Raw genomic sequence first — 239561 nt, forward strand, 5'->3', positions numbered from 1 at the left:
CGTGTATGTGCCAGTCTGTGTTTTCCTGACTCAACAACTGCATCGTGCTATAAACTGCATTTGCAGACTATTCACAGTTTTCAGGTGGTTCAAAATGCAGAAGGCAACTGCCTGCTCTTTCCTCAGTGTATCTCCAAAGACACGCAACACATTCTATTGCACAGAGCACCACGGCTCCCAGATAACTGGTAACCCATAGGTCAGCTGGAGCCTGTGGAGTGATACATGCCTTTCTCTTTGCTGGTTTTAGAGTTTGTTGCTACTCACTCTGAGGTTAACAATTAAGTGTGTTTTTGTAGAAGTGGTAGAATGCTAGCTGTGAAACAAGGACAGTTATATGAACCCAAGAAATGGTAAAGAATTCTCATGTGAAACTGGATCAAAATTCTAGAATTCCTTCCCTCTCACCTTCCCACACATACGCTTCTTTGGTCTCCATCACAACTACTGAGTTCATCTGGCAGGCCAAATTAAACCCCAATCAGTTGAAACTTTGAAGTCTTGGTGGTGTGGTCATCTCGAGGATGGCATTTGACTAGAAGTTGCCTTAACCCTTGATAAGTGACATGGAGACCTTAATTTCAAGACCATGCTGAAACATCTGACATTTGGCTTCTGATGAATGATGTTGATGATGAAGAGTAGAATTTTAGACAGAGATGTTAAAACCTGAAGTTTGTTTTTTTTAAATGTTATGTTGTGTCACTTTGGATTTGATTGACTTTGAATGTGCTTTTTGTTCCAAATGCTGAGAGGCATAATTTAATGAACTGGAAAACAAAATTATTGTCAGCATGACTGTTTAGAGACTGGAGTGCTTGATCACTCTAGAATCTGACATTTTTAAAAGTTGCATGGGATTTCAGTTGCATGAGTTCTGCTAAAGTCCTATCAAATCAGACTTTACCTCTCCGCTCTCAGCAACTGGTAGGAGGAGTGTAGTCATTAGAATTAAAAGACCACACATGAGTTTGAAAAGGTAATGCTTAAAAGTTTTTTAGAAAAACTATAATAGTTTAAAATCTTGGTAGTCCATCTGAAACAGTGAAGTAGTGCTTACAGAAAAGCATTTTTCACCTTGCAGGCACAATTCCAACAGAAAAGTGTATGTAATGCTTACTTCCGGTGTAAGGGGAGCATCTGGAATTTTATAAATGCTGCTTTAGTATTCATACTATTATTTTAAAAATAAAAGAGACAAGCAAAAAACCAGAAGAAATGTGTCAGCAGCCATGGCAGTCAAGCATAACATCCGCTCTTCTGAGTGAGCAGTCTGTAGTGTTTTCAAGGGCAGACCCAATGCTGACACAAATGGAAGCTCTTTGCAGCTACAAAGGTGGCCTTTGGCAAACACCAAGGTGTGGCTTATATGCCCCGTATTTCTTTCTTTGAAGTGTTAAGCAAGAATTGGGACAGTTGTCTCAAAACTACAATGAATACCTACTCCATTTTTGTTTCAGACTTCAATCTGAAGTCCACTTGTCCAGGAATTCAAATGTCAAACAGCTTTCTACGGCCGGGTAACAAGACATTGGAAAGTCCCACTTATTCTCTGGAGTAGCATGTAATACAGCACGTGGGGTTTTGCCTACTGTCTAAAATTCCTAGGACAATTCTGCTATGGGTGCTGCTATAGAATTCAGTGTTGAGAATTGTGTTCTATTGTCTTAATGGCTTGCTTTTCACATTCTTCTGTACCTAATTAGATCCAGATCAAATGAAGTCATAAGTGCCTAGGGATAAAGAGACACTCTTAAAGGGCAATTGGCTCAAACAATGCAAGCCTCTAAGGGGAGTTTGAAGCAGATGAAGTGAGTAATTGGTTATTTGAACTTTTTGTGCTGAATTGTTCTGACAGGACGTGAATTTTCATGCCACCTGGCTGACTCCATTGCAAAAGCAGTTTGGTTGTGTAAGAAAAGTGCAACAATAAAATGAAGAAATGGTCATTTTATGTGCACGTGGGGAGTGTATCATCAAAAGTAGCATATGGCAGCTGTGCTCAATATTTAATAAACAACGGTAATACTTACTGTGGGGAATCAAAAAGCATATTTCTAAAGTCTAGACTATGACAAATATTTGCCCCAAAAGGTGTACTGTGAGGAACAGTATGTCAAGTAATAAACATTTAGATGAAAAAACTGACACAAGTACTCTTTACTAGGTAAAAAAACTGGCTGCATGGCTGGGCCCAGGGAGATGGGAGTGAAGGGAGTTAAATCTAGTCGGCAGCCAGTCACAAACAGTGTTCCCCGAGGCTCAGTGTTGGGGCTGGTTCCATTTAATATCTTTATCAGTGGTCTGGACAAGGGGATAGAGTATACTCTCTGTAAGTTTGCAGATGACACCAAACTGGGCAGGAGACTTGTCCGGCTTGAGGGAAGGAAGGCTTTACAGAGGGATTTGAACAGGCTGGATCAATGGGCCAAAACCAATCGTATAGCGTTTGATGAGTCCAAGTGTTGGGCCCTGCACCGAGGAAGAGTGGCTAGAAAGTTGCCTGGTGGAAAAAGACCTGGGGTTGTTGTTCGACAGTTGGCTGAACATGAGCCAACAGTGTGCTCAGGTGGCCAAGAAGGCCAATGGCATCTTGGCTTGTATCAGAAACGGTGTGGCAAACAGGAGTAGGAAAATGATTGTGCCCCTGTACTTGGTGCTGGTGAGGCCACACCTTGAATACTGTGTTCAGGTTTGAAGCCTGTACTACAAGAAAGACATTGAGCTGCTGGAATGTAATTTAGAAATAACTGCTGTATTATGTCGAAAAAATCTTAGAGAACATGCACTGAACTAGGAGAGCAATGGCTCCAGGAGAAAATGCAAGGTCCAGGAGGGCCTTGAGAAGCCATGCCCTAGCACTGGCATCTGTTGCCCTCAGTTCTTTTTGGGATTCACAGGATAAAATTCTGAAACATCAGTTTTCCTATTCTGCTCTGATTAGCCAGTGTTGAAATGAGATTCCACACTCTTCAGCTTCCATTCAAGCTGCAAACCATCAACTTCTCTTTCATTTACGAACTTGGATACAAAACACCTTCAGTGAAAGAAGAGATTTCACACATGCCTTCTTGCCCTAACACTGTTTATTTCTTCTGGTTTTGTCTCAGTTATTTATTTATTTTTTCGAACAAAATACACATACAATTATGCTCAATGTTGAACTAGTAGGACCCCTGAAGGAAAGGGAAAATGATAAGGGAAAGGGAGAGAGAAAAGGAAAAGGAAAAGGGAAAGGGAAAGGGAAAGGGAAAGAGACAATAGCACACTATATTTTGGGCTTGCTCCCCTTTATTCTTCCCATTATTTTAATTTTTGGCTTGATCTGTCATGAATAAACAAACCATATATTTACTTTGTAGTAGGACTACATCCCTTATCAGTACAGCATCTAGCTTGCTTTTGGATGCTGTATAAAGCCGCACTTCGCAGTCAAAAATATTTGCCTGAAGAACTCAATGATATAGGTACTTGACATTCAGACTTGATTATCTCTCTTACATTAGGCAATTGGCTCTGAAGTAAGAACAGTGATTATAACATATGGAATTAGTCAGCTTTTATCAGTTATATTTTTGTTCATTTATAGCTTGTTTACATGGAAAAAAACCATCACCTTTACTGTTTTTCTATAACTTCTGTTTGGTAGTAGAATACATCTGTACTCAAGACTATACACTTAATTTATAAAGGAAGAGAAAAGCAGAACAAAGTTTGTAATGTGCAAATACTGCTCAAAATACATTCTATATTTCTCTGTAAACACAGTTCAGTGCTTTGAATTCTTCTGCTTCCACATAAGATTTTGCCGCTGTGCATGCCCAGTGATAAAGTACAGGAGCGCATCAGTCACCAAATCCCTTCACCGAGCAAACCCACTACACTCACAGGCCTATGCACTCCCTTATGCCCTATCCCATCTCAGCCTTGCCTACAACTTGGTGGTTAACAAACTTGCCTGAGATGTTTGATCAGTGAGTCTGTTTCTCTTCAGGTGCCTGTGCCAGGCCTGAAAGACAAGCCTCTTCCTATGCTTGAAATACTCCTGTGACCGCTGGAATATTTGCTAGGCTTGGAAAGTATTACAGCAGCCATGAAGGAGGCACTTATCTGTGCTGAGAGGGACAACAAAGAGATCGTATGACAAATGCAGTCTCTAATAGACACTGAAGAGAGGTAGAACTTCAAACGTATTTCCCTTTGTGTTTTCCTATGATATCCACCCACCTGGCAACAGATAAATCTTGATTTCTATGCCACTAGTCCTCCATTCATTGCATGTGAAATTCAGTCAGAACTAATAAACACTGCCCAAAGAACCAGATACCTATTAGCATGGCAAAAACATAATCCTTTGAAGCTGGTCTATAGCTTTGTAACTGGAGCAATTAGACAGTGCATTAGAAAATGCAAAGAGTGAGGTCTTTTCAAACTGATTCTTTGCCTGCTACTAATGTCTTACTATGATTATCATTTAATGAAAAACATTGAGGTGTTCGAAGAAAGTAGCAAGGCTGATTTTTTATTTCATATCATAATCTTAAAGGGTATGTTTAAGGAATGCTGGATTAACTTTAATGCAGAACGTTTACAGCGTTATACATAATGCTGCATTATTAAAGGTGAATCAGTCTGCAAAATACAGTTTTGCACTTCTTCTTTGTGCTTCTGGATTCAGCCTGTGATGAGGGCAGCCCCAGAGGCTCAGCTCCCACAGGGACTGTGCTTTCCGGTTGCAGCAGTGAGCTCTGAGGAGCCGGGCAGCAAGAAAGTTGAGGTGAAATCGCCTCTACTTCTAAAACACTAAAATGACATAAGTTCAAATATGCATAATTAAAAAAAGAGAAAACTATTTCAAGAATGCGAATTGCTGATAATTGTGACTCTGCAACCAAATGCATGGATAACCTGAACTGAGCAAAGGTGAGAAGTCCAATTCACCTCAGATTCATGAGTTTCACCTCAATTCATTTTTCTTCTGATTTGATCTGAATTCCTCACCTACTCTTTCATAAAACTTGTGGAAGATAACTTTGATTAGAAGATGAAAACAAATGTTTACAAATCTCCCTGCTTAGATGCAATTTCTATGAGCCTCTTCCTACTGTGGGGAAAAGGGAAAAAATCTATTCATTCCCTATCTAGACCTTTCCTTCTCAGAGGTTACTTCCTTTCCTTCATATCATTCCCCTGAATAGAGACTGAAAAAACAAGCTGAAAAATGAGCAAAGAACATTCGGGAAGCACAAAAACCTCCTTCAATATAAAGTTTACTGATTTTTTTTTTCCCTGTAAATTCCTTGCATGAATTTCACATATATATGAACACTGAAGGCTCCAGGCAGCAGCACATGGTAGAAAAGAAGCAGTATAAAGCTTGTGCAGAGGCTGATTCAAGGGAGAGGGGCAGCCAAACAGTCTCAGAAGCCATGGGATGAGCTTCCTGTGAAGAGCTGCTGCAACTCAGAAAGTCACTAACTTGGCTAAAGCTCAACTGGGAAGCAAGGACTTGCCTGCAAGCACACCATGGGTACAAGGAGAATTGAATATGACTCCCACTATTTTCTCCTGTTCTTTTTGACCTACTCATTTTGTAATTTTTCTGTGTAGGAAATTATGCATAAAACTAAAATCCAAATATCAGGTAGTCGAGGTAGTTGCCCTCAAAGTATTTTACTGTATCTACAGAAATTTGTTGAACTTGGAAAGTGTTAGGTTCCCAAGATGAAGAAAAAAGCTCTAGTTTTCTTAACAAGAAAAAGAAAAACTTGAAAGGACGAGCCTTAATGTTGTGGAAGAGCTTGCAAATCTAAGCCCTGATACTCTGACAAGACATTACAGAAGTAAAGCATGTTTTTAACTCCATGCTCAATTTATTACCTCTATTTTCATGTCTAGCAATGGACGTAATTCATTATTTCTAATGTTAGTTTGGCAGCACAGGTTACCCACTGATAAAGTTAAACAGCACCAAAACGACTGCTTTTAAAATAAATCACATACTTAATGCAGATGTGAAGCCAGAATAGCATTTACAGAAAACAATGACAAATATTTGAGTACTATCTGCTAGCCAAACACATGACTCTTAAAGGCCTTGATTCATCAGACACTTTCAAAGTGTAGTATTCAATTAGCCATGTTGAAAATAATGGAACCTTTTCTATGTGCCAGTGTTTGAAACTATGTGCTGCTAAATTGTCAAGAGTTGCTATATAACTGTTCTTACTTGAAGAGGCCAAAAATCCCAAATACTTCTTTGACTCCTTGACAATTTTTTATTGTTTTTTTCTTTACAGGTAGCGTTTTGGATGTCAGCTCAATTCTCTGCTAACTCAATTGTTTTGGTTTGTTATCTCTGCTCAACTGAAAACAGCAATTTTCTTTAATCTGCAGGTTTTAAAATGTATTTCCCATGATTACCTGCTGTATTCCTCCCTACAGTATTTGCTCTGTGAGCTGCAATGGATTTCTAGGTGCTTGAGAGTGATCTGGAATACCAGTCCAGATGAGTTATGGAATCTAACAAAACTCCTGAGAGAAAGAGATTCAGTCTGGCTAAATCCACCTGCTTTGCCTTATCACTGACCTACCTCTGGAGGAGACTAACTTAGTTGTGTGCTTCGTTATTTAACATGAAAGCTCTTAGACACTCTATTACCTGTTCCTGAAAGGGGAATGCTTGTTTCCCTCCTGAAGCTTTGGTGCTTGGTAGTTCATTTGGACAGGCAACACTTAAGTCCTGACAGCAGCCTGAGAAGTTAGTTGTACACAAAACTAACAGCTAACTTCTCCTGACCCACTGGTGCTCTTTTCCTTTTCCCCACATGTTTTTATAAGGATGTTTTAGGGGATCATGGAAAAGGGACTGGTCTGGGCACTGATCTCTCTTATTTTGAGAAATATAGCAAAAATCACAAGCCTATGGGCAATGGGAAGTCATCTCCTTGTCTAGTGGGGAGATGAGTCTCCAGCTTCCTGCTGCTGGGCTTCTGAATCTTCCAATATAAGTCTGAACATTACAGAGGACTGATGCTGGAGGGAAACAAAAGCAAGATTGAAAGTAATGTTATTTTCTGTAGGCAGGTGCAATTATCATGAGGCTTGACCGCTTCCCTCTGGCTTTTGGTCCCAGCAGCATGGGCCTCAGCTTTGACAGAGACACACAGAACGTCCTAATTTTCAGAACATGGGATGCCACGAATTCAGGTATTCTGAAGAGCTCAATTCTCTTTAGACAGGGGGAGCAGAAACCCAACACCTAAGTTCTGCTTTCTGCACGGTTTTGTTATTCATTAGACTGTTACATTAAAGATAAATATCACTGCCACACAACTCAACTAATGTTATCAGCCTCACAAGAGCAGGAATAAACTGCAACATAAGAGACAGAAAGCTAACATCAGCAATCTAAATCATTCCTTAAAGTTGCCTAAATTCCTCACAGCATCATGGATTTTATGCAATTTTATGTAATGTCGCAGTTTCAGAACATAGAAAAAGCAAGTTCCCATCTGGCCATGGAACAACAGAACTCCTGAAGAAAGAACTGAAATACATGTTTTGCAACACACATCATGATCAAACTATGCTGTGATTGCAAGAAGTCAAGTCAGGCTTACCACAGTGAAAAGTTAGTTACATTTTTATGGACAAATAATTTTTAACATTATTTTATTTCTAAGATGATCCTGCCAAAAAAAAAAAAGTGACACCACAAAGAATCCTTTCTTAACACCTCTTGTTAGTTAGGCATCCCTTTGTCTCCATTTTCCACCTTCTTTTACCCTTCTTTCCATTAAGATGGGGAAGATGAAAGACACAAAACTGTTGTAATCTGGCTAAATTCTGTGTCTAGTTGTAATACAGGAGCTCTCTACTGTTTCCCATGCAAATGGCAAATATCATTCTGATTAACATGCAGTTAATCTCACGGATCCGTAGTTGAACAGAATGTGAAAAGCTCAAGCAACTATTTGGACAACATGGGCTATAAATGGATTTCATTAGTACTGCACTGATAACTCAGTGCATTAGCAGAAAGAAAAGTATATAGGAAACACAGAATGGAAGCCTTTATCAAAGTAATTGTTTTCACATTGTAGAGTGACAGAGCATAGCCATTGATGCCTCAGTTGCTGAAGTTTGTGTGTAAGAGCAAATAACTGATAAATTCAGGCCTAATTTTTGTTTCTAATTTATTATGAAATTTTATTAATTGTTTTTAATTCTTCCACACAGCCATGTAGCATCCATTTACTGAGTTGAGATCAGTGGACAAAATGGATCCTGGTTCATGCATTATTTGCCAAATCCCATTTTTATATTGACATTAGGATGCTATAAAATGTGTGTTTACTGTTGAGTGTCAAGACAAATAAAATAATTTCCTACAATAGATCTATTTCTCTTAAAAGACAGGCAGCAGGAAGGAAAGAGGGAAAGAAATGATTTTACAAGAAGAATTTTTCAAACACTCACAGGTCTAGCAGTTGCATACTCTCACTCTGTGTGGGTCATTTAACAGAAAAGTTATGCGAAAAGGCACAGAGAAACTGACTTATGGTGGATTCCTGTCCCCGCCTTTTAAACCTCTTTGCTTATATAAGATTTATAGGGAGAAGCAGCGCAGCTGTGGCTGCATTGTCACTGGGACAGTGCTAATTCAGTGAAAGATCTTTACACTGTCGTGACAGATGCAGGTTTACATGGGCTGTAGGGTGGAAAGAAGCACCTGAAGAGAGGTACATTACGGACTGCAAAATCTAGTTAGGAAGCCACTGGAATTGAAAATGGTCAGAGTCTAAGGGTGCTGCAAGTGTCTGTACTGCACTCGCTCTTCCCTGAGTAGCTGCTCACAGACACCACTGGAAATAGAATACTGGCTTAGAAGAAGACATTTGGCTTAGTTGATTGAGATTTTAGAGGAAAAAAAGTCTGCCTCATGATTAGGCAGATGACTAGAAGAAATTCCGAGTATGTCTAAGAAAGATTTGAAATTAGTTCATTTAGATAAAAATGTCAGTTAAACAAATTTTAACTCCAAAAATCTCACTAGGGAAGTCTTCCTCATCTCATCATAATATATGCCTATAGGTCTCCAAGTCAGATCCCTTCTAACATATTCTCCCCTAGAAAGTTTCATATATTCCTTTTGCTTTCTTCACAGCGATTTCAGAATCTCAGTTAAGATCTTACAGTGTGAAACAGTTAAGCAGTGCACAGTTATATAAGCATTAACAACTAAAACTACAGCATTCATTCTATATAGAACCTCGTCTACAGTGTGTGAACAGCCTGAATTATAAAGCTGTGCAAATGAATATGAATAGTCATCAGTGAGACTAGGCTGCTACATCACACTCGGGGAACAATTATTTAGCACGTATATATTTTCATCCTCAAAGATCTTAATAAGCAACATCTCTGAAAGATGCCTCAAAGCCAAGTGGGTAAATATTGCCATATCTGTTTATAAACATGAAAGACAGAAAAGGTAGAGAAGTGACTCACCCAATGGCAATCAATAAAAGAAAGTCAGTATCAGAGGCATAATTATAAGCTGAGTTCACTTAATTATATCCAGGCTGCATATGGAGGAGGAGCCTGAGGCCATGCAAGTCTAAATACTTGTGTCAGCATTGCAAATGTGAGGTTGTGGTGACCTTTGGAAAAAGCCAAGTGCAGAAATTTTGGATCATATTATCCCATAATGCAGCATTCCCAATCCAAACAGCTGTGTAAGTCCTTTCAGCAATGTTTCCACCATTCCTTGAAGTACAGTAAACGCATTCTGAGATCCCTGGCACCTCTACTCTATGACTGAGTGGGATTTGTTGACAAAATAGAAACTCCTGCTGTCAGCAGTACAGATTCATGAGATCAGTTAATAAAGGAGATCAAGCTGGGCTGGACCTGATAGGTTATTATCCTGAAAGCATCAGGTGGGTGTGGATGCTACATCTAGCTCTCATGATTTGACCATAAGACTCCATCTCCTCATACTGGCTCCTTTTAACTCTGTCATTTCCATCATGTGGAATCTCTCTCAAAAATTTAGTCTTTAAAGGTTTCTCTTCCCTGTCTGTCCCACAGAAATAAAATCCTTTGCTCACGCCCACGTGAAAAATAGCTTTGACTGTTGCCTGTTGACAGTTTTGTCATGATGAGGGAATTTGTCTCATTCTTTTAACACCATCATCATCACTTATCTCTACTCCTTATTGCCTTCATCAGACAAACTCTTTGTAGGAATCCCATGTTCTCTGTAGCCCTTCTGCACAGAAGTATGGTTCTACCTCATTTCTCACAAACTTTATTAACCAATTTTTCAAACTTTTCCTGTGCCTTTTATCTCAAATCATGTCTGTGCAGTTCATGATGCCCCTCTCTCCCTTCTAAACCTGCTGTTCTACAGAGCAGGTAAAAGAATATCTTGCTTTCTTCTCTTCATCTCTTATTCCTTTCACGCAAACCCTCCACAATCCTCCAAAACTCCCAGCTCAGCACTCTCCCTGCTCACCAAAAGCTGAATATGCCAAGGATATTAGCATAACTGAGTAAGTCAGATGATTGCACTCAGGTGAAGGTTTGCAGTTCTGAAAAAACTTTACCCTGTTCTTTTTTGCCTTCACCTCAGCCCATCCCTTTCCACCTACTCACTATCAATTCTTTGATGATTTACATCCTTGGTTTTTGCATCTATCTAACAACATAGACTGTAGATGCTATAAGGCAGACCACTTGTATACTTTTCTAGCACAATGTTTGATTACACAAATAAGAGTTGCACGGTTATTTACAAATCTATTCCTTGTAATTTACCATTCAAAGGGGGTAAAGCTTACAGCATTCGGTGAACTGAATAAAGGGAGGATCTCCTCACCTTGGACAAATATCCAAAGCCCAGGCATCTTTTTTCTACAAGCGAAAAAGGCAATAATTGCCAAGCTGTGCCTGCCTACTTATTCACATAAAAAATAAGCTTTCAGGTGTTATTTCTTCTGGTTTTCTGCCCTTGTGGACAGCATATGGCCCACAGTGCACATATATACAGTCAACCTCTCTAACCATTAACAAGCTAATTTTAAGTGATTCATACCAGGGACTTTGTGGAAAAAAATGATAAACAAGAAGCAAGTTCAAGCAATTGAATTCCCTAGCCTCCAGAAACATTCACAGGTTTTATTTGGTCTTTTATTATCTTTCTTTTTCTTCCTTAGTTAATGAAGAATAGTGCAGTCTAGAAAGCTGAGCTTATCTCTGCTATGAATGAAGAAACTTTGTCAGTAGAATTCTGTTGATGAGTGAAAAAATGAGCCCACAGAGACCCACTGGTGGGATCATTTTCTGAGATGAATCTTTTCTGTTCACAGATATTTCCAACAGTTAAAGCAATTCACTGCTAAGACCCACTCTGAATGGCTGTAAAACACTTTGTAGCCCTGCAGAAATACACAGGATACAGTATCTTCAGTACTGTAAATGAAGGTATCACTCTCAGCTTCAAAGCAACTAAGACGTTTCATACTAGGCAAAGACCCAATCCCATAGGAATTTCCTGTTGTGCCTGTGTTCAGTTGCTGTTGCATGTCTGACTTCAGCTGATCTGGATCAAAAAGGTTCCCAGTCCCAGGTGCTTCTCACTGTCTTCTCTGAAGGTTATCCCCCCTCCTCCCCATGCTCCCCCTCTGATATGTGTACATAATTGTTCCCTAACCCAGTTCAATCAAAATGAAACAGGTTAGGAAAAATACCCTACTATTTAAAGTGTGTGAGATAACCTGGATCATTTTGACTGATCTGGGTCAGGGAGTGATTATACGTGCAGTTATACCAGCTGAGTGAAAAGGAAGGGAGACAATTTATTTGCTTGGCTTAGTAACAGTCAGAACAAGGCATAGAATTGCAGCTTTATGTGACCAATACTCACAGATCAGCTTTGGATGGTAGAAATTGGCATTTGGTTTAAGAGATGTTTCACTGTGCACAGCCACCTTCTTTTTGATGTGGTTTCTGCAGACCCAAAATGCCCCAACAAATCCTGAAACCATAATTGAGTAGGCAAGTGGGCATTTTTAGTCTGCCAGTATACTGATGTCTTGGGAAGTCCTGCCACATACGCTAAGTACCAACAAAACTCTGCAATCAAAATGGTTTAGAGCAGTTCTGGGGGAGATTCAGAGAAAAAGTTAACATGTATGTCTTTTGAAATCAGCCCCATGGTTTAATTCTGGCAGATAGAGACAATCTCATTTTATCTACGCTGAAGAGAAGAAACCACGTGCTATCACCGTCAACATGCAAATGTTAACTGCGTCCTGTCAAACAGATTTAAGTATTCTTCAAATCAGGACAGCTAATGTAGACATTTGCATTTTACAGAAAGCACAGTCTTTGTCAACAGCTCATTTTATATAACGAGCTTGTACTCTGCCTGACCTTTTACTGAGGAGGAAGGAAAACCACGGCAGGCCCTGTGTGGCCATAGATGTGCAACTTTTGAACACACAGCTAGGCCCTTCCAGAGCTGGGAATAATATTATTACTCTAAAGCTTATTTCCTTCTTGAAAGAAAAAAAGAAAAAGAAAAAAATAAACTTCTAATATATATGATATATATGATCTGTTACATAGAAACAGTCTTCACTACAACTCACTCCCTCAGCTCTTCATTATCCAAGTACTGACAAGAGTACAGGAAATACTGACTCAAATAAAGTGACATTCTGGAAACTACCTGGGTAACAATAAAACGGGATCCCAGAGCAGGAAGAGTCCTGCTTTACCTCATTCACCTAGCATCTACTTCTTCAAACCAGACTCAGGGCAGGAAAACATCTTGTCTTTCAGGAAACATCACCTGGATTCAGCACTAACATGCACGTTGAAAAAGGTCCCTGTATCCCCAGTTCATAGGCTTTCTGGCTATACAACTTTAGTTTAGTCATTTAACTTATCTGTATCTCCTTTGTAAAACAGGCTGAAGAATATCTTGGTCTCAGGTGAATCAGAAGGCTGAACTAGAGGCAACTCTAAGCATTTAGTTCAGATGCCAAGAAAATATTAATAAACATTGAGGGCAGCTGCTGTTAGTGCTGTTTGAAAGTCCTGCCTGAGAGCTTTGGTTCACAATCCCTCCCAAATTCAGCACCTCTTCTGAGGTGAGGGTTAACCCCAGATGATAGCGGTTTACATGAGTACACTCGGCTGGGAGCTACGGAGGGTGATGAGCAGACACGCTGCATTCTATACAGACTCTGAGTGGGTTGTTAATCTTTCCCGCAGGAAAAGGATGGACAGCTGGAGGCAGTAACCTCTTTTGCCATTGCAGTTAAATCCATCAGAGACTGTGAATCAGAGCCCTTCTTATTTTCCACATGAGTGTTCCCCATTTATGCTCTGATGAAACGGCATATTCAACAGAAAATGAAATGAAGTGCTGAAAGCATTAAACTCTTTAATAACAGGAGACACTGCAAGTTTTTGTCATTAATCTGTCATAATTAGGAGCTGCTGTTAATGTCTTTCAAAATGAAGAACATTAAAATGTTATTACTAGAAATGATAACGCGGAATGGTACGGTGGGATGCAGAATCTCATCTACACCCTGTCTTGCACTCCTGTCTTTGTTGTGAATGAATGTTGGAACAATACAAACATGAACTTTAAAAAACGCAGTTTGAAATTAAAGTTTCACTTCCAGAATTTTGGTGGGCATTCTTCTTGAAATAAAAAATTTCAAAATACAGGGTTTGTTTCTTGAACCAAACAAAAAATTGTCTTGTTTTGACTCCAAATTGAAATGATTGATTTCAAAGTTAAACATAAGCCAAAACTTTGGAGTTTCAACTTGTGCTTGAAACCATGGAAGAAAAGTGATAAGGAAATGTGACGTATTTACACAGAAAGAGAAAACGTTTTTCAGGTTATCTGATTTTAGGCCACATAATCTGGATAGACTTGGCTATCTTTATCATTACGTACAATTTTTTCTTGAATTTATAAAGGCTGAAGCAGTACTATGCATATGCTTGTGTCTGTGTGTATATACGCTTTACATATATCTATTAGGTATATTTACATAGGCATATGTATTTAGACGAACAACAACAGCAATATAGTAAAGAAATGAAGTATTAACACTTAAATACAAATATTTACATAAAGCATGCAAGAATGACAACAAAATGTAAGATCTCTCTTCTGCAGATTTGTTAGATTTAACAGGTAAATGCAAAGTTAATCTTGATTTGCAGAGATAAAAAAAATTGATAGATCTTTCAAAAATCCTGTCTGAAAGAGAACATCAGACTTTGTCTCCAATATTCTTCATGATTTTCAGAAAAAATACCCCAAAAACCCACTTTAAAAAAAAAAAAAAGCTGAAATTTTCAACTTCCACATAAGATATGGAATGAAAAGACCAAAAGCTGATTTTGCCATCTTTTCCTTCACCAACAGGAGTCCTGCTGCAGGCTCCTTCTGGAGCCAGGGTATTTAAACTCCCTGCTACACCCACAACTTGGCTGAAACGGGAGGAATGGAGAAACAAGGGAGAAGAAGGAGCACATTGAGACTTCCCTGCTTCTTGCTAGGTCTGCCTATGGGTTCCCAAGTAGAAGATGCTTTTCAGCAACCTTCTACTACTGGGTAAATGCAAAACTGGTGAGAGTCTGCCAGGCTGAGAGCTGTGATTTTAGTTTTGTGAGATGGAAATATTGCTGACAATGCAAAAGAATAAAAATCTCTGTCGACCATATGTACAACCTGTTTTTTGGATGTGTCACAAGAAAAGGCATTATTGTCAGGAGAGGAAATAAAGTGAACACAATCTCACGGCTATTCTAAATTATGCATATCTTGATTGTTTGTTTCAAGATGTTTTGTTAATGGCGAATTTGATTTTCCTTTTGCAGATACGGTAGAAGCAACATCAGGCATATCATATCATATCATATCATATCATATCATATCACATCTTCTATCTTATTGCAAGATCTGCTTCATTCTGCAAGAAAATAAGACAACTCACAACTCACACAACTCACAACTAATTATCATGTAAAATCACAGTCAAGCACAGAATGTGGCAGCCACAGTGAAACTCCGGGAGACTGTTATTTATAATTTTTATTTATGGAAATCTTGGGTATTCTCAGCACTGTATAAAATAGAAAAAGCTAGAAACAGTCTCTTCCCTATGGAGCCTGCAATCTGTAGTTTACGTTGAGCAATTTAAGAGCAGCCTGAGCCTAGAGCAGTGGAGAACTGCATCATTTCCTGCAGTGGGAGTGTGCCAGCTGCTGCCCTCCTTGTAAAGATAAAGCCTGCACATCTGGCATGCTAAGCCAGCTTTGCTCTTTCCTTTGGGTCAGTTACCATCCCCAGGGATCCAGTAAAAATGCAGGATAGAACTGACCTTTGAGAAAGAAGCGAAATTACCTTGAGGCACAGGCTGTGCAGGCAGTTGTCTAGAGCAGCAGATTGCTACGCTTGTGAAATGGCCAAAATTTTGTCTACTGTGTCTAGGGCAGCCTAGATGTGCTGCTGCTGGGAGTGTTGCAGTGGAAGGGATCGAGATGCATGAAGCAATAGTTACTGCAATGTGAGAGCAACCCCAGTTTAACTCCTTTTTCCATATCCCTCAGTCTTGCAGCAGGGGAGGCCTGTCCTTGGTCTCCCACCTTCTGAACAGGAAAACTTAGATTTCCTGAAAAGGAAACTACTCTGTGTACCTGTATAATTTATTCAATGCTGTGTAGACATCTCCACGCTCGGGCTGGATAAACAAATGTATTTAAATAGTATAGCGCACTGCCTTGCAGAGTTATTAGCTTGGCTCCCAGAAGCATGAATCAATAGTTTTCCACTGGGGCAAGTGTGAATGATGCATCATTCTGACATAATCCTTGCAGGTGTTGAGCCAGTTCATTTGTAGATGGTTTGGATACGCTACACGCTGTTACATTGCCTGATGTGGATTTATGCTTTGTGATCTTGCTGCCTTTACAGCCTTGGTAGCTGAGTAATGACCCACCCCAGGCAGGTCCTAATTTTGCTAGGGCAGCTCAGACATCAAATATACTGAGTAAGCAGATGGTATACCCAACTCAGAGTGGTTTAGATGTCAAGTTATGATTAAAAACTATGCAGTGAGCATAATTCTTGACACAGGCTACTCACAGTAGGCATTTATACTGCATTTATACTAAGGGGAAGAGATAACATGTGTGGGTGGTCATTAGGCAGAAGTTCAGCTACAGGTGTCCTTGGAGAGCATGGGAAGGCAAGATTGAGAGACCACATGGCACTTAGAAGGCGCATCAGACAGTGGCAGCGGAGACAATGAGAAAGGCTTTGCACACAGAATGAGGAGTATGCTGAGCCTTCAGAACAGGTTTAAATGTTAATAGAAAGGTTCAAGTAGGAAATTAGTGTAGGAATTAGGATATTTCAAGGAGGGAGAGAGGAAGATAGAGCTGTTGCTGATGGGGATTCTACTGCAATTGTTTGCTCTACTCCACCAGAGATAATTCAGTGAAAGACTCCCCAGAATTCTTTGCTGGAAAGGCAAACAGCAGGAAAAAAAAGCCAAATTATTTTTGTGACTATTGTTTTTCCCTAAAAGATAGAATGCTGTGTCATTTTCAATAAACTTTTAGCAATATTTCTATGGACAGAGAAGGAATAGCCTTGTTATGCATATTCAGTACAGTTACTTTTGTTTCTATTATTCCAGTCGGAGACAGAGAAGAGTAAAGGTAGAAAAACAGGGTTCTTCCACTTTCCTTCCATCCTTGCTGGCATAGTGTTCCCAGTCACATCATGTTCCCCCAGTCATGGGGAAGTATGCAGCCTCATATATGTGCTCACTGCCTCCTCTTCTGCTCAGATGTCTGGAGCAAGCCATCAGCCTTATGGATGACACCCCCTCTCCTGTGGCTTGGGGGCAAATGTGAACAAAAAAGGACAAGTCACCAGATAATCAGTTTGAAAGGAAGACATCATCTTACTAGTGTTCTAACTGTTGTGTACCATTCTGTACCGGTTGCACATGTAACCAGCTATTTCTTGCCTGTAACAACAGAGTGCATTGGAGAGTACATATTTTTGTCATACTCTTTCAGTCCCACTGATACAACTCTATAACCCATGGTATATCTTACACAGAATAAGTTGTTCACCAGTTATCTAGCTCTTGTTTTCCACTGAAGCTTGAAATTATCATTATTAAAATAACACACACACACGCACCCACCCTCCATTATTCTTTCAGGAGCTGAATAAGGGGGGAACTGGATAAACAGTTCTACACACTGCAGGTATGTATAAGCACTGGTATGTATTTTGGTGAAATTTTCCTTCCTTTATATAATATCCCGGCCAATATAAACAATGAAGTCCTCTGTTTCACTCTCTATGAAGACATGCAACTTAATAAACATAAAAAGGCCCCTATAGCACAGAGATGTTTTGTCTCAGTTCCTAAATTCTCCAAATATGAACAACAACTCAGAGTGCCTAAGCCGAGGTCTCCAGGAACTCAGCTTCTTTTGACAGTTAGGGTTCATGTAGTTGTCCCTAAAATTGACATAGTCTGAATCCATAAGTACTTCAAAAAATATTCTTATTCTTTCTTTTCTCTGCTTTCAGAAAGTTTTGCATAGATTTCCTCTCATACAAGTGTCCTTCAGGATCCTCTCCACACTAAGCACACCTAAAACAGATTGTATTCAAACTAACACATAGCTGGTAACACTGAAGATGCCTGGGGCTGCTTTATAAAGAATATCCCATTGGTCAGGCACTTATCCATAGATGTTCTATATTTCTTGTCTTGAGAGTGTTTAAACCTACAGAGCCCAGCTCCCAAGAAAATAGTCATCAAGCTATTATCACCTCCCATCCTTTTTAGCTAAAGCTGGAGTCACAACAAAGAATAAAGTATAAATTTTGGGATGACAGAGGAAGGGAAGTCAGGTTCTGTAGCAGTTTGCTTCATCAGAGAAATAAACAAGATTTTTAAGGAATTTTGATGTTGAAAATTCAGTAGTGTATGTAAAAATCATGCTGCCATTAATTATGCAACTGTCTCAGAGATGTTGGTTTAGAGCAGCAGAGACGCTCGTACATTCATGCTTTTTTTTCTCTATCATAACACATATAGTACAGGAATCCACTACAGAAATTATTATTAAATCAAATGCTGATGAATGGGCACAAAACTATTAATGGCACATAATTTGCAGAGCACATGTCCACTAGAGTATCTAGCAATCCATGCAAACCTCATAGTATACCCTATGTGCTTCAATTTGCTCTGGTAGATGATTGAAAAATATTCATTAAGAGATTTCTCTAATGATCTGTGTTCAAGCATAAAATAGGCCACTCCTTTTATAATTTAAGTGTGGGGTTTGGAATATAAATATCCTCCAATTCCCTATAGGAATTGACTTCAAATAGAGATTTTTGTCTTAGCACAAGTTTCAGGATCTTTGAAGGGTCTTTGAAGTTTATAATTGGGTCTAAACCGAAATGTGATGTCATTCATTCAAATATTGGAAGTTACTTCGCTTATGGATGGAGAAGTTACACTTCATTTTTTGAAATACACCCCAAAAATTCTTTGAATACACACTTAGGCAGAAAGTTGTGAGAATTTTCCCTTTATGAAATCAGTACAGCACCCCTTAATCCTCTGGTCAGTTAATCCTGAAACTATTCATACAATTACATCAGCCTTACTCCCTTTGTTTCCCATTAAGTTATTAAAGAAAGGGGGATTTGTGCTTTTACTTATTCTGTTTTCATTTGTAAGGCACTGAGAATGCTTTAGCAGAGAAATAGTTTTTAAGAATACACATAAAGGCCAAATTTTATGAAAATGGAACAGTCTTTTCTCGTCTACACGGATGGACAGCACAGAGTGCGACGCCAATTTGAAGTACCAAACTGTGTTGCTGTTGTGCCTTTCTGAACTCTATGAAAAGTAGGAGCCTTTGCAACATGTCCTGAGAGTCAAACAGTTCTGAACTTGTGGGTTTGTTGGGGAGATAAGCCTGTCAGAAGCTGACAGACCAGGAGTATTCTGCTTCAGTGAATTTAAATAGCTAGTTATGAGATGAAGTGAGGAGACTGAAGCTCCTTTCCTTTGTTGTTTCCTCTTTGGTCACAAATAATTCGTAGCTAATGTTAAATTAAAAACCAATTTTATCTTCAAGCTCCACCACACCTGTTCAGCTACACTCCAAGCTCAGCTGCTGCACTCATCACTGCTTTGGCTTTCTCAAATAGAGACAAAGGAGTCTTCACGTGTTGGCAAATGAAAAAGCCAAAGACTCAGAAACGAGTATGTTCCTTGGCACAGTGGCAGATGAGATGGTGCATTGTAAGCTAAAAAAAGCCACGTTGTAACCTGCTGTGTCCTCCAATGGCTACAAGGATGAATGCAGAACAAGAGTCCCATAAGAATTAGACTGTAACTTTGGAATGAGTGGAAGGTAGATCCATGTCCACTGCAGCTACTGAGCCATCTAACACAGCCAAAGAGAGCTGGTTTCTGACTAATGACTGCTCTGGAGGGACATTTCCTTATGCCTCATTTTCTTTTGGCTCTGTAATGACTGGTCTCCTGGTGCACATTCATATCCTCATGAAATACGGAACACCAGATTTCAAATGTTTCTTCAGCTCAGAAGTCGGAGTGAGATTTTTTGCTTCCTAGACAAGTACTGAGATGTTAGGCTTTAGGATAAAGAGAAAATTGCTGCCACCAAATTCAGCCATGATCTTAGATAGCCATCCAAATGGAGTATGAGAAGGAAAAAAACCAACATTTTTTTTAATATATGCAAGATATTAATATGATTGAAGTCTAATAACAAATTTGGCTACTTTTTCTTCTTTTTCTCAGCCAAAAGACTCTGGGAACACTCCTGAGACTAAGTGTGAGAGTACTGTCACATCACAATTTAAACAATTCTACCTTTTCCTTTCCTGAGAAGTTATCTTCAGTGGTGTCTTCCATGCTGAATGCTACACAATCAAAATCCCATTAGTTACACTGTCAAAACCAAGTTCATTAAACTTTCCAATCAAATATAGGCAATCATTCTTCAATGTCATCAGCTAGGTTGGAATATTTCTTCAATTAATTTTCAGCTAGGGAAAATTCCAAGGTTGGAAGTAAGCAGCAATTTCAGCTCCTGTAAGTCACGCTTGCTTTTTCATTGCACCAGTTCTATTGAGTTTTATTGTAAAGATTAAAAGACATAATTTTCAGTTCCTGTAAACTAGCAATCTATTCACCCAGACACATGAACAAGTCCATTAATTAGGCTAATCTTGACAGCCATAAATCACCTGTGCCTTCAAACCTGAAATGAACATGAAAGCCTGTTTCTTAGACCAGAATTCAAAGAGACAAAACAGCCATTTTCAACAGGATAGCGCACTCATTTCCTTTTGAAGACACTTTAGACGACTGCCTTCTATTTTTCTCACATCACTGAAAACAAGCATGAATTCACTGACCATATCTTAATAAAACTGACAGCTTTAGAGCCTGACTAATCCACAACCATTTCCAAGATAACTAGCAATTTTTAAGATGTAGTTTGCCACAATAAATACCAGAGAGACTGAAGTTCTTGTTCTTTAATTCTAATCACTCGGCCAAGGCTTTCCAGCCACTGCTCATGGTCCTGTGTGGGCTGCGAATATCCACTATTCATTGTGATAAATTCACTGTGCATTCAGTACTCCTTTAGCCATAGCTCATTCTGGCACAGTTTTATCCTTTGAGAATGCTCTGTGAATAATCCACTCAGATCCCAGCCTCCCTATGTAAGGGGCTGGAAAATGCTTGTGAAATGATTACTTCTAATTGAACAGGCCTAAACATTTTGTAAGCTTTTCCTGTGCTTGAGAAACCATGCTGCAAATAATTTTCTGTGAATACCTGCCTGATCAAGAAGAAAGGGTATTTAACAGAATTATCACTTAAGCTGTATATTTAGTGCTAGATGGAGTGAATACACTCAGCAGTGTGATGGGCCAAACATGCCAGAAAAGACACAGTAGTCTCCCTTTTCTCCCTATGATCCTCTCTGCAGAAGAATCTGTGTTTGAAGGCCCTTCTTAGTACTACCTATGATCAAGACAGACGTGAAATCAAGTCACTACTAATCAGCCAGTGTCAGTTTATATGCTCAATGGAAAGAAGCACATGCAATCGCAAGCTTAAAAGGACTTCAGTCTCTCATTGCACAGATTTTGTGTATATGCCATTGAACCAATATCTTGGGGCTAAACACGAAGAGCAGTAAAACAAAATTCTCCCAGTTCTCTCTGCTTTTGATTCCATGCTGAATTAGTAAGACAGCATGCTTCTACATTGTCTGAACATGGCTCACATTCTGTTTCCGCATAAAGCATGAGAATCTCATCCACTTTGTGAGTCTGTCAACTCTGTATAATCTCACCCCAGACAACACTTCAATGTCTGTGACACTTTTACATGTTTATTCATTCTCCTCACCACTCAAAGGCAGTTTGCAAGACAAGCTGTATGGGGTTGCACTTCCTCATGAGTTGGCAGAGTTTATTGCTTACTAGAAGTGCACTTAGTTGTGTCTAAAAGCTCTCCAAGTTCTTCTGCTCAAGCCTACCACTTGTGCGACCAGACCTTCACCGTGTTTCTACATGTCCTCTTTTGAAGTTGGCTAGTTATCTGCAACCAATGATCACAGTCACATTCACAAATGTAAGCCATCTCTTACCTATCTAAATCAGGTGCAAGAGAAGGTTTTGAAAGGTATGTGAAAGCCAATGTTGAACTAGGACATGGGAACTTCTCACTAGTCTCATGTAGGCATGAAGATCTGTTAAATATGATCTAGTTGGCAAAGATTTGCCTGTGACAAATACAGTAAGAGCGGGGCTTGGCAGAAAGAGTCTGAATTGGGGAGTGAGGAGATTTAAGGTAAGAGAAGGGATATTCTGTCCCAGACACAGGATGGATGTAAAGGTTTGTGTCTGTGTAACATAGTCCTAGAGGCAGGAGCAGAGCTCTTGGGAAAATACACAACATTTCGTTTGGGCATCAGGAAACTTCAGTTCTTGCAGGCACTTTGTCTCTCAGCAGCTATGGAGCAGTTACCGCAGTGATGGACAAACTGTGTAAGGGCAGTAGAGAGAGTCCAAAACATGGAGGCTGGACAGGATTCCTTATGCAGCCACTGCTGTTAGGTAATAAAGGCTTCTATTAGACTGCTAGTGTAAAGGTAGTGCATATACTGCAGCTGTGTTCTGTGGATGTTCTGTGATCTGAAATGACCTGGAAAATGCACTTTGCTTTTCAGATATGTTCTGGCATGCTCCAAAGCACACACGAACAATCTCTCACAAACTCAAAGGCTTTTTGGCATACCACTTCAAGAAAACTTATCAAGGAAATACCTGTGGTAGATATGTCTTTGGGTAAAACCCCCAAGTGTTAAAGTAACAACCATGCTTTGCATTCCCACGTATCTTACCACCTTGGAATGCACAGTGTTTTAGGAACTCTAATTCATAACACTCCAACAAGCCAGAGAAATACTATGCTACACTTTGATAACTGAAGAAGCTGAAGCTCAGACTGGTCAGATGACTCACTGCTGTAGCTAGGAGTATAAAACATCCCTGGAGTAGCTGAGATGTTAAAAAGCAAGTCTAACAAAGAGCTTCATATGTATATATACCTATCTTCTGTCAGTCACTTTCAGCTGAAGAATATTTCTCCTTTTTCCATTTTTATTACTACAATTCATCCTGTACTTTCCCTAAATCCACATAAACTGTACTATATCTTCAGTCCAGTGATCTGACATTTTTCTTATACATGACATTTTGTACCTGAGGAATCTCAAATTCAGAAAGGAACCTCATTGCAGGTGGTCTTGCAGAGGGCATCCACTGACTTTCATAACTTAGGTAACTCACAAATTCTTCTCCTCTTCGGTTGCATAGAAGCCAAGCACACTGGGAAAATCATTTTTAGTTAGCTTTCTGGTTCTTTCATATTCCTTGTAGAATTATCCCTGAATAGTCTACCAGTCTAATGATTTCAAAGAAACGTTATGCAATAAATCTATTTCATTCGCAACATCCTGAACACCTTTGTGGTAAAGCAGAATATAAAATCTGTACCTTGATTCATTAAAATTTCCCATGGCAGTTCAGCTCTGAAAAACCTTTCTTTAAAGGCTAGCGCAATATATTAAATATCTGAAGAGTTCAATGCTGTTGCCTTTGGACACCACATAACATGATACCAAAATAGAAGATATGGAAGCAGAAATCCTGCACAGAAGTGCACTAATTAGATCATTGCTTATTCAAGGAAAGAGATCTTTCATCTCCAGGAACTCAGACAATTAAATGACGTCCCTCACAGGACACCACAAGGGCAGTCAGCTGATACTAATGAGTTTTGTGCTGTAGTTGAGTAAACAACCAGTCATCACGATCTCATTATGTCTCTTCCATTTCCATGTTTTCTTCCCAGATGCTGGTCTCTGTGATCTGCTAACGTGGTAAGGCCTTGCCATTACTTTGTGCCCGCACATATCACTTCTGCTTGTTCCTTCTGCTGTGTGCCCACACTGTTTTGTCTGCGGTGTGGGACTGATACTGACCCTGACCATTCACCTTCATCCCATTGTTGTCATTCTTTTCACATCCCAGCACAGTTTCCAGTGAATGCATTAAACCTGCTTATACATGTGCCTCTTTCCTGAGCTCATTTTACTGGCGATGAAACTTCCAGCTACATAGAATAACTTTTTCAGTTCTGGTCAGCCAAGATGCTAGTCAGGACAGCAGTCATCACAGCTGGATGAGTTTTAGGCTATTTTATAATGATCATTTACAACAAAGAAGCAAATGTTCACGTTACACTGACAGCATTTCTACTTCAAGCTGTCCAAATACTTAAACATAGCTAATTTTCATTATACCTCTTAGGCCTGTTAATTTTTTTCATGTATCAAATTATATTTTGTGCTTTTATTCCAAAATAAAAGTATCTGCACACAAGAAATAGCTAAATTCTGACTGTAAATCAGTTTAGCCGTTTGAATTCATACGGAGAGTAAAGTCTGGCGTTAAGAGAAGACAAACAAAGTAATTTGTGTATTGGGGACCAGATTGTGCTCTCCAGTTTATATCCAATGTAACTTTCTACTAGAGTAAATTACAACAGACATGTGGATGTGAGAAGCTGTAAGAGGCCAGAACCTGAACAGCAGAGCTCGTCAGAGAAATTTGGGTAGCACTAGAGACCGATGGAATCAGCCATTCTGCTGAAATCTAAGACTTCATCAAATAGGATCAATATTAACTGTATTTTGTTCCCAAAGAAAACTAGACTACATCAAAACACTGCTTTACATACTTTAATTTCTTATTTATAATAAACAGAAATAAAATGCAATGAAACCAAAAGATGGAATTCAGTCATTTAAACAGAGGTAATTACTGCCATTTGAGATGCACTGACTGCCAGCTGCTGCTCCAGATAGGAGAAGGTCTCCCATAGCTTCTATGCACAATGAATATGAGACAGGCAGATAGATAAAGATATAGTTAGAAAGATATGCATTAAATGTTTGTATTTAGGCAATGAAATGGCAGCACCCGTGATTTTCAGTAACTGGGTTTAGTGCCTGGATACATTTCAGCATTCAAGGTTAACATCTCCAGATCTCTTTTACACTTAAATATAAAAAATAATTTCCTTGTTTTATGGTCCTTCAACTTACACAATAACATCTACTTTAAAATGCATTTTCTCTGTCTTTTTTATGAATTGCTTACTCTGATACTTCTTGAGCTGTAGTGCACAATAATCTCTTGTTTCTAATCAAGAACACAGTCTTTTCTTAAACAGGTATCTATAATATCTGCCTAAGTAGACTTTATCTAGGACTGCTTACATTAAAGAAATTCCAAATTAAGACACATATTCCAGAAGGAGAGTGTTTCGGAAGTAGATTATGCCAGGGAAATGTGCTCTCTTTCTGAATAAGATTTGTGCTTAGAATTATACTGAATTCAGAAGTACTGACAAAAAAATACATGTATACATATGTATACATAGATATGTATGTATATCCTATCATAACCTAGGATAATTTTCAGATGTATGTAAAGCCTTGGTTATTTGCACTTAGTTATAAGCTTTTTCTTGTCATATGCTTTTCTTTCCCTACCTTTTCTTTCTTGGAGTAACCGAACACTTTTCAAACAGAACTCTGCCAGACCACAGACCTTTTTGTCACTGAGAAAACTCAGTGGTATCACAGAACAGGCACAAAGAACATAATAATGCCCAAGAAGTAAAGTCTGCTTTATATAAGTATATTTAATTAGCATAACCTGTCTCACCTCTCAGTTTGAGCGTGTTTTATAACATGCACAGGAAAACTTGAAAGGCTGGGGAAAGCAAATGCTACCTGTTTTAATGGACTCTGAAATGGTAATTTGCTACAAAATTAACATTAATGTGAAGAGAGGTACTAACAAAGAACACTCAAAACATAGTAAGCCACCAAAGTTCTAAAAAAGAAGATAATTTTTTGTGCATATGTATTTTTCTATGAAACACAGGGTTCACGAGGTAGAGCAAAATGCAGACATTTGAGTGCAGATTCAGCTGCTGGTTTGTATTTCTGTTTTACCAGAAGCATTTTAAATAACTTGAGATGTCACCTAGGGAGTAGATAGAGAGCCCTTAAATTGACTCATAGGCTTCTGTAACCCATGGGTACGTGCTAAACGTCGATACAGGTCTCATCCTGGCTGAAGATGCACAAAGGAGACTTCTGTCTGTTTCATTCTTGAGATACAGGTTCTCGAGAATCAGTTACAACATGCTTGCACCCAATTGACAGGTGAAATTCGATATAAAGAGCTGAATCAGCTGATTTCTGAGCATGGGAACTCCTGGCAAGCAGATAGCTGAAAGTAGGGTTTTCCCCAGTCAGAAAACTTACAGAGGACGTGTAACTGCGTGTATAGAAAGAGAACAGTGAGTGAAAAATGTCCACCTCGGTTTTGTCATCTTATTTATATAGGCAGCCTATCTCTATAGCAGAAAGATTATAATCACTTTTATATTCATGAAGTAGAGTTTGTCTAAGCTGATTTTAATGGAGCGCGCATTGCAATGTCAAAGAGAAAGTCAAGCCCAGCCTTGTTTATGTGGGTAGTTTTCTCCAGAGACTGAGACCACCAATTATTTTTGCCCAGATAACTAAAAAGCTGTTGTGGTACTGAGCTGTGCTACCACTAAAAGCATTGACCTGGAAGTGAGATAGCCACATAGCTTTACCCATCCTTAGATAAATTATATGTTTTTAACATATCTTTTCAACATATCTTTTCCTAAAGAATGACCATGAATTGATATTCAAGTTTTGGAATTTATTAAAGATTTAATTCCTTTCTCATTTACATCAGTGTGAATAACATCATCAAAGAAACTAATCCACAAACTAATGGCAAGTATTTTCTTTGACATGAACACAACTCATTATTCTGTTATGTAATGAACAGATTTTCATCTTTATATTCCTTTGTGGTTATTTCCTCTTTTTTTTTCTCTACAGCTTTAACATGAAAACAGATGGGGGTTCTGGTCAATACAGATATTCATGAGAGAGAGGAATTTAATGTAGTGGATTTAATTTAGCTAATACACAAATGAATGACTCCTTCTGTTCTTTGTCTTTTGGTTATTTTTCTTATTGTCTGTGGTTTACAAATTAACTCTTCTTTCTTTAGTAGACAAAGTGATTGTGTTCCTGTAATGTTCATGTTACGTTTACGAAGCACAATCTCTGTATTATATCCAGTCACTCAAGCACCAAAACTTAAAAACAATAGCACTGCTTTGTACATATATGGAACACAATGGAAAACAATCCTACTAGACAGTGAGAATACTAGACAGTGTTACAATGACAAGAAACCTATCTATCAATTACAATGAATGTATTCCAGAAGGACATTTAGATACTTTAGTTGATATAATGGAAGATACAGATACTTATGGAATTGCAGCTAAGATACTTTCACAATCACCTGGATTTCTTAAGTGCTTTCTTCTTGCATGCAATGCATCAGTAGACACTGTAACTCTCTGTTGAATAGTAATCTGTAATTTAATATGGAATAAAATAAAAACTCACTGCCTTTATTATAGAAAATTACTTACAAGCAAACAAAAAAAAAATTCTACAGGGAATATTCCATCTATAAATAGTCTTTAAAATGCCATTATTACTTTAGCTACAGTTAAGCTTCCAAAGTGATTTCCAGGTTAACCTTGCTCCTAATTGTTTATAAAGTTCTGAAAGATACTGTTTTTGGACTGAATAGATCTGAGTTTTGTCTCATATAAATAACATAACGTTTGTCTTCTTTATTATTGGTTTTCTTTATAATGCTTATGTCTCCTTGTACATTCTTTCTCTTTTCTGACCTCAGCTGAATTGAGCGTTGAGTACGGTGACCTAAAACTACATTCAACAGCAAATTTTTATGCAGCAAAGCTGTAAATATGTGCACTGACCTTTAAAGATTATGCACAATAAATTCTAAACACACCTGTGTTCTGTAAGCCATAAATGAAGAGCAGCTTTTATGAATAATCGTGTGAAGTGATGGATGTACTTCTTCTGAAGAGGAAAAGCCTTCAAATCCAAATACTGTTGCAATTCTCAAGCTGGAAAGTAATGTTTTTATACATACAGAAAACAGTGCTGTATGTATATTCTGTATTTCAGTGTTGACACTTCACTCCCATTCTGGTATCTGAAACTGTATCTTAGTGGTAAATAAAATTGAGTAGATCCCATTCTTAGGCCTTGAAGGCAAGTCAAACTGTACAGATCGTATCTGTGCAGCTAAACTATGTTTCTGTCACCCACCTCTGAAAGACAAAAACCTTTCTACACTCTTTAGTGAAAACAACTGCTGGCCTGACCTATCCCATGGGCTGGGAAGGCTTGCTTCTTAGACTAGACTTATCAATGTAAGTGTGTTAGCAAAGTGGAGTGCTCCATGCTGAGCTTTGGCCTTTAGCATAGTATTATAGCCAGCTCATGTGAGTTCTGGAACTTGTTCAATTGACATTTGACATTCAGTTGGTCATTCAGCCTTTTGATTGCAGTTTGACTGCCTCTGACATTATATCATGGATAGCTTTTCCCAGATCTTTAGCATATTTCTTAGGTCATAAGAGTTCCAGAAGAATACAATCTTGTGTCATTTGTCCTTTTTCCATCTTTATCTTCTGATATGTCTTTCCAGAAAGCAGATTTATCTAGACAGAGAAAGTTATCTAGCATTTCTGTAGAGACTGTGTACCTTCAGGTATGGCTATGATGCTTCTTCCCCCAGTATGTTATAAACTTTTCATAATGGTTCCACCATTCGACTTTGACTTAGCTCGCATATTGCCTGGAGCAAGGACTAAGGGCCTGAATCTGCTTTTATCCCCCAGTCACAGACGGGAGTAACTTCAGGTAATACCAAAAGTATGGTATTGAAATATATTGGAATAATTTTTATTCTCTTTTTCATCTTTTTGTCAACTGTCTAATCCAATTATCAATGATGTTAAAATTAACTAAACATCAGTATGCAAGGAGTAATACAGTGGCATTTAAATGTGATGCTGAAGTGCCATGAAGCAAATGAGTCTCTGATTGTTAGAATGATATAGTTATCTCCTCATGCAATGTGATTTTTATAACGTTATGAAAGGCATTTTCCATAAACATAATAATCACTGCCACTAAATCTAATGGCCAAATCTACATAGAAATACCTTTAGGAGAAAGGGGAAAACAAAACCTTTTTCTTCCCCGTGATCTCTAAATGGAGTTCCAGTTCTAAAGAGTTTACATCAATATCAATGACCTTACACAACATATTTTTCCAGTTTATACTCTTCACTGATTACTATTCTGGATAAGTGATATTGGTTTGGTGTTCATGTCATTAGACCAGAATTTGTACATTTCTGTCCAGAGGTCTTGTGAGCCTTCGAGTAGCAGAAGTCAAGAGTATCAATACATTTTCACAGCTCGATGTGGTATGCTACCATCACACACATCTGGGAATGATCATTCTGATTAGATGACATATCAGTGTTCAACAGAACTGTTAAGCCTTCTTGGTATGAAGAGAATGAAGCATTTTATGTTTCTTTATCCAAGATTCCCATTCAGGGTTTATTCTCAGGTTTTATTCTTGAGAACCTCACGATAACTGAAAGTAGAGTTTCAAAAACATAATTATATTCTGTGTATCATAAACATATACACATACAGAAAAAGTAATAACACATCTGTTAGAATTTCCCCATCTCAGTCGCCTTCTCTTCAACATTCATTGCATATATGCATCAGAGTCCTCGGATAAATCCAAGAACCTCCACACTGAATGTGAAAGCTCTCACCACACTCGTGGTCTCTATCTCACTCTCAAGTAAGCAACTTTCTATCTTCTTTGGCTTGTTTCACCTGCTGTATGATGTGATCACATTAGTAATGTTGTGTAAATTTTGGGCATACAAAATCTGCTAATGACAAACCCAACCAAAATATATCTGTCTGCAATATAGGGGGTTTACAAAAGAATGTTATGGATCACTTCAATGGGAGCTGCAAAACCTGAAATAGAGAAAGAAATAAGATTCAGGTAGTTCAGTTTGTTTGAAGATTATTTTGAATATAATTCTAGACATCAGTTTGTGTTGTGTGACTTTATCTCCCTTCCCTGCTGTTCAGCAGTCCTCTGTTGGTGTTAGTTTTCCTTTTTTTTCACCATTTTTCAGCTATGGTAGTTTTCAAGGGACAGTTGTTCTGTCCTTGGAGAAATCCAGCAGCCTCGAATGCTGGTTTGCTGCAGAACAATTGGAGAAAGCTGGTTCTTCTTTTGAATTCATTCACCTCAGGCCACAGGTTTTTTTGACCTGTGTTACTGAGCTTTTGGAATCTGTTCGGCTATGTAAGCAAAAAAGAACTACATGTTCAAGTCAAGGTTTCAATCTGGATATGGCACACACTGGAAGTCACAAATTCAGATCTGTGCTGTAATCCACATTTAGACACATTCCACAGATTATGATGTGTAGATTAGCAATTAAGGCCCGTGTTTATAGTTTTTAAATCCCTTAACCCAGTAGTTTCTTATGAATAATTAAATAAAAGGTGTTTCCATGGCAATAAGCATAGTCAGTGATTGCTTGCTTATTTAAGCACTTCCAGTATTTCAAATGCTCATAATGTAATCATTGTCCTGCTCAAGTCAATAACCCTTTTTGCCTTTTTCTTTAATATTTTCACAGAATGAAAGACTAGTTGAGGTTGGAAGGTGTATCTGGAGGTCATCTGGTCCAACTCCCCTGCTCAAGCAAGGTCACCTAGATCAGGGTGTCCAGAACCACGTCCATGTAGCTTTTGAATATCTTCAAGGAGGCCCCTCTGGCCAACCTCTTCCAGAGCTCAATCAGAGAACACTGGATACCCAGGACCTTTTCTGCAAAGTTTCTTTCCAACCAGGCAGCCCCCAAGATGTACTGGTGTCTGAGGCTGCTCCTTCCTACACGCAGGACTTTGCATTTTCTCTTGATGAACTTTGTGAAGTCTCTGTCAGCTCATTTCTTCAGCCTATTGAGGTCACTGTAAATGGAAGCATGACCTTCTGGTCTATCAGCCACTTCTCCCAGTTATGTAACATCAGCAAAACTGTTGAAGGTACACTCTGTCCCATCATCCAGACCATTAATGAAGATGTTGAGTACTGCACCCGATAACCACCCCTGGGGTACACCACTAGTTATTGGCCTCCTATTAGACTTCATATGACTGATCACTACCCTCTGAGCCCAGCCACGCAGGCAGTTTTCAATCATGTCACTGTCAATTCATCCAGTCCACATTTCATCAGCTTTTCTATGATGATATCACAGAAGACAGAGCTGAAAGCATATTGAAGTCAAGGCTGGCAGTGTCTACTGCTCTCCACTCATCCATGGAGCCAGTCATTTCACCATAGATATTTACAGGGTTTGTTTGGGGTTTTGATTGAATCAGAACAGGGGATTGCTCTGCAAGTTATATGGGCTAACAGAGAAGTATCTCATACTGAAGTTATTCCAGGTTTTATGAAGTCACTGAAGATTTAGAAAAGATCAGAGAAAGAGTAGTAGAGAAAAACAAGCTTGAGCACTTAAAAAGATACATAAGCTAGTTGCTGTCCAAAGGCCTCAATAATCAAGAATGCAGTGGTGCAGGAAGGGACAAATCTATCATATTCTATCATATTTTTTTTTACCAAAATAACACCTGAGAAACAAGACTACAGTCTTATAACAACAGAGAAACTGAAAGAGGACATCAAATTCCGTACTAGTCAACAGTAGGCTTAATGTGAAATGAAAGGTATCCTGAATCAACACCGTAAGTAATGGATTAACACTCTTGAACTGGCAGGAGACATTTGCCTGAATTAAGATCAGCTGGATTGTAGAAAATATTTGTCTTCAAAGAGATCTGAGGGAACTAAAACCATGCTGCCTGTGTTCTACATATATAGGTAGGTATACAGAGGTGGTTGTGTGTCACCCACTCACTATAGATTCACTTTCCAGATCTGGACATGTTTTTCTATTTCTTCATTTTGGTTTACCAGAGTTTAAAAATTATTTACTACCAGAAAATTAATTCTAATTTTGACCTTTGCCACCATTTTGCATGAAACTGCTTGCTGAATTATAATTACTTCATACATTAGACAGTAAATTCTTTGCAGGTGGCATAGAATTACCTTGGCTGAATTGCTGAGGAAGTCGCCTGGGAGCAATGTGAAGCAATAAAAATAAGAGGATTTCATGTCTTTCAGCTGGTATGTCAAAGACGGTGAGTTTCCCTTTCAGAAGATACATGTTGATGACTTCTTATTCTCTTCTACAGATCTTTAAAAAAAAAAATATCTAGTGAGAGATTTTGAAGTTCTTTTTATGTTCTTACTTAATCTTCCACATCATTATATTGTACTTCAAAATCAGTTAAAAAGACATGCCTGTACTTAGGGAATACAATCTTTTTGACACGAAGGACCTGAAGCATCATTTGTGGTAGTTTTATACTAAAAGGTAGTTATGGGCAGGCTGAAAAATGTCTTTTAACATCTATTTTATTTCAGTAAACATGCCTATTCTGTATGGTTAGAGTCTAGCTATTAGAAACACAACACAAAAATAGGTCAGTGCTGGATTATTGTGAAGCTAGGGAGAGCATGGGTCCTTTGAAAAGCTAGCACGAGAGTGATTTTACTGTGTCAAACTGGATACTCAGACTTTCTTAGTTCAATGTTTCATAATAAACGTACCCAAGAAACATAGCAGCAGTTAACTGGAATGACTGAAGTCCAGGTGAATGTAATGTAATGACAGGTTTTGTCCTTTACTGGTTTCAGATAAAGTCAGGTACAAAAGCTGAATAAAGATGCACATACACTATCAGGAATAGTCATTAAAAATGGTGAATTGAAACTGCTTTGCCTAATTGCTCTTGAATTTATTCCCATGGATATGGTTTCAAACAGGAATGATCAGTTAAATAATACATTTCTAATGAAGCATTAGCAAATGAATGTACTTTTTTCTCCTTCTGAAGAAACCTATTTCCAAGTTTTACTCATCCAACTTGGGAAGAAAGGAACATCATGTGATCAGCATGTTCTAGCACAGTATATTTTGCATACTCCTGCCAGCAAAGTCTACATATACAGATTATTTACAAGAAATATCTGGTGAATAAATTTGAATTGCAAAGATGTTTTATTTTTAAATAGAAATAAAACACCATAAATCATCTTCAGGTGATTTGACTACGAGAAAAAGCTAAAATAACCAAGTTATTCACAAGGATTAGCTACCTAACTTTATCTTAATTTTTTTATAGGTAATTCTAAATAGGATTTCGGTTCACTCATTGTAAATATCACAGATTATCACTGGAAAAATTCTTTTGTTTCATATAGTCAGATGATGGCTTTGATTGCTTTCCTAATAAAGTAAATATGCATAAATAAAACCTAAAGTCTTGTTGAGCTTTTTTATTTGCTTACCCCTTGATTATGAGGATGATCACTTTTAAAGAATTAATGCTTGTATTAAAAGGTAAATAAATGCTTGGCAAATGCTTTTCTGCGAGACAATCACTTTATGTCTGTAAACCCCCGCAGGCTACACTGATAAACAGCACACCCATAATCTGCTCAAGCAACTCTCTAATTTTGTTTTTAAAGTGTGATAAACAGGTTTTCCTGGGTAGGGCTGTTTTTGTTTCACCCTGTCTTCTATAAAAGAGTTTACTTCTGTCTATGTAATGTGCTTGATTGATTCTTCTTCTCCAACACGCAGATCTTGCGATACCACATTATAAACATTATTTTCCAGATTATCAAAATCAGTGTTTCATATCATAACTTCTATAGGATGACCTCTTATAACTGTGGAATTTTTGTCGATTACTTGAAACTCTTTACTGGTCACTGTGAGAGAAAATATATTTCTTCTGTGAAAACCTCTCCCTTAGTTCCATGGGATTTATACATAGCAATTCCAATTAGTGACAATTCATCCCTTCCTTTGTAGAAATGTCCCTCAAATCTGTCCAGAATCCAACTACATTTCAGTGCAGTGACTTGTGCAATCTCGTGGATTATCCTTCTCTTACTCAATAGCACAGCCTTGTTGTAAAATTCCACCAATGTCCAATTCTGAATATAGGTAATATTAAGGAGTGCTAAGTGCCTTTCAAAGTTTGCAGTAAATGAAAGAAAAAGTCACTAACTCAAGTAAACATTAACACAAAAATGTAGATTCATTTTCAGTATTCAGAAAAAAATGTAGTAATATATTTAACTCCACATCTGTACAATTAGGAACTATTCCACAGTCAGGAAAGTAGTGACACCCTTAGCCCAGGTACACATTACTTCTCTTAAAAGGAGTGCATCTTTGAGGCTGTAGGGTAATGTAAATCACATTAACTGAGGACTTTGTTTTTTCAGTGTCTTTCAGCATTCATGTGGGAGATATGAGATATTGGTCTGTGTGTTTTTAAACTACCCAAGAAGAAACTGAGATTGAGATTTCTCTCTCCTAACTTATGACATTTAAGTTTTACAAGAGAGATTAATTTTGCTTACCCCATTATGTCTACATGTAGACATGTAATTTAAACTGCTCTGTAGAGACCTCTGAATGCATCTAAACAGCTGTTGAATATTTGGGCAAGTGAAGTCTTAGAATAGTTTGTAGTCAATACAGAAATACATTGGCACAGAATCATAGAATTATGGAACTATTTAGGTTGGACCTTTAAGATCATGAAGCCCAACTGTTAACCTAGCACTGCCAAGCTTACCGCTAGACCATTTCCCTAAGCACCACATCTACACATCTTTTAAATATCCCCTGATATGACGACTCAATCACTTCCCTGGGCAGCCTATTCCAATGCTGGACAACCCTTTCGGTGAAGAAATATTTCCTACTACCCAAACTTCCCCTGGAGCAACTGGAGGACATTTCCTTGTCTGATTGCTTGTTACTTAAGAGAAGAGACTGACACCCACCATTGACTGCCACAGCCAGCTTTTGTTGCAGTCGTGCAGCGTACATATGTGACACGCAAGAACAAGATGACTGGAAGGCATGTCTGCGAGTTTATTTGTACATGTTTACTCTGAATGTTAGTGCACAAGAAAAGAGTTATTGCATTGAAAGGGAGAAAATGTTCAGCTGAGCATTACACTGGTCCTCCTGCTTTTTCAGAAATAAAACATGAATGGTTTGTACAACCTCTGCATAAAATCCATGCTCATGGGACTTCACAATTGCCACTCTATTTCACTTAGTTCTTTTTATCTTCACTCTTCTCTCTTTTGCACACTTTCTCACTTCACAGCCTAAGTTCTTAACCGTGAAAAAAGAACAAATATAAATATATAACCAAATTAGCAGAATCAGAAATTATTGTCAAGTTAAATAAGGAAAAAACCATTTTCTCTGTGTCAGTGCATGTGTAATTATTCGCACATGCAGAGTAGAGTAAGAAGTCGTAACGTGTTGGAGACTTTCATTTGGAAAGTGTTTTGTTAGCTTTCAAGTAGGTTACACCTCATGTGATTTGGTGGAATTACTTTTCCTTTTTCCTTTTCATCCTGGGTAAGAGTAAAACTTTAAACACTATAAAGCATGCATGTTACAGAAAGTAGGTTAAGAGGAATTCTGTGATTACAGAAGTTCACACAGCTTTTTTTCCACAATTAATTTTCAAAGCTTTTCAACAACTGTGGCTGGCTTGTAAATTCTTGTTCTCATTATTTGCTCTGCCCTGCATGTATAACCTTTAATATAAGTATTCACTCCGACATAGCAGGCTCACTTCTCACCTCAGCTGAATAAGTCTCATGCCAGTGATTTTGGTGTTTCATCCTTGTTTCAAGCCTTTGTATACAGAATATTTGAACAAAAATACATAATTGAGAAAAGAGGACAATGTATTAACAGTTGATTGCTTCCTAGTACTTCTGCCTTCCAACTGACTGCAGTGACAGAGAAGCTGATGAACATCTAGTTCAGTTACACTTGCAACAGGGATGCTCTGGAGTGGGTAGAATCAGAGCCCTGATACGAGACCTGGCCCAACTATCTCTTCCTGCAACCTGAGTCAGAGTCCTCAGGCATAGAGACGACAATCAAAATGCTTCTATTTTGGTGCTTCATCATAATTACCCAGGCTTTAAAATGTTGGCCTAATTTTCCACCTGTATTGACAGAGGATTTTCCTGACTCCTAGGCGTTTTTCTAATTAGAAATCTTCTTTTTCCCCCTCTGCCTCCCTGACCTATATTTTGTTTGGTTTGTTAGTTTTTTTTAATATAAAATAATATTAAAACTTTTTTTTTGTTGGAAAACAGCTCTAAGATGTGTACTATCTTTTTTCTAGTAGTTGTATATCTTTACTGGTACTAAGATCTATTAAAAATAATAGAAACATTAATCTTTGTGACATTTTTACACACAAAGCCCTTTAGAGAGGCAAGGACCTGAATTTTCAAATGCAAGACAGATTTTCAGCATGTTATTGCTTTGTATTTCTGCTTGCTGCCCTCTTACAGGAAGCCTCCATTCAGCTTTAAGCCACAAAACATACATGCTTGAAAATTGTTTTGGAAAATTATAGTCCCTTCAATGAAATTTTATCTCTATGGAACATCTGAAACAGGACATATGAATTACTTTTTAAAGGCCTGTTTCCAAAGAACTTTTTGTACCAGTACCTAAAACCCCATTTATTTTTAACACCAAAGCAATAAGTTTTTTTCAATATACTACTTATGAAAGTCTAGCTTCCACGCAAATTCACATTCTTCATATGGTTTCCTTCATTGTGCACCTGAAAAACTGCAAGAAATTTTGATCGTTTGCCAAGTGATGTTGATGTTGTTGGCACTTTGGAAACACAGGGAAATGTGATTCTTGTCTTAAAGCTCAGTTCAGCCACAGAAAATGTTTCAGACATGTCTAAACATATGTAAGTAAGGAGATATTTATTTGTAGGCTTAATATAATAAGTGTGCTTGAAAGAATAATTCTGTTGTGAGTTGGGAACAATTCCATGCATGAAGAAGGAGACGCTTCCACTTCTCCAAGAAAGGGTGGAAAAAGTTACCTGATACAAAGCTGAGGTCCCAGGCACTTAAAAAAACCCTCAGAATTGTTTCTGATAAAGAGATTTGAATTGGCAAATTTGATAAAGGATAGATTTTTCCCACCGTGACAGTTTTTCAACCCAGCCAAATTCTAATCTGAGGTGTAGCAGTGTTCCCTGAAATCACTTACCAAGATGATCAGTGAGCCACCAGGCTCTTTTAATTCAATTGTGGTGCCCGTCCATGAGAGAACTTAATAGCTATTCCAGCACAGAAAGGGAAATACCACCAGCAGCTGCAGAGAGCCAGAGGCTATGTGGCTTTTGGAGTAGGAGGGAGAAGTTAAATAGACTGGGAGCTGGCTGCAGAAAGAGAGCTCGGTGGCTTGGATATTGGGATGAAAGGCTCAGAGCTGGCAGAAGAAACAATATGTTTCTGGCAAAGGGGGCTGTAATCACCATGAAAGAGCCTTGTGGGTGGCCCATTAAAAAGAGGGGCTACAGCTGGGTCTGAAGGAGGTTGGCAAAAGAGGGTTCCTGGTTGTTGAATTTGACAGCCTGAGTATGCTTGTAGCAAGGCAATGACTTACAGGGAACTGGCTGGACAGCCTCCATCTCTACACTCAGCAGGGATTGGGCTATCTTTGGGGCTGAATGAAGAATGGAGATTTTACATTGGCTGGCAACCACCTGTATATGCAGAACACGAATATTCCTCAGAAACAAAGGCTGAGAAAGTTTACCTTCATTACAATAGGATCAAGTGAACAACAAGCATTCCTGAGGAAGGCACATCTTATTTAAACACATCTCAAGGTACTAAGGCATCACTAGGCAAAGACTCCTAAACAGCAGAACAACCTTCCAGAAAGTAGAAATGACATATTTCTTTTTACAACAGCATGCAATAGTTGATTCAGTTAGCGAAGCTTTCCAATATCTACGTCCTTTCTGTGCTATTGTTGCCCATCAGTTAATGCTCTATTAAATCCCCACGTGCAGTATATTGAATTTCACCTTTAATGAAATTCACCTTCTTTATATCAAATGATTCTTCAAACTATCAAGATCATCTTCAGTGAATGCTACCTGCCATTCTCATACAGTCAGTTTTTAACAAAAGTTTTTTTCATCCAAACTATTATAAAATATTGAAGGATATTAAATACAGGGTGGAGCCCTGGAGAACCTGATGTAATAAGAAATCGTTGACAAATACCTCTCGTGCAGATGTGTGGTTTTAGCGCTGAGCTTGGCAAAACCATCACCTGTACATGACCTCCTTGAGAGTGCCATGTGCGAAGACCTCAAAGGCCAGAAGTCAAGATATGCCCTTCTGCTGCCTCTCTGTCCCTTTGTGGCATAATTTTCTCTGGAGAAGAATTCATTTAGATACTTATATCCTGCTTTTTATAATTTACTTTTGATTCTTGCTGGCCAGCAAAATGGTGTATTTTAATAATTCTAGTCTCCCTTTTTCAAAATTGGAAATATTTTTGCCATCAGGTTCCCTTGGCTTCCATGATTTCTTGAAGAAAATTGCCAAGGGATTGGGAGATGCTATAATACACTCCATCAGAACCTTACAAATTTGAGAATATCTAAAATATTCAAAGGTTTTCAAGCCTGGGTTTCTACTACTGTTTTTCATTCTTATTATTTTAATCATATAAGAGAACTAATTTTTTGTGATGCTCAAAATAAAAAATACTTTGAACTTTCTAGCCTTTTTTCACCAATTATTTTCTACCTTTTCCTGAGAGTACTGGACTCATTCTTGTCTTTTCCTTTCATCTGCTTCTAAGATAAAATTAGAAGCTTTTCTTCTTGCGTACTTTCTCCTGTTAGCCACCTAAACAGAAACATTTCATTTTATGCTCTCAATCAGTCAATTTCTTTTTTAGTAATAACTTTAACAGTAATAATGTATCTCCAGAAGCTCAGCCTCCTGACTCAATCACATCATTTCAGCTTGCTTCTGCTTTTATCCTTCTTCAGAGTCTTTCAACAGAAACCAGGCCTCTGGTTTCTTGGAAATCATCACATTAAGCATACCAAATTTTTATATATTACATTGCTACACGTGTTGTGTTTTCAGCCTTTACTATTTAATCTACTGTTTAAACAGGGGCCTAAGGAACGGGACATTCTTGTGTCTTAAGAAGGTGGTCTCTTAGGTTATAGTGATTAATCATCATAAAATCATAAGGACACTAAATCTGTAAACAGAAAAATGTGTACTGGTTTGCAACAAGCTTCTTAAATGAAAAGAGAACTCCGGCTATGTAGAACATCTCGGCACACATTGGAGATTTACTTTCACTGTAAGCTAAAACTTCCTGCACAGTGAACCGGTCCTCTTTCTCTTTGGTCAAGATTCCCATTCCCATGAGGAAGGAGAGCTCAGTGTCTTTTGTATTTCTCTGGGCCCTGTGCTGAACAGAAAGACTAAGGTCTTGCCTGGCATAAAGGAACTGAAATAAGTAGACAGTGTATGCAGTGGTGGCTTCTGGGAATGGTTTCAGGACTTTGTATTTCCTAGTTGTTTTGTGTCTTTTTGTCAAAGGCTAAACATTTCAAGCTAAATTATTCAGAAGGGATTTAGGAGGTTTCTCTTCTTTAAGTTCTGCTGAATACAAATGTGTGGAGAGAAAGAAAATCAAGCATTCTGCTTTGGTTTTGTGTTTTTGTTCACTGGTTACACTGAGAACTTTGAGGAGAAGGATTGTATAGATGTGTGGGGTAATCCAGTTCCCTTCTTCCTGAGTGGGATTCTCATAGGAAGCCACTGCAAACCACTACTTGAAGAGGGCTATCCCAAGCCTACTAAAGAAGACAAAAAACTCCTGGCACAATGAAGAGCCCTGGTAAAATCTGAGGTGACTCTACTACCAAGACCAATATGCTAGTGAAATTTCCTCAACAAACAGAAGACACTGAGTACTTTCCAGGAGATGGTATTATGAAAATAGGTTGTATAATTTAGCAGGGCAACAGCAGCACAAAGCCTCAGAGTGCAGAGGGAATTCACATTCCTGAAAAAATATCTTCTTTACATGCAAGGCGAAGGATGTTCCTCTTTAAAGTATAAGGTAGAGATTTCAGTAGGAGCCATGTGCTTCTGGATTATCACACTGAAGATATAATGCATACATACACATAGGTGCTTGTAATTAAAAAAATAAAACAAGATCAACAATTACGATGACCCTCACACACCTCAGCACACATATTGCGTGTGAAACCAGGGAAGAGTTCTTTGATTCCCATACACTGAAGCCTCCCTGGAGGGCTGCTCGAAATGCTATCTTCCAGACTAGTGCTTCCTGCAATACATGGGAGCAGATGGCCAGCCAGTGCCTTGGGATATGACTTACAGTAAAACAAGGCCTTGACTATGTTTCATTATTGTAAAGACTCAAAATTTTAAATATATGTGTTTTGACAAACTTGTGAAGCTGCTGATATAGGAGGTGAGTAAGAGGGAAACAAAATTTGTTTCTTGACATCTCAGAAGGGAGACAAAATGACACGATATTGTGCTCTCTAGGGATACCGAGGACTTAAGGCTTGGTTATGCTACATAACATGCTGAGCCCAGGTGTCTTGGTAAGGTTGAATAACACAAAATACTATTAGTAGAGTCACTGCAGGGTCCTTCAACATGCCCACAATGTAATTTGGATAGTGGAAAAAACAGTAACCCCCTACAAAGCTGTGCTCTCTAGAACAGTGGGTTGCTGCCTTTTGAGACTGGGCTTTTTGGTACCCTGGCATTCCACCATGCTGAGCACCATTCCTCTCATCTGCTATTATGGATTTGGTCCGATTCTACATGATATGGAAGCATGTGTTTACCTTTAAACACGTGAACCATTATGCTGACTGCTCTTTAGCAGCTGAGCCCAGGATAATTCTGTTCCAAAGCAACATCTTGTTCCACATATTTTTATAATGCTATTCTTTCATACTTCAAAAAGTCGTAGGTGGCAAGGTACAGGTGTGCACAAGAAGTTGTGTGCATATTGGATTTCAACATATGAGGTACCGGTTTACATCCCTGGCCTCTGTCTCAGCATGATCTGTGATGTTTTAAGACACAGTTTTCAAGCCAGCACAGCTATTTCTGGGTAGTTGTCATGCATACATGCAACCGTGAGAGACTTGTTTGAAACCTTCTTGGCATTAACAACTAATTCTCTTTACAATATATCCTTTGTGGATTTTTATCATAGGCTTGAAATGTTGCAGCAACCTTGGATAAATTTTAGGGATGTCCTCAAGGAGTCAATGAATTCCTAATTTGCATAGAAAGGGACAGAAGTAAGGGAAGAGGAGATCCTGCTGCTATGAAAGACTTTTGATTCTTGAAAATCTCTGGGGAGAAATGTGAGACACGAAAGCTTTGTTGGAGACAAGTCAGAATTACATTTTGCTGTTTTGTTTTCCTTTTGCCACTTTGTTTCCAAATATGACATTAAGAATTTAAGATTTTCCTTTGCTCAAATAAGACTGCATTAATTTTCACCACTGTCTTTCCAGTGCTAGACTTGAGATCAAGCGTAGCTGACAAATTCAGCTCATGTTCTGCCACTGGAGGTGGAGTATGCAAGCATTAGTCTAATGCTCCCCCCATGAGGTGCACCCTGACATGGAGCCTGAATGCCCTCAGTCAAGCTGGAAGGGTCAGACGGGGCCTGGGAGTGCCAAGTGTTCTATTGAAAAAGTTGTTCCTGGCAGGCATAGAGAACACCCCTTCTTCCAGGAGCAGGTAACAAAGAAAGACCCCTCAGAGCAGACCCCTAGGGAACCTTTCAAACCAGTTCATGGCTTCAAGGGAAAATGCAGCAGCTTTCAGCACAGCAGAGAAAGCTGAAAACAAATTAACCGAGAGAAAATGTTGGACCATACTGATTTGTAAGATTGTATCTGAAAAAAATATTTGCCAACCCTTTCTGCAAAGTTGTTACTACTGTAAAATATTTCGTAGAAGGTGTTTTCACCAGAGTAAGAAAAAAGGCAGCTCCTTTAGTCTAATAATTTCCAGAGAATTAACTCTCTAATTAAACCTTTCATCTGAAATCCATGCTGTAAAATACTACTCTGTTCAACATATTCTGAAAGGTATCTACTAGTTTGCTTACTCCAGTAGACATTGCTACCACGCTGTTGTTTTTATCACTTCAGTCTGCAAGCTTCTCTCTGCTGTCAGATTCATGACTCAGGGAAGTCACTGTAGAAACTACCTGAAAGTCTGCTTATAGCCCAGACCCAGGCTTTGGAGTAAGCTGTTGATGCTAAGGAGCAGGCTACTAGAGTGTAATGTTTTCATGGAGATTCTCCATAAAAACCAGAACACAGACATTAAAAACATGTATTACAAATGTTAAAGTAAGGTCTCTGTTACCTGGGAGTTGTGCCTAGACTCAGCTTACTTTCTCCAGATGTGTCCAAGCTAGATGATAGACACAGCCGTACTCAGTTCATCAAATTATGATTGGATTAGTCATTTGACTGTTACATCTCTTTCCCTTTCCCACATAATCCTCTCCCAGTTATGAACCATTCAGCAGTGTTTTCTGTCTTTTTCTAAGATAGAAAATGACCGATATAATTTATTTGCCTAACAAGTGTAAGACTGTGAAATGCCATGTCTTCTCAATTCCACATATAGAAAAATAAAATGCTCAAACCCAGCCTATAAGGCTGTATTATAAGATGCAGCAGGTAAGAATCATGACAGCTGAGAAATAAAAGCAAGAGCCCAAATAATGCTAAATGTAGAGCCATTTGTTTGAAACATTTCGAACAACCAATTTGTACTCATATTTCATTATGAAATGCAAGCAGCTCGTGGAATAAATCATGAATGTGAAAGCCTGTGAAGAAGCACTTATTGCAACCTAAAACCTAATATTCTTCTCAGATTTAAAAAGTAAACAAGATGTAGATAGAGTTGCTACATTTTCTTGCAAAATAGGTGACAATTACACTGACGTTGTCTTATAGGCATTGCTGGATTCTTTTTCTTAGGTTGATAGCAAAACAACAGGCAGAAAACTTAAGAATATATTGGAAGAGATTAATACAGGAGTGCATAGCTCCTCATGTTCCCAGGTCCTTTACAATGTTTATATTCCACTCTAATGGGAAACAAAATGCACAGGAGGAGAGCACATTTCATTACAAAGAACTCAAGGAGATTGTGTATTCAATCCCATGTTAAGACAGCGTTGAAATATAAACATGAACATGGTATTTTCTACATACGATTGTGTGAAAAGTTTTCACTTGGGATGGTCTCAGACATGATACCACCAATACTATTAAAAGTAGAGTCTACTGAAGAGCTTATCCTATATTTTGTGTTTGTACTCATAAGCTCTTCTCTTTTCAATCCTTTTGCTAAATTTAGTCAAAGCATTTAAAATAGGAAGTGGCATATGAGAAAGCACACAGTGCACAGTAAAATAAACACTATTACCATTCTAAACCATGAGGACAAGGGTGGAAAGCAGGCTGCAGAAAATTGCATAGTGTATTGAAAGTACTTTTAAGTAAAGCCTTTTAGACATACTAAGAACTGTCAAAACAAGCAAACCAATTTTATTTGGAAGAAATGGAAAGCAACTGTGCAGAAAGAAACCTACGCTCCTCTGTAGAAGAGATTCAAGTGTAGAATATAAGACCAAAGTGATGGTAATTCCAGCTTGAAATAGGAAGCATAATAAGTGAAAAGGCTTAGCTTAAAACAATAGTGCCCAAGGTACAGGCATTCCAAAATGTCCTAATTAAGCAAAAAATAGGCTGCCCAAGAATATTAGCATCAGGAAATGGCTCCAGTTAACAGAGTATCCTAACAATATAATTGATAAAATATGTAACTGGTATTTTTAATCCAACAGCAGTACAGGTTAAATCATGAACTTCTGAGTTAAGCATGTGTTACTGAAATATCAGAACCTAAATTTTACTCATAAAATATACACTCACAGAGTCGTTATCCTATACTGAGCAAGCACACACCTACTGAAAGTAAGCAGCCGTGCATGCAAAATTACCTCCTGTCTGTGCAATGCAAAGGAGCTATTTAGACCCCTTCTGTGTTTAATGGTTGGGCTCAGAGGAGAGACAGCTTGGATACTGTGCACTGCTGATAATTGAAAAAGGTGCACTGGAGTCTGCGTAACTAAATGTAACAGAAAGGGTTGTAGGAATGCCTGTGATCAACTACACTAAAAAAAACCCAAAACAAATATACAACCAAAAAAGAGAACATTGAGCTGTGAAAAATAGTTCATACTCCTCTTCTTTAAGACTTTAGCTTACAGTCCTAATTAGACATGTGCAAATAATTGATTTTTTCAGTTTGGTGGCTGAACCTAAAACATACTTTCTAATTTGTTTCAGGTCAAGTCTGAAATGATTTGTTTCCTTTTTGCCACCATAAAAACCAGCATGAACAATATCTGGTTTTCAAGCATGTTTTACATTTATGAAAATGAGTTTTTAGCTTTCTTTTTCCTAAATGAAACAGGATTTGACTTCTGAAAGGAATAATCATTGAAACTTCTATTTTAAAAAAAGTGGAATTTGATCATAGAATCATTAAGATTGGAAAAGACCTCTAAGATTAAGTCCAACAGTCAGCTCAACATTTCTTCTCATCCTGTCATATCGCTTGGGAGAAGAGACCAATACCCACCTCACTACAATCTCCTTTTGGGTAGGTGTAAAGAGCAACAAGGTCTCCCTTCAGCCTTCTATTCTCCAGGCTAAACAACCCCAGTTCCCTCAGCCGCTCCTCATAAGAGTTGTGCTCCAGACCTTTCACCAGCTTTGTTGCCCTCCTCTGGACATGCTCCAGCAACTCAATGTCCTTCTTATACTGAAAGGCCCAAAACTGGACATGGTATTCAAAGTGTGCCCTCACAGGACTAAGCACAGGGCATGATCACTCCTCTGCTCCTGCTGGGCACATAACTTTTTGTACAAGCAAGAGTACTGTTGGCCGCCTTGGCCTCCTGAGCACACTGCTGGCTCATGTTCAGCCAGGTGTCAAACAGCATCCCCAGGTCCTTTTCCGCCTGGCAGCTTTCTAGCCACAGTCCCCCAAGCCTGCAGAATTGCATGGGCTTGTTGTGATCTCAAAGTCCAAAAAATTATTTTGTTAGACCTAAAACCTCTCCTCTCATGTGAGGTTTTTTCCCTATTCTAACTTGAATCAGACACAATCTCCATTGTGAAAAGCCTTCATGCATTTTTTTTCTCCAATTTCACATTACTAGATTTAATTCTGCTCTCATGTAAATACAGCAATGTAGCTTTCGCAATCACAGGGTCCTGAATCAGCAAAACACTTATGTATGTTGTTAGAGATAAGGAACTTGAGAAGGCATTTGTCTTTCTTGAAAACTGGGTCAATTAAAAAAAGAATTAGCAGAACATCATTTCAGCAGCTTATTTGTGTCCCCCTGGATTGGTGTCTGTGATAAATATAGTAACTCTTCTTCTGGACTTTCCAGTATCTTGTCTGGCCTGTTGGGACTCCCCACAACACATGCTGAGGGTGAAGTGATCTAAGGCAGTCTATAAGCTGCCGATCCACACTGCAGCTTTGGAGCCCTTGGATGCTTCTGATCTTCAAGGTCTAGATCTCCGCTTTTGCCACTAACTGGTTTTATCTTGAGATGATCCCTGGCTGTGTACAGCTCTCCCCACACTGATTATTGTGTGGATCCAGTCATATCAGCTAGACAAGATCCAAGGAAGACTTAGGTTAAGCTCTCAGCCCTTGTAACTGGCGAATGACAATCCCTGAGCTTTCCCACAGTGCAAGCTTTCAGCAGTTGAAGAGCTGCAGACAATTCCTATCCCACCATCACCCCAGTCATGAACCACTTACCAAAAAACCAGGAGATGCACAATAAAACAGTAGTTGATTTTATCAGCAAATGAGGAACACTGACTTTGTCAAATGGGCAAAATCAATAAACTGAAGGACAGAGGAAAAAAAAAGAAAAAAAACCAAATTTCTTTTGCAATCTTGGCTGCCACTTGTATTAACAGTTCCCAGGGCTTTTTAAGAGGGCCAGCAATTGTCATACTGCTTTAACAAGTTTCCCAAACAACTTTATATTCTTTCAGTTTCTTTACACTTTTCCTTATGAATTGTAGCTAAAGACAAGAGTAAAAACATTTCCTCCTATTTAGGATGTGCTAAAGGAAGCTCAATTCAGAACATTAAAATCACAGCCAGCTCCAGAGTCCTTTGTTAAAACCTGCTTTTGGAGAATCCTGACCCCTGCTGCTGCCTCTTTTCTAAGAGCTGTGCCACTGCTCTTGGCAAACTGGGCCTCCTCTCGTCTACGGAGGATCCTCATCCAATTCATACTAGGAAATCCTTGTTCCTGTGTGGGGAATGAGGCAGTCTTTGCCATCTGCTCTGCCAGTTCTGTGGGTAGCTCCTATTTCTCCTTCCTGTCTCTTCAGGCTCAGGTCTAGAAGTCCCTAAGTGGAGAGGGTCCCCACAGCTGTCCTGTGTTCTGTCCAGCTCCGGTTCCTGGTCCTAGATACAGTTGCTATTCGAATTATAATATGTGCCTTTCCATTCTCAGCCCCAGCTGAAGTACAGATTTTGTCCCTTTTTTCCAGCTGTTTACTAATTTCTGCCCCAGGCACTTAAAATCTGGGGATCCCACTGGGGCACAAACATTAAAATCCCAGTAAAAGGCTTATTCCATCAAGCAGAGGTTTTTGCCATATGTGTGCACACCTCCCTTTATATGCAGTCATCAGGGAGTGGAAAAAACAATGCTGCAGTGTCTGTGCGTACCTAAATGTTCTCAGAGTTTGACGGTGATGCAATATCGTGGGAACTGGTTTGATTGCAGAAGAGACTAATACAGCTGAGTCATACTGGCATACTGTGAAGCTAGATTTCCATCGGTTCTGTCACACCACTTGACTCAGACTGTCAGAAATCTGGTTTTGTGCTCCATGTCAAAAATTGTCACAGCACCAAGACAAATACTGAACTTTGCTTCCTACAGTACAAGAGTCTGCATGCATTTGCAGCTGACTTGTATTACATATTTCGTATTGGACTCTGTGTCTTCTGCCAAAATAGTTGTTCAAAATATGCACTTACAAAGCATTTAAACAGCCTGGTTACAGCCTAACCTGGGCTGACCACTGTCTACACCAGCTGTTGCTTTGGATCACAACGTGGAAAACACACAACAGAAAGTAAATTGCAGGTAGAGGTCGTTTGCCTCTGGTGAAACCAGGGCAGTATTTAGGAGGGAAAGAGTCTCGGAAATTATTCTCTGTTCCCAATGTTGCTTTCACATTTTGTCTAATAAATATTTAGTGCATATAGCATAGGCAGTAGAAGCATGTGGCACAGCAATAAGTGCACAGGACCTATCCTCCCTCTCCTTCCAGAGCCTCTGTACCATGGGATCATGCAGACAGGTCACCTCTCAATTAGTCTCATTTTCACACAAACTCTTCTAAGTGGTAAATGTCTGCATGTACATATCTACTTTCGAGTTGATGTTTGAGTTCCTACTATAGTCAAACCTATTAATTAGCCTAAAGACAGGCATTTACTGCCATTTGAGACACCCTTGGGTCTCTGATATGCCTGCACAGAGCTAGCAGACATGAATCAGGACTTACGGTAGTTTGGTGTGGAGCACTCCATCACACCCAACATAAACACTTACATGTGTTTAGACAACTGAATCCCACCCTAGAGATCTGCATGACACAAAGAGTGGGAAATAGAAAGCGTATCAATCAACTAAATACAGGTTTAATACAGCTTAAAGTCATTTTCTATGACCTGTTGATTGAATCTACACCAACTCTTTTAGAAGCTTTAACACCTAGATAAAGTTTATAAGCAGACACCTAGGTTTAAGTGCCTTGACCCTTTGGCCACCCTTTTGCAACAGCGTTACTCTGACAGGTAGGGGAGCCCAAGCATTTAAACTCTATGACTGAAACTACATTGGTAATTGAATTTAGAGCTATGCAGGCTTAGATCTGACCTAGTTAATTTAGGTAAGCTAGATTGTCAAAATCTGGTCATTATTTCTGGATGCTGCAAAACCTAAAATTATTAGATTTATAGTAAATTTGACCAGATGATTCTAGAGGAAATGGAAAGAGCTGTCTGAGATTTCTGACTGAGCAAAAGGCTGAATGCCAACATTTATCTGAAGTTTCTTGCAGAAGTAAAAAGGCTTGTATATGTATATGTATATGTATATGTATATCTATATCTATATCTATATCTATATCTATATCTATATCTATATCTATACCTATATCTGTCTCAAAGCTACTCATATATATCAACTGTCGCATTATAACCAGCTGCTGTTACCATCTTACAGCCATTCAGTAGTGCACATATGTAATGTTCCCTGCATAGTTGCTGAACAAGGAGTTTCTACCATTGCAAAAGGTCCATTCAGCTCCATCCCACACAGTTTTTTGAAAAGAGGCCCAAGAGAGAAACCTGTCTCTAATGCTTTTACTCACCTTTGCAAGTAAGGTCCCAGCCACATTCACTGGACCTTGTGTAAAGACAACAAATTGTATCTTTCCAAGGTGTTTAATATACTTATTCAACTTCTAGATTGTCAGTCTGATAGCCTTCACTAGAAAATCAATGAACATAAAATGAACACATAAATGAATGGCAGCAGCATAAAAAGAAGTAGTGTCAAGGAACTCTAAGGAAAATAGTAGATTATTTATGACAAAAATATCTGTGAGTTCTAAAATGATGTTTGAAAAGACATCAGAGGGGCAGGAAAAACGAGGTCTTTTCTATCAGTTCTGACAACTTTAGTAAGAGGATTTTCTCTGGCACGTAATAAACTTGGCAAGAAATTAGCTTTAGATATTTAAGTAGTTGTGCCTTGAACTCTTTTAACATGATGGCAAGCATTTTTTTCAGGAAAAGATGCAAGGCAGAAAGGTAAAGATTTTTTGCGTGAAAAATCTGTGGCTTGTTGCAAACAGACTGACATTGTTACAAAAAGTGTAATTAATCTGCTGGATTCTTTTCCAAAGGAGACAGACTTCATGAACTAAGTGGTTCGTTTAGCTATCTGTAAATTCAGCTCCCACTCCCTCCTCAAAGGGCTTAAATCTGAAAAAATATGGAACTAAAACTAACAAACAAAACTGTGCCAGGGATAAGAGTCACAAGATTAACAGGCTAAATGAAATCATGCAATTCACCAATGGAATATATGTCTTAAGAACAGAATACCAACACAACTATATGGCATTTGGGAGTAGGGCGGCTTCAGCCTCATTCTCTTCCTCAGAGTGTGGAGGTAACTGATGATGATGATGAAGGCCAGATGAGAGCAGGGGCAGCAACTACAAGTAAGCTTGGACTCAAGCTTGGACCCAAGGTTTAGAGACTGATAAGCACTTGTGATGCCCCAGGTTAATTGCTTTCAGGCCTGCATCTCCTGCAAAGGACTTCCCTAGCAAGGGAAGCCCTCACACTGAAGCAGTCAGAAGTTATGAGCTCCAGAGGAGCAAGGCAAGGGTAACAATGCAAGTTAAAAACTCTAGTGAAAAAGTATCTGTCAGCCAGGCAAACTGGAGAGGAGAAGGGAGTTGGGAGAAGAACTGGATAATGAATTCTAAATAACAAGCAAACAACTTAACTATGTAAGACTCATAAATGAGTATCAGCTTTAGAGGAAAAAGATATTTTGAGGATAGGAACACTCTAGTAACTTGTGGGTCAGTGCTGGCTGTGACAGGAAAGAAGAGCAATTCTTGTTCTGAAACCTTGTTCTCACCTGTCTGCCTAAGTTCTCTTCATGACATAACGGTAGGAAAGAGTTGTTAAGTGTATGAAAAAGCTGCTTCTGTGCTTTCTACTGTCTCACAGAGTCCTTTGATCACCAAAAAAAATAAGCAGAGGCACAGGTTCATTGCTAAGGAACAGACTGCTTAAACACATACCTAAATTCAACTCAGTGACAAAGTTCTGTTTGTGTTAGTAGGACACAGGTGCATAGCAGAGTTTAAATCCCCATGAATGTTTTGCTGAAGAGTGATGGGTATGGAAGTGCTAGCGTGAACCCTCTGCCCAGCACCACCAACATCAGAGAAAAGGTCATGTGAAGCTACAGAGACATCAGACAAACTGCTTTCTCAGTCTTGGCCACTGCAGGTTTGTGCCTGTTCATTCATTTTCTGCAGCAGTTCTTCAGTTTTCCTTTCTCATGAACTAGGGAGAGGTGGAGCATGAGTGAAATCTGAGAACAAAATACCTGGAGGGATCACAGGATCATCTAATTCCATTACCACAATCAAGGGACGCCACACACTAGACTTCCAATGTCAGGAAGTCTCTACAGGACATCCTCTCCCATGCAATAGTCCTGGTTTATAGGATAGAATACAATATTTTCTCCTTGCCCAATCTAGGATTGATTCATTTCTTTGTTTCTTCTGCAATTTGGCTTAAGTCAGCAGTTGGTGGGTTGGTTTAGGAACACTTTGGAACTTCTGTTTTCATTCTGCTCCAAAATTACAGTCCATAATAAAAAGGGGAAAATTGAGAATGTTGTCCCCTGGCTGACTGACCCATGGGAAGATTGACACAGAGGAGAACAGTGTTAAAATGTTTCTCCTACTGATTAAAAGAGCAAATCAGACAGAACATACTTAGAGTCTTCTTGCAGTTGTATCACAGAACAATAAAAGCAATGTGAAAATCGCAGTCTGACAGGTTGAGGATTCATCTAAGGGCAAGTACGTGATACTTTCTTTTTTTACCCTCCTCTAAACATTGCCTTGGATGTCACTTTCTTTCCAACATCAATTTTGTTAACAAAAACACTTTTTTGTCTGCATTTAGATTCCTTCTTCGGGTCCTCTTCTTCTGCAAGAAGGGTGAGTGACCCCATTTTTATATGTAAGTATATATGTGTATATGTGCATATATATATAAATATGTACAATGTATACACAAATATATGCATTTACACAGCTGCTCGCTTACTTTCAAACCAGATAGAGCAGAAAAGGAAATATGGGATCTAGCTGCTGTAGGATTTACTTTCCCTCACACAGTAGTCTCCCTGCTATTTGTTACATTCACTTCTCACAACACTGTGAGAATGAGTTTATAAGCACGTGGGACCTGAGAAGAGCAGTTCTGTTCAGTCTCAAATTGATAGTTTTAGTTGCTGGTTAAAACCTGTAAAGGAATCAGGCGTGATAAAAGACAGTGAGATTGTGTTATAAATTTTGGGAAAAAACAAACTAACTCATGATATAAGGAGTTCACAGTTAATCTATTCACTTTTACTAAAATCCACTAGGTAAATGTATAAAGACCCTTAAGAGGAGGCAAGGTGATTGACAGCCAGCTGGTTCTGGGCAAGCACTTCCATAGCTGGGAATGGCACCAGGGCTTTGTCAGCTCTTCTTCAAGAGTCAGGAAGAAGAACAAGAAATGCAAAATCTCCCACAGATGTGATTCCTCACAACTCATTCAGTGTCTACGATGTAAATGCCTATGCTTGAGGCAGCTATCCCCAGGTAATTTTACCTGGAGGTAAAACACCTTTCCATTGCCAGATCCAGGCATCAGCCTGACTCATCAGGTGCAAGCAATGTGCAATTACATAGGCTAATTTTGCTTGCAATTTTCTCCAGTTGTAACTTTGTTGTTTTAAAGTTCGGAGATCTGTTTGGTTTACTTGAATCACACCTGCTCAGAGACCAAGTCTAAAATTTTGCCTCATGCTTTTTTTACTGACATAATGACTGTAATAATCACCCTGCTTCAGTTAGCAATGTTTTTGATGTGGCTTCCAAGGGATCAAAGTTGACTGCACAGGGAACAATATTCCTTCCCAAAAATGCTGATTTTGACTTATGTAAAGTATTTTACACAAACATGAATGTCGTTCTGGAACATTCACACTCATCTTGCAAGTAGGAGAAATGTCCAAGCAACATCAATAAAAAGAATAGAGTGGCTCTAGTTGAAGAAAACCAAATATCGTAGAAACAGTTAATTCTTCCCTCTACTTTCAACACAATTCCAATACGATCTAATATTCTCTTCAACAGCTCTGAAATATATTTTATCTTGATCAAAGACAAATGTTTCATCTTCATGTTAGCATTTCAGTTTTTATCTTATACTGAAGTGTCCAACCATTAAGGTTAAAATCATTTATTATTGTATGTGTGAAGATGAAACACTCCAAGAAGACTGACTCAGATTTTTCTTTTTTCTAGAATTTTGAAATATGTGGTTTCTTGTCCCATTTCATTTCTCAAGACTTCCTTGAGAAATGGAAATTCAGATGAAGCCTGGTGAATTTAATGGGGGAAAGTAATATTCAAGTACTCTGAAGGTTACTCAAACTGAGCTACAACCATTTGCATGAATTGTGAAAAATTATTCTTTATAAAACTGGATGAATTTTTTAATGTGTGTCATTATGTCACTCCATTAAAAAAATCAGTATCATACAAACCAAACAGACTCCTTGAATTATTATTCCTAAGAAGATGTAAAAAATCCTGTGCTTTTCACACAGAAATGAATGAACAGATAGTGCTTCATTCAGGTATTCTCTCTGAGTCTCTCAGTATGACTTGGAAAGCTAATAAATTTAAGCTTCAGAAAAACCAACCCATTATTGATATTTTCAGTAATTTTAGAAAATGGTAATGAAAAATCAAGTAAATGGTAGCACTCAAAAGAAAGTACTTAGATGTTATCTCAGGCTCCAATTATAAAGACCAAAGAGCAAAGCTTTCCAGCAATCATTAGCATTACAGGAGATCTTTTTACTAAGCTCATTTGAAACCTAGATGTGCACCTAAACCCCTTCTCATGAAAAACATCTTCTGCCTAAAATTTCCCAGAAGTATAAATGTTGAGGCACTAGTGTGCAAATAGAGCAATTAAAAGGAAGATTAAAAGAAATTTAGAGAATATATTTCCTTCATAAGCACTCTTATAACAGCTCTGAAGTTCCTCTGAGTATCATTTGACTTCCATGATATTTTTTTTTAGTTTTATTCTAGCATCAATATCAGTCAGAATCTCTCCCTTCAGAGAAACTCATCTATTCTCAGGAAGAAGAAGGGCAGACAGCTACAGAACCTCTTCTAAGTCAAGCCCATGGCAGGGGGGGTTGGAAGTAGATGATCTTTAAAGTCCCTTCCAACCCAAACTATTCTATGATTCTATGATTCTACGATTCTATGATTCTATGCTACAAAACTTCTGAACTACTTATGCATTTTGTTTTCTTTCTTGCACAGTCATAAGGAAGACACAGCAGGTAAAAAGGTACTCACTGTGGACAGGAGATATCATAAAGATTTTGAACTACTGTTAAACCACACAGTTCACAATGACAGTGAGCTATATTTAAATGCAGGGTCTTCTCAAGCACTTCTACCCACTCAGGATGGGAGAACAGAAATATCATGTTCATGATAACCCAGCAGCAAGTAGTGGTAGTTTGTGAGGTGAAACATGACATGCTAAATGCCCTTCAACCCAATTTGGTTTTGGGTTTGTTGATACTGCTTAGCACCAGACCTGTCAGTTTCAGGCTTTGAGCAGTCTATTTGCATGACTCTATTCTTTCAGGCTTTGAAGGAAACACAGAATGCATGTGGCTTGATGTCCTGGACACTGGCTTCCAGTTTTAGTAAATGGGAGCTGAAGGTGACATCGTTAACATTTAATGAATGTATAATAAGAGCATGCTATAAGAATCATCATGAGACATTAAAATAGCTCTTCCACTCTTCCCATGCATGGCTTCCCATGCACTCTTAGCTGCATGGCACTCAACCTTTCAGCTTTCACTAGCACCCTATCTTTCTTCTGACAGGCATTGTTGACCTTATTCTCAGTGTATACATGAGGCAATCAATTCCTTCATTTTTTCCCCGAAACAAAATATTCTAACTTCCTTTTCAGAGCAAAAACCCAGGCTAATTTTGAATTCAGGGTACAGAATCAATGAGAGAAATGACATATAGCTTCAGGATCACCATTACTTGCAGAGTTCTGCAGCGCAGCATCTTACTTGGCAATCAAATGAGCTTACGTTTGCTTTGAACTTCTTGCTTCCTTGGGAGAACAACTCTGACTCAGTTAAGACTCTGTGATGCCACGTATACAGATCACATAGTGACAAGGGGGATGGCCTCAAGCTCCGCGAGGGGAGGTTCAGGCTGGACATCAGGAAAAAAATTTTCAAGGAAAGGGTCAGTGGGCACTGGAATAGGCTGCCCAGGGAGGTGGTTGAGTCACCTTCCCTGGAGGTGTTTAAGGGATGGGTGGACGAGGTGCTGAGGGGTATGGTTTAGGGAGTGTTAGGAATGGTTGGACTCAATGACCCAGTGGGTCCCTTCCAACCTAGTGATTCTATGATTCTATGTGGAAAAAAAACAGATCAGTCATCAGCAATCTGCTAAGCTCTGAAGGTACTGTCACAGATGGCATCAATATTACAACTGCTCTGCACATGCTGGGCTCTGATATGTTTTATAGAACTTCTTCCAAATAAATTTTTCTGTTAACAATCACTTATTTATTCTGACTCTTCCATACTCTTATTCTGACTATTCCATACTCTTCACTTGACAATAAAAGAGCCACTAGAACAAAAAAATGACTGTCGTATAACATAATAGAAACTACTGTGCATTTTTATATGCTGACGCTAATTATATTTACAATTGCCAACCAGCCACTGCAAACTGTAAGTTTGTATCCCGTCAAGAAGTTCTAGTCACATCAGAAGACCCAATTCCAGAGCTTAAGTTACACAGCCACTGGAAACCCTTTGCAGAAATATATTTCCAGTAATTAAAACAGATTTATTTTTAATATTTTATACTAACACAGACCTGAGGCATGATTCACGGCCTGCTTTCAAATCTCCAAGCAGTTATTCACAATGCTTGTCTTCGACATGGAATATGTCTCCCATTCCTTTCTAACCAATTCTTTTGAATTGTCCATTGCCTTCAGAGAGTATTTCTTCCTCCCTGTACTCAGCTGCATCTTCTCTCAAAGCCACAGTATTCCCACTACACTTTTCCAAGACACACACCACCACCTCCATACACTCTGCTTCCTGTCTATCTTTTTAACTCCGACTGGAATGGCAAGTCCTCTACTCTAAAGAATCTAATAATTCTTTAGCTTAAGCAAGTCCGTGCTTTCTAACCAAAGTTCTATTGCCACAAGGTTTGCAACCAGCTGGGTGCTGGATTCCATGAGTTATTACAGTAAACTAGCAGTTCTTCAGTATTTCATTCAATATTACCTTGAGCCTTACCCTACTGCTAGAAGCATGCCGATGTGTCTATGTGACTGTGACTGTGCTTCTGCTGATGTTATGAAGCGTGTTGAATTTATGACTCATCTCCATTCTAGAGACAGTCAATCTGCACACATATACACAATGATCAAAAGGCTTCTCATCGCTTAACCTTTTCCAAGCAAGTTTATTTGCTATTTGATGTCAAACACAAAAGGCTTATCTGACCACAAATGCTGAATGCTACTGACCATGACTCATCTTTGAAGCCTCATCACAGCAGGAAGCTTCAGTGAGAAACTGCATGTACTTTTATTGAAGATCTTAACGTGTAACAAGTATCGCTTATTAAGTGTGCAGTATAAGAGAGGGAACAATATATTCTACTTGTTCATATGTCAGATTCCGTGTCAGCAAGATAACTGCAACCTGAGGTAACAACCAGATCTCAGAGATGCATATCGACGTTAACTTTTACTGAAGCTGATGGCAACTGCAGTGCAAATTGCGTTTCAAAAATAATATGCTGTGACACATTCCTAAATCCACTGAAGTGAATGAGAGGCCTCCATTTTCAGTGGAGCAACTTCAAGTACTAGGGAAATTACTCAAGCTGGAAAAGGCTGTGGATGTAGTCTTCTTGGACTTCAGTAAAGCCTTTGACACAGTTTCTCACAGCATTCTGCTTCAGAAACTGTCAGCCTCTGGCCTGGACAGGCGCACACTCTCCTGGGTTGAAAACTGGTTGGATGGCCGGGCCCAGGGAGTGGTGGTCAATGGAGTTAACTCCAGCTGGAGGCCAGTTACAAGTGGAGTTCCTCAGGGCTCAGTACTGGGTCCAGCTCTGTTCAATGTCTTTATCAATGACCTGGATGAAGGCATTGAGTGCACCCTCAGCAAGTTTGCAGATAACACTAAGCTGGGAGGAAGTGTGGATCTGCTGGAGGGTAGGGAGGCTCTGCAAAGGGATCTGAACAGGCTGGACCGCTGGGCCGAGACCAATGGGATAAGGTTTAACAAGGCCAAATGCCGGGTCCTGCACTTGGGGCACAACAACCCTATGCAGTGCTACAGACTGGGGGAAGAGTGGCTGGAGAGCTGCATGGAAGAGAAGGACCTGGGGGTGCTGGTTGACAGCCGACTGAACATGAGCCAGCAGTGTGCCCAGGTGGCCAAGAAGGCCAATGGAATCTTGGCTTGTATCAGAAATGGGGTCACCAGCAGGTCCAGGGAGGTTATTCTCCCTCTGTACTCGGCACTGGTGAGACCGCACCTCGAGTACTGTGTTCAGTTCTGGGCCCCTCACCACAAGAAGGATGTTGAGGCTCTGGAGCGTGTCCAGAGAAGAGCAACAAAGCTGGTGAGGGGGCTGGAGAACAAGTCTTACGAGGAGCGGCTGAGAGAGCTGGGGTTGTTTAGCCTGGAGAAGAGGAGGCTGAGGGGAGACCTTATTACTCTCTTCAACTACCTAAAAGGAGGTTGTGGAGAGGAGGGAGCTGGCCTCTTCTCCCAAGTGACAGGGGACAGGACAAGAGGGAATGGCCTGAAGCTCCATCAGGGGAGGTTCAGGTTGGATATCAGAAAAAAATTCTTCACAGTAAGAGTCATTGGGCACTGGAACAGGCTGCCCAGGGAGGTGGTTGAGTTGCCTTCCCTGGAGGTGTTTAAGGAAAGGGTGGATGAAGTGCCTGGGGACATGGTTTAGGGAGTGTTAGGAATGGTTGGACTCGATGATCCAGTGGGTCCTTTCCAACCTGGTGATTCTGTGATTCTGTGATTCTGTGATTCTTGAATCTTTACCTTGTTCAAGATAAAAAATTTTTGATACTTCATTAGTACTTTTTGCTGTCAATTTCAGTTGACAAATACCAAGTGTTAGAACTTCCCAGTGAGCACATTTGCTTCTGAAAAGTTCAATACACTATGTTTTTCATTTGTGTTATTTTTTATTTGTTTGTTTATATTCTTATACTTTAATAGGTTTTACTTGCATGCTAAGAGTGCCTGCTTCAAAGTAGAGCCACGGACAGTCAGTTAAGACGTAGACATAGCAACGTAGATGGCAAAAGTTAGATTGAATGAATCCCAGCTTCTCTAAGTAAGAAGTCATGAGACCTTAGGAGACATATAAGACAGCACAACTTATTGCCAAACACAAACTACACAGTATTATTCAATGAACCTTCTCCTAGACTGAGAACTGCTCCTAAGAGATAACTGATACTCCATCTGTTGAATAAGGTAAGTGAAAAATTTAGGGATAGGCAAATCAATATATAAATTATATGAAATATATATAATATCATGGATGATATTATCCATTATTTTAGAGCCAAGAGAGACAGTATATCATTGACACCACTAAAATGAATAAAATTGTCTCAAAACATATCAGCAAGGCTTGAAGTTCTGAGTCAGATAGTTTTGTTCCAACTAAGCCAAATCTTAAAAATATATACCCTCTATGTAATTATCTGTTTTAACTTCCAGCCACTGCCTTTGACTGCTAGATTAAAGACTGTGATTGCATCTACTGATCTCTCCTTGTTGTACATATGAATGTATATGTATATATTTATATAAATATCTAGGACTTAAGTTGTGCCATGACTTTCTTTTTGATCAGCTAAATAAATTAAGGATAAGTTCCTCAGTGTAACACAAGACCACTTCATAGGCTCTGTTATCATTTTGATAAATTATGGTAAATGCAATCTCCTTTAACATGTCTTCACTGTGAGAAAATAAAAATAGAATTATAATACTTTTTCTGTTGCAATAGAGGTTTTAGTATCTGTATCTGACTGCTGATAGTAATTAAAACTCTAGAAAACAACCCGTAGGATCAAAAAGGTTGGTTTAGTTTTAAATCTCCAAATGTACATCAAAGCCTCCCACTCCCTCCATAGTGCCATCAAGCTGCTATATGAGTGTGTGCTCTGTTGTCTAAGAGAAGAAGAAGGAATTTTTGGCAAAACTACAGTTCAGCACCAATATGACCATTTCAAAACACAGTACCATGGGCAGAGGAAAGGGAAAGTTTTGTTGTGAAGGCATCGTGAAACTCAATTGCACCTCAAGCAGCTGAAATGTAAGCACGGTGGGTTTAAAAAATCAAGGGTCCAAAGGCACCTTTTGACTCGTGGAATATGAGCATGAAATCTTACCCCATAACCAAGGCAGTCCAGAAAAGCCTTCCACAATGCCATTCAAAAGCAGAGTTGGATCATATTTCTGATCATAACAGCTGGAGAGAGTCAATTCTGTCAAGTGACAAAGACCTTGCTGCTCTTCCAGTCTATCAAGATGCTATAAGAGTTTCTTTTTGAACATAGCTACCTCCCCTGAAAGACTGAACTTTCAGGCAGGTAAGAGGAAGAATTTTTCCTGGTTCTTCTATGTGGGAAGGAAGTGTTGGCTCCATGCTGTTTAATTTTTAGGTACAGTCTTTTCATGACATCCTTAAGTCTATAAGATTAGTGCAAATCCTCAGAAAGGAAAAAGACAGATGCCGTTATTTTCTAAAACACCACTATATAGGAGCATGCATTGCCCTGCTCAGGTAGTTTGAAGTGCATAGTGCTTGGAGGGTTATAGATAATTCTGTGCTCTACAGCCTTTTCCAAACAACACAGAATATCTGATGTTAAATAAGCAATGGCAAATTTTACTATATTACACACTGGATATTAACGGTTTGTTTCATATATTAAAACAAAGGAAAAAGAATCATTTGTGTAAATTAATATTTTGTTTGAAGACATTAATTTAATTCCTTTTGGTCTCCAACCATCACCATGATATCTCAGTCCCTATTACCCAAGGGATAACAGATTGTTAAGGGCTAAAATAACGAATTCTTTCAGATCTCAGCAGAAGCCTAAGCACATGGTCAGCTTGGAGATCTTTCCCTTTATTGGTAAGTCAGACCTTGGCTTTCCACATTCTTACAGTAGCTTTATTGGAAGTTTTCTTAAGACTAGTAATTTCAAAGTTTACACTTACTTGAAAATAAGTTATGATGCACATACCAGTATCTAGATATCCAGAAAGTATCTTTGTCTCTAGCAGGGTAAAAGAACAACTGGCTACAAGTATCACTCTTCTGTTGCATATTGAAAAACATTTGTGATCAGGTGAAAAAGAGCAAACTGGACTGAATTGCAAGCTACAGACAGAAAAATTGGGTTAGAAATATCAAATTATCAAATCAAATCAAACATATCAAATGTTCTGAATTTTGTGCCTGTTTTTTCCTGCCTAGCTATTCCCATGGAATTGAACGTATCACGTAAGAAGTTCCCAAGAAATTAAGCCTTCCTCCTATCTGAAGAATTCTGTCTCCCTTCCTAGATGCTTTAACGCAATGAAGGATGGTGGTTATTATCGTGGGATCTTTACGGTGAATAGCTCCAATAGCAAAATGCATCCTTCAGCACTGCAGAAATCAGCACAATGTAAAAGCCCAGGACAGATTAATTCCTGTAAAGCTGGAAGGCAGTATTGATATCACTGCTTAAGATAAAATCCTCAGAAGTGCCTAAATTACTTAAGCTGTTGAAGTACCATTTTCAAACATGATATAAGCACTTAGAAACACAAATGCCATTGAAGCCACAGCCTCATGATTACTAGAGAATAATAAGTTACTTCACATCAGCTGAGCAACTGATACGCTTACCCTGCTAAGCTCTGTAAATGAGGCTTAGGTGGCTCTTCCTTTGGAGGTTAAGTTACAGGCAAATTTTTCTTACTTCCCGGCTAGCATGTACGCAGCTTACTATGAGGGCTACCTGACACATGGTAGATGATTAAGTTGTAGTAATTCACGCATTAGCAAACAAAATCAATGGAACTTTGGAACTTATGAATACGTAGATTCAGCTCATGAGAGGATTTTTACTCATATTCTAAACAATTTCACCCAGAAGCTCCTCCAACAAGCCCACAGTGGCTCATTGCATAGATATCTGAATGCATTTGCTAGCTGAATACATACAGAAGCTTCCTTATTCTTAGAAATAGCTACAGATTTTCAATACTCTGAAATATTATTCTGAATATTCTAACACACAGGCATGTATTCTCTAAAGATAATGTTTTACTGAGAGCCTGTTGGTACTTTCTGTTCCTTTATTTCTTCTACATATGTCAGGTTATCCAAGTTTTTGAGTAGGTGTGCGCCTTCCGTGTGTATGTGCATGTGTATGCATACACACACATGTATGCGTTAAAACTACAAATCAAATCATGAGCAATGCTCTGTGAAAAGATACATTAACAGATTACTCATCCATACAAAACCATGTGTGGGTGGTTAAATAATTCATTTGAAATATACCTCGCTTCTCACCCACTCACAAAGGTGTTACTGAAGGCATGAATTTTCTTTCATATTTGGGAACAAAGCAAGGCTTCTTTTTTGGCTTTTATAAGAAATGCTAAAAGCAATGTGAGAAATTGTCTTCTCAAATACACACAGAGTTCTCACAAGCATCATAGCAACATTTGCTAACGTGGGCTAGTGCTAGTAAATAGTAATGTTAATACAAGCTAATCAAATTTTGTTTTCATGATCATGGTGAGTTTTCCTGTGGCACTAGATGCAACTGGATACCCTGCTTTAATGAAACATACACAGTATTCTCTATTTGCAGAGTTTGATTGTTTCCATACTGCTGGTGTCAGATAAAAAAAGTTTATGAATATTTTATATTCCCTTGTATTAAAGTTCTCAGTTAAACAGGCTTGAAAGAGAGTATCTTGCGATGTTTTAATCATCAGGTAAATATATCTCACATGCCCTATGAAGTCTGACTACTGTCCTGTTTTCTTCCACCCATTTTTTATGCTTTCTAGGTAACTTTTTTTTAAAAAGAGTCATGATATCCAGAAATTACAGGAAATTATGTTTTCGTGTAAGAGATGGAATATTTGGAGAAATTATTTTTCAGAAAATAAATTCTAAGTCTGGTGGTTTGACATTTTAGAATTGCATTAATAAATTCAGGAGAATGCTTCTGACATGGAGAAGGTATGCTTAACCTTCAAATTTAGGCAAGTGATAATTTAACTACATGGTGCAGTAGTCCTGAGACTCTCTCCTTCAACAAGGTGTTGGCTTCCTGGCAGTCACTGCACAGGAAAAACAAACTCAGGATAGTTTTTGTGAAAGGGTTGAGATGGTGTGATTTCCTACTATACCTTACCGTGTGGTATCTTGCTCACCTGTTCATAAGGTGGGCACTGGGCACAGCAGGAGTACTGTCTTGCAGGAAAGCATTTTCTGGTTGACTCTCTCTACTCAGACACTCGCTTCTCCCCTACCTACAGAGAACTGGCAAGTGTTCCCCCCTACCTAACATACAGGGAAACCCATTGAACCGAACTCTCCACCTAAAAACAGCCCAGCTCCTTCACTTGTGTAAGTCAATCTGCACCACAGATATAATTCAAACCCAACTGGACTGAAAAGGCGTCTTGCCACTATGTTTTAGATCATGTTATGCATCCTGGCTAGGATCCTCCCTTCTGCCCACAGGACAAATAGATTTGCCCTGTGTTGCCACTTTAGTACTCTACTGGATTAAACAAATATAGCATGGGGTGGTTTTTTTTTAATATAAATCTCCTTCTAGTTCCATTAAAGTTCCCTTCTAAAAACATCTTCCTCTTCTATAAGGAGAAAATGAAATATTCTCATTTTCCTCATGCTGTGAAATTACAGTACATGGTCTTTATGGGCAGTGTATGATGCAACTGGCAAGTGTTAAATAGCTGGCCACCCACTGTGGAATAATAGTGGATGGTTGCAAAAGCACAGTAAAAGTCCATCAAATAAAGGGCCAGAATTCCTTAGACAACAGTTAAAACCCCAGGGATAAAGCAGTCGAGCATCACTTCCTGCTTAAGATAGATGACATTAGTGTCCAATAAAAACAGACCTAGGCTTGTAGGGGGAAACGCAGACTAGATCCTGAGGTCTAGATGCGAAGGCACCCCATTAGCTGCACTTGTTATCTGTTCACAAAACAATGCATAAATCTGTAGTGCTGCCTGTTTGGAAAAATAAAAGCACTATATAAAACAGTTTATAATTTTTTACAGTTCCTCATTGCAGCTGGCGATTGCTAAAATAGATGATCTCATAGTCTGCCGTGTGCCTGCCAGATAGCTTGCATGCAGATAGATGCCTTTGTGCTGCAGACCATAGAAACCTGTATAAAATTGGCCTTCTTTCCTTAATAGAGCTGCATGAACAAAGATGAGTTTGTTGCTGACCAAGAACTGAAAGCTTTGTTTTGTAAGTCTCCCTGAATGTATTGCATTTTTTGCCAAGGGAGAAGGTTCTCCATAAAGAGCAAGAAAGAGAGAGGGGGAGAGAGACAGAAGGGAAGAGATAGACAGTGAGACAGAGAGAAAAAAATGTAAGAAAGAAAGAAAGAAAGGAGAGAGAAAAAAGCGGAAGCCAGCAAAGTGCATACACTTCTGGTGGTGGATATTTGTTACTAAAGAGGGCTGAAACCTTTTTTTTTTTTTTCTTTTTTTTTTTTTTTTGCATACTGGTCACATTTCTTGAGATGAATAAAAATGAAAGAAAAAGGAACTTTAATTAATGGGATGCCTTTTGATTTGTAGAGCAAAACTGCCAGAGCAGATGTACCAGCAAAGAGGATTAGATCGTCCCTTCTCTGATGCACTGAAAATTTCTTTTTCCCTTGTAGTAACCCCCATTGAGCAGAGGCTGTCTTTAGTGTCTAAGATTCAGCAATGCTAAAGAAACTGTTGTATTTGGGTACAATGGGCAGCTCTCACAAGACTAGACAGAATATGTGAGGAGAGAGCTAATATTCCTTTAAATCCAAAGTTGATTCCACTTTAGTATTTAGAAAAGCCTAAATAAAAGAGAATATCTAAGTCTGAGTTCTTTCAAATCTCATCAAATATGTATTAAAGTGAATCCTGAAGCAGACATGACTAACATTCACCCTTTTCAAAAGCTCAAATAATTTAGATAAAAAGTCTTGAAGCCTATATTTGTTTCATTTACATTAGTCCATCAATTCACATTTTTCTGAGATCTTTGTCTCTGGCCGCAGCTCTCCTTTAATCAGAGTAGAATGATGAAGTGCACTTTTAACTGATGAATTTTATACACAAGAATTAGGCTTGATTAACAAATTCCTTAGCTATTCCATTCTAAATATTTAAACTGATATTTTCAAAACTCTAGTTTGGAGAAAAACTCATCTCCATTTCACTTTAATTTATTTAAATTCCTTTGCACCAGCTGTGAGATAGGGTGTCTATTAAAAAGATCTTTTTTTCTAGAGCTTATTTCATTTTGAGGTTCTTCTGTACTGAGAAGCAGCAAAAAAATCTTGGTATTGTATTAGAAACATGTAACTGCCTGAGCAGTACATATGCTAAGGTGATGAATTCCTAGAGGCCACTTTGGCCAGTCAGGGTGTACAGAAATCCTCCATCACCACCCCAGCAACATGATGGCCATTAATAAACCACTACAGAAAGTAACCTATGGGTAGGAGTATGTCCCTGGGCTTCATCTGAGAACCAGCTGGTGGGTGATTTGGTGAGGTGAGGCTACCATGAGCTCTGAGGATGGTGCACAAACTTCAGTCTCCAAACAGCTGGAAGAGACTCCAGCCTTAGTGATCACTCTGTCCCCTGAGGAATGAAGACAGTCTCACAGGTGGTTCCTCTGAGAGCCACGTACAACAGACCTGCGGGCCACAGATGACTACAGTTTGGCATTAGCAGTGCTTCTCTAAAAATTACTTCCAATATACCACTTCTGTCACATTTATGTCCCCAAAATGGTTTCTGTTGCCAAACATCAAACAAAAATCAAAGCCCAAATGTTTTCTTTTGTCAGAAATGGCTTGAAGGACTTGACTATTCATTGCTTTGCTCTCCTATTAGGTAAGTTACTGGGAGGTTTAGGCTATGATGCTGAGAATTTCAAGTCATAATGAAACTTTTTAAATTTGTTTCTTCTTCTTGAAAACCAGATTTTGCATTATACTTGGCATAAAACTCCTGTTGCTACTGAAGTGCCAGAAGCTTTATATTGGCATCAAGAGTATGCACATCTTTTCTTCACAGAGACCTATCCATAAGAGGTACAAACATCATCGCCAAGGAACCAGATCTTTTATTTAGCCAACTGTAAATCATGTAGAACACAAATCAAAAGTCAATAGAGAAAACTGGCATGTCAAGTAATCTCCAACATCAAGATCGCAGATGGATTTCTGTGATAGATGTAATGGCATGACCAGCATACCATCAGACAAGTTATTCCAGGGAAAGGGCTTATCTACTACCCTTATCTACCAGGGAAGGGCTTACAGCTACTTCCCATCTGTACACAGCTACTCTACAATCCTTTCTTCAACACTCACTCACATACCAACAGTGGGTAAAAATGAGCACAGGTCTTAAATACTACGGAAGCGATGCACTGCCCTCCCCTTCCCAGCAGGAGTTTGCTCAGCTGTGTATATCAAATTGTTGATCTTTACCCTCAGCTTTGAAACTTGGGGAAAAAAGAAATGAAATGAGATTGAAATTGTTACTTTTGGCAAAAATTGAGTATCCATATGAAATTTTATGTCATCTGGAAAATAGATCTCTAAACTGTCCATTCCAAAACTAATAAGATCTTTACCACATAGGCATTTTCCAAAGCTTTTACCACTCCAACAAAAATCCAAGATTGGCAAAGGCAGGGACCGCACTTCATGTAGTGCACAAAATTGAAGAGAAAATATGTGGACTCATTTTAAGAAGTCATTAACATTTTAATTAGTAACACGATCGTGGCTGTGAAGTGTGGGTGTAGTAATACTCCTGTGATAATGATGAGAGGCAGAGGAATTAGGCAGGGAGCGAATTTTCTTTTCTCATAGATTTCCTAGATGTCACTAAGATTTTCCTCAAGTTTATTTCTCTTTCATTTTCAGCATGAGTTTTCATGTACAATTTTACTGTGGACGCTTCAGGGCTTTTTTAATGCAGTATTTATCATTCATGGGCATAAAGATTGGCTATAAAACTGTGATTTTGTCTGTTTAATTGTAAGTATAACATTTATTAGGAAGGAAAACACAGCTTTTTAATATCTTACTATTGAAATAGCTACAAAACATGTCCCCCTTTATATTTGTTCTGTTATATCTATAGTGACAAAACTAAAGCTAGCATTTTGGGCTTGTGCATGAAAATTGAATTAGCAATAGAATGTAATGTGAATAAGTTTATCACAGTCACATTTCCATAACAACATTACAACCACTTTACTTGCACTTGCTGTTTAATTAAATTAATGATTCAGCTTGTTTAGTTAAATTACATTCATGTCTACATATGCAAAGACCTGATTTTTTTTTTTATTTTTTTTTTTAATTGTGGAGCCAGTTAAATCAATGCTTGCTTATGAAACACTACACTAATTCTTTGTTCTTCGTATTTTTTTGTTTGGTTGTTTCGTTTTTTTTTTTAATTCTAACTTACTTGGTTTGTAATAAATACATTGCTCTATTCCAATACCTTAGCTTCACTGCAGTGATATTTTTCTGGTATTTAATGTACCATATTATTTCCTATATTTAAATATTCAGATAAGTTAATGCAGTATGTACTAATGGAGTAATGTGTTCCAATGTATGCTTCTCCAATTAATGTTGCTAATATGTTTCAGTCTACCTACCCAAGTACTGTAAGTTTTATTCTCCTTTAAGTATCCCTCCACAACTCGCCTTACTTAGTTTCTCTGTATTCAACCTCATCCCAGTCTTACTGCAAATACATCTGACACCAAACTCCAGAGCATTCCATTCATTTGTAAATTCAAACAACATTTATTATTCAGCCATTTATGTCTCAAAATATGGAATCTTCTGACTTCTGAAATTACCCACTCCGCAATTCATGTCATAGCTGCTAAAATAGACTTTTTCCATAATTTATCCTATTGTTTTTCTTTTGCTTGTCTCATCAAACACAGCTTTGCAAGCTTTGCATTTATAACTTGAGAACTAAGAAAAATATATCTTGTACCTTACATTATTTGATTTAGGCACCATCCTTGATAATTCATGCAACATACCAGGAATCAGAAAATAGTTGATCACAAGAAGAGTACCAGGGATGTTCTTGCCTCCTTACTCCATGACACAAGAAAGATAAGCAAAATAAAGTTTACTCATAACTATGCCACTCCAGCTGCATAGCCCATAGCTCAGCATGACTACTGGTATATGAAGAGGCATCAAACAGACATGGACGTGTGCACCCATACAAAAAACTTCACAGGGACTCTGGCTATTATTGCCACATCAATTTGCAAAGCACACAGCTGGGTTATCAGGCAAGCATTACTTCATGAACAGCAAGGTAGGGCTATAAAAACAGCTCTTGAGGGCTCCAGTCCTCAGTTGCTCTGTCAGAGTGCGACAAACAAGAAGTGTTATTGACTGCAGCTCACACAGAGGAACATGAAGCTCCTCCCCATTCAAAACTCCTCTCAAATGCTGTGGTAGGAGGGATGATATAACATTTGGATACAGGGTGTATTTCCATCCCATACTCAGCTTCAAGAAAGCTGAGTACGCTGCTATCCAGGACACCACAGGGCTGGTGGACTGGTCACCCTTCAATACAGCCTTAATGAAATCAAATTCCCATCAGGTAAATAAGGCCTGGATTCAGAGTTTCCTGTTCCCAAGACTAAGCACTAACTAGCAGCACGTGATAGAAAGAGGACACGACTCCTGATTGTAGATCAGGGGAGGGAAATCATTACCTGTCGCCTCAGCACAAGGATACATCAGCTTTGAGAAGGCTTTTTCAAGCCTTCCTTCAGTGACATGCTTAGGAAGATCAATGCCTAAGGGGGTAGCTAGGTAGCTAGGATGCGGAGATTCTATCTTGTTTCGTCATCTGTCTTTCACAAAAAAAGTTTTATTTGTATTTATTGCAAGATGCAATTCTACCAACTTAATTGTCATTAAATAAGTACCTTGATCTGTGAGAAATACCATCAAAATCAACCAACTCTTTTCACATACTGAGGTTCAACTCACTATAACTCTGAGAGACAGAGTCATGACATTCAGGAAAATATGACTCATTGTGTTGGCCCTCTACCTCCAAAAAAACCACTTACCATAGACTTTATGTCATTGTACCTTCCTCTTTTCAAGGTTCAATTATTCTTTAACATGTGTCTTAAAAGAACTCCGCTGTTTTCAGAATTTGTAGTTATCATCGGGGCACTCTATATCCCTGAATGAAAGGAGAGAGTCTAAATTAGTATCAGTTGGAACAAATCCATGAGCCTTCACAAAACTGAGTCTATTTACAGGAAATGCCTTCCTGGCCTTTAGAAAACAAGATTTTATTGTTATTATTATAATCATTTTAAAGGCAACCAAGGCAGCAACATTTACGCTATTCATTTCCTGAAACTTGAGTTTGTGAAAAGAAAGCAAAACCAAAAAAAACCCTACCTTCTCTTTATTCATTTTCTAATTAAATCCACACAGAGAAAATTGCCACTCAAAAAATAATTGGGTATATATTCTTGTTCCTGCAAGCATGAAAAATTTTTCAGCAAACATGATTGCATGAAATGTCTCTTATAATAAGCTCAGTGGCTCTTACAACTAATTGTGATATTATATCATAGGAAAAAGTCCATAACGCTCCTCCACCACTGAACCAAAGAAACAAGCTTATTAAATTATGCACAAAAGTTATCCTCAAGCTAACCCCCTGCCTCTTGCTCAGAGCCTAAAGCTTCTGCTGTGCCCCTGCTGAAGGGAACAGCATTCAGCACAGAGTCCTGACAGCCATGTTATGTCTACAACTATTTTACAGCATCAGAAGCCCATTGCTGACCCTTGGCTCCTACATCCAGAGACTTTGGGATTTAACCCCATACCGCAGTACCTGTGGTGAGCAGTAAAATGCCATTTAACCTGTCCAGGTGACCCTGGATGCAGTGTGAGGAGGCCAAAACAGTACAGCAGGGTTCTTCCTGCCAACAAACAAGTGTCTTGCTCTTCAGCTCCGTTCCCAGCGCCGCTCGTGCTGATAAGCAGGACAAATGAATACAGGTCTGTGATAGCAGGCACTCAGTTTTAGACAGACTAACGGTTTCCAGGCAACACAGTGCCCCTTTTTGTTCAGGGGTATCATTTTGTTAACTGTAATTGTATATGCTATCTCTAATTTAATGAAAGACAGCTAGTAAATTATACAGAGAAGCATTTCACTGAGGAGAACACAGGCACCCTGAGAAACCCCAGCTGTTATTCAGCAATATTTATTATTCATATGCCACCCTGGTTTTCTGTGTGAGGCACTTCATATTCCAACAAAGCAGAAAGCAAAGATGCTATCAGTTGACATCTTGCAATTCTGGATATAAAAGTTTTAACTGTTCGATCCTATGGTCTTCAGGAAGGTTGCTCTTGGCTTACAAGTGTTTTTGCTGCCTAGTGAATAGTTTACAGTAGGTGACCAAATGAGCCCCAGAAACCTTCTGGTATAATAATGGGCTTCATTTTTCTGATGGCTACACAGTATCTTCTCCTTTCTTCTAGAAAAAGGCATAAGGACATGACAGGTCCAAAAGAGTGTTGCTCGCCATTGACAGGCAAATGCACATGTCCATGTGCCTGTTCCAGCAGTGTTGTAAATTGAGGGTCTTTGCAGAAGAATGGGAGGTCATTATAGCTCATAGCTATTCATGTACATGCAACAATCATGGAGAGGGGCCATAAGAAAAAAGTAAGAGAATAAGAGAAAAAAATCTAAATTCCCCTTCCTTTCATTCTCATCTCTGCCTGACTTCTGTTCTGGGTGCTGTGGTACTAGAGAAAAGTTCAAAAGCCAGACAGAGACGGATAAACCAATTTGCCTACCCATAGCACCCTAACATCACAGGCTTTAAACAGGAGCAAATTCACTGGTAGACTGTGAAAGATGAGCCTGGATGACCTACAGCACGAATGTTTAATTTCATGGGGAACCACAATGAGTGAACATTCCCAGCCTAGATTAACAAATCACCTCTGATATTTTTCTAGGATACACTCTTTTGAAAATTAATTCCCAGAGATGTCATGTTTTGGGGCATCATTTTGCTCACTGATCAGAGTTTTGCAGACCAGGTAGATAGATATACACAGGAAAAAGTCACATATACTGCAGAGTATGAGTGACAACTGACAACAAAAGAATGGACATCACTTCAATTAAGCTTTCAGGTCTGTGGAATAAGCACTGGATTCATGATTAATAGTCAAAACACATAACATTCTCTTGAAAGAACAAAGTGTTGTACTGTTCGATAATGCCATGGATACTAGGAAAGCGGGCAGAGCTGTGGTGAGTAAGGGAGAATTACAGTGCCATATGGCAGCAGAGCCCACACAGAAATAGCATCTGCAAATCCACAGCAGCCGTGGCAGCTGCTGGAAGGGACAGGGAACTCCTAAAAAATCCTGGAATAGAAAAATATGATGGTAAGTGGAGTGACTATGCAGCTATAATTCTTCCCAGAGTTCCAAACATGGTTTAATCATTATTGCTAGACACTACAATGGAACAGTGCGGAGACATAGGGGAATTTTCCTGGTTATGACTTTTTTGACCCCCCCAGAAGTCTCTCAACTGGCTCTGCCATGTCTCTGTCCCATGTCCCTTCAAACTGCCCAAGATGATGCCTGTGCTCTTAGGACAGGAAAAGAACCTTGAAGAACTAGTTCTGTACCTAATCTGGAAATTCCCTGTATATAGTTCTGCAATTAGAAGGTGTTTTAGATGTGGCACACAACCACCAGTAGAGGAGCCATGACTCAGTTCTCAGCCTCCACTCCTCAGTCTCTTCTGGCTGCACCTATCTGTGATGAGGGAGAAAGGTAGACACATGCAGCTCACTGTTTAAGAATAACCATTTACCAGAGGGTTGCTCACCCAAATAAATCTTGCAATAGCTACTGCTATGAGTATACAAAATCCTATAAAATTTCTAACACCATAGAAGGAAAAAACAGAAGGAAACACCGTGCTAGCCAAAATACAACCCCTTACAAAAGGAGTATTTTAGCTACAATTTCCTATTTGAATGTGCCTGTACCTTTTATAATAGCAATCTTAAAGAAAATTCCCAGCAATGGCAAATACATCAAAAGACTGAGTAAGTTGTTCCTCTGCTTAATTAGCCTCACCATCGCATGCCAATCAATAGCAAATAATTGCTTTTTAATGGATACCACACTGTGCAGCCTTTAATTATCCACAAGTTTCCTGTAAATCATTACCATCTCCAACCAAGCAGTAAAGTACTAACAGCTCTAAAGCTTCATAAAAATCTTTGATGATTTGACTATCTCATCCAAGAAGCTCAGTCTTGTTGCTCCAAAGTTAAGTATTCAGAGCAGACTAGCGTATTTGGAGAAGATCAGACTATAAGTGGGGAAAAAGCAAGTCTCACCCATATTTACCAGGCAGAGTTTGACTTTTACATAGCTGTTTTTCTCTTGCTTAACACATACATTTCATTTGTGATGAAAAAAATTATGTCCTCATTTCATTTTGTATGTAGTACATATGGGAAAAGACTTCCATGTGGCAGCAGTGATCTTAACAGATGCTCCCCTTTGGGCAAACATGGGCTTTTAATGGAAAAAGTGCTGAGCGAGGTGCCAGGCACCTTATCTTGATGGAGCAAATTCATTTTGAAATGAAAGTTTCCAGTGTTCCTTTCTTATGGTGTTAGCTAAACAAGCAATGTTTAACTTAAAGATATTCACATCAGATATAAAAACAGTGAAATGGAACTTAAATAATTTAATAAGCACAGTCCATTAAATTGCCAACCTAACCCATGAAAAGGAAGATTATAATTTCAGCTTATTCTTTATCTGTCCCTCATTTCTCTTAAGGGAAATAATTGTTGATTTTTACATAGAGTCATCAGTCAGACTCATGGGTGTCTGATGAACTGTGATAAAATGAATGTAAGAAACATAGAGAGTTAACTCATTCATTACTTTCTCTTGTACACCACTTGTAGACAAGGTGCCAGCTGCAGGAAAATCTCTCTCTGCCTCACACTTGAGTCGCAAAAGGCCTATTATTCAGTTCCAGGCTATGGTTTCCTAACTTTTCCGGCATCAGCTTAATAGTAGCGTCAGCCGGGCATCATGCCACGTACATCAGCTATGCCTCATTTACCCTCCTGCTCCCAATTAGCTCGATCATGACGATAAAACCAGGAGAAAGACCTTTAGATAGAAGGCACATATTTATTTGGCCAACAGTCTAGTAAAAGGAAGGAAGGATGAAGAACTCATAAAGGGGAGGAAGGATGGATTGTGATCTTGGCTGTTCTGCAAATACTCTGTGTGACTGTCACTTCTCTCAGCCTTCTCTTTTACTTCTCCTCCCAACTGGGAAAATTCTTTGCTTTGCTCATGGGAGTCTTCTAAGCCACCCAGATAGCACAGCAGCAAGTTACAGAAATTACTCTAAAGGAGTCCAAGAACTTTAGCAGGATTAAACGCTTGTGTTCACAGATCTACAGTTACTTGCTGATGTCAGCTGATCAAAAATCTTTGCTGAATTTCATGTCATCATATTTTGTTTGCTGTGGCTGTTAGGTTGTAAAGCAATCATCTCAGCTGTAATCCAAAAAGCTGAATATGGTTATTTTGAGCAGAGGAGAAAAACCCTCCACTTTAAGACCTCTGTGCAAGTGTTACAAGTCACAGCAATATAGCTGTGAGAGAGAAAGCTTTGATTTATTCAGCAAGCAGTGTTTGCACTTGCAAGCAGGGCCGTTACTCTCTACACAGACCCCTAGATTTAAGATACAAGCAGGGCTTACTATAAGCTGGACAGGAAAGCGCATCTTGCAATTGCCTCTTATTGAAGTGATGACTGTATCTGACAGCAGAAAGACAGATCATTTAAAAGCATAGATCCCGTACCTCCCTGTGAACCATGGTAGGAGAAATGTTGTTCTCTGTTCCAAAGCAGATAAATAGAGGAAGAGATGCTAAATACCTCTCTAACAGCTACAAAGTCTTCACTTGGAAAAACTTCCTTCATTTTGGCTTTTTAGCCCATTTTCTGCAACCCACTGACCATCCTCCAAAAAATTCTTCCACCTACATGATTCACAGTCTTCTAGAGTGATTTTCTCTTTGAAGGTATGGAATTTAATTAATGTTCCAGGAATTCTATACCCAGTCTGGTGGTGATGAATGTTAAGGGCTCGCACAGCCAGTCTGAGAGTACCAGCACCCACCACAGGATGTTCTGCAGCCTCAGAGCATGGAAACACAGCAAAAGCCAAGGTAAAGGTCCCATCCAGACCAAATGTCTGTCCATTCCAAGTCAGAAAAGTGGTGAAAGTCAGCTGCAGATCCCATCTGATCAGGACTAGTTCCTGTCCCTTCGCACTACTATTAAAATGGTCAAGTTGGGACCTGAAACGAGTTTGGTTTCCTCATCTGGGCCCCAGGCATTTGTCACAGTTTGTCATTTTGGCTGTGACCCTCTATTCACCAAAATGAGTGACAGCAGAAATGAAAAAGAGAGAGATCAACATGTAATGCCATTTTTATGCCATCTGGTCATAAGTATGGGGATGCATATGGGCAAAACACTATTTAGAAGGCTTCTTAAAATGTTTACCTACAAAGACCTGCTAGTTCACTGGTGCAATCTTTCCTAGCAAAAATAATTTTCAGAATGACTATATCCTTTAAAATTCATAATAGTATCTACACCCACATTTTTTAAAAGTAATGTCCATGTTCCATCTAAACAGGCTTTCTGTGGGAGGCACTGAATAGTGGTAAACTTACAAAATCTACATATCTGAATGTGATTTTCCCCTGATTCAAAGACTTTGAATTTCTTGTGCACAGCCAGGAGACACCCTACTATCTGACCTCACTTAAAAGTATCAGTTATTCTTTAGAGAACAAATACAAATCAATATCAAGGAATTAGTTTTGTCTGCATTGTAATAAACATCTCTGCTTCTGTTAACTTTCATGTTTCTTTGGAAATTGGAAGACTGACACATTCGTTTCTTTCTAGCAATCATAATTCCAATAATGAATTCCAGTTAGTGACAAGTTTCTTTGAGAGCCTTAGGTTCTTATCCAGAAGACTGATTTTCATCATTGCAGTATGTTTAGAAACATTCACCCAATCTAATTCTAGGATTCATGTGATCCCATCCCTCTTTAAAATAACCATCCAAAATGACTTTGCTCACACAAATGAAGAGCATTCACTCTCATGTTTGTAGAATTGGGCACAGAGTTTCTACATGATCTGAGTACGTAATGGAAGTATATAACCTCCAGCACACCATTAAAGTGAATAGATTTGCTTTGTTAAAGAAAGAAAAGACTAATCTTACTACCATCTCCAATCTTTTTTGCACTACTGTGCATGAGACATATAGCGTGTCAGTAGAAGAGACACATCTCGATTTCACCAGCATTTGGAATATTTCCATTTTTCCTTCAGTAGACTTTCTACCAGGACCTTACAGCCCCAAGCACTCTGTCATAATTCCTCAAATAATTAACAAGGAGATCATATAAGTTGAGCAAGTCTCTGAATACACCCATTGCTCTCTAACATGGGAACATCCGCAAAATGGGATAATTGTGCAATAGCATTTGTACACAATATCAAATAATCTGGAACACCATATGAAGAATATAGCAAAAGTCATGGACAGGATGTTTCCTTTGCAGCTGAAAGAGAATGCTGGTTTTCAACCGAAATACGAAATACGAAATACAAAGTGGAAGAAATGCTTGCTTTCTTAAAAAAGTGCTTTGGTGCCAAACATTTTGGAGACATTGTTGAAGAACAGTTCTTCCTCACATAGAGGTCATCCCTGTGATGCTGCCAAGGTCAGTGCCTGAGTGGGTGATTTGCCAAGTAAGTGCCAGTTGTGTAATATATGCTGTCGCAGGCATGGAAGCAGATTTTACTTTCACACCCGCCTTCTGAATTGGCATTCTTTGCCTCTTTTGTGCCAGTGTTGCTTCTCTTTCCCATTCCATGCCCTCTCTTTTCACTGGAATACCCTCTCCCCTCACATGTAAGCTGAATGTCCCATTGTTTGCTAGAAAGCAAGACTTGCTGAATATGGATTTTATGGAAGTCACACAGGAAAGACAGAGTGTATTACTTGCTACATACATTATTTACATGACGACCCTACCAGGAGTATACTATTTAAAAAAAAAATCCTCATATTTTGTGACATGTATTCATGTCCTTTATAAAACAAGGATGAAAACAGCTTTTCATTCCTCGGGAGCTCTTTCATGTCAACTCCTTCTGTCTTCATGACTGTCTAAATTATGCTTAAATTTTTTTTCCCTTGCAAATTTTGATTGTTTTCAGATGTCTTCCTTTTAGGATTATAAATTTCCATTGACTAGATAAATATTTTCCTATTTTTCAGTTTTTAGCCACATATTTTGAGTCCAGTCTCCAGCAACTCCACACAGAACTTTTTCTCAATGCTAACACTTACATGTATCCTCCCAAGTAGGCAAATTGGGTTTCCCAAAGACTTTTTAGAAACAACTGTTAGTAGGCAGGTAAGTTCATGCAATCAAATTATAGAAATTGTTGCACAATATTAGAAAGTTTCTGAAAGTTAGATGCACCATTGTCTGGCCGAGTTGGAGAGTAAGATCCCTATTTCATGTATGTGGCTTTTAGTCCAGGCCTGCTGAAGACCACAATGTTATCCTTTGCTATGGGAGCAGGGCAGGATGAACAGGCTGAACAGGGACCATATCTTTAGAGGTCTACACCTACCCCTCAGTGGCTAGCCTTGTATCCTTTGAAGTTGCAAAGCATGTCTTCCAAGAGCCAAGACTGGGCTGAGGAGCAATACTTACTCTGAGGGTTTGGATGTACATACAGGTTACCTCAGCTGCACAGGTCTTTACTTGCCAGTCAAGCAGCTGTATTAGTCAGGATGCGTGCTCTGATCCTGGGACAAGCATTAGGTGTTTCAACTTAGCTTACACCTCTTTCACTATGTTTCACAAGTTTCTTTTCCCTGCTATCCTAAGGCACGCACACAGGCGATCACTGCTGCTCAGCCAGTGCTTGGTTGAATGTTAAATATAGAAACATGATGGGGTGTGGAAGCTCTGAGTCATAACACTTTTACTGAATGTCTCTAAGAGGTATCACTTAAACTGCTTCCTGGCCCAGGACAGAGCCCAAATGTTAGGCCAACAGAGCAGTATATGAAGTATTTTGTGAGTATCTTTTGTCCAGAGGAGAAAGAAGAGATCTCATTGTGTAAGGCTCATGAAGACTCCAGGGACTCGTGAGATCCTATTAACACACACTCTCAAGGGTGGCTGCTGCTACTGCAGAGGGACCATTCAGCAGTCTCATACCTGCTATGCACAGTGTCAGTGGAGTCTTTGGCATGCAATGACTTTGCCATGGGGAATTCTACTTAGGAGAATATTTCTTTGGAGGCAACTCATCTATTAATGCCTGCTATCAATAGGAAACAAACAATAAAGACACCCTGCTGGAAAAGGTGGAAAAAAATACTTTTTGAAGTGTCTAGACAACGTTCTTTTTTATTTCTGCTAAGACATATGGCTTCATCTAAGTATATGTCAATGTAAGCTATTAAGAAAGCGTAGTTAACACTCAGTTTAGACACCCTGTCAAGTTTCTCCATTTCTGTGTTCAGAAACACAGAGACAGAGGGACACTGAATACAGCATTTCTATAGGGAAGAAGGGGAATGAATAGAAATTCATTAATTTCTTCTTAAATGTTATTATTCAACAGATCTTTAACAGGGAGGGAAAGTCTGTGGAGGCACTTTGAATCACACTCGCCTTTACAGAACACTGATATTTGCACTTTGCTATAACTGAACTCAGAAGAACTGCAGACGTAGCCATCTACTATTATTTTATGAAAACTCATACAAGCTTCTAATATTTCTTCGTAGAATTTGATTGCACAACACATCTTTAAGTATTTTAACAAAATTTGGGGAAAGAAAAACCCCAGACTTACAGAACACAAGAATGTATTTTCACCTGTTGTAAAATATATTTTATTCTTATTTAAGATTATCTTTTGCTAAATCGACTTTGTGAGTTACTTTCCCAGTGGGAGACTATTTCTCCAGCTCTTCCTAGAGTAAATCAGTTTTTCTTTTTAATAACTACTATTTATTAACTTCCTTCCTATCAGAGATTGTAACAGCATCCACAAATTATCTTATTCTTCCAGAGACTGTATTTAATCAGAGACTTCACCTGATCTCTTTATTACCACAGTTATATTACTCAATACGTCTAACTTGCTAACATGTAGTATCACAATATTGGTGGTTCTCCACGAATAGTTAAATAAATAAGAGCACAACAGGAACCCTACAAGCTACGGCCTATGTTTTTAGATGACATTGACTGCCATCTTACTACATGCCAATGCTGAGAGGGAAACTGCACCCACAGCTGGACTATCAGGCTCAAAAAGCAGAAGAGAATTAAGATAGGATAAATTTAGCTTTTCTTTAGTTAATAAGTGCAATAATTTTTTTAAGTGTTTGAATTTATTTGAAATTAATTAGGACATAAGTACATGGAAGTATTTTGCCTTAATTAGGAACTGCTCATAAAGAAAACCACTAATGTGTTTCCACATGACTGATAACCTGACTTTATCTTGTTACCCAATAATTTAATTCATTTCTGTTAAGGGACAACTGTTAAGAAAGCTTAGTAGTCATCTATCAGTGCACTTCATTAGATTCACTGTCCTCTTTTTTGGGTTTAAGACAATATTGTCAGAGTAACTCACACTCCCTGAGTGCTTGTGTTTCTCTAACCATATTAAGAGCTACTGAACACACAAGAGCTTACAAGTTTTGCCACTTTTGTGACACCACTACTAGTATTCATTTGTAGATTGCACTTTCATGCGAACATCTTAGCTGAGTTGGGGAGATATCTCAACATGTCCTGTTAATTGCTTCCTGCTCAGACGTAAAGGTATAGATAGAACATTGAACACATCAGTTCTTTTTGCTGGGCTAACCACCAACTCCTTTTTTAGGCAACCATCACCATCAGATGGTTCAGTGGGTTTGAAACTTGCTATAATTTAGTTCTGAAGACTATTGCAGCACACAGTATGTCAAGAACTTGGTTACTGTAACTTACAGGTAATTCAGAGGTTGCAGAAGGAAGATTTGAGAAAAATTATGCAGAAATGAATCTAACTGATAAAATGTTTGTTGTGGTTGCAGCTGTGCTGTAGATAATTTCCTTCATAAAAATAAGCAATTTATTTTTGCATGCCTGGAGTCTGCTCATGTTATTATCTAAAATGCAGTATTTTAAACATAGGGGAGTGCAAATATGAGGTGAGAAATTCCTGAAACAATTCATTAGTGTATCTAAGCAACCAAGCAGAGAACTGGATGTGCTGTCTCATGGCCTTCTGAAACTTCACAGTGCTTGCCACTCACCAGCACAGCCCACTCTGACAACAGACGTAAAAATGGAAACTTTGATCAACCTGACCCCAGGAAAACCAATATGATAAAACTGTGTTTTAGCACCACAGATCCATTGTATAAAGTATTCAAAAGAGCTGCTACAGGCTGAGAAGAATAAACTCTCCATCTCTGCTTCACTCACCATGATGTGCCTCTCATTGCTTTCTTCTCTTCCTCAGCCCTACTTTCCCCTCCTCCTTCCCTTTTCAATTCCTAATTCTTTCACTGCTTCCCATTCAGGCTTGCCCTCTGCATTCAGTTTCTGCTTCTCATTCCCCTATGCCCACTCCCCACCCTGCCTGCTCCTTTTTGGGTTCAGTTCTTCTTACTTCAGGCTTTTATTTCTCTGAGGGATTTGAATAATCACTCCTTCTTTTTTGATCTCATTGTCATCTCAATAGGTCTTGCTGCCTTCCACTCTTTCCTCAAAAGGTAGGTTTCCAAAGAATGTATTCCCTCCAGAAAGGAGGAAAGGGACCTCTGAAACTCACTGACCCTTTCCAAATTGGATGTCCCATTGTGTATCACGGAATTAGGAATTTTTCCATTGTTTGAGAATGTTAACTTTGTTAGTGAATATTTTTTTAATGAGCACATTAAATTCCTCGTTAGCCTCAAAAAGATGCAACTATGTCTGTTACTCCATCATGATTAATTTCTGTCGCTGCTTGACTGATGGTTAGTGTTAACAAGGATGATTTAGTCTTACACTAAATTTTATGTAAAACATCAGGAGGAGGATTAGCCCTTGCTAGAGGCCAAATAAATGCTTTTATAGTATACCAACTGGGAATCTAAAATAACGCTGACACACAGCTTACACTCTCGACTGCATTTTCAAAATGTCCCTGAAATCTTACATCTACAACTGAATGCTTTTGAATGCAACTATGCACAGCTGAGCATCTGATCACACTACTTGGGCAGAGAAGTCTTTCACATCTGTTCTTGTCCCTTGCCATAGATCAGATGAAAGAACTGGACACAAACACCAGGTATCTCAGAAAGAAACTTTACAGTGGTATTTCAGAGTCATAACTACTGCAAATAAATCAGAGAATAAGTAGGGAAACAAACAAAAAAAAAGAAACAACCTTGCAGCTATTATCAAAGACTGGCTCTTTTCACCATATGTGGAAACTGAAATAAAAGAAATTTCTCAGTGATATGCAGTCAAAGCCACATAAAAAGAAGACCTCGAGACAAACTTCTTCAAAGGTCAAGGATACAGGCACAAGATATTCAGCTAGGCTTTTTGCTCCTTATATCTTCTTGCAATGGCAGACCACAGCAAGTTTGCTTACAGCCTTTGCAGCTAGGCCAGGAAATGTTAAAACATTCTTTTTTCCCTTGCAGTACTCGATAACCAGGGTACTAAATAAGCATTCCAAAATAAAGGGAATGCAGAACCATATGGTTAGTTCTGACTACCATCTTGCAGAAAATAAATCACTCGTGCTTCTCTTCTGTACTACAGATGGTTCTGATGGACAGCATCATGCAAAGCCACATTTTTACTGCTGAAGAAAATGTGAGGACAATCCTGAAAATCTATTTATGGAACATTGTACTTTTATTAGACACAGGTATAGGTAACCAGACAGTTGCCATTTCTGTTTAGAAGAGTTGCCATTTCTATTCTATATTCTCTTCCACATATATAATCTGATCACGTAAACATCTTAGCAAATGGAAAAAAATTTCTTTTGATCAAAGTATTGCTGGATACAGACCCTTAAGACCCTGTTTTCTTTTATCATTTTCATCTCAGTTCCCAGAATTCTCATTTCTACATACAAGATTGATCCTGTTGTTACTTAACCTTTTTTGTGCGTCACAAAGTATGGTTATTTTTTCTTCTAAACTTGGTAAGCCTGACTGCCTGGTCTTTTGCAGTAACAGTGGTCTTTAATAGTCGCATAGTAGCTGCATTTGACTCATCACCTTAACTCTGTGGGCTGTTGACTAGAGAAAAGAAACAACAACAAAAATTAGTCCATGATCTCTTTTCCTTTACACTGGTTAATTCCCATTCATCTCAACAGTTTTCTTGTTAATGGATGGTGTAAACCAATGAGTAACTTTAACATTTAGGTTTTCATTTATAGTTTTCTTATCCTACAGGACAGTAATGTCCAAAATGTTCAATCTAAATATAACACAATATTGACAAACAAAATGTTACTGCAAAACATACAGATTTTTATTAAAATGCCTCAGAATGATCTTTTCACAAAATGGGAATATTCACTTTAACACCATCAAAAAAACACTTTCATGTCATCTGCCTGTGACCATAATATTATGAATTTCAGCATGCTCCCCCCAAATTCAAAGAAGAGAAATCCAGCCCATTCTACCTCCTCCTCCACCTTTTTGCCCTTTACAAGAATTTAAATAAGACTTCCATATCTACTTTTACCACTCGCATTCTGTTTCACAAACAAGCTGTTTTGTGTAAATGCAGATAGCACACGTTCACAGGCATTCCTGTTCTACATTCAGTTTCTACTAGTTTGCATAATTTTCTCTTTAGGGATTCTTACAAAAAGTGACAGGGGGATGGAAGTCTTTTTTTTACCCCTCAGCCATGAATTCCATCTGTTGTCATGGCACTGAACCCAGTGTTGAATAGCAGCCAGCATTGCTTTTGATGTTCTGTAGGATTAGTAGAGATGTCTGATGTTATTGTGCAAGATTATTCATAGGAATGGCTCTACCTGAACTTAATGCAAATATTCAGTTGCTAAATTAATAAATAAATACAGTATGTCATCAAAGTTCACATTCTGGAGGCACTCCCTTGGCCCTTTACTATTTCCATAATGGTTCACAGATAGTTTTTGCAGTTAGTCTCCTCTCTACAAACAGAAACCAAATCTACGCAGTATTTTGTTACAGGCAGTGGAGAAATAATGTGGCCAATGAAAACATAGCTGGTAACTGTAGTTGATGATCTGATGAGGCAAACTTTATTTATATGATCTTCTAATAAAAATACTGAAGATTTGGCTCTGACATTTTTTACTGAGCTATTAAGTACACAAAGTTCCCATTGATCCTAATTCTGGAAGGAGTCAAATATCCAATAATTAGAGGTATTCTTCAATGCTTAGGACATTCAGGTTGTCCTATTTCAGACCCTCAAATCTCTTGACACACATTAATCAAACTTTCATAAACATTCATGGAGTAGAAGAGCTTTTATTGCTGTTTTTGGTTTCTTATGAAGAGGAATATCAGTGCTGCTTAGGAGATTTTCTTGCCACTTAGTATTTCATCAGAAGTTTTTAGTTGGTCAATACCTTATCTTATTTACGGATACACTTTGGAAAGATTTCCAAGTTTCAGGATGGAGTTTCTGGCCAAAACAGAGAACATCTTGCTTTAGCATAAGCTCACGAAAAAGAAGTTTGAACAGTTTTCTGCAAATGGACAGGGCTCTGCTGCTTTCTCTTCCTCGCTCTAAGAAACTGAGTTTGCGTCTGCTTCTCAGGGAGCAGCCAGGTTACACTGGGCCAGGGTAGTGTCTTTCACCTTGAGGGGAAGAAGGGGTAGCAATTGAGACCTCCTGTACTTAACTGTCCTTCCCTGCAGGAGCAGCAAGTCCATTTACTGTGCTGTTTCCTGTGGAGATTCAGTCTAGCATTTCATCCTTCAGTTCTGTCTCTAAAGCTAAGAAGTCTTGTCTCAACTTTGGCCCGAGAGTAGCCTAGTGGAGGGGTCTTCATAGAAGTGGAAGACTTAGGCGTAAGATGCAGAGCGGACCCCAAAGATACATGGATTTGGCATCCCACAATGAAGGCAAGTGCCTTGCTCCTGACTGTCCTCTACTGTTCCCCTAATTGGTTTAAAACTAAATGCTATCCCAAGAGGATGAGTAGGAACTAGATATTTATCTTCTTGTCTAACTTCTGAAATATTAGTCATTTGCTACCCCTTAGATTTATGTTGTATTTCTGGTTTTTAAAAAGCCATTTTATTTTCCTAGGTTCATTTTTTTCGTATCAACTGCTTGCACAGCCTAGAAGGTTCTCAAAAGTGGCACTGGAGCCTTCCAAGTGCTGGCAGTTTACTCTGGCTTTTCCATATGTGAAACTTAAAATAAAACTATGCAGCCAGCTGAGCTGGTGTTTCTGTGGAGTAAATTCACTGATTTCAGTAGTAGTATCCTGAAGTTAATTCAGTGTAGATCAGCATGCTATTAAACTACTTAATCGGCTTCTGATTAGGAATGTAAATATATAATACAGATACGCTGCCTTGCAGTTAAACCACAGTTTACTGAGGCTTCCCAGGGGAAAGGATAGGGACAGTTGGACTTCTTGGGATACAGGATGGAACAGAGAATGGCTTTATGCTGTTCAGGGCAGGTGGAGTTTTAACTGTAGATGCCTTGCTCCAACTGGTGAGCCATTGCTTTATATCTCATGCTTTTGTAAACTTTGGTAAATTCAGTGAAGTTAGGAAGCTTTAAAATTGCAGTAACAAATACACAGAAAGCACCTGCTACAGATTTGGTAAGAGATTGTTTCTTGTTTCATTGGGGGAAAAAAATCAGCATCATTTAGTCTTTTGGGAGTGAACTGGCAAAAAGATAGAATTTTTTGACTAGAAGAAGAAAGTCATCAAGGCCCACGCTCCTTTTCCTTTTTTCTATAAAGGCTTTTCACCCAAATCTCCAACTCTGACTATCAAATGCATGGGGGTTTTGTAGCTGATGTGTCAGGGTCTGGACATACGTAGCATCACATGTGGATGATTGGGATAGGGCTGGACAATAAATTCGTTTGGAAGCAGCACAGTTTAGCCACTGGTGAGACAAAGACCAAACACTCACTTTGTATCAATCTTTAAATCTCATTGCTATGTGTTGCCTCAGTCTCCAGCGGCTACAGCCTGCAGCAGATGTGTAGCATGGGAATGGTGTTAGCTCAGAAATTCAGCTGAGCATCAGCTGCAGCCCTGATCACCTCTCACTTCAACCTGCCAATCTCTGGCAGAGCAATGCAATAAGCTCAAATATTTGCTGTACAGGCTCAGTCCCCTGAGTTTGACTGCATGCCCTTCAGCAGGACTGAGAAAAACATTACCATGGATGAAGATACAGGTGATAACTATACCCTTGCTTTGCAGTGAAGGCAGGGGACAAGAACAGACCATTACTGAAGAATACCATATGTGGAGCTGGTCTACTGTGTGGCTGGAGTATCTTCTGCTGCGCCACAGTGCACTGAGAATGATAGTGCTACGATGCCCCCAGACCAACGTCAACTACAGCTGGTTTTATGTGCAACAAAGAAAGGGGAAAAACAGAGAGGCCAAGAATCCAGAGTTCATTTGCAGGTTAGATTGAATCTCATGGTATTGAAAAATCTCCCTAATATCATGAATACCACTTAGTCCCTGCATTAAGCATTCAGCACAGTGTATACAATACAGATGCATGGCAGTTGTAGCCTGTAAAATGAAAGTTTGCCTTTTCACTGATGATTTCATTTGCAGGACACATCCTTTGTAGGTTCCCAGTGCACACATGCAACAGTCCTAGGTGAACATGAGCCCACGAGCTGAATGGTAAGGAGAGATGCACATGTATCAGCAGCGGCATCTGTCAGTGAAAAAGTTTTCATTTTTCACTGTCTTAGTGCCATGGGTTAGACTCAGCTGCCCTTCAGTAAGCAGAATAGGACTTGCTTCCCTGTGCACAAAGCGAAATCTCAGCAAGTGAATGAGTGTCACGGTATCTAATGTTGTGAATTTTATTCAGTTTCATTTTTCCAGTTACTATTATCTCACATAGCCAATCGATAAGATATCACTGCAGGAGAAATGTATAGGTCCAGGGCAGAGTGATTCTGTCTACTCTCAAGAACCCTCTTTGGCCACTTAAAACATTTATCCTCCTTCTAAAGTAGATCAAAGATCATCTTCCTTAAAAACACACAAAATAAGATATTGAAGCATTCTTTTTTCAGTTTTTCAGTAAATTACACTGTATTACTTGGATTCTGTTTGGCTTTGCACTGTACTGAGACTATCTTCAAAGATAGGAGCTTTGTTGATAAAAAGCGCAATTGTATAATGTGTCAGTCATGCTGATGGATGCTATAGATAACTTGATGTTATGGTGATCAGTACTGTCAGATGGAGCTTGCAGATCAGCATTAAATTATATTTATAACAAAGTTGGGAGCAAACAGTAATTAATCTGTACCGCTAACAGGTTTTCAAAAAGTGGCACAGAGCTTACTGAGCTCTCTTCTCATAATATATCACCAGCAGAAGTTTTAGGGATAATTATTTTCAGAAGACAGAGAGATAGCAAGACAGGGAGACAGAGATCTATCAAAAGCATTTAGGGCCAGATTATGAAGGCTTTACTGAAGCTGTTGAGCACTTACATGTCAAGTCCCATTGACTTCAACTACTCATTAGCATGAGAAAGAATTGCACAGTTTGGCCTTTAGGGAAATAGTACGCTAAAAAATACACATTTGTCAACTTTCAGCCAAAGTATCTCACTAATTCTATTCAGACTACCCAGCTAAAAGAAAATCAAATAAAGCACCTGCATGTTTTCTTTTCCTATGCACTTGCATATCCAGGGGTTGAAATCCTGTTCAATTTAGAAAATTTAACTTCTAGTATAAGATTAAAAAAAAAGAATCACCATCTGCTGCATTTTCTTCCTCAAATGTCGCACCAATCTTTCTGAAACTCACTATGATTTGGATTCAGTTTCTGAAATGTGCACATATTTCACAGGTATCCTGAAATATTTCTCTTTTATATAGAGAGAAACAACGCAAGTCTTAGCAACAACTGAATATTCTTGAGCAAATACTGCCTTTAATAAGTTTGCACTAGGAGCAGGATCTATCTGTTAACATAAAAAATAAACTAGAGAGGGATTTCCTTCACTCAGTGATAGTAAGAATTAGTTATTTCCTACATTTATGAGGATTTCAGAATTACATGACACAGATTTTTTTTAAAGCTGCTCAGGCAGTGAAGGGAAAGGTGCTGATTCCAGAGCTTTTTTCAGTATATTCTTGAAGATATTATGTATGTCAGACAAATTGCAGACCAGAGGTTGAATGTGTAAAGGGACAGTCAAACATTTCAGGGTAAACTTTCAGGGCTCTAATCTGTTTCAGTAATCCTGTGTTTTAATACGTGAACACAATTCAAGACTATTTTGTCCTTTGAGGATTTCCATGATTGTTCTGTAAGGTCAGTGGCAGTTCCACTTGTTTTTAGACAGAATCCAATTTTATCTAAAGATACAATAATACAGACATGGGTCTAGATGAAAAAAAAATAAGAAAAAAGAACAGTTGACAGATTTGTTTCACTATGCTATTTAAGAGATACTGGAGAAAAGAATGATGCAAATTTCAGGGCGGGGATGGGCTAGGGAGTATTTCTTATATGTTTGATGCTACACATTTTAATTATCCCACCAGCGTTTTCCCTATGCTTTCTCATATGTTGCTGTTAAAGAACAACATATCTCGCTATGTATACAGATCTGCCTCTGTATTTCTCTGCTTCTACAATCTGGCTTTTCAAAAACACTTGTTTCGCACCTGGACCCTCCAAAGGCATAAGGAAGTGGCAGCATTTAAACACATAAGGGCAATGCCTGTTCTACTAACAATCTCAAAGCTGGACAAGAGCCTCTAAGTAGTGAAGAAAATGAATTTGTAGTACAAAAGGTATTTTACAAAGTATAGGTTAGATTAGACCACAAACCCTAAATAGGCAAGTTGTACCACTGACTCCACCAGAGATCAGGATTTGATCCTTACTCCATCTCATAAAACATTTATAAATTCTGTACTCCATGTATTCTGAGCCTGAACTGTCCTCATAAACAGGAATGCACCTACTCTGTAAAGGCTTGATATTCTTATCTGAATGGAAATTAAAACAGATTTGAAGTGGGAAGATATAGTGCTGCAGCACTGCCAATCCCAAGCCTAAAATTACATGAAGCGTTTTCACAGATATACCCTGGGATGGGACAAGAAGTGTTTTATCTGCATGGATCCTGCCCGTGTAACTATCCTACCTGAACCTTGTGAGAATATTCCTCACAAGCAGGTGGTTCTATAGTGGTTACATAAGATAATTAAGGTAATACTAGTAAAAGGAAGGCCATCTATATTTTCAGAGGCCTTCTTATCCCAGGCTTGACCTAGAGGCAGCTCTATAAAGCTACAGTCTACACCAGAAGGATTGCTTGGTCTTGCCAGCAGTCACCTAGCATCCTGGGGAAAGATATATGAGGGAGAACACCACTAGAACCCAGACTTTTTAATTTCAAAAAGTACAGCTCATAAAATTCGCCCATTCTGAGAAAGATCAATCTATGTGACTCCTAGAACCGTTTATAGCAAGTCCCATGGTAGGACAGACACAATTCACTGGTTCAAGTATGAAAGAAATTATATTTTAAATATTGAACTGACCCATAGTACACCTATTACAAAGGACAGGTCATTAGTGTAGCATTTTGCTTCTGCAGTGTTTCACAGCCAGTTGATAAGTACGGCAGTAGTGTGCGCCCCAGAAATCTGGGGATGGCAGAACAGGTGGGAAAAGAAAACCCTCTGTTTTTCAGTGCCCTGAATACAAAGAAACTGAATGCAAAATATTTCAAATACAGTCCTTTACTTGCCATATGTACCAAGAAACTATGAAACTGTTCTTTCAGGAAAAAGCCAAGATGTTTTATAGCTACTGCACATTGTTGCCTGTGACAACTGGACTTAATCCAGCACCCCATGACTTGAGTTAGAAAAATCATTACTTTCATTACAAACATGCTTGCCACCATCACAAATTGGTGGTGATACTTACCTTTATCGTAACAAAAAATATGGGAGGTGTAAGCCTGTTTTCTGATATGTGTGAGCAAACTGTGCATTTTCAGTTGATAGGAGCAGTTCACATAGCAAATCACAGGTTTTATTTCAATCTTTGGTATAATTGGAAGCTTTCAGCATGTATTCTAGAAGTGTGGAAAAGGGAACTGGTTTTCAGAGTTCTACCTCTTCTAGTTCTGGAATTTGTCACACCTTTACACACAGCAAGCCTTTTAAGGCTGCTGCCAACTTCAGGATGGTTAGCAGATACGGAAAGCCTTAGCAAGACTGACTGTCCAGCTCAGCACCATTCAGGGTGAACTGAAGTGCAGAAGCAATTCATGCCACTCTGTCTACCATTAGTCATAAGGGAATATCTGTACAATTCTGTCTTCATCTTTTAATTTTTTTTCCGTATTCTTGACTGGAGCCTGAAAGCTAATCTGAAATCACAAAATTAAAAAATAAAAAGAATAGTGTAGAATTGCTATACTCTACATACATGCACACACAGCCCTCAACCCTTCTCTCCGCCCTCCCCTGTTAAAGTAGCTATCTTGCACATCAAAGGTTGGAGGGTGGTTTTGGTACATTCACAAATCACTCGGGAGATGAACGAGCTTACTTGTTCTAAATGATGGAAGTTCAAAGTATTTCATTTATGCTAACAGTTCATTAATGTAGCCACTCATGTGTGCTAATCCCACTTATTAAGTCTCTCTGTCTCCTATTAATAATAACGTAGTTAAATGAGAAATGTTAGCAAGGTTATTCACACTTTCACATATAAATATGCTAGATATAAGTATAGAATCTCAATAATAATCTTCCTTTTTGCAAAGCCTTTAATCTAAATAGAGCTTGGAGTGCCACACACTGCATATTTTTCTGAAAGAACTCCACAGAGTTCTTATCTTTAAAATCCCTGCACGAGTAGAGAAGTGGTGTTATCTTTCCCGAGCAGATAGAAACCTGTGGAGCATAAAAACACAGGAGCAGAGTCCACAAAAACACTTACAAATGGATCCCAAGACCTTCAGGCAAACTCTGGGGAGCAAAAAGAAGCAGTAAACTTTGCAAACGAGGTGGGCAGAGGACCTGAGTTTCCATTTGCCCATATGAGAGCTTCAGCTAGTATACAAAAAGGGGCCATTCAGTTCTTCAGCTGTGTTTGAAAAGTGAGACAACTGTACCTTGAGAGATCACTTAGACCAAGGTAGTTAAGTCTTGGCAGCCATGGTTGCCAGATCCGTTTTTAGAATCATAGAATCATAGAATCACCAGGTTGGAAAGGACCTACTGGATCATCAAGTCCAATCATTCCTAACCATTTTAGGATATGCTACAGCTTCCCTCACCTCTCCTGTCAGTCCATTTTTTTCTTTCATCTCCCACATAACTAGTCACCTTTATGCTTCCTCTCTCCAAGCTGAAGAACAAACCATTAATTCCTCTTCCTCCACATACGTATCACAACTTCTGTTTCTCCCCAGCAACACAGTACTGCCATCTCATTCATCTCTTTTTCCACTCTAGTACAGAGTAGCTTCTCCATATATATAATCAGCCCTCAAACTGCACTGTGCAAACAGCCTGCCTTTCCCTTCATCCTCTTGATGATTTCTGGCAATGTCAGCCTACTTACATTACTTCCCAGCCATCTCACAAGCAACCAAATCCCATTTTGCCAAGCACCACAGCAGGATGAGAGGTATCTCCTTATCTCCATGACGAAGAAGAAGACAAATTGAAGCATCCATGATTCCAGGTACATGGAAGGACCGTGATCCAAACCACGCATGAACACTAGATTCAGTCCTTCAGGAAGGGTACTAACCTGGAGAGAAGGAACGTCCACTCCTCTCTAGCTGCCGAGGGATGCAGTACTTTCCTCAGGACTGTGACTTTTAATCCAACAGCCAGTCATCTGAAGGCAATATAGAATGAAACTCAACACCCGTGCACTAATGCCTCTTTGTGGATTTAGCTTCTAGCAATTCCAGAAGGTGATGAACCAGGGAGAATATTCAGCTTGAAGATGATGACTGAGCATATCTATCCATGCATAAACATACAGTGACACCTGAGATGCCTTATAGGTTTCATGCAGCTCCTTGAGGATGCAGGTCTCATCTAAGACCTGAAGCAGATCTAGCAGCACAGCATGCAGGTCATGGAGGTTCTCAGGTTCAAGAAGAGCAACGCAGCTGGTGAGGGGTCTGGAGAACAAGTCTTACGAGGAGCGGCTGAGAGAGCTGGGGTTGTTTAGCCTGGAGAAGAGGAGGCGGAGGGGTGACCTTATTACTCTCTACAACTACCTGAAAGGAGGTTGTGGAGAGGAGGGAACTGGCCTCTTCTCCCAAGTGACTGAGGACAGGACAAGGGGGAATAGCCTGAAGCTCCGCCAGGGGAGATTCAGGCTGCATATCAGAAAAAAGTTCTTCACGGAAAGAGTCATCAGGCACTGGAACAGGCTGCCCAGGGAGGTGGTCGAGTCACCTTCCCTGGAGGTGTTTAAGGGACGGGTTGATGAAGTGCTTAGGAACATGGTTTAAGGGAGTGTTAGGAATGGTTGGACTCAATGATCCAGTGGGTCCTTTCCAACTTGGTGATTCTATGATTCTACGATTCTTAAACAGCACTAAATGCCTATATTTTGGAACCTGTATTGAGCCCTTAAAAGTCTCCATGTATGCGAGGTATCTAAGTTCTCACAACAGTCAGCAAATATTCAAACTGAGACATGCATTATTCAGAGCTGTTCCACACCCTGCAAAGTAGATACTGACATTTGGTCAGGCAACACTGATCAGTTCTCCAAGAGCTATAATGAGAGCATAGTCATCTTGGAGGTCCTCAAATTTAGGTGTCTTGATTTGCAAACCACACACTCCTCTTCAAGACAATCTAGATCAGGAATTCAGCTTGGACTTTCCAAGGACAACCACAAAATATGGCAGTCTACTGATTCCAGTAGGGTGTAATCATATCACCTGACACTAAAGATTGACTATCGTCCTGATATTTGCCCAAATTATATTATACAGTATTTTAATACAGTGAGAGATAACAATAGAAGTGACAATCCAGGCAATCAGATAGGTCTTCACACATTGCTGCCGATGCATAATACAAACAGTGAATGTTTCAGTCAGGTTGATTTAGGTATAAAACACTTCTAGAAAATAGCACTGGAAGAGACCTCAATAGTCCAGACATAATATCTAAAACATTCCTGGCAGGTGTTGTTCTAAATCATTCTTAATAAATGATCTAGGGAATTTATTTTTCTACTTCCATGTCATTAGTTATTTTGCCTCAATGCTTAAACAGAATCTTTCAGGGTAGGAACAGTGTAGTAATCACATACACAAATACACAAGGATCCCTCTTGAAGCTCGCCCCGGACACTTGAGCTATCCAGGGGCTGATCCCAGATCCCACTGCCCCCAGAAGCTAGCAGCCAGACCTACGGTAGTACTTGCCCACTCATCTGGCCTGAAGTCCACTAGTGGCCCTATGCCCAGATACATACAGATAATAGGAAACATGCAGAAAAGTTGTTATGAGCAAGGTTTAATAAGACGGGCAGACTACAGTGCTCAGGTGCACAGCTTAGACTGACTGGCTACCTGCTCACATGTGACCAAACCCCTTTATGCTTCTCATCAACATTTTCCCATGCAAGTACCCCCATCCTCCTTAATCCTTCCCTTTCTTCACTCTGGGATCCCTCTAGATCATCAGTTCACCCTTAGTTATTTTTCCCATTGTTCCCAGTTTTCCTATATGTGTATCCAAATTTTTATATAGTTACCCAGATAATCTTGACCTTACATAGTTCTACTGATATGGTTACCCAGATACTGCTGGCATTGCAAATGCTTCTCCCCCAAATAAACCTCCTATTGCACTCCAATCACTTGTGAAATTTGGCCATCTCTCATGTAACTTCTCTTTAATGAACGGAGAAACACAGCCAGCCTTCACAGTACTATCTGTAACTTCTGAGACCTTCTCACTCTGCTATTCATTACATCACACAACATAATGTCTCATGTCACATTCAATTAGCCAAACCTCGAGGCAGCGACCAGTCATGTCCCTGCATACCTTAGCTTAGCTTTTGCTTAACTGGTCCCTAACCCTTACCTTAACCGCAAAACTTGTAAGGATTTTGCTCTCTCCTGGAATTTAGTTCCATGAAAATGTTTACATTTTTTCCAGTTGTATTTTAAAATAAGCAAATGACATTTGATAAAAGCATAACCCAATGGCACACTGATTACTTGCAGACAGAATATTTTAACATTCTGATGGGAAAGAAAAGACCATGGCTATCTTTTTTTTCAGACATATTTAATTGTGCTATCATTTATGTCCTCACTCAGGACTACACTTGTAATTCACAAGACCTCTAAAGGTCTCAGGTGTCTATGCTCAAGGCACTTAGAAAATATAACCCAAAATGTTGTTCGGCTCAGAAAAAGCAAACACCTTCTCTAATGGTTAGCAGATGCCTGTGAAAAAGAGGACTGGTATATGATACTTTCTTCAAGCAACCTGCAACCTCTAACTATTCTGAGTTCAGATTTCCTGAAAGTGATGGTACATGTCCATTTAATGAATCTTTCTTCCAAACTCTTGTTGGTTTCTCCTTGAAGTTTCCAGAATACCATTGCCAAGGATCTCTACAGGCCTGATTCTCATTGCAGAAAGGCATTTGGGTTTGAACTTGGCTCATACTAGCTTCATTTGCTGTCAGCAGTTTCTTCTACTGGACAAGTGAATGGTCATTCCTCAGCCACCCTCTCCATGGTCTGATTTGGTTCTACACATCTCAATCACAGGCTGTCTGTTTTCCAGACCGAGGAATCATAGGCTCTTTTTCTTTTCCTCAAATCCCTCATATTCCTCTTTGTACCTTAAACATAGAAGCCATTCCATCTCATCTTTGATTGCCCTTGTTGTTCACTAAATTACTTCTTAAGGAAAGAAGGGAAGAATGAAATTTGGGGATTTGCATGCGTGTAGTGAGAAAAACAAAAACAGAATAATTTTGTATTCAGTCTGAGTTATAAGCGACAAGAGAGAAGAGGATTTATAAGTGGCATAAGTAATGTTCTCTGTTTTGTTCTCTGTTTGCTTTCTAATAATTATTAAGAATGTTTTTGTCTTTTTTTGACAGCTACCAAATACTGAGCTATCATTTTCACAGATTATCTATCATATCCCTAGACCTCACTCCTGAGTGGTAACACTAATCACACATCTCATCATTTTCCATTAGAATCTAGGATTCTTTTCTCCACAGGCATCACGTTTTTCTCTGTGTATATTAAATTTTATGTCTTTCAGTTGCCATAGTAGATAGAAAGCTATAAATATTTAATAGCAAATCAAGATATGTCTATGTTTACTGATTAAATGTCATTCAAATTTAGAAGTTACTCTTTCTAGGAATAGATGTTACAATGGAATGACTGTCAGATATTTTTTGATGTTAAGGAGGAATATTGTTTTGGTTAGCTACTCCTTTCCCTACTTGAGAAACTTGTGCCTTTTGTTTCTACATGCTAGAAGTCACTCTCTCTACCTCTGTTTATTTTCTTGTTGATGTACCAGCAACATTGGTGGGACTGTCAAAAAAAACATAAGCTGTGAATAGTTCATTTTGCAAATACCTTGAACATTGACAAACAGAGGCTATTTTTGAGATGGGTTATGGCAGATCAGCAAAGCCTTGTTCATGTTTTGTTGCTGTTTACTTTTATTCCCATGTGAATAACAGATTTCAAAAAATACATATTTAAAAGCAATATGAATAATAGCAGTAAAATACTAGGTCAGTTCCATAATCTAAGTCACTTTTAGTTCCAGTTAAAATTGAAATATACCCTCAAAAAGAGGTACAATGTGCTATAAGCAAAATAGAAACACGTATTTTAAAAAAAAAACAAATAATCTGTGCTTCATTTGTCAGTAGCAAAGTGTTCCTACCATTTAATATGCATTATTTGAAAACTCCTCTGTGCAATAGCATCAACGTTTACCCAAGCATAATGATTATGATAAATCGTTACAGGGACTTCATATCTATTGTGCTTGTAGGTCAGCACTTGCTGTAACAAGGCCGCCACCAGATTCACAAATTAAAGAGGAAGAAAATGCTAAATAAGATGTCAATGCAGGAAATACTGTTTGATTAGGTCTGCAAGTGAGCAAAAACAACTTGCTTTTGACTGGAATTTACCTAGTAGGTTTCAGTTTAACAGCTAGTTGCAGGGAGGGATATTTTTTTTTTATTAAATGGACTATCATTAAAGCCTACCACATATGCAAGAACTGCCTGTTTTCTCTGAGTGATCAAATGTTTGATTCTGTGCATGCCTTTAATACATAGTTTAAGCAGGCATTGGAGTTTTCATTTTGGCTTGCTGGTTTCGTGAGTATACATTTTGTTTTTACTGGACTGAACTTCCTGTCAGGATGTACACTACCTTTACAAAGAAGGCAGCAGGAAAAGAGCCTTTTAATCCTCAACGCCACTGAAAATAGGGCCTTATTCTGCAGTGACTGGATCACAAGAATTCTCTTTACTGGGAGAGAAACTGCTCCTTTAGAGTCCATAACGAGAGCTTTACCGGCAGTAAGAGCTGGAGGGAAATAGGATCCATGAAATTGTTACTTACAGACACAGCTCTCCACGCGGGTGACACGAAAGACAGAGGGCCTCTCTTAAGTGTCTCAAAGTGAAGGGATGAATTCAGTGCCTAGATAGTTCGTGCCAGGCTGCCACTGCCCCCAGCATCCAGGCAGACCTACTTCTAACTGCCCTCCCCAGAAAGATGAGCAGAAATTAGACCTCCCAGGAGGTCATGATACCCTATGTTTGGGGACTTCGGAGGAATTCCGTAGTAAATCATTCACTCTTGCCTACTCTTCATTTATCATTTCAGGACTTAAGACTTATGTGTCTCTCTGGGAAACTAGTGTGTTGCTAACAGGTACCTATGCAGTGAGATGATACGCTAATGTGGTCATAGCTGTGCTTTGTGTTCCAAATTTTCCATTTAATAATCCAAACAGAAATGAATAGGAATGCTAAACAGGAGTATAAAAGATTATTTTCATTTTCTCTGCTGCTGCATAGCAGGAAAGAAAATAACCAAATATCTTTAGAGGCATATCCATTTGTCCAGCACATAGGAAGGGATTTGCAGCTGGAGTCAGAACGTTGTACAATACGGCCTTGCCCATCAGACAGCTGAAAGCATAGTCAGAAAGTCAGCCAGTGGCACATCTTTCTTCACAGATGGGTTTCCTGGGGAAAAACAGTGCTAATTTTCATGAAAAATGTTGGAAACACGTTTGCAACAAGTGTTGAGTGGTAGCGCTGAGTACTACATTGCAGAAAGGCAAATCGTGACTGACCAGCCACAAATGACCATGAAGAAAATGTAGACAAATTTGACTCAATGCTCCTGTACATAAATATAAAACCAAATTGTTCAAAGATGGCATTTCAACCCGTCACTGCTTATTCTTACGCTCTATAAGCACTCTGCTTGGTAAGCAGAGAGGTTAGAAGTCCATTCCTCAGCAGGTTTAGAAAGCGGCAGCTGTTTTTACACTGAAGCAATCAGCTAGGTGCAGACTGGTTTTGCCAGAAGAGATAAGAGTTTGTAGAGATGTGGTTTTCATTTCAAGATGAACCGATCAAGATGGGAGAAAAAGATATCTAAGATTTCTAGCCCACAAATTTTTCATCAAATCATCTGCTTTGCTAGAAGTGGAGGTATTGAAACCTTTTCCATGGCAAGGCCAGACAGATGGCTGTTTAAAAAGACAGGTTTGAACCGTGCCCTCTTCAGCATAGCTAACAGCCCAGCTCTTTTCAACTGGTTCTTACTAGAACTAAAGTAATAAAACCTAATTATGTGATTAGAGTTTGTCTCTTGCCTAGGTCTTGCCAGGCTCTGTTGGCAAGCTCTGATCTTTTCCCAAGAGGAAAATATACACCATCTACTGTCCTTGGGTCTAGCTTTGAAAAGCAGTTGAATTACATATTCTTTTTAGCAAAGGGCCAAATAAAAGGTTTGATGTCACCATTTTTCTTCCCTTTCTGTTTTCTTGGAGGCAATCAAACTGGGAAAGTAATTCCTCAGACCAATCCCAAAAATGAGCATAAAAGTACTTTGCACAGAGGGCAAAAAATGAACCTCTCTTAAACTATGGAAAAAATAGTCTTTATTTATTTGTCAATAAGTTTTTCATTATCTTGAAATTCTAACATGCCAAACAAAGCTGAGATGGACAAAAATACTGGTTTTACTTTCATTTTGTACCAATATTTCAAAAAAAACCCAACTGTTTGAGATCCTATGCTAACACTCCTCCATGTAAAGGGACATTCAACTTTAAATACTCATGAGAATAAGTTCTCTGAAAAAATCAGTACTCTAACCAGCCAGATCTGACATCTTTGACTTAAATATGATACTTAAAGAATTTGAGTTTTGGTATTTTATTCTGTGCGTGAACCTTATTCCTAATGATGGTAGTTATAACTATTGCCAGGACAACATATAGCTTTTGCACACACCTTTTAGTATTTTGAATTTACATGTGGGTTTCTCCAGCAAACTATAAACTGAAGACGGAAGTCCACCAGATTCTTTGTTAACTTTCTGCACCATATGTCTCAAGGCATACTGGTAATATAACCTTCATATAGGAAAGAAAGGAATATAAAAGCAGCATGTAAATTCAAAAAAAGGATTTGACAAATATCAAAGAAAGCACTGAAAATGAAAACATTTACCATAAGAGAAGATGATAAATGCCACAAAAAAATTGACATTAGTTGGAATAAAAAGATAAGCACTCAAAACAAGCTATAAAAAGGCTGAACAAGACATGGAATGACTCACTCTGGAAAATAACAAGATTGTCACAATACAAAGGAAAATACAGTATCAACACTGAGGAGAAGTTCATTTAAACTGAGGAAAGTGTAACAATTGATGAAAAGAGCAGACTTGAGGAAAATATTTGATATCAGATAGGAAGAGTAAAACAAGGCTAAAAATTAAAGACTTATTTTAATAAAAAAAGAGAAAGGCTTATCAAGAGGAAACTGTCAACACAGAAACTAAAGAGGGACAAGTTTCTGTTTGAGACTAATGTTCAATAAATGGACAGTAGAAATACTGCATAAGGAAGGAGAAGCTTAATGTAAATCCACAAAATATTTACTAAATGGTATAACGATGAAAATAAGTCATATTTTCACTACTAAGTCATCAATGAGAATAATAAGTTTTAAAGAAACAGAAATCTGGAATGTCAACCACAAGTCCTTTTCATGTCTGATTGCTACTGCATCATGAAGTGGGTTATTAACAGTTCATATAGGAGAACGCGAGAGCAGTAGTAGTTAAAGCTAGTAAATTGATTTGTTTGACATATTTCCTTATTTACAAACTAATTTTGGTGAATTTGGCTTGATACAGCACAAGCCAGAACATCATGACATGACACCTAAAGCAGAATATGAACCCTGTCACCTTGCTACAGTCAAGCGTTTCCTAGACTACAGGGAGAGGTTCTTTACAAACCATTTTCCAGCATAAGAACCACAGGAGTATTGTAGGAGTTGGCCTCTGGCCTTGTGTCTTTTCTAAACCATTGACATCTGTTCAAAGCAGCTGTAAAGTACTAACACATCAGGACATCATAATTTTATTCCTATTCTGAACAGGTGTGCATTATTCACTGAAAGGCCAGAGATGAACCTTCTAATTCATCCTTATTATCTCTGTGTTACAGGCTATAAAGCTGCAGGAATTACTTACTATAGACATCAGTGGTCACGTTTTAAGGACACTAAATTTTTGATGTAAAGGTTTCAAATGATGGAAAGTCTGACATATTCACTGATCATCTGTCCTAAATGTACCTTCTAAATATTCATCTTCTAAAATATTACAGTAAGGTACTGGAGGTGAAAGTTAACTATTGGCATAAAGACCATGTCAGGACTAGATTCTCTCTGTATAGTAATTTACTACGGAAAACTGGGAAACAGTTGTGCCACTTTATTAACACTCTGCTTGCCCTTCAGTGTGGGTGTGTTCACAACAGATTACTTGTTCAAAGTATGAATAAAAAGATATTCTTAAAGAAACTCTGTTAGAAAGAAGGATGCTGACCTATCTAAAGCTTTACCAGTGGATGTCTAAGTGGGTAACCATGTTAGCAGCTATTACCTTTAGCCTTGTCAGACAGCCACAAACTTTGGCCACAGCTGAAAACCTGGAGATGAAAAGGCACCAAACCTTTCCAAAGGTCACTGCTGCCAGGGTGGAAGGGGAAGCTGGAAGCTGCTGCATGCTCCCATGTACTGAAAAGCAACATAACTGAATTACGTATAACTACCAGCCTGAGAGGAAAGCCAAGCAGAGGTATATCCTGACAGCCATGCATTACCACAGTCCTGCAGGCATTGGCAGCATTGTATGTCCATAGACAGATCACCCTGCATGTGCCTGTAATGAAATGCCCATGTAATATGTATGGTGGTGGACAATCACCTTTGGAGTGACTGAATCCTTCTTTCCCACCTGTGGTCTTCAACAAAGTAACATACTATTCCTTACTATATTTTGGAGGTCGCAAAATACTTTATACTGCATAACATAATAATACACAAACATATTACTATGCAATATTGTATGATTCTTATACATAGTAAGAAACTTAGCCAAATATGAAATGGCACTGGAGCTGGAGTTTGTGTTGCATATACTACCCACTGCTATTAATACTTTTTCTTGCATATGTGTGTCAATGCATTTGCACATGTTTGCATGTGTATGGGTTTGGAAATCAATATAGTTATTTTCTGGCACTTGAGTTCTTTCAATAACCTGCAAATCAACTGAATAAAATCTTTAACAACATTTTCCTTTAGGACAGTCCTAAAGTAGTCTTTTATCGGTGGAGCTCAGCACATGGAGCTTGTTTTTTCCCATAATACCAGAAGTTCGTTTAACATGAACTGTCATTCAACACGAACTGTCATTCAAAGCTAATCCTTCTTCTAATGAACCAACCTCTATTGTATGTAAACTCTGTAGTACCCTGAAAGATGCTGACCTTGCATGAGAAGATACGTCCACAGTCCGCTTTCCAAATACAATCAACTGCTTAAGCATCTCAGCAATTTCTCCTGTAACTTTGGTTCACTCAGAAATTTCCAATTTGCTTCATGTCAAGATAGCTCAAAACATCCCAAACAGCCAGGAAAAGCAGGCGGACATTGAAATGAAAAACTGTCACGGGAGGTTTTTCTAAGAGGCCTGGTAGAGCAGGGTATCGACAAAGCACCAAGTGTTTTTACATTTAAGTTGTCTGCCATTAGAAGTCACATCACATCCATGCTGAGTAGACAGCTTCACTCAGATAGGAAAAGTATTGCAAACACAGAAACCATTCACATGGCTCCTGGGCTGCACTTTGGTGACCTGAGGCGAAGTAGAGGATCCTGTGCATCCTCTTACACTCCCAAAGCCCGGAGTGTTTTCAGCAGGAGTGTTTCTAGCCCCCTCCACCTCTGTTCCTTTTCACACCACGATGTGCCAGAGGGCTGAGCTCAGCGTGGGAAGGCGGTGGGGAGGGCAGGCTCAGCCCAGGGACAGGGTGCCCACTGTCCCCACAGCCCTGCTCCCTAACGGGCACACGCGTGTCACTCTGCCAAGCTGCCCCGCACATCCCCGCCACGGAGATGCTCTTTGTTTGCCTTCATTTTTCACTTCTTGTCTGGGCGCTTTGGGGTTTGGGTTTGGTTCGTTGTTTCTTTTTTCTTTTCTTTTTTTCAGTCTTGTTTTGTCTTCCCAAAGAAACGGTGCCAGTGCCTGCGCCCTGACCCACTTCTAAAGCGGATAATGATATTCCGCTGCTCCAGCCCCCTTCCCCCTCAGTTCCCAGGGCACACGTCCCCTCCCCGGCTCGGGGAGCAGCCTGCAAACGCCACCTACTTACAGCCCCGCCGAACTCCCCGCCACGGTTCTCACGGTCACCCTCAGCCGTGAGCGCTCGCCAATCAGCCCCTTAACGCCGGGAGGTTAACGGGGCTGCCCCGTCCGAGCGCCCCGCGGCACCCCCGAGGCTCGGTGTCCCCGCGGTGGCACTGACAGACCCCTCCTCACCTCGCTGCCCTGCTGCGCCCGGGGACCCCACAAACACCTCGCTGCCTCCGTGCCCAAATCCGCTCTGGGACACCCCCGCGGGGCCGCCAGGCTCCGCGCCCCGGGGTCGACGCCACCGACCCCTCCAGCCCCGCTCCCCGCCCCACAGCACCTTTCCCTCGCACGCCGGCGGGGCTGTGCAGTGCTCCCCGCACCCCAGCGGGCTCCCGGGGCGACGCGAGCCCCTCCCGCCTGCCGGGATTCATCCCTCCCGCCGAGGGGACTGTGGGGGCGACGACACACGCCGTGTCCCCTGCCGCCCGCCCTCCCCACGCAGCCACACTCACACGCGTGCACACGTGCGCGCCCGCCCAGCGCCGGTCTCCGCCCCCCCGCGCACACACACACAGGCACACATCGAGCACGCACACGCACCCGCACCCAGCCGCGCTCCCCGGGCAGCACCGCCATGCGCCGGAGCCGCGGCGCCGCCCGCACCCGCTGAGCCGCGTCCCCGCCCAGGCAGCGGCAGGCTCGGAGGCAGCCGGAGGGGCGAGCGGGCAGGCGGCGGGAGGCACAGGACGATTTGGACATGCTCATTCTAGGGCGCTGGGTTGCCTGCATCCAGCTCGTCTGCATCCTCAGAGTGGGTGAGTGATACCGAATCCATCTTTGGGTTTCCGACCAACTTTTCTCCTCGGGCTCCGGTGGGGTTTTGCTCCCTTTTGCTCGGAGCCGCAGGTGCATTCGCCGCCCGTTCCGCGCCGGCATCGCCGCGGGTGGGATCGTCCCTCCTGCCGCGTTCCCTGCTGCCGGGCTCCCCCCGCCTCGCGTGGGCGCTTCGGAGCCTCCCCACGGGCTGTCCCGCACCCGCGGGGGGCGGCGGGCTCTGCGCCTCCGGCAGGAGGGAGAGGGCAGATCCGCGCTGAGCGGCACCGGCACCCAGCTGCTCGCGGCGTGCGGGATGTGAAATCCTGCTTGAGCATCTCTGTGAACGAGGGATGGATGCGAAAATTCAGCTCAGAAAAAAGGGCTCGTTCTCCAACGTAACGGATTGCCCTAAACGAGGGTAGAACTGTTGCCTCGAAAAGCAGAATAGGAGTTGTTCATTCACGTGGGACGCTGCTTGCAGAATATGGATTCGCATATAGATATTAGTAGGGCTCCTTACATAACCAAATTAATTTCCAGCTCGTTCAGATCTGTGCAGCTGGAGCGCATCCTGAAAATCATGCGATGCTGTGTTGTTCATTCTTACGATGATAACGAGCGTGAGTCAGTTGGTGCTGTTGGAAGTGCTGTCTCTAATAGTTCATCAAATAAATATTGGGAGCTTAAGAGGTGCGTTTTGTATTGGATGATCGTTTTGAATTGATACATTTCTATCAAAATAGATCACTAGAAATACGAGTTTTTTGCTTGTATTTAGGTCTGAGGGACTTAGGAGATTTCAGCCCATTATGTCCAAAAGCAGTTTTACAATAGGTCTCTCGTGATAAAGTACCCACTAACCTACATTTTTTACCCAATAGGTGGTGCTGCTTCTGAGACCATGAAGCTCTGTAGGCAAAGATCGGTGTTAGGTTACCCGGAGTGAAAGCAAGTTCTGCTAGTTAGGGGAAACTACTTTTAAAAATTTTGTCGTATGAAAAATGTTTTTGCCTTCTTTCTGAAAATATAGTGGATTTCAACTATAAATGTGGTGAATATAACTTACCTTTAATTAAAATATATGATCTTCGTAAGGATCACTTTTAAACTAACCTATTTCTAAAACCAGGAAACTTACTGTAGTGTAATTCTCTTGTAGTGGTTTGGCACAGAATGACCTGTCATAAGACTTTTGATAAGTGTGTATAATATCTTTCTCCTCTTGCCAACCTGGTTCCTAAAATCAGATGTACTCCCAAGAGTATTTAAAGGACAAAACTAGCAGGTCTTTGTATATGCATGTGGAAATTCACGAAAACATGTGAGTACAGATAAAGTATACCATGATGTCATCATAATGTAATTCTACACAGTTCAATTTTGGAGACTAAGTTCCGTGTTCAGATGATCCTACCACGTTGCAAGCAATGCAAGACATAATTTTTTTAATTAATTCTCTGGTTTTTTTAATAATCTAATCTCACGTCTTTGTAGAAATAAGGTGGTTTTGTATAATGTAATATTCAAATACATGGTGTGCATATGTATGCTATATTCATGGATTTAGAAGATCTGTTGGAATGGGAAAACAAGTTTTTTTACTCATACATGAGGTATAATTTAAGTGCGGCTTCTTCTTTTTTTTTTTTTTTTTTCTGTAGACTGATACACTATTCTTTTCAAACCTGACCTGAAGGGGACACCCTTTCTAGAAGTGATGGATTATTTGATCTCAGTGGTGGTTCATTCTGAAGACTCACAAGCTCCACTGCTCAGTGTGTTCAATTACATGATTGTTCTCAAAAATTAATATGTTTTACAAGTTGTTAGACTGATGTAATCAGATTTAATTTGCATATGTTTCTCTTCAGGTATTCCTCCATAACTAAGCGTGCTCTCCTCTAACAGTATTTAGTCCATAGGATTAAATATTTTATTAGAATTTTGACATTATTTCCTTTTGGTTTTTCATTAAAAATAAATAAAATAAATAAAATAAATGATTGCATACTACCAGTGTGTGGTTCCTAGGGCTTGGTGAGAGAGAAGAACTGGGTCAGATAGGCTGGCTTTTACCATCAGGTGCTTCTGGTACGAAAGAGACCAGACCCTGGCCTGTGTGAATGGGATATCCCTGAAGAGTGTGGCATTCTGAAGACTATGCTTACTAGTTCAAGGTCTGCGACATGTAGATCTCAGCCTTATTTGTTGGTGTCTCAGAAAAAATGTTGAATTCTCAGCTGGTCACGTACTGAGCTCTACAAGAGGTCCTTTCTAATAATTCTGTTTGGGAGTTTTGCTGTTGCCTGTGAGAGATTCAGCAGGAAAATCTCAGTCTCATATGTGTTCAGAAAATATAAGAAGGCCAAATCAACCTCACAGAAGAAAAACCTGTTAGACCAGATGGAGGCAAAAAGTTCTTTTGGGAATGACGAGGCAGTGACAGTTCGTTCTCTGTGTTATTGAAGAAATGCTTAGGGGCTTGATTCTAACATCCCTGCTGAGATATGAATAGCACCTTCCTCCACAGTGTTAACTGAAGCCAAGTACTGATGTAATTATTTATGGAGCAGGGTATTATCTGAATATTCTCAGTGAGTGCTATTCAGTAAAGTTCAATGCAACTACTTGTAGAATGAGATGCTATACAGTCACAAGTGAAAGCACTTTAGAAGTCCTATGTGACCATTTGTGGACATTGCTGTGTAGTTAGAACAGAGATTTCCTATGAACTCCTGTTACTAGAATTAAAGGGGGAAAAAACTCTTTGTGGGCAATTCTCTTGCTCTTTTACGCTTTTCTTTTAAATGAGAAAAAAATACGAATCTGTAATCTTCAGCCTGCATGTATCTCAGGCTGCAGGTATTCTGAAAATCTGCCTTGCTTCACTCACATGTTCCGTATAACCTCCTGAAAGCCAGTGAGGTGTGCCCTTTTTCATAGCTTTTGTCTCCATGTGCTTGTGGAAAAAACATTTGGAGTCTTTTCAATAAGTAGACTATTTATGAATCTGTGTAGGCAAGAAAACGTTACTAGAAAAAGGAACGTGTTTTAACAAATTGTGTTATAATTGTGGCTAAATTTGAATCAGAGAAGTGTAAATATTTAGACAAGATTTAAAAAATATTCCTGGCTCTCACTAGCAAAATGCATGGGTTATTTCCCCAAATAATGCAAGAAGTGTCTCCCAAATCAGCTCATCTACACCTTACTGCTATCACTGCCTGGCTTCAACCAAGGTTTTGCCTTTCAAAATGCAGCTGATTTAACTATGAATTGTTTAATTAGTTGTGTCTCACTTTAGTTTTTCACCATCTAGAAAAGATCTCGTTTTCATTTTTAGTTTGTTTCTGGCATCCCAGTACTATGACTTTATTCACACAAAAGTAGTAATGTTTCCCTAAATAATCCAATTTTTCTCATGCAGTTGACATCAGCACTGTATTGCCAAGCTAGCACAGCATACATCTCATGACCAACAAGAAAGGGGACTTCTCTGCACCCTTTACTAGATGGCCCAAATTAAGAAGAATCTCAAAGAAAGCATGGGCTCAGCTTTCTAAATCCTATCACACTTTATATTCATTCTCATATCTGCATGTTTAGATTCAATGGGCTGTTAAATTGTTAAAGGACTATGGGGTCAAATCCTTCTTTTTTGCACTAACCTTTTATTTTGACAGTATTTTTGTAGTTCAGATATTTGGCACACTTCAAACTCAGTTACATCGCAGCAATATTGCTGTATATTATTTTTAATGGTTTAGCATAATTTATGCTTAAGATGACACAGAATCATAGAATGGTTTGGGTTGGAAGGGACTTTAGAGATCATCCTGTTCCAGCCTTCTTGCCATGGGCAAGGACACCTTGCACTACTAGATCAGGTTGCTCAAAGCCGCATCCAGCTGGGCTTTGAACACCCCCAGGGTTGGGGCATCCACGACTTCTCCGAGCAGCCTGTTCCAGTGCCTCACCACCCTCACACTAAAACATTTCTTCCTAACACCGAATCAAAATTTCCTCCTTTTCAGCTTAAAACCATTGCTCCTCATCCTATCATTGCTGCATTCCCTGATAAAGAGCCCTGTACCATCTTTCCCGTAGGCCCCCTATAAGAACTGGAAGGCTGCTGTAAGGTCTTCCTGGAGCCTTCTCTTCATCATTTTTGTGACTCTCCTTTGGACTCTGTCTCTAAAAGATCCGTGTCCTTCCGGTACCCACAACTCCAGAACTGAGCAGAGTACTCCAGGCGAGGTCTCATGAGAGAGTAGTATAGGGGGAAAATCACCTCCCTCAACCTGATGGCTGTGCTGCTTCTAATGCAGCCCAGGATACTGTTGGCCTCCTGGGCTGTGAGCACACGTTGCTAGCTCTTGTTGAGCTTCTCATCCACCAGAACCCTCAAGTCTTTCTCTTCAGGGCTACTCTCAATCCATTCCCCACCCAACCTGTATTTGTGCTTGGGATTGCCCCAACCCATGTGCAGGACCTTGCACTTGGCCGTGTTGAACTTCATGATGTTTGCACAGGCCAACCTCTCAAGCCTGTCCAGGTCCCTCTGGATGGCATCTCTTTTCTCCAGTGTGTCAGCCGTGCCATACAGCTTGGTGTCATCGGCTAACTTGTGAGAGTGCCCTTAATCCCACTGTTCATGCCCCTGATAAAGATGTCAAATACTACCTGTCTTAATACCAACCTCTGTGGAACACTGCTCGTCACCAGTCTCCACATGTTCCTATGGATTATGATACATAGATCCTATAGAGAAATTTAGTTCTGCCATATCTAAAACTAAAAAAACAAGAAAAAAAAATGAGGACTGTTAAACCATCTGTTTTAGCCATCTATATTATAACCATCTATACATTAGGCATTTTCATACCATAGACATTTATATATACCAAAATCTAAATATACAGTATGGATTTATTGTAGGTTTAAATACTGGCAGGTATGAAAAGTTGTGCTGAAACGAATGACATTTTAAAAGTTAATGTCAGTGTAATTTAATATTTATTCAGCACATTAGCCTGTGGGACACATTTAAAATAGTTAAAGCTGCTCTTTGCGATGTTTATTCAATACAATGTGTAAGGAAAGTTTTCTAAGTTGTATTTGGCATTGCTTCACCTCTAAATATACTCCGCTATCTTAATTCCTGGAGAGAAACTAATACATATAAAATTGCAGTGGTAATTTGAAACAACTTTAATTGTAATTGGGATTATAAATCAGGATGTTAATTATGAACACAGGTACTTGCCTATTTCTTAAGGAAGGCGATTTCCTTCATTTTATGTGCTCATCATTTAAGTGGTCACTGCCCACTACGAGTTCTCTAATTAGGAATTTAAGGGTGAACAGATTCTGTTCTTTTGCTGACAATTTCAGTTCCTCTTCAAATGTGCTATGCTTCTCAGTATTCCCCATAGGGCCTGGAAGTCTGCGGCAGTTCCGGAGCCCCCTGCTCCCATTTAACAGCTCAATTCTCACAGCTTCATGCACCATTTGTGTGGCTTTCCTGCATGAGACATCCTCTGGCTATTCAATAAGCTTCTTTTCCCATAAAGACAAAAGTTACCTTTTTGAATACATGTCAAGGCTTCTGCATGAGAAAGATAGATCAACAGGAAGAAAAGGACTTACAGTATGAAATAAACAAAATCCAGTAAATGAAAGATAGCAAATTTTTCAAGGAGGCTGGGACTGCAAATGAAACTTGGCTCCAGCAAATTGTTGAGTAACCGTTGGCAGCGGAGTACTTCTGCAGAGAGGTATGGTGCAGGTTGCTTGTTGAATACAAATTACTGAAGTCAGTCAACTCAGTCTTGAGGTATAGGTGGAAATAACTGAAGATTTTAGAAATGAGGTGAGGGTTTATACTGGCTGATACTGTGGCACTGTCTAGTTGTGGTGAAATAGTAGACTTTGTGAGGAAAACAAACACTGTGCTCAAACAAACAAACTTTTGTTTGCTCAAACAAACAAACAAACAAACTTTGCTCATGGATTGTTCTACATAAGGCATTCCTCAGAACCTCCTATTGTCTTCTACTTCTTCCTCATATTTGGGCTTACGTATTCTTAAACCCACTAGACGTAGCAATATTTCACCCTAGAAGTCAGTATTTTTTATTACTAATCAAAGACTCCAAGAGCTATCGTTTAAGTTAGCTAATTTTGGAAACCCTTATTCTGGTAAAAGTCCCGTGGATGACAAAAATAGTATGCTACATCTGATAAGGAATGCTCAGCAGTCAAAGTAGGACGCCAGTGGAATCTAGATGCCTGCACCCAAAAGTTTAATTAAATGGGTCTCTGACTCAGCTACTGCCTTTTGGGGCTTCCAGGGAAGCTTTCAGACAGATACAATGTTTCTGCATGTGCCTTACCCAACCCTATTATGTGCATCTTAGTGCCTCTTTCCCTCCCAAGTTTAGTTGGGATCCGAACCAAAATGTTCTTTCAGATGACTTCCCCGATTTCTAAGTCAGGCTTCGCGAAATAGACTCTGACAGCATCAGGTATCTTGATCTGGCTGCTATCACTTCTTCTGTTTAAGACAAAGGACAAGGCCATGGCTGTGCCACTTTCTCATGTTGTGGTCCAGTGACTGAAATGTTTTAGCACAGAAAGACAGTCTAGAAGGAAGACTAAAAGGGTTTGAAACTAAATCGCCCGTCTCCAAACATTAGGTTTTGACAACTAAGAGGATTCTTCATACTTCTTGTTTAAGCTGAAGCATTTTTTCTGTGGAAAAAAAAATAAAACAAGGCAAAAAAAAGAAAAGAAAAAAAAAAGCCAGTTCAGGGACGGGCTAGGGAAAAGAAAAAATATCATCATTATGCCACTGCGTAAATTCATAGCTAACCCATCTCTTAAATATTGTGTGCACTTAGGTTGCCCTCTTCTCAGAAAGGGCACAGCAGACTCAGAAAAAAAGTAAGTGAATGGCAACAGAGGATGTGTATTCAGGAATGACTAAATAAGCTTGGACTCTGTCAAGAGCAAAGGCAACTTATAAGTTTGTTTTGTAAAGCATTATAAACTCACAAGTGATGGGAATAGATTCTTCACTAACTCTTCTGATGCAAGAGCAAGGGGACAGCGAATGAAGGCAATAGAAGATAGATTTAAAAATAAATAAAATTAAAGAGTAGTTCTTCCTGCAGCAGGGGAGAGACTTGTGAAACTGCTGTAGGTTGCTGTAAGAGCTAAAAATGTTTTGGAGGATACTAGATAAGCTCTTGAAAGAAAAACCTACTGAGGGTTGCTAAGCAGGTGGAAATTACATCCATTTCAGGAATTTTTGGAGCTGGAAATACAACCTGGGAGAGCTTGCAGGGAAATTTTCAAGCGTATCACATAAGTTTGTCTTGTACTTACTGTTCTTTAAGCATCTGCTTCAGGATTTTGGACGCAAGACTCTAAATTGGTAGAATAATAGAGCAAGAGAGGAAACATGAGTTCTTAGTGCCCGCTCCTACTCAGTATTTGATTATACACTTACTGGATACAGTGCATAAATCCCTACCACTGCTTTTTCTCTGATTGTGCTCTAAAAAGAGCAGGTTTTGCTCAATTCTTTGAAAGCTGCAAATCCTCCCTCAGAAGGAGATTCTAGGCTGCACTTGTGAAGAACCCAACCTCCCAAACATGGGCAGAGCTCAGAGGGGTTTCCACCAACTCAGCATTTTACATCAGCTGTGCTGGGCAGCTGAATGCCTTTAGGCAGCTCAGTTGCTCATTACTGCCCTTGGCTGCCTAGCTCACCTACAGGCAATGTAGGAGCCTGAACTTCAAGGCTCTGAAGCCTGCTGCCAGTGCCAAACAGGTGGGTGATTCAGCAAAATACTATCTTGCATCTGGCCTTTTGTCTGAGTTAAGGCTCCAAAATCCATAATTTATACTATACCTTCAGATTCAGCAGCTAAAAAACAGTCTGGACATGGCTTGGCTACTTGACATATAAAAAGCAATATTACTTCTTTAGATTTTTATGACATCCAGTGTAGACTCACAAGTTAACGTATTTTTTTCCCCTACAACCCTTTATATTTCACTAAACTTAGAGACTGTGATTACCTGGGGAATTCTCTGTGTGATATTGATCTATTAGAGATTGTACTGTACAGGTACCGTTCAAGAATATGCATTTCTCTATGAAGATATTAGGACTGCTCACCTGACTAGTGGGAGTTTTCATTAAGAGTTTTCTGGAGCAGTATGGCTGTTAGTACTTTGGCTCTGAATTGTCTTCCTCTTTGCCAAAAGGTTTCTGCTCGATACTAGAAATATAAATGTAGAGAAATATAAAGCAGGTAGCATTCAAAGTGGTACGCATCTTCGGTGTTTTATTTATGTGTTTGCTGAGATAGGAGAACAGTAAAAGCAGTGAAGGGCTGATTGGACAATAACATCTGAAAGGGTGCAATAAGCGATTTGAGTGCTTTGACTATTGAAATTGTGCTGTAAAATTGGCCTTTGAAATACTGTAAATAAAGGATGTTGCATAAAAATAAATGAAATAAAATATATCTTAGTGAATGAAGGCATATGTTTCTGTAGGTTCCCTAAAGGAATTTGACAAAGAATTCCTGGGTCATTTAAAATTACCTTAGAAATCATGTCATGTTCTTTAATTGTGATAGATATTTGGGTTTTATATAAGCTATTCAGGCCAAATTAATTTTTTTTCTAACGTAAATGGAAGGATTTAGTGGCTTCATTGAGATATAGGCTGGTTTGTAACATAATTGTAACAGGGTCAGAGACCGAAAGGACGTAAATGCACCATTGCTACAACCGGCATAAGGACTGATAGGAGAGTCTTAGTTGTAGGAGACTCTCTATTGAAGGAGACAGAGGGTCCGATATGTTGAGCAGACCCCACTTACAGGGAAGTCTGTTGCCTCCCAGGAGTCTGGGTAAGGGATGTAACCGAGAAACTTCCCAGCCTGGTGAGAACAACTGACTATTACCCATTACTGCTGCTCCATGTGGGAGGCAATAAAGCAGCTGTAAGAAACCCAATCACAGAATCACAAGGTTGGAAAGGACCCATTGGATCATCGAGTCCAACCATTCCTAACACTCCCTAAACCATGTCCCTCAGCACTTCATCCACCCGTTCCTTAAACACCTCCAGGGAAGGCGACTCGACCACCTCCCTGGGCAGCCTCTGCCAGTACCCAATGACTCTTACTGTGAAGAATTTTTTTCTGATATTCAACCTGAACCTCCCCTGACAGAGCTTCAGGCCATTCCCTCTTGTCCTGTCCCCTGTCACTTGGGAAATTCAAAGCCCAAGGGAGGTTAAAAGTGATTTTAAGGCCTTGGGACAGTTACTGACGTTAGGATTGGAGGCAGCCTGGGCTGCAGTGATCATGCATTGGTGGGAGTCAAGGTCCATAGGGATATGGGACAGGTGAGGATTATAGTCAGGACACTAAATTTCAGGAAAGCAGACTTCCAGCTCTTCAAGGAATTAGCCCCTAATTAGCCCCCCCTAAAGGGGGCTACAGGAAAGCTGGAGAGGGGCTATTCGTGAAGGCTTGTGGGGATAGGATGAGGAGGAACAGGTATAAACTGGAGAGGGGCAGATTTAGGCTGGACATTAGGGGGAATTTCTTCACCATGAGAGTGGTGAGACACTGGTGCAGGTTGCCCAGGGAAATTGTGGCTGCCCCATCCCTGGAGGTGTTCAAGGCCAAGTTGGATGGGGCCTTGGACAGCCTGATCTAGTGGGATGTCCCTGCCCATGGTAGGGAGGTTGGAACTAGATGATCTTTAAGGTCCCTTCCAATCCTAACTATACTATGATGCTATGATACTATGATACTATGATAATTCTTCAAAATACACTTTTCCAAATATAATGCTATATTTCAAAGCTGTCAAAGCCTTAGAAAAAAAATTGTAGTGTTCCACAAGGGCAGTTTATATTGAAGAAACTAAAAGCTTTTTGAAAGCTAAGGGAAGTATTTTGAGGAAGAATTAAGCCTTTAAAATCAGTGTTTAAAAAAAGACTTGATTCTTCAATTGCTTTGAATGCTGAACTCCATGATTTCAGCAGAAGTTCCCAAAAAGAAAAACATCTGCTTGCTTTGACTAAAAAGCTAATGATTGGAGTAACAGCTGGCTTTATAAATGTGACCTAATATTACTCCAGGCAGTTTGTCTTCTAGCTGCATCCCCAACTGACCAATTGTGTTTTGTCCATTTCTAGCCATTTGGAAAAATCATTTTGTTTTAAGTGTATGTCACTTGTTTGTATCATTTCCTTTTCTAATTCTTATGCTGATAGATTTGTAGGAGTGTGATATTTAACAAATTTGGCAGGCTGGAACTTCCTAGGAGGCTGAGGAGCCTTCTGCCAGCCCTCCTAAGCGCTATTCCTTGGTGTGTGGGACATTTTGCATTACATGGTGCACTCACCACACAACCCATCTACTCATCATCGGCAGAGTTTGGGGTGAGTCTTGTGTGGTTTGTGGCTCTCTTTCTTTGCAGTCTTTGATTTTTGGACAGTAGTTTTGTGTTTACTATATCTTGCCATGTTGTGTATGATTCGGGTTTTTTTAACACTCCCAAGATTTGTGTTAAAAATACTGCATATCGCTGTAGATACACAAGTTACAGCAGAGCTACATCTGGCTCATATTGGTGGAACTGTGCATGAATAAATCCTGAGTGAACATCAAGGAGAAAAAGATTTAGAACAGTTATTTAAGTTTTAGGATAGGGCTTACACAAAACCAAATGGATAGGTACTGGCAATGTGCAAATTTAAGATGAAAATTAGAAGGTTCCTAACCATTACAGCAATGGGATTTTGGAAAGTGTTTCCGATGATAATAGTAGAAGCAAAAGCCAACAGTTTTTTATTATTTGTTTTTAAGAATGGACTACCTTGTTTTTTGCAAGATCCTGTGGCTCCTGCAATAGGAAAGAACCCCATCGATGATTTAGGAGTCCCTGTCAGTGAGTACCACGGTAGTTTCAACTGTGATAAGTAGGAAAACTGAGCAGTGTGCATCTGGCTGGCCCAGCCAGCTGCCCACCACTGGAAAAACATAAACCAGTCATTCCTCACACCAAACTGATTCATTTGTAAGCTGATGTACTGAGGTCTGAGTGGTCACTTAGCATCTCCCATCTGAGGGCATGCTGAGAGAGTTAGGGTTTTTCATCTTGGAGAAGAGAAGGCTCCAAGGAGACCTTATAACAACCTTCCAGTACCTGAAGGGGGCCTATAAGAAAGCTGGGGAAAGACTGTTCACAAAGGCTTGTACTGATAGGACTAGAGGCAGTGGGTATAAACTGGAGAGAGGCAGATTTAGACTAGACATTAGGACATTAGGAGGAATTTCTTCACCATAAGGGTGGTGAGGCACTGGCACAGGTTGCCCAAGGAAGTTGTGGCTGCCCCATCCCTGGAGGTGTTCAAGGCCAGGTTGGATGGGACCTTGGGCAGCCTGATCCAGTGGAACGTGTCCCTGCCCATGTCGGGGGGGGGGGGCTGTAACAAGATGATATTTAAGATCCCTTCCAACCCAAATTATTCCATGATTCTATTCTATGATTCTGTCTGCAGTGCCACTCAGCATTTCAAACTGCACTGAGTAGTAAAGCGTCATCAATCTGATCAGGAAAAGGAGGTCTACTATTGTCAGGAGCATTTGAAAAATGTACATTTGGGCTTGTATAATTGTATCTTGAGTTTGTTAACAGTTCGCTACATAAGATTACTTGTACAAGCATGAGGTAAGAGACCTCCTTTAAAGAGAAGTATTTGAAATCTCAGGTCACTGTATGACTTCAGGAGATCGGGGTTTAACTGAAATACCAGCTACTAGAAGATCTTAGAGCACTGGCAGTGCTCTCGTGTTCTTACATGAAAAGACCATAGGAAATATCAATCCATTATATTTCAGTGTCAAATTTAACACTGGCTGAATTCTGAGAGTATTCCCAGGCTCATCCACCTATTTCTGTTTAATCTTCTCCTCATCCTCCTCTCACATTCTCCTATGAATCGTTTGGGCTCCCCAGTGGCCCTGGGAACTCTCACCTCATCCCATGCAGTTTCTCCAAAAGGTCTTAGTCTACTAATGAAAAATTACTCCTGCAACTTTGTAACAGTCCTCCTTGATGGGTTTCTACCCTCTCTTTAATGTGCATTTCCTACTTATTTTATATAATTCCTTTTCACTATTTCTTCCTATATTTTGTATTAGCACTAACTTTCTACACTTCTTTATCTGGGATGAAGAAAAAGGGGTCCATTTTTTGCTTACTGCTTTATCTGTATGATAAAAAAAAAAAACAAACACATAAATGAATACAATATATATTAGATCTAACCAAACAGTAGGTAAAAAAATTAAAATCTTCTTTTTCTCTGTGACCTTTATTTTCTGCACTGTTGTCTAATCACTTAGTCATAAGATTAGTTTTTGGTGTCTCTCAGCAGAAGTCAAGTCAGTATTACATTGAACAGAATTCATTCAGGAATACTTAGACTGGAAATTATTCTTCTAAACCACTAGTGAAAAATGCATCCATTCGGAAAACTATCCTTCAATCTGAGTATTTTCAGTGTCTTCTGGTTTGTGCTATCAGCTGTGCAATTTCTATCATGTGAATCAGCAGAAGAAATATGTTTCCATGGGGCAGTCGTCTTCACTGTTTATATGGGAAATTCCAACCTCTCTGAGTGAAGCGATAAGCCTGTGACTTAAAATCTGCTGAAGATTTGTCTGCATCGTGGCTGTACTTCTGGAGGGAAAGATGACAACAGGAAAAATATATAGTGTTCATTTGGAATATGTGCACATCTTAAATTATCTGATTAGCTTTTGCAACAGTTTAAGTGTTTACAGTAGGAAAAGGGATTCATCATATTAAAACAAATTGCAAATGCAATTTAGAGCAAATTAAAAATAGCCTTATTACCCCCAAATGGAAGAAGACAGGTTCAGCTGAATCAGGTGAAGCTATTAAGCCAGTGATGCATAATGGGTAGTTTCAGGTTGCATGCAGTTGAGTAAAACAGAATAAAATGTATATGGAGCAACTAGAAAATGTAGTCTTGTTTTTGGTGAATATCAATTGATTAATGTAATTAAGGTAATATCAATTGATTAATGGATTAATTCAAATCAGTTTTTTTCTTATGTGACCTACACATTCTATCACAATTGTAAACATTGCATTTGAATAAAAATCCAGGTTTTCATGGAACAGTTGAAATTATTGAGGGGTTTTGTGTATTAGCTAAAGAATTCTTTGGATATACAAAAGTTTTTCTAAATGTATGAAACTCTGGTCCACTGAAATGTGTTGTTCACTTGAAAGCAACAAGAAATTTGACCCGCTCAGAGTAGGTTAAATCAAAGAAGAGGTTTAGTCACCTTTCAGTGGAACTCACTGTGCTGAGTCAGGCATCCTCCTTCTTCTGTAAGGAGCAGGAGAATTACAGGAACCTCAGCTGGGATTCACAGCAGCCGGCATGTGCAGTGCTGGGACACTAGTATAAAAAAGTAACTTAGGACTGCATACTGGGAATAACTACGCTGAAATGTGTTGTTCTGATAGCTCCACCGAACAAAAAATATCTTGGAATTCAGAATTATTTATCTTACTATTGTAAAACAACCATAATATGTGATACTGAAGACTTCTCATAATATCTAATAGTACATTTGCCAAAGGAAAAGGAGATGGCAATCCTAAACTTTTCCCATGCAAGGGCATTTGAACCACAGCTGTGTAGAGCGGTGTTATCCAAAGGATGACAGAGCACAGCAGTTGAGGATGGGCAGCAGCACTGATCTGTACCTAGGCTGGTACAGATGGGAATGGTACAAAGTTTGAAAGAGAAAACCTAACTATCCAGTCAAATGTATGAGATAACGTTGTCCAGTGCAGCATTACCAGGTGCCAGACTAGTTTTTCACCCTCCTTTCTTCTTTGTGCCCTGCCTACCCTGCTTCAGAAGCAGCAGCTGCTGCCAGGTATTAGCAGCAAATCTCTGCACTCCTACTAGTGCTTCCCTGCATCTCCTCTGGCCACTTCCCCCCCACACTGCTGTCTCTCTCTGGCTAGAGTAGTACGTATCTCTGCTGGGATGGATGGAAATGTGAATGAAGGCATTTGGCTGCAGTGGCAGCCTGTACTGCTGGAAGAGCCACTCTGCGAGCTGAGATAGGAGTCAGGCCAGAAAATATGTCCTGTATGTTGGATTAAAGCCTTGGATCAACAGTTGAACCATGCTGGGTTATGTATGTCTCTCAGTGAAAGGTGTGAGATACAGGGTTCCAGTCCCTGTCAGTTCTCTCTTTTACCTAGCTGCTATCCAATGTAAAAAACACCAGAATTTCTCTTGTCTCCTGTAGTCTGGAGATCTGCTGAAGAACGCTACTGTATCTCCTGGGTGGGTCGGTCTGATGCTTATCTAGGTCTTCTGGGCATCTTTAAATAGCCACCTACTTACCCAGGATCCATGAAGTCTGTGCATCTTACAGTCTTGGACCAGTTCCTGGGTTTTTTTATGTTGCAGAAACCGGACCAGTTAGACATGAAACTGGATTATATCTCTGTCAGAAAAGAAAACCATGTAGCTGTATCATTAGTCTGTGTAGGAAACGTATGCATTTGCATTGCTCCTGTTAGAACAGCAGGAGATTTTCTGCCGCAGGCAGGTATGGCAATAGAGTGAGCAGCAGCTGCAGTGTCCTGGAAAAAAATGCGGCATGTGCTCCTTTTTTGTAGCAAATCAGCTGCTTTAGATGGCATAGAAACAAGAGATTCATTCCGCAGGTGAGTCACTAAGCTTCTCTAAAGCCCCATATCTCCAAGGTTTTCAGCTGAGGTGGAGCATTTACACCAATCCCAATACAGCCAAACCCTTAAAGGCTTATTCAAACCTATAATTAATTAATGTTTGTGTAACACTTAGAAGATATAACTCACTAGACGTGCACTAAGGCTGCTGCTAATGATTTTAAATCTACTAAGCAATTTTCACTAAAACCTTTGAAATTGGCAATTATAATGTTCTTAGCTGGAAAAGCTTTGATCACTCCAGAGAAGGAAGTAAGTGCATGACTTCAGCTGGCAAGATACAGTGACAGAACAGCAGCAAACTGCTAAATACACTGGCCTGGCAGAGAGCCAGAGGAAGATTTGCTGTTGCTCCTTCCAAAACACAATTTGAAGCCATTTCAGTATTTCTGTATCGTGTAAATAACTGTGAAAGTCCTAGGAAGTCTGCAGTTGCATGTACTTAACAGTCTGAAGATAAGACTTAATTGAACAATTTTACACACTCTTCACTTTTTTTTTATTTCTATGCAATTACAAGGCTACATTCTGATACAGTGCTAGAAATGAACCTAATGAAAATATTCTGGCCCGGCCTGGCCTGTCTTATGTTCCAACACAGATACTTTAGTAAGAGTGAAAAGTAAAACAAGAGATAATATTTTAACAAAAAAAAAGATAAAAATGTGTCTGAAAGCCTATTGTTTTCTGCTCAAGGGTAGGAATATTTTGTCCAAAAACTAGCTATATTCTAGAAGCTTGATTTTGCTGTGCTGTTTTCCAAGAGCAAAATATGTGAAGCTGTCTCCTTTGCTTGACTATTGCTTATTATGTGTTCAGCAGTGACATCCACCAAACTGTTTCCTTAACTTACTCAATTTTTCATGAGGTGATTAAAATTTAAGAGGTTCTTTGGTATGAAACAGTGTGGTCTTTGCTTGTAAACTTTCTACACTTCCTCAAATAACTTCCAGATATTCATGTGTAGGAGAAAGAAAATAAGATCATTTTAAGAAAACAAAAAGGTATTACAGAAACATGCTGGTTTTAAGGCTGTCTGGATATTTTTAAGTGAGTGTAGTGCTGTCACATGCAAATAATGTGTACCTGTTGAAGGCATCTTCAGAAATACTTTATTTATTTAGACTAGTTGCTTAATAAATGCTCCCTAATAGATGTTTGAGTAAGTGAAAATACTCTTCAAGTTGCTTCTTGAATGAAAAAATAATACTGTAATGGTTTTATATCATCACAATAGAACAAAGTTACATGCAAGTAAAATAAGGGGGAAAATCTGCCTCACTACTTATGTGTAAGCTTTCCACTGAGGAATTAAATGTGTTCATTAAATGTGTTCGTTAATGCTGTCTCTATTGATGCAATACCAATATGTTTCAGAAATCTTTCAAATACTTGAAAAATATATAACTATTTGTGGCAAATATAGCCATTTAAATTACATGCTATAATTATTTCATTCCATGGATAGAGTAATCCTCTAACTGAGCTTTTACACATGTTGGTATATTTAAGTATAAGTGGGATCTGAGGTTAAACTGACATGTGGAGATGCTGTATAATCAGTAAATTGCTACGATTTATTATTTATGTATCAACATCATCTGAGTGTATTTGTCAGTGACCAGGGTTTCATTTCATGAGGTACAGTATGAACACAGAGCAGGAATACAACACCTGCCTAGAGAATTCAGAAATGAAATGCAAAAGGAGAAGCTGATAGGACAGAGAAGATGGAAGGAGCTGCTAAGAAAGAATCATTTATTAGGCAGTATAAAAAGTAGTTGAGATGGTGAAGCAACTATCTTTCATGTCTTTTCTAGTTACTCCTGCAAGCTAGAGTATTCAAAGAGGTATTGAATGGGTCTGTTTTCCACGTCTGTAAGGTAGAGGTAGTAGTACGTTACTCAAAGGTTTTTATATGAACAAGAGCATGCTTGCATTTCTAAAGCTTTTTCAAGAGAATAAAATTTAGCTTCAAGTTTTATGCTATAGGTCAGAGTCCTGCCATGAGGAAGTTAGGCAGGTAGGCTTTGCAGTCTCCGTGAGACCTAAAGGTGCATGCAGGAAGATCCATCACAGTCACCTGGAGCCCAAGGTGCAGCCCCTTGAGTGCTGTTTAAGTCCTCAGCAACACATGCAGGTGAGGAGAAGCATTCACCTGGAGACCTAATATGTTCTGGTGATTCAATAGGAAACTGAGAACTATGAGACCTGGCAGACAGTGTCAACTCAAGCATGTTGGTTTACCTTCTTTGACTCAGTTTGCTGTCTGCAAAGCTGAGACAATATCCCTGCATGTTCTGAAGTCAGTCCAGAAACAAAAGCACTGTATAAAGAGTCAGGTGCACAGATAGAGCAGTGTGAGCACTGGCATGTGAGGAGCTGCAGTCTGCTGCTTCTGATGGCAAGACCCCTTTCTTCCATGAGCACAGCCTTCCTAGTAGTATGTGGCTTGCTTAGGTAAGAATGCATGTACATCTGCACCTGCCAACTTGGGTCTAAACAGCTGATCTGAACATTTATCCTGTGGTGGACCCTCTCTGATCATAATCCTAAATGGAAATTCTTACCCTGTGAGACCCGTTCAGTGGTACCAGAATCCATGGACTGCAAAAACGCCTGTTACTTCATGGTTCCATCCTAAAAGTCAGCATGGAAAAAATTGGCAAAATCTTGTAGGAATTTGCTGTGTAAAACAAAATTCTAGCATCTCACAAAAGGAACGGTTATAGTGAATGGGGACACCACAGATGTTTTTTTATCTAGTTGCTGTAATTTATTGTTCATGTGTTGTTCCTAGTTAGACATGCAGTAGGAGAGTCGTAACATCCTAAAAAGTTAGATTTTCCTCAAGTGTAGCAGTCTGTACAGCATGGATCCACATGTCATATTTTATGTTGATGATAATAATAATATCCTGTGTGATTTTTCAGGTATTATTCTTCTTCCTGCTTTGAAGAAGGCGTATGAGTGTAGGTATAGGGCTGATGGCTGTTAAGAGCTATTTTCCATTAGCTGTGATCTCAGTTCCATGAGGTCTTGCAACTTACGTTGTGTAAGCAGTCCCTGGTGCTGAATGAATTGGTACAGCTTTTCTCTCTCATGCTCTCCATACTGACAGGTGAAAAGGGACAGGGGTCACCATTCACGCTTCGGTGTTTATTGCTAGTTACCACACTCTAGTGTCCTGATACATTACTGTCGTTTCCAATTCTGACTTCAGGGAGGTGGTGCTCTGTATACGTTACTCATAATTTAGAAGTAAATGTTGACTTATAAGTGGTGACTGTAAGGACAAATACTGACATGGACAAAAGGTTTAAATTGCACAAGTGAACACTGGGTAAAAGGCTGTCTTTCTTTTTACTCTCTATTTAATATATGCTTTTTTTTTTTTTTTTAAATAATGAATAAAAGGATTTCTGTTGTCTTCCAGTAAATGATGCCTTGGGAGTAAAGGGGAGTGGTGAGTCCTACTCACAAGAGGAAGAGTGTTAATTAAAGGAAGTTTCAGAGTCCTTATTCCAGAGTTCACAGACATCCCACAGAGAGACTGAGAGGAAGAGAGCAAATGAAGGAAAAGAAGACCAAAAAAAGAAAGAGAAAGGGAGAAAGAGGAATGAGGGAATGAAGAAAGAAGGGAGGGAGAGAGGAAGGAAAGTTTACAAGACACACCAGGCACTTGTGCAACTTCTGTTTATCTCATATTTTTAAGATCGATGCTGCTGCAGTTTGCAGCTACTCACCGTTTATAACTACTAGAAAAGGAAATTGGGGAACGGAGTTAAATTACTCCTGCAGCGACTTTTACAGGCGTCATGTGGCCAAACCCAGAGAGAAATGAAATGAAGTGACTGAACCCCTAGCTTTCAATCTCAGTTGTTTTTAATGACTGTCTTCTACATAGTGAGGAAAATTAAGAGGTTAATGCTACCAAGCTCTTTTTTTAAAAAAGTGCAGCCAGGTGGAGTGTATTACAGAGCAGTTTGAGATGTGTTTGCATCACAACAGAGGAAAAAATTGTTCAGGAAGAGATGAGGAGTCTTTATGTGTTTGCTTTTAACAGGAACTATGCAAGTTTCTTGGCATCATCACCACAGTGATCTCTAAAGATACAGAGGTGTGTATCTTCTAGCTAATACATAACGAACAAATTATAGAAAGACACTTGTTGACACTTGCAACAAGTTAAATGATGCAATGAGAAGAGTAGTGATGGGTTTGTGGAAGGGACGCACACCTTGTCCACTCCCTTACTGTGCTTCCACACTCCCTTGGCTCCTTTCTCCTACAACCCCTCCTCTCTTCTGCTGCACACAAGGGACCTTATGCACCCCCCATTCTCCTCCTTCTCTTCCTCCACCCCACATGTGGATGGGACCCAGGTTGAGTAGTGAGCCCATTCATTTGGCAATAAGCCAGGCATTGCTGGATAAATTAAAATGCAGCCCTTTCCTCACTGCATTACTTAACAATTAGTTGACATCAAACTAGCAAACATACACTAGGCAGAGAATACAGATTTGATTTCTCCGTATTGATACTCTAATCTCCCTTTCATTGCATACTTTCATAGTAGGCAGAATTAATACCGATAGAATTTCCATTATTTATGTAAAAAAAAGTAAGTACATGCCAATTAATAAAGAAGTGGTTTAGATATGAAGAAGTTCACTTTGCTGCTGCTGACAGGGCTCAGCCTATGAATCAGCAGTATGGGAGGAGTATGCTGAGAAAAGACAACCATAAAGATAAAGGTAAATTATGAAATCCAAATGAGACCCTGGTGACTAGGAAGGTAATGATCGGCAAATCAAATCTGAGGTGTGGGCTGAGGCACAAACATGTAGGTGAAAAGAGGAGCTTCAATTTGATACAGGAAGAAGGATATGTTGAAGACGATCTGCGTGTTATATGCAGCCTCAGAGAACAATTCATCCATCATTCAGCCCATTGCTGGCAGCTTGCTTTCCCTGGGGAGTTAATTTGATGGCAACAGCCTGCCCTTAGCTGTCATTTTTACCAGGGCTGAGAAGCTTACTCCTGTCGCACTGAGCTTATTGTGCTCGCTTGACACCATGCATGCACATAAATAGGTGTCTGTCTACTCTAGGGTAGAATAGCCACTAAAAGCAGATGAGAGCAATTAATTTAGCCATTAAAACATCTTTGCTCCCAAGATGACCCTAGGAAAGAGTATCTGACTGCTTTGACAACTGCAACCATCTTTCAGCCATCGAGCCTGCCCTGGCAGCAGATGAAGTTATGAGCCCTGCCCACCAGGTTGGCCTTTGCATGAAAAGGTGTGTGAAAACATTTTTAAGGTTTTTTTTAAGATTAAATAGAGCTGTTAAAATATTAGAAATCTGTAAAGAAGTGTGTATGAATTGATGGCTGGCAGGAAGGTTAAATGGACAACTTAAAGTTAGCAAAAACTAGATTGAAACTTTCAAGACATAAAGCAAAGCAAAATTAAAAGGGGGGAAAAAAGGTATGAAAGGGAGGAGAGAAGGAAGAAAAGAAACTAGAAGACATCAGAGTGAAGGTTTGGGCCCTATTCTGGAATAACAAAGACCTTCTTCAGGAGACTTTTTTGCTTTTTCACAGAAGTTTTATTTTTTGTTGGTACTTTAAGCTCCACATGCACACTATAATTTTAATTCTCTTTCTTCTGGAAAAAAAAAAGATGGGACATTTATGTCCTGTTTTGGAAAAGTGTGATGACTTCATTTTGATCTTCAGCCCAAGAGTAAGTTTTACCAACAAAGAAATAAAAATGGCCATTTTGTATGTTGACCTCAGGATTTAATATGTTCAGATGTTTTTGAAAAGCTGTAGTCCTCTGAGAACTTCATAATGGTATATGCTCTTAATGAAAGCCAAGATACATTTATGTGAAACTCTGAATTTGCAGCAGAAGGCTAGACTTTTATTAATGATGTCTTTCTAAACTCAGTTGTAAGATACCTAGGAGATCCATGCTGCCTTGGGTCCTTTCCTCTGTTGTGCCTCAGAGTAGAAGAGTGAGGAGAGTTAATGCTGATCCATATATTCAGACATTCAGGCAGCAAACAGTGTTCCCCTTTGGGATGAAGATTAGGACTTTTCTAATGTAGACTTTGATACAGTTATCTGTTTCTTGTTGAATTCAATTACCTGTAATACATGCCTCATGAGAACTTCCACAAGGCACTGTTCATGCAGATCATAGCCAGGACACCGATAAAAAGTGTATTGTACTCCTTCTCCAAGGGGAGCTCTTACTTACTGCTTACTTCCATGTATCATTCTCTAAGAGTGAATGTTTGATTTCTTATTTTCTTCTCTTATTTTGCTTCAGTATACTTATGGAGAAGCCTGTGGTTTGGAAAGAGGCGGTACGCTTTGTCATAAATTATATATAACTTTAAATAATCAACACTTGTAGCTTGGAAAATTTGCATTTCCTGTAAATGAAACAGATATAATTGGTATATTGCTTGTTTCCAGCAAAGTTATTTCCATTTTGTTGAGAGACTTCTTTTGATGGAAGTCCCTTGAAGCTGATGGTAAAACTGTAACAAGTTAATGATACAAAGTACCAAAGAATATTGCATGAAGTATTGAAATCTGAATTGCAGAAAACTATGTGGATATATGGAATATGTTTGTTAATGGTAGGTATTTATGGACCAAAGAAAGATTTTTCCAGTATCTTCTCCTCTAACTTTCATCTATTGTGTACATGCCCCTGGATGTACACAGATAAGCTAACTTAAAAACTCGGGATTCATGTCTTTTTCAGATGGTTGTGAGGATGCTTCATTTCTTCCCACATTCATTTTAAAAGCAAAATTTAAGGTACAGCCTCAAGATGATCTTTGAAGTCCCAGAAGAAGGTCACTACATATATATATGCATGCATGTTTCTTGATGTCAAATTGAGGATTTTTACTTACTAGAATTCTTTTGCACACAGAATAAATGGTCGAATAATTTACTCAGAATAATCAATGCCTCTTACTACATTCTCTTTTTTCTTGTATTAAGGCATGTATTTTATTGTTTGGAAAGAATTGTTAAACCTTGTATTTGGAGGAGCAGATAATTTAGAGTGTAAGTGGTACATTGCTTAAAGGAGAATAGGGTAAAGAAAAATTTCTTTCAGTTCACTTATGGAAATTCTCTGCAGAGGTATTTGAATTGCAATTTAGATAACATTATGAGTTTTCTGTACTCTCAGATCACACCTGAGTTTAATAGTCTTAAAAAATCAGTGATGAAATTTCCTGTTCCTTTAATGGAGCTACAGTTTCTCATGGAGAAGCTTGGGTTCATAAGGGAGACAAGAAAGAGCTTTGTAATTAGAATTGTTACATGGTAGTTTGACTTAAAAATAATTCACAGCTTGTCAGAGAAACTAGCAATTAACTCTGACCCCTGTAAAATTTTCATCCTTAAATATAAAAGAGAAATCTGTTCAGCTTGTAATTATCTTTATGGGCTGTAAAAATTGGCTTCAGATAAAGAAAAAAAATATAATTCTTTTTGTTAAAAGCTGTGAGTTTTGTTAGATGGAGAGGGCTTTACCAAGAAAATGTTGGTCAACTTAAAACCTTAGCGTGATTCTGTTAGAAAAAAACCAAATATAATTCAGTATTGGAAATTCTTTCAGCATATAAACAGAGTTGCAGGAAGAGATTTGCAGGAGCAGATGCTGCCAAGAAAGATTTGGAAGCTAGGAGAGGGAGGGTTTTATGGAGGGTAGACACAATGGCAGTTAGCCCAAAGTGACCTCAGAGGAGTGGAGGACTGAAGATTAGATGTCAATAAGATCAGAAATAAAAGCTGAAGCATTTGGGACAGGCTGTGCATCACTCGGTGCCTTTGGAGTAAGAGATTTTTTAGGTAATCCACCTTTCTCCATACTGTGACACCATACACCAACAGGTTAGCCTACCAGGAACAATCCAAATTCTTCAGAAGGATCTTGTTTTCTACTCAAGCGGCATTTTCTTACAGCGAGCGTATTGCTGTTTTTCAGGGGAACGTATTTAAAAGAATTCATGTCATTTAGTTGCACAACCACTAGGGAGGTGGTTGAGCCACCATCCCTGGAGTTCTCTAAAAGATGGGTAGATGAGGTAGTCAAGGACATGGTTTAGTGGCAGATAGGAATGGTTGGACTCGATGACCTAAGAGGTCTTTTCCAACCTAGTGATTGTATGAGTCTATGATATCCAGTACTAGCATTTGAATTTGCAAGACTGGAATCTCCCAAGCTCTTTTTAAAAATCATTCCTAGCAATGATATATAAAGATAGTTGCAATAAACACATTATCTGTGAGACCCTGTCTTGACCTCTTCTCATTGAAAGCCCTTGAACGCAAAATTACAGTGATGTCTAATGACCAAAACTGATTTCAGAGAAATTTTTTAAACAAAATTTATGAGAATGGGTCTCTGGGAAGTAGAAGTATCATCCTTAAGTTTGCAAGAGTCTGATTAGGCAAAAATGTGTGTCATTTTTAAAAAGGCCAGCAAAGCCACATTGCATTAAGAACACCATATTGGTTAATTGAAGGTATTGCATCTTTGTTTTGTTTTATGTGTGACACGTGCACCAGTGTGACTTGCAGAGTGATGTTTTTGAAAAAGAAAAAAAGGTCACTATTATGCCATGGCAAAGTAGCATTTTTATTTTACATGGGATATTTCCAAACTGTTTTGATTTTGCAGCAAATTAACTTAAGGTAGTTGGATGGTGATTATTTATTTTTAAAGACCATTGTAAACAGTTACGTAGAATGTTTTTTTCCTTAGCATTTAAATAATTTGCAGGTTTTTACTGTAAACTGTATTTTAGAAGACAAAACGATGTATTGTTTGAAAGTTTCATCCCAATATTCATACCAGTGAAAGCCTGGCTGCCTGTTTTCTCCGCAGACTTATGTAAATTGCTGGAGACCTAGTGTGAATGGAAGGAGTCTGAATTTGTGTCCATGGTAATCTGTTCAATGTGTAGAGGAAGTTACAATGGCATTAACCCATGAAAAGACATGCTTTGAATTCAGATAGTCAACTTAATCAGAGCTGGACATAGTTTTTTAAGGGTTCCTTTTTGAAAGAGCTTAATGCTGCTCACCTGCTACCGTCAAAATCATCATTTATCTGTAGAGGGGCATGAGAATTAAATGGTTAGCTGAAGAACAGATACGTCCCTGAAATAAAGAAAAAAAAAATCCCAAATTGATTTACAACCTTTATTTACTTGGGTAGCTAGTAGCATGAAAATGTCATACTTTTCTTGGCTTGTGACCTGCTTTCTACCACTGGGAGCTGAGTGAATTCATGTGGTGCTTCTTTAGGGCTGGAAATCGAGCAGCGTCAATCCCCGTCGCTTTCCTATGTACGGTGGAAGTCCTGCCTCACTAGAGACAATCAGCACACCCAAGAGGCAAGACATAGAGGGGCTTAAGCAAACGTGGACATGCAGAGTCCTATATCAACCTACAAAGGACATAACAAGAATTCAGGTCTAGTCTCCCACCTCATTCTGCTTTGCCTCAGACATAAATGGTTCTGCTGGTACAGGTACCCTGGTAAGAAGGTGATTGAGATGATACTCCTCTTTACCTTACCAGAGAAAATCATATGTAGCAGTCTCATCTGCTTAGGTCCTTCTAGGATGAAGGGATCATGTAGGCAGTCAGCCCCCTGCATCACCACCACTCATGTAAAGGCAAAAAGAAGGGTTGTTGTCATAAGTGACTCCCTTCTGAGGGGAACAGAGGGTCTGATATGCTGACTGGACCAAACCCACAGGGAGGTCTGCTATAAGAGATATAACCAGAAAACTCCCTAGTCTAGTAATGCCCTCAGACTATTACCCACTAGAGATTTTTCATGTAGGTGGCAAAAAGATAGCAAGGAGAAATCCTAAAGCAATCAAAAGGGATTTCCGAGCCCTGGGACAGTTGGTTAAAGGGTCAGGTGCACAGGTGGTATTTTTTTCAATTCTTTCAGTAGCAGGGAAGAATGTAGAATTAAGCAGGCAGACTCAGCTAGTCAATATGTGGCTCAAAATTTGGTGTCATCAGCAGAACTTTGGGTTTTTGACCATGGGATGGTCTATTCATCATCAGGTCTACTGGTGTCTGATGGCATGCACATCTCACAGAAAGGGAAAAGGGGTTTTGCTCAAGAGCTGGCAGGGCTGATTGATAGGGCCTTAAACTAGATTTGAAGGGGAAAAGGGGCAATAGCAGGCTGGTGAGGAACAGGCAATAGGAAGGCATGCCAAAGTCTGAGGAGCTGCATCCTAGTGAGAGTCAGACTGCTCCACGAGAAGATGGGCACAATGAACCACAGTTGAAGTGTTTTTACATGAGTGCATGCTACATGGGGAATAAGCAGAAGGAGTTGGAAGCCTTGGCCCAGTCCCGAACATATGACATTATTGGCATTAGTGAAACGTGATGTGATAAGTCCTGCGACTGATGTGCCATAATGGATGATTACAGGCTCTTCAGGAGGGACAGATGAGGTGGTGGGGACGGGAAGAGGGGAGAGGCGTTATGTATAACAGAAGGTCTGGAATGCATGGAGCTTGCAGTTGGTGATGGCATAGTTGAAAGCCTCTGGGGAAGGATTAAGGGGCAGACAGATGTCGTTGTGGAAGTCTGCTATCAGCCACCCAACCAGGACAACGACACTGACGAGTTATTCTTTAAAAAACTAAGGGATGCCTCTAAGTCATATGCCCTGGGGGATGTTCCAGGGGAGGTTTAGGTTGGATATTAAAAGAAAGTTCTTCACTCAGAGGGTGGTGGTAGGACAGGCTACTCAGGGAAGCAGTCATGGCACTGAGCCTAACAATATTCAGGAAGCATTCAGACAATGCACTCAGGCACATGGTGTAAATTTGGAAGTTGTCCTGTATAGGGATAGGAGTTGGACTCGATAATCCTTGTGGATCCCTTTCAACTTAGGTCATTCACTGATTCTATGATGTGGGTTTTTCGCCTGCTTTTAAATTAAATTACAGTACAAGGAAGAGTAGCATTAGGCAACCTGTGTTTATTTGGCTATTCAGCAGAGATTTAATTTTCAAGAGTAAACATTACCAGTCTCAGCTTCATCTGTTTCAGCTGGTGAAAGTACAAGATTCTTCTGCTCTGTATCTTAATTAATATGCTACAGGATATTTCCAAAGTTTAATGGTAGACTTGTGTTAGAAATGGCTTGCTTTTGATGATGAGGATGACAAGGTTAAAATAATAAGTATGATTAATGTAAGAAAATAAAATGTTCACTGCCTATAATTTGTAAGTTTTTTACAGTATCTGTATAGTGCTACTTGAACATTTTATACCAGTGTTAGCTAAATGAATTTACTTTATCGCCGAATCAAGCTGCATTTAGAGAGCATTGTAAGTACGTTTCCTGGCCTTCCTTGAAAATGGGATTACCCAGTATCTTTCAGTGCAGAGTTCTGAATTAATGCAGCAAGAACAGCAGGTACTTGCCTCCAATTTAAGAGCTGTAAGTTCCCAGAATTATTTTCAGAAGAGCCACAGCATTCTGTGAGTGTTCACTGGTGGAGCTGTTTGGATACTAAAATTATAACGAGAAACATGGTAACTGCTCAAGGCATAAGGGAAAAGACCACTGATGGATGATCACCATGAAGGCAATAACATCGTCCCATTGAGACAGAGGAAGTACTGTAATGGCTGGCATTTTTTCAAGACATTTAAATTGTCTTTCTCTGTGGGAGCAGACAATAGCAGCAAGGATTTTCTCACAAGTTGCAACAAAATGTAAGAGAATACACAGAAGTCTGCTGTTTAGGAATATCTCTTGCCTTTACAGGAGGGGCAGGGGTCAATGGCCAGATCAGGCTATTCTTTTGGTTCTCTACATCAAACACAATTAGATAGAGCGGAATGTCTAGAAATTGTCTAGAGAAAAAACAATATTAGTAGTAGCAGTAGTCACCTTAAGTAAGTCTCTGCGGAGGAATTGGGTTTAGAGGATGAAGTGTACAGTGAGGAACTACAGAATTTTGCTATCTAAAAATACCATTGCCCATGAATTTGTAGCAGGTGAACTCTGTTGTGTTGTTTAGGCCAAAATCTGCTTTGTCCTGTTCTAGTACAAGGGAAGTGCAAGTCAGTACTGTCTAAAAACAGCGTTTGCTCTTTGAACATAGTGGATATCACAACACGAGTAGAGCCACATAATCCCTAGTTCTGTAAGGAAGCTGCAACTGGTGGATCTGAGATTTTTCCATTTATTAGATATATCAATTCATAATACTGTTTTCCTGACTGAATTTCCTGACTGTTAAGGGAGACATTGCTAAAAAAAAGCATCTAGGGACACATTCCATTCATTCTAAGCAAGGGAAGAGTCTTATCATCTAACTTGCTCCAGCCAATTTCTGAAAAGCTAACTTTGTTGCCTACGTAGATAGAAGTAGGTTGTCTGTTACAGGACAGTAAGTGATGGTTTTGTTTAAAGACTAGCTGCAGTTCACTTAGGACGAGTGTTACCATTGTTTTAAATGCTATGGATCATTTATGTAGAGTGTGCAAATAGCAGGAATAGCCATCTTGGGTTAAACCTGAATTCAGTATTATCTGACAGAGGCCAATGCAGGTGCTTCAGAAGAACAGGCATGAAATTCCACAATAGGTGGAAGGGAGATGCTTCTCCAATCGTTTCTCACTCATCTCATCTAAGCCAGGTGCCTTTTTATATGTATTGTGGTAATTCCAAATATTCTTGATATCTTTATAGGTATTTCAGTTTTAATTTAGCTTTTAGCCTCAGTGGTTTCCTGCAGTGATAATTGCCTAGATATGAACAAAAAAGTATATCCTTTCACTGTTTTTCTTACTTTCAGCCTTCTCATTAATGCTCCTGGGTGTTCTTGTTCTTCTAGAGAGAAAGAGAACAAAAGTTCCCAGTCTTCATCTTAGCAACATTCATTATTCTTTTTATTTGTTTTCTTTCCAAAATAAGCATTCTTAACATTTTCCATTTCTCTTTATTTGAAACTTTTCCATGGTCACATTCATCAGTGTTCCCTCTCACTTGTGTTATCATGCTTAATTGTTTCTGAGAAGGCAATGCAGTTTTCCAGATGAAGCCACACTGATTTTTGCTAAGGGGCACTAATTTTCTTTCTTCACCATTTATAACATATTTCAAAATTTCTACTTGGACTCCAACTATACACTGAATGAAGAACTTGATTTAACTGTCCAGGGATGTCCTGGTCTCTTCTTTCAGCTGGTACAAATAATTGCAAACTCAATAAAGTAAAAAGTAATCTAGTTTTTCTCAATGCCTTTTTTTCAATTATTTTTGCTGCTACATCTGTCAAAGCTGAACATCATTTGGCATTATTACACGTTTATTTTGCTTGTTATAGCTCTCTGAACTTCCTTCGATCCATAGTCCTATGCAATCTAAATAACTGAAACATCAGTGCATCACAACATTTTGGCATATCCTCTTGAATCTTTTAAGTGTTTCCCTTTCTGGAAAATTAGTAGACATTTTGAAGATGTCTAACAAGTGACGTTGCTATTAAAACTGTAAATATTTTTATTTTGAGTCTTTAAAAAAAATCTGTGCGCATTATGTGCTAAAAGTTGGTATCAGTGTACTAATTTGGCACCCCGGCTGTCCCTTGAATGTCAAATCAAATTATGTTGCAATCATCACTCTTTAATGACTCATCTTCTGTTCACTAGGTGACCTGTCTGCTGTGAATGTTATATGGGTTTCTCAAGAAACGCCTCAGCCTGTTTGTGTTCAATAGCAGCTCTTCAGATTTGCACCTGTATTGTTTCTCTAAGCTTTGTCCTGTTGGGCCTTTTGGCCATTTTACCTATGGCAGCTGAAGTCTTAATGGTTTGTTACATTGTGCTGATTGTTTGGTCCTGCCACCCCTTAGGAATTCAGTTTGCTTTTCTTTGCTGGAGTCTGTGCTATAGCCTTATTTATTCATATATATATATATAATTAGGGCTCAGAATCTCTTCTGATATGGAATCAGCTGTATGTTCCTCTCCTCTCAGCACTTCTATTTTCCCTGAGCTTGTCTGCAGAAGTTTAAACCCTCCTTGCTCACTCAAGGAAGGGAGTTGTAGCACTCTGTTCATTTTGTCTGTTTGAGCCTATACCCTTAATTAGAAGCACTTATAAGAAAACAGACAATGAGAGAGCTTCTGCTAAGTCTATATGTAAACTTCCAGGCAATCCCCTATTCATAGTTCTGCATTACCAGGCGGATGTGCAGGATGAGCTTCCTCCCTAGCACAATGGCAGAAGTGTCTAAATGGCTCTAGTACAAAGCATCCTAATTACGTGCCTAAAGAATATTCACAGAAGACACTCTCAATGCACCCTTTTGAAGTTTTTCCCAATACCGTAAAACCTTTATATAAATATTCATAAGAGAGGGGGAGACAGGCACACATGCTTCACAGGCTGCTAATTAGTGCTTCACCCAGGGCTTTAGTGCACTACACCTTGACCAAGGGCAGGTTTCTTTATTAAGGGCTTTGAGGATTTTAAGAGTCTGCAATGTGAGATGAGTATTAACATCCCTTTCTAGAACCATTTCTTCATCACCTAAGGAGTCCAAACCCCTTAGTTCTGTTGGGACCTGAGATACAAACCAGCAAAGCGTTTAAGCAAGTGAATTCCCAGTGTGGGAATTACTTTATCCATCTTGGTGTAAGTTCACAAGTCACTTTAGGTGCATTGAAACTTACTGATAAGATTTAAGTGTGCTCAAACCATTAACTCACTGTACATTTTTAGATAATGTTTTCCCCTGATTCTGGTTGCTGTTAATTGATAGAGCAATTCATTACTTTATTAATAGGCAATAAAAATAATTTAATCTTGGTAGATGAGTCATTGCAATTAACTGAAAACAAATTTAATAGCTAGATCCGTTATATTTAATTTGTTCATGTCACAGTGTTTAGTTTGCATTAAAAATCTGCCTATGATTTATAATGATATTCTCAGGCTTCCTGATTTTTGTTTCGAAGATTTAATTTCTTACTGCTAGAAAGTCACAGTCAATTTGCAGTTGGTTATTGAGTGTTGACAGCTGGCTGCCACGATATATGAACTTTCAGTTGTATTGAACTAATCTGAACCTAGAAGGGTTGCTGCAATGAGATTCTCAGTTCAAACTGTGTTATACACTCAGTATAGGATTGCAAGTAACAAGAGGTCAGAACCTCCATTTTGTGGTTCACTGCACAAATTAAGGCTTTTCATGGAGTGCCACCACCACCTGAGACCTGGGAAAAGGCTTTTTACTGCCTTAATGAAAGACTGGATTATATGGGGAAATAGTTATTGCAGTAAGGTGAAATTTCATGTTTACAATGATTAAACCATGTATCTGTCATCTTACAGGGATATTATTTCCACATTTTGAGTCAAACCCTGGTCACCTAGGTTTATGACTGCTGTGAGAATTCAACGGGGATTAGAACTGGAAGAATATGAACAAGAAAAACAGTGTTGGGGGGGAGGGTCTGAAATCACAGTTGTGTTCTGTCTCCTTTTACTGTTATGTAAAATGTGCATGAATTAGACACCAGGAGAATGGGCGGGTGAGGGATGTGTGCCTATATGGTGGGTTTGTGTTCTGTCTGCATTCATGTGGGCCTTATATAGCTTCCCAGGCATATTTAACTCCCCCCTCCAAGATGAACAGCGTATTAATTAAACACAAATGAGCAAGATCCATGACTATAGAGATCATGCAGAATATCTGATCAAAATATCTGAGTCTCCACTTCCAAACAGTATTAGTATTTGAATTCCAAAATCACCCATGAAGTTCTGACTTTGTGGATGATGTGGGACAGGACTAGGATGAGACTCCTGTTTCCCTCATGGTACTCTGTTCAACATACATAAACCATGAGACAGAATTTTACCTCAAAACTATATCCGATAGTAGATACAGTTTTGATAATAAGGTACTGAAGAGAATAAAAAATGAAGTAAAGAAAGGAAATGTGAAGAAAATAGTTTTTAAATTGGCATGACCTTATTTTTTTTGATATCCCATATTTTTTTTTCTAAGTCTTGCAGAGAAAAATCAAATGTTAATACTGCTGTAATTGGTGACAATAAACAATCACCTCCAGGAGCAATCAATACATCTTTCTGTTTTCAGCTATCTGTGAAAGTAAAAACATCGTTGTGTAGAATAATAGATCACATTTGTGTATGTTCTATCAAGCAGAGGACGAGAAACTGACCATCTGCTTTTCAAAACAAGGGTAAAACATGTTAACTAGCAAGAGCTTAGTGTGAGCACTAAGTGCCCGGTTTATATGACAATATAGCTGTTGTGTGGTGCTCTGCTTACTCTATGCAGAAGCTGGCAAGGCATGGAAGAAAAGCCCAGACCATCCACTTCCCTGTGGAGGAACTATTCTTCCATAGATCCTCTGAAAACCAGGATTAAAGCTGGATTCTTTTAGTAACTTCAAGATATCCCCCTTTCTTTGGCATTCTTTTATTTTTATATGACATCTTTTCCCGAAGAAATCGTAGGAAATTAAAATGATGTTGTTTGATCTGTTTGTACTAATTTACACACTTTTGAAATCAACTTCAGGATTGCTGTAGTGAAATAATTACATAATCCCACCAAAAGCAGAGGCCTCAGTAGTTGAACTTGGGGCTGTGTGTCCTTGGTATCTGTGAAGTCTGGATGAACCTCAGCCCCATCCAACAGGACCGGTCCCCCAACAAACAGGCAGTCCCTTCCCACTGCCACTGCCTCTGAGCAAAGCTCAAAGATTTGGGAAAGACTCTGGTTGAGTGCACTAGAATTTTTTTTCTTGATCTGTGTGACATGTACCTCTTTTTCCAATCATTTCTGCTTTAGTTTGTACCATAAAGGTTAAATTCCATGTACCTTCCAAGTATGTCAGGATTAAATTTCTGTTAGTATTAAACTGTACTTAGAGTCAACAGTTATGGTTTGATGTGTTTGACAAAGTTTTCCAAAGGTTTTTCTAATTCTAAACAGCAGGAGTCAGATTGAAAGGTGAAACTTAAGTTCCATACACCCAAAAAATCACAAACCCATGCATTAGGTGTCTTTGTCTTGCCTTTAGTTTTTGGTGTGACAGTTTGCCACGTTTTTCTCTGTTTCCTCTAGCAATCCTGAGACACTTTATTTTCCAAATGAACTGTTTATGTAATCAGTTGCAATAAAGAAATGGCTAAAGGAAAAGAGTAGACATGAGATTTATAACATGATACAATCATAAAAAAGCGTAATATGTATTTCTATCTATTTCTGTACACCTTTTTGACAAATCCTTATAGATACACATATATCCAGACATGCCTGTACGTATATATAATGTCATTATTATGATTTGTAAAAAAATGACAGGTTCTACATTTAAGTTTTTCATTGTATTATTTGCATTATATTCATTTTATTTTTCTTTTATCAAATAGACACACATATTTTTATAAATGTGCATTTGCTACTGGGTGTCCATGATGAGCTTTGGAATTTTTCAGTTGTGATGTTGTGAGTGTGATGTTGTGATTCCTCAAGGGATCATATGATTTCATAAGAGATATGTGGCATAATTGCTAGCTTTATAATAATACTGACACAAAAATCATTCAAGGCAACCTCTTTCTTTTCCTGTGTTATCGAAAAAAGAATTTTGCCAAAACATTTTAAGTAAATAAATTCCTGAAGCAAAAGAAGATATTGCTATCTGAAGAGCCACCTTTCAGGAAGCTTACTGTTACATGACTGGAGGGATAATGGTTAAGTAGAATTTGTAATTCCAGCATCAAATAAATAAAAAAGGAAAATAGTTAATAATTAAAGACGTCCTTCTTTAGAGAATATATTTCCTTCAGTACTCCTCCACCCCCCACTGACACAGTCATAGGATTCAGTCTAAGGCTGTTCATTAGGGTCCATAAGATTATTTTAGCTATTGAAATAGTTTGCAAAAGAAAGTTTTTAACAGCTTTACTTCACAGCCCCTACTGTGCTAAAAAGCATTTTATTTCCGTAAATGTTCCTTTGAGATAACTTGTTTAAGGTTAACTCTCAAGAGTTTTAGATAGATATTCCCAAAGCTGTAGAGCTTTACTCATGTGTAGATGTTAATATTAGCAGGCAGAAAGGCACTGGAGAAACATACTAAAGATTTTTAGAAACCTTTTCAAAGCCGGTTAAATGTGAACTGTGAGATTTTTGATACAGCAGCTAAATTTGTTTAATTTTTTGTTGCTCTTATTAAATGTCTGCTGCAATGTTTCTTGTTTGTTGGAAAGGAGATTGTAACTGTTTTTAAACTTAGATGCTTAGAAAGCATAGATTATTCATTCCTGATTATATTTATTAAGGTTCTTGACACACAGTTATGCTAGAAATTAGAATCATAAAAGTTAGTCTGTGGAACACTCAGAACATAGAAGAGGTTCGTGCAAATAAAATCAAGTTATCAAATCCCATTCTGATCAACTCAACCTCTTTCCTGCTTCTCTCCTGTACTGCTAAGAGAGAAGTAAATTAATTTTGAAAACAAATGCCTATAGTTTTAATGACTTGATTGAATTTGTTTGTTTATGTCTGGTCTGAATTTACTTTGTATTTATATGATTCCATGAATTTACATGTGTTGCATTAAAAGACCATCAGGGTTTGGGCAAAGGAATCCGGGCAGAGTTACGTAATAGTGTGTCCTCAGAATCACTGCTTGATACCTGCTTTTTTGAGTAACAGTTCCAATTTCTGTCATAAACACCAGTTTGCTTTGCTTCATACATGGGATAATAGTGTAACATCTTTGGGAGGCTTATAGTCCTCTTAGGTGCCTTCTGTTTTTCGCTTTGGACACCTAAACTCCATTTAACGTCTTCAGCAGCACCCAGTCGTCTGGCTTTTCTGGGTTACCTAGTTCTATAGCCTCTAAATTACTGAGGTATCTTTGTGTTTAGCCCAAGAGCTTCGTAGGCACATAATTTCACTCACCTGTGCATGTTCAGAAATGTCCCTTCTGGAAGATAAACACTACTCTTCCACCTAGAACCTGTACTGTCTGCTTGGTTTCAGTGAGCAGGCACTTAGAGCCAATGCTTCAAGTAACTGCTAACAGCTGTGCAGGAAGGTGAAGTCTACCAGACCATTTTGCTCCATCTTCAGATGATGTCATGGTGCACAAGATCACAGAAAGGAGACATCTAACATTTCCTCTTACTGTGCCTGTAGTCACAGCGAGGGTGAAAGCAAGTAACTTAAGCAGATTGGATCATCCCTGGGGTATCATGAGATCCCTCTCACTTTCCACTGGCTGCTTAGGAATTTTGGGTACCGTGTCAACCTCAGACTTGTAAAATTCCAATGAGGTAGGATATAAATTGGTCAAACTGGAGTCTTCTGTGCATTGGAAAATTGTGATAAAATGGGATTTCTAAACCTTAACTGATACAATAGGGATTATTGTTTTAGTTCATAGCACTATTCACTGTAAAGTTGTGACAGGTTAAGGAAGCAAAGTGCTTACTCATTCTCTTATGCTTAATGGTAACAGCTTTTAAATGAAATAATTCAAACTTTTTTCTTTAATTTTTTTTTAGATTAAACACAGTTTGTATTAGTAAATGCACATGACAGTTGACAAATTTGCAAGAGGAGTTTTGTTTTGGCTTTATATTTAGTACAGAGGAAAAAATCTCACTTTTTCAATCTGTGATAGAATGAACAGCCTACACTTAAGCATAATGATAGGAACTGACTCTCTTTATAGATACCTGAACATGTACTGATGCCTAAAATAAACCTGCATAGAAAAAAATGTGGGTAAAAAAAGATTTTTAAATTTTTTTAAGGCTGTGAGAATTCTCAGCCTCATCTTGAGAAAAGATATACACATTGCAACTTGCAGGAAGAATATATGATATCATAGAGGTGGGCTATTAAAGCTTTTGTGTGTTTTAAGGACTTTACAGGTGCCATTACAAAATCAAATACATTTAAAACAAAGAGACTTTACTCAGACACATGTATATCATTTTCGCAAAGGAATTTATAGATAGCTCCTGTCAATTATAACTTCAAGACTGTTAGGAGGTTGTGCTCTTAATCTTTTAATTTCCTCCATCAATATAAATCAAGAGTTGTTTCGGTTGAGGCAATGAAGCTACACCCTCATAATACAGATGAAAGGTAGAAATGGATTCTGTGACCTTCCTGTCAGCTAAAAGAAGGAATGACCCCATCAGAGGTGATTTTGCACAGTTTTAGCTGTATTTAAGGTTCTGTGTTTACTTCCAGAAGTAGAACCTGCATAATACAAATCTTTCCAATGTTTAATTGTAATCTTTTCATATTTGAAAAGCACTGAGCATTTATTTTGTTAACACGTGTAGTTTCTTTTTTAAAATTTATTATTATGCTAGTTCTTAGAGTTCGTCTTCCTGTCTGACTTCCTTGCAGTGACTTTGTCTGGTGTCCCACTTCTTAGCCACTAGCCATGTACCGATTTGTTTTTAGCTACCCTCTATAACCGTTGTTATCATACCGTTTCAGTTTGTTCTAAAAGTTCTAATTCTTTGCCAGTGAAGAGATTTGTGTCTTAATCAAAAAATCTGACTTTCAAAATGCTTTACTGTGCATAAAGTGCCAATGAAGAGTAGAGGTAGTAGATCAAGTAGACCATAAAGACTGAGCTGCCTTACTGTGTTTGAATGAACAGCATCCAAGACGTTCATATTATATTCAGAAATAAATTGATGCATCTCGGTAGTCTTCAGTAGAGTTGGGACCGTTTGTGTTGTGGAAAATCTGAACCTGGGTAACTATTGCTTTGTACTTCTGAACAGTTTGCTCAGTGTCTGGGCAAGTGCAGTGTGTTTTTGAATAAAAATTGCTAGTCCAAGCCACTTGTCTGATGACTTGTTTCCAGCAATAACATATAGCAAATGCAAGTGCATTAAAATAGGGCAAATATTCAAAGATAATTTCCCAGTATAATCCTCCCTATTTTGTCAATGGACTTGGTGAACTAAAAGTGGTGTCACTGTATGGAAGGAGTGTGTGGATTTCTCCACAGATTTTTGAAGTCTTCTTCAAACCTTTGTACGCTTCTGGTGTTCACAGCTTCCAGTTTCTGCAGTGTCAATAATACAAGTGTACGTAGCAGAGATCTCATGAAACATGATTTGTTCCAAATGAGAAATTTTGTATTTCTCAGAGAGAAAATTGTCACATATTTTCAGTGATCACTCACACCTTTGCTGTCATCCTAAGAGTTCCTGTGCTTTTCTTTGATCTAAGAACCACAGGTTGAATTCTGCCCACGTAAATTGAAATTCCTGCCAGTTTTAATACCAATTCAGCCTTTATCTCCATGACTGTAATGCACTGCCATTATCCATTTATACTAGATGAAAGCTTATGACTTTAGAGTCTATCCTCTTTGCTCCCAAATTAGATTTTGGGACAAGAGGAAAATGTTGAGTGAGACATGACCTCCCAGAACCAAACCGAGTCAGCAATCTGAATGCAGAGTTAAGAGTGCCTGCACTTACTGTACACACAGAACATAAGTCTACATAAGTTTGTAGAAAATCTCACAACTGTAGACACAACCTGTTACCTAAATGTATCCCGGTTCCTATAACATTATCATTCTGATGTCAGAATCTTGTAAATGATGGCCCTGCTGGAGGTGCAGCTCGTAAGTCCAGGCTGAATAGAGGTGAAACCCAAAGCAGGCTGTTCTTTTTGTCCTCTTGAGTGCAGCAGCTGATACCTCTTGACACCACTGGGGCAAAAAGGACAAGCATAAAGGGCTGGTAAAATTACAGCAGCCTGGTATAAATTACAGTGACAGATTACTCCTGACCTTCTATCCTGCATAGCAAAGCAGCCTGTTGAGCGCAGCATCCCCAAGCATACTTTGTGTTTCAAGCGCTGTCCTCAGAACACCCTTTTTATCAAGGCTTAGGAAAGGAGTCTCTGGTGGATACTTGGGGCTTGTTGCCTCAGCATCATACAGATTTTTCCTGAGTTTTAAAGTCCCGTTTCCACTTCTCTGACTTATTATCCTGGCATAGAGTGCCAAATCCAGAGTGTCTCCCTCACAGACGTTTCTTTCTTGTTAGTATTTAAAACTATTCATTTTTTTACTTTTACGTATGCATAAATACACACTGAAGAACAGACTGTTTCATTCACAGCAGTAAATCAAAAGCAACTCAACTGAGGCCAGTAAGTGCAAAAGGAATATCAGACTCATGTCAGGAGGAAGAAAACCTGGTTATTTATACTTTTTAAACAACAAGAAAGATGCACAAGATCTTATTACTCCCAATACTAAGCTTTAATCAGAAAGCCATCTTCTCTGTTTGACCCTATGACTGAACGTGAGACAAGTTCAGCCACAAATCAGTCATCCCCACTACTCCTCATGAGCAGGGGAGCATTTGCCACCATCATTCCTGACTTCATGGGCCTTGGCCATTGAGGTGTGCACTGTCTGGACAGCATATAGAAAGAGACAAATCTTATAGCCTCAGACAGAAAACTTTGTCTTTGAAGGAGCGTAGAAAAAGGGAACAAGAACCATTTTAATGATATCTTGCATGTCTCCGTGACAGGCACAGAAACATAACCATAAAACTGTTTAAAATATGACCCACAGCTGAGCTGCCTTGTTCTATGAATAAATTGACAGTCTGTGGGAACATGTTCAACAGCTTTCTGGAAGCAAGAGAGAACATTAAGGATTTTTTGCTTCATAAAGCGTCACCTCAAGTAATAAAATCCAAAGTATTGTGGGCACTGGCTGGAGACGTCAGTCAGTGTCTCAGGAGTCATGCTGTGAAGCTGATCAATCTCAAGTGTCAGTATCAGACATTTACATATAAAACCACAAATTTGACATCAGTTTTGCCTTCTCTTTCGTGAAGATGTTCTCATTATTAAGATATTCATTTAAATTACATGTAAGGAATTTAATTACATTATTTAAGCAGAAGTACCATGAGGAAAAGGGGTGTCAATTTGTTAACTCTAAATAATATATTAAAAAAAAAAAAAATTAAAATAATTTCCTTCCAGCTGGTCCCTACAGTGTTAGATGATCAATACTGACAGTTTATAGAGCAGTGCTTTATAGGATACACAAGTAGCAGTTTACACAAGAAGCTCAAAGGAAGAATTGCTGCATTCACTCGTCCTCATGTACTCACACACAGCTTTTCTCTGACACCTGTGCTAGTTATGATTCTTCAGTCACTTCCTTCCCCAAAATGGAATTTGATTTCCATCCTCAATTTTGCCACATATTTTTAGTGGAAAGAAGCAAGACCATCCCTCCAGATGTGAGAAGGCACGTGGCTGTGAGTGTGCTGTGAAGGGGCTGTGGGAGCACAATAGGTGAATAGCAGAGGAAAAAAGGTATATGAATTCTTAATGTCTCCTGGCACTTATAAAGACTTTCTGTAAGATTTACTGAGTCTGTGAGTGTGTAATGCGCCAAAAAAAGGTGAACCTTGACCCTTTTCTTTCTTGTTCATTGAAGCTATCATTCCTTGTCCATCAGACCTCCATGTGGAGTTTAAAAAGTTAGTGGGTCGCTCTCACGCCCAAACCCTGCTTAGTTAGCATATGAATGCTCAACTGATTGTTTGAAGTAACAATTAGGAGGACAATGGATAAAGGAGGAAACTGGAGACAACCAACACCTGTGAATCAGAACATAAACAGCTTGCTTTTACATAATTAATTAAAAAAGCAGGCACATTGCCTTGAAAATGTGGTCCAAAGGCAACGGTGGTGCATGTAAATTCTTTTCCAGTGCTATTACTTCCATGTGAGTTTTCATCTTTTTGTAGAAATCTTGTGGGTGAATGTTACAAAGTCTTGCAAGGACTGGGGTGTTTTTAAGCCAGGAAGGAGAAAAGGAAGAGAAAAACAGCTAAGGTCAAATGCAATTTCACAGAGGAGGCAGAACTCCTGATAGAGTTATTGAAACAAACGGACTTCAGATAGGTAGCAGAGTGTCATTGTAAGACACAGAACATTTCTAACTTTGCAAAGAGCAATTATGATTTAACATCCCATAATCGGCACTACATACTTTTCTGCATTAAAGAAAAAGAAAGGAATTCTATGAAATCGTTTCATTATATTGTACGTATTGCAGAATGTGAGCAGAATTCCATGGCGCTTTCTCAAGGAAGCAATCCATATGTGTGCTCAACATGCTGATATACCATTATTTTTTAAATAAGCTATCTTGTGCTTCTCTAGAGCAGTATTTAGTGAAGAAAGTTAACATTATGACTCTTGAAATGACAGTCCCATAAAACCTGTATCTGCAATTTACATATATTAAGAAGTAGTAGGGGACATAGTCTTCTATTTTAATACATCAGTTGTGTTGCTATAGTTGTACTGGCATAAAAAGGATAATGGTGAAGGTTATTCAGTAGTCAGAATAAATCAATGAGTATTTATACAGTTAGATATTTCTCTCTAGAGAAATATGTCATTTAAAAGTATATAACATCTAGCTTTCTCTCTCCATAAAGTTTATGGAGATACAAGTAACTTCATATACTTCAGCTATAATATTGCTGATGCTAGTACACAATGAAATGACATTTCAGAATATTTTGTTCACTATCTTTAAATGGTATCAGTAATACAAAGTTAGGAGAAATCTGTGAAGTCCTGACCACACAGAGGTGAAAGTTTAACTCACAATAATTTTCAAGTAATGTAGAATCTAGACATCTTTCTAAAAGACATTCCAGAAGATGGTTTCTTCCAGGGGTAGTTGTATCAATTGTTAAAGGGAAAGCTCACTTGTAATGAAAACTTGAAAGAAAGAAAGAAAGAAAGAAAGAAAGAAAGAAAGAAAGGGAACATAAAAAACTGGACGGCACATAAAGAAAATAGACATAATATGAACACAAAGAAAGAAAACTGTGAAAGAACGTTTGGAGACAATAAACAATAAATCCAACTGGTGTAACTATGTCACGTCTTAAGCTAAAAGTTTAAATAAGAAATTACATGCAGATAAAATTAAAAGTATTTTTTGCTTTGTTCGTGTCTTTTATATGCTACAGTGTTGGTGTTATTTACACTCTATTTAACCAAGACTTGCCATTCAATGTCTGAGATAAGGACAAAGTAATTAATTCATCAATAATTAAAAGCGTGATTATCTTGCTGGAGGGCTGTATGTCATCTATACTTCATGTTCCTGTTAGTCTTCTGGGTTTTATATTGTAAATTCATTGCTATTTTGCAGATTTGGTGTACGGATACTATAGACAACAGCGGAAATTGATTGAAGAGATTGACTGGTCCTACACAGGTAAGCAAAACTGTCTATTGAAGAACTTATTTCTCATTGGTATTTTCATGTTCGTTGTTATAACTTGAAGAACCTGTTATGTCCGTATACCACTTTCCATTTGCCCAAGCAATTGCTAAAGTAAAAATGCAGGAAATTGAATCTGAAAATTTGCAGGGATATTACAACAGGAGATTGTTTTCGTTTCTTAGATCTGTTACTTTTGCAAAGAGAAAGTCCTGACCTTAAAACCTTAATCCTGATATGACATACTTCATAAAGGCCAGGCAAATAAATTGCTAGGTGCTCTTTTATCATATGAATATTAGTGTTCTGGCAAGTTTGAAAAGCAGACAGAAAAGCTGAAGCAAGGCACAGCACATTATGTGAGTTAAAACATATCCATACACTGCATATGAACTTCTGCATGTTGCTTCTGAGCATCTGAGTGTCCTTTCCAGGTCCCACCCTGATTCTCCAAAAAACTCCAACTGTTTGGGATCCTTTGTTTGCTTAAGAAAGGTATACCCTTAAATTCTGCACGAGCTTTACCTCATCACAGGACTATGGGAAATTTCCAGTTTGCCTCCTAGATTCTGCCGTAAAAGTCAAGCCACTTGCAGTAATACCGAAAAGATAGTTTTATCCTAAATGATAGGCATCTTTTACCCAGAACGTAATAACTACTTCCTGAGGATGTGCATAGACTCTTACATTTTTGATGATTTAAGTTATTGTTTCAAAAGCCACCAAGTTATAAAAGAAATAAGGACTGTCAAATTTCAGTGTTTCATATATTTGGTTCAAAATATGTTCCTGTAGTTAAAGACAGCTACACCATTCTTTTTCTTTCTTTCATTCTCTATCTCATTTTCGAGACAATTTTTATCTTCCAGGGTAAAACATATCTAGCAAGCTCTGAGCCCAGAGAGAATTGAAACAGGCCAGTCATAAAGCCTTCAAAATGAGATTTATAATGAAAACTCCCACTTACACACATTGTACTGCAAAATCCAAGTATAAGATGAATCAATACAATATTTCCTGTTCAAAATTCATCCATTTTTTAATATTGCAGTTAGAGGAATGCAGGGATAAGCCTCCAGGATTACAGGTGACCAGAGGGCAATTTATGAGTTTACTTTAAAGAACAGCAAATGGGTGTTGCAAGGGATATTGGAGGATGGAGCTCTTCCCTAGCCTTCACAGAGCACTCACCCACTGTGCAGCTGCTTCAGCAGCCACAGGTCACATTTACTGGGTATTTTGGGTGGCAAGACAGCACAGACTGCAAACCAGAGGATTCAGACCTGCTGATTCTCTGCCTTTACATGTGAGATAGCTTTATGTAGTCATCTCAATTCGTGTGACTTGCCCTAGGGACTCTACTGTTGGCAAAGCCATTCTCCGTATTCAGGTCTACTTAGTCGGGTACATGCAGTGCACGGGGTGGTTGAAGGTGAGAGGAGCGCCACTTAGCCAGGTGTGTCCTGCCCTGTCAACCTCCTGCCCCAGCAGCCTCCTGCCCATGGTCCTGCCACCCCACCATGCCCTGTGCCGTGTAGGTCAGTGTGCTGCCAGCACTCATAATGCAATCAGCTCCAGGTGAGGTCGGACATGGATTTTTAAAGCTTTTTGGAGGCTGTATGTAAATCCAGTGCTCTGTGTGTAAGGCTGCCAACTGTATTGTGAGCCATGGGGTATATGATGCTTTCCTGAAACACTAAGTAATTAGCTTATGGCATGAAGGAAATACAGGAATTCAGCTTTTGCTTAAAAATTCCACAGTCTTCATGAATGTGAAGAAAAATCACAGATTTTAACATTGTGTGTTGGAGGCACAGAAGTCTAGTGGCTGAGACATACTGATTATCTTATTTATTTATTTTTATTTCATTTATTTATTTATTTAATTTTCATTATTTATTACAGGGGGGAGCAATATTAAGTACTGTATGCATAACTACTGTTTATCTCAAAGATATGCTTTGATCTTATTTGTGAATAGATGGTCTATGCTTTGTTAGTACATTTTTTCCTAAGACTCCAGTTGTATTCTTCAACATATATTCTTCAATGTCAACAGGGGTTCATGAAAGGCAGATCTTGCCAAACTAACCTGATCACCTTCTATGACAAAGTGACTCAACTACTGGATGAGGCAAAGGCTGTGGATGTAGTCTTCTTGGACTTAAATAAAGCTTTTGACACAGTTTCTCACAGCATTCTGCTTCAGAAACTGTCAGCCTCTGGCCTGGACAGGCGCACACTCTCCGGGTTGAAAACTGGTTGGATGGCCGGGCCCAGAGAGTGGTGGGAAATGGAGTTAACTCCAGCTGGAGGCCAGTTACAAGTGGGGTTCCTCAGGGCTCGGTACTGGGTCCAGCCCTGTTCAATGTCTTTATCAATGGTCTGGATTGAAGGCATTGAGTGCACCCTTAGCAAGTTTGCAGATAACACTAAGCTGGGTGGAAGCGTGGATCTGCTGGAGGGTAGGGAGATTCTGCAAAGGGATCTGAACAGGCTGGACCACTGGGCTGAGACCAATGGCGTGAGGTTTAACAAGGCCAAATGCCGGGTCCTGCACTTGGGGCACAACAACCCTATGCAGTGCTACAGACTAGGAGAAGTCTGGCTGGAAAGCTGCCTGGAGGAGAATGACGTCAGGGTGTTGGTTGACAGCTGACTGAACATGAGCCAGCAGTGTGCCCAGGTGGCCAAGAAAGCCAATGGCATCTTGGCTTGTATCAGAAACGGTGTGACCAGCAGGGCCAGGGAGGTTATTCTGCCCCCGTACTCGGCACTGGTGAGACGGCACCTTGAGTACTGTGCTGAGTTCTGGGCCCCTCACCACAAGAAGGATGTTGAGGCTCTGGAGCGTGTCCAGAGAAGGGCAACGAAGCTGGTGAGGGGGCTGGAGAACAAGTCTTACGAGCAACGGCTGAGAGAGCTGGGGTTGTTTAGCCTGGAGAAGAGGAGGCTGAGGGGAGACCTTATTACTCTCTACAACTACCTAAAAGGAGGTTGTGGAGAGGAGGGAGCTGGCCTCTTCTCCCAAGTGACAGGGGACAGGACAAGAGGGAATGGCCTGAAGCTCTGCCAGGGGAGGTTCAGGCTGGACATCAGGAAAAAATTTTTCACAGAAAGGGTCATTGGGCACTGGAATAGGCTGCCCAGGGAGGTGGTTGAGTCACCTTCCCTGGAGGTGTTTAAGGGATGCGTGGATGAGGTACTGAGGGGCATGGTTTAGGGAGTGTTAGGAATGGTTGGACTCGATGATCCAGTGGTTCCCTTCCCAGTGGATTCTATGATTCTATGATTCTGTCTTATAACCTGCTTTCTGAAAGACCTGAAAAATTAGTCTCTATGTACCAGTGAATCATTATGATTAGGCCTTGGGATCATTCAAGCATGGAGTTTAATCCACCGTAACTAAGAAAAATCTAACTGGCTTGATAAACTAACCTGAATTTGAACAGATGACATTCTCTATATCAAATAAGATTTTTCAGATACATTAGGCACAGTGGGTCAACACACTCCTTTACTGGGATGGTACAGGGAGATGAATGTGAAATGGAATTAGAGAAATAACTTACCTGCTGAAATCATTCAATTTCTGAAGGTGAAGTTTCATAATAAAGCAATTCCACATACTGTAAGTTAATGTGACTCATCATCAGAATTTGACTCTCGGATAAATGTCTAATGAAGGCATAAATGTTACTGGAAACATTTTGTAGTACTTCTAAGGGGGCTGCTTTAAGCCATAGACAAATCCTGCATTTCCAAGCATGAATTGAGGGGGTTTGTGTCCTGACTTTGCATGAACTTTGCATATATATTTGTTCATATATTTGCATGAACAAATAGAGAGTTAAAGGAAAGTACAAATGCATGTTACAGATGCATCCATTTTTTTCAGAAATAAGTGGTTCTTGAAACTAACTTATTAGTAAAATCACTTTATTCTAATAACCTTTTGTTGTATTTTTCATTAAAACAGCGATAAAAATAAAAATCTGATGATATCATGACTATTTTCGAGTTATGCCGTGTACTAAAAGTGAACCAAACCATTTTTGTTCTAGAAAAAAGTAAATCTACTGAGCAAGTTCATTTCCTCAAATTGGCTCCATGCTAATTGGTGACCAAAGATCATTTAGACATTATTTAGATGTGCCACTAAGGTTACACAATCTCATATTATTTCAAACCATAGAGTGTACAATACAAGTTTCTATCATTTCTGTGTCATACAGACAAAGGATTCATTCTTAGTGATGTTTTGTTTAGTGGAATTGGTTTTGCCAGAAGGAATGATATGATGCTGTTTTCTGATCTTTTTTTTTTTTAACATAGTTGGTTTACAGTAGTCTGTGAAAACTCCAGGTCTGAATTTTCACATGTAGAATTATACAATGACACCAGAAAAAATTTCCTTTTATCCAGTGCTGTTTCTTTCTGTTGGGGTTTTTGCTCTTGGGGTTTGGGTTCTTGTTCACAACAAACAAGTTGAATGGCTTAAGGAAAAAAGTAGAGCTGAATTCTATTAAAAGCAAGAAATTCTAAACAGCCTTCCAGGAATTATAAAAGCCGAGGTTTTTTTAAAATGTACTTTACTGTGTAAATAAATAGTACAGCCAGTTCATGGTTTTTGTCTTGTTATTCAGGGGTATTAAGATCAGTTTGTGCTGCCATTCATTATGTGATAATGTTGATACCCAATTGCCTTATGAATACCAGCAACTCTGATCTTGAGCAAAGGGTCATTTTAGAATAAACAGTTCGGTCTCTGAGTATTCAAAGGACAATCTTGTTATTTGCAAGCAGTATATGAATAATTTTACTTTTTCTCTAGGGTGATCAATCATGGATCACAGAGTAGTTTAGATTTGAAGGAGCTCTTGGAGATTATCTGGTCCAACCCCCTGCTCAAAGCAGAGCTAACTTCAAAGCTAAAGCAGGTTGTTCAGGCCTTGTCCAGCAGAGATTTGAAAATCTCTGCAGAGGGAGATGCTGCAGCCTGGGCAGAGTGTTCCACCATAATTTAAAATATTTTATTTTATTTTCCCAACTGCAATTTCTCTTATTGCAACCTGTGACCACTGCCCTTTCCATGTGTGCTGCTCCGTCAATTGCCGTTAGATAGCTTCCCTTGTCTCTTCACCAGCCCCAGCAAACTCAAGTGCCTCAGCCTCTCCTCAGTGATTGTCTCAGTGGCCTTTAGTTTGTTAATATCCATCTCATACTGGGTTGAGAAGGAAGTTCAAACTGGACTCCACATTCTCAATGTCGCCTTACTTGTGTGCAGTAGAGGGAAATATCACTTCCCTTGTCCTGCTGGCAGCACTTTTGCTAATGTAGCCCTGTACTTTGTTGGTCTTCCTGGCTGGAAGGACACACTGCTGAGTCACACACAACTCATTGTCCATCAGGATAATTCATTGTCATTTAAGGTCATTTTTAGTATCTCATGTATTTCAGTAGCAAAACTTGGTAGTATGCTGATGATGCTCTTCTGGCCTTTGCACCAATACCTTCTGCGATAAAAATTGCTGAACTTAATGGCTTGTTGGTTTTGTTCCCATGCTGGACATTGAACTGATCATGTTAAGTTTAAAATTGTTATCATTCTATATCTAATTCAACATCTGTTGGAGATAACACCTTAGTTTATCATTCTCCATTACTGTACCTACCCAGACAAAACCTTCTCTCAGTTGAAAGGCCTTTTTTGCCACCCCGAGTCCTGGAAATTTGCACTGATGCCTTCAAATGTTGATGTCTCTAGTTTGGCTCAGAAATTTTTAAGTTCTTATTTTCAGTGGTACTGAGAAAATGTAATTCTCTTTCTTGCCCAAACAAGATCTAATGTTCTAATTTCAATTGTTGTTCTATCACCTTCAAGCACTGAGAAGTTTCTACTGCAAAGTCACTGCTCATGAAGTTTATGAAAAAGTAGCTTGTAGCTTATATTCATGATAACTTACAGGAGTATTTTGCATTTTCCTCAGCCTAAAAAGTAAGCAGAGATCTTCGCTATCTCAACTGTGACTCAAGAAAATTATTTTTAAATCAATAGCTGATTCTACTTATTTTGTAAAATGTCTCCTGCTTCTGTTACCCCACAATTTGATCCTGGTAAAGTGGGGAATTTCAAGGTCTTCCCTCATCATCCACCCTGTCGCCCTATTCAGCAGCCATCTGATGGGAGGTATACAGGCGTTGCACACTGCTGTGCAGCTGCAGTAAAGCAGCAGCTGTGCTGAAGATTGTGTGAGTTCGGGCACCCGTGTATGCTCCTCACGAGACAGCTTTAGGAGGAGGGGAAAGGGAACTAGAGGGTAGAGGCATAGGATCTGGGTGCTATCTGTTGCAGACCAGGGTGGAGTATGGTAGACAAGCATTTTTGTGAACCAAATCCTGACAGTTGGGCTTTGAAGAAGAGCAGGAGGCACCAGCGGGAACCTGCTGGAGGTGGGATCCAGGAGATGCCTGCTGAACTGACTGAACAGTGATCTGGGCAGATCACACAGTCACTCATGGTTCCAGTGTCTTGTCACTAAGTTCACAGACTAATTAATTAAAAAGCCCTTGACATTATTATGATTTTGGGAAGGCTGATGATTCAGCAACAGAAATTACAGTGTTATGCATCTGTTCACTTCAAAGAGACAAAGTGTCCCCAAGCAGGAAGCTACACACTGGCACTGTTGGCTATAGAGAAATCCCTTCTAAGGTACCTCAGTGTACTGAATCAACAATACAAAGCATGTTATTCAACAGAAATAAGGCAACTGTTCAGGGCTCGATGATCTTAATCATTTAGGTTGGAAACCTAAAAGATTCTTTGATTCTGTTTGTGATCAGACTTTTGAATTCATATGAAGTTATGTGATTCAGAGTAGTCTTTCTCAAACATCCTTTATTTTCAGTCAGGAGAGCTGATCTTTGAGCAGTGGAGAGCTACTAACAGCAAAGTCTAGTTTGTTTAGCTTTGATTCAGTTAATATTTGTAGGATAAACTGAGTGGAAAACTGTTACAAGGAGATTTTTTTGGCATGGAGGTAAGATGATTGGACCCCACATTTAAGGTCTTTTCCAAGTTGAATGCTTGTAGGATAAGTAAGAAGAAATACAGGTAGGTGTTCATATCTGGCTCCTCACTGGTAAAATTATAGCATTTTTCTGTTGGTAAGATGTAAGCAATCTGTTTGCCAGAGTTTCCTGATAAGGAACTCTGATAAGACCTGTTTCTTCCCTCATTTCACTCCTTAAATGCTATAAGCAAAGGAAACATCTGGGTCGTTTTCAGAAACTGCACAGTATCTCATTATGAACATCAACTAGATCATTCAAATAATGCAGGAGGGTTGGATTCTGAAGTGTAGGTATTTGCATACTGTGGCTCTGCTGTTTTAATAAGGTCTGTCCGGGGGTCAGAAAGATGTAGAGACTGCCTATTAAGTAAACGTGTTTGGAAATTATAAGCTTTTTTCGGAATGCTGTCTTTGGGAATACACCAAAGTAATATGAAGAAAAAGCAGATGGTGAATATCTCACAGTAGGCTACAGCCTCTGGTTAAGCCTCTTTGCCCTTCAAAACAATCATGGAAGTATCCTCATGCATATACTGCTGAATGATTTCTTATTCGCATGTGCATTCCATCTGTAGTGCAGTGGGAAGGATATGTTTTTGAGGACTACTTGCTTAGAAAATGTACAAATGATTACTTTGAGGTCATCATCCCCTCCGTATCAGTATGATTTATGGATTTGTGAAGTTTAGAGCCCAGCAAATAATTCTCCCATTGCTTATGTTTACAGAAGGCCTTGCTTTACTCACCTGCTACAGCCTATTTCTTTAGGACTGCCTTATGAACATCTTTACTCAAAGGCTACTCTGCTCCATTTATAACGGATTTGGGGTTTTTGTTGTAATATATTCAAATCTCATTCAGTCAGTATGCACAGTTTGCAAATGTACTGGAATAAGGGCAATAACTAATTCTGTGCAATGTCCTCACAGATTTTAAACCATTCATGACCTCGCTGTGACTCATTAATTCAATAGAAAACAAACCCATCTAGATAATTTTTCCACGGGTCAATAAAAGTTTAAGCAATTCTCCAAAAGGCATGGTTAGACAAGTCTGTGTGGGTAGGAGCACAGGGAGAAGGAAGATGAAGGGTAAGAGGAGTGAGAAGAAGGAGACAAGAGTGTGGCTTCCCTCTTTGACAGCAGAAAGCTCTGATGTAGGCTCAGGTGCCCGTGAAGCCACAACCACCACAAGCTCAGTGGTATTTTGCAAGTGCACCTGACTTAGTTAATCAGAGCGTAGAAGGGGCAGCACATTAACTTAAACCACGTTTTCATGCTGTACTTTGGAATTTTGTTTTCAAGTGTTATAATATGATGTTTTTCCCACAAAATAATAATTTTTCCAAAACTTTTCCATTTGAGAAACTAGGGAAACTCATCTGCAGTTCTGTTTAGATGGAAGAACATTTGCTGGAAAAAAAACGAACCCTAAACTGCTGAAAAATTCTGAGCTTTCTAAGATTAAATTCTAGAAATGGCACTTCCAGTTCCGCAGGTTTGTCCCTGCCACATGTAAAGCATGTCAACATTGCATTTCAGAAGTAAAAATCAGCTTCTGCTTGTCTTAGAATATGTCAGAGCTGGCCCAGTGTGTAGCTTGGTGGCTGGACACCATGGTCTCTTATGAAGCATTGGCTCAGTTGTTGCATTTCTTTCCACCTGCTCACTGTTACGTAGACCAGGAGGTTGTGCAGGGTCAGGCATAGCTATTTTGGTCTGCAGGCTTGCTGTAAGTGGTAATAATTCATGACAAAGAGGATAGTTTAGCAAGGGGCAGAAGTCATTTTTATTTGTACACAGACTACTTTCTGTCAAGAGTTTCTGAGGGTTGATATACGGTGTTTATTTATATGCAGTTCATTTATATGCAGTATCATGACTTCTGTTGGCACATTAGCACAGTTTTGAGAAACGTGAATTACACAAGAGTGCCATACAGCTTGTTATTTCCAATGGAGAGATGCACTCTAGGAATTTTTCCCAAGGTAGTCTATGTACTTTTTCTCTACCAGGTAACAAGATTTTCACACCATCCTGAAGAAATAGGGGGCATGTTGGAAAGCTGCTTACATCTCTAAGAAAGTATGAGTCCACTTTAAGACTCTGTGGCCATGTATTTGTCCTTGAATTTCACAGACTTTCTTCCCTTTGCCTTTTTTCTACAATTGTGGTGCATATGAAACCACTCTTCCACATGCAAAGTTATCCCTTCTTGTGGAGGAAGTCCTGCTGAAAGCTGTCACAGTCTATAACTGTTAATTTGCAGCAGTCTGTGGGAGAGTGACTGAAGCACTGTGCATCTACTAGATTTATAAGCTGAACTGTTCCCTCTGTTATTTGGTTGCTGGAATCACAGAAAAGGTGCACTGGGCACTTCCGTTCTGAGCATGTGAAAGGTACACAAAGTCCTTTTTTGTGAAAAGCCAGGCCAGAGCATCTAGCTGCATACGTATTTAGCTAGTGCTTGCTTCAACAGTTGTGCTTACAACAAACTCAATATCCATCCTGTGATGTCCTCTTTCTGCTCTCTTCCAAGAACTTGCTTTATGAGAAATTAAACTATGGCTAGATCTGATATTGCCTGGCATGGATCCTATTTTAGGAGACAACTGAGTGTCTTCTTCCATCCTTTATCATAAATGCTGCACTTAAGAGCTAAGCTGTTTTCTCTCTGAACGTGGTGTGTCTCTGCCACTGCCTTCTCTTGTCAGTGAGCTTTATCTGATGAAAACTGTGTTAACCAGAGGCATTTTTAAAAGGCAGTTAAGAAAATGAAGGTATTAAAAATAGAAAAGCAAACAGAAGGACAGTGTGTGGAAGGATGAAAAAGAGACACAACATTCGTTTACACGTAAGGACTTGAAAATCTTTTTTTCAAACTTCTGATATTCCTCCAGCTCTGTAAAGAATCAATTCAAGGCTTGGGTGCATGGTTGTATGGTTGTAGGCTGACAAAACCTGTTTTGACTGAGTTAATGGCAAAACCAAGCACACAAGGCCAAAGAGGCCACCTTGCATTACCCTGCCTGAGTAACTGAAAAGGAAAAAAAAAAAATACTGTTGCTGGAGTATTTAGGAATATAGGAATTTATTTCATAAATTCTTTTCTCCTATTTCAGAACAGAGTGGATTTTCTGCTGGTTTATACATTTTCTGCCCACTTTGCATATCCACAGCATACTGTGATCAATCTCTTTTTTTCCAGCTATGTGTTTTCTGTCAGTTTTCAGGAAAACAAGTATTTATGGCTGGAGTGCTAGTCAGTGAAAAATTACAAGCAAAGAGGCTTTTTGTTTAATTATTATTCAAATGCATCCTTCCTGAAAGCTAGCTTTAGAGTAGGGCTGTGGTTTGTGTGAATGGAGCTCCCTAAGTAGGAGCGCTAGCACATTACCTCTTTAATCTGTATTGTATCTGCTTTCAGAGTATCCAGAACAGATCAGAGACAAATAGCGCAAACAGGCACTAGACAGTACATGATGTCTCGGGGTGGGGAAGGGGCACATACTTTAAACTTCATACTTCACAGCTTCTTCAGCTGTAAGTACTCACATCAAACAGATTCGGTATATTATCATAACAAATCTTTACCAACACCTTTAACCATGAAGAAGAAATCTATACACCTGCCAGCCCTGTTGTGACCATATCGTGTGTATCTGATCAAAATGAGAACAATAGTCATTCTCTTCTGCATAAAAGGAGCCAAAGATAATGTGTTGCAGTGGTTTGATCACACGTCTGAAGTTAACTTTGAAATTACTTGTTTTGTCAAGAGAAGTTGTGGAGTATGTGCTAAAAAGAGCTTTTCTGGTTGAGTTCCTTTGTCTTTTCACTCCATCCTTTTCTTGAGAGAAATCTTCCTACCCTTTCTGTTTGACAATTTTTATTATATTGGCTTGCTTCCTCTGGTATGGCGCAGCCAGAACTTGTTTCCCTTTTGCATTATGAAATTCTTCTTTTTCCCACCAGTAAGTGGGAATAGGGGTTTGTTGCCTACTTCTCCCTGACATTTATTAATGGCTGCACGAAGGAACTGTCAGTTTGCCACTTTATCTCCTATGTTTCCAGGAGAAACTCTTTCTCCTCCCAAGTTGCTAATGGAGAAAGAGCTGGCTGACTGTTTCCTTGACTGTCTTGCAGACTCTCCCAGCTGCTTTTTCCTAAATGTCAGGGACACTCTCCACTGTGGTTACCATGGTGCGTTCAGCTGGCATGCCTGCAAGGGTTCACAAAAGCCAGTGCACTCCCTGCATGTTTTATAGGAACATACAGTGAGGGAAGGCACTTACCTGCTGTATCAGTTAAATAGAACATAATGAAAGGTTCATATTCTCTGTAATATTGGCCCCAAATTTGGTACCATAAAAGCCATCAATCAATTAAGAACATTCTCTTTGTCTCCCTATATGTGAGAGTGTGTATCTACAGATGTGTTACGTGTTACATATATAAACTTGCTAGGGAGCTTGCCAGCTCAACTGGTCAGTACATAAAGGTAAAAAAAATCTTTTTTAAAAACTGGTTGTGATATTTTGCTTCATACTTTGGACTTGTAAACTTTTTTTCCAAGCTAGCTGTTTTAGCAGACCATTGAGGTCATCTGGACGATCTGATAGAATTGGTTTATTGAACTGTGTTTTGGAGAATTCTTTCCTGTTGCCAGTATTTTCCTGCTCTAATATCCCTTGCCTGCTTGTTTTTTAAATTAAGCAAAGGTAGTCTTTTCTCTTGTCCCCTTTAGATTATTGCACTAGCTTTTTCTGCTCACCTGTGGTTAGGCTAAAATTCTTTTGTCTTCGGCATGGGTGACCAGCATTTCCTGCACTTATCGCAGATGAATTGTCCCCAGGACTTTGTGCTGAGACATTAATACTTTGCTGTCTTTGCTAGGAGTTGCTTGATTAGAGCTTCAGAACACATTTGCCTTTCCATCATACTGTCTGTTTACAGTCCTCTGAGACTGTCAGACATGGTCTGATTCTCCTTCCCCCGTGTTTTTCCTGTGGTGAGGTTCTCATTAGTAACAAAACCTCCCACTAGTAGTCTCTAAATGTATGATTTTACAAATTGCGTTGTTGAATTTCATGCTATTTTTACTACTTCAGTTCTGAAGGTCAGCTGTTTTTCCCATACTGGACGTCCTTGCAATGGCATGTTTTCACACGTCGTGTCATCAGTAGGTGTAATTAGTAGAATTGAGAAGTTCCAGAGTTTCCTGCACACGCACAGCCTAGTAGCTCCCATTTGCTGCTGCTTACTGTTTTTCTTCTTCTCTCATATTTACTGAACAAGTTAAAGTACTGATTTGATAGATACTGTGGTAACAGTTTGGGGTGTTTACTGATCTATTCAACACAATTGCACAATTTACAGTTTTTTGAAGACTTCCAGTTATTCCTTCCTTCCTTCCTTCCTTCCTTCCTTCCTTCCTTCCTTCCTTCCTTCCTTCCTTCCTTCCTTCCTTCCTTCCTTCCTTCCTTCCTCCCTCCCTCCCTCCCTCCCTCCCTCCCTCCCTTACCTTCCGCCAGGATGTCTGAACTTGGATACCAGCTAAATAGTCACTTATGCTACCATTCATATTCTACAGCCAAATTAGTCTCACTTTAACACCACTGACTTCATAAGCATGAGTTAATGTAAGGAAGTTGTCCCATAAAATGTTCTGTATCCTAGGTGAAATGTTGCTTATGTTGAAAGTTTATTTCCCATTCAAGCATCATTAAATTGCAATCATTTATAGTCTCAAAGTAAATGCCTGTATGAATATTAAATACCCAGTTAGCAGCTTTATTATGCTATCACCCACAGATAAATCCAATTTTGATAAATTCCTACATAAATAACATTTTAATGATTGCTCTGCAAGCACTACATTTTACAATCACAATGAATTACTTATATTCAAATTTCAAACTTTAGTCTACCACTCTAAAGCCAACTAAAATCAGTGAGAAGGTATCCGTTAACTTAAAACTGGACTTTAAATCATCCCTGCCTTATAGCTGCAACCAATGTGTATCATATTACCAGTGAAGTACGTTTCTAAACAAAATTTACATGTATGGATTTTAGGAGTGATGGAGTATGTAGCAAGTATACTCAGAAATGCATTGCAAATATTTGTTCTACTTTTAGTAGTGTAAAAAAAAATTAAATTATTCGGAAAATTATCATGGCAAAACTAGGATTATTTGGCAATTAGGTGAGGAATCAGTCTATAATGCCCAATGGCAATTTGCTGTCCCTAGGCAGACCCCTCATTATTTTACATTGTAAGAGAAATTATAAGTATATTAGCTTAATTCTACAAAGTTGGTCATCAGTGAAAATTAATGTTGACATTTAAGTGTCCTGAGACTTCATATTTAATATCTCACTAAGATGAATGGCTCAGTTTACACTTCCCAGTGTTATTGTTTCAGTTTATGGTAGTACCATATCCTAATTAATACATGCAAGTACAGCTTTTGGTGCACAATGAAGAGTGATGGGTACTTTAACAAAATTAACGGTAATGTAAAATATAATTTTGTAGACCCTACAAAAGTATATCCAACAGCTTTGCCTTGGATGTGAAGCTCTTCAGTATTTTCACTAATATCTTGCATGACAGAAGAAAGAGAGGGCATTTGCAAATTCATGGTGGACAGCATTCTGGAAGATGCATGAATTTAGGATGACACAATCAGAATTAAAAATGAGCTTGATGAATTGGAGACATGTTCTAAAGTCAATTAAATAAACAGTAAGCAGAAAATACTCCAATCGGGAAAGACAATCAAACGTGTAGATACAAAATGGGGAGTGTCTGGTTAGGTGGCTATATGGCAGTTATCTGTAATTGTTATCTGAAGTAACAATATGCTGTTGTTGCAAAAAAGGCAATCCCATTTTTAGGTGAATTAACCGGAGTGATGTATAAGGCATGGGAGGTGATTATTCTGCTCTACTTGTCAGTAGGAAGGCCTCAGCTGTATTTCTGTGTTCATCCTTGGGCTGCACATTTGTAGAAAAGACAGTGACAAATTGAGAGAAGGTCCAGTGAAGAAGCAAAAAGAATGATGGGAGTCTAAGAAAGTCCAAAGTCCTTGGAAACAAATGAAGGAAATGAGTTAATGTAGAAAAAGAAGTGTGATAACAGTCTTCAAATGTTTGAAAATTGTTATAAAGTGATCGCTTGCTCTCCATTCCACTGAAGTGACAAGGATGAATCAGTTTAATTTGAAGAAGAGAAGGCGTAGGTGCGATATTGGGAAAAACTAGCTGTGAGAATAGCTGAACTCACATTGCTTAGGAAGACTGTAGAATCCCGCTCATTGAAGCTCGTTCAAAAAAATGGGGAAGACAGGCATTAGTGAGGGATAGTCCAATTATACTTGATCCCATAATGAAGGAAAGGACCCAGATGATCTTTCAGTCCACACATCTGTGATGCTTTGGGGCAACTATAGACCCTATTTAATTATTTTCAAACAGTATCTAGTATATGTGTTGTTGCATAGACAAAGAGAATGCTACCAACCATTTCTGAAGTTACCCATATTTTCAGTTCTTCACTACTTTGTTAATCATCAGCTATTTGTCTTAAGAAAATTATTTTCTATACTAGGTCATTTCCCCATTTTTTTACTTTTTGAAGCTGTGAGGAGGACTGCAGGAAGTATTCCAGACAAAAATGTGGGTTTTTATAAGCAGATCCAGACAAATGTGTAATGTCTTACTTCTGAAAAAAAAATGCAGTATTTTTCACGGATGGCCCTCATGTGTCCTAATTTTGGAACCTGGAAAGATAAGGTAGCTTTTATTTTATCCACTTACTTTCCGTGTATGGCAAGTGTTTCTTGGGCAAGCTTTTATCATCATGCCCTGACATAAAATATGAGTTTAATTAATTTAATGTTATCTGGATGATTTAGACTACTGTAATTAATTTGAATCGAAATACAGTGGGATCCAAGAGGGCAGAAACTTCTGTGTGTGGGCAGTAACTTCTTACGCCACTTAGACTTGTTTCTAGGCCTTGTCTGATTTGCACCTACGATTCAAATTTGACATGGAAGATTTCTTGTAACTCTAAATTTATAAATTTTGTGGGTTTTATCAGTCACTTACTCCTCCAAAGCTTTTGGATCTCATTTTGAAACCCAAACTCATTCGCTTTGCATGGAGATTAAAAAATGTTTTGCTTCTCTTTGGACATTTATTGCAGACAATTTGTGATTAAATTGATTTCATTTTCTGTCTTTTGGGTTATTGCAAGCCTGCAGTCATGCATGCTCATTGCTTCTGTTTGAGGGAGAAGCTCTTTATGGTATAGCACTCAGGGCTGACAGCGTTTTCTTTCTTGTGCTGCTGAGCAGCTCAGATCAGCTGGACTGTCAGCAGCTGGAACCTGCTAACTTTCCTGTCAAAGCAGTCCAAGGGCTAGATATTCTGCCTTTATACTGCTTTTAGCCTCCTCTGTATTTGTGGGCTCAGTGTGGACTAGCAGAGCCTGTCATTTCATGAAGCCTTTAGCAGTCCTGGCATAGCAATGCAGCCATGCAGCATCGGCTGTTCAACCAACTAATGGCTTCTAGTGGATGCTTGGTATTTGTCCTAGCAGTCACATTTTACGTTAACGTGATAATGTGAGAAATGAGCTTTTGCCAGTATGCTGTCTCAGAACACCTCCACAGCTTCCTTCAAGCAGCACAGTGCATCACTGCTGCTCACGCATTTGTCCTTGGTGAATCAGTTTCCTTCATGTCACACTTTTTTCCTTTCTGCCTAGCTGATGAGATCCTCATAATATTCCCAGAGGTGACTGCACTGTGTTGTATGATGAATCCATGTCCCTGGGAAGAAAATGTTGAGTTTCTTTTGTGTGTCATAGTGATACTGCATAATAGGTCCAGAATACGTGCCCAGAGATGGAATAATTACAAACAAAACTAACCCAAGAATAGCAGATATGGAAAAAAAACAATTGTGATTACTTTTTTAAGTGTCAGACTTACACCTGTATATCCTCATCACCCTTTTGTATATGTTCTTTTATACTAACCACTTTCTGTTTGCTGAGCAGCATAAAGCAATTACCTAAGTGTAAAAGTTTGGTGCGTGCTTTGGAATAAACTGGCACATTATGGAAGTATATTTAAGTAGATGCCCTTTTAACCTGGGGTATAATAATACACACATCTAGGAACTGATTCTAGCTAAGCAGTCCCTTAAGGTTACTGGCAACTGAAGACACGGCAATTTACAGGCTTATGCACTTGGATGATTTAAAGAAAGAGATGCAGTCAAGAAAAAAAATGTCTCTGTCACTTCCTAAACATCTTTCTTCCTTCCTCTGACATCTTTCTCCAACTCATGAAGTGGCTATTCTTTTTGTCAGAAATTGTTGGCTTTTTTTCTAGAAGCAGAGCACAGAAGTGCTGGTGCATATGAGGAGCAGGGTTGTCTGTCTCTGCATAAGTACATCATATCATGTTCGTCAGGCTCAAGTATCACTTGTTGCGGTTTTTGTTTTCAAAGGAACCATCCACTGCTATTAATTAGTTCAAGTGAAATGAAATACACCATCAAACAATATTTTTCCCTTATAATGCCCTTTTGAAATACATTCAGATTTCTTTTTACCTATTTGCACTCCCCATCTTACACACTCCAAAGTTTGCAGCTTACATGCTCCACAGTTGCAGGCTCCTACATGAGCTTTAATGACTCTGTCGAACCTCCTAAACTTCCTTTCCTCTTTGTTCAGCATGATGTAATTTTTCTGCAAATAAGTGCAGCTCACTGGAATTGAGGTTCCAGAGGCAGCTTCCCTACCTCTCAAATTCAGTTGTCTCTGAGTAAAGGGCAAAAAACAGACCTGGAAGGAGAGACCGGACTTCAGGCTGTTCCCTTGCCCTCCTTCACCTTCACTAAATGCTATAACCACAGGTTAAAGTCAGCCGCCTTGTCACCTTGAGAGCTGAGGTCTTTTGCTTCCCAGTGATCACAGTAATCCAACCTTTTAGGAGAGGATGGCCACTCCTCTCATTCACTGGTTAGGCCTTTTCATTATGTCTTGGCATAGGTTCTTCAGGAAGAACACACCCAGGAATTCAAGGCTGCGCTTCCTCACCCTGTGCTCTAACCACTAGAGCAGGGAGGCAGCAATATATTATCTGTGGCCATCATCCCATTATCATTAAGCGAGAACTGATTGAACTGGACAGATTGAGCTGCCCTTTGAAAGGTATCTGCCTTCAATATAGCAGTGAGGGAAGAGAGCCACTTAATTTATGAACGTTGGATCTCCCCTTGCAATTCCTTTTGCCCTCAGCGGCATAGCATATTTAACCAATTACATTAGATGTATTGGATTAAGCCTTTGCGCTGCCACAGAGCGATGGCCAAAAACTTCAATGCATTTTCCTTATCGGTTTCCTCCTTTCATTTGGATGAAGCTGTAGTATATGGATGCTTAGAAGACAAACATCCTTTAAAATAGGCAATGTGATTGTCAGACCTCAAAGGCTGACAAGTGTGATCCCTCAAACCAGGTAATCAGATTTTCTTGAGAATGACTGACCAGGTTTCAGGTTGGCAGCAAGCAACCTTTAAACTCTATTCAGGGCAGCAAACCTTTAGTTTAAAAGCCAAACTCTTAACCAGAAATGGAGCTTATGAGATGCTGAAATGGCTAAATGTTTCTTAAAGGTTATTTATATATTCGCTTCTTATTTTTCATCCTCTGCTTCAATGAAGGTTGTTTTTACATTCCACAGCTCATGTAGGAGGCTGTGCAAGGAGTTATTAATAAAATATTAATGCTGTCATCCCACAGGATGTATTGTTTATACCATCACAGATGCAGATTACATCTTAGATCGATGGAGCAAATTTTTAAAAACCTTTTTCTAAAGCAGCCGTTGGAGTATGATTACAGTTGTCCACAGTAGTTATATCATACAGCAAATTAGGAAATATATGTCAGGACCTATTATTCTAATGGGATCTTGTAAGATTTTTAAACAATGTAAGTAGATGCCAGATTTGCAAACCAATGAACCTCTTTGAAACAATACCCCCAGTAGAGAGTAGAGAACAAAAATGCTGTTGACTTGTGCATGGCTGTCAAATTAATGCTTCATAGGAACCCACAACACTAATCACCCTTCTTGAGTGCAAATTCTTTTCTTTAGCTCCATCATAAGGTATCCCTTAAGCACTCATTAGAGCAACACAGCTGAAAATTGGTAAACTTCTTTTCTATGTCAGCAACCAACATTTCAGCCCTGGCCAGATACAAAGGAGGCAGCACTATACTGCTGACGTCACTTTGTTTGCTGCAGTATTTGTAAAGAAACATTTTGTTTTAAAACCCATTAAAACAGAGAAAGATCTTATATATTTAAGCTCCATCAAATGCCCAGTATGTACAATGATGAGAATTATGAAATTGTAAGGCAGAGGATGGAAATTCTCCATCCTAAATGGCATTTTAAGTAGCACATCTGGAGAAATGCAACTGCCAAACTTTTAGCAGCCAGCAGCAGCGGCACTAACAAGGGAACCATTGTGGTATGTGTAATGGCAATATTTATTTTATGTAACTAAGAGCTTGTCGTAATACCAAATAAAATTATGTACCAAATCAAAAGCAAGATCATGCTTTACAGTCCTTCAAAGGGGTCTACTTATTATGGAACAGGGACTTGTCATACCTAATCTGAACAACTGAGTTTATGCAGATATACATTTGCAGTGAAGTCAAATGGCATGGGAATGCAGAGTGGGCAAGGGCAGGGTGTAAAGCTCCCTTAGTTCCTCTTTCAGCCACAGAACCTCTGTGCTTGCAAGCTGAGGATTATTTGAACAGTGATCAAATGTTCTCAGGAAATGTGTTTTAATTAAATTCTGCTCAGCTAAGAAGCGAGACAAGGACACAATTGTCAACAAAATTCCTCCTGGATGTGAGACTAATTGCAACTATCATAAGTCCCTTGCTGCATCCCTCAGTATTTTACTTTGGCAGGACGGCAGTAATAGTACAGGTTGACAGTGCAGAGGCTGAAATGGACAGAGCTCTTTAGACTGTGCTTACTGATGTTGCCAATGTGGGCATGGAATATAATTTTCCAACTTGTGGAGTAGTATGCACAGTGCATCCCCAGCTTCTGTGGATCCCATAAATGAGATGAGGTGCCCATGATGGCTATGCAGAACACTTGTAATGCCCCAGGACCTCTGAGCACTGGTATAGCTTATGCAGCTCTGATGAAGAGGTTTACTTTCTGACTTAGCTTTCCAAGTCCATATTATTTTTTTCTTTACAAGGTCTAGCATAATGGGAAAAGTATTTTAGCAGGTTCGCTGATGGTATAAAACTGAGAGACTGAGAGGAGTGCTAAGAGACCCCAGCAGGCTGGAGGAATAGTATGACAGGAACCTCATGAAGTTCCACAGGGGAAGGTGCAAAGTCCTGCACCTGGGGAGGAACAACCCCAGGCACCAGTACATGCCAGGGGCCAACTAGCTAGAAAGAGCTCTGGAGAAAAGTACCCGAGAGTCCTGGTGGACACCAAGTTGAACGTGAGCCAGCAATGTGCCCTTACAGCAAGGTTAGCGGTAACCTGGGCTGCATGAGGAGAAGTGTGGCCAGCAGGACAAGGGAGGTGATCCTTCCCCTCTACTCAGCACTGGTGAGACCACCCCTGGAATACTGTTACGGGCTCCTCAGTATAAGGACATGGACATATTGGAGAGAGTTCATTGACGGCAATAGACACAAAACGAAATACAGGAGTTTCCCTCTGAACATCAGGGAACATTTTTTACCTGTGAGGGTGACTGAGCACTGGCACAGGTTGCCCAGGGAAGTTGTGGAGTCTCCATGCTTGGAGATATTCAAAAGCCATCTGAACATGGTCCTGGGCAGCTGGCTGTAGATGACCTTATTTAAGCAAAGGGGTTGGACAATGACCTCCAGAGGTCCCTCCTACCCTCAACCATTATGTCGTTCTGTGATTCTGAGTAAGAGTCCCACACAGAAGACAGATCATTGCTAAACTGGAAAAGGAAGGAAATTAAGAACATGGCAAGCTAAGAGATTACAAGGGTGAGTGAGTCTCAATACAAGTTTGTATGGCAAGTCTCCACAGAATGAGAGTTTTGAAGACAAACCACAAGACAAAGAATTATTTATCAGAACTGCAGTGTGACAGGCTATTAACAAAAGTAAAGAGGCAATACAGAAAAAAACTCATTTTCAACAGAACTCCTGTGACTCACAGTCAGACTGGCAGTATTTTCTGTGAAGTCAAAAACATATTTTCTTTGCAGAAACAATTCCATGGAAACTTCACTCACTGAGTCTTCTAGATTTGATGTTTCCCCACAGGGAGGTAAGCTGTACTGGAAACAAGAGATCCTGGGTATTATTCCAAGATAAAGCCGATTCTCATGAGGGGAAAGGTTGTTGCTGTCTATAGCAGAGAGAAATTGTTAAAAAAGAGTTCACAATTACATATGCAGGAAGCTCTCTGTGCATTTTCTCAGAAACTTTAATTTACGTAGTGCTTTTGCCTTGCTTTCCCACCCTTCTGCTCCCACCTTTTTCTAATCTAATGTTATTCCCTGTCTTAGAATTGATGCAGAAGAGTCACATAATTCACCTCCAGGGTATTTCGATCAGCCCTCTCAGACTGAAATCTCTGTTTAAATGTCATGCAAGTCATTCATGAGCGACACTAATCTTTTCATATCTGCAAAGCTATACCAAGAGATGGATTCACTGCTTGGGCTTAATAAGCCATGCCTATGCAATATGTGTTAGCCAGAAACTCCTGCCTTCTATCTCCTTTTTAACCATCATAGTCTTTTGGCACAATTCCCACTCCAATTGTAATCAATGCCTGTATCAGTCATCTACAGCTGCCCTGGTTAGCGAGAAGTCACACACAGGTCCTCAAAGAATGATGAGAACACTGGGAGACTGTGACACATACATCGTGGTGTAGGGTGCATGCGAAAATTCTTTCAGAAAAAAAAGAACAGTGTTTTAAAACTGTAAGTGGTTGATTTATACTTTGCATAACCTAACCAAGGTGAGGTTTTCTCTTGTTTTCCTGATTATTATTTTTATATGCAGCCTGAGTTTCTTGTATAAGAGTATAGAAATTAGACATCATCATTTGATATGGACTTTGGTCAACAGTCAAGGAAGTGTCAGAAATCTCTTAATGCACATGGTGCTATTTGATGCTAAATGCCGTATTGCAAACCATTGTGCTGAAATACGAAATATAAAACAACTAGAAATTTATTATAATGAATTATTTGTAACAATTACTGGCTCTAATTGCTTTAATAATAGTGGAGTTTGATTTGCCACAGAAATATGATATATTCATATAAACAGACTAATGATATACAAGGTGATTTGTGGCCACCTGTACATTCTGTGACCAGAATAACTGGCTGCCCACATGGATCTGGTTGTAGGACTGAGGCCTAATCCAAATGAGAACCAAAATACTAGAGAAATACTATAGAAGAATTAGACTATGATTTAGGTTTTATGTGTGCCTGTGAAAGCTACATGTGGAATAATCTAAGGTGCAAATTTAAAACACAGTAGGTGTTTTGCAGTAATTTTCTGTGTAAACTTCTCAAGAGCACAAAGGTTTAGCATGCCGCATTGTAAAAACACTGATGACTGTGGGGTTGTAGGGAACATATATCTTCTCTTAAATTCATAATTCAAGGATAAGTACCTACATTAGGCACCTAAATAACACAAGAGGGAGTTGCTTGCCTGTCTCAGTCCGTTTGTGTCATCCCTATCCTTTCCCTGCTGAATGCTCCAGCTGCTGGGCTACTGAATCTACAGCTGCTGTAGCTGCTAGGATATTTTATTAAAATAGGCATCCACTTCAATGTTCTTGGATGGCAGCAGACACCACTGCAGGGCTTTGCTTTCCTGTTGGTGCTCTTGGCTGCATAGTCTTGAGGGTCACTGGGTGCATGCCAGCTAGGTCAGTGCATTAGGAGATCGTGGCAAGGGATGACTAGTCTGTGAATTCAAATTGGCTTAAATTTGGTTGCTTGGCTTAGTCAAACTGACTGTGTCTCAGGACACAGGCATTGACGAAGTACTTAGGAAGCCCTGGGTGAAAATTTGGGAACCTATGAACTCTAATGTGGTTTGGTCTCCCAAGCTTCATTAACTGCTTTTCAGCTAGCTGCACTATAGGTATGTACCAGAGAGATTTTGTCCTAACAGCTTACAGACTTGCTTTTTTATTATGGATATCTCATTTATCGGTGACTAAACTAAGATTCCTGTCAGAAAAAATTTACTCTGGAGTAATTCAGTAGTTATAAGTGCATTGTTCAGGAAAACATAGCAAAATAACATTTACATACAACATAACAAGTTTAGGGTAGCAGAATTTTTTTCCTGAGCATAAAACTGATTCTTTCCACCAAGAGGCAAGAGGAAAGGAGAAGCAGCAGTAGATAAAATTTCACTCAAACTTGATCTGTTTGTGTAGAAGCCCTCCACAAATCTAGAAATGTTGGGATTCTTGAATACTTAGGGTTACATGGTATGGAAGTCCGTTGTGTGCATCCAACCCCCTCCCAGGACCAGTTTCCTTTATTTGTGTTACAGCATAACTGTGGCAGCAGATAATTACTCCTTTGCACTGGAGAGACCTAGGTTTGTGAGTTGATGTTGATGCATCAGGAACATCATGTGTTTCTCTTGCTCCTGCCATAGTAACTTTCTGCTTAAATGAAGCAAGAAACATGCCTTTAATTTATCCAACTGTGATAAAATACACTAGATCTCTTCCTCCTTGAATGGTTTACTTAGCAAAAAGTGATAAAAACTATATCTGTAGGTGATGAAGTACCTTATGTATTTGATTCCTGGGAAATGATGTGCAGAAAGAGACATACAAAAATAAAGTACCTTACATATTTGATTCCTGGGCAATAATGTGCAGAAAGACATGTACTTTTCTGATCCTCTTTTGCTTCTCTATGTGTAGGATGATAGGAGAATATTTTTTCTCCACACAGAAAACAAAAATGATGCTGTACGTATTGACAGAAGTTGATTTTTCTGTATATTAGTTACAGATAGAAATGTAGCAGTAAGCTATCAAAGAGTTAAGTGATTTTAAAACAGTATTGATGAAAACTGAAATCCTCACTGTGAACTTTTGACTCTGAGAAAGTAGGTTAGGCTACGTTTTCTATTTGTTTCTCAATGCAAGCAGTGGAATGAATTCTTAGTTTCAGAAAATACGACGTAAAAAGCAATGCTTCTAACAACAGCAATACATTTTATGGCAGTTTTATCACCACAAGTCTCACAGAGCGGCAAGAATTTATTGGCTAACTCAGATAGACCAGAGTTGCCCAGAAATGCATGAATTAAGTGCGTGCCTCTGCAGCAGTTAATGGTGCTTCAATCCCAATTTCAAACAATTTCCAGTGTAGGATAGAACAGAAAAGCTGTGAAAGGAAATGCTATTAATGGGCAGTGAGTTCCCCACCAGAGGTGAGTTACACCTACTGCTCAGTAGCTTTCAACAATTCATTAATAAGAGTAACTACTGAGCATTGAAAGTTCTTAGTACTGAAAGGCTTTAAACATTAGTTAGGCCTTTTTAGAACTCTGCAAAGAAACAAAATAGGTTCACACAATACATTTGTGGAAGAAATACTTGGAAGAAATTCCTGCTGTGTAATTTACATTGTGGTGCTATCGTGTCAAAAATAGGTAAAACCTTAGTAGAAGAGTTGGTAAGGAGTGTTTTTGATGTGGTAGTCTCAAAAAAGAATAATCATATTGTAGTGTTATTTAAATTTAACACAGATTATTATCAAAGGACGAGTCGTATACATATGCTGAAATTGCTATGGCAGTTTTGAACTTATCTGTTATAAAATCTGGGGGAAAAAATTGAAGGATAATGGTAATACTGAAATTATACTCAGCCCAAATAAAGTAATATCTTTAGTGTAGGACAGTTTGTGGAATTTAGGAAGGGCATGCTTTTTAACGTTTTCAGAAGGAATTTTATTTCTGAGGAAAAAGTGGGAAAGAGAATTAAAGTTTTTGCTATTGCAGTCAAAATCCTTGCTAAAGAGACACTTTAAGAACTAGAATTGGCTTTCTAAAGCAAAAAATAATATGACAAGGAGTTGGATAGATAAGCACGTATACATCTATAGCTATGTGTAAAACAATTTCCTGCCTATCACCTCGTCTTATGCTTGCCATTATACAACCATAATATTTATTGAAATTCCCACAGAAGTTTGATACCAAATCCTGCTAAAAGATTCTAAAAAGAAATCCTACTTTCTTATGGTATTATGTTCTTCTGGAGATATGTGGGAGCGTCATTTTATAAAAAATTGAAGCTCTATAAAAATGAGAACCCGAGGAGAAAATAAACCTAGAATTACTTCTGTGTCCTTTTGGACATGAGGGTAGTTTATCTGCTGCCAGCTGCTGGGACTGACTGGGCAGTGGTATGATTCAGTAGTCTTTTGTCCTTATATTTGTCTTGCTTTGGCTTATTTCTGTCTAGTCCTTGCTTTTCAGGATCTTTATGTTTTTCTGTAGAGTTGAAATAAATGCCTTTTTGCTATTCAAGGGTAAATGCCAGCCTTTTTCATTGCTGTTTGTGGAATTTCTACATCCAAGGTCCCACTAGTGTTATTTAGTAGTGATTTTTTATGTATGCACAGCCGATTTAATCCAAAGCCCAGAGAATTTACTTGTGATTTATTTATATACTTCAAGCTTCAGATCAGAACTTATGACTGTGGCCTTTATGAGACATATTATTTTTGTAGATAGGCTAGCACTGACAGAAGTTATTTTCCTAGGTGATAGCAACATGATAATGCATGTTTGGTAACAGGAAAGTGCCCCTGTGGTATACCACCACAGGACTTTTCATGGAACTAAACAGGCTGCTCATTAACATTTAATGGTCCAGGAGGGAAGGAGGAAAGAGGGAGGAAAAGAAGGAAGAAGGAAAGGAGGGCAGGGGAAGGAGTGAGGTCATACCACAGTGGGACAGAAAAAGAAACTATATTGATTTTCTCGGTGAGAGACAGTATTGTTAGATCTGTTGATCTGTTGAGAAGCTGAGAAGAAGGAAATTGCTCTCTTTCAAAATTCATCATTGCATTGTCTCTATACTGCCTGATTCTGCCATGCAAGACGGTTTCTAAAATACAGAGTCTGTCTTGTAGTAATGAGGAGTGAAAAGTGAAGACTGTTATAGTGCAATTCATTAGACTTAGATGGTGATCTGTACTCTGGTAAAAATGAGGTTTCTTGCTGTTGAAAATGGGTTTCATTGTGCTCATCTCCTGAGGCCACATCAACTACCACTTATCAGACAGATGCTGTACTTGAAGTAGATTATTGCTTCCTTTTCCTTTGTTCCAGCTGATGGTCCTTTAAAGTGCATTTTTTGGTCTGTTTACAATTGGTGAAAGCTTTTCACCAATTTTTGTCATATTCAGCCATTACATTTCTAATAGAATGGTACTTGCGTGATACAGGGCAGAGAGAGATACCTCCATAAGCTTTATTTAAGCTATTCATTAACAGAAAGGCAGTATATGTCCAGTTGTTCTCTGTGCAGTAGCTGTAAGTTTAGGAGTAAGCTTTACTTCCAGGAAGTACAACTGAACTGTGATGAAGCTGTGGCATGTTGAAAAGCTGTAGCTTTTATTTTGCAAATCACAGTGGCTTTAGAGGACAAAGCCTGTGATCATCCCGTTTTATTTGTCCTTCCTTGCTAGCAGTTTGCCAAACAGCTCAAAAACAGATGGGGAGTCCTCTCCTTGTGGAAGACTGAACAGTCCTTTGATATTGCTGTGGCAGAAAAATTGACACCTAATTCTATTATACCCAGCATGAAAAGAAGTGTGACTGTAGGGTATTTGAAATGAAGTCATAGGCCATGTTCCTCAGTGCTGGCCAAAAGGCATTTCTTAGCCTAAAAGTGAGTCAGCTCCATGTATTCCAGTTCTGTTTTCAGCTCTGGTTATTTTTGATCTTTTAATGATCTTCTGTCACTCAGTGGTGCTGTATTCAGTTTTATGATCATAAGTATTACTAAAGGTAAGAAAATCAGGGGTTCTCATATAGTCAAAAATAAAGTAATAGCCAGAAGAAGAATATGTTTCTTTTTTACTGGGCATGTGCCCATTTGGCATTATACTAAATTTCCTTCCTTAATACTTACTTGAAAAATATAGCTTATATCTTAATACTAAATTAGTTATAAAAAAAGTACTTGGCAAGTTTTCTTTATATATTGCTACATGATTCTTTAACAGCCCTTATGCAAATTCAGGAGCAATGGGATGAGAATAATAGAAAAGAGGTATCTTAAAAGGTTGACTCAGTTTTTCCCATAATCCTTCTCCTAGTCTAAACAGCCATCCCATTGGGTGCACTGCAGGTGGAGCATCAGTAATAATCTGTATTTCTCTGGCAGAGAAGTGTTTGTTTATCACACTAGAAGGATGGGATGTCATCCAGAGGGACCTGGACACGCTGGAGAAGTGGTCCTGTGTGAACCTCATGCGATTCAACAAGGCCAAGTGCAAGGTCCTATACCTGGATTGGGTCAATCTGTGGTTTCAGTACGGGGTGAGGGATGATGTGATTGAGAGCAGCCCTGCAGAGAAGGACTTGGGGAGTGCTCATTGATGAGATACTCAACATGAGCCAGCAATGTGCACTCGCAGCCCAGAAGGCCAACTGTATCCTGGGCTGAATCAAAAAAATCGTGGCCAGCAGGTCAAGGGAGGGGATTCTGCGCCTCTACTCACAAAAGAATAAAGAAAGATCAGATAAACTAAACATAGCAAAATGTTTCATCAGAATTTTCCTGGCTCATCTTTAAGTTAGATCTTAATAAAGGATAAGTGGTCCAGTGTCATTTTAGATGAAGATGAACATACCAGAGTTTAGCTGAAGACAGGTTAGTGCTGTTCCACCTTCTAGGATGTTCTCAGGAAAAGTCCATATATGTCTGTATTTATACAGTACATATTGTGGGGGTTTTCTGTATACACAGAATACAATGTAGGTATGCTGATGCTTAGATACAAATATGACAAATAAGGCATTAAACAAAATAATAGATTAGATATTTTGGCTTGCCTGAATGCATCTAGTTGCGAAACAACTAGAATTTATGTTAGTTCTGTTGCTTTATTTGAAATATTACACCCTCCAGTAAGAACATGTATTGCATTCATTTCTCTGTCATGCTGTGTGTGCCAAAAAAATCCATGGGATAAATATATTTGGCTCCTGCTCACTGAAAAGTAACTTTATTAATACTGAACTTTGAGGATTACATTTTTTGGAGTTGCTATCCAGTTACTCTGTGGGCTGACTCTCTTTAACATAACCAATATAATTTAATTTTTGAATACTTAACCTAGACATTGGCAAACAACCCAGTCTTGGAAGACCCACAAGCAATTAAATCGCTGAGACAGGCATAACATTGGGTAAGCCCAAACCTGAATGCCAAAACTCCTTCTCTGTGGTTGTGACTCTGTCCTAACAAGTAATTTCACCTGCTAAAGTCTGGACTTCTTCAATCTGCAGATTTTTCAAGACTTTTATGAGACTATCATGAACAGACTGTGGGGGTAGTTGGGACTTTTGGAGGGGAAAACTATGGAACTCAAAAATCTTTACAATGAATATCAAGATGAAGCAGATATGTTGTCTTCTACTCAGTAATATGCAGAACTTAAACCTTCCATTTTTTTGATGACCAAAATGTTCCCCTAGAATGCAGTCTGTTATGTCATTGCCTTTGTAATGTGAGCTGTGGTAGCATTCACAACATCAGTCATGGCAGTACTTCTCTCTTTGGGCCAATAGTGCACTCATCCAGAACGTGAATTGAAATCATTCTTCTGCCTTGAAGGATTAGAGACTGGATTGTGCAACTTAAATGGTGTAGCTGTTAGTCATATGAAGCATCCTCGCGCTTGTTGATCTTCGTCTCTGTTCATCCGGTTTGGATGTACTGTCTAGGTAGTGAAGCAGAAATAAAACCAAAAAATAAATATACTTCTACAGCTCAGAGTTCAGAGCAGTATTGATTGGACATCTACATTTAAACTTCGTCCCAGTATAAGTACCCACATCTTTTTATGGCCTTATTCCCGATTTTTCATATATTAGATAAAATGTGTTTGCTCTAAAAAAAACCCTTGAAATCACTTAGCACTTCAAAGCAGTAAGTCAATAACATTTTTGATAAGGCAAATCCATTATTAACAGTCCACCCAGAGGGAATATCATTCATCTCTTGTATGTGTCTAATCTGTATTTATAAAAGTAATGGTATAATTGTGAAAGCAAAAGCTGATGAAAAATGGAGAGGAAGATATTAAGTAGAGGTAAAGAATCCGTCTCTGCATTCTGCTAGGTTTCATGCATAACATAAACTCTAGGGTTCGCATCAGTTTAAATCATGAAATAATGAATGAAATAGGAGCAGACCCGCGATTATTTCTGTACTACCACTTATTGCCAGTTTGAGAAGCAGTGTTTATACTCTGTAACTGGTGAGTCTAAAACTTAACTGATCTTCTATTGTATCCCTAGTTCTAGCTAACAGTAGAGATCTACCAGTGATGATGTTAACCTCCCTGAATTTCAAAGCTTACGCTTGTGAAGGAAGCATGGCTTTTTCAGCAGTATTTATAGCATTTCTTTTTCTGTAACTGTCATTAAAGCTAGAGCTTCTTATCGTTCCTTAGGGGGCACATTCTATGAGTATGCCCATTCATGAGAAACATAATCCTAATAAGAGCTAAGAATGCAAATGCTGTGATGTCAAAACAACGGTTACTAAAGTGAAGTGCTGTGAAATAGAATTTTGCCAGTAAAGCATATCTCCTCACTCATGCAATTTTCTGACATCGTTATTAATCCCACAAAGCCCAAAGCCTTATTTTTAACATCATATTTCTTCAGAAATTGCATCCATATTCAGTATGAAGAAATTCATCGTAATTGTTTCATGTATTCAGAAACCTATTCACTGAATGTGAAGTCTATGTTTTAAGTTCTTTCTGCGTAAAGATAATTTTCCATTGATTTAAAAAGATATCTTTCATTTTTCATAAGTTCTATATTATATTCAGCCAGTACTAACACATGGTCATAAACGGCAGTACTCATAAAGAAGATTTACAGCCCAGCAGGCACACAAGTAGTAGTGCGTGAGCACGCTAGGAAACCCCTCTCCTGGCAAGTTACTAGAGGACCACAGCCCACTCAGTTTCACAGTTTATCTTCAGGCCTGCTTACTCTTTCCTCTTGTACAGGATACCAACACAGAGAGTTGTTTGACAGATGCTTGTCTTTCGAGTATTTTCACAAAATACAGAAGTGCAGTAGCACCTTGTGGGCCAGATCTTGTGAAGACAGCAGCAGATAGAAGTTGGAGACAAGATGAGGATTGGATGCTTGTTGCAGGGATGGGTTCACTGAGGCTAAGGATGAGGAGCAGAGTTAGGTATGAAAATTTCCTAGAAGGAAAGGGTAGGAAAATTTTCTTTAGACATTCCTCCTTGGGCAAGAATGGTGAAGGTTATGGTATAGGCAGTCATCCATTATCTTGTAATCTTTTGTGTTCAGACTCATTTTCAGTCATTGCAGATTGTGAGTTACTTCTTCAGAGCTGACAGCTTTGACAAACATTGCTTCTTCTATCCGCTCTTCAAGATATATCATGTACATTTTTTGTCTCCTCAGATTTACAAAGCACAGTTTGGGGGAATTCATTTTCGAAGCTCGTTTTCAACAATATTTTTCAAAATGGCTGGCACCGCTTTGATTTATGATTCCTATCATAACACCTACAGTAAAACAATCTGCTCTTGTTTAAAAACATTTGGTTCTTTCGCTTTTACTATGAGTTTCTGTAAGTCATGTACACTACAGCAGTTTCACCACCTGCTGCCTACACTGGCTGCATATACCTTAATGGACTTCAGAAGCAAACCTACTGGCTGCACCCTGCTTGCCAAGCTTTGATTCTCAAGGCAGAGTTGTCTCACAGTGTGTGACGTGGATTCATCTCAACTAATATTAAACGAGAGATGTGCTGGACGAACATACCTAATACACTTCAGCAGCCGATGGGCATTCAGCCCGTGGGACCAGACAGAGCTAGGCTGCAGTAAAAAGCTTCTGAAAGACATATGGTGTGGACATCTGGTCCTCAACCCCAACCATTTCACTCTATAAATCCACTCATATTGGTCTGCACTACTTGCTGATATAGACACAACCATTATTTGTTCCAAAAATTGCAAGATTTATGCATAAACATGTATTTTGCTGCTCAAATATAATTTCAATCATCATGACTGCACTCCTATTCCTTCTGGAATTCCCTGTGTTCCTGCTTCAGACCAGAGCCTGCCATTGATTTCCTGTACATTTCATTCCATAACTTCTGGTTAATGCTACAACTTCTTGGTAGCTATGCAAGTGTGGTTTTCTTCTTGAAACAGAAAATATACACAGTTCTTGTTCCCCATTACTGAGCTCAATATATTTTTTACCTTAGAAACAGAACTTCCACACTGCCTGTGTTCCTCACTGCTGAGATCACTTGTACTTTTGTAATTGTACGCAATAATGGTGTCCTTTGCCTATGTAGCTTTTTCAGCTACACCAGCTGCTGGACCACAAAGAAGAAGAGTGATTAATATTTGTCAAATACCTATTCAGAGTTGCCAGCAGGAGCACTGAATTGGAGCATTCAGTTAATTTGTTGTAGCTGGAAGTCTTACCTCTTGTCCTCTGCAACCATGAAATACTTTTCATTTATCCTTGGTTGATTTCAAGCTAGCATTCATGCATACAGGATAGATATTTTTCTTTTTGTCAACCACGGAGTAGCTGAAACCGTATTTTTGTCTTTTTCATACATGATGTACATGGATCAGCTTCTTACCATGACTATTGACTAATGCATGACAATATGTAATTACACGAGAATCACTGTTCTAAAATTTTATTTGGGGCATAAAGATCCATAGATGCTGTGAGATTTCAGTAAGTTGTAAACAGCAAACTTCCTTATGAAAGGAGAATCTTTTTATTATAATCACTTTCTTGATTCAGCTACCTTTGTTTACACACAGGAAAAAGAAAGCAGAACATTATGAAATATTTTTAGCAAACTCATCTCAGAGGTTTAAGGTCTTTCTAGGGGACAAGAAATAATGCTTTTCATCTCACCAAGCCTTCTAATTTTCCTCATTTCTTTCTGGCAGTACTTACAAAAAGCTTCACATCCAGAATGAAAGAACAAACTTGCTTGATCGGGTCACAGCACTGCTGTACTGCGTACAGCCGGCATCCTATATAACTTCCCATGCCCTGGCTCAGGACATGGTTACAGATTACAGTGTTGGCACTGTTACTGTCTTCTGGGATGAGCTGAGGTTGCTATTGTTATCATTAGCTTCATGCTGAGGATTTGTTATGTTATACACTGAGGCACAGATAACAACTATCAGGACAACTAATTTACATTCTGCATAACAAAACCACAAAATATGGAAGTTGGAAGGAGATTATAGTCTCTCTAATTTTAATGTATTTGTTTTAATTGGATATGATAGTGAATAGTAAGGAATTTAAAGGGCATATACAAAAATTGAATATTTGCACTCATCAGAAGAAACGTGGAAGAAAGTACTCAAAAGTACAGTGATAGGAGACAGAAAAATAGGATTTTCAGTCACTTCTGATGTCAATGGTGGAAGGAGCAGAATGAGGGAAATGCACTTTGGAAAAAAAAATGTGGTGGTGTTCTGCAGTAAGGACTGCATGTGAGCAGTGGGAGTGGGTATGTCAGTAGAAGGAGAAAGGAGATTTTACTGCCTTGGGACAGCAGCAGGAGCCTGGGGAAGTGGGAAAAGGAAGGACCAAAAGAGACAGAATATGGAATGGGGAACACAGTCTAACTCGGAGGGATGGCTATGGGCAGCCAGCCCAACCCAAACTAGCAGAGACTTTGAAGGAGCCAGGGAGGACTCTAAAAAGTTTGCTGCAGCTTGGAAAATCACCAGTCTGGATGAAAGCAGATCTGGAAACAAGGGTCTGTCTGCAAGGATGCAAAGCACAAGCCGAGAGTAGTTATTTCTGTCCTGTCTGACCACCTTTGGAGAGTTTTCTGTTTAAAAAGTTAATTAATCTAATTTATATTTAAATAGAACTGGCTTTTTTTTTTGTTTTAAAACCCTTCAATATTTGCTATAAAGTTCATTATGGAAGATCCGAGTAGATTAATCTCCAAGTTTTGGTTGACTTGCACCCCGAATTTCTTAAGGGAAGCTTTTGAAGGAGAAGGTGAATTATTAGCCACTCTTTCCTTATTAGAAGTACATTAGAAATCAGGATACTGTGTTATCTGCCCAGGTCATAAACTATAACTGACCGCTAATGTCCAGGACAAGTGTGACTTGGGGAGAATGTGGAGGCTTACCCTGTGTGCCATTCTCTAGGGAACCACTGTGCTTGTTTGGTACAGGGCTCTAATCCCCACCTCCAGGATATTCAGATTCATAACCCTGTGACTTAAACTCATTTTATTTTGCTTGGCCATTGTGCCTAACAGTTTCTTCTGTTGCTGTTTACAAGAAGTTAATGGGTTTATATACCATTTGACCTCCAGTATTTCCGATGCAACAAGGTGATACAGATAACTGGCTTGACTTGATATTTGTTGAATAATTTAGCTTGTGTTTGTTTCTAGGTACCTAGCTATCCAGATGAGCATCTTGTATCACTGCCTATTGTCATGGTTACAGGACTGGCTGCATCTCTTCTCGCCTTTCTGAGTGCAATGTGAGGGCTGGCCTTGCCTAGGGTACAATATAGCAAATATTCAGCAGACAGACTTGGATACAGGGCAGCGGCCTGTAAATGAGCACTGGCTCATTTCTACATATCTAATAGAATCAAAATGTGTGCATTGGGTACACTAATATTAGTACTTGACTGCTAGTAAGTGGGAAGCTAGCTGAAGCAATTAATTTTCTTAGGTCTGTACAGTCAGCTCTTGGTTTTAATTAGCCCTTTGAAGTGTTACCAGAACTCCGTGTCAGGAAAAAAATATTTGTGTGTATGCAAACACATAAACATATACAAAATATTATGTTATTTATATTACTATATTACATAAACAAAATATTCTCGGAGCAGCTGCTATCCCCTCACACTGATCTGTGGAGTACTTGAGCATTTCTTAGGGAAAATAATGAAGTCTTTGGTGAAGGATGTGCTGTCTGTGCCCATGTTGTCTGTGTCTGAACTGAACTGTTCACAGTGAAATGTCATGTGAGCCCCTGTGCCCTGGAGAAGGTGCCCTGCTGTGGAGTGGGACCTCCTGGCAGCTGCAGGGGAGGCATCCATGGCCCTCTGCAGGCAAAGCCGAGCCATGCACACAGGCTCTCCAGCCAGACCATTGCTGACCTTTTTCTGGGTAGAATCACTTAAAATTTTTCCCTCTGTGTAAGGATTTTTTTAAAGGTCTTTTCATTTAAAAATCTTGCCTGATGGTTGGCTGCATTCAGCAGAAAGAACGCTAATGACATTCATCACAGAGATTTATTTGGAAAGGAGAGTTCTGCAGTAATTCCCAAGTTTTTTTTTGAATGCCAGTTTCTTTCACCTGAAAGGGTGGGCTTTTTTAATCCTCCCTATTTCATTTATTGTTTATGTGTGGGTGTAAGAGGTTTTTGTTGTGTTCTGCTTTCCCTAGAGATTCATAAGCGTGTGTATATGATGTCTAAAATGGTGAAAAGTGATTTAACTGTTATGAAGTTGGGATGCAGTGGTAAGTGTGCTAAGAACTGCTACAGGTGAGCCCTAAAAGAAGGGCAGGTACTCTAATAATGAATGGCAATCTGTATTTTAACTTTCCCGTGTTAAAAAATACATGAATGTCATGAATACATAATGTTGAGGTTTTAAAGGTATTTATCCCAAATGCTTTGATTTCTAGGAACTTTGAACCAAAAGAACTGGGGAAAGAAATATCCAGCCTGCAATGGTGCCAAACAATCTCCTATTAATATAGATGAAGATCTTACCCAAGTAAATGTGAATCTCAAGAAACTTAAATTCCATGGATGGGAGAAGGAAACTTTGGAAGATACTTTTATTCACAACACTGGCAAAACAGGTAAAAAGTCAGATTTCATGTTTGGAGTTAAATGAGGTCCAAATAGTGATACAGGACAGGCAATCAACCAAGGATTTTTAATAAAACATTTTAATTTCGTTTTTCCTTAGCTGGTGCATTCTGAATTTAACCATTAAATTAAAAATATAGATTATAACAATAGCCAAGCATAACAGAGAAACCACAGAAATGAAAATTATGTGCACAGACAGAGAGAGCCAAAGCAATCGCGTCATTGCTATTGCCCCATCATGGGCACTTCATTGAAGCAAAATAGTAATTTAGCGTTTGCTATGAAATAATGATAACTATTGCTACGTATCTACAATTTGTAACAAGTCTTAACTATCTTAGAATTGTGTTTCAGAAAGTGATTTTTGCCTACAAGTGCCTATTTCTCCCAGCTATGAAAGAAGCTTATGGTGGCATTTACATTGTCAGACAAATCTTTTTGCAACCACTTTGCTGTATAAATCCAGGATATCAGTAACTAAACTGCTTGTTGAAAGTACTGTTTCATGATTTGGGCATAGGTATATGGAGAGAAATCTCTTAAGAATTGCCTTTGACCTTATACCAGTTCCAGTGGGGGACCTAGAGCAGCCTCCATATTTGTTTTGTTTTATTTTGTTTTTTTGTAGTGTCATTGTTCCTAATTTCTGTTCTCAGCTTCATCATGTACTTTCTCCATACTACTACAGAAATTATTTACTTCCCTCTTGCCCTACTAGATGAGGTAAATAGTGCATTTGTCTTTTCAAGTGATCCCTGAGGAAATATTCTTTAAAGTCCACAAAAGTGAACTGAGCTCTTCCTTGTCTACAGTGAATCATATTATTATAAAAGAAACAGCTAAGCTCTGCAGTTTAAAATTGTCATCAAGATCTTGAGGAATAGAATGTAAAGAAACTGAACTCCATTTGTACTGTATTGGCAAGAGGTCATACCGTTAACAGTCACTGGAGGTGGGAAAGCCAAATGTGGGGCTTTGGTCTCTTCCACCCTCCTTATTCCCTCCAGAAGACAACAGTTCAGTCCCATCTACAGTTTGTGTGCAGCTATGTCCTGCTGAAGACCTGTTGTCACCTTCTCCCACAGGAGATTGTTCCACAGCTAAGGAGTCTCACGGACAAGACAGTCCTCCTAAGAACTGGCTACGATTGTCTTTTCACATGTTGCATCATGTTTTGTATCTAGAATTGTGATAGGGCTATTGTCCCTTTTGTTAAAAGCACACGTGCCTTCAGAAATCTGTGTATTTCAGGAATTTATTTTCTTAGGTGATCAGATCAGTGGCTAAGCCAGTTTTCTGATCTTTTTAATGTAGTTCTGTGGCTAGTTTCAGACAACAGGAGACCAACATAATAATGCACTTCACTACATGACTTTTATGAATTGCAGCATGAAATGAAACATTTCTCCATGCTAATAGTGAATTAGTGTACTTCTTACTTTGCTTAAATATCCAATTTCCTGTCAAATTACTTATTAAATACACGGGGAAAGGTGTATCATATTTACCTTTCGGCACTTAATAAGAGTCATAGATGCCTTGACTGGCTTTTATATTGACACTTCTTACCTCCCCCCCTCTCTCTTTGTCCAGTGGAAATTAACCTGACAAATGGTTATTATGTAAGCGGAGGTGGCTTGGATACCTTATTCAAAGCAAGCAAGATCACTTTTCACTGGGGAAAATGTAATGTGTCATCAGATGGATCAGAACATAGTTTAGAAGGACGAAAATTTCCTCTTGAGGTAAAGTATGGAATAGATGGAATTGATGATTTTGGCAATTTGACATTGTGCAAAATTAATACTATTTATTAAATACCATTAATAGACCTTGTACACTTGATTAATATCTATACAATCTATGCAAGTATAATCATTCTCTTAAATGCAAATTAATGATATTTAAATCATATATTTTAGAAGATCAGTGTAAGACATTCTGTGGCATGCTGGGAATGTCTAAACTGTGCATTTTCATACATATCTTCTAAAATGACCTTATAAGCCAGTTCTGCTAATCTGACAAAGTTCAAGCTCCCACGGACAGTTAAGTTTGGCCCGTCATATTCCACAGCAGTTGATTATCTAGAATGTAAACTTTCAACCCTCAACATGGCGTTGTGATCATTTTCCAGTGAAAAAGATGTAGTTGTGGCAGGCGATTGTGCTGCTCCTCACTCTTAGCACTTTGGACTTCTATGTCAGAGCAAAGCAGTAGAGCCAAGGTTCTCCTATATTCCATGGAGACCTGTGAGTCAGGAGCTTTCCCTGGGCAGTATTGTTCCCTTTACCTCGTTAGCCATTTACAAATTCCCACTTAAACTCCACTTGTCCTGCTAAAGCATGGAAGAGAATATTCTGTTCCATCATCACATGAAAGGTTCGTAGGAACAGGACACTCCCCCTTTTGTGTTGGTGGCCTGGCTCTGGAAGAAATCTCCCAGCTGCATCTGAAGAAAGAGAGGAAGGGGTGCAACAAACCAAATGCCCTTTACAACAGTCAAATGTAGGCACAAAATACCTGGTAACCTTTCATTACCAGTATTTCTCTACACTTACGGCAAGGCAGATACAGTAGCCACATCCTGCCTTATTATTTGTGTTTTACCACTGATTTAAAGATTCATCTAGCCTGAGTACTCTAGGTTAGATGTCCAGTATCGGCTAGGTATCTTGACTTACTGTGTTATCCATGGAGAGTGTTGTGCTCCTTGGAAGCATAATTCCTGTATACTTAGGGGTTTTCCAGGAGAGGTCACTTTTAGCTAATGCCGTTATGTATCTTCAGATCATGCATGCAAGACAGAAAAAAAATCCCTATTTGTAATTGAATTTATTGCTTGGACTTTTTTTTGCAAAATGGGAATGTAAATAACTGCATTGATTAATTTTTTTAAATTTTTTTATAGATAACATTTGAATATATTTTTGTTTGCAGATGCAAATCTTCTGCTATGATGCAGATCAGTTTACAACTTTTGAAGAGGCCATTAAAGGAAATGGAAAGTTAAGAGCTTTATCAATTTTGTTTGAGGTAAACAAAATATATCTTAAACAAGCTTTGAAACATGGCAGATGTTCAAACTGAATTTAACTGATTCCAGTGTGTGATGACTGAGTTAAAAGTTTGCATATGTATTTCTAAGTTATTCTTATAGAAAAGCATATGGACAAAATACATTCCCTCTGCTTTAAATTATCTATGATTTTGATTGCATACTGCAACTTTCAATTTTTTTTCATGATGCCAGTACTGTTAAAAAAATGCAATTTCTTTTTGACAGATTGGACTAGAAGACAATCATGATTATAATCCAATCATTAATGGAGTAGATAGTGTTAGTCGTTTCGGTAAGTCTATCTCCATGTTCTATTGATTACCGATGAGACTAAATTCCGTTTCAGTGTGATTATGAAGCTTTAAAAACATTAGGGAGCACAGTTCTCTAGAGCTCAGCCATGTCTGTTTTGGTAGAAACAGTAAAAGTAATCTGGATAGACTAGAGAGCTGGACAATCACCAACCATATGAAATTTGTGTCAGATTTTGTACCTGGGACAGGGTAATCCTGATGGTAGGCACGAACTGGGGTATGAGAAACTGGAGAGCAACCCAATGGAAAGACATCTGGGGGTTTCATGTGGTAAATATGAGCCAACAGTGTGCCCTGGCAGCTAAAAGAGCCAACTCCATCCTGGGATGTATCAAGCAAAGCTTAGCTAGATAGTCAAGGGGGATGATTGTGCCACTCTACACTGCACTGATGCAACCCACTTTGAATACTGTGTGCAGTTTTGGGCACCTCAGTTTAAGAATGATATCGAACTATTCGAATGTGTCCAGAGGAGAGTTACAAAGATGGTAAAAGATCTCAAGGACAAGACTTTCAAGGAGTGGCTGAGGTTACTTGGTTAGTTCAGATTGAAGAAGAGAAGGCTGAAGGGTGACCACATCACAGCCTACTGCTTCCTCAAGGAGGGCAGGGGAGGGGTAGGTGATGATGTCCTCTCTCTGGGAACCAGTGATAGGACATGAGGAGATAAGTGAAGGTTCATCAGGGGGAGTTCTGATTGGACATTAGGAAAACGTTCTTCACTGAGAGGGTGATGAGTCACTGGAACAGGTTTGCCGGAGAACTGGTCACAGCACCAAGCCTGTCAGAGTTCAAGGAGCATCTGGATGATGCTTTTGGTCATGTGGCTTAATTTTAGGTAGTCCAGTGAGGACCAAGGAGTTGAACTCGATGATCCGTATGGGTCCCTTCCAACTTAAGATATTCTGTGATTCTATGATTTATTATTACCTCAAGACTGAATACTTCTAACAAGTAACAAGAGTATTAAGTGTAAATCAATAAATGTAACTATCATGAGGAACTTGAAATTGTATAAATGCTAAATCAAGAAAAATGTCTGATTTATTCTGTGAGTTTTCTTTGTCTTTTTTTTTGGTTTTTTGTATGTGGTTGGAACCCAAATAACCCTGTTGCAGCCATCCAAGATGTGTCTTACAAATGTGAAAACAGGAATATCGGTATTTAGCAGACTTAGTGGAAATCAATTATTTTTTCAATAGCTTCTGTGTAATCTTAAATAATACAATTATATCATATTTGTACTAGCATTATTCAAATCAAATGTTGACGCTTTGGTGTTTTAGAATTCCTCCTGGTTTTACGTCAGAACACATGAACTTTAGAGTGGTGCATGAGGAGATACGGGCTCTGTTTCTAACTCAATTTCATGGTGGCTTCGCAGAAGAATAGACATGAATGAGCACTGTCTTGAAAAGAGATATTTTCTAACATCATGACCAGGACCTTAAGTAAATGTCTAACTTTTATCTCAGCTTTCTTTTATGTAATGATACTTGAGCTTTGTAGAGCCCCTTAAGATTGATAGGTTGGAAGTGTAAAAAGCCGTTAGTCTACTATTTTAAAAGTTTTCAAAAGTAGGACACTAAAATCAAGATTGGTTTTGTCCAGAAAACAAACACCATTAAACAAACGTAAAAGGGAGCAACTTCCATAAATTACAAAGAGAGAGGAGGGGGAAATAAAAAGGGGTTAAGATTCCTTATCTTTGCGTGCCATCTTCTATGAAACACAAAGGACAATGAAGAATACATCAAGGCAGATACTGTCCTACAGCTTTGGAAGGGGCTGTAAAGGTATAAGCAGCAAGATTCAAGATACAGTCACTACCTGGCACTTCAACAATGAGCAGAATATCATTTTCTTAAATAAAATGCAAATGAGGTCTGAAAATTCAGGTCATGACTAAATCGAGTTGCTCCTCCTGAAGAAAAGTGAACAGCATGCTGTCTGTCCTTGTCTGCAATGTACATGATCTGTCCTTGTCAGTCATATCTGTATTGTGCTTATTTGAATCACAGTTGCTGAGTTCTCAAGCTCTGCAGAGGAGTAGTCCTGTTCCTTCCAGACAAACTCTCTGTTTCTTATCATTCTTTAGGCTTTTGATTTTAGAATATAAACTGTCAATCACATTAAAAGGTATTTGAAAATCCAAAGTTGCAAAGTGCATAGCAAGATTCTTAATATAAATGAGAAGTTTCATGTTCCCAAGCATCTATATAAAATGGACTGGCTATTCATATTTATGGAAGGAAGAATGCATTAACTAGACACATAGCAGATAGCAATGATGGCTTCTGTCTGAAGGTTGATTAACATGTTGACAGGAGAAATAAAAGGATAGGTTTTGCTCAACACCGCTAAATATTCCCCTTTCACGACACATAGATAAGAAGGAGAGAGAGGAGCCAGCTTTAAACATTAACTCAGTGGAACCGTCAACTGTACGGAAGAAAAGTATCCATGCTTCGTAGTAAACTGTTAACATAAATTGCTGCTGTCACCAAATTTGTAAGGAATTATGAAGACAAAGGTAGTTCAGAAATCCATAGGGCTCAAGAAGTAACATATCTGTAAAACCACAAGTTAATGCACAGTCTGAAAATTCATTAGATATTCATAAGTGAATATTTATCAAATGGGAGAAAATTAAAAGCAGTAACTTCAGGATTAAATAAGGTATATAAGGACCTACGTTATTCCAAGGTGTAAAAAACAAGCATTATTTTGGATGCACCAGCTAATAAGACAGATAATTTTTACAAGATTGATAATTGTCACAGACTGAAAAAATCTGCCTTGAGGAAGCTGGTACCATTTCTGACGATTTATGTTGTTGGATCCTACTGCCATACTGGCATGAACTTAGCTTTCTGTGGATGAACTCTCAGCAATTCCTCATGCGTGCTCCCAGCTGACAAGGTTACAGGTAAATTGCTGACCTGAAAGAAGTGATATTATTTGCTCAAGACAATAAACAGAGTGGTCATCCTGTCCAGGCAAGGTATTTGCATTCTCTGCTTTGTGCAAAACTGTTAACAGTTTTTCACTGTATTATCACCATTCTAAAAACCCCTGATCCACAGAAATTGTGCTTCTGCCATCATAAGTAATATCACTCTCAGGTCTAACATGGTAGCAGTGGCCCAGGCAGTGATTTTCTGCAGAAGTTAAGATCTGATGAGAAACTCAACAACTTGACCATATTGAGGGAGAGTTCGAAGCTGAGTCATGGGACCGAGAGCAGAGATTTAGTATACTTTTTTCTTTGAAGTTCATGGGTGAGACAAAGATTTGGCATCTTGAACACTTGTGAGTAAGTTTACAGGTGAATAAATTCTTGTGAACCAATGAAGTGATCGCTTTATTTATTACTGGAGTAACTCATTACACCTTCCCAAGCAAATCAGAGTTGTTATTGAACAATACTTATTCAAACTAAATAGAAAAGGCTTGGTAATTTGTATGCTGGTCTCTCTGAAGATCAAATTTTGAATAGGCTCAAAATTAGCATGTTCCTGTAATGGTAACTCTTTTGGAGAGTGTGATTTCTGTTTATTCATGGCTTCTGCATTATTTTAATTGTCTGACTCTAATCTTTTTTTTTTCAGGAAAACAGGCTCCCTTAGAACCATTTATTTTGCTGAACCTGTTGCCAAATGCAACAGACAAATATTACACTTACAATGGGTCTTTATCAACTCCTCCCTGCTCTGAAACAGTTGAATGGATTGTGTTTAAAGATACCATTAGTATTTCTGAAGACCAGGTAATTCATTTAATTGTACAAACAATTGTACATAATACCAGAGAAAAGCAGTTACCATGTATGTGGTAAAAGCTTATGTATTCATTGCCAGCCCAACAACCTGCCTTCTCTTTTATCTAGTTTTAAAGTTTTCATGCAGCCATTAAATTAGAAAGCATATAAATTGAGTGTGTTACCTTTTCCATTTTTAGTTCAGGACTAGATTCTGACTCATTTCTTGCCTTAGAAGGGAGTAAGAACACACTTCCTAACTGCAGGTTATCTGGACTTTTAGCCCAGATAAAGAGGAGTGCAAAACCTTATTTCTTATTCTGCCAGCTGAGTGGTGGTGACTGGGCAGAGCATAGCTCTAACAGCAAAGTGGCTGAGAAATACAGGTATAATAAACCATTATTCCTACTGCTGGTAGAGAGGAACAAAAGTTCAGTGCCATCTGGGGAAACTCAACTGGGAGACTTTACTCAACATCTTTTCTCTGGGTTTTTTTCCTGTTAGCAGAATCGAGCTCATTTGTTATGACTTCTGACTTTTTTTTCCTTGCCTCGTTTAGTTAGCTGTATTCTGTGAAGTCCTTACAATGCAGCAGTCTGGTTACGTTATGCTTATGGACTACCTGCAAAACAACTTTCGAGAGCAGCAGTATAAGTTCTTTGGACAAGTGTTTTCCTCTTACACTGGACAAGAAGAAATTCATGAAGCAGGTATATACTGAATAATCATTCCTTCCTTCAGAAGCTGGAAGACAATTTTCAGCAAAGATTCATCCTAGTATGAAGATACTCATTTTAAATTGTGTGGAATGTAACATGCTGTATTATTACTCATAAATCTATCACTTTAGGGAAAAAAACTAGCAATCATAAAACATAACAGATCAAATGTAGTGGAAAATTAAATGCTTGTCTTGACCGAATGTTCAGTGAAGATTATGTCACTTCAAGCTTTCTTGCACTGCCCTTTTAATGTGTTTCAGACTTAAGCAGAGCTGCCTTTCCATGGGCTGCAAGAGGATATTGTTTTATAAACCCTTTAGCTCTTTGTTGTGTAATGTGGATGCCATTCCAAGAGAAGGTGAAGTGAGATCACCAAATTCTTTTCATATAGTTTACTGAGGAACTGATAGATGGAGAGAACCACATAAGCCAGATCCTATTATCTGTCTTACCTAAAACCTCAGGACAGTTTGTGAAGGTTATATGTTGTGAAGGTTATATGACCAAAACAGTACCTTGTGCAATGGGAAACAAGGTCTAGCGCTAAATAAGGTAGTTGATGATTTCCATACTCACAAGCACAGAATAGATAGTAAATATCTAATTTTGGGGCATTGTGTTGCTAATTGTTGGACGTTGGTGGAACACCTGTGGATTTTTAAACTCAGCACTGAATTGTGCTTAGTTAGATATAGATAGATGACTGAAACACGGTATAGGTGTTCTCCAGATTAGAAAGAGCATAGTTTAATTTTAATTCACTTTGACTGGGTGGACTGGGATATGATTTGTATGTATGCATATTGGTGTATATATATATATATATATATATATATATTTAAGAAGATGATTGAAATAGCTAATCCTTACAGCCAGACTCGAGGTTTCAACTCAAAAAGCTTTTTGAAATTGTAATGCCTTATCTCCACAAGCCTCAGCTGGCATGAAAATCCATTTATAATAGAAATCATTGTTTATTCCTATAAACTTGAAAACTATCACGGTAGCTGCTAGACCCATTACATAACTGCTCGTCTGCTCCACTCTTCTAGTAATGCCAAGTGAGTAAGTTTTCCCATGTAAAATACAAGCGTAAAGCTCAACAGTTATTTTAGTTAAATTCTCTTGCAAGACCAGGGATAAGGACTCAATGTCTTTACTTTTTCACATATCACTGACAACATAGATTAGCTATAACCATTCTCAGAACCTCTCAAGACATTCCTTCTTGTGCAGGATACTTGATGCTGACATGAATTGCTGGGTGCAGCTGCCCAGGTGTTGGCAATGGGAGCTGCAAGGCAACCTCTGTGAGGAGAGGCTGAGGCTGCGTAGGGCCAGACACCGGCATTTCCCACTGATCCACCGCAGGGCACAGCTGAGCCCTTGTGCTGGCTTTGATTGGGATAGTGTTGGTTTTCTTCATAGTAGCTGGTATGGGGCTATGTTTTGGATTCGTGCTGAAATCTGTGTTGATAGTACAGGGCTGTTTTAGTAACTGCTGAGCACTGCTTACACAGAGTTAAGGCGTTTTCTGCTCCTTACCCCACCCCACCAGCAAGTGGGCTGGGGGTACATGAGAAGTTGAGAGGAAACACAGCTGGAACAGCTGACTCCAACTGACCAGAGGGAAATTCCACGCCATAGGACATCATGCTCAGCATATAAAGCTAGGGGAAGAAGAGAGAAGAGGAGGAAGATTGAAGTTAGGTGTTTATCTTCCGAAGTAGCTGTTAAGTGTGATGGAATCCTGCTTTCCTGGAGATGGGTGGAGATAGGAATGGTTGAACTCGATGATCCAAGAGGTCTTTTCCAGCCTGGTGATTCTATGGCTGAACACCTGTCTGCCAATGGGAAGGAGTGAATTAAATCCTTCTTTTGCTTTATTTGTGTGTACGGCTTAAACCATGACGGTCCCTCAAACAAGAAGGTAGCGTTTCTGGGAAAACAAAGTTAAGAAAGGACATAACACTGCATGGCAGTGAGGAGTGAGGAGAAAAAAAGTGAGAAACAGCCCTGTTACACCAAAGTCAGAGAAGAAGGAAGGGGAGGACTGCTCCTGGCATCAGATCAGAGGTTCCCCTGCACTCTGTGGAGAAGACCATGCATGAGCAGGCTCCTGGGCAGAGCTACAGCCTGTGGAGAGAAGCCCATGCAGGAGAGGGTTTTATGCCAGAATCTGTGACTGCACAGGGGACCTGCACTGTAGCCGTCTTTTCCTGAAGGACTGTATCCCATGAGAAGGACCCACGCTGAGAAAGTTCCTGAAGTGTCCCATGGATGGGACCGCACACTGTTGCAGGGGAACAGCATGAGGAGGAACAGGCAGCGGAGCCAAGGCATTATGAACTGACAAAAACTTTCATTCCCCAACCCCCTGTGCCTCTTGGGATGGGAAAGTGGAAGAGTCAGGAGTGAAGCTGAGCCTGGGAAGAAGGGAAGGGTGAAAAGAAGGTGCTTTCAGTTTTTGTTTCTCACTATCCTACTCTATTTTAAATGCTGATAAATTCAATTGAATGAATTTCTGAAAGTCGCATCTGTTTTGCTCATGCTGGTGTTTGGTGAGCAATCTCCCTGTCTTTTTCTAGATCCATGAGCTTTTTTTCTGATTTTCTTTCCCTACACTGCTCAAGATCGGGAGTGAGCGAGCAGCATGGGTGGGCACCTGGTGGCCAGCCCAGGTCAGCCGGTGACACAGATCTACTGTGCTGCTCTAACTGTCATAGACAGAGAGTAGACTGGGAATACTGTAGACCTGCTTTTTGCCACACACTGTGACAGGGCGCTGAAAAGCCCTTGAATGTTTTAATCTAAATGAAGTGATTTTGCATCTTCCACAATTGAATATGTGGATTTAAAAGATGAAAATCTAAACCCAGATTCAACTAAAAGCAGAAGAAGGCAACAAACGTGGAGAAGAATCCCTGAGTTATTCAGTGCTGCATCAGAACTACATCTAGTTTTATTTCAACTGTGTCAGGCTGAGAGAAGCTTAAATTTTTTGATATGTATATCTGAATATGCCCCATTTGGACAGGTGATAAAGATCTTTTTGTCAAAAACACAGCCCACATAGAAATAACTGAAAAGTGATTTGTTGAAAACAAATATCAGGAAGATGTGTCAGGGGAGGTTTAGCTTGGATATTAGAAAAAATTTCTTCACTCAGAGGGTGAAGAGCCTGAAACAGGCTCCCCAGGGAAGCAGTCATGGCACCAAGCCTAACGATATTCCAGAAGCATTTGGACAGTGCAGACACATGGAGTAAATTTTGGGGTTGTCCTATCGAAGGATAGGGTTTGGACTTGATGATCCTTGTGGGTCCCTTCCAACTCAGGTCATTCTGTGAATCTGTGAAATGAAATCAGAGTTTAAGTCATCTTCCTTAGTGTTCAGAAATGAGAAGGAAATTGACTTTCCTGATTTAATGGTTTCCTGTCGCCATCTGGTGGAAATGGAATTGAATTACACGTTTCAGTGATGAAATGGAATGTACACAATTTCAAGTTTAGTTTTTTTTTAATCTGCTCTTCCTTGTGTCCGTTAAAAGACTTCAGTGTAATGAATAAAACAGCTTTAGATACATAGCACAGTAGATTCAAAACCTGGCGAGCTACAGAATTCAACAAAATTACACAGTCTAATACTGCCTCTAGCTCACACACAGAGCAAAAGAAAAGGAAAAAAATAAATGAAATCGTTGCTTATTTTCCATTGATCAGCTCAGAACAGAGTTGCTCAAAACTTCCCACCTGAGTACAGAATGGAAGAAATTGATTTTTTTTCCAAAAAAACCGTGGGGTTTGAGTATCCTCTTGTGTTCAAGTGGCAAAGTGCAAAGTTAATGGAAATAATTTTTTTCATTTGTTTCAAAATGCAGTGTTATCCATCAAAACCATTGGTAGTATCATGATGTTTGCTTCCTTTAAGAGAACTTCAAAGAATCGATTCGTTTTCTTAATTAGGTGGACAGTTTGTTTTGCTTGCTTTTCCTAGGTGCTCAAAGTTTGTTTTAAACAGATTCTGAGATCTGAAAAATGTTTCCTCATTTATTCCGAGTAGAGAATGATTACATAGTTACTTGTGAAAAAATTCAAGCTAGAAGTTTTGTAATGAAAATATATTGATCTAATTATTTGAATATGTAAGATTTAATTAAGTTGTTGAAAGGATCAAAGTAAACTTCATTTACTCTGATCAGTGATTTTGACAAGTCTAATAGATGAAATAAGGCAGTCACAATGACGTAATAAATGAAGCAACAAACAATAATAAGCCTTTTCAGTACATATGAAGGTGCATATGAAACCAAATTCAGTACACGAGAAAGGGATTTCCCAAAAGATAGCCACTCGGAGCACTTCAGACAAGGGCAGAAACACTGCGGTTTCAAAGAGATCAGAAGAGGGATTTGTAACAGAAAATATCAGGAAATCGTGGCCATCATTCTGAGATATCCAAACAAATTTAGTTGCTGTCTTCTTCTTTTGGGAACTAAAAGTTAGTGAACACTTTTGACAGTAATCTTCATTCTTCAGTACTGTGCCTGAAGCCATCATTCCTATACATAATATATATTCCTATATATAATAAATGAAATCACTACCTGGTAATCTAATAATTTAGTAAAAGTTCCCTATATGACTTTTGTCTCTTTTTTAGGTGCTATGAAAAGATTCAAACGCTCTTGAGAGGAAATTCAAGTGTGATAGGTTTACCTTTCACCTTTATAAACAATCTATGATAGGTTATAGTCTATTATGGCTGGTTAGAGAGTGTGCAGCTCTTCTAATACTGCTCTGCTAGATCCATAAAGACAGAGTAATAGAGACGTTTTATCCCTAGGTCATATATATTATTTTTTATGTATTGTGGTTTATGTTTTATTTCTTGGGAACTGATTATGAATATTTCACAAAATATGGTATTAAAAGGATGCAAAAAGGGACTTAGTCCTCAAATTAGCTTGCTTTTGAAAATCTGTTGTTCAAATATTGGTTCTGTTTAGAGCGTGTAGTATCTCAGATACTTTAGTGGAAAGCTAAAAACCTGAAAGACTCACGTTAATTTTCTCAGGAGGTGAATCAAGATCTAAATAGATTAATTTGTACCATTTAAAAACATCCTGTTCTTTCCTTTTTTCTTTCTTTCAGTTTGCAGCTCAGAACCTGAAAATGTCCAATCTGATCCGAAGAATTATACTAGTCTTCTTGTTACATGGGAAAGACCTCGGGTCGTATATGACACCACGATTGAGAGGTTTGCTGTCTTTTATCAACAGTTGGATGGAGAAGACCAGACTAAGCATGAGTTTCTGACAGATGGGTATCAGGACTTGGTAACTGTAAACTCTTCAAGTTTTGTACAAAGTGGTGATGGCAAAACACTCACTGTTAATTATCTTAAGGGATTAAACAGTTGCTGGGAGCCGATTCAATTAAAAAATTTACTTCTTTGGCTGCATCTCACAGGAGCTGTTCTTTGTTCTTCGGCTGTGAAGCCAAAGACAATTAAACAATAAGAAAGCCTCTCATGCCCAGAAGAGAGAAAGCTTTCACAGATTGCTGTTATGATTTGCCTATACTATCCGCGAAAGTTTATGTCCATGTCAATCTCAGAGCTCCTTAGCCATAAAACCCTTAATCAATTAATAGTGATCTGTATTTCATTGCTCTCCAGTGTGCAATGAATGACCCACAGAAGCAACTAATAAGATTCAGTACAATTACGCTGCTCTAAATATTAAGATTCGTGGTGTTTTACTAATGTGATCTGTTCCTTTTACACTCTTTAAATATTCATATCTCATAAGACATAGTGTTGCCTAAACTAATTACCCAAAATAGTGTTCAGCATTAAATAATATGTAGTTTGGTACACTCCATTTAGAAATCCATTATTTTTTTTTAAAGTTGCTTGAAAATATTTGTGACAATAAAATATAGAAAGCATATGTTAGAGTCTTAGGAGAAAGGAGTCTTACAGTTCGTATGAAAAATATGTTATGAAAAAATTAACATTTCCAAGTATTTGATACGTATTTGCAAGTAAATGATTAAACATGGTTTTTCTTTTAGGGGGCTATTCTAAATAATCTCCTGCCCAATACAAGTTATGTTCTTCAGATAGTTGCTGTTTGCTCTAATGGTCTATACGGAAAATACAGTGACCAAGTCATTGTTGATATGCCTTTAGAGGACACAGGTAAGTAGTCTTTTGAGCTTAGTGATCACTTACAGTTGAAAATCTGTGTTCAGAGAAGCAGTTTGTTTGCAAACCAGTGAAAATGCACGACTGTCAAAATATGCTAAAATGAAATTTCAAAATCGCTGCAGTTAACCTTCAGCATGTTCTTTGCTACTGATATTTTACATGATATAATTCTCCATTCCTTGTAAACATTCTTCTGAAAGACTGCATGTTAATTTTTTTTAACTCTAAGAATATTCTGAAAAACACCTACCTGAGTTCAAATCTCACAAGTGTCTCTTTTAGCAATGTAATGTAGGGAAATAAAACCATTTGGTATTATTTCTCTATGGTTCAAGCAGCCTTCTGACTGCTAAAATTAATTTACACAGCCAAAGTATTAAGGAAACAAGTAATACAAAACTAATATGTGACTTATGTCTGTATAAATTGATTTTGAAATTTGATTTCTTATGATTACTTTGAGTTTGATTTCAAAGCACTTGCGGTGATGGAATTCCCTTGCTTCTTAATGCTGCCTTGCAAAAAATCAAGAGGCCTAACAAACAAATCTTACTGATTTCACAGCCAGATTTACTTCTTCCGCCTACTGGTAAATATGAAATAATTTGAAATTATAGCATGAAGCTTGATCTTGTCCTTAATAATGCCTTAAATTCTGTGGAAGTTTTAGTGTCAGACTCAGTTCTTATCAAGTGCGTGAGAGCTGTGTTCTTAATTAAGAACTCTGTGACTGATCATAGGAAAATATCAAAGACTTTCTGATCATGCAACGAATTTTTTATCTAAGGGTCTATATTCTTGTTTTTTATGGGTTGTGCAAGTCCAGTTTTACAGTTCTTTCAGTCTGTTTAGTTTCAACGAAGTCCTTAGCAATATTATGATGTAGTTGGGAAAAGAGGTCAGTTTTTTCATTTCAAGGGAACTACATTTCTTTCAAGTGAGAAGAAATATTATTCTTGACAATCTCTGCTTCATAAACTATGAACTAATAGTGATAATAGGCTTCAAATAGCATGTTTTTTTCTGAAAATGGGGGGATGCGGGTTCAGGTATAGTACATATAAATTTTCAGTAAACATTTATCTTATCTTTCAAACACAATGAATTAAGAACAATGCATTTTTGGAGTCTTATGCTAATATCTACCAGAATTTTCCTGTTTCTTCTCAGTTTTATGAGAAGTCCATGACAAGGTGCTGACATTCTGCCTGACATTTTACTTTTCTGTTTATCCGTTATCTACCAGTTAGGTACTATATTCCTCCACTTCCTTTCCAGAATTTGCTGATTTTGTTTGAAGAATTTTCTCAGATGACATTTCATCTACATACCCCCAAGCAGCGTAGTGTTCTCATTATTAAACCGTAGTCAGTTCAACAAATAAAGTCAGTGCAATGCTGCCATCATAACTTTAAAAACTCTACATGTAGACACTGCAAAACAAAATCCAATGTAGATAATGTCCATAGGATAAACTGCCCTATTAGTGCTGCTGCATCCTTGCTGTAAGGATCAGTTGCATGTCACTGTGTTGTGTGCCATAGAATCATCGAATTATAGAGTAGTTTGGGTTGGAAGGGACCTTAAAGATCATGTAGTTTCAACCCCACTGCCATGGGCAGGGACATCCCACTAGATCAGGCTGCCCAAGGCCCCATCCAACCTGGCCTTGAATACCTCCAGGGATGGGACATCCACAACTTCCCTGGGCAACCTGTGCCAGTGCCTCACCACTCTCATGGTGAAGAAATTCTTCCTTATTTCTTTTCTAAATCTGCCCCCTCCAGTTTATACTCACTGCCCCTAGTCCTATCACTACAAACCTTTGTGAAGAGTCCCTCCCCAGCTTTCTTGTAGCCCTTTCAGCTACTGGAAGGTGACTATAAGATCTCCTTGGAGCGTTCTCTTCTTCAGGCTGAACAAGCCCAACTCTCTCAGCCTGTCAAGCCATGACTCCCTTTGGAAGAAAAGGTGGATCTAGAGGTGAGGAGGGAGACATGAGTTCTGGGGCAAGGTAGCCACAGAGCCAGCGCTGCAGGCAGCACTTCACAAACTAATGCAAACAGATGCTGCCAGTGTGCAAACCCAGGAAGAGAACGGTGGAGCTCTCTGCAGCCTGCAGCTGCCCAGGGGTGTAGATGCAGCCACTGAACGCGGTATCTCTGTTGTACTTCCGCAGAAGTCAGCGGTGGCTTTGTATTTATTTCAGCAGAAGAAAGAGTGAAGGCCTTGCTTTGGAAATACATACTGGAAAATTCATTTCACCTTCCAGCAGATCAGCAGAAATTTCTCTGAGATTTGTATTCTCAGACAAGAAAATTTGGTGCAGGAAAGCTTTTTCTTCAGGATGCTTTCTCTCTGAAACTTACACAAAGTTATTAAGAGTACTTTGTGCTCTTTTATTTTATACTTCCACAGTGTCTGAAAGCGCTGAGTGAGGAAAATTTAAGGATGTACCCCTCCCATGTAGCTAATGCGGGTGTATGTTGCTCTGTAAATAAGTTTATAGATGCTGTCTCAACCCTGGATGTAATTTTAAAATATGGAAAAAACTTCCATTCATTTCTAATATTAATGTTTATTTACATACTTACTTTTACTAATTATTTACGTCTAAATTAACTGTTGCAAATATTGGAAATATTTTCATATTTAATATTTTAATATTGAAAATATTAAACAACAGAGATATGAGAATGTAGATATCTAATGAGAAAGATTTGTTCAGAGCAACTTGCTGATTACAAATATAACATCAAATTGGTTTTGTGATCTGCTTTATAGATCTTGAGGCAAAAGGGGATTTCTTGGAGCTCCTGCTTGTGAATTTGTGAAAGAAAGTTATCTTCACCAAGAAGACATGAAATAAAATTGACTCACATAAAGCATAAGCTAAAACTTTTCATTTTCAAGAATTACTCTGAGTAAGCCAGTTTAATTAAGATGAAGTTCACTGCAGTCACCTCCAGATCAATTAATCTTCATGTTAAGAACTAAAGTGAGGCATGAGTCATGCAGAAGCACTAGGGGGCCCCTTTTCTGGGAAGAATTCTGCCCTTGGAGTGGCCACATTTAAAAAGGGAAGTTTCAGTACACTTTGCAACACGAACCTGGTGTTCAAAAAACTCATGACCATTGTTTTAGCCTTCTCTGTTTGAGACGCTTGCAAGAGAGAGCATGTCTCATGCCTTCTCCCCACCCTGACTGGGTGCCTCCTGTGTGTGGTTAGTGAGGGCTCTGCAGGCTCCGGGTGATCCACAGACCAGGTTTAAACCTGCTCGTTCTTGGCAGTGCTTTGTAAGAGGCAGGACCTCTTTTGGGCCACGCTCTCTGCCGCAGTTTGTGGAAGCCCCGGTAGCTCTGGTATGACATTGAGCAAGTGATCGTAGTTGAGAACTCTGTTCCATGTTTTTTTCTTAAATTGTTCAAAGTGGCAGCCTTTCATCTTTTGGTATAGTGTGTGTGTGTGCACATGAAAATTGTTTGCAGTTAGTTTCCATTTAGTAAAACTCACCAGATGTCCTCTGTGATGTAGCTACACAGTCCCCATTGAAAGGGAATCATGTACGTGGTATTTCAGTCAGCTTTGATAAAAGTCCAACTTTCATTAACCAATTCTTCATTTGCTATTAGAATTGGATTTTGAATGATTATCTAAATGTGTGATTTGACTCTCTAGATAACATCTGTATAGCTCTGAAAGTTTTGCAGCAGTTTGTTTTGTGGTTAATACCAGTGTTACTTACATGCTTTTGCTGACAGGAAATTGAAAGTCAGAATCATCTTCTTTTGTGTAGACGTCGGTTGGCGTTTATGAAAAAAAACCATGCCAGGATATGGCTCTCAAATGCTGTCTCCTGCTGTCAGCAATGTTTTGTGAGGATCTAACAATGCAATTTCGTTGTAACTTGTCTTCATTATTTTTGTCCAAAAAAAATACTAAGCATATCTTAAATGTTTCATTTAGGGGATGCCTTTTTTCTATTTTGTACTGGTAAATGTAGAAATCTGAAAACTAATTTAATCAGAAGAAACAGGCTTTACTTTTGTTTGCGCCCTGCCATTTATGAAATAAGACAGTACAGAAATGAAAAGCTTATGGTGTACACGTTATTCAACAATTACAAATCAAATTGGTTTAAGGTATTTTTTTAAATATTTGCATCGAACATAAATGTAGGGAAATAGTTACCTTTTTGTCTTTGTTCTACCATTTCTTCATCTGTCATTAAAATGAACTATGGAAAGGCTTCTACAAAACTTTCTAACTAATGTTTTAATTGTTTTCTTTTAAAATGTAAGCTATAGAATAATCAATATGTGGTACTAGAAAAAATAAACAAGCTTGTTCATCAACCTGCATCAACGGGTTGTTTTTTGAAAGGGGCGGTTCTTCTGCTTGGTTGGAGTACATTAGCAGATTTCAAATCAAAAACTCAGCAGCAGAATTAACAGAACTTCTGTAAGTGTGTGTCTCTAATGTTTTTAACAAGTATATTTTCTGTGACCAATTAAATTTAAACAGACTTTGTAAGATGCCTGAAGATTCAGTGTTGTTAATATATATTTCATATATATATGAATGTTACTGCCTCTCCGTAGAGGAAACAGCAGGAAGATAGTTTTCTATTGGTGGAAATTGAGAGCACATATCCTAATGTATACTCTAGCACAATCAGCACATAGTATTTTTCTGATTGAGTCTGATAAAAGCTCAGCTCAAGAATAGTGACCACAGAAAGAATGGATAGAATTTCTCTGTATTGAAACCATTTTTCAGAGAAGTCTGTTGAGCACGTAATGCATGGTATGGGTCTACCATGGCAAGACTTTCCAAGTAATGTCTACAATATTTGATTTATATCATTGAGAAGCCAGGGAATATCATTATCTCCTCCATCCCTTCCTCCCCTCCTCTCCCCTCCCCACCCTGCCCCAGAGCCTCTTAGGCTTCCAGGAGTCAGAGGTAAGATAATTTTTCTCTATCTTGTTAATGAAAGGTTAATTCAGTACTTGGTAATTTATAAATATTCATTACAAAAGAACTATTTTTCAAGATTTTTTGCAGCATTGTTCAGTCATAAATTGTTTGCATGCTGTAATCTACAAATAAAACTGTATGGGCTTGTTAGTTTGATAAACTGTATCTAGTGTATGTTGCATATAATACATCTCAATTTATTTTGAAAGGTAGATAAGAGCATACGAAAGAGAATACAAATTAAGTCATAGATCCCCATCTGACTTTGCAGAGATAAGAAGTATAAAGATAACAACTTTATACTAGTGTTCCGAGAAAACTTCATTTGGGAATTGTGGAGGAAACAGACATGGAGCTCTGTGTGATGCTATTGTTAGAATTGTTCCCCAGGCTAAAAGAATAGCATATTCACTTGGTGCAAATCAGCCCTCAGAATACACACTGGCACTGGTGCCCAGGCAGAGTGCTGAAATGTAGCTTAGGAGAAAGCCGTAGAAAGATTCAGAAAAGGAATGGACCTTTCTATAGACCAAAGGAGCAGTAAGATGAGTTAATGGTGTGAAAGAGGTACTGGATTTCATTCCTGGAGGCCCATGTCAGTTCATACCAGATTTGTAGGTTTCTTGCAGACTGCTTTGAAGCTTCTCCTGCTGACCTCCATCAGAAGTACAATACTGGATTGGCCAAAAAGACAGAGAGAAAGAAGATGAGGGACTACCTCTAAACTTAGAGAGAATGATGTTCACTTGGGCTGTAGGAGATTCACTTCTTGATCCTGCTTCAACTTAAGTTTTTGTGAAAAACAGAGAGGCCTCAAAAGCCTTTGGAGTAGTTGTTGCAGAGTGCCAGTTTAACAAATAAACAGTCCTATGCCTGTTTATTTGTGGGATGTGACACAACTAGGTTCATGTCTTTATATTACATCAAGTGGAATGGGAGTTTGGAAAAGGCCTTAAGTGCGGGACCCTAGGAAGGATGGGTCTCTGGTCTGCCCTAACAGAGACAGGCAGCTATGCTGGATATGATGATGCAGCCGTTGGGCTGGTACCTACATCCAAGCCCAGGGACAAAGGAGAAATTTGCTGTATGGAAATTATAGAACAGATCGTTTTACAAGAATATCCTCAGAGCTTTCAGATGTAGAGAAATAGTTGCTATTCTCAGACTTACCTATTTCACTGTTCTGTATTTCCAGATTAAACTGTACTTTCTCATAGAAAACTTTCTCATAAACATGATTCTCCGTGACCAGCATGTGGTTTCTCACTGCAGATCCAACATGTGCTGCAGCATCAATTTAGAGCCAAGGAAAACTATTGTGGCTAAATGTGTCCTATCTAAATAAGCATTGCTACCCTTATAGCCAGTCCTCAATCCAGGTGGTTGGCAACTTTTGCAAACACAATCCTATAAAACAGAATTAATAATTCTGTGAATTTAAGATGTTGGATGATATGGTATGTATTTTTGTTTTATAGAGGCTGACCTCATTCCTGAACTGAATGAAACTGAAGAATATGAGGTATAGCGTTCATTTATTTTTTAAGTGTTTGAAATAAATACATTTCAACTAAATTGAATTGATGTTCTGTGAAAATTTACTGTCATCAGCTGAATGTATTATCTGCATTTATATATACTTAGATATATATGCATATACAGCCTTCTCTTTCAGCTATATTTGTCCCTAGATAATTCTAGAGGTACCTCACTATTTAGTTCTCTGGGACTGGAGATACATGGAGAAGTAAGGGATAATACAGGATATGCCTAAGTATTTTTGAAAATGGTACATCACATTACTCTCACCTCTGAGTCAAGTCTGACAAAATTGTTCATTTAGCAGAATCAAAACTGTCACCTAGTGTCAGGATTTTTAGCTGGTTCAAAGAAAAATTTTATTTGGGCTTGCTTATGAAGGTCTTAGCATGTAGTAAACTGAAGGAAGGGGGAAAGCAGTCATGCTGAAGAGCGAGATTCGTGTGTGTCTGCTGTCAGTGCGGCATCGATTGAATTTAACAATTGTTCCAAAATTCTTGGAGCATCACTTAGTCTCACTTCTTGAACTCAAGTTAGACCCCATAGTAAAACTCAATTTGGGATGTTTTTGTGGTGCCCTCTGCAGACTTCCTATTCGGTAACTAGGTTTCTGGAGGCCTAGCGAAGAGAGAGGCGAAAACATCACAGTGACGTTTTTAACAGAGTCTAATACCGATTACAGCATGGACAGTTCCTTCAGTAAGACGTACATTTGTGTCAAGTAGTCCTTCAGAAATCTTATTTTATAGTTTCTATCAATGAGAGCTATATTCTCACTGAGTGGCAAGTCTCGTTAGTTAGACAGCATGTGCTTACCATTATTATTATTGTTTTTATGTTGTTATATTTAGATAGATAGATAGATAGATAGATAGATAGATAGATAGATAAAAGTAGTTACCCTCAACTAACCAATGATACTGTTATATCTCTGTTGATATAAGTTATGTATCTAGATTATTATATGGCATCTGTCCAGACAGTAACTGAAGGCTGGTGAGTGTCAATTGATGTTTGCTTCAACCATGAAAATCCAAAAGTGCCCTTCATGAAGGAGATTTTCAGAAACAAGGGCCTTTCCAGTCCAGGTTCGAGGACACACAGTCTAGGTGCTGCTGTCCCTACATTTTATCTAACCCTTGGAATGAAATCCAAACTTGAGGGTCATGTCTGAGGTCCCTTATATTGTGTGAGTGCATTAGGCGTTCCTGGTACAAAAAGGAGACTGCAGTGTGAAATACGGCTCTAATCTAGTGGTTATAGCCCTCACTCTGAAAAGACTGGGTGAAGGGTAACAACTCCTATTAGATGAGTGCCTGGGTTAGTAGTTTATTCAGTTGTGCTTCGTCTCAGGCACTTTCTTCCAAAGACTGTTGTTTTCACATTCTTCTTTCTGCTCACTTCAGAGCAGATGTGGGATATCTACTCAGCCTAAAATCTGAAACTGATATTTCAGGATTTCTCAGATTGATAACAGTGTCCCAGTCTCCTATATTATGGGTGTTTTCTCTCAACATTATGCCTTTGAATAAGAACAGATGGGTATTGACACCACGTCACCAAACCAGATATTCAAAATAAAGAGTTGCAACTGCATTTTGTGAGAGGCTCTGTCCTGCTGGTTTCTCTTATAGCTAAGTGTGTGCCTATCAAGTAAAGTCCCTTCAGAAGCTGGAGGTGCCCCTCAATCTAGTTTGCAGAGTTGTGCTCAGACGGGTTTGATTCTGGTGGAGTTATAGACGAGGGCACGACACAGAGCTGTGGGTGCTGCAGAGTCTAAGTCAAAATGAAAATGCCTGCTGAGCATGTTAGATGCTTCCACATTGTGTTTTTTGATTTGGGGCGGGGAAAGTTGGGGAGAGAATGAAAGAATTTCAAATTAGATCCTCAAGGCCTGCCTAAATTCTGATTGTATTTAGACATGTAATTTATTTTTCTTTTTGGATCTGTCCTGAAGAGTCAAAAGTTGTTGTGACACAGGATTGTTTTGTTTCTATTGCAGTTAAGTAAATTTTTTAAGAAAGAAGCGAATACCTCTTCTTGCTGCTAAATATTTTGCTCTAAGACCAACAGTCTTCTCAAGTGTTGTCATGTTTTGCCTCTCTTGTTTCTATGGAGCCAAAAAATGTATTATTGCAGTTCTGTTTTTCATTTGGGTACAGTATCTAGAAATGTTTTTAATTGTCTTCGGCTATAATATTTTTTCAAAGGATGAAGTTGATGAAAAGGAAACAGAGGTGGATGAAGAAACTTCAGTGATTCCTAGCACTGACAGTACATTAAATCAAATCAGAAAGAAAGATTTCCAGGTGACTACATCCATCTACAGTCAAGAAAAAACAGGGACAAAACCTAATGAAGCTAAAACAAATAGATACTTAACAAGAGAAGAAGAAATGCATGGTAAGGATGATGTTTTCAAAGCAGTTTATTACCCTACTTCTCCACCTGTTAGTGAAATTTCTGAAGAAAAGGAAGATCCTTTTTTGGAATCCCAAACAATTACTGGAATCCCTCCTCAACTCATTGGTTCCTCCAAAGGTGTAGAAGAAGAATATATATACCTTTCTTCAGGGACAGAACCAACAAGAATAACCACTACTGGCCATAGTGATGAAGATTTCTTATTGTCTCCTTTTAAGCCTCATCAGGGATCTGATGACTTTTGGAGTTCAGTTCTTACCACTTCTTCAGCACAGCAGGTTACGGAGGAGACATCCCAAGAAGACACCCTTCCTTCAGGAAGCCCGGATATAAGCACGCATGATGTTCTTTCCCAAGGCTCCATTAAGTATATTGCAGGAGGTGTAGCACCCTCAAGCTCTGTTGAGCCTCCAAAGCTTATTTCTGCCACTGATGGAAATGTATGGTTTCATAATGCTACGGATCTGACAACTCAATCTGTTGATACATTGGATAGCAGGCAATTGTCTCAGACCAGTTACACCGATGCTTATGTAGAGGGATTAAAGCCAGCTACAGTACCCTATTCCAGCAGTCCAGTGGTTTCAGAGGACACTTCGGATGCGGATTTAGAATTACCACATTATTCTACCTTTGCTTTCTCCTCTGCTGAATTACCACCTCACTCTGTCTCTTCAAGCTCTGGAGAATATGGTTCTGCTTCTGCTGCCAGTGAGGTACTCTCTCAGACAACTCAACCAGTCTATAATGGTGAGATACCTCTTCAACCTTCCTACAGTAGTGAAGTGTTTCCTCTAGTCACCCCTTTATTGTTTGACTCTCAGATGCTCGACACTACCCCTGCTACATCAGATAGTGATGTGACCTTGCATGCTACACCTGTATTTCCCAGTGTTGGTGTGTCATTCGAACCCACCCTGTCTTCCTATGATGATGTACCTTTGCTTACATTTTCCTCTGCTTCCTCCAGTAGTAAAATGTTTCACCGTCTGTATACAGTTTCTCAAATGTTTCCACAAAGTGCTACTCCAGCTGTTGCAAGTGATAAGGTGTCCCTGCATGCTTCTTTGACATTGGCCGAGGGTGATACATTAATACAGCCAAGCCTTGCTCAATATGCTGATGTGATGTCACATCAGACTACTCACGCTGCTTCAGAGACACTGATATTTGGTCATAATAGAACTCACTTATTTTCTCAAGTTGAACCATCCAGCAGTGACATAAATATGCATGTACTATCTACAGTGTCTGAACTTCCTTATGCTTTGTCTAGTAATGTGGGCTCCCTCCAAAGCTTTACTGTTTCCTATGACTCCACAGAATTTGTGCATGATTCTGTTGACGTATTTCATCAAGATCCTTTATTTAGCAGCTATAACAATGTACTGGTGCATAAGCCTTCTTCTGTTATATCACAACCTGTTACTTTGCTGCAGCCTACGCGCTCTCTATCTAGTGGTATGGATTGGTCTGAAGCGTACTCTGGTAGTGAGTCCCTTTTGCCTGATACAGATACTTTGGTGATATTTAACGTTTCTTCCTCTGATTCTGTAGATGAGATAACGTATGAATCGTCTGGGTTTAGTGATGTTAATAAGATGCTTCAAAAAGGTGATGAGATACATGGAGATGAGAGAGAACTGCAAATTTCCTCTTCTTTAAGTGAAATGGCTTCCAATGCTGAAAGTAAAGTGATACCTGAACTTTCTACATCTGTTTCTGATGATGATGTAATTAAGCAGAACACATCTCTGCAAGAAAGCCCACTTCCTGTTTCTAGCACAAAGGGAATCCTTCCAGTCTCTCTTGCTTTTCCCACTACTAAGATATCTGATCATGATATTAGTAAGCTTACAGAAAATCACCTTTCTGTTCAGCCTTTGCATGTTACACCTCCAGCCTTTGATGACACTTTGCTTAAACCTGTGCTTAGTGCAAGCTCAGATCAAGCTCTCTCTGCCCCTGCTTATAGCAAAATGTTACCCTCAACTCAGTCATACTTTTATGAGACCTCAGCTGCATTAAATAATGAAGCATTACTGCAATCCTCCCTCCAGTCTTCTGGCGATGGCACTCTGCCTAACATGACTTCAGTTGTGCCTAGTGATCCAATATTGGCTGAAAGCTCCAGGGTTCATAAAGATAGTTCTACATTTGACCAAATATTGTATCAAATGGCACCAGGTTCTGCTGCAACTGAAACCATGCTGCATTCTACATCGACACCTTCTGTTGCTGACATGTTGTCAAACACTTTTAGTAAGCCCACAGCATCACTTCAAGGTTTATCTGTTTCTTATGCAAGTGAGGAATATGTTTCATCCATTTTGCTTAACAGTGAAGATGTTCAGCAGATTATGCCTTCATTGTACAGTAGTGATGTTTCATTCCAGCTGACCAGTATAGAAATTACAAATGTCTTTCCCTCCCAAGCATCGAATGGCCTAACAACTCCGTCCCTAACAGTTGATACGTTACTACATGTAGCTACTCCTGAAGACAGCCGTATCTCTTCAAGTGTTTTTGAAAGAAGTGAGCCTGCCAGTGTCTCTTCAAGTTCTACACTTGGTTTTGATCCTGTTCGTATGCCTGCACTTGTTTCTGATTCTGATTCTGATGTGTCCATTCGTCACACTCTTCCTTTACCAAATGTACATGTTTCTGTTACGGCTGTTGCTCCCAAAAGTGAGATCCCTGTAACTTTGAGCAGTCTGCCGGTTCCTTCTAGAGAATCCTCTGGGTTGTCTCCCAGTGTCATGTCCAGTACTGATTTGTGGTCTTCTGTAGTTGAGGATGACTACGATGAATATGACGATGGCTTCCCTGTAAGTAACTGTATCTCATGCACTTCCTATAGAGAAGCTCAGGATATGGTAGTAGAGGAACTAAATACAAAGGTAAAAAATACCGAGGATCAGAGTAACCTAATTATAAGCTCACATGCTGAGAAACCTGAAGAAGAAGAGAAGAATTCTATTCCTGCATCAGACAGTCAAATAAACCATACCATGGACAGACGTAATTATACATCCATGCCAGCTTTGACAGCAAGTGTGATACCAAAGAAGCACAACAACCCGATAGTTTTGGAGAACAACGTTCAAACTACTAGTGTCCCATTGCAAAACACATCAGATTCTAAGTCTTGGGCTGTTTTTACAAGTGATGAAGAAAGTGGTTCTGGCCAAGGTACCTCAGATAGCCTTAATGATAATGAAACTTCAACAGATTTCAGTTTTCCTGACCTAAATGAGAGAGACACTGAAGGGGCAGTTGAAGCAGGTAACTCAGAATTAACTCCTGGATCATCACAGTCATCAGCCTCATCTGTTACTAGTGATCACTCATCAGTATTCAACATGTCTGAGGCAGGTTAGTTATGGATAAGTCTAATGAATACCGTGGGAAGCTGTGAGGCAATACTTCTGTGCCATAGAGCATGAGAAGGTTTATCTACGTGTAATTAAAGGAGAACGTAACAGTCCCAGTGGGTGTGATTAAGGAAGCATTGGGGAACAGGGGGTGCATGCTGATCTGGCTGTCTTATGAATGTTACTTCTGGCTTCTTAAAACTGCACCTGAAATATTCTTCAGTAAGAAGATCCATGCTCTGCTTTTGGATAATTGTGTACTGTGAGCAGAAGTTGGTTGATATTAGTTGTTTAAATTTAGTTTTAAAGTTTTAAGAGGGATGTAAGTTCTCTGAACAAAGGCAAGTGCTGCCCTTATAGAAGCACACCAGAGGAAACCGTGCCTCTGCCAGAGGAAACATACCTCTGACATCGTGTTTTTTAACTTACAGCAGCTCCTTTCCTTCTTGTGTTTTGTTTTGTATTTTCTAAGATGTATTGAGCAAGGAAGAAGATGCTTCAGTTTGATTCTGATTCATCTTAACTCATAAAACCATTCGTTTTCATTCTTACTCTGTCTGCCACCTTCAGATTTCAGTGAGATGCAGATTATTGTGCCAGATTTGCATATTTCCAAAATATTTGGAGCCAGATTCTCCTGTACCTGTTTATATTTAGTGCAATTTCACATTTAGTCCTGTTAAAGCCAGTGAGAGTCTTTGTGGTCTGTGATTCCAAGGATAAGGTCAGAAGGAAAAACTGAACCTCACATAGATAAAAATTTGACAAATAAAAGCATTTACTTTATATTTTAAAATACCTTGTGGAAAACTTGAGGTATTCAGATACATTGTTTTCATTGCCTTTTGTTAGAGTATAGAAGAAATCCAAGAGTAAAGTCAGAAACAATATGTATGATGTTTGGGGGCAAAAAAAATGAACACAACAACCAAGGTGAACTTGATATTCTAGAAAATAAATTGAACTTCCGTTAAGTACTCACAGCATCTGTAGAGGGCAGTGTCATCCAACTAAATTCCACTAGGGAATGGAATACACAAAGCATGTGAAATTTTCACACATTCCTACAAATATGATTAAGTCACATGGGGACATATTATTCATGATCAATGAAATGCTAATATGAAAAAGTGGTAAATTGAAGCTGTATAGTTGCAGCTAATAGAAAGTGAAAAGTAGAGAACAATTAAAATAGATAGCATACCAAAATAAAGTAGCAAACATACTGAAATTAATAGGAGCCCTATAAAACCAAATCAATAAGTGAATTAGTTCAGTTGTTTAGTAGTTACCAATTATGTAAAATATGTAGCATTTCTTTAAAAATCAGCAAAAAGAACATTAGTATTTCAAAACTTCTATTACTAATCTGATTGAGTGTTACCGTAAAACATTTATAGATTACATCATGACGTCCTTTGAATTGTTGCTGATATTAATTCAAAAGCTATTGGAACAGAAGGAGGAGTAAAACAGACTTAGAATTTGGCTTCTAGATGTTTTTGAAAGACACTATGCAGTATCATATCATGTGCATTATTTTTTCTAATAAATGATGCCAAATACTGTTTTTTAATAAACTGAAAGCTTAATGTGAGCATGTCTAACATGGTCTCCTGTAAATCAAAGACATCTTCACTTTAATTCAATTGTAAAGCAGTGGGAAAATAGAAAAAAAGAAAAACTCCCCCTCAGCTGAGATACAGTGAATTCACCAGAAAATGATTAAATGTCTTCTTGTTGTGAACATTACAGAAAAAAATGTCATTTAAACTGTTCCCAGTCTTTGTCGTTAATGCATGTTAATCCTTGTTCTGAACTAGGGCTTTCTCCGTAAGACCTCTATGACTACCTGAATCTTTCAACTTCTGTTGAAAAACTCTTAAGAGACATTAATATAAAGAAATACGCAAAAGATCAAAACACAAATTATTAGGGAGCAAAGAAATCTACTATAGATGAGACCTTTTCAGCTGCCATCAATGGAGTTATGACCAAGTTGGCAAGAAACACTGTTAAAGGAGAAGTCTGCTCTTCATTCCTCCTAGATGGAATGGTAGTAGGATTTGGTCATGTAGTTTGAATCACACAGATAAGACTGGGTTTTACGCTGTGAATTAGTCCAGAGGTGGATAACAAAGTATGAATGCTTCAAAGGACTTGTATTCTGATCTCATGCATGCCTGTAGTTTCTTCTGAAATCAATAGGAAATACTGATTTTAGTCTTCCCACCAGAAACTGGGGAACAGACTTTTCAGAAGCACCTTGTGCCTGCAATCGCTTTTCATGCTGAGCTACAGGGTTTAAAGAGTAGTGATTGATTTGGTTGTTTGTGTACTTTGAACTAAGTCCAAGAAGATGCTTGCAAGATCAGAGCCTTGACCTTTTTTAGCCCTGAAAGCCCCTAAACTCAAGAAAATGGAAGCAGAGAGCTGCCTGGAAATCTGTACTGTGTGAAGCTGTTTGGTTTTTTACATCATACTCAGGACATGTGCTTTGTTATCTTTTTTATTTTTTTCTCCCAGTTCCAAATCCATTCCTTCCTCTCTTTTATGTGAAACCTTTTTATTCATGTAGAATTGGTTCCTTGAAATCCCAGTGGAGTGCAGCTGATTTCTAGACAGCAGAATTCTGCTCCCATACAAAGCATTCATTGCATTAGGAATGTTCACAAAAGCAAAAACGTTCCTACCAAAACTAGGGGTTTAATTCTAACAAGTGCAAAAGTGTTCATTTCTGTGTTTTAATTCAGATAATGATTAGAGATCACAGTAAACTTCACAGTCTGAAAAGAATTAGTCATTTAGTGTCAAAATCACAGCTTTGAATAGGTTTTGAGATATGTTAAACATTCAGTATTGGTCCTGTCCACCATTGTGTTCCTTTATTTTAATCAGATTATAAAATATATTGTATTAATCTTCGTACAGATTATTATGCCCAAATATTTCTGTCAACCAGCATTACAAAGCTGACAGAAATCTGAAATCTAGACAATATCTAAATAAAAATTTGATCACCTGTAAAGATGAAGGTAAGAAATTTAATTCTGGCTCCAGTATAGTTGGGGAAGGAAGTGCTGCAGTTGGACTCAAATACGCAGTTGGAGTATTTGAGGAAGGAAGTGCTGCAGTTGGAAGCAGGTTGTATCTATAAGGCGAGTTACAAAATGGACATTGTCTTAAAATATAGAAGGCTTAAGTGCAATACAGCAGGCACATAGGGAGTATTGTAAGAAAATTTTCCTATTAAACTCTTAGTCAGAGAAGTGAGACGTGTTATATGAGTGACAGTTTAATATCGGTGTTCTTTACACATTCCAATGTTATGTATTTAGATTCCTTAACTCAGTTGGCTTTCAGCTAATAAACAGATGAAAATAAAAATCTTTCTTCCATGTTTTAACAACAATCTGCTTTTCTTACAAAGAGAAGTCTCCACTGCTGGAAGGCTGAGTCACATAAGCTTGAACACTTTGCTTTACTCTCTATCTGCTTGTTTTCTGTAAGCTGGTTTGCAAATGTATACGCTTTCTGCGGTACATAGTAAAAAACAGAGGTAAGTGGTATTAAGTAGGCTCATTATAAGACACATTCACCTGTATTGTGCATTTGTCAGAATTTAAATATGGACTGTTTCAATTTTCTCTGACTGCAGAGGCAAGTAATAGTAGCCATGAGTCTCGTATTGGTCTAGCTGAGAGTCTGGAATCAGAGAAGAAGACAGTAATACCACTTGTGGTCGTATCAGCCCTGACTTTTATCTGTCTAGTGATTCTTGTGGGTATTCTCATATACTGGAGGTAAGTTGGTTTTTTGATTGTTTGGGGTTGGGGTTTTTTTTCAGTTCTAAAGAGCTCTGATTTCAAAAATATGATTGGCATTGTTGAGCGGGTTTACAGGAAGGAGACTGAATCTTGTCTCTCACTGTGTCTTTGCGTTGCTCTCAGGACTGCAGTGACATAAAGCTGGCAAAAGAAGGTGGTTTCTGTCTAAAATGCTCAACTACAATTCTTTTTTGACTGCAGAGGGTTGAACCATTGCAAATACTTTCTTTCCATATTAAAAGATTTAGTAAACAATTATTTGTGATTGTTTATGCCTAGAAGCAAATGACTTAACAGAGCACTGGGAAGAGCAGGAGGGAGAAGAAAAATAAATAGCGTGGCATGGTTTTGTTTCCTGTGTTCCCAGTCTTTTAACAGTTATAAAAGGTAGTTGTCAATTTAGGATGAGAACCTATGGCCCTCAACAGGACTGCGAATAAGTGATTCATGTAAGACTGTGTAGGTGTGCTGCAACTGACATTGTATGCAAGACAGAAATGGGATAGTTTAATGTTAATATAATAGTATGACTGTTTTAAGATCACTTACTGAGTAGCTGTTTTGATGTTCTGTGGTTAGAAAGTTGTTCTTTGTGATTCTGCGGATCTACGAAGCAAAACTTGCCCCTGTCCCTAGCCTTTCAAATCATTTAATGGATAATTAAGGATGCATTTCATGCACATACACTTGATCAGATTCCCTCATGGGTGTGTTTCTCCACAACTTGAGAAGTTGTTAAGACAGTAAGAAAAACAAATAGACAAAAGACAAGTGAGAAATATAGAAAGTCATGATAACATAATCAGTGAGGGCAAGAGACTGCATCTATACTGTGAAATAAAAGACCAGCTAGCATGGCACAAATCTCTTCCATACAGCTAACGTCTCTTCCCTCACAGAGGGAAGAAAACAGAGTGGCTGCATTCACATCATCTACTGGGGATGGTCTCTGCCCTGTTCTGACCCTGAACTTTGTCAAGCGTTGTGTGGCATTAGCTAAAGCATACCAGGAATCTAGTTTGCCATGTGACAGTATGAAGCAGTGCTTAAGCCTTTGGCTCTGTTTCGTTGGTTCTAGATAAAGCCAGAGAACCTTCCTAGGAGCAGATCTGTTTAAGCTTTTGTAGAGCTTTCAGAATCCATGCACACTCCTAACATTTTCTTGAGTGTGCAGGTGGACAGGGAGGACAGGAGTGGTCCAGAACAAGGCTCTAAGTTGCAAAATCTTCCTGCTATGGAGATTCTTGCTGTTTGGTGGTTGCCAGGATCCTGTTATTGCTTCTGTTGTGCTAACGTGTAAACTAGCAGCAAGAAACAGGTCATTGCTCTTCCAGGAGTTGTACGCACAAGGAGGAGGGCAGGCTCAAACACCTCACAGATGCTTCCAGAGCTTCTTTCTTTTTTTTTTTTTTGATGAATGATGAAGAACCAGGACCTAGACCTCAGACTACCCTGTCCAAACTATTGACTACTGTAATCTCTAGGCTACAATGTCAGGGTTGTTGCTTATTGACTTTCCTCATAGTCTCCTGACGCTGGTTTTCTATTAGCTGAGCAGCGTATGTCCCACTTGGGGGCAGAACACATCATGTCCCTGAACACACTAGGCTTAAGAAATTGAGTTCCCTTCTTCCAGGCCAGTGTGCTGTCTGCGAGTCAGACAGCCTTCGACATAATTAAAGACCCTTTTGAGCAGTGAATTTTCAGAAAAAAATCTTCTTTTTTTCAAATAAATAGTTAATGGCCATAATAATTGCACAATTCATTTCTCAGTTTAGTTGGATAATTTTACTGTCCATCACAGGATTTCCAGCTAACCACTTTCATATAGAGAACCTTTTCCTGTCTTTCATGTTATGCAACATGAATGTTCATCTTCTAGAGGGTTTCATCCCTAATGCTAAATACTATTTGAAATCTCTTCTATTTCCCAAAGAACGCCATCCATTTTAAGACCCAGATTGTACAGTGCAGTCCTAGTAATCCTACACTTACAAGCTTGTTTTTGTTGAATAACATTGTGTTCATTTTGTATTCTTTCTCTGGGAATGAACAATTCTGTAACATAGGTCTTTCAAAATAAAACAAAAATCTCATTAGCAGTAACATCTTCTTGAACTTGAATTTAATCTTTTCTGTATTTCTTGTGGGCTACAAAATAAAATATGGAGCTCTTTTTTTGTTAATCCTCAAGAAAATTTTCTTGGAATTATGCTAACACCAGTAACATGTTTTTTTATTTCAGAGGAATTTAACATAAATAATATGTATTGTGGGTAGGACTTTGTGGGCCTCTTTCAAAGGTGCCAAGATCCTCATCTCTTTTTAATGCCTGGGAAAAATCAGTACATTAACTTCATCCAATTTTTATTAAGCCTGGAAAATATTAGAATAAAGCCTGTAATAATGTTTATGGCTAGATTTAGTTTATTTTGAAATAATTTATATAAGTTGTCAATGTTTCTTTTTATGATGCCTTTTTTAATGCAGACCAATTATTTTTGCATATTAAAGTTCATAAAAAGTTTAGCTTTGCAAGAAGTTATTCTATATTGCTTTGGCAATAGTACTCAAAAAATTGCATGTGAATGTCATAGCTGGTATTTAGGTGAGTAGTCTTTTGAGTTTTTCCCACTGTTAGCTCCTAATTTGAATTCACAAAGGTTGTGTTTAATATACATACGGTGTGTTATTTGGTTTAAAAACCACTCTACCAATAGTGACAAGTTCCAGTTTCTTAAGGTTAAAAAAAGGCAAAATTATTTTGTGTTTCGCTTGAATGACATGTTTTACTTGAATGTCATGTATCGGAAAAATAATTCTGTACCATCTGTTGTTTGGGTTTTGGTTTGTTGTTTTTTTTAACATGAAATTGTTAATCAGCACTTGAGCAAATTTTCCAATCTCTTTGCTATCTCATTAGGCATAATTTCAATCTTTCTGTGATAAAATAGTGGTTTCTCTGACAGGGATGAAAACTTAGTAGCAAGATGATCGGAAGATTGTCTAGTAGCCAACAGGAAAATATGCGGTTTTGCTACTCTAGTGCTGTATATCAAATCTTTCACAATTCAAGCAACGTTCGAGCAACGTCATTTTCCTTTCATTTCTTCGGTATGATTAAGATTACAGTGGAACAAATAGGGAGATTCTGTTGCCTGTTTAATGGCCTTGTCGTCCACATAGATGTTTTATACCTTTAGAGGAAATTTTCTGTGCAAGTCTAGAGTTCATCAATCCCTCTCTGTATCTATCTACTTGATTGAGTTCTTGCAGCAGAGGTGCAACAGGGGTATTTGAATCTTGTGGCTATGTTCTTTTCATCTCTGGATTGCTTCATCACTCCCATTGTGCTGCATTAACCTTATCTGTTAAGGTGACGGAAATGAAAAGTTTCTCTGTGATGTGATATACTGGAAATTGCTTATGCTTGTGTAGTCTTTTGGAACAGTTCATAGAAATGATCAATGAAAAGAGACCTGATGGAATGATGTATAGGAGGAAAAGTCAGGCTATTTGTGTGAATCATTTTTTATAGTGATTATCATAAGAAGAACCTGGAAGATAGTAAAACGGTGACTATTGTCAGTGGGGCTTGTAGCATTCAAGATTCTTTTTCAGCAAATATATGTGATTCTCAGTAAAAGACCGGCTCTAATAAGGCAAATAGCAAACTGCTAATGCAGTTCCAGCTACATTTCTATCTACTGACATAGTAAATATCAGCTGGCTGTCCAGAAGCCTCCTAGCAGTTACACAACAGCAATGCTTCAGAAATTACCAACTCAATGATAACACCCTGAGTAGTTATTTAGATTTTAACTTTCATCTGCTGCCCTGTATCTTTGAAACACAACTGTCAGAGAATGTTCTTTTTTTTTATCCACAGTTTGAGCTAATGCCTTGAATCCTATGTTAGGTTTGTAGGAACAATGCTGAGAACCCTCTCTAGTGGTAGTTAAACCTGCATGTGCAGAGACACACTAAAAACAGATTTAAACTTACAAAAGTCACACTCATCCACCCATGAAGGAAAAGCTTTTCAACTATGTCACATCAAATTATAAATAAAAGAGTTAATAAAATCTGAAAACTAAAATTTCTGCTGACAAACACTTTAAAATTAATTTGAGCTATTTAAAAATGGAATAATGGGAATTATTTGATTCACTGAGGATCCGTTGAAAGATCCCTTGGAACCACTGGATCTTTAAGTTATTGGAACCATTTAAAAATAAATTCTAGTAGGTGTTTGAGATTACCTATTGGCAGATATCCTGTGGGCACAAAAGGCCTTGAAATTCTTAGAGAAAGAAGCAATTGTGCTCAGCATTCTGGGCGAGCACAGGATGTGCCAACCCATCCTGCTACAGATGCCTCTTACTCTTGAGGTTTATGTCCTTTCCTAAGCTGACACAAGCAGTGAGTGCCCTGCTCACAGGCATTCTCACTCACAGACAGACACCATGCTGTGTTGCCTGCCTGGGTAAAATCTCAGTCAAGCTCTGAGCGGTCTCTGCCTCAGGGGAGGAGTGGGCAGCACGTATCCTCAGCCAAGATCCAGGGGCCCACACACCACAAAAATTATGTCCTCTGCGGTCTGGGGCGCAGTCTTGTCCTGGGTAGTTCGTGTTTAAGTGTTCCTCCAGATCTAGTATCCTTCCCATTAAAACTGAGACCTGCTGCTGCGTGGCTTATTGTATAGATACAGACACTGATTAAATCAGTGGCTTAGCATGATCTCCATATATAAAGTGTGTGTTCAAAGAAATGCAGTGTCTGAATTACAAATTACAGTTTTAGGTTGAAGATCCAAATGCTGTGATGAAAGGTGTAAATTAAATAATCAGGTTAACATTGAGTGATGGAACCTTTGTCTGGAAGTTTGAAATAGTCATCACTTTTTTCATTAACAACAAGTGATAATTAACAAGGTATGGTTATTAACATTAGATTTGGTCATGAATGCTTTCACTGCTGATAAAGAAGCAGATGGAGTGCCTATTTATTAGTCTTATTACAGGTTAAGTCAACTGCTATGAATTTGTCTCCCAAATGTGCTAAGGGTGTAATTTATTTTCAGCCACAATTAACTTGTTAAAGATTAAAGATACAGTGGCTCAGTGAGGGATATCGAATAGATGGCATATTATGAGGACATTTTAAGTACTACTTTAGATGTGAAAGACCTTATGCTAATTAAATTCTTTTTACCTCAAGCTTTTCTCAAGCAAGGAGGTGGCAAAGCTCTGTGAAGTTAGTCCATCAACTTTATGTATGACCATTGTTCATAGACAGTAGGCATTAGGGATAGTACATTTTTTGTTTTAGAACTTTATTCATAGAATGTTTTGAATTGTAATGGACCTTTAAAGCTCATCTAGTCCAACCTCCCCTCCCTACAGTGAGCAGGGATGTCTTCAACCAGATCAGGGTGCTCAGAGCTCTGTCCAACCTGACCTTGAATGTTTCCACTGTCTCTCTGGACAACCTGTTCCAATCAGGATGGTTGGCATGCTTGTTTAGTTGGTGCTGGTTTTAGTTAAACACATCGTCAGTGCCCAGAAGGCAGGGCCAGACTTTCCAAAAGTGTTTAGTGATATGAAGTACTTTGATACAAAAGTGTTTAGTGATACGAAGTACTTCCGTAGTTGTCAAACTCTTTGACATTTTGCACACAGTCCTAAGACAAACTCTTGAGTATTAGGCTAGCATTGAGACAGCCTCTCTCACCTCAGCAGCTACTAACTTTATGGGATTCTAATGTTAGGGCCTCTTTGAAAATTAGGAAGATGTTCCCAATCACATCCTGAATATGTTCTTGGTCTGCATCCAAAATTACTGTTTCTAAGTAAAACGTAGGATAGGCTAACTCCAATATGTCATGCAAAGCCAAAGCTCCTCTGTGACCATTGTAAATACGCTTTTAGAGGATTCTAACCAGACTCCAAATTTAATTATCATGTTGTTGCTTTGATGCAGCTGTCCGTTTTTCCTTGTGTTTTAGGAGAATCTGTATTGTACCCAGACAGAAAACTCCCATCACATTCAGAGAGTATGGACATGTTTCCCAGAGGCTTAATTCAAATAAGCTTACCAAAGTCTTTATGATCTACATTAATGGTCTGGAAAGAAGGATGATATCTACATATTCCCTATCTATTTCTCAAAGTAGCCTCAAAATTTCTTTGTTCATTATAACAATTATATGAGACATTTTATCCATGAATTAATACAGTAACAGTACAGGAGAATTTAAAACACCAATAATAACACAAAATAGCAAATGATCATATAATAGCTTCAGCCAACAGCGATGAAGAAGCAGATTCTTGTAAATATAAAATGAGATTAATATTTTCCTGATGCACTTATTTCTTTTTAAATTTAATGATTAGTGATTAATATTTCAAATAGATTAAGTGACCCAGAGCACAAATCATTATTAGCATGTCTAATCATATGGAGATTTTTTAATTAAGGAGGCTTTGCAATGCTTACAGTAGCAGTTGGTTATTTAGTCTCTTGAATAGCATGGACTCATAACAGATGCTATTTTTATTATCTTCGCATCTAGATTACAACATAGATACAAATAACATTGTGGGTCATAGTTAAGGTTGATTCCATTTGTATTCATCCTATAATGTTTTTGCAACAAAGTTAGCATCTCCTGGAGTTATTAATTCCCCTGTTTCTGTCTGTCAGATTTGGGAAGTCCTCCTTGGTTAAGGTGTGCCTCAGTGCTGCAATTACATTATGAAAAAAATTGTTTAGCCCAGTAGTTCCAGAGCCGCCGTTTTGTCTGTTACAGGGCATGTTGCCTTTTGTTATGTTTCTGTGTCGGCAGTAGGATCTATTGATGAATTACCAGAACTGATCTCATACACTGCTCCATCTTCAGACTAGCATAATTACATAAAGGGAATGGTAATTATGTGTGCGTATTTGGATAAGCAAGATAGACAATGGAATTTTTTATACTTGGAGGTATTGTGCAACATCTACAGTAGCTCCTGGTGCATAGTTCCTCTTTCAGCTTCTGCTGTGTCTGATATGTGCTCTGTCTTCTGCCTCTGGTATAGGTAAAGATGCATGAACTATGTATTATGCTAAATTAATGTCGTATTAATGCATAATTTTGTGGTGTGTTAGGGTAATATTTATTTTATAGCAGTAATATTTGACATGTCATGAAAACTGGTTTTCAAAACCATTATTTCTTTCTTGCTCAATAGTGTCATAAATCATAAAGGTGTCAGATAATGTTTTAGTTTTTGCAATATTTATTTATGGTTCTTCCCTTCTAGGAAATGTTTCCAGACTGCTCACTTTTATTTAGAAGATAATACATCACCTCGAGTGATTTCTGCTCCCCCAGCTCCTGTCTTTCCAGTCTCAGGTATTTTTTGTCAACTCTTCTGTGTATGGGTGTTACCTGTTGGAAGACGCTGCCTTGTATGAGTCTATATGAATTCTTCACATACTGTAACATCTGTAAACCAGAGATTTGTACCCTCTTGTACTAATGAACCTAGAGACCAGTGTTACTAATGTTCTCTCCTGTAGGTAACATAGAAGAGAAATATTCTCACCTTACAGAGTTCTCTCAAAGATAGACTGTGGCTTCTAGTCATCTGAGGTGTAGCCTCACTAGAAATGGCTTCTAGTGTAGCCATCTGATCTACACTAAATAGCTGTCGAGTTCATTGTCACAAAATGGAGAATTGCATCAGCAGCGTAGTCTGCTGCATTTCTTCCTTTAAATGAATTTGTCATATTTGTGTAGAACGTGACGTATTCTTTTTACCAGCAGGACCAATGTACGCCTCATCTATCTGCATTTAATTTATAATTACCGTGTTTTCTTTAACTGATAGATTTTAATAGCATATTTACTACTGGTAAAGTTCTCTGTAAGCCTTTCAAAAAATGACATTCAGGTGTGGAATATTATTAGCATCTTCTGGTTCCATATCCAGTCATTTGGAGAATCCCTTTCCTTTCCTTTCCTTTCCTTTCCTTTCCTTTCCTTTCCTTTCCTTTCCTTTCCTTTCCTTTCCTTTCCTTTCCTTTCCTTTCCTTTCCTTTCCTTTCCTTTCCTTTCCTTTCCTTTCCTTTCCTTTCCTTTCCTTTCCTTTCCTTTCCTTTCCTTTCCTTTCCTTTCCTTTCCTTTCCTTCCCTTCCCTTCCCTTCCCTTCCCTTCCCTTCCCTTCCCTTCCCTTCCCTTCCCTTCCCTTCCCTTCCCTTCCCTTCCCTTCCCTTCCCTTTCCTTCCCTTCCCTTCCCTTCCCTTCCCTTCCCTTCCCTTCCCTTCCCTTCCCTTCCCTTTCCCTCTCCTCTCCTCTCCTCTCCTCTCCTCTCCTCTCCTCTCCTCTCCTCTCCTCTCCTCTCCTCTCCTCTCCTCTCCTCTCCTCTCTTCTCCTCTCCTTTCGTATCAGAGGAGAATGTACAACCCTCCCACATTTTTCAGTCTGAGTAGAATGAGAAGCCCCTTATATAGATTAATTCTGCAGCGGATCCTGAGCCACGTTTTCACACATGAGAAAAGATAATCTTTTTCCACAAGTAATGCTTTTGCAAACTGTGCTATTACACAGGGGGGTGATTTCCCTTGGAATGACTAATGGAAGCAAAATCAGCCCTCATGTAGATAACTAGCAAACACATTTAATTAAATAAGTTCCAAATGTTATACTTCTGTTGTAACTGAATTGTAAGCATCTTTAATTGTCTCTTGTATTGATTGCTACTCTTAGAAGATACATAGCCTTTTTCTAAATGATTTAATAGGCAGGGATCTAGCTTGATTTCAGAAAACATGATTATCTATGAATGTAAAATGGCAATCACTATAGAAAATCTCTGCTTTTAGTCTCTATCACTAACTATATCACAGTACAACTGTATAATTTTCTAGCACCAGTTCACCTCAGGGAGACAGTGTATTCCGTTGTCATAGGACAGAATTGCACTTACACCTATTCTGAGTGTATAAAGTATATGTTTTGACGCTACAGGCTTTCCTTCTAAAGACTGATAAATATTAGCTTCAAGAGAAAAATATTTGTAAGAGACTGAAAGATACATGAAATATGTTGTGGAGAAAGCTGCAAGTGCTGAGTAAATTTTTTTGTGTTATTTTGGGTGCAACAGACATCAAGTGAGCAGGTTTTGTGTTCTCTGTTGCACAGGTGTTTCAGCACTGCAATTTGAAAGCAATTGAGACTAACCATGATATAATACTGGCAAAAAGCGTAGAGTAGGAAGAGCATTTTGTAACTTCTAAGTTTGAATTTTTGTTGTGATTATGACTAAAAGCACACTCCACAGATCTCATATATTAAGTTTTCCTTTTGTGGGGTTTTGCTGGCAGAGACAGGAGAATTGCAGTTATTCACAGAAAATTCCCTGGCACTTCATAGCATGATTCAAAGATGCATTCAGAACAAATAATGAATTATAGGGTAATAGTAGGACCCACTATCAACCTCTAAACAGTTTCAAGTGATACCTGCCATCCAGATTTAAAATTTACTCCTGGAGTCAAAAGTGATTGGATTGGGAGATTAGCACTATTGGCAAGAAAATAAAGCAGTAATTACACCAAACCTGAGATCTCTTTCTCCCTTACTGTCCTCACTTTAGGATCATCTACCTTCTCTTCTGGTTTTGTGTTCTCATGTCATTAGAATAAGCACTTTATGCCAGGTTTCATCTGTGAAGTGTGAAGATAGTGTTACACACATTTCTTAGGCTTTACTGGATAAATTCACTTTTTGTATTCGGATCCATTCATGTTAATGGAAGATCATGTCAGATGGATCTCAATACAAATCAACAAGTTCTTTCTAACTGAAAGCTAAAATTATTAGGTGGCCTAAATGCTGAACATCTGCTGATGTAAATAACAGGTCCTTGTTCAATGTTTTTGGTATTTCTTTCTCATATGAAAAATTGGTAAAATTATAAATTGTGAAATAAACATTTTTAATCCATGAAAGGCATTTTTTTAAAAAAAAAAAAGTTATTATTCTTCAGAGTCAAAGCTAGCTGAAATAATGTTATCCTTTAAGAGGTAATTAACAGAACAGATTGCTTTGTTTACATAGCATATTTGCAGGAAAAGGAGATTAAAAGTCCCAAAGGTTTTTGACATGATCTCTAATGAATGTTCCACATATGATTTTTTTTTCTGTATTTGTTTAAACTGAAAAAAGATATGTCCTGGAATATAAACATCAGATGGAAAAATTCAGGCAATATCAGGATTCAGAAGTTGCATTAATCATATTTATTGGTTAAGAGTGTGGATGTTGTCTTTGTGGATATCCAGAAAATCTAAAACTTTAATCTTTCATTCAAAACTGGTTATAAAGTCTGATGTGAATATTTGCCCTCAAAACTCCCATGATGAGATATTAAGATTATTATCAACAGGTAATCATAGAATCCTGGGAAGAATGGGGGGAAAGGTCCATCTAGAAGTACTCACTTATACAGTAAATGATGAAAATTGGTTGCTGTTTCCTTTGAATGCCATACAAACAAGTAATAGACTACTTAAAATTATACTACTGGCATAATGCAGTATTAATTTAGTAGGCTTGGGACTATGCAGCTAGTCTAGAGTTACTCAGTGTCCCAGTGCAACAGTAATAAGCCTAAAGCACCCAGACTCCTCTGCCAGATCATTCCTTCTTTACTAGTATTATAGTGTTATTCAGAGCTCTTTTCCTACCCTTTCCTATTGAACATCTTGCAGCAAACAGGTAGTTCTGAGTGTTCCTCAGTTTACAGACAAGCTCAGCATCTTGCAGAGTCGTCACCTTGATCTTGGAAGCTTAAAGAATGAGCAGGACCTAGCAAGACGTTTTTTTATATCTTCTTTCTGAATAGTCATGTAGAAATGTATCGTTGTTAGAGGATTATTTTAGAAATGTTAATGGTGTTGGAGTGTGTTTTTATTTTTGTGGGAGTTGTATATCCAAAGTTCATGCCAAAGATTTTATTTCAGGATGTTGTGTGGATTGCCTGCATATAAACTTCTTTATATGTCACTGGCTTTTTATTCTTCATAAATATATTTTTTGTCTTTTCCCACCCCAAAGATGATGTTGGAGCAATTCCAATAAAGCATTTTCCAAAACATGTTGCAGATTTACATGCAAGTAATGGTTTTTCTGAAGAATTTGAGGTATGGCTCTATGACGTCATCTTTCTTCTTAGCACAAATAATATTAAGTTTAAATGCCTGGAAACAAAGAACTGGGCATTACATTCTGACTTGGGGGCCAATTTCGTAAATGCATGTAAATGTAAGCATTTTGAGCTCAGTAAGGACTGTTCATGAAAAAAACTAGGGAGATATATAGAAGCTGACAGAGCTTGGATGCAAATGGTAATTTTTATAATTGTTATAAATAACAAATGATTGTGGAATAAACTATGCATAGGTAATAAAATCTATAGATTTGGTTTGTCAGATACAGTTGTAGATCTAAAGCTTTTCCGACACTAATGCCAACTGAATTTTGCAGAAGTTACCCACGTTTACTTGTTCCATTAACAGAGGAAAAAATATGGAAGTAATTATGTCTACACATGGCAAGACTTCTGATTAATAAGGGAGCTAATGGAGTTTTCATGTGGTAGCGAAAGCTTTACAGTTCCTTTCCTAAAGTATATGGTTCATAAGAGGAATTTCAAAACTTTGAAATGTATGTTCTCATCATATAATATTACTGTTACCACGTGTAACTAATGAACTCCGTAGTTTTTCACATTCATGTGTAGTACAAGCAGTTTAAAGATTGATATGTTTTAACTTAAGTCACATAAAATAAACTGGAAACTCAAACTCTGTAATTAAAGCTGTGCTGTTAGAATTCTTGACAAGTGATTTCTAACAAATTCAATCACATGAGATATAAACAAGTATTTTAATTGATCTCTATTAATTTAAAATATTATTGCAGAATATCCCCAGTATTGAAAGCAAAGAAATTCATAGTTTTGCATGATTTGATTTTGGTTTTGTTTCCCCAGCCAATGTGTTGTGATTTAATGGAACAAAAATTCCATCAGAACCTTCATCAGAATTTCTTCTCCAATTCATTTAACATTCAGAATATGCATCTGATTGTGGGAACAAACTTGTAAATACTTGTAAACATCCAGTACATGTTCATATGTTACACACGTGCACACGCACTGAAAGGACTGGGCTCCAGCTAGACTGGAGAGGAGATGTTGAAGGACTGTGTAAATAAAATGGTAACAAAATTCTTTCACCATTAGTGAGAATAGCAATACAGAAATTAAATTGTTCATACTAAATTGTTCTTTTCCTAAAATTGTTCTTTTCCTAAATTACAGCAGTGATCCAAAGACCAAATATGCTGCATCTCACTGAGCTACACCTACACCATCTAAAATCTTTCATGCTTGTTTTAACTATTACAAAAACCTTTATAATTTCTTGGAGATCCTTTTTGGCTTTACAGAGTACCCCAGAATTAGTTTCCTGGTCTTTTCTCTACCAGTAAGGAACTTATAAGACATGGGAAAACTGAAATACAGTGACTGTCTTTGCAGAGTCAGCATATATTTGGAGAGGAGAGTACAGGGGTGGTTCAGGTTTTTTATTTATGTTACTATAAAACAACTTATATTTAAAATCTAGTTTTCAGGCTGGTAACCACTTTTCATATGTATGCTTAAATAGCTGAAGGTCAAGGTGATTAATAGTAAAATTAATCCTAAAAAGTGTTGGGAAAAGTTATTATAGTACTTTTAGTCATGACAACATATTTCCTGCTTAACAATGTGGACCTTATAAATGCATGAGTTTCCTGTCAGCTAAAGTAATCAATAAAACAAAATAGTTTTGTGAGTTTTACAGATTTCATGGAATCTTCTCAGGCCTGGCTCTCTCCCGCTTTATAAAAGTGTTGGGTTCGTTGCTGGCTGACTGAGGTCTGTGATGCTGTCCTTCTGGCTGAGCAGCGTGCTTTCTGTCCTCCTCCAGGGAAGGTTTTACAGCTGAATGTAAAGAGAGCAAAAGCATTCCACAGAGAAACTAATGCAGTTATAAGGACCAAGAACAAATCTAGTGAAGAGTTAAATGTATAGATAATCTGGCTAAAGTCAGTGATGTTGCTCATATATATAAGCTTTCACCAGCCTAAGGTCTAAAGTTAAAGCTAAAAGGCAGGAAGACAGATGCCAGTATTTTAGCAGGAAAATTACCTCTTGCTTCCTTTAAGAGTTGCTGAATGTTCAGGTTTGTTGTTACTATACAGATATATATTGCATGATCATAACTGTTTTCCATATAGTAACTGTAATTTATATAGACACTTATCCATTTGTTCTGTGCTGTGCAATTTGATTTTTTTTTTACTTTTTTTGCATTCATTCCCTCATTAGACACTGAAAGAGTTTTATCAGGTAAGGAATTATTTCACTGCATTTTTTTTTTTAAAGCAATGAAGTAGTTGTAAAATATCATAGATAACTGGGTATAAAGTTGTTGTTCTTTTTGTGCTAAATTGCTGTATTTTAAGACATCTTATGTATCTTAATACTTACTAAAGTATGATGTACTTTTTTTTTCAGGAAATCCAGAGCTGTACTGTAGATCTAGGTATTACATCAGACAGCTCTAATCACCCCGACAACAAGAATAAGAATCGATACATAAACATTGTTGCTTGTAAGTAAATGTATCACTTGATACTCTGTTTAAGAAATAATAGACAAGTATGGATTTATTTTTTAGTAGAGGGGTGGAAAAAGTACCTCTACACTGAAAGTTCTGGATGCTGCTCAGCAAAATGCTTGAAGAGGAATAGCATGAGTTTTCATGTCTCTTCTAGACCTCTGGCATTCTACTGCTTCGAGGAACCTGTGTTAGCAAGACATATTTGTGTATTTTGTGATGACCTGAAGGGAGCTGGGAGATTTCATTATAATGCCATTATAAAGCTAGAGAAGCTGTGTTTTGATTGCCAAAATTAATCCATCTTTGATCTGGAATAGCAATGATTTAGCCTCCCTAGGAGCTTCACAATCCCTGGATATGTTTACTGTCATATAAAAATATAAATGTACTGATTTTATGTTATTTTGTGCCCTCCCACAATGTAATAGATCAGCTTCATTAGACAGGACATTTGTTTTCCCACTTCATTACCCTTCTTAACTATCTCAGATATTTCTTTTCTGAAACACATATATTCCGATTTGCTAATTTCTCCCTGAAGCTATTGTCTCTGGGCTCTTGATCATTTTGATGGCTTAATATATTTTTCTTAATTCTCTATAGTATTTCAACTTTGTTCTGATAACAAGAAGCTCTAAATTAAATCTGGGTTCAGCATGCAGTGTCATTAGAGCTTTATAGAACAAGAGACAGAATGAGCCCATCTGGCAGAAGGCAATGCAAACTAGCAGCAAGAAGTCCCTTTCCGCATGGCTGAAGATACCTCTAGAGAGAAGGAAAGTCAGGAATTTTCCTCTACCATTCTGTGTTGATACCTAATCATAAAAAAAGGTGCCAATGCAGGGTCTTTGTTTTCAAAGGGCAATGCTCAAGCAGATTAGGGTAGCTCAAGTAGAATTCCCCTATGCAACTGAATAAATCTCTACAGCCTCTAGACTGTAGCCTACAGTCGGTGCAGGCTACAGAAAGCTTCGGCTCCTCCTGAGGTAGACACTGCTGAAGCTCTTCAGCTGACCAGATGCTCCAAGGTCGCATCATTTTCCAGGCTCCAGGCTCTGCTCTTTCTAACTTGGAGTGACTGTGCCCAAACACGGGTACCTGCCCTCATTTGAGATGCCCAGGGCAGACAGGACACTGTGCAGGCTTGGCAGACACAACACAGGACTTACAGAAGACCCATCCCCCTTCATAAGCAGCACCTGGAGGCTGTAGGGAATATGTCACAGTCCATAAAATTACCCCAGGTGCTTCCCTTCAGGAAACTGAATTCTGAGTCCTTGAGTCCTTGGATTCGTTTGTTTATTTTTCTGCAAACTAGAATTTTGAATCCAACTCATTCCTAAGCACAGGATCTTTGCATTGATTGTGACTGTACTAACCTCATGTCCTGTAAAATTTCATTTCAGTATTTTTTTGAAAAGTTTTCTTACATAAAGAATATAATTCTTGCAGAAAACTATGCTTATTTTCTCCCTTGTTTCACTACAGATGATCATACTAGGGTTAAATTAGCACAGCTTGCAGAAAAGGATGGAAAACTGACCGATTATATTAATGCCAACTACGTTGATGTAAGTGTTTTTTCCTCTCTGCCAGCCTATTCATCTGTCAGCCTTTTCGTAAATACTGGTGTATGAAGGTGAATAGACTTAGTTAAAAAAAAACCATAGCACAATATTACAGATTTTGTTAAGAAAAAAAGTTAAAGCTCAGGTAAAACTCCAGTTCTTTCTTGAATCCGTTTTGATATTGTAGCAACTGAAGCTTGGTGAAAAGCTTTATGAAACAAAAATTGTTCTGTCACATCTGAGTCATTTCAGAAGCATTTCGCATCTGAATGTTTGTTCTTTTATGCATTTTTGGTAAGTGGTTAATTCTTCTGTCAGAGATAATCTCATGAGAGGAAGATGCCATTTGGCTGAGAGTCTCACCAAGGTACCATTTATTCTGTTTTCATTACCCAGTAATTTACATGTGAGTGATTTTGATTCATTTCTTAAACCACTATCATAACAGATGTCTCATAATCACTGTCATGTCAACATTCTGCTGGAACACAGGCACTTGAACATATATCCTATTTGTTGGAATAATAAACATTGACATAACAGTTGCATTCTTATGTCATCTGGTACTGCAGGGCTTCAGTGATTTGGATAGTTATAAATTTGAAGGTACTTACAAGCTTTTGAGATTCTTTAAAAACAGATATGTAAAATGTCGTGTACTCCTCCCAGCCTCCTTTTGCTCACGGACTGTGTTTTGATGAGTCATTTGTTATATTTCAATTTAGGGCTACAACAAGCCGAAAGCCTACATTGCAGCTCAAGGGCCACTAAAATCTACAGCAGAAGATTTCTGGAGGATGATATGGGAACACAATGTAGAAGTTATTGTGATGATTACTAATCTCATTGAGAAAGGAAGGGTATGAATACCTTTGTCTGTTATTTATTTCTCTGATGTTGATAGATATATCTGTAGCGGACTCATTTCTCTCTTTTAAAAATCTGGTTTAGGCATTTATTGAGCAAAAAGCAAAAATCTGTAGTTGTTGCTTGTATTGAGATTGGCAGTAGAAGTATAAAGGTGAGGATTTGTAGCATGAAACTGAAGAAAACCTTTAAGCTCAATTGTCAACAACTGAAGTCTTGAAATACCGTGGTCTAACCACATAAGATTGTCTTCTACTGAAAAAAAGCCCTGTGTGTAATCGGGAGCGGACAGACTGTGGACTTTGTGCAACATTCTTCTAGCAGCCTGCTCTCTGACATTCTATTTTTTTAGAGCTGCCTTAAACCCTGGAAAGGAGAAAGCCATAGTTCGGGTGAATTTTTCTGGATACACTGGCTGCTGCCTGTTAATGTCCTGTGGGGCCCACAGTTCCTTTCCTGCCGCTTGACTAGATATGTTTTTATCTAGTGAGATAAAATGAAATCAAACCCCATCACAGGATATGTGTTTCTCTGGTTATGTGATGGGAATATGCGTGTGTCCTGCGGTCACATGAGGAGGTATTGCATCACAACTGTCACACATTGGCATCAATGCCTAAAACACACCAAATTGTTGTCATATGACCTATTAAACATCTATCAGATGACACAAACACAGCAAATGCAGAGAGGGTCACACTGGTAGTACCACTTTGTTTATAATACCATGTTCTAAACATGTACTCTTCTAGTACTCCTAGAGAAGGCTACACGGCTGCCCAACGAAAAGGCTGGACATCATAGCTCCCTGTTGTTTATTCTGGCTACGCACAAGCTCGCTTTTACCCTTTCTGATAAGTTATAAGTGTACTGTACCCATGCTATGAACCAATCAAAAGCCACATACGACTCCCAGCTTGAATGTATTCCTGTTATTCCTATAAATTATCAGCTATTTTCTTTAGATTTTAGTGTCTAGAGAATGGCAAGTCGTGCAATATTAGGTTGCTGTAGCTCTGATAGTATGATTTAAAACCTTTCTTTTTTTTGAGCATTACAAATAAAGATCTTTCCACAGCCATCTCTCTTTACAGCACAAAATAACTACACATTATTTGTTCTCTTGTGCTGAAGTTCATGTCTGTTAAAAACTTATTATACTGGAAGTTCCTCTGTTTGTTTTTTTTGTGGTTGACTGTGGTCTTAAATTTGAACATGTCAGCATGCTAGTTTGACATTTTGCTTTCTTTCTCTGTTTTGCATTTGCTTTCTAACAGAGAAAATGTGACCAGTACTGGCCTGCTGAAGGTAGCGAAGAATATGGAAACTTCTTGGTTACTCAGAAGAGTGTTCATGTACTTGCCTATTACACTGTGAGGAATTTTACTCTTAGAAACACCAAGATCAAAAAGGTTGGTGGCATCCTGTAAACGTGGTTTGGGCAAAAGACAGTGTTAAAAGTTACTTAGAATATTTTTTAGGGCAGTTGGCAGCTGTTTTCTGTTGTATAGGTAAAGCTGAATCGTGCAGGTCTCAGCCAGCCAAGATGCTCATCAGCTTCAGAGGTTCTTTGACCAGATCAACAGATTGAGAAGATACTGGCCTGTAGTGTACTGGTGTGATGTAGAACCATCGGGGAAAAAGCTATCATCACACTGGAGAGCACACACTTGGATTTTGCCTGCCTGGTGAGCAGGAAAGTAAATTTTCAGGAAGAAAGCAGCTAGTAGAAAATGTGGTATGAATCAAATCATCTATCTCAGCTATCAGTTTTCCTTTTTAAGGACCGAATCTTTACCCCTCTGCCAAACATGTGAATCTACATCTTGTTTTATTATAAATAGAACCAGCGTGCTCTCAACTTAGCAGTGTGATATTGGTTACATCGAGAGGCATTCCAAAAGCTTGATTTATTTCAGGCACCTATGTGCTAGTCATCTGGTCTCTCAGCCTCCCTGTACAATTAATGGTGAAAGTACGGTACTGCCAAGTAATTTATTCTGCCTCTTTTAGGAACCAATCTGTGAATGAGATGACCTGCTCTCTGAAGGTATCCCTGCTCTGAGTTGCCATAGAGCTTAGAAAAGCAGCCTACACAAGGCTACTTCCCTTGTAGATCACTGAAGATGGGCGAAGTAAATCCTACCCTTTCTGTCTACCCAGCAGAGGCACAAAGTAGCAGAAATAGCTGATGACTCTTAAGAGCAGCTGTAATCTGTTATCCCTGCAGTGCTTTTAGCTTTTCTCTATGGCTTTCTAAGGGACCGAGCCATGTAATTTATTCCATTCAGAGGGCAAGCTGATGGGACAGAGGACTGGCCCTTCCTTTTCTCTTCGAAAGCTGGAATATTCAGAGCTAGGTGGCATGCTGTTAAATAAATATGGACAGTACTAATTCAGGCACTATCAGGTAAAGAAATAAAATTATGAGGAGCTGCCATTCAGATGTGGGCTGCTTACATATGGAATTATTTTTCCATTACAGGGTTCACAGAAAGGGAGATCTTGTGGACGTATAGTAACTCAGTACCATTATACCCAGTGGCCTGACATGGGTGTTCCAGAATACACACTGCCCGTGCTCACCTTCGTGCGGAAGGCATCGCATGCCAAGCGCCACGCTGTCGGGCCTGTTGTGGTTCATTGCAGGTGTGGTTTTTACTGCCGTAAGGTTCACTCCCCTTTTGTTTTGCAGAAAAAAAGAATTTTGCAATGGTGGGTTAAGCAAAATTTCACTCACAATTTTAAGAATTCCTCATGGAATAAAATTAATTTCTTAGCTGATATTTCTGTCCTTGGTAAGGCCAACTAATCAACTGCCTGTGCCACTTCTGTAAATCTCCGTAAACAGTGTGATGCTGCTCTGCACTATGTTTGTTCTTTTTTGCAAAAATGCTTTTCTTTTTACTTTTTTGCACATTTCTGTACTACTCTCTTGATTGCTATGAGCTTACCAGGTACATACATAACAGTAAATGTTCCATTTTCTGCAAAGATATCGTTAGGATGGTTTTGGCTCATGCTTTCTTTGGTGCAGGGATACTCTGTAATCCTAAAAGGAGCTCTGTCCACAAAAGAAGACTCACTCTATTCCTGGCTGAACTACAACTCTGCTGTTTTTAACATTACTCTGCGCTCTAGCAGTCATTTGCAATGGAAGAGCATTCTGGGGAACGGTTTGAGTCTGCATGTGCCGCAGTGTGCAGGCAGGTGTTTTGTCAGTGCTCACTAAAACTGGGAAGCTCAGGGAAAATTGGTTTAAAAGGGCTTGTAGGGCCTGGAATGACTTCGCAATGCCCGTGAAGGAGCGGGTTATTGTAAAATATATAAGCAGGTTCTGGTTTTCCACTGTAGTACCTCACCTTTGATGGAACATTTGGAAAGAGAACCTCCTCATGAATTCTGTCCTTCTGGAGCTGACTCTGAGAAAGCCAACAGGTAAAGTTACCTCACAAACACTGCAAATGAAGATATTTTATTTCTGGGATGATGTAATCTGACTGAAATCTGTTTTTAGCTTGAAAAATGAAAATTCCACATTTTGGTTGTTTTGCTGCTATATACATCCTGCCTTTTCTTGGGAAATTGAAAGTAAGAGTTTCCCCAAAATGCCAAGTCTGAGATCTATGCCAGCAGGCTGAGAGATCAGCAATATATTATAAGTCAACTAAATCAAGTTTTTAAAAAGTAAACAATGGTAAGTTGTGTGGCTTCAGTCAGACATCTCCATTGGGTTGTAGGTATAACTCACCTCTGTCTGTAGACAGTTTTATTCAGCTTTTAATTCAACTGTCCACATGCGCTGTGGAATTTCAAAGGAGTCCTCTCATGTTAGAAAAATAACTTTTATTTATCTTTACAGGCTATATGGAGGACACAGATGACGAACTTCATGAAACTTTTTTTAGCTATTTTTATGTTTGGGTATTTTTCATGTTTTGTCTTTCATAACAAGTACAGATGGTGTCTGGTAATCTTTATACTTTTTCATGTCTAATAGTGTGTTAATAACCTTTCTGTTTTATACCACATTTATTTAGACAGTTTATTATAACAATCTGATTTCACATTACCCATAGTTTGTGCCACCTCTGTGGAAGAAATGAGATGACTGACTTAGCATGTACAGACTGAGCTTGGATCTGCCTGTAAGGGCACATGCAGACCCAGTACAGTGTTGCTGTCAAGTTACAAGTACAGCACACGTAACGTTTCCTTATAACTTAGAAGAGAATTACAACTGCCTAATTTCCATATAGGACTAGATAACAAAAAATGACCTTTTGACCTTGTACTTCCAACCTAGATAATTTATGAAAGGAAAAGTTGGGGTTTAATTCTACAGTACAGCTGGTTTTATGCTACATGAGTCAGAGTTGATAATGGGAGCAAGTCAATTAACCCTTCCTTCTGCATATTCCCTTTTTAAAAAGGGTTTCGACCATTGCTTGCCATCTTAGCTGTGTCTGAAGAGCACTAAGCTTTTTCTTTTACAGATGTACCTTCAGGAGCTCTGCCACTTCCTGGGGTCTTCCTCAACCCAGTGTCTTTGAAATCTCCTGTATCTGTAATGCGTAGCATAATGCAACTTTTCCTTTAAGAGATGTTTATTTCAACATAGAAGAACTTGAACACGTTAACTGTGCCCAAAGAAGAACTTGAACACGTTAACTGTGCCCAAATGCTGACATATGCCACCTTTTCTAGATGTACTTAATAAAGTATCCTAAAGAATATCAGAAGCTTGAAAGTTGCAGAACTTAAGGAAACCCCTTAGTTCTATTTCAATTGACAATTTAAAAGTAATTTGGGAAAATGATCTTTAAGTCTGGTCTTTCACAAAGCAAAAGATGAGTTGAAAACTTTTTTTTTTTCATTACCAGCCTTGAAGTGTTAGCAAAGTATGTCATATAATGAAACAATTTGTAGAGGAAAGTCTTCCCTACACACCAGTTTGTTGAAAAAGCTATGTATAAGAAACAATTCTTTTCGTTGTTATTTTACTTTCAGGCTCAGGATTATTCTTTTGTTTTGTAGTGCTGGTGTTGGAAGGACAGGCACTTACATAGTGTTAGACAGCATGCTGCAGCAAATTCAGCATGAAGGGACAGTCAACGTATTTGGATTCTTAAAACACATACGTACCCAAAGGAACTACTTGGTGCAGACTGAGGTAAGAATAAAATATATATATAGCAAGAGACTATTACAGACTGGACCTTCCCTTTTCCTTCCCTTGCTTTTATAGAGACATCCTTCTAGGCTCACTTGGAGCAATGCACTAGAAATTGCCTGTGGGCTCTTGTCTGTTTATTAACGAGGACTCAGAAGAAAGAAAGAATGTATAAATCATGCTTCCTGCAGTGGCACTTTCTTGGCAGGGCGTGCATTTTTGTCATAGATTCTTTTAGGGAAACACCATTATCAGATCTTCACTGAACTTGATCAAACAGTAGATATCTGGTAATAACAAGTAGGAAAAAAAGCTGTTGCAGACAGAAGGTTCTCTATAGCTACTTTAAACTGAAGAATATATATAGAATAGTGAAAGACCAGAAGAAAGCAATAAGGACAACAGCAGGGCATTTTAAAGTCTATTTCAGGTTTCAGGAACAGGTGGTTAAATTTCCTAGTGCCTTTCAATAGAAGAAAAGGTAATCAACAACAGCATGGGCACTCGTTTCAAAGGATGTGAGAGAGAAAATAGAGCCTAGCAGTAGGAACTGGGAGTGATCACTCTATTGCAAGAAAGACAGGGAGAGCCACATAACAAGCTGACTTGGAAATTTGACACCAGGCTATGCTTGCATTTTTAACCCTGTTCTGTGAACATCAGATATCACAGGTGGTAGGGATTTGGTATTATATCATATATACATTGCATGTGTAGTTCAACTGTGCTCGTAAATATGTACTGTCATTGTGGAGGGTCAGCTTTCACTGCAGAGAATCACTTTCGAGCACCTCCCCTACAGCAGCCCGCTGTGAAGATATACGTGTCAGAAGTGGTAGCTTAGCCAGAGGTGTCCAGGGGAATCTAAGAGCTCACATGTTTGGTTTTCTTTTCCTAGGAACAGTACATCTTCATTCATGATGCATTGGTTGAAGCGATACTCAGCAAAGAAACAGAAGTTCTCGAGACTCACATTCATGCCTATGTTAATGCTCTCTTGATACCTGGACCTACAGGAAAGACCAGACTTGAGAAACAATTCAAGGTGAGCTCTCGGAGATAGTAATACAAAAAGCTTTAGGCCTGCAGGCTTCAATGACTTAACAGTAGATATATCAACACAATTTTTAGTGGTTTTCTTTATCTGTAATTTAACTGCTGAGGTTAAATTCAGAGTAATTTGAAAATGCATGCAGTCAGTTGGGACAAAAGAATTACATACTCTTGAATAACGGGGGGGGGGGGGGGTTGTCTTAAAAACAATAAAGGAGATATGGGTTGATGAGTGGATTTTTTGAAGAGCTATGTGCCTTCACATGAAGATCCCAAAAGTAAAACAACTGTCTGGAAAGAAGTCATTGTGGTGACAATGAGATGAGCTATGTCAATCAACATGTTCCCCTCAGTGCACAGAAGTGGCCAAAAGACAGGCTTCACCTCGGCAGGCAATAAGTGAACAAGTGGTGCTTGTGGATGTGGAGCTGCCTCACATCAGGAGCTGTACTCTTTGTATAACAATGCAGATTTTTCTGCACAGACATTTACTTTTTTTCCAAAAATAATTAAGTTTACCCAAATTGCTGTGCAAGCAAAGATATAAGTGATACTGAGATGGCACAAGCACTGAAGGGTGGGGATGGATGGTATTTCCTTCAAAGACATGCTTATGGACTTAAGAATCATTTACTATGATGAGACTTAAGAATCATTTACTATGATGAGACTTATGGCTTAAGAATCATTTGAACTGATAAAACAGTGAAAAGATTCCCATGAGTTGCTAAGTAGTTTAGGCAGATAACTGATTACCTAAAGTAAAGAGAGACAGCTAACCTGCAATACATGCACTCTTCTGTTTAATGCAGCTAATGAAGGAATGGCTTTTTTGCAGTGACCTGATTTTTTTTATCTTCTTTGTTTCAGTTACTGAGCCAGTGTAACACACAGCAGTGTGATTATTCAACTGCACTTAAACAATGCAACAGAGAAAAGAACCGAACTTCATCCATCATTCCTGGTAAGCTTGTTCAAATCAGCTTCTCCGGGTGGAAAAATATTCATGAACTGTGTATTTCAAACCTTCTGTCTTTCCTTATCAAGAACTGAAGACGTCTGCATTGGGGTGGAGCAGTGTTCTGTAAAGTACTTACAGTGGAAAAATTATTTATATTACCACACACAGGAAGACAAAATAGATGGCTGGAAAACACTTTACACTGATGAAGCTTAGTGTTATCATTACTATGTGATAATTGCTATAGTTTGTGTCATTGCAACATAAGTACTAGTTCATGACTTTTTTTTACAGTGGAAAGATCAAGAGTGGGTATCTCATCACTGTCTGGTGAAGGGACAGACTACATCAATGCTTCCTACATTATGGTAAGTCAGTTAACTGTATTGGTGAAAAACGGTGTCCCATTGTGTAGCTCTTTTTAGATTTGCTGTGTGCCTATATTAGGGTGGCACAGTCCTAATTTCCAAACCCCCTTTATTCCTTTATTCATTCTGCCTGAAAGAGTTAACTTACCCCAGGAAGTATTATTACTCTTTTTACATCTGGTTAAGTACATTGCATTTTGACAATCTGTAGAAGGAGAAATCCCATCGTGGTTTTAAAAACTAGTAAAGCTAAATGCCACATGTGAAAAGATCTTCTGAGATGAACTAAAAGTGTTAACTAACAAGTTAGTTTATAATGCCTGTACTGTGATTTGCCTTCCTGCTGCTCATCTTACAGAGCTTTTGCAGCTGGCATAGCTCAAGACACCATAGCTCATCAGCTTTCTATTATCATGTTGTTCCCTGAGTTTTCTTCAACTCTTTCGCCCCTCATTAGCTGAAAGGGAAGAGTAAATGCTTCCTGGACATTCAGGAAAGAGATGGAAAAGTTCCCTGCAGTGCTCTGCATATGTGATCCTTCATCAGGTGCATTAGTGCAAAGGAACTTTTTTTTGTGCTAAGAAGTTGATCTGGGACATCTGTACAAATTAAGAGACTACTTGGGACTTCTGCAGATCTTTCAAGCCTTCTTTTATTTGTTTCAGGTTGCCAGATCCTCTGGATGTTTTCTAGCTAATGAAAAACAATTAGCATGTGTGTATGAGTTAATGTATTTTCATTCTGAGTTGGCTGTTCAAGTCTCCGCTGTTTTATTTTGTCATATTTATTTTAAGTTTTTAAAATTATTCCATTGTAATTGATCTTATTATTTTCACTTGCAAAATACTGCAATTAAAGTTTTATGTTCTTCTTATATTTGTAGAAAACCAAAGGAGCCACAAGTCAGCGATTTATTTTCTAGGCTTTTGAATCTGTCCAGTAGAAGCATCCTTTAAATGTTAATAGTTCGGCATCAGTTCTGAGTCTGTTGATTTTGTTTTGCAGGGTTATTATCAAAGTAATGAATTCATTATTACTCAGCATCCCTTACTACACACTATTAAGGATTTCTGGAGAATGATATGGGACCACAATGCCCAGCTAGTAGTCATGCTTCCTGATAGCCAGAATATGGTGAGTTTTGTGGCTGATTATTACGGGTTTATGTATTACCATTTTGAAATATGCAGCACATGAGACAGTAGCTTGGATTTTGGGAAAAACAATTAAAAAGTGTTAATACTCTACTGAGTGTAAAATCTATCAATAATCATCTAGTGGAAAGCTGGAGGTCCTTGTCCGCGCATATCGCAACTGGTATGAGAAAGTATTCAATCATTCCTGTGTAACTTGTAAAAAGAGCCAAACAGCAGAAGTAACCATTACGTAAAGCTAGTTTTCGCTCCGTTTTACTTTAGTTGTAAAATGGCTTCTTCAGCCCTTACTAGGTATGGTAGAAATATGAAGTTGGTTCTCTTGCTCATCTCCTAAAGTTACAAGCAAATGTTTGTTTAGCAGGGATTTATCTGACTCTAAACAGCAAAGGTTGCTCAAATGTTTGTTTTGTTTGTGTAATTTAATTACAGAATAATATGGTTTTCAGTTACTAGAAATGTAGGAATATCTGAGAGCTTTTAGGCTGGTACTTTGAGAAATCTGGAGGTGTTAGAGGGCATCATGTTTGGTAATGAGTTTGGAGGAGAGCTATGCAAATGCTTTGGAGAGTATTCCATGATTGGAAAAATATGTTCAACTAAGACTGTGTTCTTTTTTTTTTTCTTCTCATCAAATGATTTATGAGTGTTACAGTTCTTATGAAACAGATGGATTTTTAAGGTAGCCTTTGTAATAAGGGAGGTTGTTTGCCAGGAGGTGATGGTTCATTATGATTCAAGTAAGAAAGGCACTGAGACTCTGTAACATATTATTTTAAATGCTATTTATTAGAGCTAACACTAGAAGGAGAGGATAGTATAGATAATTCTACATCCTATCAGAGAGATCCTGGAAACCCCAGGTTGTGCGGCATTGAATGCGTCAATGTATCAAGGTACATCATACCATGCAGCTCCTGTCAATGGAAGGGTCACCCCCATTTTGGTTATTTGAGCAATTATAAGATTTTCTTGGAAGAAGACACTTCTGTTCATCATTTCTGTTGTCAAAAAGAATGGCATTCTCATGAGAACTTCTTGCTACACTTTTAGATCACCCCGAGGCCACTCAAGTGATGTAATTGCCAGTTGCAGCCTCCTCTGTTACAACCCACCAGCTGAAGGCCAGGCTGGACATGTGGCACAGGGCACCACAGCACATATTGACTGTTACATGGGTCACTGTCTCCAAAAGGGTACAATGGTCTCCCGGTCAGGATCACAACAGAGGTGTCTGAAAACATCACTTGTGATGTTTGTAATCCCACCTAAATTTTGATTCGTCAATTTAAATCTAGCTGGCTGTACTGATTTACATATATGACAATTTATTATGTTGGGTTATTTTATTTTAAGAGCTCAATGTTATTTATTTTTATGGCTTCTTTTTTTTCTTTCCTGGAGGCTGAAGACGAGTTTGTATACTGGCCAAACAAAGATGAGCCTATAAACTGTGAGAGTTTTAAAGTTACTATGATTGCCGAAGAACACAAGTGTCTGTCTAACGAAGAGAAGCTCATAATCCAAGACTTTATTTTAGAAGCTACACAGGTAACACTGTTCTAAACATGTAACTCAGGACTTGATTTGCTAAAGGTAATGCCTACATTTTGTTACGTTATCTCTGGTAAATGAGTAATAAAATGCCTTTGAAACACCCAGGGAGGGAGTAACTTCTATAGGTAATGTGATGACGTGGGCAATAGGGTAATCCAGTCTCCACAGCAGTGGTATTCTGTATCTGGAGGCTGGAGCTGGACTGGAACAGGGTGAAAGATAAAAATAAGGATAGTCAATCTTTTACCAAACTGATCTATGTTTTTTTACTCTTTTAGGATGACTATGTACTTGAAGTGAGGCATTTTCAGTGTCCAAAATGGCCAAATCCTGACAGCCCTATTAGTAAAACTTTTGAACTGATCAGCATCATCAAAGAGGAAGCTTCCAGTCGTGATGGGCCCATGATTGTACATGATGAGTAAGAACTGCAACTTTCACTTTGGTTTGGTGTTTTTCTGTAGAACCATTCTCTTATCTCATTTAGCATGAAAGACACTGAAATAAGGCACAAAGTCTGCACCTTACAAATAGTATTGCTGCTTCTGTTTCAGCTACATCAACAATGGAAATATTTTTATTTTATCACACTCCAATGTTCTCTTTTCAATTCTGTCATGGTGATACTCTGGATGATTGTCAGATAGAGCAGTGGAGAGGAAGTCCATCAGGGCTTCACTGTCTGTTACTGAAAGAAGTAAGACTACTTAGATGAGGCAACTTACCCTTCTCCAGCTTTTTAATAATGGCTGAAAAATACTGAAATGTTGAAATAGTGAAGGACCTGAGGCCCTCAGGATTTGCTTAGTAAAGGATTGTAGGGAAATAACTCTTAAGACTGGCTTTTAAAGACTCACTAGAAATTGTAGCCAGGCGATTTGAAGGTTGTGTTAAGGCACTTGCTGGGCAACCCTATTTCAGAGAGTGCAAAGATCACATGACAGAGATTAATCTTAACAGTTTACCCTGGATTTTGTATTGTCTTGAACTGTAGAAACTTGGTACAGTTTCTAGAGACTTTTTTTCTTCCTTTACAAAGGCATGGAGGGGTGACGGCAGGCACTTTCTGTGCGTTAACAACACTGATGCATCAACTGGAAAATGAGAACTCAGTGGATGTTTACCAGGTAGCAAAGATGATAAATTTGATGAGGCCTGGAGTCTTTACAGACATTGTAAGTAACAAGCAAAATGTGTGTATATATTTTTTCTTCTGTGTGGTATTATATGTTGCTTAGACCTTAGGGCAACATTACTGGACCACTGATGCCTTAGTCTCTTGTGTAAGTTAATCAAAACTGTCTTCCAAAGGTGCTGTATTCCAAAACAGACCTGCTTATTCCAAAACCAAGTATTTGCCATGAAAACCTGTTACGTGATTATTGAGTGTTCATATTCAGAATGTGCAGAGTTGCCACAATCATCATAAAATCTGCACAATGAAGGTTTTAATTCAGCAGGAATAAATCTGTACTCCAAGTAGACCCTTAAGTAATTGCCCTAACTAGAAAGTAGTTACCTTAGTTTTCCATTTCAGGATGGACTTTGATTTCTCACGATCTGTTGAATGTTGACTTGACACCATTGCCACTCTGCTTGTAGAAAGAAAAAACATGAAAAGCATAACAAATAATAATTATTTACTAAGTCGGTGTCATACAAATGAAAATCCATCACAGAAATGAAAAACTACAAACCCTGTCCCTTTGGTCATATTTCTGCAAATCTGACTGCTGGAGAGCTACAGTGGATGTAATAAGGAGAATATTTTAAATAAGAGTGAAACATTAAGGTTAGCATTATCACATTTTTGACAGCAAAACATAACACAGGATTACCAGATGTGTCCACACCCTGCCCTGCCCTGCTAGCCCAGAATGAGGTGCCTGGCAGACAATGGAGTGAAAATGGGAACTCTTCCCACCTCTGCATCATCATTGGGACCTTCACTCTTCTTGCCCCAGGAGCCTCCAGCAAATACCTAGGCCCTTTATCTCAGATTTCCCGGTTTCCTATCCATGTACTGCAGGTGTTCAAATTTGTTGTTCTTTCTATCTCATATCTTAGTCCAGACCCCAAACCCTGCTCTGTTTATTCTGACTTTCTGTTCCATACTCCTTCCAGCACAGAAGTTCTTTATCTTTCTGTATCATTCCTAGATCCCAAAATATTTCTCTGCCCATTCGGAGCATCCACTGTTCCCTGGTGCAGCACAGTCTTTGCTGTGCCCGTTCTCCCACAGTGCTGCCCTGCACAGACCATCCAGCTGTTTTCCCCTTCCCAGCCCACACTGCAGAGCACCTGACTTCTGATATTCCCTATTTCCCACTGCACCAAACTGAGACTCCCCACTCCCTCTAGGCAGTGGCCTTCTCTGGATCTTCCCACAAAGTTTCTCTTCGTACACTTGGCAAGGTGTTCAAAAACATAAGCAATAACTGCAAGTACCAAAAAGAAAACAAAAGATCTGCCTTGATAGAATTCAGAGGGCAAAAAATGACATAGTGAAGGGGGAAAAAATAATAGCTCTAATCCTGACCTCGTTCAGTCAGTAGGAACTTTGCAATTGATTTTAAACAAGGATCACATTCAGCACATAGTACTTCTTTTAAAACACAGTTTTCTCCCCTACCCGTATAGTGTTCCTTAATGTTGTGCTTTACATTGTGTACAGAGGGAGCCCTAAGTCAGAAAATTAATAAAGCTGCTGAGTAACACAATAAATTGTGGGGTACAGTACAGGAACAGACTGACACATCAGCTGTTAATTAAGGTGGAGTAACGGTGTTACAAGATAATCTAGTGTTACTATTTCTGACCACACCCTGACTCTTTCCTCTTTTCTCCTCCAGGAACAGTACCAGTTTCTGTACAAAGCTATTCTCAGCCTTGTCAGCACAAGGCAGGAAGAAAACCCTTCAGCCTCTATGGACAGTAATGGCTCAGCTTTACCCGATGGGAATGCAGCTGAAAGTTTAGAATCTTTAGTTTAATAAGGACATCAACTTACACACACACATACCTACATCACACCAGGACTTTACCATTATTATTTTCAGTTTTATACTTCGGTGGGGGGAGGGGAGGAATCCGTCCAGTCACTATATGTATAATCAGATCCCAACTGTTGCTCAAACAGTCATTTCTGTTACATATGACTTTACTGCAGAACTTTTATCATTAACAATGTGTGCCTTTTCTTGAAAGATTTCTTGTAATACATTGTTATGTCTGAACTAACTTGATTGACTTTTACAGTGTTTCTAAGAATTGAATTGTGGTATGTTTTTTCAGTATTAGTTTTTGATTTATCTGGCTTTACTTTTAACTTAAAATTATCATATGTATAGATGTTAGGGGATTCTCAATTACAAACATGTCATGGGTTTAGTATTTGAATTACTTGCAGTATTTATAACAATTTACATTTGCTAGAAATATAACTTTTAATATAGTAGAATGTAAATAAAATACTGTTCCCCATAACATTCAACATTTTAAGACTTCAGTTAGAAATTTAGAATAGTAATCTGACACTTAATGTAAATACTTCTACTTCCGTAGTGATCCATGGACCAAATTTATATTTATAATTGTAGATTTTTATATTTTACTACAGAGTCAGTTTTCTAGTTCTGTGTAATTGCCTTGTTAAAACTGTAGTTGAGTATGTTTTTATTTTAACAAAGTCTTCTGATATATAATTGTGGATCTTAAGCAATTAACCTTCATATAGCTGCATGTGATTTTAACTTTTTGTGGGAAATAAATCATTTGGTTTGAAACAAGACGTTTTTATGAGAATAACACCTGTACTTGGCATTGTTAAATTGTTTTTACCTATGGCATTGCAAAAATAAATATAAATATTCCAGTCTGTGCTTAGCAGTCTTCTGTGAACAGTAAATAGTCTTCACTGTCATGTGAGAGAGCTTTTACTTACAAGAATAAGAACTCAAGGCTGACCTGGAGACAGCTGCTCTTCCCGTGGAATCTAAGAGGTCAGAAGGCATTTTTAGAAGGCTTCTTGTTATTTAATCTCTGCTCCAGTTCCAACTGTACCCAGTGTCCACGTTGGCTCTTGGTTTAGCCTCTCCTTGAACACCTCCCAGTCTGGTCACCCACAGGCTAAAGGGCTGTCACAGCCTCCAGGTTGCCTTAGTTGCCCTTAGAGGACTCCTCAGTGCTGTCCTTGCTTCAAATCATTCATTCAGCTGCTGAGCCTTTTCTGCCTCCTTTGCAAAAGTGAAAATCTGGGAAGCAGTAATCTCTGTAAGAACAAAAGCAAAATATTTCCACTTGGCCACTTAACTTTTCTGTTATCTGGCCAGATAAGACGCTGTTTCTGCTGACGGTTGCAGAACGGAGGAGGTGGAGGAGACTGGAGCAGAAGAGGGCTTTGTTCAACACGGGCCACCAGAGTAACTCTTTTCCCACTTCGGTACCTTCAGTTGCTAAGTAGAAATACTGAGAGCAGAAATACAGTTCTGAACTAGAATGCCACAAAACTAATGGACAGTATTTCATATGAAAATTAAGGATGGGAGAAGGTGGGCCTGATGTGGGCTTGGAGATTTTAGTTGTCTGATGTCCTAAGGCAAGGGTATGTGAAGGATCTCAGTATGTTGGCAGACAGCTCTAGACCCCTTCAGCCATGTGAGATTGAGGATAAGTGGAGCTGGAACAAAGCCAAAACAAATTTAGGTTTAGAGGAAGCTAAGGGTGGAAACTTTAAAAAAATCCCCGCACTGTGGATACATGAATTGTATCAAAGGTGTTAGACCAGGAGACAGAATGGCACAGAATGACAAAATAGCTGGCAGTAAACCAGGCTTTTTCCTGCTCTTGTCCTCTATAAAAAAAAAAAAAAAAAAAAAAAGAAAAAAAAAACTTATAGACAAAATAATCAAACCAACATAACGTATAGGGGTTTTGTAAAACTGTGTTAGCATGTAAGTGCACCTGAATTCTCTTTTTACACTTGACCACTTCTCTTTATAACCACAACAGGCCTGTCCCAGAAGTTATGGAGTGGCTGAATCCCTGGGCGTTTCTCCTTCCCTGCCCACCAGAGCCAAATGCAGCGTGATTCTCCTGTCTCAGCCAGTTCACTTTCGCAGGTCTGGCTGGGAACCATGAAGGGCACGTATCCACACTAGGGAGAATGGTAGAAATATGATTCCTCACATAGAAAAAGGATTTAAGAAGAATAAGGCAGGCCAGAGGGCAGCGATCAGGCGCAGGGCACAGATAGGCGAGGGGACTGCTCAGCAGTCTGCTTGCATGCATGCAGCCCCTTTTTACTCTTCTTCTTTCCATTTTCCCTTGCTTTTTCTTTCCCCATCCACCTTGGTCCCTCTGTTTCTCCACCCTGGCCTCCCTGACTCCTTGCAGATAAACAACCTATTTACCTTTTCCCCATGGGCCCCAGTTTTGTTATATCCATACCCAAATGTGAAATCTGTGATACTGTCACTTAGACCATCTCAGCCATACATGGTACTAACAACACGGTTACCTTGGTGCTTTCTAGCCTAGCAAGCTTTTCTTCCCAAGAGGTCTCCACCAGTTTGACCTTCCCTCACATAACTCCTCACTGACTGCCTGCAAGCCAGACTTTGTGGCACCATTCATAACATCTGTCAGCCGCTCACTTTTGCTCTCCTCAGTTGTTTCCCCTCTCATGCTCAGCAGGTTCTCGGGATCTGGGCACAGCCTCAGGCCAGGAGTGCCGACCATGTCCTTGCAGGTGCTAGTACTTTCCACTTTGAGGAAGACGTTACCTTCATTTTCCAGGTAACCTGGGAGTTCCTCTAAAGCGCTCCAGTTGACTGACACCCTCCCTGCACACGCAGGCCAAGGAGGACAGCTACATTATATAATTCACCCCATTCATTTCATACATATAGACACAATTTTTCCTTCTTCATCTCCAGTGGTGCTCGTATGAGAAAGATTAGTTGTGAACTTATGGCCATTTGCAAACCATATTCCATAATCTTTTTACCATATCCTTCTGCACTTCACTGTATTAGTACACAACATAATAAACTGTAATGCTTGTGTGTTACTTCCCCAGCCTTTTCTTTAGGAAAACTGGCTTGTAGCCTTGAATAACTTCATGGTTTTTATATTGATAGCTTCTGTTAATGGATTTGCAGTTGAATAGAGTTGTATAGATGAAGGGTTTTTCAGGCCAATTAATTCTACTATGTTTTTCAAGCCTCGATAGTCCAAAAGCAAAAAAGGAATCCTCCTTTCTAAAATCCCATCTTGATATAACTGTTCCTTTCAACCTAAACTGTTTTGCAGACATTTTAAAATGATAATCCAAGGAATCAGCTGTTGTTCAAGGTTTCTTCCAGAGATGTTTGTAATCACATTCATCATCTTAGCATGTTGACAAGTTATTTAAAACATAAGTGCTTAGGATAATCTCTTTACTCACACATATTGGTTCTGATCTAGAAAAAAATAAGAATCATGGAAAAAATCTTCTGTAATCTTCAACCGTGATGGATTACAGATTTTAATAAATGCGTGTCAGTTCCTCTCTCAGATAAAGGCCATATTTTAATTAATTTTTTTCTTGTAATCCAACCTACAGACTCAAAAGACCTATGGCCTGCCTTTTCAAACTGGGTCAAGCGTGGAAAAGATATTCTCTATCGCCTGCAAGAAGTAGGATATTAATAAACAACATCAGTTTTAAGTTGTTTTTTTTTTTTCACAAAGCTATAAGTCATGCGTGCCAAGGAAAATGTGATTAGTGTGAGCTTGCCCTTAGGAAATCATAGGCGAGTAGAGAGTTAAACAAAACAAGAAACCTTAGGAGCCAAATTCTCTTGTTTAGGTTACAAAGAGAATGGAGACCCAACTACTACCGTAACCCGGAGATATCATAGGTTACAACCTTGGTTTTCACTGCAGCAAGGCTAAGATCTGACCACGCATTTCCATGTCACAAGTTTGGGCTTTGGTGGATTAGGAACTTCACTTTCAAAGAGATAAGAGGGAGAAGTCTCTCAGGATATTTGCCCAAACTTCCCCTGATCCCCCTCTGTTTCCAATTACATTATTTTCTTTTTTTAGAACCCAAAAAAGTAGTTTTTTCCTTCTGGCTTACTGAACTCATTCCCTTGTTTTAGCAAAGTCACATCCTATGACCCTGTAATTAGTCACAGTGGACTTTAAATGATCTGATTTGCCTTGATAAAGTCTGCTGGACACTCAAAGCTGAATTTCTCTTTTTTCCTCATCGTTTTCCAGTTTTATCACAATCACTTTACCCCCAATTTTTTTCTACTTCAACAGCTATTGTGCTACGAGAGCATGCTCTTTGTCCAGCAGCCATACTTTTGCACTCCAGTCCCTGAAAGGGATGTAATTCTTGTCTATATGAATGTCAGAGGCAGAAAGACAAGGAAGGGAGTCTAAGTGTAACAAGCTTCAAACACCTCCGTCTCAGAAAGAAACTGGGTTCTTATCTGTCATGGAGAGCTATAGCACTAGAATAAATTCAAAAATGAAAAAATGAGAGACACAGTGACGAACAATCTGTTCCTTGCAGCCTGATGTGAACAAACAGCTTAAGAGCCTTTCAGCTCAGGCAGCAATAGCAGAAGTCAAACCATGTGTTTGGCTGAGCAAGCCCTCAAGCTGAGATAAGCAGTAAGACAGCAAGCATTCATTTCTGCCTGGGGCACAGGGAGACATACATCTACTCTTCTGTAGCTTTTCACTTAAGTAGTTACCCTTGTGCCCAAGCACAAAACTTGCTAAAAAAATTGCATCTCATGCTTATTGCTGCAGATGATGTCTACATCCAGGAATATATGTATGTATATAAATATAAATATGGGTGTTAGAAGTGGATGCTCAAACTTTGATCCTTGAAGGGTCTTCTCCTGTAAGTCTCGCAAGACACACAGAAAGGTAGTTCATGTACATAGAGAAGCCCACGTGTAGAAAACCTTTCAATATAATCATCCATGTAAGGAAACCAAATCCCATTTATTTACAGCTCATTGGACTGTAAAGAGGACATGACAACAAAACACAGGCTTTCAGATTTATTTTCCAAGCAATCTTATGCATAAGATACAATTATCTTTCCAATAATATGCAAAGAGAACTGAGAAGTCTAATCTTCATACAAAAGCTGAGCATTAAGTTCATTTAAGTCCAAACTTAGAAAACGAAAAGCAGCATTGCACTGGAAAACAGAAATATATTTCAGTACAAAATGTCTCAAAAATAGAAGACTTCTTCAAACTTCCTGAAGAAAATACTCTGTAGTGCTCATTGCTTTAGTGCTCCAAAGAGATTATATTCTTTTTAAAAATTCCAATTTTCTTTGTATGTTGCATTTCTTGGGTAGAAGGGAAAGCAAGGTGCATTATCATATGTAGAGTCACAACTCCACAGTTGGGTATTTGCGGGGTAAAGGAGGAAACACAACTCTCAAGTGAAATCCTGGTCTCAGCAAGCATTGGACTGGAAAGGACCAGCAGAGACAAGTCTAATTTTAACCCTTCGTTGTCAACCTTTAACATAGCAAGGAAAGAGGGAGGCGGCAGAGTGCAGAACACTCACTGCAGGCTCCATCATCACCCCAGATGTGAATGCCAGCCATACAACACCCCAAAAACCTGTAAGGTCAATGGGAAGTGCAATGACTTGGTGGAGCCAGGATTTCATCTGATACTCAGAACACGCATGGCACTGCAACAGAATCCAGATTTGACAGTACAAAAGCATTTAGTGGTTCAGTATAAAAAGCCCTCCTCTTTGGCAAT

At 38.9% G+C, this 239561-nt stretch overlaps 1 protein-coding gene and 1 long non-coding RNA gene across 9 annotated transcripts; one reads left to right on the forward strand and one right to left on the reverse strand.

Annotated features, from left to right (window-relative positions):
• Nucleotides 1-26633: 26633 nt before the first annotated feature.
• Nucleotides 26634-67454, reverse strand: LOC128852079 (uncharacterized). The gene is made up of 3 exons (XR_008449694.1): nt 67339-67454; nt 31889-32036; nt 26634-29326 (listed from the first exon to the last, which is right to left on the reverse strand). It is a non-coding gene; the product is annotated as an uncharacterized LOC128852079 (long non-coding RNA).
• Nucleotides 67455-99199: 31745 nt separating this feature from the next.
• On the forward strand, nt 99200-234637 carry PTPRZ1 (protein tyrosine phosphatase receptor type Z1). Of its 8 annotated transcripts, XM_054065543.1 has the most exons (32): nt 99205-99492; nt 139691-139756; nt 173930-174109; nt 175716-175867; nt 177063-177158; nt 177409-177475; nt 181109-181266; nt 181817-181967; nt 187133-187317; nt 188057-188183; nt 194652-194695; nt 196923-197886; nt 198694-200511; nt 204169-204313; nt 211648-211739; nt 215448-215533; nt 217768-217788; nt 217957-218053; nt 219551-219633; nt 220356-220490; nt 221775-221909; nt 222983-223146; nt 223852-223935; nt 225535-225670; nt 226569-226715; nt 227594-227687; nt 227979-228052; nt 229058-229186; nt 230611-230757; nt 231042-231184; nt 231803-231938; nt 233616-234637. In XM_054065543.1, exons 1-32 carry the CDS (start codon nt 99435-99437, stop codon nt 233754-233756), a joined length of 6255 nt encoding a protein of 2084 aa, XP_053921518.1. In that variant the 5' UTR covers nt 99205-99434; the 3' UTR covers nt 233757-234637. The 8 variants fall into 8 exon arrangements, with proteins under 8 accessions (XP_053921491.1, XP_053921483.1, XP_053921503.1 ...); XM_054065508.1 differs by having other exon boundaries at nt 99201-99492; nt 196923-200511; XM_054065528.1 differs by having other exon boundaries at nt 99201-99492; nt 196923-200421.
• Nucleotides 234638-239561: the final 4924 nt, after the last annotated feature.

Source organism: Cuculus canorus, chromosome 1, assembly GCF_017976375.1.
Source record: "Cuculus canorus isolate bCucCan1 chromosome 1, bCucCan1.pri, whole genome shotgun sequence".
Classification (NCBI taxonomy): Eukaryota; Metazoa; Chordata; class Aves; order Cuculiformes; family Cuculidae; genus Cuculus; species Cuculus canorus.

Bases quoted from the DNA above. Each gene is read 5' to 3' on its own strand.
- PTPRZ1 (XM_054065508.1), top strand. From the start codon at position 99,435: ATGCTCATTCTAGGGCGCTGGGTTGCCTGCATCCAGCTCGTCTGCATC. The intron at 223,936-225,534 runs GTAAAGTTACCT...TTTGTTTTGTAG, and splicing joins GACTCTGAGAAAGCCAACAG to TGCTGGTGTTGGAAGGACAG. The intron at 225,671-226,568 runs GTAAGAATAAAA...TTCTTTTCCTAG, and splicing joins ACTACTTGGTGCAGACTGAG to GAACAGTACATCTTCATTCA.